We start from the raw sequence: 213,422 nt of genomic DNA on the forward strand, positions 1-213,422 counted from the left end.
CCCCCTTGAGCTGGAGCCGCTGTTGGCCCCTCCCATTAGCTCCAGCCCAGCCCCGTGCTGAGGAGGGAGCCCCCCGTGTCCCTCCCATGGGGAGGGGGGTGTCAGCCCTCCTGCCCCCCTGCATGGGAGCATGGGGGGCTAGTGCATGTTGCCTCCGCACCCTAGACTTCTGGTCCCAGCTCTGCCACTGGCCTGCTGGGGTAAACCAGCTGCCCGCGCTGTGCCTCAGTTTCCCTTCTGTAAATCAGGGGTGATGATACCCCTCTGGAGCTGCCTCAAGATCCATAACTGGAAAAGGATTAGGGCAGAGCTAGGGATGCCTCTTTCCGGGTCTAAGGTACAGCCCCCATTATCACAGTATGTGAGCACCTCCCAGTCTGTAATGTGTTTATCCGCCCTGGTCCCCTGGAAGGTAGATTGCCCCTCATACAGATCATAAGAACATAAGAACGGCTGAACCGGGTCAGACCAAAGGTCCATCTAGCCCAGTATCTGTCTACCGACAGTGGCCAATGCCAGGTGCCCCAGAGGGAGTGAAGCTAACAGGCAATGATCAAGTGATCTCTCTCCTGCCATCCATCTCCATCCTCTGATGAACAGAGGCTAGGGACACCATTCTTTACCCATCCTGGCTAATAGCCATTTATAGACTTAGCCACCATGAATTTATCCAGTTCCCTTTTAAACATTGTTGCGGCATTGAGGCAGAGATCCGGCATTGAGGCAGAGAAACTAAGCGATTTATACATGGTCCTCAGAGCAATATTTTGAACATTTTGTTAATATTTCTGAAACAAAACTGTAGAATAGAAACTGGGAGACCTTTCTTGATACCCTATATTCAGGGACGTGCACATTCATTTTGCCCCCCCTGAGGACAAGGGTTCTCAGTAGGCCCATATCTCTCACTACCTAGACTAAAATGGGCTCTAAATTAATGTTGACCACAAAAAGTCTGTGGAAGAGCAAGGAGTCAAACCCAGGTCTCCGGCTAGCCCCTCAATCCTTCCTCTGCACATGGCTGGCAAGCGGGGGGAGATTATAATTCTTCTCCTACTACTCCTACTTTTAGGTGTTTCTGTCTGTCTATTTACAGTGGAAAATGTCTTCCTTGGCATTCGCTTCCTCCTGTACCCTTCTGCCCAAGTTTTCTCTTTTTATAAGACCAAAGGAAAAAAAAAGACTATCTTTTAAATCAATAAAAGAATAAGTTATCTGACTTTACCTGACTCCAGGCAGCAGAAAATTTCAAGAGCAAAGGAACTGTCCTCTTTGCAGTCTTCTTGAACAAGACCCATATCTGCCTTCTCTATTCTGTGCAATGTCACTTTCAAAGTTGCTGTACGGAAAGGCCTGAGATTCTGGAGACAGGTCTGACAGCGTAAGAAATCCCATGCAAGCCCAAGGCTTGGTGGAACACAGGTCTCACAAGCCTGGTTAGGTGGTCACCATCCATCCAAAAGAGACATTTAGACATTTGGATTTCTGCCATTTAATACTGTAATTTTCACCTTCATAAGTAACCTAGGGAAAAACATATAAGCTCATACATTTCAGGTATTAGTGCAATATAACCAATACAAAATATTCCACATATCCTTTCAATACCCTAGAACAAGAGGACTTGCCAAGAAGATGGAGTTGGTCAAAACTATCACTAAGGCCCTGATCCTGCAATGAGATCCATAAATAGGACTCCGGCGATTTTAGCAGGGCTCTGTCCTGACACAAGTTCTATCCACACAGAATTTGGGCCAAAATATTGCAAGTTTGAGTGGGTGTGGATGTATGCAGTGTTGTTGTAGCCATGTCAGTCCCATTATATTAGAAATACAAGGTGGGTGAGGTTATCTTTTATTGGACTAAGTTCTATTGGTGAGAGAGATAAGCTTTTGAGCTTACACAGAGCTCTTCAAGTCTGGGAAACGTACAGAGAGTATAACAACTAAATACAAAACAGAACAGATTGTTTAGCATGTGATAACACATATTGGTAGATGATCTGCTAATATACCCCTTATGCCACAAAAGCACAGTGGTGCCAACTCACTTTCTCTAGCCTGGCCCTCAGGCCTGTGATGTAATGGACCTTTTGTCTCTCTCCGTTACTGCAGTCATTGTGGCTGCCAGAATAATGTCTGTCCCTGCCTTCCAGGCAGACCTGCAGCAAGTGTAAGTATTTAAAACAGAACAGATTGTTTAGCATGTGATAACACATATTGGACCTGGATTGTGAGAGAAGGAAGAAGTGGTGGGGTGTAATGTCTATGGACAGATTCTCCAACAAGAGATCAGTCAGATACTTTAAGTAGATGTTATGATTAACAGTAATGCTTCCATAGGCTAGCTAGCTATAAAGGGATATGTGTAGAATGAAGAATGTGTATCTGCCTCTGAAGGTAGATGATCTGCTAATATACCCCTTATGCCACAAAAGCACAGTGGTGTCAACTCACTTTCTCTAGCCTGGCCCTCAGGCCTGTGATGTAATGGACCTTTTGTCTCTCTCCGTTACTGCAGTCATTGTGGCTGCCAGAATAATGTCTGTCCCTGCCTTCCAGGCAGACCTGCAGCAAGTGTAAGTATTTAAAAAAAAAAAAAAAAGGAAAGACAGGAGGAAAGCAGCCAGGCTGCAGCCTCTCCTGCCTGAAATGGGCAAGGAGACAATATCTTACAAGGTGATTTATCGTATATAAAAGGAAAGCAGTGGGTTTAGGATTTGTGTTATAAATTCAGCAGAACCTCAGAAATGTTCATGTCCCATATAATCTATCCACAAAATGCAAGTAGTATCTCCCCACTTCTCAGCAGAGATATAATAGCAAAGTGCCATAGTGAGGTTTCATATCAGAATCAGAAGCCAGAGGTGGAAAAACAAGATTAAACTAGGGTGATAGTTGCATTAGGATAGCTGACTTTATTTATAACAACAAAAATGCACATTTATATTAAATTATAAATATTTGACTGTGTCTCCCCTCACTTTTCATGTAACTTGTCTTCTTAGGCTCTGTGATGGGGTGTCCACCCCACCCAAGGCTTGGAGGGCTTAAGATGACCAATTAACTGTTCAGGCTGCACCTGCGGAAGTGGGGACGGGGGGGATTTAATTAGAAAAGTTTCAGCTGGGCAGGAACAGGCAGGGCCTATATAAGTCAGGAATCTGACAACAGAAAAGATAGCCATTAGGAGGTAACACTAGCAGTGAGTGCACCGAATACAGGCCTGAAAAGATTTGTGTCTATGCTACGTTTTAAGCATGTGAATAGTCCCCTTGAAGCTAAGTGGTCTCAATGAATTCACAAAGACAGAGAGTTAAGGTTTCTGTATTCTCCACATCTCTGCCATTGAGTGGCCTTGGGGAAGTCACCTTGCCTATATGTACTGCAATTTCCCCATCTTGTAAAACTGACCTGTCTCCAAAGGAGAACTAGCATGAATTTATTGTTATTAGACAGGAGGTGACAGGATGAATAAAAAAACCCACTCAGTTCATGTGCTTACATCTACCAAAATTTCCCTCATGGAGTTACTTAAAATTTGGCAGTTCCGAATATGTGCCCACAGATTAGACACAATGGGCCAGACCTTTGGCTGGTGTACGTCAGCATTGATCCAACAGATTATATATCTACAGCAAAATATGCATCCTCCTGGGAAAAGCTGGCAGGTTGTCTGTGGGCGAGGAATCCTGTGGCACCTTATAGACTAACAGACGTTTTGGAGCATGAGCATGAAATCCATTAGCATGAAATCCATCAACCTCATGAAGAAACTTGCACAAACTTGCACAAATACAGACAGATATCATCTTTCTTTCCAAATGCAAATGGATGGACATCATACCAAATGGACTAAAGGTAAAAAATCCACTGCTATCTACATACTACACAGACCACAGTGAGAGATGATGCCATACTTTATCAAAGAAACTGAGGAACCACCTGATCAGCATCCTATACAGCAAACAGGAAAACATCTAAAAAGAGCTCTCCAACTGGAGACTCTCATTAATAACCAAACTTCCATACAAACGGACTTCACTAAAATAAGACAGGAGATCTACATTACTCACTTCACCTCTCTACAAAGGAAAAAGGACTGTAAGCTGTCTAAACTCCTACCTGCCACATGGGGCCACAACCGTGGTACCCCTAACCCACCCAGCAATATCGTCAATCTATCCAACCACACACTCAGCCCAGAAGAAAAGTCTGTCCTATCTCGAGGACTCCCTTTCTGCCCTGCCACCCCCACCAACATGATACAGTTCTGCGGTGATCTGGAACCCTACTTTCGCCATCTCTGACTCAAAGAATAATTTCAGGACAACACTGAACAGTGCCCTGATACACAGGTACCCTCCCACCAACAGCACAGAAGAAGAACTCCACATGGACTCCTCCTGAGGGTCGAAATGACAGTCTGGACCTATACATTGAATGCTTCCGCTGATGTGCACAGGCAGAAATTGTAGAAAAACATCACTTGCCTCATAACCTAAGTCGTGCAGAACGCAATGCCATCCACAGCCTCAGAAACCACCCTGACATTATCATCAAAGAGGCTGATAAAGGAGATGCTGTTGTCATCATGAACAGGTCTGACTACCAAAAGAAGGCCACCAGACAACTCTCCAATACCAAATTCTACAGGCCACTTCCCTCAGATCTCACTGAGAAATACACTAAGAAACTGCACCATCTACTCAGGACACTCCCTACACTAACACCAGAACAAATCAACATACCCCTAGAGCCCTGACCAGGGTTATTCTATCTACTACCCAAGATCCACAAACCTGGAAATCCTGGACGCCCCATCATCTCGGGCATTGGCACTCTCACTGAAGGACTGTCTGGATATGGGGACTCTCTTCTGCGACCCTATGCCACCAGCACTCCCAGCTATCTCTGTGACACCACTGATTTCCTGAGGAAACTACAATGCATTGGTGACCTTCCAGAAAACACCATCCTAGCCACCATGGATGTAGAGGCGCTCTACACAAACATCCCACACACAGATGGAATACAAGCTGTCAGGAACACTATCCCTGATGATGCCACAGCACAACTGGCTGCTGAGCTCTGTGCCTTTATCCTCACACACAACTATTTCAAATTTGATGACAATATATATCTCCAGATCAGTGGCACCGCAATGGGCACCCGCATGGCCCCACAATATGCCAATATTTTTATGGCTGACCTGGAACAACGCTTCCTTAGCTCTCGTCCACTCACACCCCTTCTCTACCTATGCTACATTGATGACATCTTCATCATCTGGACCCATGGGAAGGAGACTCTGGAAAAATTCCACCACGATTTCAACTCCACCCCACCATCAACCTCAGCCTGGACCAATCTACACAGGAGGTCCACTTCCTAGACACCACGGTGCAAATAAGTGATGGTCACATTAACACCACCCTATACCGAAAACCTATCCACCACTATGCCTACCTTCATGCCTCCAGTTTCCATCCCGGGCACATCACACGATCCATTGTCTACAGCCAAGCACTGAGGTACAACCGCATCTGCTCTAACCCCTCAGACAGAGACCAACATCTACAAAATCTCCACCAAGCATTCTCAAAACTACAATACCCGCACAAGGAAATAAGGAAACAGATCAACAGAGACAGACGTGTACCCAGAAGCCTCCTACTGCAAGACAAACCCAAGAAAGAAACCAACAGGACTCCACTGGCCATCACATACAGTCCCCAGCTAAAACCCCTCCAATGCATCATCAGGGATCTACAACCCATCCTGGACGATGATCCCACACTTTCACAGGCCTTGGGTAGCAGACCAGTCACCAGTAACTGCACACTGCTCAGGAACCAATCCATGCAACAAACCTCGATGCCAACTCTGCCCACATATCTACACCAGCGACACCATCACAGGACCTAACCAGATCAGCCACACCATCACCAGTTCATTCACCTGCACGTCCACCAATGTAATATATGCCATCATATGCCAGCAATGTCCCTCTGCTATGTACATCGGCCAAACAGGACAGTCTCTGTGAAAAAGGATAAATGGACACAAATCAGATATTAGGAATGGCAATATACAAAAACCTGTAAGAGAACACTTCAACCTCCCTGGCCACACTATAGCAGACCTTAAGGTGGCCATCCTGCAGCAAAAAAATTTCAGGCAACTACAAAACCAGTTTCTTCTCCCTTGGTTTTCACACCTCAACTGCTAGAACAGGGCCTCATCCTCCCTGATTGAACTAACCTCGTTATCTCTAGCTTGCTTGCATATATATACCTGCCCCTGGAAATGTCCACTACATGCATCTGATGAAGTCGTTATTCACCCACGAAAGCTTATGCTCCAAAACGTCTGTTAGTCTATAAGGTGCCACAGGATTCCTCACCCACAGACAACCTGCCAACCTGACAGATCCAGACTAACACAGCTACCCCTCTGATACATGACTCCTGGGAAAGTTGCATGTATAATATATTGCTCCCTACATTTATAACTAAATAAAAGTGTAGTGTAATAAAAGACTGTTATCCACAGCTTCTGTTTTACTAACATTCCATATCAGAGGTAAGTTAACTGCTTATTGCAGAACGAGGATCACTTACAAAAAACTACTATTTTTCACATATTGTGGCTGTGACAAGCCAGGCATGTCTGGGGCCCATGGTGGGGGAAACTTACCCAACTAGTTACTGTTATTGGGAGCTGCAGAGTGACCTTTGCAGTCTACAGAGGCTGAGCTATGATGACTTTGCAAACACTCTCCCTTCTCTGTTACCTCACTCTTCCCCAATGCAATCAGGATAGCTGGATGAGATTGGCAGATCTCTGGGGGGACCGTGTCTGGAGCGACCAAATGTTCCTTGGGGAATGGGATGCAGCAGCCAGGCTATCCCAAGGGGTGCCACAAACAGGGTACAGCATTCAGAAGGGTTGGGTGGGGTCCTCCCAGGCAGGGGGTGCAGCATTCAGAAGGATGAGCTGTCCCAGTGGCTCTCCTGAGGGCAGAGAGATCAGAGGATTCTCGGGGTGGGACACAGCATGCAGAAGAGGTGAGAGTCAGCATTCAGAGGGATTGCAGGTCTGCGATTGGACTCCTCCAGGGGGCACCGTCTTCGGAAGGCACTGGACTGTTTTGAGGTGTCTCCCCGGAACTGGAACACAACATTCAGAGGGATTGGGGTATCTTTGTATTGAGAGACGAGTTCCTAGGCTCAAAGGAGTTGAGGTGTTTTACCCTTGTTTTACTCTCATATCATTAAACTGCTAATTGTGGTCCAGGGTTTGCATAAAGTTAAGGCAGGCCCAACCCCATTACAAACCAACACCATAATACCATTGTAACCATTTACTAAACACACTCCAAAGAAGGGGGGAAACAATAAGTTAAGTAAAATCTTAATTTTAACTGTTCCCCTTGTTTTGGTGAAAAGAGCACTTTAAAGTGAACATTCCTGCTTGACAGTCCTTTATATGACATCAAAGGTCCTTATTAGGGCAAAGAGGGTCCATTTTAGATGGTAACACGTACATTACTCTTGTTGAAGTCCCATCCTGTTTCTTTTTAAGATAAAGCAAGAAGAGCAGACGCAAAAGGGGGAGAGAAAGAACAGCAAGAGAGTCATTCTAGTTGTATGAACCATAGGCGCTGACTTTCCCTCTTTTCCATGGGTGCTCGACCCCCTTCTGCCCCCGGTCCCAACCCCACTCCACACCTTCCATGAGGCTCCACCCCTGCCCCACTCCCATTCCAACCCTTTCCCCAAAGTCCCATCCCAACTCTGCTCCCTCCCTGCCCATATTCCAACTCCTTCCCCAAATCCCCAGCTCCGCCTCTTCCCTGCCTCCTCCCCTGAGCGCGCCGTTCTCGGTCTTCCCCCTCCCTCCTGTAGCATGCTAACACTGCCAAACAGCTGTTTGGTGGTGGGCAGGCAGGAAGTGCTGGGAGGTAGGCAGAGGAGCAAGGACACGGTGTGCCCAGGAAAGGAGGAGGTGGGGCAAGGGGTGAGAGGAGCTTGGCTAATTTTTCAGCCCCAGAGCACCCACGGAGTCAGCACCTATGGTATGAACAACAGAAAAAGTGCATGCATCTCCAAGCATAAAACTGTTCTGGGACTATAGAGATAAGGGATGGGATTCTCAAAGGAGCCAGGCAACAACTCTCCCTGAAAGTCAATGGAGGTTGGGTGCCTCATTCTCTTGTGAAAACATCAAATGAAATTGCTACATGTGATGGGATTCTGTACAAAGTACTTTGTGTCCAAACTGCATAGAATAATGTTGAAAATACTAGATGTAATCCATAGTGTGCATGAGAGTATTGAGAAGTGTAAGAACAAAGCTTGAGATGTCTTTTTCACGCCAGGCATGAATGCTGCTATGTGAGAAGAGGCATCTAAGTATGAAATCTGCAATAAACACAGGAAATAATGGAAAAGAACCCCTGAAATCACATGAGATTTCTGAACACCTTTGGGTCAAGGTGGGCACCAGTCTATTTAAAATAAACAAGGACGATTACCTATTATTGGTATACTGTTATTCATATGTCACCATTGTACAACATAATGAGTAGCAATGTAAAACTACAGTATAAATTGCAATTTGCTTGCCATGGGATTCTAAATGAGTTAATAACAGATAATGTCCTGCAATTCATGAGCATCACATTTCTGCAATCCCCTGGGCATGCTCATGCACCCTCCTCCGGCCCATGGGCTGGGGACAGGATCCAGACTGCCAGGGCTCCTCTATGCATTGGCCTGTTGGACTTTTCCCAGTGCCAGCTGGGACTCTCACACCAGAAAGCTGGTGCAGGGCTCAGGTGCACGCGTGTCCCCGGTCCAGGCAGCATCTGGAGAGGAAGGGTGGGGCAGTGGCTGGTGTACCAGCAGGGTTCAGTTCCCCGCTCTGCCATAGACTTCCAGCGTGACCTTGGGAAAGTCCCTGTGCATCCCCATGCGTCTGCTCCCCGTCTGTGCAATGGGGTTTAGCAGGGCCCTGCCTCACGTTGTGAGGATAAATACAGGAATGACTGTGCAGGGCTCAGATTCTACATTGAGGAGCCATCTGGGTGCCCAAGACAGCCAGTACATTGGCGTCTCCCAGGGGTTTATGGGACAGCTGCAGAGCTGGCAGAGATGGGCGTGTGAGGTCACCCCAGCGTCCTCCATGGCGTCAGAGGGAGGCTGCCTCTTGGACAGCACACAGCTGGCCAGGGTGTGGGGCATATGGTGTGTGCCTTGCATTCACATGCTGTGTGCCACTGGCCACAAGATCCACTGGGATCTTTCTCTGGTCTGACCCCTGTAGAGCGCAGGCCAAAGGATGACCCTGAGTAAATTCCTGCTTCCAGGCCAGTAGCGGTGTCTGAACTGCAGCCTGTCCTTTAGAAAGCAGCCAAATTTGGGTTAAAAATTGCTGGTGATGGAGAATCCACTGTGACCCTAGGTCAGTTGTTCCAGTGGCTAATGTGAAAGTCGAATGAATTATATTATGAAAACAGAAAGGATTAAAGAAATGCTGTCTGTACCTTTAAGCAAAACTGTTGGAATGCTGCAATCCAGGTGTCAGGAATACAGACATTAACATAGAACAATTGCACAGTTTAAGGGCAATTGGTGAAGTATTAGCCTATGGCCTGGTCTACACTACGCGTTTAAACCGATTTTAGCACCGTTAAACCAATTTAACGCTGTACCCGTCCACACTACAAGGCCCTTTATATCGATATAAAGGGCTCTTTATATCGGTTTCTGTACTCCTCCCCGACGAGAGGAGTAGCGCTAAAATCGGTATTACCATATCGGATTAGGGTTAGTGTGGCTGCAAATCGACGGTATTGGCCTCTGGGTGGTATCCCACAGTGCACCACTGTGACTGCTCTGGACAGCAATCTCAACTTGGATGCAGTGGCCACGTAAACAGGAAAAGCCCCGCGAAATTTTGAATTTCATTTCCTGTTTGCCCAGCGTGGAGCTCTGATCAGCACGGGTGGCAATGCTGTCCCAAATCCAAAAAGAGCTCCAGCATGGACCGTACGGGAGATACTGGATCTGATCGCTGTATGGGGAAACAAATCTGTTCTATCAAAGCTCCGTTACAGAAGGCAAAATGCCAAAGCATTTGAAAAGAAAATCTACAGGCTACACAGTGCTGCGTGACAAGCGTAACGGGAAGCCAGAGACTCAAAGGGACGCTCATGGAGGGAGGGAGGGGGTACTGAGGACTCCAGCTATCCCACAGTCCCCAGCAGTCTCCGAAAAGTATTTGCATTCTTGGCTGAGCTCCCAGTGCCTGTAGGTTCAAACACATTGTCTGGCGTGGTTCAGGGAATAGATCGTCAATTTACTCCCCACCCCCCATGTGAAAGAAAAGGGAAAGAAATCGTTTCTTGACTTCTTTCAATGTCACCCTATGTCTACCGAATGCTGCTGGTAGACGCGATGCTGCAGCAGTGAAGAGCAGTATCCACTCCTCTCCCCTCCCCGGTGGCAGACGGTACATGCTTGATTGCTGAATACCCCTGGCTGGCCTCAGGGGCGCCTGGGTAAAAATAGGAATGATTCCTGGTCATTCCCAGTAGATGGGACAGAACGGCTGCTAACCGTCCTCATCATAGCAACTGGGGGCTACGCTCCATCAGCCCCCTCCCTTTCCTGTGTAAAGAAAAGATTCTGTACTGCCTGGACTCAGGGCCGGTGCAAGGATATTTTGTGCTCTAGGCGAAACTTCCATCTTGCAGCTCCCCACCCTCCCAAAAAAATCACATACATTATACACAATACACGGTCACAGAGTAACATGTTATAATTTAGAATTTATGTTTCCGCGCTTTAAGTTTAGCAAATTTAGAAACAAGTTCCTCCAAGTCAATGCTGTGAGCAATGTCATGTTCTATTGACAAGGTAGATAGCCCAACAAGTCTTTGTTGCAACATTGATGTTCGCATGTATGTTTTTATCAACTTGAGCTTGGAGAAGCTTTGCTCACCACTGGCCACAGAAAATGGGAGAGTCAAGAGGATGCGAAGAGCAATAACTGTGTCAGGGACACTATCTGTCAGCTGGGGGTCAGGGCTGTGGGGAGGATGGGGTCAGGGGATTTCCAGCTCAGAGAGACTGGGCTCAGAGCTGGGGGTCAGGGCTGTGGGGAGGATGGGGTCAGGGGGTTTCCAGCTCAGAGAGACTGGGCTCGGAGCTGGAGGTCAGGGCTGTGGGGGGGATGGGGTCAGGGGGGTGCCTGGGGGCACTGGGGCAGCTCAGCTCTGCAGGCTGCTGTTCTCTCCAGCTGTCCAGGCACAAGGGGAGCAGCAGCAGGGACCAGCCAAGGACCAAGGGGGCAGGAGCACAGGCACCTGAGGCCAAGCTGTGGGGAGGCACTTGCTTACCTTGCCCAACGCATGAGCGTCGGGGTCCTCTTTCTTCCTCCACTCCACCAGACCACGGCTGAGGCTCTTTTCTTCTCCATGCCCCTCGCTGGGGCTGACGTGGAGGCTGAGCCAAGGGGCAGCCCCCGCTTTCCTCCAGAAGCCCTGGTATCGCGCTGCCCTCGCAGGGCTCCTGCCACGTGCCCTAAGCAGAGCTGCGCAGCTCTGCCCAGCCGCCGGTGCCCCCGCCAGCAATGAGAAAAATGGCATAGGCTGGAGCCCCTGCTCTGGGAGGGAGAGGGATTCTGAGCCTCTGCCTGCAGCCCAGGGATTCCCCTGGGTCAGTGCGCCGCGGGCAGCCTGAACCTCTGGGCTACCATGGTGGTGCCCTGACACGGGGGAGGCCCTGGGCTGCGGGCTGCTGCAGCGGCGCCCTGACCCGGGGGGGCCCTGGGCTGCCGGCTGCCTGCTGACCCATGGGAGCCCCTGGGCTGCTGGCTGCCATGGTGGCGCCCTAACCTAGGGGACCCCCTGGGCTGCCGGCTGACGCGGTGGCGCCCTGACCTAGGGGGGGCTCTGGGCTGCCGGCTGCCGCAGCAGCGCCCTGACCCAGGGGACCCCCTGGACTTCCGGCTGCCGCGGTGGCGCCCTGACCCAGGGGACCCCCTGGGCTGCCGGCAGCCGCTGCCACCGGCAGCTCAGACTCCCTCTCGGTCCCAGCAGCAGCAGCTGCTCAACCATTTAAAAAAAAATTTGGAGGCGCCACTTTTTGGTGCCCCCAAATCTCGGCGCCCTAGGCAACCGCCTAGTCCACCTAAATGGTTGCACCAGCCCTGCCTGGACTATCATAGCAGCGGCATGCTGGGCTCCTCTCCCCTACACCGCTTAATGTCCTGCCTGGACTGTCATAGCACCGGGAGGCTGCTTCCCCCTCATTTTATCTCACTAACAAGTCACTGTTTCTTATTCCTGCATTCTTTATAACTTCATGACACAAATGGGGGGGACACTGCCACGGTAGCCCAGGAAGGCTGGAGGAGGAGGGAAACAACGGGTGGGGTTGTTGCAGGGGCACCCCCCCTGTGAATGGCATGTAGCTGATCATTTCTGCAGGATCTCACACGGAGCAGCTGTGCTCTCTGATACACTGGTTCTCTAGTACACTTGTCCCATATTCTAGGCAGGACTGACTCTATTTTTAGAAACCATAAAGGAGGGATTGACTCAGGGAGTCATTCCCAGTTTTGCCTTTGCGCCCCCGGCCGATCTCAGCCGGGGCACCCATGATAGCAGCAGACAGTACAGAAGGACAGACAACCGTCATCTCATTGCCAGTTTACACCAGCAGCAGACAGTACAGAACGACTGATAACCGTCTCTGCTATCATGCAAAAGCAAATGAATGCTGCTGTGTAGTGCTGGAGTATCGCCTCTGTCCGCGGCATCCAGTACACATACGGTGACAGTAAAAAAAAAAAAAAGCTGAACGGGCTCCATGGTTGCCGTGCTATGGTGTCTGCCAGGGCAATCCAGGGAAAAAGGGCGCGAAATGATTGTCTGCCGTTGCTTTCCCAGAGGAAGGAATGACTGACGACATTTACCCAGAACCACCCACGACAATGATTTTTGCCCCATCTGCCACTGGGCTCCCAACCCAGAATTCTAAGGGGCGGGGGAGACTGTGGGAACTATGGGATAGCTACGGAATAGCTACCCACAGTGCAACGCTCCGGAAATCGACGCTAGCCTTGGAACATGGACGCACACTGCCGAATTAATGTGCTTAGTGTGACCGCGTGCACTCGACTTTATACAATCTGTTTTATAAAACCGGTTTATGTAAAATCGGAATAATCCCATAGTGTAGACGTACCCTCAGATCGATAAAGAGTTAGTAAGGAAGTAGGATATGCATGCTGTGCCCCCGGTGAATTTTACTGTTTTGCTTTCTTTGTCCCTTTGTCTAATTCCCGCTCTTTTATCTGTATAAATAAGACTGTTTGGGTCTTGCATGGCCACTCACATTATCTGGGTGTTATTGGCGGAGCGCTGCACTAATAAAACAGAGCGGTCTGAAAAATTGTGAGTCCTGATTCTAACTTTGACACTAACAATCCTCCCTGTTAAAAACATGGTCCTTATTTCCAGTCTGAATGTGTCTAGGTTCAGTTTCCAGCCACTGGGTCTTGTTCTCTCTTTGTCTGCTAGATTGGAGAGCCCTCTGTAATCCAGTTTCTGTTCCCCATGTCGGTACTTATAGTCTGGTACTTTTAACCTTCTCTTTGTCAAGCTAAATAGATTCAGCTCTGTGAGTCTCTCACTCTAAGGCAGGTTTTCCAATCCTTTGATCATTCTCGTGGCTCTTCTCTGACCCCTCTCCAATTTATCAATATCCTTCTGGAATTTTGGGCACCAGACCTGGACCCAGGATTCCAGCAGCAGTTGCACTGGTGCTAAATATGGAGGTAAAATAAACTCTCTGCTCCTACTCGAGATTTCCCTGCTGATGCATCCAAGGACTGTGTAAACTCTTTTGGCTACAACATCACTCTGGTAGCTACTGTTCAGCTGATCGATTCTCCACCATGACTCCTGGCTCTCCTGCTGACATAGCACTGTCCACGCCAGTGCTTGGGTCAGTGTAACTTACATTGCTCAAACCACAGTTTGAGGACTTTAACTCAGACATAGGTTAGGGGTTTGTTACAGGAGTGGGTGGGTGAGATTCTGTGGCCTGCATTGTGCAGGAGGTCAGACTAGATGATCATAATGGTCCCTTCTGACCTTAAAGTCTTTGAGTTCAAGCCCTTACTCCATCCAGTGTTTACTGTACACAGTTAAATGGATTAGCAGAAAAGTCTGCAGGAACAGCAAAGAAACGGATTTTATAAAAACCTTAGTGGATTCAATATAGCAACACACCAGACAATTTTTAATTAGGATCACCAATTCAGAGGCTTATGGGCAAAAAGGCAACAAACTTACATCTAACATGCTCCTTGAGCAAAAGACAACCCTGAAATAGTTACAAAAGAGCTTAACACCATGAAAATTGAACAGAAGAAAGGTGCTTTAACCCTGTCTTGGGCCATAGATACACTAGGAAAATAGGTTTGTTTTTTACAGTTAGAGAGCTGACACTTGATAATCTAACACTTTATTAATGATGGGTCTGTGAACCCACCTATTATAAAGGTTGTCCAATACTTTCCATTATAGGATCTTGTCTTCCATTTCTTATAACATGCCAAACTTTGACCATTCAGGCTGAATTTTTCCATGCTGGGTGTGCACCTCAGGCTGCACCTTTTTGGAAATGCCCAGCCATTTCTGAGAATGAGGCTAGAGAATAGTACATTGTCATGGCCATGTTAAAAAGTTCTAGTGCCCCCTTGCTTTGAACTAGGGACTTGAAATTTGTCAGGAGGTTGGCCTCTTGTGTCAGGGATGTAACTTTTGCCTGCCCAATGAAAAGTCACCCAAATTATAAGCCTCTGAAAAAATCACAGAGATTTATTTTAGCAACTAAAATCTCTGAAGCTTTTGTCCTCAGTGATCATTCTTGAGCCTCTCACAGCTCCTGTGTGTGAACAGACACCAAGTGCACCATCCCCACAAAGTGACGTAGCATAGTAGCTGAGCATGCTGTCTCCAGCCCAGGATTACAAGGGCAAAGCAGGACTCTCCCTCTAATGGTTGCTGCCAGTTGCTCCCGACAAGGGTTGAGCTGGCCATGGGAACTGGAAGCAGGGAGCCTCTCTCTCCTGTGCTGCCACTGTGACCACTCTCTTGACACCAAGGCAGTATGGAGAAGGAAGACATGATTCAAATACACAGAGGGTACAAGCTGGACAGGGCAGAGGGAAAGGAGTAGATTGGGACAAGGAGTCTTGTGAGACTGTGGGGAAGATAAACTGTGACTGAGACTGGCTGGGCAAAGAGACTGGACTGGGAGTTTGCGGGAGGAGAGGCTGGGACTAGGAGCCAGGGAGGAGGGAAGGTGGGGATGGGCAGGGCAAGGAGACTGGAAAAAGGAGCTGCGAGGGGTGGGGTGGGGGAGACTCGGACTGAGAACTTGTGTGGGGCAGAGGAGTCAGTAGGCTGTGGGGGAACACAGGTTGGTCAAGGAACTCGGGGGAAGGAGGGAGTCTGTGACTGACAGGTCAAGGAGACTGGAACTAGGAATCAGTTGGGGATGGGATGGATGGATGCAGGAGACTTGTCTGACAAGGAGCTAAGGTATAGGGGGAGAACTGGGACTGGCTGGGCAGACACTTGGATAATTTAGATTATAAACTGTTTGGGGCAGTCTGAGTAGGTGAATTCCTGCCTAGCGGTTTCTGTCTGGGGCAGGAGCCCCACCTAGCAGTACGGGAAGAGGAACCTAGGCCTTCCCACTCCATGGGGTGCCAACCCAGGGGCCCTCTTGAACACCGTAAGGAAGGTGTCCACTACTGGCAATCCAGCTAACTCTTTCCAGGTTCTCTTTGTACCACTCTGTCCTTCCTCAGGGTGCATTATGGCTGGCGGCTGTCCTTGGAAAACCGGCCCAAGGTTCTCTGCAGGCTAGGATTCCTGGCTTCATGCTGCAGTCCTCCTGCAGGATACCCTCCTGGCCTAGTCCCTCTACAGCTGTGAATGCAGGTCTGTCTCTCTCTACCTACCTCACAGCTGTGCTGAAGAAACACCCTTTTAAATCCTTCCTCCAACTGGAACATGCCAGCAGCCCTGCTAGGGCGGGGCTTTCCAAACTTAAAGATGTTTCTGAGCCCCTGTCTCTCCGGTGTGGGGTTTGTCCACGCTATCATACACACACACATCCTTAAGACCAGTGTTGGAGTGTCTGAGTCCAGACTTTGCTGTGTCCTGTGTTCAGATATTTGTTCCCTGGTCAGTGGGCCATCTGGATGGCATAAGGTTTGCATGGCCAAATACCATCTCATAATCCAGGGGTTGGTGTCTTTCCTGGTATTTAGCCAGTGGAGGGGTGCATGATCAGTTATAAGAGGAAGGGGTTTCACAGTAGGTAATAATATCATAACGCTTCTATGACTCACTTTACTGCCAAGGTCTCTTTCTCTTTAGTCAAGTAGGCCCTCCCTCATAGAAATGGCTTCTGCTGGTTGATATAGGGTACTAGATGCTTTCCTCCCATCAAAGTCTTGGGACAACACTGCCCCTACCCCCACATCTGAAGCATGTGTGTGGAGTATGAACTGTCATGTGACATCAGGGTGGAAGAGGTCTGGTTCTTTGCTTAAAAAGTCTTTCAAGGTCCCAAAGGCTTTGTCAGAGACCTTGGACCAGGTGACCCTATTGAAGCTAGAGTGCTACTCTCATGGGAAGCTGGACATGAATCATTTATAGCTGGGATTGCAACCCTCCAGGATTGTCCTGGAGTCTCCAGTAATTAAAGATTTATCTTTAATTAAAGATTATGTCATGTGATGAAACCTCAAGGAACACGTCCAACCAAAATTGGCAACCCAAAAAGCACCTATCTTGTTTCTTGGTCGGCAGAATAAGGTAATAATTCAAGACTTGGACCTTCCCAATCAGAGGTCCAAGTTTTCTGTTTCTGACAGTATATCCCAAGTACATTACCTCAGGAAACTTAGGGTGACCAGATAGAAAGTGTAAAAAATTGGGATGGAGGTGGGGGGTAATTGGGACATCTGGTCACCCTAAGGAAACCCCAAATGGCACTTGGCCAGGTTTGCAATAAGGATGGCTTCATCAAGGGCCATAGGACTGTCAATATAAGCTTGAAGTGTTTTTCCCACTCACAACTGTAAAAGACTATATTGTGTATGTAGGCTGCCGCATACTGACTGTGTAGTCACAGGACTGTGTCCATCAGTCACTGGAAGGTGGCCAAGGCCCCAAAGGCTGAAGGGCATGGTCTTGAAATGGTACAGGCCAAAAGGTGTTGTCAAGACCATTGTTTCTCCAGATCCCTTTGTTAAGGGATCTACCAAGTAGCCCTTGGTCAGATCTAAAGTTGAGATATACTTTCCAGACCCTAATCACGCCAACAATTTGTCAACCTTTGGCATGGGATATGTGTCAAACATGGTTATTGCTCTGTACTTCTGTACTATATATGGACTGGCTACAGAGCTTGTTTATACACACCAGATGTGTTTGTCATATCCTTAAATTTCCACCAGGTTTGGCTGAGGTTCATTTAAATAAGATATTTTGCATACAGTGCCACCTATTGGCTGGACATCTCCCCTTTTAAGTTCTACATTCCTACCATTTACAATATTTACAACTATCATACTGTCTTTGAAAGTTCAGTACGTATCAGTCTGTTAAGTGTCTCTGAACTGTATTGGTTTTCCAGTTACACAGTCCAAACATGTAACAACTTGGTCATCTGGCTGTCCGTAAGTTGCAACAACTGGCTGTGTCGGTTTGGAATCATTATTATTCTTGTTCTCCATCTGCATTTGCAGAGTTTGCTCTGCTGATTGTTCTTTCTGAGGAAAAAAACCTATAGATGTCAATGGTTTCTGTTGAACTCTCCACTGTCAATCCCGATCATGTATGACCTGGATGCTGAATTCCTTTTCTTTATGACAACTGGAGTTGTGGATTCTTTTTCTCCATCCAATTTAACACGAACACAGTCACCAGTTTCTAGACCTGGCAGTTCTCTGAGTGACCACGGTTGTAAAAGTGTTCATAAGCTCTTTTAGCCTTTTTATCCCATTTGGCTACCGTCTGGCCACTCTGGAGATAGATTCTTTTCCAGAGCTGGAACAGCAGTTCGGAGTTGTTTTACCATCAGGAGTTGTGCTGGTCATGGACAGTGGGTGGAGCCCCCCTTTGGGGAGGCTATCCCCTGGTTCTACCCCATGTACCAGCATGCCCCTCCCCTGCAGCGAGAGCCCCGAGACCCCTTGCTCCCCTCCGCGGCCAGAGTCCCAAGACCTCCTCCTCCCCTCTGCAGCTAGAGTCCCGAGACCCCCTGCGCCCCTCCGTGGCCAAAGCCCCGAGACCCCACCTCCCCCAGAGGAACCCTGTGTCCAACCCCCCACCCCCATGGCCAGAGGAGCCCCGGGCCAGGCAGAGTCCTGAGCCCCTCCCTCCCTCCAACCTGCCCAGAGGAGCCCTGGGCTGGCCAAAGCCCCGGGCCAGCCGGAGCTGTCCATTTCTACCCATTTCAGTGCACAAATGTAGTCTCTCATAGCTACCCATACTCTGACCTGTGAGAATCCGTATTGGTTTATGTGAAGCTGTAGTTGTCCTGGTGGTCCCTCAGACCTGGAGGGAAGTGGTAGGAGAAAGAAGGTGGCCCATGATGCCATGTAGTATGTTGGGAGATGTAGGGAGCTGCTACTATGGAGTTCTCTAAGGACTGCAAAGAATCGGAAGTCTGGGCTATTTGGACTTGTAGGTCAATCTGGGTCTGCAGCATTTGGGTTTGCCACCTGAGATGACCCATTATGTCCTGGTGCATCTCCCTCTCCTTTTGATAGGACTCCAGGGTGAGATGGGAGAATCAGAGTGGAGCATAAATTGGGGTCAGATGAGAGGATCATGCTGGAGATAGATGGGAGGATTGCACTGGGGAGTAAATGGAGGCAGATGGGGGAGTGATACTGAGGGACAGATGGAGCAAAAGAGGTCACAGTGGGGAGACAGACGGGGAGGTAATGCTGGGTGCAGACGAGGCAGAAAGGGATCACGCCGAGAAGTAGATGCGGTAGAAAGGGGGATAACCCTGGGGGGGTGAGGACAGGGGGAGTCATGCTGAGAGGTAGATGGGCAAAGGGGGGAATCTGGGGAGGGGGAGATGAGGGGGTCACGCCAAGGGGCAGAAGGGGGGGAATCATCCTGGGAGGGACGACAGAGCTTCACACTGAGGGGTAGAGGGAGACCAGAGGTCACACTGAGGGGCAGATTGGGGATCACCATGGGGGGGGTCACACCAAGGGGTGGATGGGCAGAAGGGGGGATCACCCAGGAATGGTGAAGACATGTGGGTCATGCTGAGAGGTAGATGGGCAGAAGGGGAGAAGATGAGTGTGTGTGTGCCACCGACAGAGGAACAGACGGGGGATCATCATGAGGGGGAAGATGGGGGGGTGTGACACTGAGGGATAGAGGAGCAGACGGGGGATCATCATGAGGGGGAAAGATGTGGGGGGTGTGACACTGAGGGATAGAGGAGCAGAAGGGGGGATCCCCCTGAAGGGAAAAACGGGGGGGGAGTCACACCGGGGGATAGAGGAGCAGACGGGGGATCATCATGAGGGGGAAAGATGGGGGGTGACACTGAGGGATAGAGGAGCAGAAGGGGGGATCATGAGGGGGAAAGATGGGGGGGTGACACTGAGGGATAGAGGAGCAGAAGGGGGGATCATGAGGGGGAAAGATGGGGGGTGTGTAACACTGAGGGATAGAGGAGCAGACGGGGGATCATCATGAGGGGGAAAGATGGGGGGTGTGTAACACTGAGGGATAGAGGAGCAGAAGGGGGGATCATGAGGGGGAAGATGGGGGTGTGTGACACTGAGGGATAGAGGAGCAGACGGGGGATCATCATGAGGGGGAAAGATGGGGGGTGTGTAACACTGAGGGATAGAGGAGCAGACGGGGGATCATCATGAGGGGGAAAGATGGGGGGTGTGACACTGAGGGATAGAGGAGCAGAAGGGGGGATCCCCCTGAAGGGAAAAACGGGGGGGGGAGTCACACCGGGGGATAGAGGAGCAGACGGGGGATCATCATGAGGGGGAAAGATGGGGGGTGACACTGAGGGATAGAGGAGCAGAAGGGGGGATCATGAGGGGGAAAGATGGGGGGGTGACACTGAGGGATAGAGGAGCAGAAGGGGGGATCATGAGGGGGAAAGATGGGGGGGGTGTAACACTGAGGGATAGAGGAGCAGACGGGGGATCATCATGAGGGGGAAAGATGGGGGGTGTGTAACACTGAGGGATAGAGGAGCAGAAGGGGGGATCATGAGGGGGAAGATGGGGGTGTGTGACACTGAGGGATAGAGGAGCAGACGGGGGATCATCATGAGGGGGAAAGATGGGGGGTGTGTAACACTGAGGGATAGAGGAGCAGAAGGGGGGATCATGAGGGGGAAGATGGGGGTGTGTGACACTGAGGGATAGAGGGGCATCGGGGGATCCCCCTGAAGGGAAAAACGGGGGGGTCACACCAAGGGAAAAGGAGCAGAAGGGGGGATCATCATGAGGGGGAAGATGGGGGGAGTGTGACACCGAGGGATAGAGGAGCGGACGGGGGGATCATCATGAGGGGGAAGATGGGGGGAGTCACACCGGGGGCTAGAGGAGCAGACGGGGGGATCCCCCTGGGACAGAAGCCCAGGGTCACACCCCGGGGCAGAGGAGACAGTAGGGGCAGATCCCGTGGAGGGGCAGATAGGGCGAGGGCGGGGGGTCAGGCCGAGGGGCAGATCACGCCCCGCGATGCGTTCCTTGTGGTCCGCACGACAGGCCCCGCTGGGCCTTGCAGGCCGAACACCAGGCCTCTGAGGCAGGACCGGGGCGGGGCGGTGGGCTGAGTCGTTCACGTCCGCCCCGTTCTCCTAGCAACCACGCAGGGCGGGGCGCTGCGCAGCGCGTGCCATCTCCGCACTGCCCATCCTCGGCGGTTGCTAGGAAACCGCGCGACGGGAGCTCTGCCGTAAACCTGTCGTTGGGGCGTAAAATGCCGTGAAGCCCGGCCGGCTGGGCCTGCGGGCTGTGAGAGTGACCGGGCCCGGCTCCCCCGCACTTATATGCCCCGTCCCCTGGCGGCCGCCTCCCCCTCCTGCTCCATGTGGGGCCCGGGCCGAGGCCTCGGTGTCTCCCCCGCCTACTATGGCCAGGAAAACAGTTAGCAGGAAGCGGAAAGCGGCGGCTGCCGCTGCGGCGGCGCCCGGAGGGCTCCGGGGGGAGCAGGTAACGGGGGGGAGGGGCGCGGCCGGGGGGGCGAGCAGGTAACGGGGGGGAGGGGCGCGGCCGGGGGGGCGAGTAGGTAACGGGGGGAGGGGCGCGGCCGGGGGGGGCGAGCAGGTAACGGGGGGGGCGAGCAGGTAACGGGGGGAGGGGCGCGGGCGGGGGGGGCGAGCAGGTAACGGCGGGAGGGGCGCGGCCGGGGGGGCGAGCAGGTAACGGCGGGAGGGGCGCGGCCGGGGGGGCGAGCAGGTAACGGCGGGAGGGGCGCGGCCGGGGGGGGGGGCGAGCAGGTAACGGCGGGAGGGGCGCGGCCGGGGGGGGGGCGAGCAGGTAACGGCGGGAGGGGCGCGGCCGGGGGGGCGAGCAGGTAACGGCGGGAGGGGCGCGGCCGGGGGGGCGAGCAGGTAACGGCGGGAGGGGCGCGGCCGGGGGGGCGAGCAGGTAACGGCGGGAGGGGCGCGGCCGGGGGGGCGAGCAGGTAACGGCGGGAGGGGCGCGGCCGGGGGGGGGGGCGAGCAGGTAACGGCGGGAGGGGCGCGGCCGGGGGGGGGGCGAGCAGGTAACGGCGGGAGGGGCGCGGCCGGGGGGGGGCGAGCAGGTAACGGGGGGAAGGGTAGCCGGGGAACCCTACAAGGGCCCAGCTCATGGGGACGTGAAGCGGCTCTGCTTGCGGAGCAGCTAATCAAGCCCCCTCCCCGCCCATCCGCTCCCGGACACCGGGGGACGCTGCGCGGGGAGAGCTGGGTCCAGGGGACAGGTAACTTGGGGGGGTGTCCGAGGTCGGTGCTCGGGTAGCAGGGAAAGGGGGGGCCGGGTCAGCCCCAAGGGAGGGCTCTGGAGGGTGCAGGTAACGGGCGGGAGCCCGGCGTGGGTGTCGGCGCTAGGGAAAGGGGAGCCCGGGGACGGAGCCGGGGCGGACAGGAGTAGGTTCCCCCCGCCCCCGGGCCGCTGGAGGCTCGAGGGGAGACTAGGTAGGTAATGGGGGAAACAGGTACCGGGGGCGGGCGCTAATCGACCCCGCGGCCCAGGCCTGGTAACCGGGGGAGTCGGGGAGTAACCGAGGGGATGAGCCAGTTCCGTCCCGGCCGGCCAGCCTCCTGCCGCTCGCTCGGCTGCCGCCCCCGGGGGCTTTGTCCGCCCAGGCTTGGGTCCTGGGTCACCTGCCATCCGCCCCCGGGGAGAGGCTGGCACCTGGCTCCCCTGCTACGGGGGTGCTAGAGGGGAGCCGTAGTGTCAGCTGGCTGGGGTGTCCGGGCGGGCCCCAGGAGAGCAGGGTGCCGGGGGGCCTCATCCCCACATCCTGGCTGCTCCCGAGCAGGGCTCCGGCTGCGGCCCGTGTTGTGGTTCGATCGTTCGAACCCTGTAACCGACTCGCACTCCGGGCGCTGGGGCGGAGGGAGGCGGGCGCTGCTGCTCCTGTGTAGGAAACTCACTAGTCTGGGTCCTGATAAACCCACCCATCCCTCCTCTTCAGTCACTGGCAAGCCAGTAGGGCTAGATGCTCCGGGGTGATTGTAAACGGAGTGGGAGGAGGTGCTTTGGAGCTCAGGTTACTACCCAGGTCGGTATTGAACCAGGCTATGCACTTTTAAAAACCTTTCCCCGTTTGTGTTTGAATCAGGAAGCTATTTTCTGGAACACTTCCCCCCCCCCCCCCACAAGCTTTCTGGGTTTGATACATGTCTGTTGAAATTGACATAATTAGAACTCTCATTAAAGTATCTTGACCTGGGATACTTTCAGCTGTTTGAAAGTGCTTTGGGATTTCCTGTTGCTCATAGGCATCTTTTAAATTTCATTGAAACAGCAGCACACTGCAGTCAGAATTGGTGTACAGCATCCCTACGGTGACAGTTGCCTGACAAATATGTATTTTAAAATTCTTAATATGGCCGAAGTTTATGCTGGGATGGGTTTAAGCCTCTTGTATAGTATTTTAGGGTAGGTTACAAGATTTCATTTGTTCATTGATAATTTCCTCTTTAATACAGATCCATAAATTATTTTAAATCTACTGTGACTACAGCATTGAATTTTGATTGTCATTCACAGTATGGCTGGGATCACTCAGCTCACAAAAGGAAAAGACTCCCTCCAGTAAAAAAGTCTCTGGTGTACTATCTGAAAGGCAGAGAGGTTCGGCTGCAGAATGAATCGAGCTACCACCGTTTGTTGCATGGATATGCAGCACAGCAACTTCCCAGTCTCCTGAAAGAGAGAGAATTTCATCTTGGGACCCTTAATAAAGTTTTTGCGTCTCAATGGTTGAACCACCGACAAGTGGTGTGTGGGACAAAATGCAACACAGTAAGTGTGACTTATTTGTTTTTCCCTCTGATAATTACAGCTACTATTTTTATGCCTGGCCTACGTATAGATCCAGCCTCTTTCCTTTCTGTCAGAGGCGTTTACTACTTTTCTTGTTGGAAAAACGATGGCACAGTTGAGTCTTGGTTTTTGTTGTGAGGATGGCAAGATTTGATCATTATTGGCTTTTATGGAAGGTAGCTGTAGAGGTGTAGACCGGTTTAGTAACTAAGGCTAATTATAAAATAAGGCTCCGTTACTCATTCTTGTACATGTTGCTCTCTGTGTACCATATTCTGTAAGTGCTTTTAAAAGGGCACTATGAAGATAAAAATCAAACACCTAAATGCAAAATTTTCTCAATTTTATGGTCCTAAATTGCTAAACTCAATTTTAAATATCCATTTTTTCTCATTTTGGTTTACTTTTGTTAATGTCATTCCATTTGGGCACGTGAACTAGATTTAATTTAATTTGTTTCTGGGGAAGCTAAACATTTTCAGGTTCTTAGTGCAGCAGTGTTTGGATTTCAGACACCTCAGAGAATATTCAAGTGAATGTTTTAAATAAATAAAAACAAACATTTCTGTTTCTGTTGGACGAAATCCTGGCTCCATTGAAGTCATTGCAAAAGTCCATTGACTAAAATGGGGCCAGGATTGCACATATCAAGCTACATGAAGCTTGATGGAGAAATAAATGTTGTTGGCCTTACACTAAGTTGAGGGAACTCATAAAGAGGGAGTATGTGCTGGAGCAAACTGATAAATGACACAGCATCAAGTCACCTAGACTACATGGTATATGAGAAGCTGATTTAACTTAAACATTTTGCAAAATGTGAGGAAATTCCATTTAGCTGTAATAAACTGGTAGAAATGGTATTTTCTCATTTAATTTAAAAAAAAGTGTAACTGTGCTGTTGTAGTGATGGCTACAACAAAAATGACTGAACTTAGAAAACTTGACATGTAATATCTCTTAATGAGAACTACTGCCTAGCTCAGGGGTCGGCAACCTTTCAGAAGTGGTGTGCCGAGTCTTCGTTTATTCACGGTAAGTTAAGGTTTTGTGTGCCAGTAATACATTTTAACATTTTTAGAAGGTCGTCTTCTGGAAGTCTATAATATATAACTAAACTATTGTTGTATGTAAAGTAAATAAGGTTTTTAAAATGTTTAAGAAGCTTCATTTAAAATTAAATTAAAATGCAGAGTGCCCTGGACCAGTGGCCAGGACCTGGGCAGTGTGAGTGCTGCTGAAAATCAGCTCGCGTGCCGCCTTTGGCACGGCCTTTGTGCTGCCTTTGGCACCTGTTGCCTACACCTGGCCTAGCTGTATAAATTAAAATAGCTACATCATTTAAACAACCCTTGAGAAGAGTTTAACAACACCTTGTCTTCTCTCCACTTACATTCTTCCTGCTCTGGGACTGCTGCTGGGACAGTTTACATGAGGGAGACTTAGCGAAACACAATAAACGCTTAGAAAATCTGTTTGTCCTTGCATGAGAACTGTAGGCCTTACGGGGCTGCAGTGGTTTTTGCTTCTTTCTGCGCTTTTTATCTGTACATTACAAAGGTTCAAATGGGCTGCTACCTTGTTAACAGAGTCTTGTGGAAAAGCACTCAGCTTTATCCTTTTCTCCTTGTGAAAGTAGAATAAATTATATAGTAAAAATAGAAAGGATTAAAGAAATGCTGTCTGTACCTTTAAGCAAAACTGTTGGAATGCTGCAATCCAGGTGTCAGGAATACAGACATTAACATAGAACAATTGCACCGTTTAAGGGCAATTGGTGAAGTATTAGCCTTAGATCGATAACAGTTAGTAAGGAAATAGGATATGCATGCTGTGCCCCAGGTGAATTTTCCTGTTTTGCTTTCTTTGTCCCTTTGTCTAATTCCCGCTCTTTTATCTGTATAAATAAGACTGTTTGGGCCTTGCATGGGCACTCACATATTTTGAATGTTATTGGCGAAGCGCTGCGCTAATAAACAGAGTGGTCTGACAAATTGTGAGTCTTGATTCTAACTTTGACATCCTGTATGTGCTGCAAATGGTGTGACCCAGTTATTAAATGTAAATATTTATAGGCTAATAGTTCTAAGTCTAAAACAGTAAACTGTTCAAATGAGAAGTTTTGTTTGGAGATGTATTGCTTTCTTAAACTCAGAGGTAGCATTGTGTTTTGCATTCTGTTTCAGTTCTGCAGCAAACCACATTGATTTCCATTTATCAAAGCATTAATCTACTGAATACTTCTTCCCCCTTCCTTCTGTCCACCAAAATAAACTCCAGAAAAATATTTTTTCCACTGATTTTTTTCACCTGTTTTTGTTGTTGTGGTAATGAAGGGCCCTAACAATGCTGTGCTGAAGTACTTGCTACCTTGCCAGCTCACAAACAGCCTTCCAGTATGCAAGCCACACCATGTCTGTGTGTAACTGTAGCCTGCCAGACACACTTGGGTTACACCCTAGCTCCAATCAGTCTTGGTTGGACTGCAGGGTGATCCCAATATGCCCCGTCTTGGATTTTCCCAAAGAAATGTCTGTCCTGTACTTCCCAGCCCTCTCCTGGACAATAAAAATATTAGATCCACTATTTCTTTAAAAGAATAATATGCACACAACTTGTCAGACCAAATGGAGTTACCCAGACACTTCAGTTTAAACACAATGGATTAGATAAAACAACAAAGCAAGTTTATCAACTACAAAGATTTTAAGTGAGTACAAGTAATGAGGCATTAGAGTAAAAAAAAAAAAATTACAAGAAAAATAAAGATAAGACATTTACTAATATTCAACTTAAGAAACTTTGCTTGAATCTGAAATAGTTAACATATACTTTCAGCAGTCTTACTGACCAAACCCTGTAGGTCAGGGCCCTTTCTCCCACAGTTGAACAGATGTTTCCTTTGTCTCTTTAGGTGCAGTGAATGTGATGGGTAGGGAGAGAGAGAAGGATCCCTTGGGGTGTGTGCTCCTTTTTATAGTTTCAGTCCACTTCTTGAAAAACATTTCCAACTGTGCACCAGAAGACAAAGTCTATGCGGAAGGATGGTCCCTGCTGCTTTTTTTCTCACCTGTTTGAACTTTCTTTGTTTCCCTTCCTACTTAACGACACTCTGTTTTACTGCTTGCATGCAAATGAAGTGGAGCACATACCCCTTTGTTTCAGACAGAACTGTTTGCCAGCTTCTGTTTGGGAAGGGCTGTGGGGTTTGAAATGTGGTGTTAATGCCATATGAGGGTATCTTGTAACTTCAGTGTTGCCACTCATTTTACCAGAACAGTGAGCAGCAAATAATGAGTTTTCAAATGATACCTCACATGGCATACTTTGTACAAAAACTATTAGGGTGTGAACAAAAGGGCTGCATTCTGTCACAAGCCCTGTCCCTTGATTGGGGTCTCTAGTGCCACTGCAGTACACATAACCAAATAGAGCTAGCAACTGCTCCTCACCCCCAAACTTAGAGACCTTTACATGTCTGTCAAAGGATGTTTTAAGGCCTATATAACAGTATCTAAATATCAATGATTGGTACCAGATATTTAGGCAGAGGAGCAGAGATGGATATGATTGCAAACAAACTAGAGAGAAACTTCAGTGCTGTGTGGAAGATGACTAGATTTGGTGCTTGGAAACAACATTGTGGCACCAGAAAGGGGGCTGGAATGTCTGAACTTTAGTGTGTTTGAGGGGCCTCTCTTTTTAATCTTCATAGCTCTGGGGAAAGATCTTTTTACTAAACCCCGACCCCCAAAATGAGTTGATCACTCTGCAACTTTAGGTTCAAATCATCTACTGTTTTTTTTTTTTGTAGTAAAAGTTCAGGAGACCTCCTGTTAGCTCAAACAGGAAAATATTAGAGCTGTGATGTCACTCCACTTACCTAATGGTCTTGCTTGTCAGTTGCTTCCTGTCTAGCAGGGGGAGGCAGCACTCCTTGCTCTTATATTTCTTCTTTTGCCCTGTCAGGATTGATAGCTACGTTTGGGCTTAGAACCTCAAATTTTCCTTTTATTGGCTGTTGTTTCTGACATGGCTTTTCAAAGGGATGAGTGGTTTGCTTGCTAATGCCAGTTAGACAGCCTTTCTCCCCCCCATGTGATTGTTGTGTTGTGTTCAGAGGCTCAGCAGTCCCGCTGCAAGTCACTAGCCCTTGTTTGTGTTTGAATATTTGTGGCCTAAGTAGGAGGCTGTATGTCAGCACCGGGCCCAGTCTCCTTTGCACTTAAGGAGATCAGCAGACTAGTCCCATGTGATCAGTCCTGGGTTTGTGCCAGAGCTGACCAGGTGGTGATCAAATGTAAGAGCACTTTTTCTTCCTCTTAAATGACAAGACAATCATGAGGAACACAACAGGCTCCTGACATTGCAGCACTTTGCTGCTAGAGAAGGTCCATGGTAATTCTCCCCCTTGTCCGGATGCAGGCTCTGATAGCCCTTGAGAGAAAGCATGGCTTAATATTTCCTTTGCAAGCCAATGTACTTTCCACTCTACCTCTTAGGGTATGTCTATGCTGTAATTAAACACCCATGGCTGGTCCGTGTTCGCTGACTCGGCCTTGTAGGATTTGGGGGCCACAGGACTATTTAATTGTGGTGTAGACATTTGGGCTGACCCCTTCTCCCCCCTCCCACGCAGGGTCCCAAACATCTACACCGCAGTTAAACATCTCCAGAGTCTGAGTCCTGCGAGCCTGTGTCATCTGACACAGACCAGCCGTGGCTGTTTAATTGCAGTGTAGACATACCCTGTGTGTCTGAAATGGAGGATATAGGAGTAGGGTGTTCTTCCCTGGTATCAGGGTTTCAGTCTCTTCTCTTGAAAGCCTACATTTAAAGTTTGTAACCCTGAAGGTGCAGCCTCCTGAACAGACTAAATCTGACTTGGTGCAACTGAGCTTCTAAAGGAGACCAGTTCTTTCAGCTGCATGTTGATAAATAGGTGAGCAATTTTTTGTTCCCATAGGTAGTTGCTGTTCTGCCACCTGCTGCATGTTGGCATTCATATACGTTAATGTTTTTCTTCAAATTCTGTTTTGGCATTTCTCAGGAGATATTTGCTGGGGTGTCAAAATTGATGCCTATTGGTAGGTTCAGTCTCTTCCCTCTGCATCCTTTGCAATCTGTTTAAAAATACTAACTGTCTTGACAGCCTCTTGGAATTAAACACAATGGGAGAGGCACACGAGAAACTGACAAACTAGGCTTCAGCGAGGAGCAAATAGAACAATAACCCTCTTTTCTCATTGACAAGCGTCACCCCAACCTGAAAACAGTTTGTAATTAAAATTGCTGAGTGTCTTAGGGAAACCATCTTGGTGTAATGTGACATTTGGTCTCTGGTACTAAGGGCTAGTATTCAAGTTTGCAAGCAGGCTTATATTCTGCTGTTGTAATTTCTATCTTGGTTCTTATTGTGTCCATCACATGGCATAGAACTGATGGCCTCTTTCTGCCCCTTATGCATGAACTGATCCATAAGGCCACGACTCTCTCTTCACATCTATCCCTTAAGAAGCACCAGTACTGTGATACTGATAAGTGGGTTTTATGCTGGAGGTACTGAGATTTGTGCTTATTCCAATCTCTTTTGTGAGGGAGCCCTACCAGTTTAGAGCTTGAACTTTTCATAAAGAAATATTACTGTTTAAAGAGTGAAGACTAATGCATAACCTACTGTAAACCACTTTCCATTCTGGTTTGACAAACTTGCTGTCAACTCTGTGACCTTACTTTTCAGCAAGACAGTCCTGGTCAACAATAAACTCAAATGCTGACATAAATAACCAAAATACAGTTTAGTTTATACAGAATTAGCAATGTTACGTCCTGCAAGAGTTTGAAAGAATTGCTGTGCAAAAGGAGTAAAGTATAATGTGCTTATTTGTCACACAAGGAAAGTCAGCATGCAGGCACAAACCTGGTACCATATAAATTTAAGTTTGTGCCCGCTTACGGCGTTTATAGAAAGTACACTAACTAGAGGGTCACGCATCTTATTGAGTATATAGTTTAACCTGCATAAGCAATGAGAGCAGCATATTAAGATCTTGCCGGTGGTGCATACACAGCTGCAGTATGCCAGAGAGATGTCTTTAGCAGTAAATGAGCTCTCTGCAGTTTGTCGTCAGTGGAAATCAGACTTCACTACTTTTCATCAAAAGCAATAGTTTTGCCTATTGATGCATAGAACATTCCCTGGAATTTTGGAATTTATCAGATGGAGTATTCTAAATGTATCATGTTGCAGACAGAGAAATGCCACTGAGTTTGTAGGACTTGGCTTTGTCCAGCCAAACATTTTTGGTTACAAAAGATAAAATGAGGCATGCAAGTCATGTGGCTGTGTGTACTGTACTGATGAGTTTGGCTTTCCTCCTTGTGGTCTCTGAAAGGCTGGTAAAGAAGCAAAATGGAACTGACAGAAGAACTTGCAAACTGATTAAAGTACTTTGAGAGGAAGGATGGATTGTGTGGTAAAAGCACTGGCCTGTGTCTCTGGAGATTTGGGTTCAACTTCTGTCTCTGCCAAAGGCTTAACTGTGTGACCTTCAAGCAACTCACTTAATTGCTGTCTGCCTCAATTTTCCCACTGCAAAGTGGAGATAATTCTTTTGTATGGTCTAGTTTAATTGTAAGCTCTGTGAGGCAGGAACTGTCTCCCAAGTACATGTATATCACCTACTACAATGGGGCCCTGATTGCTGCTAAGGTTTGTAGGTGCTACTGTAATACAAATTCTAAAGAATGTATAAAGTTAGTAATGAAAGAAGGTACTGTACAACAAGATGGGTGAAATGTAGCCATAGCTAGAGCACTGCAAATCTGCACATATCCACAGACCATGTTTGTGGATCATGGATTGAATGCGGATAGAAATTTTGTATCCGTGCAGGGCTTCAGCCATAGTGTCCGTAAGATAAAAGGGTATGGCTGTGGCCACTGTAAATCCCAGCATTCTATGTTTACATTGACCCAGGCATTCTCTTCTTGATCCTTGAGCAACATAGATATCGCAGCCTATACCTCTGATTCAGAATCATAGAAGCTAGAGATGGGAAAGGTCTGTTCGGTCATCCAGTTGGTTTCTGTGCTAGTACAAGATTGTTCCCCACTGGCCAGCTTGAGTCTGCTCCATTTGATACAAATTAGGTGTGATCCTTTGGTTCCTGGTTATTGCCAAAGCATTCTTTTGTCTGGTTAAAGCTTAGATGCCATGTTAGTGCATACTGACAATTGATAAAAATCACTCTTTGCTGCTAGTTAATACATTTATGAAAAAAGTTAAAGAATAAACAAATCTACATAACTAACCATTCAGATATAGGCAGCTATCCAGTGCTTAGCATGTCAGCATAAGCTTGCCCCATGAGCTGTGTTTTTTGAGCACAGACCAGGATGAAAGTTCCACCCAAAGGTGAGTTATTGAGGGAGGGGTTCTCATCTCATTTGAGATGAGGAGGTGAGAAGGGAAACCCCCTAGGGTTTTGTAGTGTAGTCATTCCAGAACTTTCGTAACCATCATAGAGACCAGACTGCTATAGACACCTGGGAGAGCATTTGCATCCATACTTTTATTTTCAGTCACAGTGATGTCCTGGGTTTGTTTGGGACATTTAGCAAATGCTGGGGAATAGGGTATTTCTGACTTAAGGTTTAGATGCCATAACTTACTGGGTTTTAAAAAAAAAACTATTGATTTTAAAGCAACCAAATATTTCACACTTCTGAATGCATGAATTGATAACAGGATCATGTTTTCTGCCTTCCTGCTTCTTGCACTGTTGGACAGCATGGCAGCTGTCTTACTGGCTGTGTTAAAGCCAGTTCAATAGACATGTCAGTGGCTGCGTTTAGCCTCCTGTTAGTTCCTTCCAGTCCTACGCTTCTGTGATTCTTACTAGATCATGAGCAAATGTAGTGAAACCAGAAAGACCTGTAGGCAATCGATAGCGCAAATTGAAAATCAGCCACCGCTTCCCCTTTTTCACACCTGCTACCCCATGATGGTCTCAGTTACTATGCTAAACTCAAGCTATTCTGGTTATTTTATTCTTTGCCTTAATTATTTTTAGATCATTCAAAAATGTTAGGCACCTCACAGAAACAGTCCCTGCCTCTAAGAGTTTATAGTCTACCTACAATGTAGGTCCAAATCCTTAACACGCTAAATATCTCTGTTATAACTGCAGTGGAATTTAAGAAAACAGTGACATGCAGTAGAAGTAAGAGATTTCATCTGCAGTCTGTTGAGGAGGGAGAAAGAGAACCGGAAACACAGAACAGGACTGACAAAACAGGCTGGCACAGAAGGAGAGTAGAGTACTGTCACAGGCTCATAGCATGAGCAACAAATTGAAACTTAAAATGTGTTAGTTTGGTTGCTTACTGTAGGTGAATGCTATTAAGCATGGAAGACCAAAAAAATTAAAGCAGAAGGATTGGGTGTCAATGAACCTTGACATTATTTGTCTGAGTCCCCTTTTATGTGAGTCTCTAGTTTCTTAACCCTCTTGTAGATATTTGGTGGGACCCTAATGGTTTTGCATTAGTGTCAGATTTTTAGACTTTCACCTACAGTGTTAAATGCCTGCCCTGGGTGCCCGATGCAGCTTGTATGATGTATTGATGTGATACATATGGCATATTCAGATTCTACAGAATCAAGGGTTTTATTTTTTAAAGACTTTTCTAACACACACAGTTGTGAAGAAAACCTTCCAAACATTAACCAGGTGTAACTAATGCAATGCTGTTTTCCTCAGTCTGCAGACATTCTGACTCAATTAATCTGAGTGGAGTGAACTGCCCTGTCTCTCATTAATCCCACTAGAATGTTAGCCTCCAAGCCTAGTGATAGCACTTGCACATGGTTGCACTACTTATTTAATTGCTGATGTGTGAAATAAAGAAGAGGGTGGGAACTGGGAGTTCCTGCTGGAAGAAAGTAGGACATGAATAAAAGGGGGGAGACAATACTTTGGGGGAAGGGAAGAAATAGTCCTAGTCCTAGGGAGAGTGGTGCTGAATGTGGTTGTAAATACTGAACAAGATGCGATGTTCAGATATTCTGTAAGGCTGTATTCTACTTTGATTTCTGTGCAAACTCCCATCGGTAACAGTGGGACCGCTGTTGTGTATTGAAAGTGGTATGCAGTCCTAGACTCTCATATCATAAACAAAAATGGACTTCATCCCACTCCACAGGGAGAGTTGGACTTCTCTGGCTTACACAGACATGTGGGATAGCAACTGTAAGATCTACAGTTACATTAAATGTTATAGGTTTAACTCAATATTTATCATTTGATGCTTATTAGGGAATGGAAAAGAATTACTAGCTTTCTGAGGCAACTGACAAAGAAATGATACGTAAATATAAACTGCATTCTCAGCACCAGAAACTCTTCTGCTGACCCCATTATAGAAGTGTCTGGCAAAGTGAAAATTTCAGAACATTTTCCCTGTTCTTTTCCCATTTCATTAATTCAGCTTCTTAAAAGCCTTTGGCCATGGCTACACTAGAGAGTTGCAGCGCTGGTGAGGGGGTTACAGCGCTGCAACTTAGGATGTGGCCACACTTGCAAAGCACAGCCAGCGCTGCAACTCCCTGGTTGCAGCGCTGGCTGTACACCCGGTCGAGCCTCGGGTGTAGGGATTCCAGTGCTGGTGATCCAGCGCTGGTCAGCAAGTGTGGACGCCCACCAGCGCTTTTATTGACCTCCGGGGTATAAGGAGGTATCCCAGAATTCCTGTCCACAACAAACCGGAAGAAAGGGAGAGCTCGGAGTTCAGCCAAACTGCTTATTTAAAAAACAAACACAGCTCCTGTTTGCTGAGCGAGCGGAGGCAGGCAGGGGAATTACTTTGGAATGTTCACAGCTGTTTGCTTGAAGAGAGAAACAGCACTCTCACATGGCGGGGGGGAGGGGGAAGTCCGTGTTGAGCAGTTGCTGATCTGGTCTGACGGGTATTTAGCAGTACATAATTTGCATTTAGTGAATGAGAGAGGAGTGGGGGAAGGGAGTTAGAACTTCTAAAATGATTGAAGGTAGGCACAGTCCTTAGAACTTGCAAGGCAGGGAGCTGAGAACAGTGTCAACTCCAAAAATCCATTCTGTCTGTCTTCTCCACGCTCCTTGTCACATTCCACCCCACCCCCCTCTTTTGAAAAGCAGGTTGCAGCCACTTGAATGCTGGGATAGCTGCCCACAATGCACCACTCCCAACAGCGCTGCAAGTGCTGCAAATGTGGCCACACTGCAGTGCTGGTAGCTGTCAGTGTGGCCACACTGCAGCGCTGGCCCTACACAGCTGTACGAACACAGCTGTAACTACCAGCGCTGCAAAACTGTAAGTGTAGCCGTACCCTCAGATACTAAGGGTATGTTAAGAGAAATGCTACAAGTGTGATTAAAAGGGACAGTTAACTTGGGCTTGCAGGGCTCGGGCTAAGGGGCTGTTGAATTGCAGTGTAGATGTTCAGGCAGTCTGCAGCTCAAGACCTGAAAGTCTACTCTGCAATTCAGCAGCCCTTTAGCCTGAGCCAGCTGGCATATGGGTCAGGTGTGGGTGTCTAATTGCAGTGTAGACATACCCTAAGTGTACTATCTTTGGATTTAAAGAAACAGTCAACTTACCACTTTTGTCTTGAGTGCTGGATTTCTGTTCTTGCAGGTAACACTTAAGAAGTTACCTTAAAATCTGTTGCTAAAAAATTAGCTCTGTCCCTTTTAATCACACTTGTAGCATTTCTTTGAACATACATTTTTGTGGCTTAGCTTTGAATTTAAGCACCATTATGAGAATCGACAATGCCATAACTCTGATAGAGAGTGGATCAAGTGACCTGCCATTTTGTTTCTCTTCAAACTTATGATGTGAATTTAGTTCAATGGCTCTGTCTCTGCAACTTCACGTACATCTGTCTTTCAGCTGTTTGTGGTAGATGTCCAGACTGGTCAAATTACGAAGATTCCTATTCTGAAAGACCGAGAACCTGATATGGTAAACCAGCAGGGCTGTGGGATTCATGCAATTGAGCTAAACCCTTCGAGGACGCTCTTGGCTACAGGAGGAGACAATCCAAATAGCCTTGCGATTTATCGTCTGCCTACGCTTGATCCCGTCTGTGTGGGAGATGTAAGTTAACATATATATTGGCACGGTACAGAGTGACTCAGTAGGTCAGGGGTGGGCAAACTATGGGCCATGGGCTGGATCCGGCCCCTCAGGGCCTTGGATCTGGCCCACGGGATTGCCAGCCCCATGGCGCTGCTCCGCTGCCACAAGCGGCCAGCACCACATCCTTGTGGCCCCTGGAGGATGTGGGGGGCAGAGGGATCTGCATGCTGCCCTCACCTGTGGGTTCCACACCCAGAGCTCCCATTGGCTGTGGTTTCCCATTGCAGGTAAGCAGTGCCAGGTCAGACCCTGCACTCCTGCTGCACCCCAAACCCCTGCCCTGATCCCCACTCCTGCACCTTGAACCCCTCCTGCACCCCAGCCCCCTGCCATGAGCCCCCTCCTGCACATCACACCCCTTCTCTGCCCCAACCCCTTGCCCTGAGCTCCTTCCTGCACACCACACTCCCTCCCGCACCTCAGCCCCCTGCCCCAGCCCTACATTCATGGCCCTGCGTGCAATTTCCCCACCCAGATGTGGCCCTCGGGCCAAAAAGTTTGCCCATCGCTGCAGTAGGTATTACAATGAAGTGTCCAAGATCAGAAATCTCACTTCATGCAGAATTGAAGTGTCAGGGTGAATGCACTGGAGATATGGACACACATCCCTGTTTAATGTGGTCTGTGCACGTCTTTAAAAATATTCCTTTTAGTCTGGAAGAGTGAACAGGCAAACAGTACAAGGGATGCGTTAACTCTACTGATCCTGGGGTTTTGATTCTGTCTTTAATGAGCAATCTTCTTGCAAAGGCTTCACTGTAGAAAGAGCTTCTTTGTAAGCCACATCCCCTAACAGACCCAGTCTGGAGACAAGTGTTACCCTTCAGTTAGAAATTAGCAACATCCTAAGCTGCTAACGGAAAACTAAAAATTCACACACAGTAAACTGAGGCATAAACCGGGCTGTTTTAGCATACAAACTATATTGTGAGATGATACTGTGTGGGGGTCAATGCATCGTTCTGTAAGCCAGTGTGACTTGCACGTGGATTCTGAGGACAGAATTGGGCTTTGTGGGTTAGTTCTAACTCTGTAGCTCTTGCCCGCATATGATGTAAACTGTACCGGGCTCCATTAAAAAAAATAAAAAAATCTTAGGGCCTTTTTATAAAAGTTTCTTAAACAAAGTTAAAGGGAGTGTTTTCTTGGAGGCTTTGTTCTTGGGCAGGACCTTCACATGAGCATCAGTGAGTCACAGCAGCTGAGCTCATAATGTCCGTGGTAGCTGTTTTAGGATGAGAGGCTACTCTGCAGATGGTTGACTTCTAAGGTTTATAGGACATCACTTCCTATTCAATTACATAGTACTGTGACTCAACCTCTTATGCAGAATTACTCCTATTGAAATGAAAAGAGAGCATCAGGCCCACAGTTCTCTGTGAACAGACTACAGTGGCATCCCTTGAGTTACCTAGCTTTACTATATGGGTAGTTATTGTGTACAGAACACCCATATTTCCATCCTGACCTATTTTTCCAGAGCTTCAGTGTCATGGAATGTAAATACACAACTATTTTTAATAGCTTCTTAATATAAAATTTAGAACATGATTAATTACATCAATAGTAGTGGTGTGTATGAGAAAATACACAGGAAATGTGATTGTTTAATAAGGGATGTACCTATCTAAGTGCAACAGCTGATTCTTTAAACTTCATTTAGTTCCAAAATTTAAGTTTGATCTTCATCATGAGGCTTCTTTACTCACCACTGATGTTAAAGGGCCACTATCTATTTGAAATCTATTTCAAAAAGTAAGTTAAAAGTAGTTTCAGGTAATAAACTAAAATTTACAAGTTTTGTGGTGTTGCCATCACAATTGTGTAATTTTTTAATAGGCTTTCCTTTTGTTGCTGTACCTTGAACAGGGAGTTTGGTTTTTTGTAAACTGTACAACTAGTTGTGCATTTGCTAGCAGTTATGTAAAATATACACACTGATAAATATGAGAGGCTGATTTGTCCTTTTTTCTCTTCAGGATGGACACAAAGACTGGATATTTTCTATTGCCTGGATCAGTGATACTATGGCTGTTTCTGGTAAGTTTATCTTCACACAAACCTTGTAGAGAGTGGTTGTTTAATGTCTATGACTGAAGGAAAGACTCCAAAGTGCTACTGGGTAAGTACATGATGTCTGACGAGGTGATCAGAGTCCCAGGAAGATGTATTTGATGGAGGAACAATAGAGGACAATTTTTTTTCATGATGCTTCCAATTTAAAACCTGTGAAACAAAGACACAATCTACACTTGAAATATAATCATGGTAGCACCAACCTGTCTGATATAGCTAGGAGCATCCTTTTTCTAATGCATTTTGTTTGTAGTGTGGATGGTCCAACATGGCTGTAGAACTGCTATACTGGCCACACTACAAACAAAAAGCCTTATTAGAACATGGGCACCTTTAACCATGACAGCAACAGAGAGTCTTGTGGCACCTTAAAGACTAACAGATGTATTGGAGCATGAGCTTTCGTGGGTGAATACCCACTTCATCACACACAATCTCCAATACATCTGTTAGTCTTTAAGGTGCCACAGGACTTCGTTGCTTTTTACAGATACGGACTAACACAGCTACCCCTCTGATACTTCTAACCATGAGGGACAGCCTTGAATTGACATGATTCAACCTGAAGTGTAGTGGGAGCCTAAATGTTGTGTGTGTGTAATTGCATGTGGATGTCTCTCAACCAGGTCTGCATCTAAACTCTTTAGAGACAGCAAAAGTCTTTACATGCAATGAAATAATTAAATGGTGTTTTTAAAAGAACCTCAAAACTCCACACCCATGTAGTTATACTGAGTGCCTTTAAATCCCACTAACCTAGTTCTTAGGTGCATCAGGAAGAGAATGTATCCCACTGGGGAAAGTTTCTGCATATCCATGCTTATTGTAGAAGTTGTCATTGGAAAACTGAATAAAGTAAAGCAAATCTTGATTGTGGAGGTGGTAAGTCTCCAGGAACATGTTCTCTTCAACACTGAACAATGAGGTGCAGTACTTGATTTTGCTCCTTTAGTAGGTAAGGTTTAATATCATTTAGTAAATCTCTTTGTAATCATTAGATATTGGATACCATTCATTTGTATGTAGAGAGGGAGATTTGGGCTCGACTGTGGGTGCAGCTCCATCCAAAACCACCTGCAGCTTCAGTGGTGCTTCTTAAAGCTGCTTATTTTCAATCTTGAGTCAACTCTGAACAGCGTTGGTCTTGCAGGATGAGTCCTGCTTTCACACTTTTTTAGCTGATTATAACTTTCCTTTACTATTGGTCTCAGCCTTCAGTGAGCCTAGATTGCGGGGTAGGGGAGAGGAGAGTGGCCACAGAATGGGAAGGAAGAGTCTCAAGAAAAGCAAGCTAGTAAAGTTGGAGAAAAGAACAGATATTACTGAGAAGGTTTGGTGGAGAGAGAGGGCTGGTCCACACTACGGGGGGGGGAAATTGATCTTAGATACGCAACTTCAGCTACGTGAATAACATAGCTGAAGTCAAATATCTAAGATCGGATTACTCACCCGTCCTCACCGCACGGGATCGATGTTCGCGGCTCTCCCTGTCGATTCCGCAACTCCGTTGGGGTTGATGGAGTTCCGGAATCGATATAAGCGCGCTCGGGGATCGATATATCACGTCTAGATGAGACGTGATATATCGATCCCCGAGCAATCGATTTTAACCTGCCGATACGGCGGGTAGTCTGGACGTAGCCAGAGAGAAGGGAACAGCAGAGCAACAGGAAACCTAGTACATGATCGTTTTACCTTGTTTGTTACCCCCACATAGCTTCATTGTTGTGCATTCAGGGGAAGTGAGCTTGCCACATCACTTATACCATGTGATGCTTCAGCTTGGCTCTTTGGCATGTGGCCATGGGGCATATAGGTTCTGCTGTCTGGACATGTCACTAAGGCAACAAACAAATCCACGCATAAATACTATATTTAAAATTTTAGTCAGCTTGCCAAGTATGTTCTGGAGGGTTTGTTTACCTGTGGGTCCTGGTGCAGAAAATGCCAAGGACAAAACGATGCAGAAGGAGAATTAATAAACCCTACAAATATGAAACTAATTATATGTTGCCATAAGTCGAGAAGCAGAAATATTTGAAATAAAGCTGGGAGAGGAGTTACCACATGCCTCTCTGTAGGTGAGAAACTGAAGGCAGAATTTCACCCCACCTTCTGGGAGGCAGGTTAAACATCTTTCCCTCTCAGGGAAAGGAGCTATTGGTCCCACTGCAGGTCAGGTCAGATTGCCAGTCACTTCGCCCAGTTTGGGAGTAGAGGCCTGCCAGCCTCTGATGTCTCATGTGAACATTCCGGGGAGGCCTTTTTGTATCCTGCTCCAGAGAGGGCTGGAGGGTTGACTTTCCGTGTCACTTTATCTAAACACCAGCAGTAACGACGCAAGAGTCAACCTCTGCCCAAGTGTGTGGAGTGTCTTATTCAAGGAGTTCATAGACAAAACTAAATCTCTTTTGACCTAAAGCAGTTTTGAAGGAGGAATAAGTCTCCCATTGTAGGCGAACAATAGGCTCTTCCTTGGTAAGAGCTTCTGATAGGATGAATAATTCTCTAGATGATGCTTATAAGCCTAGGGTGACAAATGGAATTCTCCCCTTGGCTTCAGGGCTAACCAGTTCCACAAGATACAGTGACGCATTTCTCTGCTAGCAGTAGTAAAAAGAACAGCTTCTTTTTAAAGTGTCAGAGTGTTTAGAAATTAATGGGGGTGCTACTGAATTTTAAATCTCCATAGCAAACAAGATTATGCTCCATTTAAAAGCCATGACCGTATAAATTAATTGAGTGGTAGAACACGTATCATAAAATGTGACTGGGGAGCCCTTCGCTGTGATTGTCGGTAATGAGCATTAGTGGGAGCTGGTGGAATTTATTGGACGGTAAAAGACAAAATATGCTGAGCCAATGATGTCATGCTGGGATACTGCCATGTCTGGATGACTCAGAATCCAGTTTATACTTTAAAAATGAAAGAGTGTACACCAAAGGCTATAATTTCGAGGGGTATTGAGTCTCGCTCTTTTCAGCTTCAAAGGGACACTTGCATGAACAGAGCCCTTTGTAAACCACACGTTCACAGAGGGCACAGAAATCATGAAAATACACCCCATCCCCACACTGCGATCTTTGACGTTTTTTTAAAAAAGGAAAACATCTGCAAGTTTATAATACAAAGAATTACTTAGTTTTAAGGACGGAATGAATTTTATTAAATGTACTTGTAAACTTCATTTCATGCAAACTGTGAAATTTCAGACTTTGCCATTAATGCTCTTATGAATTTTCTTAAACATTTATATTGCCCTACACATGAACACCGTGCAGGAGTTATTATCCATATTGTAGAGGCAAGGAAGGGGAGGTACAGATGGCAAAACTGAGGCATAGATGGAAGTGAGTTGTCCAAGGGCCAGAGGGATTGGGTCTCAGGGCTGGAAATAAGAACTCAGTTCCTTGCTCCCAGACCCATACTCACTGTGCTCCTCTAGTGTCAGCGTGGACTAATTTAAATCAAGGTGACTTCAATTCATTGTTTAAATGACTATTTAAATTATCAAGTGGAAAGCCTCTATTTAAATCATCAGTTTTAATTAATTTTTCCATTTGTGCTTGTTTTCTAAAGAGAGGTGCATTCTCATTGGTTGGTATGACCATTAAAATATGTGGATTTCCAAGTCAATAGAGCCTTTATGCTAATTTGGTATATCTTTTTGCTACTTAGGAGGGTGCACTGTAATGTAATACATTTATATAAGCAATTGTATAGCTTAATATTTTCAGATTCTTAATTGTACATTTTTAGTATGTACATTACTCCACTCATCAAGACTTAATTAATTATTTTTTTTTCCTGTCAAGGTTTATTGCACATAGTTCAATTTCCTTCTCCCACAGTGTGTCCAGCAATGTCTGCTCTGCGGGGGTGGGGCTGGTCATAATAATTGAATCATGTGAATGCAATATGTGTTCTCAACAAGAAAAAAAGGGGAGAAGTTATTACATAAATAACGTAGCAACTTTTTCACCTGTGGAGTTCAGCTGGTCCTGATCACAAATTCACCCATAAGTTTTACTGGATGCTGAAGAGAGTCTTTCTGATATAAGTAACTTACTGTGTGATGTAGTTGAGTTGCAGCACTGCTGATAACACCAGCAGTTGACTCTGAAGTTGCAGACATTGCAGATGATGGACATCCATGACCTTTAATATCTAAGCTGGGCCCTAAAACAAAATGGTAAACACAAGTTACACTCTCACTGAGTGTTACTCAGTGCACTGCCTTTAAAAAAAAAAAAAAATTAGAAAGGTTATAAATGAAAGATTCCTCCTGCTGCAGCTGTTTGTACCATTGTTGAAATTATATAATTTATTCTAAACCCAGTTTTGTAGGGAAAATAATTAAATTGTAAGGATTATCTAAATCTGTTTAAACACTTATCTCTGGCAATATACCAAACAGCTTGAAAAAACTTTTTTTAAACGTTAAAATTCATATATGCCTAATCACCTGGATCGATCGGTCTTCAGCTGTTGTTAAGACTGCGCGGATCAGAACACATCCGCTATTCTTCTCGCATTCTTGCCTGCCTTCTCCACATTCATCCGAAACATTTAATGTCATCTTCCCGTCTTCTTGGAGGCCGACCAGGTGGTCTTTTCTGTTCTTGGGAGTACCACTCAGTAATGACTGCGGTCCACCTATTGTCCGTGAATCGTGCTACGTGGCCCACCCATCATATCTTATTATATCTGCTTTCCACTACAATATATTTCACACCGCTGTATTCTCTAATCATTTCATTTGGGATATGATCCAGAAGGGAAATTCCCAACATAGCTCTTTCCATTGCCCGTTCAGCTACCGACAGCCGCTGTTCTTCTCTGTTCGTCAGTGCTCACGTTTCACTGCCATACAGCATGGCTGGCAGCATGCTGAATTGAAGATATTTGTATGTGTGGTCTTGTCGTGTGTTTTTTTTCCCCTTTGAGGATGTCCTTGATGGAATTAGACGCACTCCATCCTGCTTGAATCCTTCGGGAGAGTTCTCCATTCATGTCTTGGCCCAAATATACGTACTGTTCTACTTCAATTTCTTCTGTTACCGTTATTTGGGTATTTCGTAAGACATCTGATTGCATGTATTTCGTTTTGCAGTGGTTCACTTTCAGACTGAACTGACTGCTTTTCTTGTCGAGTCTTCGTAGCAGTTGGTTGGTGCTTTGAGCAATTAGTACGATGTCATCTGCGAATCTGAGAGGAGATAATCGTTCTCCATTTATATTAACACCACTCCTCCAATTGATCTTGTTCATAACCATTTCAAGGCAGGCAGTAAATAGTTTCAGTGAAATTGTATCTCCTTGCTTTACGCCTTTCTCGACTGGGATGCTGAGGGGAGTTTCAAGGCCTAGTAAAACTTTAAAAAAGGAAATATTCCTATATGGTTGGTTTACAACCTGCAGCCCTGGCAGTTTTTCCCCAGTTCCCGAGTGCTACAGGCTGCACTCTGAAGAATGCTGTCCCTTCTTCCCACACTGTTTGCTTTGACACTGTTGCTCCTTTCTGGTTGTGTACTCTGGTCCTTCTTCCTTGTTACATAACTCCCTTCCCTTCTCCTCCCCCTGCATTGCCCTCAGAAATACACAGTAACAGCAAACTAAGATTTCTGTTTGTGTAACCCACACGCCTTTTGCATTGCAGTATTTTATTTGTTTAGAAGCTGAAGGAGGCAGTTGAGAAATTTAATGAATTTCTGTTTGCTTGTAGTGCAAGGAGACAGGGCAAGGTGACCATTTACTTGATGTGCCAAGAAGGCAAGGGCTTGATAGTTAGTGGGTGGATCTGTTTTTTTCCAGGAGCTGGAGAGAGAGTTTCCATGGTGGGTGGAGTCATAGATAGTCCTAATTTGAGAACTCAGCCAATCTGATCTTAGGTAGGGAGAAGCTGTAGAATAGGAATATGGCACCACCCTGATGGGCTCAGGCAATGATCATGATTAGATGTATGATGGTGTCTCCTGGAGTCCTAGGTTGGGTCCCAACACCTGTGATGACTTTGCCAGTCTCTTGTGCCCAGTGGCACAGCCTCTGCGCCCCACACAAGATCACTCTTAATACAGTATATGACCTATTGTGCCCCCTATTTGGGGGGAGGGATAGCTCAGTGGTTTGAGCATTGGCCTGCTAAACCCAGGGTTGTAAATTCAATCCTTGAGGGGCCCATTTAGGGATCTGGGGCAAAAATCTGTCTGGGGATTAGTCCTGCTTTGAGCAGGGGGTTGGATTAGATGACCTCCTGAGGTTCCTTCCAACCCTGATATCTATGAACCCCATTTGAAAATGCACCTTTAGTTAAACCAGTGCAACTATGTAGACTAGACCTTGCTGTTCTAGCCACCTCTAAGCTGCTGCTAGTTGTGTGTTCTCTGAAGATGATAGCTCCAGTTTGATGCTCCTGTTTGCTGCTTGTAGATCTCAGAATAGCTCGATTTGATTTAGCTGCTTTAAAATGTATGTAGCCATTGGCAAGTTTTAATGAGCCCAATTATCTTTCTAAATTTGACTGCTTTCAGATATCATACTTTTATTAGTCTTTATTAATAGTGAAAGACCAACAATATGTTCAGTTAGATTAAACTAACAGCACTTTATTCTTCCTTTGTCAGGGCCATGGCTTACTTGCTTGACTGAAGTTCCATCTTCAATAGGGAAATTTTGCGTGCCTAACACATGCTTCTATGTCCTTTCTATTCAGGTTCCCGGGATGGCTCGATGGGTCTCTGGGAAGTGACAGAAGAGGTGTTGACTAAAAGTGATGCCAGGCACAACCTCTCTCGAGTCCCTGTCTATGCTCACATAACACACAGGGCACTGAAAGATATCCCCAAGGAGAACACCAATCCAGACAACTGTAAAGTCCGAGCACTGGCATTCAACAATAAGAACAAGGTCAGTAAGAGGGAAACAGGGAACCTGAGAGGAGTGAAAAATGGTAACTTTTCCGTTTGTACAATTGGATACAAAATTAGACTGGAATCACTTAACTGCATCTGCATTATATTTTGCTTGCAGATTCTTTTGTCTTCCCCTTCTCTGATATTGTTCTTTTGTCTCTGCCATTAACAAACAGATAGGGACTGGAGCAAACATAAAATGTATTTCTGGAAGGACGAGTTTTCCTGTGGGTTTCCTGGTTTTAAGCTTTTTGGCCTATGGAATGTGTCTATATAATAAATACAGTAGGCAAAATACTAAACGAGTTGGGACCATGCTCACTGGTGGTAACCCTTTCCCCACTCTTAACTGGTGTACAAATGGTTATTACTGATCAGTGCATGTCTGCCAGTGGCCAGCTAATGCACATTTAAGTGATTTGACTCCTAAGACATAACAGTAGACAATTCAACATTTTTTGTTGGCTGAGCTTGTCTTTTTGGTATTTGTAAAAATGTGAAAATGTATCTTAGAAACTAAATACCAATTGTAAGGGAGGAGGATATGGCTTCTAAAAGACTCTCTCTCGTGTGATGCAAGACTTTAAGTTTTTGTTGAAATGCATATATACAATCTTCCTTAATATTTATTGCCTCGTGTTGCTTTAGGTGCTGGTGCTGAGAATTGCCAATGCTAACTCATAGTGCATTTTCTAAGGGTTGCTCACTTGATTGAACAAGGGTTTTGTATTGGTTAAGCTACTGTTTGGTTGTACGCTTTCCATTTCACTTCTGGTGTTTCCCCACTATACCCTTCATGCTCTTGTGTTCTGCTGAAATCAATGTGCAATTAAGACTTATCTTGTACAGATTCATCAACAGTTCCAGGTAGCGTTCATCTATAAGTTGAACTCAAGTCATTAAAGTAGCCTTTAAACAGCTGCTTGGCATTGAAATTTATTTGTACAAATGTATATCATATGGAAGCTGTTCTGTTTTTTTTTTTTTTCCTTCTAGGAGCTAGGAGCTGTGTCCCTGGATGGGTACTTTCATCTTTGGAAAGCAGAGCACACGCTATCAAAGGTTGCCATTCTTGTGTATTTATGCTAAATTTCAATAGTTAACCTATCAGTTAAGGCTGCTTCCTACTCTGTCAGTTTCCTTAGAATGCATCTGAATAGACTCCAGCAATATCTGTAAGACACTTGCCCAAAACCTTGATCTGAAGGTTGAAAAGTTTCATAGCAAAGATAATGTTTATGAGGTTAGAGCGCTCGACATGTGAGTACTTATTTCCCTTTTGAGAGAGGGAAGCTCCTCATTTCTTACTAATCTTGGACAAATTAGGAGCTTTCACTTGTCTTGTTCTAGTGTTAGTTATATTCAGGGAAGTTGCCTTGGTTTAACTTAGGCCTGATCTACATTTATAATTTATACCAGCACAGCCGTGTTGGCTAAGAGTGTGGAAAAAATCCTAGCCAACAAAGCTGTGCTGGCAAAACCCTCAGTGTAAATGCGACTATGCTGACAAAGTGCTGCTTTTGACATATAGCTAATGTTGTTCAGGGAGGTGGTATTACTGTGCTGGCTGAACTCTTCTGCCGGTGTATGCTGCATCTACGATAAGGGGCTATGCCAAAATAGATCCTGTAGTGTAGAGATGGTGGTAAGATGTACTTTCACACTGGTTTAGACTGGTGCAAACTGCTGTTGCTGCTTGGTTTGGTTTAAACTAGGCTTACTTCAATTTAGGTTAAATTAATAAGGAACAGATTTAAACAAAGTTGAAGCAATAGTGTCTACACAGGGAATTGTACCAGTTTAACTAAGCCTGTTTAAAACCAGTCTTTAGCTAAACCAGTACCATTTCTACATGTGGGCATGGTCTAAATGCCTGTCTCTCTCCCTTCCCCTCTCTCCAGGAGCTGCAGTTTCCAGCTTTTCTCCATCCAGTGGCATTACCTTCTCTCTTTGCCCTAAAGATCAAATAGTTACCTTCTTCCAGAAGTTTCCAAGTCCATGTTACTGCTTAAGTGTAGTTTCCTCAAATATGGTTTCAGGGATGTTTAGATTTTGTTCAATCACTCCTCCCCCCACACATTTTTCAGTTGACTTCTCTCTCCATTTATTTCCAGCTACTTTCCACCAAGTTGCCATACTGCAGGGAGAATGTGTGTCTGGCCTATGGTCAGGAGTGGTCAGTGTATGCAGTAGGATCTCAGGCACATGTCTCCTTTCTGGATCCAAGGCAACCTTCCCACAATGTTAAATCCGTCTGTTCCAGAGAACGAGGCAGTGGTAAGAAAACTTTGAAGTGAAGTTTCAAATTGTTGATCTTTCCAAAAAGGTAACAGTCAGGGCTGCAATAAAATACAGTAGGCTAGTAAATATCAAGGCTTTTCCTGTGAACTTCCCAGATCAGTAGTAATATATGTAAACTTAAACTTTGCACTAATATTTCCCACACGAAACAGATTAAAACAGTGTCTCTGAAGGTAAGGGAGAGAGGCAATCACCTCGATCTTTAATCAGGTCAAATTAAAATTTATCTGTTTAGACTTTTACGCTTAAAGGGGATGCTTGTTAATAATAATGCAGTAGATTGCAAATATATTGGATTTTCAGTAACTATTGGTACTCTGTTTACTTCTTGCATTTGTGTGTGCTGCCAATGAATAACTGTTTAGTCACCTTCATGCCCTGTACTACATTACTGAGTTTCAACTCTGCAACGGAATGGTTTTTTAGAATTTTAAAGCCATGAAGGAAACATTTTCTACGGTTTAAACTTTTTATAAAATCTTGTTCTTACAAAATTTAAGTTGAGCCAAATGTAAATAATCTAACTGTAAACTTCTGTACTGTTCTGGGTTATTCACAGTGAAGAAAACGTTAGGTACCCAGGTTTGAAAGTTAATGCCTAAATCCATATTCAGGCACCTGGATAAGCAGCCTTATTTTCAAAGATGCTAAACATCTGTAGCACCAATTAATTTCAGCGGGATTTGTGGACGCCTAACACCTTTGAAAATAGGCCATTTTAATTGAGTTGAATCCTACACTAACTGTGGGTTTAATTTTAGGCACCCAGGCTTGAAAATATTGGCCAACAGCTCTTTGCTGCTGAATGATCCCCTTATGAACCAATTTAAAGTGCCATTTTCCAAAGTGTGCTCTAAAACAGCCTCCTGATAAACTGGGAGAATCAGTGCGGTACTAATGATCTTGTGATTGGAGAAGGATAAAAGCTATAAATGCAGGAATTGGTTTGGAGACCATATGTCCTCTGCATGCATTCATCTTCACTTACTCCCCTTATGTGAGCACTCGGATGGATTGCTCTTCAAGAGCAGCTTCAGAGTAACAGAAATAAAAGGGCACTCCCCTGTGCTATTTTTCTAGTCCAAGTAATTGATCTCTTACTGACTATACTAGCCTCTGCTGCCTTATACAGAGTCCAGACCCACTTGCACACTGAATTGCCAAACCCAAATCTTTGTAACCTGTAAAACAGATGCCTATAACTTGCTCTGACATATTGTCATAGTCTCCTTAGCTAACTATAGGCTATTCTTTCGTACATGTAATTTCTAGCGCCTTTCTCCCATTATTGCACAAATTCTTGTTTTTAATTCCACTTGGTTAGGATGAATTAAATTAGACTGCAGTTTGGCATAGCTGGACGGGAGCAAGCATATTTACACTCAACTTTCACTTCCATTTTGAATGTTTAATTTTCTTATTTTAAACAAAGTGTAGCATGCTTTATAAGCTGCTTGTATTGTACCAAGAAGGTGGCAGAAACTGTTTTTGGATCTTCACTGGTTTATTGGGTTTCTTTTTGTGGATCTACAAAACAAAGTCTTTATACAGCAAATAGTGAAGTGATGACTGGACCTTAATAACAAAGTAATGCTACATAATTTTGTTTGGGTAAATTCTTTCCCCAAAGCAGATCAGTTTAAATGACCCTTAGTTCAGGGCACAAACCTAGATTTTTTTTTTTTAAGTGATGTTTTGAACACAGGGAGATGAGTCTTAAAGGACAGTCTCCTTCCTAGTAATTAGTACATCTGCATATGATATCCCTCACAGTCATCATGGGACTGCTCTTGCTGCCACTGAAATGAAGGAAGTCTTTCCATATTGTTTCCTTGTGCTCCCCCTGTCTGTACCTGCCTCTCTGGTTCAGGTCTTACACTTAGATTATAAGCCCTTGGGGGCAGAGCCCATCTTTTGGTTCTGTTTGTTGTCTGGCACAAGGGTGCCCTGCTCTGAGTGGGGCTCCTTGGCGCGCTACTCCGATATAAATAAATAATGGGAGCTGGATCGGATCCTTTGTGGGGAGAGGGAAAGATATTTGCAATAGCAGCTGTGATTTCTGTAACATAACTAGAACTGACTTGTGCTGTCTTACAGTTAAAGGGAAACGAAATAATCTGCCTACTATTACATTCTTGTAACAGGGAAAAAAACCCTAAAGCAGCACCCACCACTGCATAGCCAGAGCATGCATCTCCTCTTGAATGTGATTGTAACATTCCTTTCTCTTTGACAGGAATTCGGTCAGTGAGCTTTTATGAGCACATTATCACAGTGGGAACAGGGCAGGGTTCCTTGTTGTTTTATGACATCCGAGCCCAAAGGTTCCTGGATGAAAAGCCCAATCACACTTGCCGTGGACAAAAACAGAAACTCGGAGGAAGTGAAATTTTAAAGTTGACGACCGGGAAAGGCTGGCTTGTGAGTAGCTTGCAGCTGTTGAAGCTCTTCTATATAGGGATGCTACAGGGCTGGCAGATGAGTTAATTCTGTGATTTTTGAGAACTATAAGTGTCAGATGAGCTTCACTGAAACCCTCTCAGTGACTGAAATCCCTTTAGCCTTTCCTCAGAAATAACGACCTGTTAGGAACACTTCTCTAACTTGTTGCAGTTCTTAGCAAATGGCACTTTATATTTTCAATGTATTGTATTGCACTGTTGTAAACCCCCCACTCTGAACCTTAGTGCCCAAAAGATGGGGTACCAGCATGAATTCCTCTAAGCTCAATTACCAGCTTAGTACTTGTAGCGCTGCCACCAACCAGGAATTCCAGTGCCTGATACACTCTGGTCCCCCCAAGACCCAGTCCCTCTGGATCTTAACACAAGGAAGGAAAACCCTTTCCCTCACCATTGCCTCTCCCAGGCTTCCCCTCCCTGGGTTACCCTGGACGATCACTGTGATTCAAACTCCTTGAATCTTAAAACAGAGAGGAAAATTCACCTTCCCTCCTCCTTCTCTCTCCCCCTCCCAGACTCTCCCTGAGAAAGTAATCCGAACACAGAGAGAAAATTAACCTTTCTCTTCTCCTTCCCTCCTTTCTCCCCACCAATTCCCTGGTGGATCCAGACCCAGTCCCCTGGGGTCTCACCAGAACAAAAAAACAATCAGGTTCTTAAACAGGAAAAGCTTTTAATTAAAGAAAGAAAGAAAAAACAGTAAAAATTATCTTTGTAAATTTAAGATGGAATATGTTACAGGGTCTTTCAGCTATAGACACTGGGAATACCCTCCCAGCCTAAGTATACAAGTACAAATTAAAATCCTTTCAGCCAAATACACATTTGCAAATAAAGAAAACAAACATAAGCCTAACTCGCCTTATCACCTAGTACTACTTCTTTTGAATCTATAAGACCCTGTATCAGGGAGATTGGAGAGAAATCTGGTTGCACATCTGGTCACTCTCGGAACCCAGAGAGAACAACAACCAAACACTAACAGCACACACAAAAACTTCCCTCCCTCAAGATTTGAAAGTATCCTGTCCCCTGATTGGTCCTCTGGTCAGGTAACAGCCAGGCTCACTGAACTTGTTAACCCTTTACAGGCAAAAGAAACATGAAGTACTCCTGTTCTATTAACCCTTAACTATTTGTTTATGACAACTGTAAATCTAAGATACATTCTGTACCCTGAAGAACTTACAATCCTAGACCAGGCAGAGGGAAAGGATGGTGCAAAGAAATATAGCACATACTAGTAAGAATTAACATTTGATTTCAGCCTAACTCCTATTCTTCAGTTGCTCATAACTGTCCCTCACTTACAAGTACTCTCTTTATGAAAGCTCAAGCACAATGTGGTGAGCCAGTTTTGAATTACTCAATCTTGACAAAAATTCTCCTAGCAAAACTTTTGCATAACTGCTACTGAATGACAAACTTCATACTCTATTTTGTAGTTCTCATTGAAATCTCAGAAATAGACCTGTATGTTGAGCATTGGTACAGCAAAGTTAGTTACACACACTTAAAGCAGATTTTATGTGGTCATATTTGTGTGGCTATTTGTTTGTGGTCTAGAAAACTTAGTCCCGGGGGCATAGATTAGATATCTGCATTCAGGAGGGATCAAGATAAGAGCTGAAATGAAAAAAGTGGAACAAGTCGAGACACAGACAGCATTTTTTCCAAAGCCATAATCTCTCTTTTATACTTGTCAAATAACGTATTATACTCTAACTGCATTATACCCTTACATACGGCGTACCCACTGCATACACCAGGCTGTGCTGTTGCTTAATAAAACATCATCTAACCTGATGATTTGAGACCAGAAATACACAGTATTGGTGGAATTGTATAGGGTTTTCAGACTTGCTCCTGTTTGATTAGTACATCTACCCTTTTCAAACTGTGCAGGGGCAGGGACCATCATCTGTATGGGGAGGGGGGAACCCTGATCCTTGCTTGAGGTTCTTAGGTGCTACCATAATATAAATTATTCAGTACAAAGTAATAGACTCTCTCAGTTCTAGTTATTAAATTAAGTCTGAGTGATTTATAAATGAGATTTCCAACCTTAGTTTCCTCCCCTCCCCCCAGTGTTCTTTCTGAGGAAATTTGGGCCATCAAACAGACTGCGGGATGTTCCTGCTGTCTCCCAGTTCTAGCCTATCTGCATAAACCCCAGGGATCATTAATGCAAAAAGCCTCTCTTCAGGCTATGAAGACTAAATTTTGCTTTTGTGAAAGAAGATTTCCTCTTTTGCTCATTTGCAGCGATACTGATCTGAACTTTCCTTTAACAGAATCATGATGAAACCTGGAGGAATTACTTTTCTGACATTAACTTCTTCGCAAATGCTGTTTACACCCACTGCTATGACTCGTCTGGAACGAAACTCTTTGTGGCAGGAGGTCCCCTTCCATCAGGACTCCACGGGAATTACGCTGGTCTCTGGAGCTAATGAGAACTCTTCCCAAATGCCCATCTTGACGCTGATTTCCACCTTGTCTTTCCTTTTTTAACAAAGAAATTGTGTCATGACATTGTTTTCTGGTTTAAATGCAAGTTATTTTTGGCAGAGTTTTTTTTCTGTTGGTCTTCAACAGTTTTGTACGTCTTTTTTTGAACCAGATTTTGCTTTAACTTCCTTGATCCTTTATATGAAGGGTTTTTTTAAAATCCCGTTTTATTGTATTTACTCCAAGTGACTCTTCCCCATATAGGCTAACTCAGCCATATGCCCCCTACTTTGCTGTGCGGTAGGATTCCTTTCTTATAGAGTGGTTGCTGCCAGGCTTTCTGTGAAAGTCCAGGGGCTGTGTGTATGCAGGTACTTTGTGTCGGTTACGTTACCTGGAGTGAGGACTACTTGTAATTAAAAATATTAAAAATATTTATGAGATAAGCTACTCCTTTATCTGCAGAGCCTGGCTCAGGCCTAGCTTGATTTTTTTTAAAGTACAAGTCTAATGACACTGTATGCATAAAGGAAAATGTATCGAAACCATGTGCATTGGAACCCAGGAACAGAGCACCACCAGTAACATCTTACCTAGCTCAGAGTGTAGCAAGGACCCCCAAGCCTGGCATCCCAACAGTGCATGAGCAAAATGACTGTCTCTTGTTACCCCTTCTCTCTCTATCTTGAGTGTCAGTTGGAAAGGTTGTTGGACCTTCAGAGTAGGCTGTCTGTACTGCAGCGGCGGTATTGTGTGACATGACAGCTGTTAGGATGGTGGACTGCAGCCGGGCACTAAGGGAAATGGCATCCCAGGAGGAGATGGATTTGCATGGTGGCTAACCTAATTCAATCTGATTAACTTCCAGAGTAGCTGGGGGTCCTCTGGGTGGCTGGGGCTGGATGGCAGGGAGGAGCCAGGACTCCAGATACCTGGAGTCTGCCTAAAGACACACACACCTCTTTCATGCTGGAGACTTCCCCCTCCCTCCCCCCCCTTTAACATTTCCCCTCTTGCAGTTCTCCCACCAACAGTGAGTAATGTTGGCAGGAATGGTTTTTGCTAGCCAGTTACTGCTATTAAAGTTGATGGGCAGGGAGATGTTATGCTAATATGTTCATATTTTTTTTCCTCCTGACCTTTGGAAGGAGGGTGGCATATGCAGTTGTTTGATGCTATTAGCAAATACAGTTGTCTTCCTCTTTAATGACTGTAGGCTTCATTTTTTAATGCAGGTTTGAAACTTACGAGGTAGCTAGACTTCGTGTTCAACTCATCATGTTAAGAAAAGCACAGGCTGTCACTTAGATTTTATAGGAAACTCTCCCCCCCGCCCCCCCCCGAGCACCTAGCTTATTGTTAAGTCCTGCTTTGGACTTCACCAGGAGCTGTGAGTGCAGGATGACAGTCTGGATACGCTTCGCAAACAAAATATAGGCTCAGTCATGGAGGGATTGTGCAATTCTGACGAGAAAAGATGGTCTTGTGGCTAAAGCACAGGGTTAAGCATTGGACTGGTTCTCTTCCTGGCTGTAGCTGCTGTTGCCCTGTCACTTCATGTCTCTGTGCCTCACTGTGCAGATCTGTAATATGCACACATGGCACCTGAGGCTTAATTTCTAACTTGAGATTATCAGACAAAAGACATGGTAGAAGTGCAGGCTTTCCCTCCACATTCTGATTGCATGTCAGGGTTAAGGAAAGGGTTGTCCCATATGCACACTGGGATTTGAAGTATAGGCCTGACTTGATCACTTTGCAAACCAAGCAATTTTACTGCTGCATTCCAAACTTCTGCTAGTGGGTTGGTTGCTTAAAATCTGCATCAAAGCAAAAATTGAAAAATAAATATGGTTTTATTACGCCGTTTCCAAGTAGTAGCTGTTAAATGATAGGGCTGTAAATGAAGTAGTTCTCTCAGAACTTCCGTTGTTAAACGAATGTAAAGATTCTAAGTATTTTTTTATACTGTCACTAGTCACAGTTCCATGATGGGAACTTGTTGCTTTTGGGGTTTCTTTTATGACTGTTTGGCAGGGCAGAGATGTAGCATTTCACTCTGCTCAGAAATATGCAAAGGAAAATATTTATTTAACCTACATGAAATATGGTGACATTTCATCTCTGTGAAGGAGTAGTCTTAAATCCAGTCTAAGATCACTCTCTCTTCTACTGAGATGTTCTGCGTTCTCTTGGGGTGTATTTTATTCCCAGGCAGGTCCTGTTGTTTGGGGTCAGATTTGCAAAGGCACTGAGCACTCGGCTCCAGCTGACATCTCTGAGAGCAGAGCTCAGCTGTGTTAAAGTTGGGTCCACAGTGTTTAATACCATTTTAAATACTTTTTTTTAATGCTGAAGGAAGCCTTTTGGTCTTGAAATCGAACTCCCTTTATAGTTAATCTTGTTAATTTAAAACTCATTTGTTTGTAACTTGGAACCTTTGGGGAAATTGTTCTCTCCAGGTGATTTGAGCATTGTCCAATGTAGATGTGTTGGTGTTAAGGGGACACCAATTTTAAAATTAGTCAGTTTCATTGTGAGGGGAGGGGGATGTGGAGATGTAGTTTCAAGTACTGCATTTGCTCCTGAGCCTTCTGCCAGTGTGTTGTATTCCTATTGGTGACTGTTTCTGTTTTGGGGGGGAACTTTTTCCCTTGCATGGAAAGCCCACACAAACAAGGTAAATGGAATATACATCCAGTGCTGTCCAATGCAAAAAGAAAACTGAGAAATACTTTAATCTTAGTAATCGTGTGTTGCTTTTAACAGTAATAGATTATAAAGTTTCAGACCAGTGTTTTAAGTAGCTGTCCCTTCAAGATGGGATGCCTTACTGTGATGTGATCCTGAGTATCCGTAGTCAAGTATTTCTTTTGATCCATTGAGCAGTTATGGAAACAGGCTGGGAGGGGAAGTGACTTGCCAAATGTCTCTCAGTAAATCAGAAGTAGAAACAGGAAAAGAACCTAGGTTTCCTGATTTCTAGCCTATGCCTGTTCCATTGCACTATGCTCCCTAGACTATACAGTTTTAGATTTAAAATTGAAATACCAGAACATGGCAGGGGGGATAGTAGCATGTGGGGATCCAAATATGGGTCACTGGTTTGCTGGTACAGCAGTGGGGAGGCTGTGAGCCCAGCCATGGAAGTTGGTGTGAAGGCAAAGCTCCCATCTCTCAAGCAACAGTAGAGAAACGCTATTGGGGGTGAATATGGCCTGACTAGATTTCGATAGCTTTAAAATAGGGTACAGAAACCCAGTGGTGGTCTCACTTTCTTTGTATATTAGCAATTTTTCCAAGTGCTCAAAGTCAGATATCTTAATGACCTTTTTTTCCCCTTCCTCAGAGTTGCTTTGAGGGAAAATAAGGTTCTTAAGGATCATTCAGACAGACCTGCATTTTTCTGATATTTGATATTATATTAACCTGGTATCCTATTTGCATTGTAATGTCTCAAGCAGTTTATTTGATCATCCAGCACTTTTCATAAGGCTGCTGTGCAAAGCATGGCATCCTTGAAGCATCATATGACTTTGTTCTAATGTAGCAGATTAATTATTTAACAGTGATGGACCCACTAGTAGCCAACTCATGAGTACTGACTGGCAACTCTACAGCAACTAGCCAGTGTGTTCATGATGAGAGAGAACCCGTTTCCATTTTCTTCCTAAACTGTCCAGCTTTTTCGATTATCAAGTTCAGCGTTATTCCCCAGGCCACTTTTCTATTAACCCCTCCAACCTTAGTCCATCATCTCACAGTCTGTCCTGCCAGCCAAGGAAGCTTGACACAGCTCTCTGCAGCATCACTCTGAGGGAGCTAGAGGCCACGTTAGACCAAGCAGCCTCCTGTTAGAGGCTGAGCGTGTTACCACCCCAGCTCAGGAGAGCCACAGACCAAGCACAAGTTTCATTGAGATTCATAGTTTGTGTTAATCCTGGGCCAGTTCCAGTGGTCCCAAAGATAGTACATTTCTAAGCTATTTAAAAAACCCACTTGAGACTGGTCTAATTCAACACCCATTGAAGTCAATGCAAAAATACATTATCATAATAATCCTTGACTGGTAGTTTTCATACCTTCAGGAGTGAGTCACTTCCATCTAAACCTTGCTCACTGAGGTGCTGCTCTTGTGAGAAGTTTGTAGCTGCAAAGTCCCAGAGAAGATGTGTATTTTTCGGCCTCCCCTCTTTGCAGTGGTATCAAAGAAGCTCTGAGAGTGACTCATCCCCAAATTGCATCTCCATCTGACAATGTTGCATCTGTTGTCAAAAGCAACTGCAGGTCTTTGAAAACAGAAAGATCAATTTATTTTTTTCAGATTGTCTTGTGGATTTGACAGCAGTTCATGGAGTGTTGGTTTCACTGTGGCATTGGTGGTCAGTTGCATCACTCCCATGCCCTAATCTTGGGGGAGAGGGGAAAGTATTCACACCCTGCTCTGCTCTAGGGGCAGTTTGTGTATGCTGTTCTCCTGGGTCTGCAAGTAGCAGCATAAGGGGCAGGCAGGAGTGTGCACAGAAAGGAGGGCAGGTTTGGTGTTCCTCTCAGAACCACCCAGAAGTTGTATTTAAAGGAGAAACTTGATTTTTGTTTTAAAAAAAAAAAAAAAAACTTGGGTTGATATTGGCCCTTTATGTGGAATCTGTTCTGGCTGTTTTCCATGTGCTTGAATTTATTGCTTGGGAATTAGGTAATTCTTGTAGCTGCATCTGTGCTGGGTCTCCTCATCAAAATTGGATACTTAAAAATCCTGTAGTAGATACTTAAAAAAACAAAAAAACCCACAGTGTTTTCAAGAGTTTGAGTGGAACCTGGTCTGTTTTGTCCCTTGACTCCAGAGGCCTTCAGAAGCCATTTTTCAACCAACTCTCTTCTAGCTGCATGCTGAGACCTGTAGTTCCTGCGGCCCATTCATACGTAAAACGTAAAACAAAAGTGCTGTGGCTGGCTGAGTTGTAGGCTGCATCTGACCATCTGGGTAAACGGTATTGACTGTATACAAATTGCCACAGTAATGGACTGAAATAAAATATGGGTTTATATAAAACACTTGGAGACATGTACAGTATCCTGTCTGTACCCCTTCAAACACTGATTCTCTGCTCTAAAAACTAAAATCTTGGAGATAGCTCATGATTTTTAGAATCTGCTTTTCGATAGATTTCCTTAATTAGAAGGGAAATTTCAGGTGCTGAATCTTAAATCTCATTAAACTTGTACTTTTTGTTTATCTGCTCACCTGGTTTCCTCTCCTATTATGGCCTCCTGCAGTCTCAGGGTATATAAATCACTATGATTCATCCAAATAACAAAAAGGACCAATCAGAGGTTAACGTGCCTTTCTCTTATGGTACCTTGATCTTTGCAAAGTTATCTGGCGGAAACTCATCATTGTCTTTTTCTAAGATGTAAACAGTGAAGTTGCAACAAGTTTGTATTGTTAGTTGTGACTTTTTTTCATTTGACATTCAAGAATATGGGATAGACACAAATCAAATGCACTGATTTTTGTCTTGGGATGAGTCCTTGTACAGACATCAGTGTTTACATGTTTGGTAATATGTACATAAGATGCTGGATCTTCTCCACTTGCCTATGATATATGTGTCAATATATATGATGCACAAACTACACAGGATGTTTAAAATATGTGGGGATCACAACTTGTGACTTGGAGTTAGGATGTCTTAAAGTGAACTGTAGTTCTTTTAAAATGTTTTTCCACGTAGACTACACTTCATAGACTTAAACATCCAGTGCATTGAAAATATCATGACTTCTGTCACTTGCCTGCTTCTGTTTTAAGTTCAGGACCCAATGTTTCTTTGGCATATGTTGCTATTGTGTGCATGCATGCACAAAAAAAATTTCGGTATAGTTTATAGCCTCAACTATTTTGATACAGTGCAGAATCTTGAACTTGCACGTAAGCAGTTAAGCAAAGGGAGTAGAGGTTTTTCAAATGTTCTGTCGTTCATGTGTTTAACTTGAGGGCTAAATGTTTAAAACTGTCCATGCAATTTGCAAATTAAACAATGGAAAGTTGCAGATTGCATGCAGAAACCAACTGATTTGTATATGCAGCGCAGTGTCTAGAAAGTTATCCCGTAAACAGCTGTTCTTCTCTGAAAAGTGACTTCAAAAATAAAAAGGCTTTGTGGGGTTGGTTCTGTTTCTCAGTGACTTCCAATGTGCTGAATTTGAATACAAAAATTACTTTCCTAACTGCCCTGCAAATTCAATATGATCTGAAGTTCAAGGTGGATTTCTTCTCGAGTATCACCAATCCCACTGCCTTCAGTGAGCTTGTAAATGAGTCACTGATTGGAACTTTAGCACAATATTCCTCTGGCTCAGTAGAATTTGATTCAGTCTCTCCCTCTTTTCTGTTAGCCCTACAAAGCCAACACAACTGTGTCAATGTATGGTCATTAGTCTGTGGATATAATGTGCACATACCTAAAACGGAGTAACCTAGAGATCTTATTTAGTGTAGCATTTGGTCCTACTTACCCTCATTAGATCCTACTGAGCAGACCTAATCTGACTTGTTTTCTGGTTTGTAATCTTTAATGGTTTAACTTTTTTTTCCTCCATTCTTTCCAGTTCACCTTTAAGAATAAATTCCAAGTTTTTGTCAAAGCAGCAAAGAGTCCTGTGGCACCTTATAGACTAACAGACGTTTTGGACCATGAACTTTCATGGGTGAATACCCACTTCGTCAGATGCAAGTTTTTGTCTGGTCTGAAAAAATTCAAATTAGTTTGTACTGAAAGTTGTACAAAAATACTGGTGGCCCTTGGGTAGAAAGACCACTCTGTGCTCCATCGTAAACCTGTTGCTACTTACCTGCATGTGAAATGACAATTCCTGCTTTTTTGGTAACCTCTACAGAAGCTGAAATGCTAACATCCAGAGTTCATAACGCAGTGGTCAGTAAGGTGGGAAGTGATGGCCCACTGCCTGCAATCTTAACAGCAGGGGAACAGCTAACAATATTGTCATTCCACTTCAGAGTTAAAACCCCATTGGAGTACTGGGGGGCTACATCACACTTCCAGGCTGATTGCTGGTTCCTTCTGGTTACAGCACAGGGCTTTCTTCACAATTGTAATGGCTAGAATTACTTTATTTATTAAAGGCAGTTTCCTGCAGTAATTAATGGGGGGGGGGGGAAGACTGCTGCTGGACTGTATGGTTAAGTTGCAGACACGTATTGCACAGTTTGTCCAAGGGGAATTCCACAGGCCTGTTACTTTAGAAGACAAGCAGCTATTTTAATACACTTGAACAATGGAGGCCTAGGGGTTCGGCTGCAGATCTTCATCATCCCTTATCTGACAGTCAAGTACGGCTGGAGCTTGCCTGTGGAAACGGCTGGTCTTCTATCTTCAGAGATGCCATGTGAAGATAGTGCAGGGAAGCACCTGTTTCTTCTTCGATTGTCATCACCATGCCACCCACCCCTTCCTCCCCAGGCTCCTACTGCACTTGAGCTTTCCAGGATTTTTCCTGACTTAGGAAACGGCTTCATTTCTGGGGTGCTGAGGGGCAGCACTCTTCCCACTGCTGGCGGGCCATAGTGAAGAGAGCCCTTGTTTGTGGCTTCCCCCTTTTGGCTCTGCCTATTGATCCCGCATTACCTGTGGGTGCAGGGGGTGTAGAATTCCAGTTGAGACTTGCTGCTTCCCCAGGATTCACAGAACGCAGCAGGCACTGATCCCCTTGCTCCATTTTCCTGCTCACAGAACAGCCTGCAGCAGGCTCTGTCCCTCTTGTTCTTCCACAAGCTTTGTCTCCATCATTCAGCCTTTTGTCCCAGTCGCTCTTCTGTGGACTCCAGTGTGTTCCGTCGTGGCTTGCTAACTTGGGCTCCTGTTCAGCAAATCCCCGGGGCATGTGCTTACATCCTGCTGAAGCTGATGAGACTTAAGCACCTACTTCAAGCCCTTATGTACTTTGCTGGATCAGAACTTCTACAGTTGGTTCCCTCCTTTCTCTTCCTCTCCCTTCCCCAGCCCTGGATATTTCCCTGAATTGGTTTCCTCTGATCTGGAGGGCTGTGCTCCCCACTCATTCCTGCTCTGTAAACCAATTCATTCCTGCACTACTGGCTATCTAAATCTGCTTGTTTTTACTTTCCACCACCTTGTTCTGGGGATCACTGCACATGTACAAACTCTACTGATTCCCATCCTCAGCTCTCCTGACATGCTTTTGGGACCTACCCTGTGAGGCATTGAGGTTACACTTTTCCATTGTGTGCAGAAGAAAACAAGCCAGAGGAGAGGGGGGAGACAGGCTTTGTATGCAGAGAACTGGAAAGGTACCTCTAGTTCAAGTAGATGAGGGAGCAGTTTAAATTCATCTTAATGGAATTAGAACAGAGTTCCTGACTTTTGTTTAAATCACTTCCACTGGAGGTTCATGGCTCAGATTCCAAATTCATTGAATGTTGCAATGTACATCAAGGTTATTTTTGATCAATGCAAAATGTGCCTCTTGGATTTCCTTAAGTATAATGTAAAGGTTGGCCTGTTTCACTTTGTGTCTTCAATGCAAGGAGTTTAACTGAAGACTGATTTTAATATGTGACTCCTGCTATTCAATGCTAACATCCATAGAGCAATCCTCGTTGGTCTTTCTTGAGCAGCGTGCAGTGCTCCCTCGCTGTTTGAATGCAAAAAAGGGGCTATCAATAACAAATGGAATCTGCTGGGCTTTCCTTGTGTTAAGGAGATGCTTTAAGTTAAGGTTCCATGTGTTTTTATTAATTTTAAATCCACTGCAGTTACTCTACAGATCCAGCACCGCTTTCTTTCTCTACTTTAATGTGGGATCGCAAAAATATGAATCCAGCAACATGTGATCCCAGCTGGCTTGCTTGCATATTTCTTTTTTGTGGGATGAGGTGTTATTTCTTGTGTGGAAGAATTCAAACTGGCTGCAAAGATTTGGTGACTGTCCCATGTCAGCTTCCTAAATGCAGTTGAGTATTTTAGCCTTCTCTTCAGAATAGAAGAGGAGAGCTGGTGAAGATGGGCTGTTAACTGTGACTGCTTTAGGTCATCAGCGTGTTGCCTGATCATATGGACAGCATAATGAAGTTTGGTTTGCAAGCTGACTGTCTTGTATCGATCAAGGAACAAAACTCTTAATTCCTGGTTTGGGGAAATTTGTTAGCAGATTTATTTCCAAATCCAATAGAGATGACTATTTTCAATCTCACATTAACCGGGTTACTGTGTCCACATGCCAGAAAGATGTTGCTCTTGGAAAAGCATGTTAGTGTATGTGGCAATGACCAATGCACTTTTTAATACATAGATCTGTACGTTCTCATCTGAGTGTTAACCATTCTGTAGTCTGACAAATGGATCTTTTACTACTGCCCTGTTATATAGAATAATTGTAACTAACTGCAGTTTTTTTCCACTACTTGAAGTTGTGTGAACTGAAATTGGTGAACAAAAGTATTTGTGCATCTTAATATGGATATCTCTAAATAAAATGTATTTGTATAGTGTTAGTTAGTGGTGTCCTTTACTATTTAACCCCACTATTGTACATAAACCCAGGGGCAACCATGCTTAGCTGTATTAACAACCTGCTAGGAGCCAGAAGTAGTGCTTAACTGCTGAATGTAGCCTAGTATAAATGCCTAATAGCTATTAGTGCCATACTGGGAATCTAACTTCAGACCTACTGTCTTGGTCATGCTCCTTTTAAACAGGACGACTCCTTGCTGGCCTGTCTTGTTCAAGGGGAAATAAATCTGAACTGCTTGTGGCATTTTAATGACTGTATAGTGAAGAACATAATCTCAAGGACACTACAGAGCAGTCCTCTTGTCCCCTCCTCACAGCCAGAATCTATCCCATGCCCTGTGTGGCCCCAGCAGCAGAGTAGTCTCTGTTTCACAAGGGAATTGTCCTAAAGGCAGTAATACTGTAGGTATACTTTAGACTTCCATGCTGTCTTATCTAAGGGTCTCTAAGACCTTCATAAACATGACGTAGTTATGCTCCTGCTGTCCCACCCTCTTGAGGCAGGCATAATCTTCATTTTAACCACTGTTTTGCCTTCACTACCTCTAGAGACTTCTTCAGGGTGATGGTGAGAATGTAAGAGAGGGCCCTTGAGATCTGTGGCAGGTCTGGCACGCCACTCCCAGGCTTGCCTGTGCCACTAGATACTATTCAGCGCATGGCTCATTATTTCTGTGCACAGGAGACAGTTTGCATCTACACACTCATGGCACTCGTTTTCTCATTCAGTTTCCCTTCTCACAGTGAAGTGGTTTTTTTTGTTTTAACCGCTTTACAGGCATGTTTGCCTTCTCTCTCTGTTTCCCTACCTATCCCAAAAGATGAGAGACCACTCCTGGCTGAGGAGGGTGGGATGCTGTTTCTTGCAGAGCCCATCAATCCCCACCAACCCTGCGGAAGGAGTTTCCCAGGTGACTTGTGCAGAAGAAATGTCTCATAAGATTTAATATATAGGAACAAAGCCCTGCACCTTGACAAAGCTCCTGGCTAGTTCAGAACACAGCTGCTTGCGGACTCAGCAACACGGGTGCCCAGGAATCACTTTCCCTGAGAGATTGCCCTCTGCATTGGCTCCCCTTGAACAGACTCCAGTTCAAAATCAGGACCTTTACTTTTTTTTTTTTTCCTTTTTGTCCAAAGTGCTGTATGGACTGTACCCCAGTTTCCAGAGAACCTCTCTCTGACCATTGCAACTGTGCTGTGCTGGGACAATAAAATGATCAATGGGGGATGCTTGTGAGCACAGATAAAACTCTCTGCAGGAGTTAGGCCTATACGACAGAGATCACTGCCATGCCTGCTACCCGCCTGCTTTCCTGCAGTGGTAACACTTCTGTTCCATAAACCCCCATGTCCCTCTGAACTGTTGCTCCCAGGGGAGGCAGAGGGAGAGCATTGTCACTTTCACCTGTGGGAGCTCTGATGATGAAGATCAAGAACCTAGTACATCTGTACTGTGCTTTGAAGGGACAAACCCAGGGCCCGTGCCCACAGTTAGTTTGCTTCCTCCCCCTACTGAGTCTTTTACCTCCCTGCTCCTAGGCCAGGTATGGCAGGGCTGCCTCTAAAGTACAGTGTTGCTTATGTTTTACATTTTCCAGCCGCAGCTTATTTTTGAGTGTAATGTGGTGTCTTGTCTCTGCCAGTTGGTGGTGCTGTTACACAGCAATGAATCTCAGTGGAACAGTGCCCAGGGCGCTCGCACATGGAAAAAGCCACTGCCCACTCCAAGATGCCAGATCAGACACAGTTTAGTTTGCTCTGCCTGGGCCGAGCTCCCCGTTTCCTGAGTGGTTGTGTGCATTTCCCAGCTGAGCTTATTGTAACTATGGAGCCTGCTTGCTGTATTTTGGGGGCTCCTAGGCAGTGGTCCACTCCACCCTCTGCTGGGAAGGGGGAACAGTTACATCTTCAAAATTTAAATACAGCCCAGAGTAAAATATGGACTGGGAAAACCTGTCTCAATACGGTGCCCAGATGTCCCGATTTTATAGGGATAGTCCTGATATTTGAGGCTGTTTCTTACATAGGCTCCTAATGCCCCCATCCCGATTTTTCACATTTGCTGTCTGGTCACCCTAGTTCTCAGATAATGGGGCTGCTTCCTCCTGAGGAGAGAGGAGTCTTTTCTCAGCCAGCCTTCCAACTCAGTGACATAGACACTGAATCTGGGGGTGCTCCAGCCCTGCTTAGCACCCACCAATCGACCCCCCCCATTCAGCTCTTCTTCTGCCTTGCGGCACCTCCTGTCTGCTCCAATCAGCTCAGTTCAGTGGTGAGCGGAGGCACTGAAGGGGAGGGGGAGCAGCAGGGATAGGGTGTGCTTGGAGGAGGAGGGAGATCTGGGTGGGAAGAAGTGGGGTGGGGGATTGGGAGAAGGGCCTGGGGCAGAGTAGGGGTTGAGCACCCCCAGGGCAAGGAGGAAGCCAGTACCTGTGCTCAGTATCTCACCCTTGGGAGGGGAGCTGGTCAGACATGACCAATCCCTAAACTTGGGTTGTCTCTGAGTGCCCTCTGCAATTGATAAAGAATTAAATGATAGGAATATGCCAGTCAACATAGTTTTATGGAAAACAGATCTTGTCAAAACTGATTCAATTCTTTAGGAGATTATAGCTTTTCCTGCTAATAGTAATGGCATAGATATTGTACACTTAGACCTTTCTAAGGCATTTGATTTAGTGCAACATGACATTCTGATTTAAAAATTAGCACTTGACATGTCAATAGACCACACATTAAACAAATTAAGAACTGGTAAGGGACAGATCTAACTCTAGTTTTCAATGGGGAATCCTCATTGAATGGGTGTGTTTCTAGTGGGGTTCAAGAAGGATTGGTACTAGGCCTAACACTATTCAACATTTTTCATTAGTAAGCTGGAAGTAAATATAAAATCGCTGCTGTTAAAATTGGCAGATGGCACAAAGGTTGGTGGAGCAGTAAATGATGATGAGGATGGAGAGGTCATACAGAGCGATGTGAAGCAGTTAGTAAAGTGGGCCCATTCAAAGCCAAATGCAAGGTCACTGCATCTAAGCACAAGCAGGGCTGGCGCTTCCATTTAGGCAGCCTAGGCAATCACGTAGGGCGCCAGGATTATTGGGGGGCGGCATTTTGCTGGGGGGGTGTGTGGCAGACGGCTCCGGTGGACCTGCCGCAGTCATGCCTGCAGAGGGTCCCCAGGTCCCGCGGCTCCGGTGGACCTCCCGCAGGCACAGCTGCGGCAGATCCACTAGAGCCGCAGACCAGCAGACCTTCTCCGCAGGCACGAAAGCAGCAGGTCCACCAGAGCCACAGGACCAGCGCGCGAGGCGGCAAAATGGCTGTGCAACTAGGGCACTAAAAACACTAGTGCCAGTCCTACGCACAAGGACTGCAGGCACTAACTGACAGAAGGGATGGACCATGTATCCTGGAAAGCAGAGAGTCTGGAAAAGCTTTAGCAATCATCATGGAAAAGGAACTGACCATGAGCTGCCAGTACAACAATGTGGCAAAAAGGGCCTATGTGATCCTTGGATGTATTACTTGCATTATCGTAGCACCTACAAGCCATTGTCATAGCAGGGTGATATATAGATGGGAGGAGTGAGTAGGAGCAGACAGCTGATTTTACTTCTGTATAAGGCGCTGGTCGGACTGGTGCCCACAGTATTAAAAGGATGTCAAAATGTTGCAGAGGGTGCAAAGAGACATGTGATTTGGGGGTCTGGAGAAAATGCCTTACAGGAAGAGACGTAAAGAGATGCATCTCTTTAGTTTATCAAAAAGAAGACTGAGATGGGACTTGACTGCAGTGTGAAAGTGTCTTTACAGAGAGACAATACGGGCTACTAAAGGGCTCAAAGACAGAACAGGACTGATGTCTGGAAGCTGAAGACAAATTTAGACTGGAAGTAAGACATTTTTAGCAGTGAAAGTGATTAACCATTGGAACAAACTACCAAGGGCAGTGGGGGATTCTCTTGTCTCTTGATGTCTTCAGACCGGAACTGGCCGCCTTTTTGGAAGATACTTTAGCCAAACACAAGTTATTGGGCTCAATGGAGGGGTAAGTGAGTGAAATGTAATGGCCTGTGATTTACAGGAGGTCAGACTAGATGATCTAATCGTCCCTTCTGGCCTTAAACTCTATTAATCGCCTCTACCCTAGGCATGTTTGCCAGTACAGCTATATCAGCAAACCTCTTAAGTGTAGACAAGTCTGGGCTCCACCCCAAGATTTTAGCTTTAGCAGTTAAGCACATGTTAAAGACATAGCCCAGATCCACAGTGCTATTTAGGCTCTCAATTTCTATTGATTGCAATGGGAGTTAGGCCTGGATCCCCAAAGGTATTTAGGTGCCTATGTGCCTTATTTCCACCTATGACTTTTAGAACATTTCAGCTAACCTCCCACCTAGTCTAGCCTAAAGGCCTAGTCTAAACTTGAACTGTTTCCAGGGGGAGTTTCAGCCTGAGTTCATGCATCAGTGACCCCATTAATGTGCATGAGAGTATCATCTGTTGGCATAACCCCCTTATATCACTGATGTCCAAACTTTTATTTGTGCCTCCAACTGCACCTAAGTTACCCAAAGCTCTTACAAACAGTGTGGAATCTGAAGGGCAGTCACATTTTTTTGATCACGCATCATCGTTACAGCATCTGTGGATGAAACTGTGCTGTGCTGGCTATGCAGCACTAACAGAAGTGAAATATAGGGAAAAGGTCTTATCCCTGAAGCCAGCTGGTCAGAGTGTGATGTACATGTCCATTATTTACATTATCGCTTTGCTGACCCTACCTTTGAATCTAGTTCTGAATTATAAAGCACTGTGGCAGATACATGAAGGAACAGTCCTGAGCCAAGGGAGGATAAGCTAGACAATCCAGTAGGTCAGAACACAGGAATTGCCAGAATGGGTCAAAGCACTGGTCCATTTAGTCTGGGATGCTCTCTCCAGTAACATGTACCTGATGCTTCAGAGTGAAATGTGTGAATCCCCAGCATGAGCAATAATAGACATCTTTGCTATCATTTTAAATCTCTCTTTTGAAAGGCTTTGCAATGAAGTATTTGCTGTTTCCTCCTTTGTATTTATTACATGTGCAGCTTAAAAAAAAACACCAAGCTTTCTGGCTTGGTCTCCTCTTTTTTTCACTCTCGCTCCCCCGGCTCATAGTCTGACCTCTTGTAGGAAAACCTAAGTCAGTCTGTGTATCATTACAGGAATGGGGGCTGCACCCTCACACTGTAGCGTCCTCTAAAACTTCAGTCTTTGTTGCTGTGCACTGCATGGCAAATAACCATCCTCGTTAGCATGGGATTGCCAAATGACGATTAAAGAATGCTAATAATACTCATTAATTGTGCACAGATTAGGGAGCGCAGAGAAGTGTGTCATGGAGCTTGTGAAACTCTTTAGAGCTATAATTATTTCCCCTCCTCTATAATAACAAAACAAAATATCAGTGGCTGTCGTGAGAAAAGCAACTTTACTTGCTCACTGTTTCATTTCAATTTAGCTAGCAGAAAGGGCCTTTTAGACAGGGAGCTTTCACTGTCCCTGACTAGTGTGAATGGTCCAGGCACCTGTCCAGCAGAAGGTATGTGAATGCTGCATTAAAAAGCTGTGTTCTTAATTTGGGTTAAAACAGCAGTGAAGACATGGCAACTGGGCTTTTAACTCCGGGTAGCAGCTCAGTTTAAAGCCTACAGAGCAGCCTGGAGTTGAACTCAAGCTGCTAACCCAAATTACAAAGCAAGCTGCCCACTCTTTACTGCGATTGTAGCTGAATTAGTCAGCATGGGTTAAGTTAGAGTTAAGACTGCACCTTTTTATCTGCAGTAATATAAATCAGGATCAATCCAGATTTATTGAGGTGGTGGAATCTCCTTCCTTAGGGCTTGGCTACACTGGAGAGTTGCAGCGCTGGTGGTGGGTTTACAACGCTGCAACTTACTCACCGTCCACACTTGCAGGGCACATGCATCTCCCTGGCTGCAGCGCTGGCTGTACTCCTGCTCTGCCTGGGGTATAAGGATTGCAGCGCTGGTGATGCAGCGCTGCTCCGCCAGTGTGGCCACCAAAAGCGCTGTAATTGGCCTCCGAGGTATTCGGAGGTATCCCAGAATGCCTGTTCAGCCACTCTGCTGTTTTGTTGTGAACTCCGGGCTCCGGAGCTGCTTATCTAAAAAACAAACACAGCTCGTTTGCTCGAGCAGAGGCAGGCAGGGGGATTCCTTTGGAATGTTCATAGTTTGCTTGAGGAGAGAAGCAACACGGCGGGGGGGCGGGGTCCGTTTTGGAGCAGCTGCTTATCTGGTCTGAAGGCTATTTGCATTTAGTGAATAAGAGAGGGGTGGGGGAAGGGGTCGAAACTTTTAAAATGATTGAAGGTTGGTGCTGTGTATCTTCCAGTCCTGAGAACTTGCAAGGCAGGGAGCTGATACAGTGTCAGCTCCAAAAATCCACTCTCTCTGTCTCCCCCACGCTCCCTGTCACACTCCACGCCACTGCCCTCTTTTGAAAAGCACGTTGCAGCCACTTGAACGCTGGGATAGCTGCCCATAATGCACCACGCCCAACAGCGCTGCAAATGCGGCCACACTGCAGCGCTGGTAGCTGTCAGTGTGGCCACACTGCAGCAGCTTTCCCTGCACAGCTGTACGAAGACAGCTGTAACTCCCAGCGCTGCACAGCTGTAAGTGTAGCCATACCCTTAGAGGCTTTTAAGGTCAGGCTTGACAAAGCCCTGGCTGGGATGATTTAGTTGGGGATTAATCCTGTTTTGAGCAGGGGCTTGGACTAGATGACCTCCTGCGGTCCCTTCCAACCCTGATAGTCTATGATTCAGACCTCCAGTGGTTAAAATGTCTTTCTTGTTGCGTGTGACAGAATGATTTTTTTTCATATTTTGGATTAATACTTTGTGTGCCTCGGTTTCCCCTCTGTGCTGCATGGTTAAATGGGGGTGGGAAAGGTTGTTTACTCTTTGCAGAGATCCAGGTGTGACTGATGCCTGGCTGTCTGGGGCCTGGGCCCATGTCCATGAAGAGTCTGAAAAAGACAATGGTCACTTCATGGGGCACTAGCAATTAACGACCCTGGATGGCCTGTCCTCTGCAGGAAGCCAGCCAGTTGTGATCAGCTGGAGAACAAAGGGATAAGGAGGATGGCCAGGCAGCCATGTTTTTCGGGAACAAGAACAAAGGAATAAGGAGGGGCCCTTTGGGGTTGTTAAGCGTTGGCTGTTCAAGGAGAAGTTGTGGGACTGGGACTACAGAGGGGTCAGAGGGGGCTCTGGACTGACACAGGTGGACTATGCTATGACTTTGTTCTCTATCTTAACTAAGGAGTTTCTATGCTGTGTTCCAGACACCTAATAAACCCATCGGGTTTTACACCACTGGCTGAGTCATTCCAGTTTAAGTACATTGGGAGTGCATTGTTCCCTTTGGGTGTGTAAGTGTCCACTTCAGGTGGACTTGCTGAGGGGAGCTCACAGCATAAAGCAGGTGTGTTGAAGGCGCCCAAGTTCAGTCCCAGAAGATGGTGAAGCCAAGGGGCTTACCCAAGTGATAGTGTAACACTGAGGGGGCTGACACACTGAAAGCATCCTCCCAGGGACTGTTCCAGAGCCATTCAAGAGCATCAGTCCTGTGGATCCATGTCACTAAGCAAGGATGTTATAGGTTGGTGTATCCTCAAATGCTGGCCACGTAAGTGCATATCAGAGGCCCTCTGCTCATCTGGTGAATGTAGGAAAGGAGGAGGTGGAGGCAAGTGAGGTGGGACCACAGAAAGGGGCAGAGAATGGCAGGGAGAGACAGCAACCATTCCTAGACCAGTATGGGGTTTTGTCATCACCTACCCTGTAAGTCTGGGAGTCTCTACACTGTGCAGCTTTGGGTGAGAGCCTGACACCAGTCCAGTTCCTCCTTGCAGAGTGACACCACGAGTACCTTCCCAGTCCCGCATTCTTCCCCAAAACGTCTTTCTCTGCACTACTCAGTCACACTTACTGAAAACCCCACAAAACCTTATCAAGTCCACTGCTCCTCTCAAGAGACAGCACACCGCAGCTTATCAGCTAGGGCTGACAATCGAAGCACTGCATTGGTTTATGGTAAAAGTAAAAAGTTTATGAAGAAAGGGACAGGTTGAAGTGACACCAAGCACAAGGAATAAGGGTAGAAATGGTTACAAACTAATACAAGTAAAAATACACTTTTAAAACTAAAACTCAACAAACTAGACTTTTGTTCAAAGAGGTTTTTTTCATCATAGTAATTCTTCCAGCCTGGTGGGGCTGTTCTTTAACCAGGCCCCAACACATGCTGCTCAAGGTGCTTGGTTTCTTTAACTCCTCAGGTAAGATGGATTGGCAGGAGCTGCACAGCAAAGCGTGAGAGGAGAAAACTAGAGCTGGGCTGTGGGAAGGGGTGTGCCTGTCCTCAAGGATGAAACGAGGTGACTGAATGGCCGGAAGGAAGGGAGGAGAGGGGTAGAGATTTTCAGCCTGTCCTTCCTCATGTTAGAAGTCTCTCCTCTGTGACTGTGAGTGCTATTCCGCAGTCAGGCCAACTCCCTCCCTGAATTCTTCAGCTCTGCCCCGCTCCTTGCTGCCAGGTAGGAGCACAGGTAGCAGAATTCTACAACCTGCCTTCAGCTTTCTACATAGTAATCCAAGACCTATGCACCCCATGTGTAGCTGAGTCAGGCCCATCTCTGAGCATGGCTTATGTGTGAGAAGTAGAAAAAGAAGACTTATTGTGTATTGCCTTAGGACAGTTTGGCCTAGCAGTAGTCTGCTCTGCTCTAGGCAGTTAAGATGTAAATGCTGAGGCCTCTAGGAGAAGTAGAAGAGAGGGAAGTGGAGGACTGAAGCCCAGAACTTCAGCCTGTTGAGATAAAGGATCATCTGCAATTACTGGATGTGGGGGAAACACATGAAACCTAATTTTCAGAACGCACACTATATATGTACATCTGTCAGTTTGGACGAGCCCCCCGCTGGAAGAAAATATCAACCTTAGAACAAGAAATAATGCTCCTGAACTGGAACACTTGGCCCAAACTGCTGCTGTGGCTAGCCCTACAGGAAATGAGCTGTGTTTTTTTGAATCTCTATCTTCTCCCAGCGTTCCACTGTGCCGTCAGACCATAGGCTGTGTAGGGGGGTTGGGTCTCTGGTTCCTAGCACCATTCTCAGTCTGTCAAAGATGGCTGAACTGGTGAACTGGGCTCCTTCGTTAATAGCTTGAGCCAGACAAGTGCTTTCCACCTGCAACTCCCCTTGACTTCAACTGAAGTTGTGGGTGCTCCACACCACTTAGGATCAGGCCGTAAAGCATTACAACTGACCCTCTTGGAGTGGATGTAACTATTCACTCAATATTATCGGTGGGCAGGAACTTTGATGCATGATTTTCAGGCCTCTTCCCCCCACAAACTGTAAGGGTTGGGGGGAAGACTCGTATTTACATATGTCTGCACTCTTATTCCTTCACAGCATGCCTACGCTGAGACTGCCTGTTTCTCTCTGAGAAGGGTCAGCGAACACGATGATATAGTCGGATCCAAATTTAACCTCTACTTTCTATAAATTTCAAGCTATGCTTCTTTGTTCTGTACTGTAGTACACACTGTGTGAATATTTCAGGTCCATTCCTGTAACATATCTGGCACATGGATACAGGTAAAACTCAAAGCCCACTACTTTGGTCAAAATGAATGAATCTCTGGTTCTTTTGCCCTGAGGATCCCTATAGTAGCAGACTCCTAAGAGGCTGGGAAAGAATCCCTGTTATGCTAGATGTTCCAAAAGTTGGTTGTAGGCCAGGCGGTATGCAATCCCTTCTCTAGGCACCGAGTATGTGATGAATGCCCTAAAGGGTTCAAAGTCTACGTGGAACTCAACCAGAGCTGCATCTTGTCACCACTACTTGTTACTTTATTGAAATACTGATTTTGGCTAAGAGCTGAGAGATCTTGGAAATGGCACTGTTTATATCTGACATGAAGGAGATATGGAGCTGTGTCTCATAGACACACCAGAAGCTGCTCAGCAGCTCTCCGAACAACTTCACAAAGCAGTACACGTTGAGTAATGTGGTGGAGAGACGTGAGCCTTATGAGACTCCAAAGGGGAGGAGTTTAGAAGTGGAGAAAGTTGCTCGCAATGAACCTCTGGATTTAGTCTAAGAGGAAGGAATTGAACTGTTTCAGGACATGCACATTGCTGGTGCGTGGACAGACATTTTGATGATCAAAGGTATCAAACGCTGCGGCAATGTCCAGTAGGATGAATATGGACATACTTGCCTTGTCTTTGCACATTTTACAAAGGTGAAGTATTTTACAGTTGGCCTAATTATAGAAATGTAAAACAATTTGTAAAAGAGGCAGTGTGGCCCAGAGTGTAAAAGGTTTCTACCACCTGAAATCAGTTCCCTGCTCTGTCACAATATCCCTCTGTAACCTTTGGCAAGTCACTTTAACGCTGATTCTTACTTCATCTGAAAAATGAACGTGTATATCTTCCTCCTAGGCCAAAGGGGTATTTTCAGAGCGATGCAGAAGATGGAGTAGTCACCAGATGCTGATGTTTCCTTTTTCTTCTGAAAACTAGTTCTGGCTGGTTTAGAGCCTGACAAGGAAATTCTCCATTGCCGTGTTTGTTTTTCTCTATTGATGGAGGATAATGTCTAGTTTTCAAACAAAAGCATTTTCTTAAATATTTTCCTCTCCGCTATTGACCTTGAAAGTTGTCTCTTACCCAAGACAGTGTCAAAATTTACGGATAGTTTGAACTTTGTGATGTAACGTGACTGCATCTGATAGCATGAGGAACACCAAGGAATATCAGGCTCCACAAGTATTTCCAAAAGAAAAGTCTTTTAACCTTCAAACAAAGCATGTAATTTAATACAAATATTCAGAGAAGGTTCCAGTTGTCAATGAGACCCAATTCTAAACATCTTAAACCATGAGAATTCATTTCTGAAGTTACAAGTGTTGGCGCAACCCCCTCACCCAAAACAAAAAAAAACAAAACAAAAATCCAGCTTTCTAATGGAACTGCACTGCACCATTAACTGTCTCTCTCTAAATAAAAAAAACACTTGCAGGACCAAGACTGGAATTTTGGCCGTTCACCACCATAAACACAAGTTTCCACTACTTGTGCTGAAGAAAGAGCTCTATTACTGTCAGGTACGGAAGAAAATCTTATATTCTTTCTAAGGGCTTGTCTGTCATGACATGCATCCGACGAAGTGGGTATTCACCCACAAAAGCCCATGCTCCAAAACATCTGTTAGTCTATAAGGTGCCACAGGATTCTTTGCTGCTTTTATGGACACACAATTTGTGTGTTATTTCACAGCAGTGGCCTCCAACCTTTTTATGCACAAGATCACTTTTTGAATTTAAATGCAACCTAGGATCTACCCCGCCCCACTCACTCCATCTCTCCCCTCCATCAGGCCTAGGGATGCAGGCTCTGGGGTGGGGCTAGGGATGAGGGGTTTGGGGTGCAGGAAGGGGCTCCAGGTTGGGGGATACTCAGGGCTGGGGTAGGGGTGTGGGAGGGGATCAGGCCTGGGGATGCAGGCTTTGGGGTGGGGCTGGGTATGAGGGATTTGGGGTGCAGGAAGGGGCTCTGGGTTTCAGGGGGGCTCGAGCATGGGATTGGGCCATGGGTTTCCCTCAGGTGGCTCCCAGTCAGCTGGGGTGCTAAGGGAGACTTCCTGCTTGTCCTGGCACCACGGACTGTGCTGCACCCTGGAAGTGGCCAGCAGCAGGTCCGGCCTGCAGGCACCTCCACCTTCATTGGCCAGTTCCTGATGAATGGGAGTACAGAGCCAGTGCTTGGGGCGGGGTTACAGTTGTTTAAATTTAAGTAGACAAGGACTTAAAGGGAAACAAAGAACAAATGTCAATTTTGAAAACAGGTGAACTTTTCAAATGACCTATAGCTCAATAATATTTAATGGATCGTCTCCAAATGGTGAAGAAGCTTCAGAGTAAGTGTGACAATTTTCACATCAAACCAACTTTCCGAACCAGAGTATTAGAACGTGCTGATGGAAGTGCCTCCTCCCTTCCAGCCCCTCCCCCTACCCCAGGGTGCTGAACTCCCACCTCCCCTGCCCCAGAACTCCCTCTCTCTTTGTCAAGCCTGACCTTAAAAACCTCTAAGGAAGGAGATTCCACCACCTCTCTAGGTAACCCATTCCAGTGCTTCACCACCTTCCTAGTGAAAAATTTTTTCCTAATATCCAGCCTAAACCTCCCCCACTGCAACTTGAGACCATTACTCCTTGTTCTGTAATCTGGTACCACTGAGAACAATCTAGATCCATCCTTTTTGGAACCCCCCTTTCAGGTAGTTGAAAGCAGCTATCAAATCTCCCCTCATTCTTCTCTTCTGCAGACTAAATAATACCAGTTCCCTCAGCCTCTCCTCATAAGTCATGCGCTCCAGCCCCCTAATCATTTTTGCTGCCCTCCGCTGGACTCTTTCCAATTTTTCCACATCCTTCTTGTGTGGGGCCCAAAACTGGGCACAGTACTCCAGATGAGGCCTCACCAATGTCGAATAGAGGGGAATGATCACATCCAATTATTCTATTCAATTTACTCAAATGATCTGGAGAAAGGGGTAAACAAGGAGGTGGCAAAGTTTGCAGATGACACTAAACTACTCAAGATAGTTAAAACCAAAGCAGATTGTGAAGAACTTCAAAAAGATCTCACAAAACTAAGTGATTGGGCAACAAAATGGCAAATGAAATTTAATGTGGACAAATGTAAAGTAATGCACATTGGAAAAAATAACCCCAACTATACAATATGATGGGGGCTAATTTAGCTACAACGAGTCAGGAAAAAGATCTTGGAGTCATCGTGGATAGTTCTCTGAAGATGTCCACGCATTGTGCAGAGGCGGTCAAAAAAGCAAACAGGATGTTAGGAATCATTAAAAAGGGGATAGAGAATAAGACTGAGAGTATATTATTGCCCTTATATAAATCCATGGTACGCTCACATCTCGAATACTGTGTACAGATGTGGTCTCCTCACCTCAAAAAAGATATTCTAGCACTAGAAAAGGTTCAGAAAAGGGCAACTAAAATGATTAGGGGTTTGGAGAGGGTCCCATATGAGGAAAGATTAAAGAGGCTAGGTCTCTTCAGCTTGGAAAAGAGGAGACTACGGGGGGATATGATAGAGGTATATAAAATCATGAGTGATGTTGAAAAAGTGGATAAGGACTTATTCCCATAATACAAGAACTAGGGGTCACCAAATGAAATTAATAGGCAGCAAGTTTAAAACAAATAAAAGGACTTTCTTCTTCACGCAGTGCACAGTCAACTTGTGGAACTCCTTACCTGAGGAGGTCGTGAAGGCTAGGACTATAACAGCATTTAAAAGAGAACTGGATAAATTCATGGTGGTGAAGTCCATAAATGGCTATTAGCCAGGATAGGTAAAGAATGGTGTCCCTAGCCTCCGTTCATCAGAGGATGGGGATGGATGGCAGGAGAGAGATCACTTGATCATTGCCTGTTAGCTTCACTCCCTCTGGTGCACCTGGCACTGACCACTGTCGGTAGACAGATACCGGGCTAGATGGACCTTTGGTCTGACTCGGTACAGCCATTATGTTCTTATGTTCTTATCCCCCAATCTGCTGGCAATGCTCCTATTTATCCAGTGCAAAATACCATTAGCCTTCTTGGCAACAAGGGCACACTGTTGACTCATATTCAGCTTCTCATCCACTGTAACCCCTAGGTCCTTTTCAGCAGAACTGCTGCCTAGCCACTCAGTCCCTAGTCTATAGCAGTGCGTGGGATTCTTCCGTCCTAAGTGCAGGACTCAGCACTTATCCTTGTTGAACCTCATCAGATTTCTTTTGGCCCAATACTCTAACTTGTCTAGGTCCCTCTGTATCCTATGCCTACCACCCAGCATGTCTACCACTCCTCCTGGTTTAGTGTCATCTGCAAACTTGCTGAGGGTGCAGTCCACAACATCCTCCAGATCATTAATGAAGATACTGAACAAAACCAGCCCCATGACTGATTCTTGGGGCACTCTGCTTGATATCGGCTGTCAACTAGATACGGAGCCATTGATCACTACCCATTGAGCCTGATGATCTAGCCAGCTTTCTATCTGTCCCCCTCCCCTACAGCCCCTCTCCCTTCCAGCAAGCACCTAGGGGGTTAACCTCCCCCTCTCCTACAGCCCTTACCCCACCCCAGGGGGCTGACCTCCCCTGTAACCCCCTTCCCTTCCAGCGAGCACCCAGGGTGCCGACCTCCCCCTCCCCTACAGCCCTGACCCCACCCCAGGGAGCTGACCTCCCCTGTAGCCCCCCTCCCTTCCAGCGAGCACCCAGGGGGCTGCCCTCCCCCTCCCCTACAGCCCTGACCCCACCCCAGGGGGCTGACCTACCCCTCCCCTACAGCCCTGACCCCACCCCAGGGGGCTGACCTACCCCTCCCCTACAGCCCTGACCCCACCCCAGGGGGCTGACCTCCCCTGTAGCCCCCCTCCCTTCCAGCGAGCACCCAGGGGGCTGACCTCCCCCTCCCCTACAGCCCTGACCCCACCCCAGGGAGCTGACCTCCCCCTCCCCTACAGCCCTGACCCCACCCCAGGGGGCTGACCTCCCCCTCCCCTACAGCCCTGACCCCACCCCAGGGGGCTGACCTCCCCTACAGCCCCGCTCCCTCTCAGCAAGCACCCAGGGGGCTGACCTCCCCCTCCCCTACAGCCCTTACCCCATCCCAGGGGGCTGACCTCCCCCTCCCCTACAACCCTGACCCCACCCCAGGGGGCTGACCTCCCCCTCCCCTACAGCCCTGACTCCACCCCAGGGGGCTGACCTCCCCTGTAGCCCCCCTCCCTTCCAGCGAGCACCCAGGGTGCCGACCTCCCCCTCCCCTACAGCCCTGACCCCACTCCAGGGGGCTGACCTCCCCCTCCCCTACAGCCCTGACCCCACCCCAGGGGGCTGACCTCCCCCTCCCCTACAGCCCTGACCCCACCCCAGGGGGCTGACCTCCCCCTCCCCTACAGCCCTGACCCCACCCCAGGGGGCTGACCTCCCCCTCCCCTACAGCCCTGACCCCACCCCAGGGGGCTGACCTCCCCCTCCCCTACAGCCCTGACCCCACCCCAGGGGGCTGACCTCCCCTGTAGCCCCCCTCCCTTCCAGCGAGCACCCAGGGGGCTGACCTCCCCCTCCCCTACAGTCCTGACCCCACCCCAGGGGGCTGACCTCCCCCGCCCCCTTCCAGTCTCCCCAGCCCGAAGCTTGAGCGCCCCCTGCCTTAGAGCCGGTGCCGGTACCTGTTCTGCCCGCAACGCGAAGCCCCGCCCCCTGAGGAGCTAAGCACCTCCCCTTCTGTGGGCAAGGCCGACTGCCCTTCCCGCTCGGAAACCTTGGTCACGTGCCGAGGGAGCGTCTTTGTCTCCCTGCGTCACGTGGAGGGAGAGCGGGTGGACGGACGCGCCGAGTCGCGTGGAACGGCGGTCGGCGGCGCGCGCGCTCGGTGGGTCACGTGGCGGGGGACAGGCCGCGCCGCGCGGGGGGGGGGGTGTCACGTGACAGTGGTGGGCGCCGCTGCTGCTTTGTGAGCACATTGGGCAGGTAACGAGCGGGCCGGGGGACGGAGCGGGTCGTGGGGGAGTGACCCCCCCGGGGCCGGCCGTGGGGTGGAGAGACCGGAGCCCCCATGGAGATGGTATCCAGGGGACGGGGGAGGCCGCAGCTTCCCTGAGGGAAGACCCGGAGAGAGTCTCTCCCTCAGCGCCAGGGGCACGGCTGGGGGCGGGGAGCAGAGCCCCCCGGAGGGGCGAGTCCTCCCCATCCGCCCCTCCCCTCCCGCTGGGAGCCCCCCATCCGCCCCGCCCCCCCCACCGGAGAGAGCAGAGCGCCCCATTCCTCTGGGGAGAACGCCCCCCCTCACGATTATCTTCTCTCCCCCCCAGAGACAGCAGAGCCCCCCCGGAGAGAGCAGAGCGCCCCATTCCTCTGGGGAGAGCGGGGCCCCCCATGATTATTTTCTCTCCCCCCAGAGACAGCAGAGCTCCCCTCCCCCCGGAGAGAGCAGAGCGCCCCATTCCTCTGGGGAGAGCGGGGCCCCCCATGATTATTTTCTCTCCCCCCAGAGGCAGCAGAGCGCCCCATTCCTCTGGGGAGAGCGGGGGCCCCCCATGATTATTTTCTCTCCCCCCAGAGACAGCAGAGCGCCCCCTCACGATTTTCTTTTCTCCCCCCAGAGACAGCAGAGCCCTCCCTGGAGAGAGCAGAGCGCCCCATTCTTCTGGGGAGAATGAGGCCCCCCCCTCACAATTATCTTCTCTTTCCCTGTCCCCTGGAGAGAGCAGTAAGCGCCCCATTACTCTGGGGAGAGTGGGGACCCCCCTCATGATTATCTTCTCTTTCCCCGTCCCCTGGAGAGAGCAGAGCGCCCCATTCCTCTGCGGAGAGCGGGGACCCCCTCACGATTATTTCACTCCTCCCAGAGACAGGCAGAGTGCCCCATTGCTCTGGGGAGAGTGGGGATCCCCTGTCACGATTATCTTCTCTCCCTCCCAGAGACAGGCAGAGCACCTCCTGGAGAGATCAGAGCGCCCCATTCCTTTGGGGAGAGTGGGGACCCCCCCTCACAACCTATCTTCTCTCCCTGCCCTGTGACAGCAGAGCGCCCCATTTCTCTGCGGAGAGTGGGCCCCCCCTTCACCACCTATCTTCTCTTCCCCCTCCCCTCCCCTGGTGAGAGCAGAGCCCAGGTGGAGAGAGCAGAGCACCCCATTCCTCTGGGGAGAGTGGCCCCCTCCCTTTCACCACTTATCTTCTTCCCCTCACCCTCTGGAGAAAGCAGAGCCCCTCTGGAGAGAGCAGAGAGCCCCATTCTTCTGGGAAGAGAGGTGGTGATGGGAGGCCCCAGTCTCCTTACCCCTCCCCCCGCCCCGAGAAAGCAGAGCCCCCTTGGACAGAGCAGAGCATCCCATTCCTCTGGGGAGAGCGGGCCCCCCCGCGTTCATGACCTGTCTTCTTCCCCCCCCCCCCCCCCCCCCGAGAGAGCAGAGTGTCTCATTTCTCTGGGGAGACTGGGGACCACCTGTCTCCTCCCCCTCCCTTTCTCCCCCCCTGAGCAGAATCTCCCTCGCCACTCGTCTCCCCTGCCCCTGGAGAGAGAAAAGGCAGAGCTCCCTTCCTCCCACTCCCCCTGAGAGGCCAGAGCCCCTCCTCGCTGCCTGTGTCCTCTCCCCTCCCCAAGAGACCAGAGCCCCTTGCTGCCCATCTTCACCCCCCCCCCGAGAGAGAGTAGAGCCCCCTTCACCATTGTACCCCCTCCCAGGAGGGTAGGGACCCTTCTGGTTTGAGGGAGCTTGCCGTCGGGGGAGAGAAGGTCACCAGAACCTCATTCCTTCCCATCTTAATGAGAAGGAAAGGGGCAAGGGTCTGGGGGTGGGGAGAGCAGAGTCGATCAAGAAGGTCTCTTCCCCAACTCATGGAGGCTTTTTGTTTCCAGGCCCCACATTGCCTTTTTTCTTCCTTGTACCTGGCAGGGAGCTCTAGTTTCCCCTTTCTTTCTGATGCTCAAGGGGCGATGAGGGAGAAGAGTTGGGGATGTATCTGCTCCTCAGTCCCCTATCTCTTCCCACAAACTGGGTTTGGAGGAATCAAGCACTCCTAGTCTGAGGGACCCCATCCTCCCCTTCCTCATAATCTCTTGCACCCCCTAATTACCTGTCTCTCTTCTTAGGCTAGTGAGGGCCCTAGTCTCCTTTCTCCCAGGTTCTTCTCCTACTGTAGGGTTGGGGGAGGCTGTTACCCCTCTCACTCGAGGGGGGCAGCATTGCTAGTCGTCTTCTCTACCAGGTCCTAGTTTTACCTCACGGTTGGGAGGTCAGAAGCCTTTGTCAGCCCTTTCCCCACACACCCCTTTCTGGTGGTTCCCCTAAGGACATCAGAAAGGCCTTTCTGAGTCAGACCAATGGTCCATCTGTCACAGTATCATGTCTTCTCACTGTGGCTGGTGCCAGATGCTTCAGAAGGAATGAACAGAACAGGGCAATTATTGAGTGATCCATCCCCTGTTGTCCAGTCCTGGCATCTGATAGAGACTTAGGGATACCCAGAGTGTGAGGTTGCCTCTCTATCTTGGCTAAAACAGAGGGCTGAGTGTGTCAGGCCTATTCCTCCCCACCCTGGGCCTCTTACTAGGTCTAAATCCTCTAATCCCCATCTTCCCTATGCCTCTCAGTGGAGGAGAGGGCTCTGGCTTACTTCCCTTGGGATCCCAAACCCTGTGGTTTTCACTTGGGGGAAGGGTGTCTGTCCTACACTTCCAGAGCTCTCTTGCCCAGTGAGAGGCATAGGAAAGGTGTCAGAGAGTGTAGACTAGGGCTCTTACATGAAGCGTGGGAGAGAAAAAGCAGAACTGCAGGGCTCTTTCCCCCTGCATACTGATTTTATTCCTTCCACATCCATTTTCAGTGTGGGAGGGGCATCTGATTTCTTCTTCATACAGACTACTACTGTCTGTCTTCACTGTTTTGAAAGGAGGGTTGTGGTCGTCTCTCCCTCTCACCAGATTTCTGGCTGTCCTGTACCATGGCTGTCAAGGAGAGGGGTCTCTGATTGTTTCCCCCCCCCGCTTCTCCTGTCGGCCTTGAACTCTTGTCTCTTTTTACTGTGACAAGGGCCCCTGCTTTCCTCTGCTGCTTCTCTGTGTGTGTAATGGTGTGTGCTTTTTTGGGAGCAGTCCAGTCCCCTCACAGGATGCCAGGGTTGCCTGGAATGTCTGAAGTTTGCTCATGGTGGGGTTGGGGTTGTGGGCGAGGTCTCTGGTACCTTCAGAGTGAGGGTAGGGTTTGTGCAGAGGGTGTGTCTTTGGTCCCTTTTCTGATTCTAGTGCAGGCTGAAGGGGAGCTGTTGCAGGGAAGAGGAGGATGAATTATTATTGAGCTGGATATTGTGTGTGGTTTCCATGCTGCTTTTCTTCCACTGCTTTCTGCGTGCTACCCTCTTATTTTGTGAGGGAGGTAGCAAGTCAGATGTGGCTGTGATCATTGAAAGGCCACCCATAATACCTTCTTCCTCACAGCAACAGTAGGTTGCATGAGGATAAGAAGATGAGTGATCATCTCTATATCAACGCTCCCTACCCAGTCTTCCCTTGTCCCTGATGTTGCTTGGCTGCTGGGAAACTGGCATCCAGGGCTGTGCTGTCTCCTGAGTTTAGTCACTTATGTTTAGATAACAAATCTTCACTTTCATTGCTATTGTTGATGAAGAAAATTACTGCAGGAAAGTGTAAGCCCCTCTGCTGGGAACTGGGTATAGAAAGGGAACTGCTGTTATTTCAGATCTGAATGCATTCGGCTCTGAAATCAGCTCAGAACTAAAAATTTGGTACTGAAATGTCTGCAAATGCTGTTTAATATCTGTTATGAATAGACTAGAATGAACTGGGTTTAAAACCTCTATGCTCTAGGTATGTTAACCTCTTGAGTGTGGACACATGCAGCCATCTTGCTTATATTCAGAGGAACAGAAAAATCCCGTAAAACAAAAACCAAGGGTTCTGTGTGCATACCTGGGTGTTCCTGCAGCCCACTGTAAGTGACTCAGGGAGCTAACCCTCCCCTCCCCTTGTCACCAAAGAGCAATCTGTCCCCTCGTCATCTTAATTTGAGTAAATGATGAATGCTTATAATAAAGCAGAAGATCAAGGCAATAGCCTCTGGGGTGGTGTTGGCTGGTGAAATGGAGTGGCCCTCCTGGTGTGAGAGCAGCTGTTTTTTTCAAGGAAAGAAATTGGAACTCAATGTGAGTGAAGGAAAGGGAGGAGAGGATGTGCAGGAGGGGAGGTGCAGCACTTTCCATAGAAATGGAGCCCTTCACAACAAATGGCATCAAATCAGCCTTTGGAAAGATCTTGCTTTTTTATTATCTACCAGCTCACTTTAGCAATTCCCTTGGTCATGTCATATTCCTCAGTGGAATCTGGGTTTGGATTCTTACCTGACTGGCCCCGTATTTATATGGGAGCCCCAGTCAGGTATGGTGATTTGATTTAACTTTTGTTTAAAGTGTTTATTTTTAAGCTTTATGCTATAAAACTTGAGCAACTGAGACTAAATCAGTTTGCAGTGTTAGAGGTGTTTTTTTGGTGCTCCTGAGGTGTTATGTGCAGGTGCTGTAGTAATTAGTGTAAATACATGCTGATGAGCAAAGTTTGTGTTTATAATGCCCCTGATATTTGCTAACTTTTACAGAAGTGGTTGTGAAAGCTGTGTTCCACTTCATACTAGTTACTGCCTTTTTAGCTTATCAGTACAGAAAATGACCTTTAAAAATGTTACGATTACAATAAAGAGAAAATCCAGGAAATTCAGAAATGATGGCCAGCTGCTTGTTTACTTCATGATGCTTTTGGCCAGCCTCCTCCGTCTTCCACCCCCCTCCCCCCCCCAACTCACATTGCTGTGGGTTAAGGATGAATTTTCAGTATTATTACTTTACACAATTCTTGCTTATTTTTAGAGCTAACAACATTTTTAATATTACCACGTAATCTAAGCCCGTGCAAAACTCTTACACACAAAACGAAGGAGTTTGGTAGTTTATTTAACTTAAAAAATGTCTGAATAATTCTTTTGAAACTTGCTATTTAAAAGCAGGGTGTTTAGGCAGGAGATAGGTCAAGTTTTAGGGTAGGTCTACACTTAAAATGCAGCAGCAGCCTCACTGTAGTGCTTCGCTGATGGTAGAGTTTTTCCTGTTGGCATATGTAGTTCAGCTCTGCAAGAGGCAGTAGCTATATTGATGGGAGAAGCCCTCCGATTGACATAACGCTGAGTACACTGGGGATTAGGTTGGTACAACTACATTGCTCAGTAGTTATATGTGATGTAAGTTTGCAGTGTAGACTTTGTCTAAGACTAGTAGATTTTTACAGCAGACATACAAACTGCTATTTTTAGGGAGACTTTATTGGGGGTGGGGGGAGGGATAGCTCAGTGGTTTGAGCATTGGCCTGCTAAACCCAGGGTTATGAGTTCAGTCCTTGAGGGGGCTACCTAGGGATCTGGGGCAAAATCAGTACTTGGTTCTGCTAGTGAAGGCAGGGGGCTGGACTCGATGACCTTTCAAGGTTCCTTCCAGTTCCAGGAGATTGGTATATCTCCAATTATTACCTTTATCTGTCTATTGCTCATGCCCTCTTAACAATATTAGTTTTTCAGAACTGTCTTGTTGTAATTGGTGCTCAAGACAGGTGTGTTGAGTATTTGTACAAAGACTAGAATGTTAGTAGTCTTACACTTGGGGCAGGACTTTCAGAATGGAATAAACCTGTAAACATACCTTACTTTATCATGAAACCAATTCTTTATGGTCAGTCTTGTGGCTAAAGCACAAGGCTGGATTTCAGAAGATCTTTGCTTCTGTTCCCAGCTTTGCCACAGACTTTCTCTATGTCTTGGTAGTCACGTCGCCCCTCTGTGTCTCAGTTTACCCACCTGCAAAAATGGGGTCATGAGGACCAACAGAGGATGGCTGTGAAGTTTTAAGTTTGAGGGTGTGTTGAAATGATTGGATGGAAGATGACATGAAAATGTACACATTTTTATTTCATAGTTTTTCTTAACACATTTTTAAGTTGCATGTTTTTTTGTTTTGTTTTGTTTTTAAAGCTGTTTGTTCCTTCAGAGCCCATCATATCCTACTTGCTCTTCAGTAAAGCCCAGATTTAGGGCTTATGATACTTATTTCTGTTTAATTTACCTGAACACATTACTGCCTATTCATGGTGGGAAGGATGAGAGGCTGGGATGAAGCCTTTTATTAAGGCACAAACCTTTAATAATAGCAAAAGAAATGCAGAAAAACCCTGTCCATATTATTCCAATATGAAAGTCCTCCTCTCCACCCACATTTAATGTCAACGGACTAACATTTAATATCAACAGCTAGCTAGAACTTCCAGTCCTCCTTGAAGGCTCTTCCACTCTACTCCAGGAATATGTTCTCCCAAGTTCTTTATTTTCTGTTACTTCTCAATACAGTGAAGCATACACACTATGACTAAGATAAGACCCAAGTTATGGTTATGTTGAGGGACGTAATCTTATCCGTTCTTAAAGAGCTAGCCTCTTGCACGAAAAAGCCCTGAAATCATTCATTTCCCCCGAAGGTCTAAATAAGAATTGTGGAATTGCTATGAGTGATAAACCTCATGGTTCAGTCATTTTTTTCATCGCTTCCCATCTCTTGATGTGAGTGTGCATGCATTTTTGTTGTTAATATTCTCTCTCTACACTGTAAACTCCTCAGGGCAGGGTATTTGAGCCGCTTGTGTGTGGTTCCTGTGGGTGGAGTTGTTCCCACCTTGTATGCTCTTTGTCCCACCACTCCAGTTAAGACTGCTAGAAGCACTTGTTGCTAAGTGTTTTGAAGGTAGATTTGACAGCCAGTTCCTTTCTCTTTCAGTTTCTTAAATCAGTCTTCTAGCAGATCAGCTGGAGAGATCACTAGACTGGTGAAGTGTAACAGCTTGCTTTAAAATCCAGTGGAGTGTTTCCCTTTTTGAGGGAGCTTTGATCTTTTCTGGAACTTAATTTGAAAAAACTTCACCCTAAGTGACCATTGCAGGGTTTTTGCTTTATCCTACTGAAAACTCAGTTTACTTCAAATTTGCATTGGAAGGGATACATAGCAACATTTATCAGTGCTCTTAAGAGTCAGACTGTGGTTATTTTAAGAAATGCAAAATATTTTTGTTTTATTCATCTTCATTTTGAGCCATCCAGGTTATAAACATTTTTATCCAGTTTAATGGCAAAAATCCTTTTCCTACTCTATTAGGCAGCCATATGGTTTAGTTGTAAAATTCAGATTTTACAGTTGAGTGTATTCCCAAATATGCTCCATGGCACTGTGTAGAAGGGAATCTATTTGCAATTTTACTGTGAGAAAAATAGGTTTCATCTAAAACATTTTAGTTGCATTTCTCAAGACTAAGATATTGTTTCTAGAAGTAGTTATTTGAGGGAGGAGCTCTAGAGACCAGATTAAGATCCTTCTTTCTGATATATATCTATTTTAGATTCTTTATACTAGATCTAAATACTGTTTGGGCCACAGTGATTATAGTCATGCGTAGTGGAACAAATGATTGATTGGCTGCAAATTTTAAAAACTCTAAAACTGAAATATGGTAAGAAGATATCTGAGTGGCTTGATAATTTATCACTTTATCCACCTTTTTCTGTATATGGAGAAAATGGCTGTTGGCTATTTTCTCTGAAGTTTTATGAACCACATTTTGTTTGATCTTAAATCTTGTACTGTGCATAGCTGTCTGCTTGACCAGTTTCAGCAAAATGTGAATCTTTAACTTGTATTGTAGCCAGTTTCTGCTGTGTTGCAGTGGTGTAATTCCAGAATACATCCGTTGAAGTCTTCGTAAGTGTGATGGCAGAATGTGGCTTACAGTCCAAGGGCTTCTCTACACTATGGGCATCACAGTTGGAGTGCTGCAGTGTAGGCGCTTCCTCGTTGACAGAAGGGGTTTTTTCCATCGATGTAGGTAATCCCCCTCCCTGAATAGTGGTAGCTGGGTGACTGAAGAACTTTTCCATTGGCTTGCTGTCTACACTGGGGGTTAGGTCAGCTTCACTATGGCACTCAGTGGTATGAATTTTTCACAGCCCTGAGCAGGGTGGACTGATTGAAATCAAGACAATTTAAAGTGGCGATTTAAATCACGAAGTGGAAAGCCTTGATTTAAATCAGCTTTTCCATACGTACTTCAGTTATTTTCTGAAGAAAGGTGCATTCTTATTAGTAGATATAACCATTAAAGCATGTTGATTCACAACTAAATGGAGCCTTTGCACAAGATTGGGTGCACCTTTTTTGCTACTTAGGAGGGTACACTTTAACCATATTTATTTAAGCAATTGTTTACGTTAATATTTTCAGATTCTTATTAGTTGTATATTTTTAGTATGTTAGAAAATGGCGAATCATATATTGCCTACTTATGTAATTAACTCTGCTCATGATTTTTGACAAGTTGCATTAGAGTGGTAACTGGAATGTAATTAAACGGATAACAGCATATACAACTTGTATGAAACAAAACAATCTTAAATGTTGTGGATACATAAATTTCTCTTATCAAAAAACATGTTTCACATTTACAGCTAAATGATTTATTAAAGGAACATAGGGATTAATTGTAGTCAGTGAATTAAACTGATTATTTCAGGTCAGCCTGGGAACATTTTCATATCTGCCGAAGTGAAAGTGACTGGAGCTTAAGTTCCTACTCACCTAAGTCCCTAGAAAATGAGATGACAGTCTCCTAAATTACTTAAGCTGTCATTCAGACTTTTTAAGCTAGTAGATCTCATCTCCCACACTGCTCATTTTTATTCATAGACTGGAAGAGAGAGACAAGTTTTCCTGCTTTTTCAACTCCCAGTTGATATCTCAACTTTGTATGTATTGGTCCAAAAGAAGAAAATATTCTTTTTGTGCCTTCAGGAGAGGCTACTACTGTCGAAAGCTGGCTTAGCACTTCAACAGACTCTGGTTCCGGGTGCTTAGCTAGTAACTTATACCAGTTCACTGATGTGACTTTTTTTTAAAACATCAGCCAACATGTACTGCTTGAATGGTCACCTCCAGCATTGACATTCTGGTTGGCATAATTGATGAGTAATTATTAGATACCCATGTCACAGCACAGCATCTTCTTCAGCGGTTTGGCAGATTACCTTAGTGCATTGGGTTGAGAATATTGGTAAGAAAATGAGGTGGAGCAAGTGTTTGATCCACCTGCTTTTTTAATGCCAGCAACTTAACTTTGTTGTTGGGTGTGTTTTTCTTCAGTGTCTCTTGAAGTTCTTTCCAAATTTCAACAGCCCCGGCAAAACCACAGAAATCTTTCTGTAGTTGGTCCAAGGCTATGGAAATAGGTTTCAGTATATTTTCTACATTTTTCTTTAATCCAGTGTTGACTACTTTGGCTGTGATCATTCCATCTATTTTGTCATGATTTTCTCCACAAATTATCAAAATAGGCCCGTCTTAATAAATTGTTCAAAACACTCAACCACTGAATTCCTTTGTACATCTTGGGGAGAATTAGTTTGTATCCTCCTGCTCTCTTTGGTGAAGCTGAAATGAAATGGTGGTTATAGAAGTGTTAGCAATTTCAAAAACAGTTTGCTTTATTAGTGGAGTCAAGTCATTAGCTGAAAGATACACCAAATGGCCTTTGCACCCATGTGTTATAAGTTTCAGGTTCCCTTCATTATCTTCTTTTTGATTTCTTCTCATCTTTGCTACATTTGCAGTATTATCTGTGACAAAGCTATGCACTTGAATGTTTGTTCACAGAGCTTTTCCTGCTGCTTCTTTTAGTATTCTGCTGTATGTGCATTTCCTGATGTATCAGTTATTTCTGTAAAACAAACAGTCCCATTTTCTGTTGTCACACAAGCATTAGTTACTAGATCATTGTATACATTGCTCTAGTGATCAGAGACTCAGATTAACTAATTTCCCTTCCAGTGTTTTTTGGATGCCTTTCAGTTTCCTTCTCGAACATGGTATCCTGCAACCTTCCAGCAATATCTGCTCTGCCAGGTGATGCTTAGCCAGGTCATAATGATTGAACCATGTCAATGAAATGTTTATTCTGAAAAAGGCAAAAGGGAGACTTTGTTACATAAAAGATGAAGAAGCTCTTTGTTTTGATACAGGTATGTTTAGTTGCAGCACTGCTGGTGCTACCAGCAGATAATTCTGAAGTTATAGACATTGCAGACATTGCAAATGATGGACATTCTTAACCCTTTATATCTAAGCCAGACTCTGCAACAAAATGGTAAACAAAAGTCTCTCATTCACTGACCGTTAGTGCGCTGCCTTAAAAAAAAATTGTAAATGAATGATTCTTCCTACTACAATTGTTAGTACCAAGTTAAAAGATCATCTGACTCTATTATCTTTAGCAACATACCGAACAGCTTGGGGGGAAAACACTTTTTAAATGTAAAAATTCATAAATGCCTAATAAAACTTGACTTTTAAACATGAAATTAGTATGTTTGTTACATTGAACAATTAAAATCATCTTAGAAGTCCAGCAGTAATAGTAAAAATGTAATTGATTAATACTCCCACAATTAATTATATTTAGAACACACGTTTTTGAAATTGATAAGTAATCCACCCAAAACACACATGTCTGATAGTAGTCTATCATCATTTATTAGCATAGTAGGACATGGTAGTCCGTCTATTAAAATGGTGTAAAAATAAGTTTACCAACCAGCTGATCCAGATTGTTCAGACATGCCCACATAATTTTCAAAGTCATTGCCATTTGAGGAGCATTGCCTTTGTCACATTGTTTACTTTTGGCATGTGTTTCTTGTTTACCCAGAAGTACAGGAATGTATTGAAAATATTCTTAAATGTGATGTTTTTTACAACTTCCAGCCTTGGAAGTGGTCTCTCCTCTCCTCTTCTCCCCCCGGACTCTTACCCAGAAAAACAAAAGAACTATAATCTAAGATTTCTGCTTGTATAACCCACATACCTTTTGCACTGCAGTATTTTATTTGTATAGAGACTGAGAGAGGTGGTTGAGAAATTGATGGATTTCTGTTTGTTTGTATTGCTGTCTGTGCACATGTGCAGGGAGACAGAGCAAGACCATTTACTTGAGGTGCCCAGAAACGAGGTCTTGGGCCGATCAATGTTTTTCCAGGAGCTGAAGAATAAATTTCCATGGTGGGTGGAGTCACAGATGCTCATAATTTGAGAACTCAGCCACTCAGATCTCAGGTAGGGAGAAGCTATAAAATAGGAGTCTGAGACCACCCTGATGGGCTCAGTGGATGATCCTGATGAGATACACGATGGTGTCTCCTGGAGTCAGAGGCCAGGTCCCAGTATGTATGATGACTTTGTCAGTCTGGTCCACAGGATCAGGCCTTTAATACAGTACATGACATATTGTGCCATATTTACAAAGCTTAACCTCAAAAGCAAGATGTTCCCCCGATTCTTTCTTTATATAGAAAAGCAGCCTTTAACTCACTTTTTTTGATAGAGGTTCATGGATTCAGCCTTTTTTTATTTAACTGTTTGAAGATATTGTAAGTTTAGACTTTAACATATATTTTGTATTAATTTCAGATTTCATTTTAAATGGGTTTGTTTTTTAAAGAAAACCTTATAATTTAAATGAAATAAAAATCCAATTTCAATAAACAGATTTGATTTTTAAAAAATCTATTTTAAAAATCCACTCTGAGCTTGAGTGACATAAGCTATGTTGATCTAAATTTTAAATGTATAGCAGGGATTGGTAGCTTACGTCTGAAGGGGGTTAGATTTATTTCAGAAATAGATTTTCATTTTGGCTTTAGATTGCACATTCTTCTGTCACTGAGTTGGGGGTGCAGTTTGGGACTTGCACATGTCAGTGATCTCTGTTGCAAATGTTAAGTTTGGGTTCTTAATTACTATGGGGATGAGTGTGATATAAATAAATAGAATTGCATTGGCGTTATACTTCGGTATCGTTTGGCCCAGTTGGTGCAGATGAGTATCTTATCCAGTGGATAACTAAATATGGAGGCGGGGGAGGGCTAGCTGGTTGAATCTCAATCCAGATCAGATTGAGGTAATACTATGAGCATGGGGGAAGCAATTTTGTGGGTGGAGAGATTTGTTTGGATGCTTCAAAGGGAAGACTTTGCCTGTTGCTTGTGACACAGGTTCACAATCTGGGACTTCTGTTACGTTCCCAGCTGCTTCTAGATGTCAAGACAGCAGCAGTGAACCAAAATGTTTTTTTATCTTCCCTTGGCTAGAAAGTGAACCTCTTCTGCAATGATCAGTGCTTGTATCCGCTCATGGTTAGATTACTACAATGCACTTTATAGGGGCTGCAACTGAAGACCAGAATGTGGGGGCTCACTTGCTTCATGGAGCTTCTCACAGGGAGTGCTTTAGACCTGTGCTCTGTCATCTGCACTGTCTGCCATTTTGTGTCAGGAGCATTTCAAAGTGTTGGTTTTATTCTATAAAGCCCTAAATGGTTTGGGGCTTTGCTCATTAAGTGAGAGACAAACTGTGTGTGGTGCCACCAGAGCTGAGGTGCTGGAGCTTAGCAGTTACCCAAAAGGAGGTTGATAGCAGGGCAAATGATCTTGCTCTGTCTCTCTGCACATTTTTGGTGAGAGATCATCTGTTCCAGAACTTATTTTCCCCGTTTAGTTGACTTGAGCCTAAAACCATTGACCTTCAGGGTGCACACAGGGCCCTACTGTTCTCTCAGGCTGTTGAAAAGGGGACAGGTTAAGGAGACACTAAGTGGATTTAAGTGTGATTTTTGATGGTGGGAGTCACTAATTACTCCTGCTGAGTTGAAAGGGTGAGTGGAATTCATCTTTTATTTCTTTTTAAATGCACGTGCATTTAAAAACAAAAGGATGCATTCATGTTTTAACAAAATCGAAATTTTTGTGGCTGCAGATTGGAGACCTGGTTGGTCATCTCTGCAGTGGCAAAACAGAGAGATCCATAATTCAGTGGAAGTGGCTCTCGACAGGGCTCAGTCATTTTACCACTGTCATCTGCACAGTGATAGAAGTGCCTGAACCATGTCTGTGCAACTTATAATCACTACCGTTGCACGCATGGTGAATGATGGCCATCATTGTTTGTGTATGTGCCGCAGTTAAGGCTGGGCAGAATATTTGGTACCTAATATGCTTGTGTATTTTACAGAATTGTATAATACTTCAAAAACACTTTTAAAATAAAACTTTGTTTTGAAGCATTTGCTGCTTACATATTGCAGAATTGGGCTAGTGTGTGAAATTCTGAAAGTAGAAACAAACTGTCCCATTTTCTTTGTATTAACTGAAGGCAAAAAAAATAAGCAGACTGCAGTGTGATGAAAATTGTATTAGATGGTTAACATTACTTCAGTTCTAATAATTTTGGGTATTAGAAACATAAAGAAGGGAAATCTTAAGAGTCTTACCTTTTATTTTGAAGGACTGAAAGGATGTGTCAGTTTCTCCTTGGAAACTTACCTAAAATGTTTCTATACTGTGGCTTGTTTTCCTCACTGGTGCTCACAGTGTTCTATAGGATTGTTCATGAGTGCCAGGTCACTCAATGAGAGGAGTGCAGAATATCCAGTTTTGATTTTATTACTTCTCTCCATAAACAAACTCCTCCTACCCACCTCCAAGAGAGCAGAATAAAAAATGACAACCATTTTTAAAAATTACATGCTGTTGGCTACAGGAGGAAATGGGATGACATTTTGGGTCTGGAAGCCTCAAATGTGTCCCCCCCCCCCCCCGGCTTTTTTCTTAGTTCATTTTAGCTTGTAAACAAAAAAAGGTGTGTTCAGTGACTAGGCTTACTTTGGAGTCCAGCACAAGTGTGTATTCCCAGTCCCCTCCACCCAGAGACCTTGCTGGGAAAGTTGACCATCGCAGCTTCTTTCCCCTCTACATTTCACATGGGAGAGAGTGATGCAACTGAGGATAAAACCTTTTACATGCTTTTTGCCGACTGTTCTCTCTGATAACAGCTACATGCTCTAATGGGGTGTGCAGAGTGAGAGGAGGACAAACTGGAGTGGCTATGGCATGTAGACAAAAAAGGAGAGTGGTTGATTTGGCAGCTTTCAGGGAAAATAAGTTCTGTATTCTTGACGCATGAAATATGTTTATTTTTGTAGATTTGCATTTCTGTTGTGTGTATGCAGATTCGTGTACTTTGGGGCAGGGAACAAATAATTTTAATATGGCACCATAGATGTGCCTGGCATGACAAATTAACAGAGTCCCCGCTTAGAGGAATTTACAGTCTAGGTTAGATACGACATGACACAGGAAGAGAGAAAGTCAGGCAGGGGGCATGATGGCTGTCTTCCATTCTCTAGGGTGTTTTTTGTTCTTTACTATGCCTAGCACAGTAATAATTGGGGCCTTCTGATTCTACTATGATCATAAATAGTCTAAAGTTATGAGATCATCGTCTGCATTACATGAATTGTGCTGGTGACCTGGTTCTTTTTATAAATGTATTTTTATTAAGTTTGTGTGGGAGTATGGATCAGCATTGGAAAGTTGCTGTTGTATTAGTAAACTTTAATATAACCAGCAAATTTTGGGCATAAGTTTTTGAGATATAAAATGAACCACAAAAGATTTGGGAGGTTAGAATAATCTCATGGTGGCTTTGTAAGATTCCAAAAGAAGGAAAGAATAGCTAGCTGTTTAAACGTGCTATTAATTCTGTAACTTAGCAAAATGAAACCATTGCCTCCTCAATTTCCTGAGAAATCTGAGCTGCAGACTTCATGGTTTCTCTGCCAGACCAAGTGACCTCACATAAACATGGCTCATAAACTGACTTAGCTGAAACTTTAAAAAACAAAACACACAAACCCCTCACGCTTGGTTGTGATGAAGCCTGAATATGTTCTGCTGAAGACAGAAATGTATGAGTGAAAACAGGACTTCAGAGTAGATTGATTCATCCACAGTTATGTTCATGGTAGCTGTTTAATTTACAGAGGCAGAGACAACAGGAAAGTCTAGAGCTCAGATTTCTCAGCATCTTGAGGCCCAGTCTGGTGAAGGTTCCTCACTAGGCTTAACTCATTGAAGCCTGTATGAGTTCAGGGCATGCAGCACTACATAAAATAGGGCCCAGGCCTTAATTGTCTCAAATTTGGTTGAAATACTGGGCAAATTATACTTTAAAATGGCCACATCTACCTCCCCCTTTTCCTGAACTATACATGTTTTTAAAAAAAACCAAAATCTTTATCAAAAACTTCATATTTAGATTTGACCCCAAACTTTGGTCTCAGATTTCATAAAAAAAATTTACAATCCAATAATGTTTCCATACCCTTGTTTAAAAACAGGAAAACAGTTGGTTTTGTACAAACATTTCCCTGGCTCATTTGAAACCCGAACATTGAAGCACTGGAAGCTTGAAAGTGAATCTAAGTATAAACATTGATTTTCATTGTCCGAACTAAGAAATGCAAAAATAGAGCCTTTGTCAAATTGGGTTTTTAAAATACTTCAACTCTTAATAATACTAAAATGGCTTTAGGAACAAAGGCTGCTATTTTCAAAGAAGCCTGTTACGCTGCCAAATCCCATTGAATTTCATGGCACTTGGGTGCCTAACTCCTTAAATTGTATATCCCATCAAGAGAAATGTTTGTATACAACATATATGATTTGTAAGTTGACACCACTGTCCTCTGAACTATTAAATAGCCAATTGCAGTTCATCCGTTCTGTTGTCACTACATTTATGATGGAGTAAATGGGTTCCAGGAAAACATTTTTAAAGAACTTTTTTTGCTTGAGATGTCTCTGGTGTAAAGTTACAACCTTCTCTGACTTCTCATTAAATTCTGATTTATTGTTTTCACGTACCAGGTTTAATTCCAGTCTCCTTTTTTCCTCCTTGTCACCTCAACTCACTGATTTCCAGCCAGTCTCTTTATTTTATTTCATTTTATTCTGTTTTTTTACTTGCCAGTAGTCACTATGACAGAATTAACGTTTAAGGTTTTTTTTTTTGTCATCAGTTCTGACCATGATATATTTATTTATGAACTGTCCTTAAGGTGGGAGTCTTAGCCTCACTGTTTAAAATGGTGTCCATAATCTTGGAAAAGTCAGAGTAATTTTAAAGGAGATGAGTATATCTTGTGTCCTGGAAACAAAATGGTATTTTGATTTGTGTTGTTTTTTCTCTCATACCTCTGCAAAAATAATCTCTTTTGAAGAAAGCAAGAAATGTTATTACTCTTGTAGTGTATATATATTTAACTCTTCAAATGGACTTCAGTGAGGCCTACGGGAGTACTGTAGCTGAAGTCGAAGTATCTTGTTCCGACTTACCTCTTGTCCTCACCGCGTGGGATCGACGTCCGTGGCTCCCCCGCTGACTCCGCCACTGCCACTTGCTCCGGTGGAGTTCTGGAGTCAACGAGGAGTGCATTCGGGGATCGATATATCGCGTCTGGACGTACCCTAAAAGAGTAGGAGTAAAAGAAATTTTACACTTTTTGCTTTACTCAAATTCATTTTTTTGGGTAAAAGTTTAACATTACAATGATCAGGAGAGCTGATGCTTTACGTGCCATCTCTCTTTTCTATTTAATCCTGAAAATGAAATTGCAGTGCTATATTTGTAACCTCATGTTCACTTTCATGACCACTGCCTGATGTCACAAACTCAGAATTATGACTTCATTGCAAGATCAGTCAGGATAACAAAATTGAGCACTTATCTAGTGCCTCTTGCCTGTGGGTCTCAAGACACTATGCAAAGGCAGGTGAGCATTATTCTCATATATTGCAGAAGGGAAAACTGAGTCACATAGAGAGGCTGTTGCCAGGATACTATGGTGACTGGTGTTCTATAAATAGAACACAAACTAGATATGTAACTTGCCTAAGGTCATGCAATGAAAGAGTGGCAGATTTGGCAGTTAATATCTGCCTCCTGCTTTGGAGAAGGAGAAATTACCCAGATTCAAATACTTGGGGTGGTATGAAAGGCATACACAGAATGATTTGTTGAGAAACATTTTATTTGTATGTTCTGTTTTTTTAGTTTCACCTTATTTGTTCTAGTGAAACAGTTCCTTAAGGTAGTCTTTAAAATCCCTGTCCTTTGAAGGAAGTGCTGGCTGTGCTTGTAATAGACAAAGGCCATTATGTTTTCAGTACATCTTAAAAATGACTAATGTGCAATTATGTGCTTTACTCACCATAAAGCTGTTGTCTTAATTCATTTACAGTGACACCATGACTTTATAGAAAGTACAATAACTTACAGCCCACTGTCACTGTGCCAGCATCTTACAGAAGGCTGTCCAGGAAGTGATGTTCGAAATAAGTGTATCGATATCAACAGCATACATTTCAGATTAATGCTTTATCAAGTTCCTGGTTTAAAACTTGGTGCTTCTGCATGATAGTCTGTAGCCAAAGTTTGTCAACTTGTAATGTTTTGTCTAGTTTATCATTCTTCCCTCCTTCCCTAATTTTTTAATTAGGAGAGTTGGGTACAAATTTACCATAGATCATCTACTAGAACAGTCCAAAAGGTTGGGCATGCATTTAAGGGTATGTCTACATCTACAATTTTGCAGCGCTGGTTGTTACAGCTGTATTAGTACAGCTGTATAGGGCCAGCGCTGCAGAGTGGCCACACTTATAGCAACCAGCGCTGCAAGTGGTGTTAGATGTGGCCACACTGCAGCGCTGTTGGGCAGCTTCAAGAGGGGTTCAGGGAACGCGAGAGCAAACCGCGGGGAAGCAGGTCTCCTTCCCCGGTTTGCTCCAGTGTTCCCCGAACCCCCCTGCAAGCAGATCTCCTTCCCTGCGGTTTGCTCTCGCGTTCCCCGAACCCCCTCCCCGCAAGCAGGTCTCCTTCCCCGCGGTTTGCTCTCGCGTTCCCCGAACCCCCCTGCAAACCGCGGGGAAGGAGACCTGCTTGCACGGGGGTTCGGGGAACGCGAGAGCAAACCGCGGGGAAGGAGACCTGCTTGCACGGGGGTTCGGGGAACGCGAGAGCAAACCGCGGGGAAGGAGACCTGCTTGCTCGGGGGTTCGGGGAACGCGAGAGCAAACCATGGGGAAGGAGATCTGCTTGCACGGGGGTTCGGGGAACGCGAGAGCAAACCACGGGGAAGGAGACCTGCTTCCCCACGGTTTGCTCTCGCGTTCCCCGAACCGCCCTGCAAACCGCGGGGAAGGAGACCTGCTTGGGGGGGGATTCGGAGAACACCGGAGCAAATCGCGGGGAAGGAGACCTGCTTGATTACCAGAGAGGCTTCCTCAGGTATGCTGGGATACCTGCTTATTCCACGGAGGTCAAGAAAAACGCTGGTAAGCGTCTACACTTGATCACCAGCGCTGGATCCTCTACACCCGAGACGAAACGGGAGTACGGCCAGCGCTGCAAACAGGGAGTTGCAGCGCTGATGATGCCCTGCAGATGTGTACACCTACTAAGTTGCAGCGCTGTAACCCCCTCACCAGCGCTGCAACTTTGTGAAGTAGACAAGCCCTAAGATATTTGTCCAGTGATGTTTCTTACAAGTGCGGAATTGATGTTTGTAATGTTTTAATGTTTGTCTGACAGACTGCCTTCAGTTGCATGGTTCAGTTTTGAAGTTGAGGGTATTGGTGAAATCTACCTGAGCATAGCTCACCTGCATGCTAAGGGGTGAAATGGTGTAATAAAACAAAAGTAGCTGTTTTATAAACTATAATGTAAAGACTGCAAGTGGATTGCAATAGCCCAGGGGTAGGCAACCTGTGGCACGCGTGCTGAAGGTGGCACGCAAGCTGATTTTCAGTGGCACTCTCACTGCCCAGATCCTGGCCACCGGTCCGGGGCGGCTCTGCATTTTAATTTTAATTTTAAATGAAGCTGCTTAAACATTTTAAAAACCTTATTTACTTTACATACAACGATAGTTCATGCATCTGATGAAGTGGGCTGTAGCCCACGAAAGCTTATGCTCAAATAAATTTGTTAGTCTCTAAGGTGCCACGAGTACTCCTGTTCTTTTAACAATAGTTCAGTTATATATTATAGACTTATAGAAAGAGACCTCCTAAAAACGTTAAAATGTATTACTGGCACGCAAAACCTTAAATTAGAGTGAATAAATGAACACTCGGCACAGCACTTCTGAAAGGTTGCCGACTCCTGCTATAGCCTTTTTTAAACAGAAGTCAGAGTCCTCTGATCTTGCAGCAGATGTGCTCCTGTTTAGGTTCTCCTGTTGGTCAAATATGCAGGTGGGTGCTAGCATCTCTTTTTAGTACATACTGGAGGATATATTTGGGAAAAATAGTTTTCCTTATTTATGGTATTATGGCTAAATGGTCCTTGTTAAGTAACATACACACAATATGTTAAATTATTCCCAGATGCACAACTTCAGAGTTGTAGTAGAGAATATATTGTGTTTAAAAAGAAAAGCCTGTTTCTGTTCTTGCACCAGTCTTACGTTTGCCCAACCCAGTCTCCTCACCTATAAATTAAAGAGTCCCATCCTTGAAATCAGTTATCAGAATTTTCTTCAGTGACCGTGTAACCTGTGGCTTCTTTTCTTTTGTACATTAAGCACATGGAAATATTTGGTTTGCATTAGGAGGGTGTGCAGGATTACATCCTGACCATGTAGGGTGCCCTGCCATGTATCTGTAAGAAGGGGTTTCCTAATCCATACAGGGAGGATGAAGGGACCTAGTGATATCTTCAGCCTATATTAGGAGTGTGTCCAAAATACAGCAGGGGAGTCTCATGCCAGTAAATTGGTATTTTCTGACTTGTATATAAAGAGTGGGTAGCAAGGAGTTGGTTGACCAGCTTGTAGAGTGTGCTGGTGGGGAAAGGATTGTGTGGGTCTGTAGCTCATGTTGGAAACTACCACCGTAGATGGAGAGTGGGCAGTGATACAAGGGCAGAGTTACAGTTAGTTTTTGAATCTTAATTATGATTTCTCTGACTTTGAAATTTCCGTTTAAAACAAACTAGTTTAGCTAAATAAATAATATATCAGATTTAATTTAATAATTCTGTCTGAAATGCTTTAAAGAGACCAAAGGGGCATCTTACTCCATAATCTTAATGAAATTGAATTTTGGGGTGGGGGTGCAGTTTTGGTCAGGAAATTTCTGTAGATTGTGTGTGTAACTGATAAATTGAGATACTTTTAACGGTGCTCGTAACTTATAGACTCATAGACTTTAAGGTCAGAAGGGACCAATGTGATCATCTAGTCTGACCTCCTGCACAAAGCAGGCCACAGAACCCTACCCTTCACTTGATTATTTTTGTAACATCCCATGGGTGCCACATGAAAATAAAAAAACTCTTCTGTTAGGCCTGTATTCCAGTAGTGGTCACAAAACATAGCTGGAACTATATAACTTGTGGGTTATTTGTTTGAAATTGTTTACCACAATTTCACTGCAGGTTTGATCTCTAAGGTTTCAACAACCCCTACTCAGTGTTTGAGATCTCATGCAAGTTACAAGTTTTGCAACTAATGCTCGTAACTATCACAGCACAACCACATTTGAAGCTACTTTGAAGTTGCTTGTTCCATGCAAATCTAGCTGCATAGGTAAATTCCACAAATGCAGTATTTTTTTCCTCTGGTGCTCAAGGTGATTACAAACTCAGTTGATAGTGCGTGTACAGTGCAATTTCTGAGAAGCCTCATAAGTAGCTCTCTGAGGCTTGCATTTCATGAGCGCTCATGAAAATTACAAGCTCCGTTAGCATGGGGAATGTGGATTGTAACTTTTGCCAGGTGGGTGACAGAAGTTTAAAACATGGAGCATGGAACTTTAGATCAGGAGCCACTTTAATTGGGCATAATAAAGAAAGGTTCCCCAAATGCAATAGTCCAGGTGTATTAGATTGCCAGAAAACAGATTTTGAGGAACTTAGTGAATACGTTGTCGTAAAAGGGACTATTAAAGCCCATCAATGTGAAGGAAATGTTGGGAATCTTAAAATATGCTAAGTAAGGTACAAGTGTCTACATTCCCTCTGAGAAAGACGATTGCAAGAACCATGAGGCAGCCAATGTGGAATTTTATCAGAGACTGGCTCAAAGAGCTGAAGGGAGGAGGTTAAAACCTTGTACTGGAAATGAAGAACAGGGGCGGCAGCCAAATGCTCAAGTCAGTTAAGATTCACAGAGGAAAGATAAAGGCAGGAAAAAAAAGCAGAACCAATATTCAGTGCTGGCCAAAAGGTGAAATAAGAAGGGCTTTTACAAACAAACATCAGGAGGAAAAGAAATATTAAAGTAGGTCCATTAATAAATGAGATGGGGAATAAAATTTGACTGAGATACTTAACTCCTTTTAACATGCTTCTGTAAGAAGAAGGATAAAAACTTGAATTAGGAAGTAAAGCAGACCCCATAAAATAGATATTGTATTGTTTTTTTAAAAAAAGATGTGGGGAAATTTGAACATATATCAATCAACTGATCTAGATTATACCTGCTTTTAGTTTGTATGCCACATTGGGCAGGCACCTCACTCTCATAGACCTACTTTGGTGCAGTATGTTGTAGATAGAATCATAGAAGTGAGGACTTCTCAAGGTTCCTTCCAGTCATACAAGACCAGCCCTCTGTGCTGTGACAGGACCGAGTAAACCTAGATCATCCCTAACAGGTGTTAATCCAACCTGTTCTTTAAAACCTCTGATGGGGATTCCAGAGCTTCCTGGGGCTCTCTTTTATTTATGGGGTTGTAGAAATTAATAATTTATTTTTTAGGTTGGCAGCATATCAAGCTTTGGTCTGGTGGAATATGGTGGGGATCAGTGTCTATCCTTATTAATGTTCTAGAATCATATAAACAACATACAAATGAAATTTGCAGATGGTACTAAATTTTGAGGAGTTGCAAATGATAGCGAAGACAAAAAAATACAAAGCTTCAGATGAGAAATGTGGAAAGAAAAGAGTTTCAGCTTAGAAAAAATGCAGCTATTACACCTGGGGGAAAGCAATCCAGATTCAAGTAAGTGGATTCAGTGTAGTGGGGGAAGCCTGGTAAACAATGATGCCAAGGGAAATCTATTAAGATACGAATTTGCAATACAAGTGTTGGCCACCAAATAGTCCAATGCAGTTTTTTTTATAGTGTATGAAGAAGGATCAAATAAAACCTCAGGCAGATAATATTTCCTCTTAGATTATAACATCTTTTGAGTTAGGGACTCTCCTGAGTTTGTGTCTTGTGCAGTGACGAGCACGTTGTTAATGAGTGACAAGTAGCAATCTGTTGTTGTGGAACTGCTGAAGAAGCCCATTGTGCTAGACAATGCAGGAACACACACAGTCCATGGTATCTGTCCACCTTTGGTGTCACCATCAAAACTCTGAAGATAGAATCTAAAAGCTGATTTAATGAGATTTTAACAGCATACCTACATCATGTGAAGACTCTCTAGATATAGCCTAGCGTTTGCTGTAATGATATTCCTGATAGCTGGTAATTTAGCCATTGGGATTTGTGTTGGAAACTGTAATGTGATCTGGTGAGAAGGTTGTAGATCTGTATTAAGGTGGCTCTCTCTGGTTCTAACTTTAAACAGCCGCACCTTCATGTAAAAGATAGTTCTATACCTTTTACTGGTTTCCATTTCTAATGTGAATTGGGCTTAGGCACTCTTTTTGATGCTTTGGCATGCAAGTTTGCCTTTCTTCCAGTTCAAGAGTGTCAGATATGTCTGAATCCTTGCTTGGCTATTTATAGATACTGTTGCTTGTATCTGTTTCTATTCCAGGAATTCATTTGGAACCTCTTCCAGGGGAATGCTATTTAGAAGTGCAGGGGGGAGCAGAAAGGGGGCAGGGAGAACACAGGCACTGAGCATATTCCTGTGATCTCGCAACAGTGTGCATAGTGTTGGCCTCTGTCTGGTGCCCTGTTGTTTTCTGTACAGCACCTTGTAAGCAAGAACCTCAGTCCAAGTGAATTCCCAGCACGGGAAGTTACCTTCTCTTTGGTGCAGGCCTTCTATATGCTTTTTCTTACTGCGATTCGCAGCACCTCGCTTCGTATTCTTCCGTTTGCAGCATGTCCTTGAGTCTGTTTTCAGATGTGAATGGTGGTAAACTTTAGGGGCTGCTTTGAAGTTGATAGCTATACCAGACTGAATAGCTGAAGTCCACGTTCTCTAGTTTAATAACTGAAGTTATCAGCTCCCCTCTCCCATGGTAGTGGAGAATTCTCATTATTCTGCTAATATCTATTTAAATCCGATTAACTGACTTAATCAAAATATTCAGTATTCTTAAAGCTTTTCACAGTTCAGTAGCTAATTTGTTACATGAATCACCAGTCTTGTTAATAGTTGGTGACGTTTCTTCAATTGAATGTGAATTGCAGGCTGTAATATTCTTGCTTTTGAGCTGTACATTTCTGATATTTCTTTAGTTTCGTTTTTATTGATGTAAATTGTTTAACTCAACCTGTTGAACTATACTACTTAATTTCTTTAACAATTTTTGTTTTTTGTACCTCTTGGAGGATAGGTCCATAGGTGGCTATTAGCCCAGATGGTCAGGGATGAAACCCCATGCTCTGAGTATCCCTAAACCTCTGACTGACAGAAGCTGTGACTGGACAACAGGGATAGGTCACTCAATAATTGCCCTGTTCTGTTTGTTCCTTCTGAAACATCTGGCTCCAGCCACTGTTGGAAGACAGGATACTGGGCTAGATGGACCATTGATCTGACTCAGTATGGCCGTTCTTATGTTCTTATAGATTTTACTAAAAGTACCAAAGGTTTATATTAGATAGGATTTAAGTGGTACTTATGGACCAAGAAAATTAATTATGAAAACTTTGTAAACCTCCATGGTAGGTTTGTCTGGTTAACTTTATCTGTAGATTGTCCCTTCTTGCCTTCTTTCAGGTAAAACTAGGTTAACTCCTGGTTTATTGATGGGTGTACTATTGCTTTTTGGATTGTCAGCGTACTGCTGACTGATACTGGAAAATGTATCACTTTAATTTTTTTAACAGCTTTGTCCAACAACTGGAACTCTTAGCAAAATGCAACCCTGCAGTGCCCTTTATCTGTGCTTTTAGCTAGTGTTCACTGTACTGCAGTAGTCAACCTTGTACTGCTTTGAAATTGTCCTGCTGACATCTTCACTAGAAACATGGAGGAGTAATGGCACCGAGAAAAGCCAATCATAGCATAGGCAGGATATGGGCAGACTTTCCTATATGGCTCTGGCAGTGCACCTCTGACTTGACCTAACCTGTCTCTGTCACTTAAATCTTACCAGTGTTACCTGTAATAGTAATAGATGGAGGCATTGATTAAGCAGAGGTCACAAATCTCCATTCACATTTTGAACTAACCAGATGGTTTGTTTTGCTCTGTGTCTGAGAGCTCCGTGCCTCCCCAGCGCATTTCCTTCTGCTCCATGGGGAGCTGCTTCCTTGATCTGCAGTAATCCTGCAGCTACTGTGCAGTTGGGTGCTCAACTAGTCTGCTGCTTTTCCCTACACTTAACTGGGAGATGAGAGGAGGTGTGAAGTGTTGCACAAGTTAGTGCGGATAGCTTTCAATAACATGTTGCTTTGATCTGTGGGTTTTGGAGGTGATAGGAAAAATCCAGTGGGGAGCGACCAACCCTGCCCCTGCGCCTTCCTAAACAGTGGGTCTGGGTTCTTCACCCCCACGCACGGACGGCCTACCTTGGAGTTGACTGGTTAGGAGGAGAGCGTGCTATAGAGCTAGCTTTCTTTCCTTTTGCTCTTACCCAAGCCAAATCGCCAGGTCTTGGCTCCCAGCATATTAACTTAGTACAGGGGTTCTTAAAATTAATTGCACCGTGACCCCTTCTGGCAACAAAGATTACTGCATGATCCCAAGGAGGAGGTCCCAAAGCCCGAGCCCCACCGCAAAGGGCAGGAGGGCCAAAGCCTGAGTTTGAGAACCGCTGGCTTAGTAGAAGTTGAAACTCAGCGATGGGACCAGAAGAAGCATGAGAGCCAATGTGCTGTCCAAATTCTTGTAAGATGGTTGGAATCTCTAGAAGCTTAAGCAATAGTTGTGCTAATCAACTAATGACTAGTACTACTCAGAGCAACTTGCATTTCTCTTGTATGGTCTGATGTTGGTGAAAAACTTGGTCTTTATGATGAAGTATGAGGAAACTCAAACAGCTAACAGCACTCCCCTGTTTCAAGGAAAGAACTGAATTTCATGAAAACATAAGAATGGCAATATTGGGTCAGATCAGTGGGCCATCTTGCCCAATATCCTGTCTTCTGACAGCCAAATGCTTCAGAGGAAATTAACAGAACAGGGCAGTTATTGAGTGGTCCAGTCCCAGCTCCTGGCAATCGGAAGTTTAGGGACACCCAGGCTATAGGGTTGCATCCCTGACCATCATTGCTAATAGCCTTTGATGTACCTGTCTTCCATGAACTTATTCTGTTTTTGAACCTAGTTATACCTTTGACCTTCATAACTTCCCCTGGCAATGGGTTCCACAGGTTGATTGTGTGTTGTGACAAGAAGTACTTCCTTAGGTTTGTTTTAAACTTGCTCTATACTAATTTCATTGGGGACCCCTGGCTCTTGTGCTATGTGAAGGGGTAAATAAAATTCTAATTCACTTTGTCCATACCATTCATGATATTGTTGTCCTCTATCATATCCCCCCTCAGTCATCTCTTTTCTAAGATAAGTCAGTCTTTAATCTTTCCTCTTATGAAAGCTGTTCCAGCCCCCTAATCATTTTTGTTGCCATTCTCTGTACTTTTTCCAGTTCTAATATTTTTTTGAGATGGGGTGACCAGAACTGCATGCAATATTCAAGGTGTAGATGTCCCATGGGTTTATATAGTGAAATTAAGATATTTTCTGTTTTAACCCTTGCCTAACATTTTGTTAGCATTTTTATCTGCCGCTGCTGATTGAGTAGATGTTTTCAGAGTACTATCTATGATGACCCCAAGATCTTTCTTGATCGGTAATAGCTAATTTAGACCCTATTATATTGTATGTATAGCTGGGATTATATTTTCAGTGTGCATTATTTTGCCTATATCAGCACTAAATTTCCTCTTCCATTTTGTTGCCCAGTCAGCCAGTTTCGTTAGATACCTTTTGTGAGTTAACGTTTTGCAGTCTGCTTTGGACTTAATTAACTTGAGTAATTTTGTATCATCTGCAGACTTTGCCACCTTGCTGTTTATCCCTTTTCTAAGATAATTTATGAATATGTTGAACTATATGTTTCCCGGTACAGATCCTTGGGGGACCCTGCTATTTATCCCTTTCCACTGTGAAAACTGATAATTTATTCCTGCCTTCTGTTTCCTATCTTTTAACCTGTTACTGGTCTATGAGAGGACCTTCCTTCTTATCCCATGACTGCTTGATTTACTTCAGAGCCTTTGGTAAGGGACCTTGTCAAAGGGTTTCTGAAAGTTTAGGTATACTGTATCCACTTTATCACCCTTGTTCAGATGGTTTTTTTTAATTCCGTCCAAGAATTCTAATAGATTGGTGGGGCATGATTTCTCTTTAGAAAAGCCATGTTTACTCTTCCCAAATGTATTGTGTTCTTTACTATAGTTTCAACTAGTTTGCATGGTACTGAAGTTAGGTTTACGGTTGCCTGGATTGCCTCTAGAGTTTTTTTTTTTAAATTGGCATTGCATTAGTTATCCTCCATTCATCTGATACAGAGGCTGATTTAAGTGGTAGGTTTCATACCATAGTTAGTAGTTCTGCAGTTTCATATTTGAGTTCCTTCAGAACTCTTGGGTGAACACCATCTGATTCTGTTGATTTATTACTGTTTAATTTATCAATTTGTTCAAAAACCACCTCTGGATAACTCAGTCTGGAACAGTTCCTCAGATTTGTCACTTGAAAGGAATGGCTAAGGTGTGGGGATCTCTCTCCTATCCTAGAAAAGCAGCAAAGAATCCTGTGACACATTATAGACTAATAGATGTTTTGGAGCATGAGCTTTCGTGGGTGAATACCCTCTTCGTCGGATGCATGTAGTGGAAATTTCCAGGGGCAGGTATATATATGTGCAAGCAAGAAGCAAGATAGAGATAACAAAGTTAGTTCAATCAGGGAGGATGAGGCCCTGTTCTAGCAGTTGAGGTGTGAAAACCAAGAGAGGAGAAACTGGTTTTGTAGTTGGCAAGCCATTCACAGTCTTTGTTTAATCCTAAACTGATGGTGTCAAATTTGCAGATGAACTGAAGCTCAGCAGTTTCTCTTTGAAGTCGGGTCCTGAAGTTTTTTTGCTGCAGGATGGCCACCTTAAGATCTGCTATGGTGTGGCCAGGGAGGTTGAAGTGTTCTCCTACAGGTTTTTTGTGTTTTGCCATTCCTAATATCTGATTTGTGTCCATTTATCCTTTTCCGTAGCGACTGTCCAGTTTGGCTGATGTACATAGCAGAGGGGCATTGCTGGGATATGATGGCGTATATTACATTGGTGGACGTGCAGGTGAATGAACCAGTGATGGTGTGACTGATCTGGTTAGGTCCTGTAATGGTGTCTCTGATGTAGATATGTGGGCAGAGTTGGCATCGAGGTTTGTTGCATGGATTGGTTCTTGAGCTAGAGTTACTATGGTGCGGTGTACAGTTACTGGTGAGAGTATGCTTCAGGTTGGCGGGTTGTCTGTGGGCGAGGACTGGCCTGCCACCCAAGGTCTGCGAAAGTGTGGGATCATTGTCCAGGATGGGTTGTAGATCCCTGATAATGCATTGGAGGGGTTTTAGCTGGGGACTGTATGTGATGGCCAGTGGAGTCCTGTTGGTTTCTTTCTTGGGTTTGTCTTGCAGTAGGAGGCTTCTGGGTACACGTCTGGCTCTGTTGATCTGTTTCCTTATTTCCTTGTGCGGGTCTTGTGATTTTGAGAATGCTTGGTGGAGATTTTGTTGCTGTTGGTCTCTGTCTGAGGGGTTAGAGCAGATGCGGTTGTACCTCAGTGCTTGGCTGTAGACAATGGATTGTATGATGTGCCCAGGATGGAAGCTGGAGGCATGAAGGTAGGCATCGCGGTCGGTAGGTTTTCGGTATAGGGTGTTGTTAATGTGACCATCACTTACTTGCACCGTGATGTCTGGGAAGTGGACCTCCCATGTAGATTGGTCCAGGCTGAGGTTGATGGTGGGGTGGAAGCTATTGAAATTGTGGTGGAATTTTTCCACACCTCAGCTGCTAGAACAGGGCCTCATCCTCCCTGATTGAACTAACCTCATTATCTCTAGCTTGCTTCTTGCTTGCATATATATACCTGCCCCTGGAAATTTCCACTACATGCATCTAACGAAGTGGGTATTCACCCACGAAAGCTCATGCTCCAAAACGTCTGTTAGTCTATAAGGTGCCACAGGATTCTTTGCTGCTTTTACAGATCCAGATTAACACTGCTACCGCTCTGATACTTGTCTCCTATCCTATGTAGCAATGACCGATGCAAAGAATTAATTTAGCTTCTCTGCAATGGCCTTATCTTCCTTGAGTGCTTCCTTAGCACCTGGATTGTCCAGTGGCTCCACTGGTTGTTTGGCAGGCTTCCTGCTTCTGATGTACTTAAAAACTTTTGGAGTTAGTTTTTGGTTTTTTTGCTAGTTGCTCTTCAAATTCTCTCTTGGCTTGCCTAATTATGCTTTTACACTTGACTTGCCAGAGTTTATGGTCCTTTCTGTTTTCCTCAGTAGGATTTGATCTTTTACTCTGACTGCCTCTTTTTACCTTGTCTAGCCATGATGGAATTTTTTTGGTCCTCTTACTGTGTTTTTTTAATTTGAGATGTCTGTCTGTCTCTCTCTCTAGTTTGAGCCTTTATTATGGTGTGTTATAAAAATTGCTATGCAGATTAAAATAGTGTGCAGATAATTCCAGTGCTGACAGGTTTTACTATCCTCCCTTCTTTGGTTAGAAGCACTTCAAAGCCTGCTGTAAACAGAGGTGTCTTTTATAACTACAAATTACTGAACACTAACACGTAACATAGGCATTTAGAATTTAAAGAACATTTCTCAATGAGTGTAATACATGACTCTGTTTTCTCACTATAGATCAGGAACAGAATATATTCTAAAAGAGCAACAGATACTAAGAGACACAGAATCTCTCACTTGCAGCTGATCGAGACCTCCCTAGTCCTGACGGACAGAATTTTCCCTTGAGGGTTTTCAGTTTTTAAAAAATGTGTGCTGCTGCTGATGAGTTATTTAATATTTGTTATGGTAGTGTCTCAAGGCTCCAGTTGGGATCAAGACCCCCCTGGGTTGGGAAGACACACTAAGGAAGATTGGACATTGAGAGTAACAATACAGAGGGTTTCAAAAGAGTAGCATGCAGTTGCTAATTCAGTGGACACTATTCACAAACAATACACATACAGTAACTCCTCACTTAACGTTGTAGTTATGGTCCTGAAAAATGCAGTCATTCTTGTATTCATGGTAGTATCTAGGAATCCCAATCAAGAATCAGGGCCCAATTGTACTAGATTCTGTACAGTCAACAGCATTAAATATGAACTTAACACTTATAAATGCCCCTGCTCTTCTCCACTTTGAGGTTTAACCAGCCACTGTACTTGAAGACTTTTACAAATTCATTCTTTAGCCTTTGTTACAGTGGGAAGGCTTTTGTGAGATATTACTAAAGTTGAGTTTTGCATCACATTCTGAAAGTGCTCAGGGCTGGTCTCCTTCAGATCTCCTACAGTGAGGAGTTGCTTAGCACTTGAGAAGCTAAACAGTATTCAAAGTGAGAGGTTTTTAGGTAGTAGATGGGTTTCTATTAGAGGGAATTAGTATCTCCCGGATGAGGGTAATCTTAACTTGCATTGGGCTAGGGATGATTTCTGAAACTGATCCCAAGTAGCACAGTTTTTTACGGTTGTAAGGGGAAGTGTGACTGCTGCTTTATAGCAGTGTCTGAAAATCCAGTCTGTCGTTACTGGAGCACTTTCCCCCTCCTCCAGCACTTGTGCCATAAAGGTCTGTAGCTTAACATGAATCCATTTATTCAAAAAACAGCTGTTCCAGGTGCATATTGGAGCAGCAGTGTATCTGGAATAATTTTGTCTTTTTGTAAGGTCAAATATGAACTGCAGTCAAGGGATTTTCACACCGGGCCAGACATCAGGATGGACTGTACTGACACACAAATCCATTTGTCAGCTTTTTGTAACTTTCCCGACTAGATCTTTAACCAGGCATTCTGTCCCTCCCAGCCCATCTTCTCCTCGCATGATCTTGCAGTCAAGATGTGATGCTTGAATTTGTGACATGCTGGTCATTTCCATGGCAACAGACTGTCAAAAGGGTTTGACTAACCTGCACGATCAAGCTGAAGGAGAAACCAGTCTGTGAGGGAGAGAGGCTCTTGTTAAACCACACCTTAAATAATTAGCACCATCCACTTAATACTGAAAATTCTTAGCACCATACTAACCTCTGATTTAGAAAGCAGCAGGTGTCTGTTGCCATCCTGGTATTTCTTACTATTCCACTGTAAAGGATGATTGTGGGAGTTGGTGAAATTCTAGTGACAAAGTGATACAGCAGGGGCACTATCTATGCTGAGTTAGGGAGTAATGTTGGCTCATAGACTCATAGACTCTAGGACTGGAAGGGACCTCGAGAGGTCATCGAGTCCAGTCCCCTGCCCTCATGGCAGGACCAAATACTGTCTAGACCATCCCTAATAGACATTTATCTAACCTACTCTTAAATATCTCCAGAGATGGAGATTCCACAACTTCCCTAGGCAATCTGTTCCAGTGTTTAACTACCCTGACAGTTAGGAACTTTTTCCTAATGTCCAACCTAAATCTCCCTTGCTGCAGTTTAAGCCCATTGCTTCTTGTTCTATCATTAGAGGCTAAGGTGAACAAGTTCTCTCCCTCCTCCTGATGACACCCTTTTAGATACCTGAACACTGCTATCATGTCCCCTCTCAGTCTTCTCTTTTCCAAACTAAACAAACCCAATTCCTTCAGCCTTCCTTCATAGGTCATGTTCTCAAGACCTTTAATCATTCTTGTTGCTCTTCTCTGGACCCTCTCCAATTTCTCCACATCTTTCTTGAAATGCGGTGCCCAGAACTGGACACAATACTCCAGTTGAGGCCTAACCAGCGCAGAGTAAAGTGGAAGAATGACTTCTCATGTCTTGTTTACAACACACCTGTTAATGCATCCCAGAATCATGTTTGCTTTTTTTGCAACAGTATCACACTGTTGACTCATATTAAGCTTGTGGTCCACTATGACCCCTAGATCTCTTTCTGCCATACTCCTTCCTAGACAGTCTCTTCCCATTCTGTATGTGTGAAACTGATTGTTCCTTCCTAAGTGGAGCACTTTGCATTTATCTTTATTGAACTTCATCCTGTTTACCTCAGACCATTTCTCCAATTTGTCCAGATCATTTTGAATTTTGACCCTGTCCTCCAAAGCAGTTGCAATCCCTCCCAGTTTGATATCGTCCGCAAACTTAATAAGCGTACTTTCTATGCCAACATCTAAATTGTTGATGAAGATATTGAACAGAACCGGTCCCAAAACAGACCCCTGCGGAACCCCACTTGTTATGCCTTTCCAGCAGGATTGGGAGCCATTAACAACTACTCTCTGAGTACGGTTATCCAGCCAGTTATGCACCCACCTTATAGTAGCCCCATCTAAATTGTACTTTCCTAGTTTATCTATAAGAATATCATGCGAGACTGTATCAAATGCCTTACTAAAGTCTAGGTATATCACATCCACCGCTTCTCCCTTATCCACAAGGCTCGTTATCCTATCAAAGAACGCTATCAGATTAGTTTGACACGATTTGTTCTTTACAAATCCATGCTGGCTATTCCCTATCACCTTACCACCTTCCAAGTGTTTGCAGATGATTTCTTTGATTACCTGCTCCATTATCTTCCCTGGCACAGAAGTTAAACTAACTGGTCCGTAGTTTCCTGGGTTGTTTTTATTTCCCTTTTTATAGATGGGCACTATATTTGCCCCCTTCCAGTCTTCTGGAATCTCCCCCGTCTCCCATGATTTCTCAAAGATAATAGCTAGAGGCTCAGATACCTCTTCTATTAACTCCTTGAGTATTCTAGGATGCATTTCATCAGGCCCTGGTGACTTGCAGGCATCTAACTTTTCTAAGTGATTTTTTACTTGCTCTTTTTTTATTTTATCTTCTAAACCTACCCTCTTCCCGTAAGCATTCACTATATTAGACATTCCTTCAGACTTCTCAGTGAAGACCGAAACAAAGAAGTCATTAAGCATCTCTGCCATTTCCAAGTCTCCTGTTACTGTTTCCCCCTCCTCACTGAGCAGTGGGCCTACCCTGTCCTTAGTCTTCCTCTTGCTTCTAATGTATTGATAAAAAGTCTTCTTGTTTCCCTTTATTCCCATAGCTAGTTTGAGTTCATTTTGTGCCTTTGCTTTTCTAATCTTGCCTCTGCATTCCTGTGTTATTTGCCTATATTCATCCTTCGTGATCTGACCTAGTTTCCATTTTTTATATGACGCCTTTTTATTTTGTAGGTCACGCAAGATCTCGTGGTTAAGCCAAGGTGATCTTTTGCCACATTTTCTATCTTTCCTAACCATCGGAATAGCTTGCTTTTGGGCCCTTAATAGCGTCCCTTTGAAAAACTGCCAACTTTCCTCAGTTGTTTTTCCCCTCAGTCTTAATTCCCATGGGACCTTGCCTATCAGCTCTCTGAGCGTACCAAAATCCGCCTTCCTGAAATCCATTGTGTCTATTCTGCTGTACTCCCTTCTACCCTTCCTTAGAATTGCAAATTCTATGATTTCATGATCACTTTCACCCAAGCTTCCTTCTACTTTCAAATTCTCAACAAGTTCCTCCCTATTTGTTAAAATCAAGTCTAGAACAGCTTCCCCTCTAGTAGCTTTTTCAACTTTCTGAAATAAAAAGTTGTCTGCAATGCAGTCCAGGAGCTTATTGGATAGTCTGTGCCCCGCGGTGTTATTTTCCCAACATATATCTGGATAGTTGAAGTCCCCCATCACCACCAAATCTTGGGCTTTGGATGATTTTATTAGTTGTTTGAAAAAAGCCTCATCCACCTCTTCCGCCTGATTAGGTGGCCTGTAGTAGACTCCCAGCACGACATCACCTGTGTTTTTTACCCCTTTTAGCCTAACCCAGAGACTCTCCACACTTCCGTCTCCTATGTCCATCTCCACTTCAGTCCAAGTGTGTACATTTTTAATATATAAGGCAACACCTCCTCCCTTTTTCCCCTCTCTATCCTTCCTGAACAAACTATACCCATCCACACCAACATTCCAGTCGTGTGTATTATCCCACCAAGTTTCAGTAATGCCAATAATGTCATAGTTGTATTTATTTATTAGCACTTCCAGTTCTTCCTGCTTATTACCCGTACTTCTTGCATTTGTATATAGGCATCTAAGATACTGGTTTGATCTTGCCTCCCAGCTTTGCCCTGACCCTCCTTCCTCTCTGCCATTATAGCCCGTGCTCCCTCCTGTTTCCAACCCATCTCCCAGGTCTTGTTCCCCACTTACCTGTGGGCTTTGCTCACCTGTCCCCGTCGAACCTAGTAGAGCATGGCCCTAATGCTGTTGTTGCTAGAAAGGTGCTGTTTCCCCTTGGCTGGTACACACAGGATGCAGTGGTGCAATAAAACCGTTTAAAGCATGGTTTCTTAGGACTTGTCTACATGGTGAGTTAGTGCGCAGCAAGCCAGGGTGTGTGAATCTACAGCATGCCGGTTTGCCATGTGCTAACACACTGTGTGTACACTGTAACAGCATTGTAAAAGTCCTGGCAGTACACTAAACTGCACTCTGGCACTTTCACTGTGCGGTAGATTGACACCCTGGCATGTTCTTTCAAAAGTTTACAACTGAACCTTGACTTAACACAACTTTGAAACTTAACTATGCCGAAGAAAAGTACTGCTTTCCCTTTATTTTTTTTTAGTAGTTTTACCTTTAACACAGTAATGTACTGTATTTGCTTTTATTTTTTTGGGTCTCTGCTGCTGCCTGATTTCATGCTTTGAGTTCCAAATGAGTCGTGTGGTTGACTGGTCAGTTCGTAACTCTGAGGTTCAACTGTAATAGTTTTTATTTGTAAGGTTCCATCTCCACAGGGCTTTCAACTGTGATTTTTAAGAAACATGCTTAAATTTTAGTCTCTGGAGGACAGTAATACATTATTCTAATCCAGATTACTGGGGTCAATGCAGGAGTAACAGTGCAGGGTTTAGTGGCCTGTGAATGTGTGGGAGGTCAGATTAGATGATTTGACAGTTTCTTCTGGCCTTAAACCCTGTGGGTACATCTACACAGCCAAACAAACAAACAAAAAAAAAATCAAACCCTGCTGCAGCAAGTCAGCTGACCCAGGCTTGTGCAATAAGGCTAAAAATAGCAGTGTAGACCTTAGGGTATGGGCTGGAGTCTGGCCTCTGAGATCCTCCCCCCTTGCCAGAATTTAGAGCCTGGGCTCCAGTCTGCACCCTAACATCTACACTGCTGTTTTTAGCTCCATATCGCAAGCCCAAGTCAAGTGACCCAGGCTCTGAGACTTACTGCGCGTTTTTTCTTTGTGTTTTGCTGTGTAGATGTACCCTATGACTCTTAATAGGGTTGCCAACCCTCCTAGATTGGCCGTGAGTCTGCTGGAATCACAATTGATCTCCCAGTGGCTACTGAAACCAATCCAGGAGATTTTAATAGGCTGCTAAGAGTCTGGTCAGCAAGGCTAAGGCAGGCACGCAACCTGCCCAGGCTCCACATGGCTCCCAGAAGCAATTGGCATGTCCCTCTGGCTCCTAAGCACAGGGACAGCCAGGGGGTCTCTGCACACTGGCCCCACCCTGAGTGTCAACTCCACAGCACCCCAACCTCCTGCCTCAGCTTGGTAAAAGTGAGTGAGGGTGGGGGACAGCGAGAGACCAAGGGGGTGGGGCCTCAGGGAATGAGTGTTCAGGTTTGTGCAGTTAGACAGTTGGCAACCCTAGACTCAGCATGATTGTTCTTGCTTGCAGCTGAACCAGGTTATAACAGTGGATTGTTGGTTACCATGGATGGGGTCAAGCTGAGTTATAACTGGGTTAAAAAATAGTGTGTTAATATAGGTGTCTAATCTGGGCTAACACTTCAAAACGACCTCTGTTATAACGCAACCAGTATTTGTGTTTGTGTTCATGCTTGCAGGCCAAACCATGCGGTACAGCTTGATTTCCCAATAGAATTAAAACCATGCTCTGTGTGTGTGTGTGAGTTGTTTCACACTGGAAAAGTAAACATGGTTGTGAAAGCTGGTTGTGGCACACCTATGTAATAAAATGGCTTATTTTGGTCTGTGTGGGTAGGCAAAAAAGGTTATAACTCTATTTTAAGGAACTCTGTGTTAACCTAGGTATATGAAGGTTAAAATCTGATTCTTTAACATGGTTAAATCTGTTTTATGTTTGTACAGACAAAAAGAAACCATGTTATAAAATAGCTGAGCCCAGCCATATATTAAACTTGGATATTTCCATAATATAGAGATGGACTTATTTACTGCAAATAGATTTAGACAACGTTTCAAGTGAGTGCCTAGCTTTAGGGACCCAAATCTTTAATTAGCCACCTAAACAAAAATGGGCCGGCTTTAGGGGGGCTGAGTCCACATAGCTCAAGTTGGAGTCAGAGGGAGTTGCAGGTGTGCAGCACCTCTTAAATCAAAATGGCCCCATTGTTTTATTTAGGTGCGTGACGTCAGGTACCAAAGTGTGAAACTATTGACCATAGTCTTTGAATGTAGTAATGCTTTTTCCAGACTCTGTGTACATAGGACCTTACTTATAGCTTATAAGTTGGATTCAAATTGTGATGTCCTGGGCAGTACAAAACAAAAGTGACTCAAAGGTGTAATTAGTTTACCTGAACTTAAATCTTCAGTGCACTGGAATTCAGAGGGCCGCTAACTGTTTTTTTCCCAGGCAGTATAGTTCAAAAGCTATTTGTATAAAGAAATGCTAGTGCATATAAAAGATTTGCAAGTTTACCATTAGAGAATTTTAATCAAAGGAAGTTACTTTAAACTCTGCTGAAGGTGTTGTCCTGCAATACATATTTGAAGTATTAGTTAGCCAAGGTAGTGTGTGACATAATTGATGCACTTTTTAGTTTAAATGATGCCCACTACTCCTTACTAGGTTAGTTTTCATGTAGATCAGATTGCCAGCTGAGCTTGAATTACATATGTTCTGTTTTGATTTGGGTCTTTTGAATGTAAAAGTGTGTTTGCTGTGAAGGCTTATGCATGTTGGAGAGCTGTAAGACAAATTTAGCCTGAAGGACAGGTTGGCTTTGGCAAACCTATTCATAAAACCAGGTGAAACACAGTCTTCCTGTTCATATCATGCTACAGTCAATTCCTGGTAAAGGCAGCCTTTTTCCAATTAAATATGTAAGAGTTCAGGAAATACTGTGTTTCTCTTCAGAATCTATTGAATACATTTTAACTATCACATCAGAAATCTTAATGGCTGAGTTCAATCTTGGTCAATAGAAATTGTATTTATGTGTAAATGGAAGAGGAGGAAAAAGGTGAAAAATACTAATTAGACCAGGATATAGCAATGATAGGATTAGCTATAAAATTTCTAGGTAACCTCTGAAAAAGGCTTTTAATTACTGTAGACCTGTATTTCAAAGAATTGGGCATGCAGCAATGTTTCTAATTTCTGTTTGTAGCTTCTGCAGATGCACTTTAGAATATTTGTGCATGCTGATGGCCAGTTATGCATTGAATTTGCCCTTTGCCTAAGTACTCACAGTAGTTGTCTCTGTGTGTGCAATTATGCACCGAGCCAGTTGAAAAAGTTGTTGTATATCTATTTTCATGCCTTTATGGTAAGAAATGGGCAATAAATCCTGTGGACGAATTCACCCTTCTTCATTGAGTTTGAATGTGTAATATATCTGGTAGTTCAAGCATATCTATTCTGTATTAACCAGCTGATATATTTTTTCCTTTTCTTTCAGATTTTCTATTTTGTACATACATTGTTTTGTATATACTGTATATGATGACTTCGGTGGGCAGTGAACGTACCCGGGGCACTCGGGACAAAACACAGATTTCAGCCACACCGCCAACACAACCACAGAAACAGGTAGTACAGGTAGGTATTGTGTAACATCTGTCCCTCAGGTTGAGAGTAAATGCCATATTATGATCTGCAACCATCCCCATGGTCAGTGGTTCTCAAACTTTTTTGATTGGGTCCCCTTCTTTGTGTCTGTAGTTGTTTACCCCCTCCCACAAGTACATATACTGCCACCCAGCTCTGAAGACACAGCGGAGAGCAGTGACTGCTGGCCAGGTGTCCAGCTCTGAAGGCAGCGCTGCACAGAAGTAAGGAAAGCAATATAAAAAGTGGTATTCATCAATATCACTTGTCACAGCAGACTTAGTGCCCATTGCCACCTTTACTTCTGTGCTGCTGCTGCTGTTGTGGGGCTGAGAGCTGGAGCCCTGCCACCTCCAGGTGAAGGATGGGGTGGGAGAGGAAGGAGAGCCTGAGCCAGGTTGCCTGCTGGTGAGGGAATGGGGGGAAGGGAAGAAGAGCCTGAGCTGCCTCCAGGTTGAGGGTGGAGGGGAAAGCCCAGGTGACGGGACTTGGGCTGCCTCCTTTATCCCAGCCTCCTGGGTGTGCACGGCCCTTCTGCATGAGGACCAACCACCTGGGGCTGACAGCTAGAACGCTTCTCTCCCCCCACCCCCCCAAATAAGTAAAAGTACACAGCTTGCACCTCCCATGACACATTCCCTCGCCACTCTTGGGAGGCCTGCCCCCTTAGTTTAAGAACCGCTGCCCTCGGTTTAGTAAAGGCTGAGAGCGGGGGAGGGAAGAAAGCATTGCCTCAGTTTGGCGAGCATGTCCGGTAGCTTGTATTTTAATACTGTATTGGGTTACTGAGCAAACTGCTTGCTGGCTTCAAGTCTGGGATCTATATTCCTACATCCACACTAGTCTTGCATTCTTCAGGAGTGCTCCAGATCAGCAAGGAACCATAAGGCTATCTGCTAGTCTTCTGCCAGGATCTTATCCCATGGACTCTTCACATCTTTTCAGACTTCAACTCTTTCTGCTGTCCAGAGGCTAGAATCTTGATGCTAGAGCAGTGGTTCTCAACTTGCGGGCCGGTTGCGGCCTAATGAGCATACAGCTGTGGCCCATGTGACGTCCTCAGGGCTATACAGGTAGAATATATATTGTGTGGATTCGGCCCAGAGAACACAAAGAGCTGCATGTGCAGCCTGCAATGGTGAATAGGTTGAAAACCACTGTGCTAGAGGATCTGTAGTTAGTGCTGGAGCTTGGGTGGATGAGCGAAGCTTCTCTCAGTGGCCAGTAGGGACCACACTCAAAAAGGCATCTGCAGCAGGATCCAGAAAACTTCCGAAGACCTGTCAGGTGGAGTATACTCACAGGAAGTGATACAGTGAAGATTAAAAAAAGATTTGCATTTTGTGGGCATTGAGGTTGACACTGTTGACTGTGAAGGACTTAGGCCATCTTTCCATTGTTTAGAGACTCAGCAACCCTGAAGTGATGGTCTAGGCCAGTCCATCAGGGTGGGGGAGGGAAAGAAGCTGGGCACTCACACTCAGATTTTTAAAACAGGTTGGGAGCTTCTGGATGCCAAGCACTTCTGAAAATCTGGCATTAATTCAAGAGTCACCCTACTGTTCTGCTGGGCTGACAAGAGCCTGTCTGTCTTAAGTCGACATATCCTAAAATGCAGCAGGCTACTGGTGCTCACCTGGGGAACGGTCAGGGCCGGTGCAAGGAAGTTTCGCGCCGTAGGCGAAACATCCACCTTGCGCCCCCCCCCAGCCCTGCAGCAGCTCCCCGCCCCCTCACCCCGCCCTGAAGTGTGCCGCCCGTCCCTGTGTCAGTTCCCTGTGGCAGCTCCCCACCCCCTGGCCTGAGGAGCCCTGCGGTACCTCCTCACCCCAGCTCACCTCTGCTCCTCATCCTCTCCAAGCAGGACTGCGCAGTGGAACCCCTGGGCTGGCGGCTGCCGGCAGCGGCGTGCTGACCCAGGGGACCTCCCTGGGTTGCCAGCAGCGCGCCAGGGCAGCCCAGAGGATTCCGGGGGCCTGGGGTCTTCAGCGGCAGGGGGCCTCCGCTTTGGCGGTAATTCGGCGGCAGTTCCGCTCCAGGACCTGCCACTGAAGTGCCCCGGAGATCCGCTGCGGGGGCCCCTCCACTGCCGAATTGCCGCCGAAGCGGGACCAGCTGCCGAAGTGCAGCCGGGTCTTCAGCGGTAATTCTGTGGCGGAGGGCCCCCTCCGCGGGTCTCTGGAGCACTTCGACGACTGGTCCCAGAGTGGAAGGGCCCCTCGCCGCCGAATTACCGCCGAAGACTGGGCTGTATGTCGGCAGCGGGTCCCGCTTCGGCGGTAATTCACCGGCGGGGGGTCCTTCCGCCCCAGAGTGGAAGGATCCCCCGCCAGCGAGGACTGGGAGCAGAAGAAGTTCCAGGGGCCCGCGCCCTGCGAGAGTTTTCCGGGGCTCCCGGAGCGAATGAAGGACCCTGCTCCAGGGGCCTCGAAAAATTCTCGTGGGGGCCCCTGCGGGGCCTGGGGCAAATTGCCCCTCTTGCCCCCCTCTCCGGGCGGCCCTGCTGGCGTGCTGACCGAGAGGAAGCCCTGGGCTGCCGGCAATGGCGCCCTGACCCGGGGGACCCCCTGGGCTGCCGGCTGCCGGCAATGGCGCCCTGACCCGGGGGACCCCCTGGGCTGCCAGCTGCCGGCAATGGCGCCCTGACCCGGGGGACCCCCTGGGCTGCCGGCTGCCCTGGCGGCGCCCTGACCCGGGGGACCCCCTGGGCTGCCGGCTGCCGCCGCCAGCTCAGACTCCCTCTCTGTCTCAGCAGCAGCGGCGCTCAACCGTTTAAAAAAAAAATTGGGGGTCGCTTTTTGGCACCCCCAAATCTCAGCTCCCTAGGCAACCGCCTAGTCCTCCTAAATGATTGCACCGGCCCTGGGAACGGTGCCTCCTCTTGGCTCTTGGACTGACTTGTGTTATGGAGAGGCTGACTTTCTACTGCATATAGTAGTCTCTTTTACCATGTAACCCCAAGTTCCCCCCTCTGATTTGCATTCGTAAGTCTTGAACTTGGTGTCTCGCTGAACTGCACAGACTCAGAAAGTAGTTTTCATGGGGAGAAGCTTTATTTTTATAACCTGACAGCTTGGATACAGTAAATCTTCCCATGTGGTGTCTAAATTCTTTTCTCCTCCATTTTCATAAGATGATGCTGGTTTGGTCAATTGAAGAATTGCTTATTTTAAGTACTGCTGACTGACCTGTTCTCTGTGCTGTCTTCCAATATCACATTGGCACTTTTGCATGGAGGAGCTTACAAACCAACAGAAATGTGCTGTATTTTACTTTGTCGTCACTGTTTATTCATTTCTCTGAATTGAGAGGATGCTGCTAACCTCGGAAGTCACCTTAAAATCCCACAGTGTAATGCTGATTTTAATCTGAATTGTACAAGAAATTACATTACACATTTGTCCTTCCTCTAAATGGAATCACTGTTACAGTGGGTTTCTAACATTTGTTACTTGATTTTGTGGGTTTTTTTGCTTTCTGATTTTTTGTGTTGGTAGTAAAAGAGATAATTAAAAATCCCCTATGAGTGTGTTTTGTGACTGTTACTGCGAAGATCAAGGTTTTTCAGACAGGTAGAACTTAGCTGTCTTGTTTATTAGTCATAAGAATTAAAAATGATGGCACAACCTTTTGTGGGCTAATACCATGCTAGTTATAGAGTTGACGCTTATTCAATAAGGGCAAACCAGACTGCAGATATTGAAAGCGACACTTCCCATGACTAATGCTGGTTTGGTAACAGTGTCTGTGGTTTTTTTGGACTCATAATTCAAAATGGGTGCAGCTCCACTGATGATAGCTGTAGTACAGACAGGGTTCAGGAGATTTTACCACCGTCTTCTAACTCTGGGTAATAGGACAGTGGTTGAATTCCTGAATTCTGTGTACGTACAGATACTATTGATACTTGCATCAGTGGTGTTGCTCCTATTGGGATTTGCAAGTCAAAAAATTCTAGTGTAGATAAGGCTTTTATTTGCAGTTTTTCTTTGTGGATATGTCACATCTTGTATTACAGTCAAGTTGCAAAAGATTTTGCTTTTTATCTAACAATGGTTGGTTTTCTTTAAAAGTATTGAGCAGGGATGAAATCACTGGTTTCTTGTTTTCTGGTCAAATAGTTCTCTCTGTTCAGGAATGCTACTGTTTGTGGTGATTTACTGTCTAAATTCTTCACTGAGATACATTAGTGGGTAGGTTATCAGAAATGGAGAAACAGGTGCTTTAGTGTGACAGGAGTATTGTTCCACTAGATAAATAAAAACCACTTGGTCGGGCTTATCGGGACCTCGTTGCTAAAATTATTGGTGGACCTTGCTTCTTTACAATAAAGGTGCCTAAAAGCTTACTGGTGTGTGTTTACATGCATTTGGTGCTAGTCTGATTTGAAAAGCTTAGTTTTAACAGAGGCAAAATGGTCTCTTGGATTGAACATAGATCAGGGAGTTAAGAGCTCCTGAATACTCTCTGTTCTGTCACTGACTTACTCTGTGAGGATCGTGTAGGTACGACACCTTGAAAATGTAAAGGACTAAGTCCTGTTATCAGTACAAACTGATTGTCCTGCAGCCTGGAATCTGACTTTTCATCGCTGCATATGCCACTTTCCTCAAGGAACTGGGACAGCTGCAGTGACTCCTCAGTAAGTCAGCAGCTGAGTGATGTGTGTTGAAAACCAGTTTTAAACTCTTCCACTCAGTGTTTAGACTTGTTGCAGAAGTGATAGCCGTCTGCCTCCTTTAAATTGTGCGCTCTTGGTAAATGCCTAACAGCACAGGCATTCTTCTTGAAAGAGGTGTTGGCTACTTCGACTCGCAGCCAAGGAATAGAATTTTACTGTGCAGCCTTTGTGAGGCGGCCTCGTAGTAATGAGATTCACCTTCAACAGTGGGTTTTCACCTGTTTTCTTCCATGGGTAGATTGGACATGATCCCCCTTTTCACTAAGAACTCTTTCTCAATGTGTCAGCATCAACTTGGGACCTCAGTCATCTCCCCAGCATTCAGTTTAGTATCCAGCAGGTAGAAAAGGTTTCCTGTTTTGGGAGGGAATGGATTGAGGCCCATGAGCAAAAGGTAGCCCAAAGCCCCCTTCATTTTTCCTTTAGAGGTTTATCCCACAGAGGCTATAGATCTCTGAAAGCCACATGATGATTCAAAATGTGACTGTCTAGGAAGGAGTATGGCAGAAAGAGATCTAGGGGTCATAGTGGGCCACAAGCTAAATATGAGTCAACAGTGTGATACTGTTGCAAAAAAAAGCAAACGTGATTCTGGGATGCATTAACAGGTGTGTTGTAAACAAGACATGAGAAGTCATTCTTCCACTCTACTCTGTGCTGGTTAGGCCTCAACTGGAGTATTGTGTCCAGTTCTGGGCACCTCATTTCAAGAAAGATGTGGAGAAATTGGAGAGTGTCCAGAGAAGAGCAACAGGAATGATTAAAAGTCTTGAGAACATGACTTATGAAGGAAGGCTGAAAGAATTGGGTTTATTTAGTTTGGAAAAGAGAAGACTGAGATGGGACATGATAGCAGTTTTCAGGTATCTAAAAGGGTGTCATCAGGAGGAGGGAGAAAACTTGTTCACCTTAGCCTCTAATGATAGAACAAGAAGCAATGGGCTTAAACTGCAGCAAGGGAGATTTAGGTTGGACATTAGGAAAAAGTTCCTAACTGTCAGGGTAGTTAAACACTGGAATAGATTGCCTAGGGAAGTTGTGGAATCTCCATCTCTGGAGATATTTAAGAGTAGGTTAGATAAATGTCTATTAGGGATGGTTTAGACAGTATTTGGTCCTGCCATGAGGGCAGGGGGCTGGACTCGATGTCCCTTCCAGTCCTGGAGTCTATGAGTCTATTACATGATGTGGCCGCTAATGTCCATGGGCGGCTGCTGCTTCACTAGAAGGACGAGGGCAGCTGCAATCTGCTCCGTGTTATGCCAGTCGAGTCTGGCTCTCGGGGTTCGTGACAAATTGCCAGTGTGGGCCTGTTGTCCAAACCTATAACCAAAGCACCAACTTTTCCAACAACGGAAACAACCATTAACAAAATTATTCCATGACAGATTGAGAGACAAAGGAAACAAGCTTAGCACCTACAGGGAAAACAAGTGAGACTGTTCTTAAGTGAGAATGTGAGACCTAATACTCTAGCACAGTCCAGGGATTGGTTACACACTGACAGAGCTGTAGTGTAGATGGAAGCTGTCACTACAACAAGGTGAAAACCCCTGGACTCTGTAGGACTTTTATTCTGTTACAGGGGCACGGTTAGGACTTATCTAGATTCTCCGACTATGTCATGATTATGGTGTAGATGAATTTATCCTTCACATATCCTCTCTCCAACCTTAAAGCTGATCTAGATGAGGTCCTTTTATTTCCTTACTCATGTAACTTCTGAGCCCGTTCCCTGTATTCCTCTTCAAAAATTTTGGAATTAAAAATTGATGTGTTGGCAGTAGGAGGGATATTACGTGAGTACAGTCAAAAGTCTGTCTTTTATATTTTAATTAAATTTGTTGGAACCCTTACTGGATATTTGCACTTTTCAGGCAACAGCGGAACAGATTCGCCTCGCTCAGATGATCTATGATAAGAATGATGCAGATTTTGAAGATAAAGTGAAACAAGTATGTTTCCCATGTTACTACTGGTGCATTGACTTTTATTTGTAGCTTTAGTCTGGTGCTTAATGGTTTTGTTAGCTCAGGTTTCAGAGGACAGAGTGATCTCTCTGTAGCTTTCACACTGCATCTTTATCCTTCAACCTACCTCTTTGGTTAAGCCCATTGTTGGCAGTGGGGAGCCCATGGTCTCTTAGCATGCCCTGAAGGTTGATGAATCCAGATTGTGGTGGGAAGCAAGTTGCAGAATACAGGAATTCTCACAGACAATGCCCTACTAGTAGCTGCCTCGCATTTAAATCAACTGAAACACCTCCGCTGATTGCAATTGTGCCTGTATCGCATGGGGGATAGGTGGGCAGATAGTCTCCCAGGTAGGCATATTTTATACCTTGTAGGGCTTCATTGGTCCAAATCAGCAGCCAGAACTCCACCCAGAGGACAATACGCAGTCACTGCAAATTTTGGAGCACTGATGTTATGCTCTGTCTGCTAAATCCTTTGTAGTAATCAGGAGCTAGTGCAGAAGGCACCTAGATGATCCCAAGTTAAAGCACCATGTAGATCATATTGCTCAAATCTAATTCAGGGTGACTATAACAAGGTGAGCTTTCGGATGAAACTGTCACATCGCACAGATGAAAACTAAATGATGTTTGTCCCAGGTAGGAGCAGCCCAAGATATTTCAAGATCCTCAGACTGAAAAGCTCAGTGATAAGTGCCAGCCTCAGTCAGAGGTGCCAACATTGTTGTCGTCAATTTTTCCGATTGCTTTTTTTTCTCTACCAGCGTTCCATTGAGCTTGTCTGGGTTGAACCTTATCCATCCATGCCCTATTCTCCTATAGATACAGCATCCCTCCAGTGAGCTGCAATTGCTTAGTAATCTTTAGAATAAAGAATGGATTTAGCTCTTATGCATACACATATGTGGGAAGTATTTATCACCTGTATAAACTGCATTTTCTAACATCTTGGCAGCTTTTCAGGAAAAGTGGAACTTTAAACATAGCTCAAAGGTGAACTGAAAGTTTTGTTTGTTTGTTTTTTAAAAAAAACGAGTTCCCAGATCATTAAGAGAAGGTGTAGGCTTAAAATTCCAAATAAATTCATTGTAAAATCAAACTGCTTCTCATCAGTTCCTCTTCCACTTGCATGCTAGAATCTGGGTACAGGCCTTTAGGGTTCTAATTATCCTGCTGTAGTGGGTAATCACTAGCAACTTATGCAGTGTAAAGAGTTCAGTTCCTTGCTGTGCCTTGGGTTATGATTATCACTTGCTGCCAAGTGCTTCTATTGGGGTTACTGTTGAAAAACAGTCAGCAGTTTTAGCTGACTCAGAATCTAGCAGTCCGCTTACTTAGAGGTCCAGTTTAGGGTGGCTGCGTGGCAGCTGTTCACCTCCTTCCAGTGGCATTTTATTGGGTTTCATTTTTAAAGACTGGTCTGATGCATTGTCTTTATCCCTTACTTTTTCCTGATGTCTACATTATACAATTGTCTGATATGTGCTCCATTGCCGTGGCAGTGGGTGCACACCAGGAGCCAAATCATATACTCCCTGCTCAAACCAGAGGGCCCTGCTTCTAGCATAACCTGTGTGCATCTGTTGGGTGTGGAAATAAATAGCATTCCAAGACTGTGCATAGGAGGGCTACACTACCTGCATGGACCAGAATGTGGCAGAGGCTTCCGACATGCATGGTGTTTTGAGGAGGGGCTGGGAAGGGGTTGATGGATCTGTTACTACAGAGATAACATCTAGTCAGTCATCCCTCCACCTCCTGAAAGCGCACTGCAGACACTGCTGTGGCCATGATGCTCTGTGGCCTATTGTGGGGAAGGTTTCCTCAGGCCCTTGCACTTCTCTGCTGTACACAGCTATCTGACCCTGAATCAGTAGTCCCCAAACTTTTTATGTCATTCCCCCCCTTACCTGTAATGCAAATTGTGTGTGCCCTCCTGGGAGCAGGGCCAGGGGCTGGGGCTGCAAGCCAGGAGTGGGGCCAAGCCACGGTTGGGGGTCATGGCCCGAAGCCGAGGCCTTGGCTAGGACCTGTGGCTGGGAGCAAGAGCTGCGATCAGGAGCCAAGGCCATGGCCTGGGCTGGGGCCAGAGCCAAAGAGGACCTAGGGGGCAGAGTGGGGCTGGGTGGCGCTCCCTCCATGCCCCCCATGGGAGCTGGCCCAGACCCCCTTCACTCTCCAAATGTTCCTCTACGCTCCCCCAGGGGGGCACACCCACAGTTTGGGGACCATTGCCCTAAGTTATAAATAAAAATCACACACAGAAACCTTAGCTCAGAACTTGGCAAAGGTAAGGCTTTTTAGGTCACCCTTAAAATGTATTTATTTGTCCTGTATGGCTGCAAATGTGGTGGTAGTGACTCTGGGATCTCAAGCAATTCTTTAAAATATATATATTTCAATTTGTCTTTGGTACAGCAGCAATGTTCTTCCTGGGAGAGTCTGCAGTAGCACTAATTCTTGCCTTATTCCTTTTAATTGTTTGATATCTAATGTGTCTGCAACTTTTTTTTTTACCAGCTTATGGAAGTGACGGGGAAAAACCAGGATGAATGCATAGTGGCGCTCCATGATTGTAATGGGGATGTGAATAGAGCAATCAACATACTGCTGGAAGGAAGCTCAGACACAGTAAGAATCCACTTGTGAACAAAACCGCATACTTTTTGTTATGGTCCGTTTTCTACTTTCTAGGAGTGGATTGTGGGGGAACAATCAAGCGCTTGACCTCAGGAGCCTCCAACCTTTCTCTCTCCTTCCAGCTCTGCCTAAAAAGAAATGAAGACTGGGGAGACTTCTCACTCACATATTGGTATAGTAAAATCTGGACTGTCCTTGGATGAAAAAAATCTTTCATGCCAACTATGTACACAAAAGGGAGCATAGATAGTGAGAAATTTGGTCACCCTTTTTAGCATGCTCAGAGAAGGAGGGCTTCCCAGCCAGTAAGACAGAATCTTTAGCCAGGTTCTTTGAATGCTCATTTGATCCTGATGTATGATATGGCGTGTTAATGTTTTATTGTGACTTTGCCTTAACAAAGAGTTTAAAAACAAAAACAAAACTCGGGCATCCACAACAAAACACCCAGACTAAGCTTTGAAAACATTGTTTTTGTCATATCACTTAACTGGTGGGTCCCTCTGGTAGACACTAAGACTTCATATAAACAAAAACACTTAATGGCAAATGCAGTGTTGTGTGCTACCATGTCTCTAATCAGTCTGGCGTCTCAGTTGGAGATGGTCCAGAGTAAACAGCCTTGTGTGTTTGCCATGAGTAGCCAATTTTCACTGCTGTAACAGGAGAAGCAGCCACTTGTAGATATACTGTATCGCTTCATAGGTGCACACTGCACTTAGCAAGTGCAAAATTAAGATGAGGTCTGTGCCCTGAGGAGTTACAGATCAAACTCTAATAATGGAACAGTAGGACATAGCAAATAGCTACTTGTTTCACTAATAACCTCATTAATGAGAGTGCCTTTAAGAGGAGGGCAGAGGAATATCTCCAAATATGTGTTTTATAATACATGGAGTAATGTGAATTTCTTGTTCCAAGAAGCAGTGGACAAGAGTCTTAATGTGAGTGAAGTTGTTCCTGCAGTACCTTTTAAACTTATAAGATGGGATTCAGGCTGCTGCCTCATCTCATCCTAACTGGGAAAGGAACCCTGGACTTCATTTCCTTTTTAAACCCTCTTCCTTTATCTGTCCTGTAATGAGTCAGTGCAAAGACATGTCCTGCTTGGATGTTGCTATGAGCCAGTTATTCCTGTTTCAGCTTCTAAAGCGTAGGGGTCACAAACTGGGATCTATTTCTAGTTGAGAGGACAGGAAGCGCTTAAGTAAGCAGGTAACAATCACAAACAAACCTTACTCTGCCCAGCCTATGTCTAAATGTTGGGGTCTTCTGAAGTGGACTTTTGCTAAGGCTGCGAGTCTTTCATGGAGGTCATGTGACTCTCCGGGACCTGTGTGCTTTCCGCAGCTGCAGTGGCTGGTGCGGCTGACCCCAGGGCCATCTGAGCAGCAGGGATAGGCCCAGGGCCAGCGGCACCAGTCGCTGCTTGGGCGGCCCCAGGCAGTTGGTCCCCCAGAGCAGCACCATCCGCTGGAGCACACCCCCAGCACCTAAGATTTAGGTAAGGATATTTTTAGTAAAAGTCATGGACAGGTCACTGGCCATGACTTTCTGTTTATTGCCCATGACTTTTACTAAAAATACCCATGACTAAATTGTAGCCTAACTATTGCTTGCTGCACAATAGGTGGTTAAATCAAGACTAGCAGAAAGCAACACACCTTGAATGAGTGTCTTGGATATCTGTCAGGGACCAAATACATACTTAGAACAAACAAAAAAAAATTAGTGTTCATGGTCTTCATGTTGAAAATACTTGCTTCTTTGGGTAACATAAATGGGCTAGAGAACAAGTATCTTGTGTTTCTGCAGAAAGGGACCTGGGGATTACAGTGGACAAGACACTGGATATGAGTCAGCAGTGTGCCCTTGTTGCCAAGAAGGCCAACGACATATTGGGCTGTATTAGTAGGAGCACTGACAGCAGATTGAGGGAAGTGATTTTTCCACTCTATTCAGCACTGGTGAGGCCACACCTGGAGTATTGTGTCCAGTTTTGGTCCCCCCACTACAGAAGGGTGTGGACAAATTGGAGAGAGTCCAGCGGAGGGCAACAAAAATAGTTACGGGGCTGGGGCACATGATTGATTAGAAGGGGCTGAGGGAACTGGGGTTATTTAGTCTGCAGAAGAGAAGAATGAGGGGGGAGATTTGATAGCAGCCTTCAATGAGGGGAGTTCCAAAGAAGATGGAGCTAGCCTGTTCTCAGTGGTAGCAGATGACCAAAAAAGGAGCAATGGTCTGAAGTTGCAGTGGGGGAGGTCTAAGTTGGATATTAGGAAACACTATTTCACTAGGAGGGCGGTGAAGCCCTGGAATGGGTTACCTAGGAAGTTGGTGGAATTTCCAGCTTTAGAGGCTTTTAAGGCCCGGCTTAACAAAGCCCTGGCTGTGATTTATTTGGGGATTGGTCCTGCTTTGAGCAGGGGCTTGGACTAGATGACCTCCTGAGGTCTCTATGAATGATTTCTCTGTTTAGCAAATTAGATAGCTGAAGAAAGAGAAGTTTTCTGTAAACTAGAAGCCAGGTAGCCAGCACTCTGATAGTTTAACATAGCTCTTCCACCCTTTGGAGAGCCACTCTAAATCTGTTGCTCACCATAGAGAAATGCGAAAGGCTTGGATGGTTGTGCATCAGTGTAGTACGTAGCCTGCCTGCTGGGAACCAATACTGATGTCATAAATAGCAGCGTTTTCCAAGTTTCTCAGTATACACTTTTTTTATTACATGAAGAGAGAGGATTTAAAGCCGCTCTTAAAATTTGCTGCTGTGCATATTCACTACCTTTCTCAATTATTTTTGAGGTACTCTTGGTAGTTCACTGAGGATACATCTTGAGAACCGGGTACTGTCTACCCAGTTTTCCCTCTACAAGAGTATGCTTCCACACTGCTATCCTTGGCAGCCATAGAATTACAGTAGCACCATGCTTTGCCACAGAAGGACTTTAAAGCCAGCAGCTGTTGTTAAATGAGAATGGAGAAAATTGGCTCTTAGCCTGTGTCACTCTTCGTTACCATGAGGGCATTTGCTTTAGTATCCTGGTTAAAGTTCAGCTGGAGAAGTTTTTCTGTATACCTAATTGCAGGAGGAATTTTTTGGTTGGGCAGAGTTGTCTTTGTCCTTATCTGTTGTGTAGTGTTGCTACAAACTGCCCCACAGGTGGCTCCAGTCCAGTGGTAGGTGAAATGAGAGAGCTTCAGCATGCATCAATAATAGCAGTGCATTGGAGGTCTTTGACTGAAAGACACTATAGGATGTCAAACGTTGTCATGGGATTCTGGTGGTTCATACATACTACCCTTAATGTGCTGATGTAACTTGTAAGCAATCTATTTAGTGCGGCCAAGACATCCGCCAAGCAAGAAAATATGGTTAAAAGTTCTATTTGTAGAGCTTCCAGAAGACTGCCAATGAGCTTCTTTGAGCTGAGGCCTCCATACCATCTGGCTGTCTGATAATTCCCTTATGAAGATCCCCGTCTCCAGTAGTTCTTACGGTCTCTTCTGGTTGTACAGAATCTACTATTTTTTCAGCTGGGGATATTACTCAAATGGTTAGCCTCTGTCTTCATGCCTGACTAGCTCTTTTGCTGGCTAAATCCTCTAAAGCTAGAGAGCCAAGTTGGCTCTTCAAACAATCCATCCTGCCACTTAAGATAAGACCAGTAACTTCACCAAAGACAGGCCTCTTTTGTTACATTGCTGCCCAAGATCAGATCTGCAGCTGGCTCTTGGACTGCTTCAGACAAGGTCAGCTGAAAACTTTGTTCCTTAACAGACCGTTATTGGCAGCGAGTTACCTTGGTACTGGCTTTCCTCTCCTCTAAGATGTTTCCTGTTAGGAGATACCAGGATTAGCTTTAGAAGACATTCCTAGGGAAACCCAGTCTCCTCTCGGCATTTCCTTCTAGAGGAATTATTCTTTCTGTGCATAAGTAGCATTAAATGGCTTAATGAAACCCTTCACTTCAGCTGTTACTTTAGGAGAAGTTCTTATGAGTGGAGAAGGAAGGACTTGATTGCCCCATAACTCTACACCTGTTACTTACCACACTCATTAACACCTGAACAGTTTCAGCAGGAATTCTCTTCTTCCCACCAATTCAGGTCAGTTCTCACTAAGGAGGAACTGTGATTCTCTGCTTCTGAAGTAGGCTGTGCAGTAGCCTCTGTTCCAGCAAAACATCTCTCCTCGTATTGGGGGACACCAATTCCACAGACTTGTTAGAAAATAGAATAGATAGAGGCCTTTAAAAATTCCTTTCTGTTTGCCACTACCCAACTTTTGTTCATCTTTGCATACAGCTTACGCCTGAGCAAATTTAACGACAGCTACTTTTGAGACCCACCCCTTTTAGGGTGACTTATAAGTTGTCTGCCCTGTAGGATTTCATTTCCTTTCAGAGATGTCTCAAACTTTCTCAAGATTTCAGCATGTAAATAGGCTTCGTCCACCATAGTGCTTGGAATGGTAATCCTCCTGTACTGGCGGAGAATCAAGCTTTCCACCACATATAAACTAATATCCTTTGCATATTCTGACACCTGTTTGATGAGCAACTCATAGTCCATGTCTTCTGTCAGCTTAGGAGAAGTCCAAACCTATTATACTTCAGCCTCTCGCACCTGAGAAGAAATTGAAATAGGATAGTAACTATCACTGTTCCCCTCTTCCCCCCCCCAAATCAAATCAAAATAAAAAAAAAATCAGCTAGCCATGAAAGGGAGCCACCAGTGGTGCTAACTCTTTCCAATGGAGAAGTTGAAGCACAGGCTATTTTTGATTTTTTTTTTTTACTTTTAAAGCATTACAGTATTCAGTTTGTGTTGCTACCTTGATAACTTTTGGGACTTTTGCATTGGTTAGCTTATCACAGCTCATCCTCAAGAGGAGACTTTGATTTGAGCTGAATGGAAACTTTGCCTCAGTAGTTCAGGAGAGACTGGGCAGGACCTAGAGTTAATGGCAGCCATACTTTGTCTTCATTCTGATTGGTACCATTGCTTCTCTTGAAGTCACAGCTTCATCCAGCATTCCAGATGGTGGCTGGAGGTTTAAATTGCCCTCTGTATGTCGTCTGTCTAGATTGTAAGCTCTTTGAGGCAGGGACTTCATTCTCATAACTGTACTTAAGGTGCCTAGCACACTGACACTGTGTAAATAAATTTTAATTTTTCTCCCCTGCTTTGTAACTATGGCTCAATAGCCTAATTATATAATTACATAATATATTATCAACTGTCTTATTATTCTGAGAAGTTTTTTTAGCTATTTCATTTTAAACTCCTACAAATGTTTTGTAATTCCTAAGGGTCTGACATGAATCTTGAATTTAACTGGATTTAAGAGGAGAACAGAGGTCTGACATTCAAGCCTTGATTCTTTCTCTTGCTTGGGCGTTGCCGCAGTTTCTGAACACAGTAATGCTACACATGATGTGCTGCAGTCCTTGGGCATAGTGGACTGACTTGTTTTGGCCCAGTTTCCCCAAGCTGTTGTTCTGATACCCTGATCATCAGTGCTTAGATTCCAAGAAAGCCAGGTTCATTTGTTTTATTTTTCTAATCCATCTGCTCTCTCACCGACCTCTTTCTCCCTGTTGCAAATATGGATTATCCTCTGTCCTGTTGAGAGATGGAACAATTCAGTCCTGTTTGTTTCCAGTCAGACTTCTGAAAACAATTGAGAGGATGAATATCTACCCTTTAGCAGGTTTTCTACTATGCTGTCTACCTAGACTTCTTTACAGTAATCCATGTCAGTTGTAGCCAGAAAGGGTTGAGATATTAAATGCGTGCTACCTATGTTCCATGGGAAAACCTGCTCTCAAAAAGCTGTATCCTCTTCCCCCTCACCGAGTGATGTCTTCCTTGCTCTCTGTCCTAGTTTAGCATGTGAAAAGCATCACATACATCTATGGCTTTATATACATAAAGTCCATTTATCTGTGAATTGGGGTTTGGGCTGGAAAGTTTTGCAAAGTTGTCTGTAGTTATCTCTGCTTTTTGATCTGTTGTGTCTAATGCTTCCCCACCCAAATAGACTTCATGGGAGACTGTAGGGGGAAAGAAGAAAAGCCTTGGAAAAGAGAGTTCAGAAAACAAAGAGAACAGAGAAAAGCGAGGGGACAGAGAAGTGAGCCGTGGACGAGGAAGCTCCAACAGACGAGGAAGAGGAGGAGGCAGCCGTGGCCGAGAATGTAAGCACAGAAACCTTCATTTTTAAAGCTCTAGTCACCTTAGTCTTTCTCTTTCTTGCAGCTGAAATTGGTTGAGTTATGAAAGAGAAGAGGATCTAATGGAATAAAGTCCAGCAGAACCTCAGTGTGGTGACTGAGTTACTGCATTTGTTTTTTTGGCAACAGGTATTCATGATGCTGTTACATGTCTTGGTTTCGAGTTAATTTATTTTTGATTTATGTTTTTAGAGGCAAATTGAATTTATTTTAAATACCTTCTGCCTTTTTACGATCACACGACCTTTTGAGGGTTACTGTTGGGCATTTAAATTTGGAATAGAACCTTTGTAAGGACTGTATGTTGAGCATTGTAGAGCAGATAAAATCTGATACATTTTCCATATGTTCCTTTTAACAAGCAAATGGCCAAGTTGATTCTATGTCATATGAGTGGGAGAACCTGAGGGTATTCTGAGTTTTATGAAATGTTTTTCCCCTTAAGGGAAAATGAAAAGGCCTTGGTGTATCCTGGGGATTAATTATAAGGGCACACATGCACAAAAGATAAGCTTCTACACAAATAGAAAGGGTGTGGTGTGAACCTAAACATTATTAGGATTACCGCAGTGTATTCAAGTGCAGTGATTCCAGTACATTGCACAAAGGAGTGCTAATGTGCTGCAAACGCTATTTCCAAAGTTAAGTAGTACTGAATTAGATCACCTTTGAGTATGTTACCCATTGCTTAAGCCATTTCTTAAAGTGCCCCTCACCATATTATTAAAAAAATTTACAAAGTCCATATGAAAATATATACGTACATTTAAAAAAAAACAACCCTCCACCTATACAAAACAGTATACTGCATTCACAATTCTCCCCTTGGAGAGTTGATGAGAGTGAATGAACCACATGTGACAGATGTTAGTCACATTGCTTAATGCACTACTGGAAGGCCCTCAGATGCTGCAGTGATCTGGGTGCTGTAAGAACGAACATAGAATAGAAGAAAATCTAGATGCTGTTTCATTTAATGATCTGGAAGATGATGTATAGAAGATATTAATGAAATTTGCAAGTTGCTTTTAGAACAAAGAAGGGAATATCAGGGCTTGTCCACACAGAGACTTAGTGCATGGCACACTAGAGCGCTGTATATTCACACTCTGGCTTGCCATGCACTAACTGACCATGTGGACGATACTGCTGTGCACTATGGAACTTTGAGTGCACGGTAGCAGGGTCCTGACCTGTTAGCGGACAGCAGGCTGGAGTGTTGCACTTTAACACCCTGACTGGCTGAACACTAACTTACCATGTTAACAAGCCCTAATTCACCAAAACAAAAAAGTAGTTGCCCAGAATTTGTTTGCCAGAGCCAAATGCAGCTTGGCCTTTAAGTTTTGGGCTCTGTGCTAAATCTGGTATTTAAGGTTTTCAAATGGGTTCTAAATCTTGCAAAATGTGCTCTCTGCACCTTTATATGCATGTAGTTACGTCCCCATTGCAGTGCTGAATAGAAGTCGTGCAGTGCAGAGTCTCCATTTAACAATAACAAGTGCTGTAGTAAGTGGTGAGAGTCATTATTTTCCTTCAGGGAGCCCCTCATTTGGATTTCAACTGACACTTCAAAACATACAGCTGGAGGTTTTCCACGGAACGTAATTATAGTTCTCTTGTTTTAAAAAAAAAAAAAAAAAAAAAAATTTGTCCCATGCAGGTTAAATGTAAAGGACCAGATTCTGCTAGACTCTGTGTGTGCGGTGGGGGAAAGGGAAGGCATGAGACAGGAGGCTTCTTCCCCACCCCCTTCTAGGTCCTCCTGGTTCTTTCACAAGGGACAATCAGAATGTGGCTGGGTAGAGAGAGCTCAGTTTAAGGCTGGCCTCAGAGTGGTGAGGTCATGACCCTGTTCTTCTTCAGACAGGTCAGCAGAGCAGGCCAGGGACAGTGTGAGATGCACCAAAGAGTGGCAAAGCTCCTGTTGCTCCATATATCCCCCTACAGCTTCAGGTGGGGTTCCTGCTGAAAGGTGATCTCCTCTGCTCCCCTCTCCACTCTACAATGCCAAGGCCCAAGATTTACAAACTTTCATTTAGGCACCCAAATCCATGTTTCAGATGCTTAAATAAGTGTATTGATTTGAGAGGTGCTGAGCACCCACAACTCCCATCACCTCTACCTCACTTGCTGTACCAGCTTAGCACCTCTGAAAATCCAGCAGCTTATTTAGGTGCTCATTAGAAACTGTGAGCGACACAATCTGTTGCTACTCTCCATTGTTTTCAAATCTCTTACAAATGTAAGGATAAAATTTCCTTACCTGTCCATTTTCTGTCTTCTCTCCTCAGTTCGAGTAGAAGAGAATGGAGTGGACAACAGTCAAGGGGAGAGACCTTCAGATCGTGGGAAGCGTGGCCGTGGGAGAGGTAAGGTGGTGTTGCTGCTGCATGGACAATCTTGGTTTTTCTCTTGTTCAAAGGATAGTCGGCTTTTTTAGATCTCAAAAAGACGACCAGCTTAAAAAGCCCAGCTATATACGATAGTCTGTGCCCTTTGTTCCATAAGAAAAAGCCATGTGTAATTTGATTTTCATTAAATTTTTGCCTTGAGTGACCTAAACAAGGTGCGCAAGCCTGCATGGCAGGTTCAGATGTGGGCTGGCATACTCAGATCTGTCACTTGACCCCAAAGACATCCAGCATTTGGGCTGTGAGCCCTCAATAACTTGCTGTTATGGAGAGTGCCAGTCACCTCATGAAAGTAAAATCTGAACAGAGAGCCATGGAACCCCAAGATACACTATGGCCTGTGGGGCTGCATTGGGTTATTTTGTTAAAGATAATGAAGGGGTGTAGGGGTTTGGCTTGTACTTGTGCCAGTCCCTCAGAGTGGATTCTGGTGGTGTCAAGAATGCCATCTCTGCTTTGTACCCTTTGAGGGGACATCGTGCTTCTCTGAGGCTTGCTAGCTAGGTGACATGGAAGGCTAAGGGAACCAGGGATACTATGAGAGAGGAAAGGGGATCAAGAGATGCAGGAAGTAATGTAGATTGTGTTGTGCTGAAGATAAGAGAAAAGAGTGAAATCTGGATTTATCAGGGATTTGGGAGTGAGGGGAAGCTTCTGTTGATTTAGTGGGTTAGGAGAGCATGGTTTTTGGGGGTGGAAGTGATTTCTTTAGCATGCAGGGAGGGTCCGTGGGGAGCCGTAATATCTTGTGGGTTGGAAGGGAAGTGGTTATTGCTAGGAGGAGCTGGGGTAAAAGTATGTCAGTGCTAATAAAAGCAATAAGTAGCGTACTTTTAATTTCATATGCACAGAATATTTTTGCAGCACTCCCTATCCTTGGCATAATACCTGAGGATAATCACATGTTCATTGACACATGAGAGCAACAGTTAATCTGTATCTAACCCTGCTCCTTTAAGAACTGGCAGGAAACAAGGGCATGTAGTTTCCAGAGCAGAGTGGGAACATGACTAGGTTGTGCATGTGAATCAGCAAATAGCAGGCTAAGCATGTGTACAGATTTCAGAGTAGCAGCTGTGTTAGTCTGTATCCGCAAAAAGAACAGGAGTACTTGCGGCACCTTGGAGACTAACAAATTTATTTGAGCATAAGCTTTCGTGGGCTACAGCCCACTTCATCGGATGCTTACAGTGGAAAATACAGTCGGAAGATATATATACACACAGAGCCCACGAAAGCTTATGCTCAAATAAATTTGTTAGTCTCTAAGGTGCCACAAGTACTCCTATTCTTTTTATGTGTACAGAGTTGCTGTTCAGAAGAGGTGGGGGTGGGGGGTTATAATTAACTGCTACCATTTTCTGAGTTTTCGCACAAAACTGGTGGAGCTCAGTTTTAGTTTTGAAAGTGAAATTTCTGTTTAAGCTTCTGAGGTATAAAGAAAAGAAATATTTAAAAAAATTAAATTAGGAGTTTTTCAGTTGATGGTGTCCTCCTCCAAGTTAAAATGCGTCTCCCACATTCACCCAACTCTTTACAGTTTTAATAAAAAACTGCTGGTGTTACCTGGGGCACTCAGGTACAGTAGTGAGGCTAAGCACAGTAGGATAACTAGATGTCTCACAGCTAGGCATTTGATAATCGCTAATAGAAAGCTGGCATACCTTATTGAGAAAATGAATGCTTTGTATGTGCCATCTTCAACCAGACACAATTCATTGCATTGTGTGTTACTTCTATATCTGCCTAACAAATAGACTGCACAGTCACATAAATGAGCTAATTTAATGAAAGGCCATCTGTAGCTCTTAACTATCCATGATAAACTCTCTCTTCTTATGGCTTCTGGATCATTGGCTGATGCGTGCATTTTGGGGGAGAAAAATACCTAAGGTTAACATTTCCTAAAGTAATTGTTAAAAGCGGCAGGGATTGCTTAAAGCTGTACATTTCACTTCCTCGCTGTTAAGTCTAATCTTTTCAGGATTACATGACCTTCTCTCTCTTTGCATATTAGCAGAAAAATAATTTTTCCTGCAGTCAGCTTAATGCAATAAAAACTGGGTTCTTGCTGCTTCATTAAATACAGAAAAGTTGAGACCAGGGATAAAGTTTCCCTTTCAATAGAGAGCAAATCAATCACTTATGATCAGCATGGCACCCTCACTTTATGTAATCTAGAAATAACACCGTTCAGAGGCATCCCATGCAGCATTTCTATATGCATTTCTAATGCACGTCACTCAGGAATCTAGGCACCAAATACAAAATTAGAGGTTGGTTAATGTTTGAGCAATGGACTCCATCGCTCCCTTCCTATTTTAAGCTGCCTTCTCAGGCAGGAATAATCTTACTGGCTGTTTTCTAGGAGGATTCGTGCTGGGCCATCGTGTTACTCCTTTATAGGAGAAAAACCTGATTTAAAGAGATGTGTACTCATTCCTGAAAGTGGCAGGAATGGGGCTAATACTGTAGCAGTAGTGGTGCATAGCCCTCCATAGAAATCTCTGCCCTGAGATTTTCACCCTCACGTCTGTAGGCTGCATGCTTATCCAACAGAGATGCTGTGATCATCTGTATGACATTTTTTCCAGCTGCGTGCGCTGGATATGGTGCTATGTTTTAGAACGTGCAAACAGTTTAAGCTGGTGTAACAGCAGCTGGGTTTTGGAGCAGTTTTGTACTATTGGCTGATTAGTGGATGGCAAAAGCACTTGTGCGTTAAGGTATTTCTTACTGGAGTGGCTCTATTGCACAGATTATACCCTTTGATTTGGAAAGGAGTCAAGGAATGAAAACTTTTTAGTTGGGTCTTCAGTATCTTCATCTCTCATTCTCAAGACTGAAGTTCTTGAATAAGCTTAATTTATCCCTAAGAAGTATTATAATGCTGATAGATATTACTTTCTTGCAGTTCCTGCCTGATAGCATTATAGCATGCAATTATGATACATAGTAAGATATCGCAGGCAGGCTTGCTAGCCTAATGAGGAGGGCTCTCAACTAGGTTTGCCAGGGGATGTTGACTGAGGGGAAGTGAGATACAGGGAGGAAACACGAGGAGGCTGCAACAGGAGCGGCCTCCTGATTCATACTGAAAAAGTGGGGCAATTGGCTAGTTATCTTAGGTGCCTCTACACAAACACAAGAATCCTGGGAAACAAGCAGGAAGAATTGGAAGTCTTGGCACAATCAAGGAACTATGCTGTGACTGGAGTAACAGAGACTTGGTCGGGTAACTCACTTGACTGGCACACTGTCATGGATCGGTATAAACTGTACAGGAAAGACAGGTGGTGGAAAAAAGTTGGAGGAGTTGCACTGTATGTAAGGGAGCAGTATGATTGCTCAGAACTCCAATATGGAGCTGGAGAAAAGCCTGTTGAGTGTCTTTGGGTTAAGTTTAGAGGCGAGAGCAGTAAGGGTAATGTTGTGGTCGGCATCTGCTATAGACCACCAGACCAGGAGGATGAGGTAGATGAGGCTTTCTTCGGACAACTAACAAAAGTTTCCAGAGGCTCTGGTTCTCATGGGGGACTTCAGTCACCCTGACATCTGCTGGGAGAGCAATACAGCAGTGCAAAGACAATCCAGGAAGTTTTTGGAGAGTGTTGGGGACAACTTCCCGGTGCAAGTGCTGGAGGAACCAACTAGGGGCTGTACTCCTCTTGATCTGCTGCTCATGAACAGGGAAGAATTGGTGGGGAAGTAGAAGTGAGTGGCAACCTGGGCAGCAGTGACCATGAGATGGGTTGAGTTCAGGATCCTACAAAAGGAAGAAAACAGAGAAGCAGGATATGGACCTTGGACTTCAGAAAAGCAGACTGACTCCCTCAGGGAACTGATGGGCAGGATCCCCTGGGAGGCTAATATGAGGGGGAAGGAGTCCAGGAGAGCTGGCTGTATTTTAAAGAAGCCTTATTAAGAGCGCAAGAACAAACCATCCTGATGTGCAGAAAGAATAACAAATATGGCAGGCGACCAGCTTGGCTTAATAGAGAAATCTTTGGTGAGCTTAAACACAAAAAGGAAGCTTACAAGAAGTGGAAACTTGGACAGATGACTAAGGAGGTGTATAAAAATATCACTCAAGCATGCAGGGGTGTAATCAGGAAGGCCGAAGCACAACTGGAGTTGCAGCTAGCCAGGGATATGAAGGGTAGCAAAAAGGATTTCTACAGGTATGTTAGCAACAAGAAGAAGGTCAGGGAAAGTGTGGGACACTTAATGAATGGGAAAGGCAACATAGTGACAGATAATGTGGAAAAAGCTGAAGTACTCAATGCTTTTTTTGCTTCAGTCTTCACAGACAAGGTCAGCTCCCAGGATCCTGCACTGGGCAGCACAATATGGGGAGGAAGAGAACAGTCCTCAGTGGTGAAAAAACAGGTTAAGGACTATTTAGAAAAGCTGTACATGCACAAGTCCCTGGGCTGCATCTAGTGCATCTGAGGGAGTTGGCTGATGTGGTTGCAGAGCCACTGGCAATTATCTTTGAAAACTCATGGCGATCAGTGGAGGTCCTGAATGATTTGGAAAAAGGCAAAAATAGTGTCCATCTTTAAAAAAGGGAAGAAGGAGAATCTGGGAACCACAGACCAGTCAGCCTCACCTCAGTCCCTGGAAAGATCATGGAGCAGGTCCTCAAGGAATCCATTTTGAAATATTTAGAGGAGAGGAAGGTGATCAGGACCAGTGAACATGACTTTACCAAGGGCAAGTCATGCCTGACCAACCTGATTACTTTCTGTGGTGAGATAACTGGCTCTGTGGATATGGGGAAAGCAGTGGATGTGATATATCTTGACTTCAGATAAGCTTTTGATATGGTCTCCCACAGTAGTCTTGTAAGCAAGTTAAAAAACTATTGATTGGATGAATGGACTATAAGGTGGATAGAAAGTTGGCAAGATCGTTAGGCTCAACGAGAAGTGATCAATGGCTCGATATCTATTTGGCAGCCGGTATCAAGTGGAATGTCCCAGGGGTCTGCCCTGGGGACAGTTTTGTTCAACATCTTCATTAATGATCTGGATGATGGGATGACTTGCCCCTTCATCAAGTTTGGAGATAACACCAAGCTAGGGGGAGAGGTAGATACACTGGAGGATAGAGATAGGGTCCAGAGTAACCTAGACGAATTGGAGGATTGGACTAAAAGAAATCTGATGAGATTCAACAAGAACAAATGCAGAATCTTTCACTTAGGATGGAAGAATCTCATGTACTGCTATAGGCTGGGATGGCTAAGCAGCAGTTCTGCAGAAGAGGACTTGGGGATACTGTAGATGAGAAGCTGAATGAGTCAACAGTGTGCTCTTGTTGCCAAGAAGGCTAATGGCATCTTGGGCTGCATTAGTAGGAGCATTACCAGCAAATCGAGGGAAGTGATTATTTCCCCTCTATTCAGCACTGGTGAGGCCACACCTTGAGTATTGCATCCAGTTTTGGGCCCCCCACTACAGAAGGGATGTGGACAAACTGGAGAGAGTCCAGCGGAGGGCAACAAAAATGATTAAGGGGGCTGGGGCACATGACTTACAAGGAGAGGCTGAGGGAACTGGGCTTCTTTAGTCTCAGAAGAGAAGAGTGAGGGGTGATTTGATAGCATTCAAGTACCTGAAGGGTGGTTCCAAAGAGGGTGGAGCTAGGCTGTTCTCAGTGGTGGTAGATGACAGAACAAGGAACCATGTTCTCAAGTTGCAGTGGAGGAGGCCTAGGTTGGATATTAGGAAACACTATTTCACTAGGAGGGTGGTGAAGCACTGGAGTGGGTGACCTAGGGAGCTGGTGGAATCTCCATCATTAGAGGTTTTTAAGGCCCAGCTTGACAAAGCCCTGACTGTGATGATTTAGTTGGGGTTGGTCCTGCTTTGAGCAGGGGGCTGCACTAGAGGACCTTCTGAGATCTCTTCCAACCCTAATCTTCTATGATTCTATGATCTGGAAAGATGCTGGAACAAATTATTGAACAATCTATTTGTAAGCAACTATTAGGTAAGAGGTGATTAAGTAAGAACTAATATGGATTTGTCAAGAACAAATCATGACAAACCAACCTAATTTTCTTCTTTGGCAGGGTTACTGGCCTGGTGGATGGGGGGAAATAGTAGATGTGATGTGACGTGTCTTCATTGTAGTAAGGCTTTTGACATAGTCCCACAGTCCAAGGCATTCTCATAAGCAAACTAGAGAAACGTGGTCTAGATGAATTTATGGGTGTGCAAATGGTTGAAAAATTGTACTCAGAGTAGTTATCAATGGTTCTCTGTCAAACTGGGAGGATGCAGGGATCTTCCTAGGCCTGGTACTTTTTAATATTTTCATTAATGATTTAAATAATGGAGTAGAGTGTACGTATAAAATTTGTGTTTAAGACCAAGTTTGGAGTGGTTGCAAGCATTGTGAAGGACATGGATTACAATTAAGAATGATCTTGACAAATTGGAGAATTGGTCTAAAATCACTAAGATGAAATTCTATAAAGACAAGTGTGAAGTACTATACTTAAGGAAAAAAATGTACGAACTATAAAATGTGGAATAACTGACTAGGCAGTAGTACTGCAGAAAAGGATCTAGGGGTTATAGTGGATCACAAATTGAATATGAATAACAATCTGATGCAGTGCAAAAAGGGCTGATATTCTGGAGTGTATTAGCTGGTGTGTATGTAAGACATGGGAGGTAATTGTTCTGCTGTACTCTGCACTGGTGAGGCCTCATCTGGAGCACTGTGTTTAGTTCTGGGTGCCATGCTTCAGAAAAAAGGGGAGCAAATTGGAGAGAGTTCAGAGGAGAGCAACAAAAATGATAAAAGGTTTAGACAACCTGGTTGATGATGCTAGGTTTAAAAACCTGGGCATGTTTCACCTTGAGAAAAGTCTGAGTGGGGACCTGATAAGTTTTCAAATATGTTCAGGCTGTTATAAAGAGGACAGTAATCAATTGGTCTCCATATCCACTGAAGATAGGACAATAAGGAATGGGCTTAATCTGCATCAAGGGAGATTTAGGTTAGATATTAGGAAAATCTTTCTCACTGTCAGGGTTGTTACATGCTGCAATAGGTTAACAAGGGAGGCTGTGGAATCCCCATCACTGGAGGTTTTTTAGAACAGGTTGGACAAGCATGTGTCAGGGATGTTCTAAGTATACTTGGTCCTGTCTGAGCATGCAGGGCTGGACTAGATAATCTCTCAAAATCCCTTCCAGCGCTACATTTCTGTGATTCTGAGAGTATCTGTTGAGTAGAGTTCTGTAACAAAGATGATATGGAGAACTGTTTAGCAGGACACAACGGGTTAAAAATCCCAAAGTTATAAAAAAAACAAGATTCCTTATTTGTGTGGAGCAATTAAAAGTGTAATAAGTTTACCAGTTTAACTGTCATTGTGGCATTTTACACTTTGAGAAATAAGACTAGACTTGTCAGTTTCAATTTTGTTCCTAGTCAGTTTTTAATAAATTCTTTTTTCTTCATGCTGATCTAGAGCATGTATGCATTGCAAAAGCTGTAGGGGAATGTTTATTAGAAAAAACCCTGCTACCATGGCAATTAAAATAATGAAAAAGGGGTGTCTAGTGATGATAACTTCTGCCCGAAGGGTCTCTGAGATTAGAGCATTTACCTCAGAGCCACCCTATATGGTGTTTTTTCAAGGACACGGTCCAGCTGCGGCCACATCCAGTTTTCCTGTCCAAGATGGTTTCGCAATTTCACATGAGCCAGTATGTATTTTTGCCAGCCTTCTTTCCAAATCCTCCTAAGTCTGAGGAAGAACGTAGGTTGCACTCCCTGGACATCAGGAGAGCATTAGCCTTCTACATTGAAAAGACAACTATTTTGCAATTTGACACAGTTCATCATGGTGGTGGATAGGATGAAAGGTCATCCAGTGTCCACCTGGAGAATTTCATATTGGATCAACGCCTGCATCTGATTTTGCTATGATCAGGTAAAAGTGCCTCCCCTGGCAATTGTAACTACCCATTCAACTAGAGTGCAAACCTTGGCGGTGGCCTTCCTGACCCATGTGTCAATTCCAAATATCTGCAGGGCTGCCACCTGGTCATCCATTCACATGTTCATGTCTCACTATATGCTTACCCAGCAAGCCTGAGATATGACGCTAGCTTCGGTAGAGCAGTATTACATACCGAACATCTGTGAACTCCGAGCCCATCTCCAGGGATACTGCTTGTGAGTCAGCTAGAATGGAATCAACATGAGCAAGCACTCGAAGAAGAAAAAACGGTTACCTACCTTTTCGTAATTGTTGTTCTTCGAGATGTATTCATGTCCATTCCATTACCTGCCCTCCTGCCCCTCTGTTGGAGTTTCTGGCAAGAAGGAACTGAGAGAGTGTAGGGCCAGCAGCACCTGATATACCGAAGCATGAGTGTGGCAGTCCAGAAGGCACCATGGCTGACCCTACGGATACTGCTAAGGCAAAAGTCTCTGACATGTGGGCGTGCATACACCTAGAATGGAATCGACATGAGCAATACATCTTGAAGAACAACAGTTATGGCTACAGTAGGGCTTGATCCTGTGAGCATCTGTGTCCCCCGAAACTCTCAATGGACTTCATTGGGAATGGAGAATGCTCAGCAACTTAGATGATCCAGGTATTCTATTTCCTGTAACTGAGTTGCTATGGAAAATCTCTCTAAATGCAACAAAGCGAAACTACAGCTGGTGTGTGAAGTTGATTAAGAGCGTGAGATACATTAGTTAACAGAAAAGGGACACCTGGCTCAATTAGTAAAATGTGGGAACAAACTAGAGTAAAATGTCAAAATGAGCAATACAATTAAAAAAACCCAACAAACTTTCCACTGCTGGCTTCCTGTGAGTGGAGAGGAATAGCCAGGATTTGGCTTGACACTGGAACCCATCGTTTGGAGATCTAAGTTTAAAGGAAGCTGAGAAATGTCAGGATTAGGAGTGGCAATTAGAGAATAAAGATTTTATTCTTTGCCTGGTGCTCCCATTGTTTCCTTTTGTGCTCAGTAGGCTGACTAATTGAAGCAAGGTCCATTCATGCAGCCTGCTTGAGAGTTTAAAATGTGTTGCTGCAAAGTTGCTCGTTCTCCTTGGGCAGATGGAAATTTACAGTCACAGAATTGCCTGTTGTGTTGCCAAAAAACCTGTGACTTCCTTTTTGTTTTGAAAACTGACCATTATGGTGCATTTTTTGTTGAAACTATATGCACAAGGCAAGTTCATAAAATAACAGTTAGGGCTTGCCTTCTCTCCCTTGGATGGATGCTGCATCACAGTACTTAAGGTTCCATCTACACTGCAATCTGTTGGTCGCCGTTAAGGGACAATGTATAAAAAATTTCCTAATATGGGGTGGGGAAAACCTGTAACGCCACAGTGACTCATCAGTGATTTCTGTGCAAGTTGCAGGTGCTAAGCACTTCTAGGGATCCAAATGTTTAAATATTTTTGAGGCTGAGTTTTAAATTCAGAGTTGGGAGGAGAGAACTTTTTGGTTTAAAATACACAAAATATGCATTTGGTTGCTTCCTGAAAGAATGGTCACTTTCAGTCTATATGCCACCAGAATACATCTGATTCCACTTTCTACTGTGTTGGAAGCAAAGATGGCAAAAGATTGTAGGCTTTCAGATTGTGCACAGCAGGTTTTCCAGAGTCGGGTTGTGTTGCCATATCTCCTCTCTTTAGGATGCAGCCAGGCTTTTTTGATCACCCAGGCTTCACTGCAGCAATCTCCTTGCATCACTTCATGCTGGAACTCTCCCAAAGGACACAGGAGGAATTAACGTCATGTAATGTTGGGGCTTGTCTACATGGGAACACTCAAGAAGAAAGTCTGAATTAAAATTTCAAGTGGATTAATTAAACTTCATTAAACCCTTGTGTGGATGCTTTTATTCAGAACTGATGACCTTAATTTGGTTTAATTAATTTCTCTTAGTGAATTAAACTGAATTAACGCCACTTTAATTCTGGATGAGACCATCCACACAGAAGCTTAATGCGGTTTAATTAATCCACTTTAAATTTACAGCTTTAGGCTTGGTCTACACTTCAAAGTTACGTAGGCATAGCTGTGTTAGATGGTGTCAAAAATACCCACACCCAGACCAACATAAAACCCCCAGTTTAGATGAAGCTATGCTAACAGAAGAGGGCTTTTGTTGATATAGGTAATGTCTTTCAGGAAGATTGTGTTCCTACACTGACAGAAATACTCCTTTTGTTAGGGTAGGCTGTATCTAAGCTTGAGGGCTATGCTGGCATAACTGTGCTAAAATAGCTATGTGAGCATAGGCTCAATAGTGTAGTCATACCCTTAGTTAATTTGGATCACTTTTCCTGAGTGTTCCCATGTAGATAGGCCTTTAAAAAAGATTCAGAATAGAACTTTCTGGTTAGTTACCTAGAAGACCACCTCTCTTGAGGTCAGAATATGGAGTGAAATTGCTGCATGTCTAACCCTAACCAATAACTTCATTTTTCAGTCCTTAATGAAACAGCAGGACAGACACCAGAACAGGGTCTAGCACTCTCTTCATGCGCTAAATTGTCATCTTAAATATAATTAGGAAGGCCAAAAAAGAATTTGAAGAACAGCTAGCCCAAAGACTCAGAAAGTAACAGCAAAAACTTTAAGAACATCAGAAGCAGGAAGCCTGCTAAACAACCCATGGAGCCACTGAACGTTTGAGATGCCAAAGAAACTCTCAAGGAAGATAAGGCCATTGCGGAGAAACTAAATGAGTTCTTTGCTTTGGTCTTCATGGCTGAGAATGTGAGGGAGATTCACAAACCTGAGCCATTCTTTTTAGGTCACACATCCAAGGAACTGTCCCAGGTTGAGGTGTCATTAGAGGAAGTTTTGTTACAGATTGATAAATTAAATAAGAAGTCACCAGGACCAGATGGTATTCATACAAGAGTTCTGAAGGAACTCAAATGTGAAATGGCAGAACTACTAACTATGGTTGTAAACTCTCACTTAAACCAGCTTCTGTACCAAATGACTGGAGGATAGATAATGTGATGCCAATTTTTCAAAAGGGCTCCAGAGGTGATCCTGGCAATTACAGGCCGGTAAGTACCAGGCAAATTGATTGAAACTATAGTAAAGTACAGAATTATCAGAGACACAGATGAACACGATTTTGTTGGGGAAGAGTCTTTTTGTAAAGTGAAATCATGCCTCACTAGTCTGCTAGAATTATTTGAGTGTGTCAACAAGCATGTGGGCAAGGTTGATCCAGTGGATATAGTGTACTTAGATTTTCAGAAAGCCTTTTTCAAGGTCACTTGCCAAAGGTTCTTAAGCAAAGAAAGCTGTCATGGGAAAAGAGGGAAGGTGCTTTCGTGGATCTGTAACAGGTTAAAAGACAGGAAACAAAGAGTAGGAATAAATGGTCAGTTTTTAGAATGGAGAGAGATAAATAGTGGTGTCCCCCAAGGTCTGTACTGGCACCAGTTCTGTTCAACATATTCATAAATGATCTGGAAAAAAGGGTTAACGGTGATGACTGTAAGTAGTACTTGGGAGCCCTAAAAGATTACAATAGCAGGGTAATGTTACAAATTCATACTTGCCCTGGTAGTTGGGGCAACCTAAAGATCCCTGTTTTGATAACCTGTAATTGCATCCATAATAAAATATTCTGCTTTGCTGTGTAGCTGGAGCTCTAGGCTCCCAGGTGTTCTGTTATGCAAATAGGTAGATGTGAACTCTGAATGTATTTTCTTCTAAAAAAAATATAATGCCATCACATGTTAACAGCAAAAAATGAATGGAAAACCAGATGTAGAAATGAGTTGCACATATGAAACAGACAGTTTAAAATGCTAAAATAGCAGACTGCTTTTGGGATTATTAAGTAATATAAATGATTCTAGTATGTTGTCAGCACTATGCAAGACATGAAAGTAAAGACAGTCCCTGTACCAAAGAGTTTATAGTCTGAGGCTGATGTCGAGTGCAACCCAAAGGAGGGAACACCCCCTTGCGGTGTCTCCCTCACAGTGCCAGCCACCCCCTGCCACATCACCCCCGCCGCTGTGTCAGCCCCCCAGTGCCAACCATCCCCCAGCTGCATTGTGTAAGAAGGGAGTCATTGGATATAGTTAAGGCTCCAATTTTGTAACGGAGGTCGTGGAAGTCTCGTCTCCTTTCCCTCCTCCCCCCCCAGCACTGCGTGCGATGGCTGAGAGTTGTGGGGTACTCTGGTCGCATCTGGCAGTGTGGCCCCACAGCTCCCAGTCACCAGCCAGACGTAACTTGCAGCTCCCGGCTGCTGTGAGTGGCCGAGGGACCTGGACCTGCTAGCGAGGCCCTCTCTGCAGCCACTGAGTGGGTGGTGGGGACCCAACAGCTCCCCATGGATATTTTTAGCTAAAGTCAGATAGGTAATGGGCTTCCGTGAGTTTTTTTCTTTATTGCCTGTGACCTGTTCATTTCTTTTACAAGAAATATCTGTGACAAAATCTTAGCCTTAAGTATAATTTGAATAAGGCGAGAGTTTCGGCTTGGCAAACTGAGACTGCATGAAGGACAGCTGCCGGGAAAGGCCCAGATCCAGGAGTAGGAGAGGGAAACAAAATGGGTTGTTCAGGCTGACATTGGTACAGCAGAGGAATGAGAGAAAGTGAGATAAGATTAGGCCAGAGGTGTGGGCTGGAGCTTGTGCAGGCCTTGGAGTTAAGCATAAGAAATTGAAAGGTAAGGACTATACACTGAACTTAGTTGTTAATACCTATACATCTCCCTACTAGACATAAAAAAAATGGTTTGAGTAATTTCTAGTGGATATTTGCCCACCCAAGTTTAATTTGTGTGCTGTACAGAGCTAGCGTGATACACACATTCAACAGTAGATGCACTGTGTTGATGTGTATGATGTACCTAAGATTTTATTCTGGTCCTTGCCTTGGTCTGTTTGATCTTCTCCTCTTCTAGTTTTAAAAGGAGGGGAAAGAATTATTGCTTTACTGTACTACTAAATATTATGATAAACTAATATTTTGTTCATATGGATTAGAGGAGGGTTTTTTACTTTGAGTGGAATTGAGGAGAGAGAGGTTGTATTATAGTAAGTTCATCCATTCCAACTTTCTTCCTCAAACCCAGTATTCTCCTATGTGACAGATTAGCAGTCATCCCATCTGTATGGGTGCTATTAAAGGGTGTTCTCTATTCTTATAGGGTTTGGACGTGGTCGAGGGCGAGGAGCTGGGAGATTTTCAGCCCAAGGCATGGGGTAAGTGATGCACATAGTTCTCAGGGAAAATCGAACACAATAGGAGTGTTAATTGCTGTCCAATTCGTTAATGCTACTTAACAAATGTATCTTGCTGTGGATAGATAGCATACAGATCTGTGAAACAGTGTCTGCATACAATGAATCAAACTAGTATTTCACAGAGTGACTATTGCCATCTCTTGGCTAACTAACACTAACGTGAGTACACAGGAGTCAACGTGTCAGAGACACTCAAAAAAACCTTCAACCCCCTAAACAAAATCCCTCCTCAGTCCTCAGAAAACTGAGCTTGTCCCTATGTAACCCAGCCCCTCAAGGAAAGTCCAAGTCAATCCAGAGGCTTTGCAGGTTGAAAGTTATGCGTGGCTGGTTTGTAGTCCAGTTTGAATGGAAATTTGTTTGGCTGTAGTTTGAAGCACGTAGATTCTAAAAAAAATCCCAGAAGACAAGTGAATCTAATCTTTTCTACCAGAAGATGCGGGAGCTTCCCTCTAGTCTTAGTGTTTTATATTTTAGACAATGTTCTTTGCATGTACGAGCACCTTGGTACAGAGTCAGAAGAAGCTTCTTCCCCTGCTGAACCCACAACTCTAAGGATTTTTCAGTCTTGCCATTAGAACTCATCTGGAATACTGTGTGCAGTTCTGGTCTCCCATGTTTAAGAAGGATGAATTCAAACTGGAACAGGTTCAGAGACGGGCTACTAGGATGATCCGAGGAATGGAAAACCTGCCTTGTGAAAGGAGACTCAAAGAGCTTGGCTTGTTTAGTCTAGCCAAAAGAAGGCTGAGGGGGGATATGCTTGCTCTTTATAAATATATCAGAGGGATTAATATTAGGGAGGGAGAGGAATTATTTAAGCTTAGTATCAATGTAGACACAAGAACAAATGGGTATAAACTGGACACTAGGAAGTTTAGACTTGAAATTAGATGAAGGTTTCTAACCATTAGAGAAGTGAGGTTCTGGAACAGCCTTCCAAGGGGAGTCGTGGGGGAAAAAGACATATCTGGCTTTAAGACTAAGCTTGATAAGTTTATGGAAGAGATGGTATGATGGGATATCTTAATTTTGGCAATTGATCTTTGATTATCAACAGATAAGTATGCCCAGTGGTCTGCGATGGGATATTAGATGGGATGGGATCTGAGTTACTGCAGAGAATTCTTTCCTGAGTGCTGGCTGGTGTGTTTTGCCCACATGCTCAGTGTTTAGCTGATCGCCATATTTGGGGTCGGGAAAGAATTTTCCTCCGGGGCTGATTGGCAGAGGCGCTGGAGGTTTTTCGCCTTCCTCTGCAGCGTGGGGCATGGGTCACTTGCTGGTGGATTCTCTGCAGCTTGAGGTCTTCAAACCACAATTTGAAGACTTCAATAACTCGGACATAGGTTAGGGGTTTGTTATAGAAGTGGATAGGTAGAGTTCTGTGGCCTCCTTTGTGAGGAGGTCAGACTAGATGATCATATTGGTTCCCTTCTGACCCTAAAGTCTATGAGTCTATAACTCTTTTAATCTGGACTGGAGAACTGTAACCTTGTTGCCTCTAGCCATTATTTGCTCTCAGCTAATTTTTGTTCTCTTTACAGCACGGATATGATCCACAAAGTTACTGAGAGCAAATAATGGCTAGAGGCAACGAGGTTACAGTTCTCCAGTCCAGATGAAAAGAGTGGGCATTTCATTTTGTGTGGCTTTGGTATTCACTTTCTGCGTATTTCTGTTCTTCCCAACCTTTTTAAACCCTAGGACATTTAACCCTGCAGACTACACGGAGACTTCTGCCACAGATGGCTTTGGGCCAAAACCAGAAGTTTGGGAGACTGGTCAGAATGATGCAGATGATGGAACTGGTAAGATGGCTTCCAAAAGTGGAAGAGCTGGAATGAAAAGCTGTAGCAAGTTGCCATTAAAATAACAGTTCTTTTTTAACATGTTTTTTTTTCATGAACCTCTGAAAATAGTTATACTTCTCACCTGACATGGGTATTTGCTCACTTACACAGCTTGCTGCTGTACTCCAGCCTCAGGATGGCTGGATATGTACAGCTCTGTGGTTAGACAATGAGAAAGGTAGTTCTCATTTGCAAAATTATAAACAATTCCCCACGAGTCAAGAGAGGTTGAAAGATGGAGCTATTTAAATCCATTTCCCTATGGGGAATTTTTGATAGGTACATTACGGTGGGATTTTCCAAAGCACATGACTGATTTACAAGCACAAGTCTCATTGAAAGTCACTGAGACTTGTACCCCTGAAATTCCCACCATTACCATACAAGAAGGCAAACAGATTAGTTCCTGAGGTGTGGGAGAGTTCCTAGATCTTGCCATCTTCCAGAACAGGGAATAACTAGAAATGTGAATAGACCATAGAACGGCTACCAGCAGAACCGTCTGTATCTTCATATGGAAATCAGGAAGGTTTTGTATTTATTGGTGGAGTCTTTAGGGTGGAATGTTCATTGCTGGTTAGAGGCAGAAACACAGACGGTAGGTTGAAAGGAGAGTGGTCTTGTCCGGGCACTGGAAAGCAAAGAACATAATCTGACTTATCAGTGACTCAGGAAGAGAACAGAATAGCATGCTGCCTCTTTGAGTTCCAGGTCAAGAGATGTAGTGAGGGGAAAAAAAGATTGTGTCATTGCTGGAGAAATGCCACTAGTTACAGTAGTCCAGCAAGTGGAGGAAAATGGATGACTTCAGCATCTGAGGAACTGGTCACAAGATAAGGGTTCTATGCAGGTCATCTTTTTGACAACCCTTCTACTGTTAAATGAAAGGAAAAGACTGATACTGGTGACCAGTTGCTGATGTAAGGAGAAGGATTTCAGCTTCACTGAGCACTGGTGTGAGCCCGTTGTGATGTGACTTTCTGCATTAGACAGTCTTCATTTAGTTGGATAGGAGGCGAATCTCCTCGGTTCAGAACTGGCATGGCTCTTTAGGCAAACTTTAAACTAGTTGGAAAGGATCTTTTACTTAGCTCAAAATCTGGCATGTATTTCCAAAATGAATGATTATTCTGAATAGATTTGTCCTGCAGCAAAACACATATAGCTAGAATAAAGATTATTAATTCATTGATGTTAGTTTTTTTAAAAATAAGTTTTAAGGCCAGAAGAGGCAGTATAAGTGATACTACATGTGAATTCCTGCCTATAATGTTAATGTTGGTGCTTGCTATATAGAGGCAGAGAAAAGAGGTGCGGGAGGCAAGGCATTCTATTCTAATTATTTTAGAAGCAGTAAAATTCTACTTTAACGAAGAAAGGAAAAGATACAAGAAAGGAGAATCTACACTGAGAAATTGATAGTCTCATCTTCACTTCCTCACTAAGAATGGAGAGCTAGAGAAATTCTTGGACAAGCTATTGATATTTGAAATCATGCGAATGTATGCTAATAGTACTCTACCCAGATGTCTGGGTAACAGAAATAGCTAATTATGACTAAGCAGAGATTCCTAAGTTACATAGAGGACAACTTTGTGACCCAGATGGAGGCGCTATCCTTATCTACTTGGCAAGAGTAGAAGAATTCACTGAAAAATGGTGTGGGGGTAATGGAGTTTGATGCTAAAGCGTGAACTGCTGAAGTTCTCCTAGTTCTAAATGGGCTAGAACACATCAGTGCAAGGGTATTAAAATCCAGGAAACCAAATTTTGTAGACAATGAAAGGCTGGTGAATGTGGTGCAAATGGGAGGAGAACGTGGGGAGAGAAGCCTGGAACACCATAAAAATTGCCATACTGAAGAGTGAGTGACTAGAAGAATAAGAATAATGCAAAGAAACAAGAATGCATGCAAAGTAAAGATAAGGGCAGCAAAAAAAGCAGAATGAGGCATTCTCTCTAGGTAGGAGTGGAAAGACAACTTGAGAATGGCTTTTCATGTTTAGCTGGAAGAAAAGTACTGGACAGCTAGTGGGGAAATACTAAACCACAAATTGCAAAACAGTTCAGCCTTTTTAGATGTCCTTCTAATATCAGCTCAGTTTTGAGTTCATCATACTTGTTAATTTGTCCCCCCACTAACCAAGCTCAATTTTTCAACTGTTTAAAATGTCATCTTAGCTTATGAAATCCGTTTGCACTAAAGATGCCTTAGAATATGTTGTCCTGGGCTGTCACAGATGGCAGAAGAGTCGCAAAAGGCTGCATGGATACTCTCGAGATTCTGGGGCATCATGGAAAAACCAGCAGGTTCCATGATGTTGCAAGGCAACACCCAAGTATTGCTGATTGTGAAGAGAAAAGGAGAGGAGGAGTCTAAATAACTTACAGAACCTATAAAAGTTAAAACACATATCTATTCTGAAGAGTAGAAGGGAGCTGTTTATAACACTTCCCCTACTATTTTCTTCTTCTGTCCACTATTTTTTTAATAGTTGTAGGATATGTTATATAAATAGCTTAAAGAGAACTTTTTAAAAATGCAAGATGAATGATCCCTACATGAAAAGCAATAAATCTGAGCACTGTGTGAGTTGGTAGGTTAATGGGGTACTTGCCAGGTGGCCAGAGGTACCCCCGGCTTTCAGGTCTTTTGCAATACACTGAATGCACTCACTTTCTTGTAACTTCTTGCTATGGGAGAAACCTGTAAGCATCTAGAAAATAATGGGATCCTGAGCAATAAACAGCATGGCTTTTATGTAGAGTAAGTCATAGCAGACTCAATCACTTTTTTTTAAATGAAATTATAAAATCAGTGAATGAAAAGAATGCAGTAGATATGATCATATGTTTACTAAAGTACAGATATTGTGCCTCAAATTTACTAGTAAATGTAATTCAGATTGGCTTGGATATGTGCAGTCCCATGTGACTTATGGAACTGACAGAAGGGCCACAAAGTGAAGAGAACAGTAAACCACAATGTATCAGTCTCGGAGGATGGAGGTAATGGTATAGCAGGGAAGCTGCAGAAGGTTGGGTTTTAGGCCCATTCTTGAAATGGAAAGAGCATTTTTAATGAAAACTGCAGATTATACTAAATTGAGAAGGGCTGTAAATTACAAGGATAACATAAAACAGAGGGGAGCTAGGAAGGTTAGAAATAGGGATACAATAAGTTTCACGCTCAAAAAGTGCAAGGTAGTGCTTTTGGAGTGAAAGGAGGAAAAAATCCCAAAGGTGGTGTGATCAGTAGCCAGAAATTAGGAGGAAAATAGTAGCAATCACACCAGCAATAAAGAGTACAATGCACTTTTACTGGCTCGTTGAGCTGCTGCAAAGCAGATAAACCAGCTTTTACGGAAGAAAAATGGAAGCACGCACAGATGGCAATCCAGGATGAAATGTGCATAACAAACATACTTGGAAAAACAAAACAGAAACTTTCAATAGAAAGAAGATACTTGTAAAAACTGCAGTGTCTCAGAAGACCTAGGGCAATAGTGGACAGAAAATTATTCAAGTTTGCAGTGCTGACAGGTGGCATTAAAGCGAGCATGATTTTTTTTTTCTTCCTTTGTTTTTTGGACTGCAGACTGAACATGTTGACGAGAGGGCCTGTTGTGCTAGTAGTAAGATCATACCTGGAATACTGTATGCAGTTCCAGGTCCTTCAGTGTAGGAAGACATTGTCAAATAGGAATTAATTAATGGACGAGCAACAAAGTAGTTGAGGCTGGAGGGATTGACTTTGGAAACAAGAGTGAGAATGAAATGTGTATAACTTGGCTAATCTTCTAAAATGCGTAGTGCGGGAGACATGTTCATTGTCTGCAAATGTTTGAAGGGTGCCAGTACAGAAAACGGGTTGATCCAGTGCGAGTATAAAATAAGAATGGGATTAACCATTAGGCTGAATGTCAGGGAAATGTCCCAACTGTGGGATCTGTTGGTTTGGAATACTTTCCCAACGCGACTGGTGGAAGCCCCATTGCTGGACTTGTGTAAAACAAAATTAGACAAAACACTTGGAGTGCTATTGTTTATTATTAAAGTACTGACACACGACACAAAATATAGAGACCATCCTTGCCCTGAAGAGCTTTACCATCTACACAAGTCAGACATAGAGTAGACAGAAGGATCCATTCTTAAGAGAAACGAATAAAAATACGTATAGAACATATCCTGTAGGGAGCAATCCTCCATTGGCCAGCAGGAAGAAGCCAGAGGAAAGGCTGATCTAACTTCCACATCTAAATTATACTACTCACTTGGGCACTTCCTCCTGTCTGAAAAGTCATGGACACGTGGGCTAGCTTGGGAGTTTGTCCAGGAATTGGAGATCTGGTGAATTTTCCTTGGAAACGCCAAAAATTACTTTGCTTAGCTGAAGGTACATGACTCAACACTTTATATGGAGAGCTTCAGTGAGAGGCTATTTGGTATAGTGTGATTGAGAGACGTTTCAGGCAATTTTATATTGCTCCACAGAGCCAGCCCAGAGTGGACATTATCTTACTCAGGACCTGCCAAATAATTGTGGACTCCAAGGTATAAGTCCTCTTTCTTTTTTGGGGGTATGTGTGTGTTGGGGGCAGGGCTGCTCAGACTGCCAAATCAGCAGTGTTCAATCCCACTGTCTATGACTTAACTGCAATGTAAAACACACAGAGGAATGAATTCGGATATATTGATATATATACATCTATATTGATCTAATTAGCGTAGACTGTATTTGATGCAGTCTTCAAGGGGCTTTATTTTAAAATTCATTAATTGCAAATGGTTCAGAGCCGAACACAAGAATGCGTTTAAAACGGAGGTGTCTTGCAAAGCTACATTTGATCAAAGGTGGTGGAAACTGAAATTTTACTGCTGGTGGGTGCTTCGCTTGTGGTTGTGTAGTTAATTTGGTGGCTCTGTTCCTGGGATAGCCTCAAGTGTGTGTGCCCCAACACCCCTGCTTTCTAATGGTTTCCGACTGTTGTGTGCCCCCTCTCTCCCTTGCTGTTTCCTTTGGAAGAGACCAGTTTTAAAAACATTAAACACGTTTCCTACTGCTGTGCTATTCCTGCAAGTGTTAGTCTGCCTGCTGCTCTGCACAGCCTGCTCTCTACAACTTGTGACATAACTGGCTTGGCACCATTCTGCAGCTGGAGTGGCAGGCCAACCACCATGCTGCCACAGTAGGAATGAGATTTTTTCCTGTAAAATGACTCTCTTCCAACTCAGGGGAAAGTGGAATGGGGTTATTCTGGCCTGAGGAGACAGCCAGCAGGCAGGAAGGGAATGTCCTAGAGGGGACACCACTCTGTGCTTTCAGCTCAGGAGGGCACGGACCAGTGATGCGCAAACTGAGGCATGCAAACTGCAAGTGGCTCTTTACAGCACATGATCTTAAAACACTATGTGATTTAATTATTAGCCAATCAAAGTTATTAACCAATCAGGATGCTTTTACTATGTTGCTTACCAATTGTAGTTAATAAAATAATAATACTTGATCAGTCATTTTGCTGTGAGAAATATATATAAATAGTAAATAAAAAAATGAATTCACACTACTGTGGCTCTTTTGGGTTATGTTAATCACTGATTTGGCTCCCGAACCACTGAGGTCTGAGTATCACTGGTCCAGATGCAGACTTTGGAAGTCTAAGCAGGTCTTGCTCCACTTTGCAGCCAGTGTAGATCCCATGTTTATAGTGGTTCAGAGCTCAGATTCTGCTCTGCTTTAGGATTCCATCATTAAATTTAATCATCAGGGAAAGGTGAGTGGGGTCCATTTCTCACCATGCTTCGTGCTATTGAGTATGATGGCTGATTTAAGGACACTGTAGTCTTTCCTTTAACATAAACCATCTCTGGTACCAGAAGGGCTAGAAATATCCTTATATTCTAGAGAACATGTTAAAAATATCTCCCAAAAGACTCTAACTCTGTAGAACATCTCATGGTCCTGACCATAATTTCCTGCATGTACTGCATTCATAACTGTAATTAGAGATGGACGGTAAGATGGCTTTTAATGTGCAAACTGAAATACAATATTGGGCTTTAGGATTTGTGCCTAATTTCTCTTCTCTCCCATACTGCAACAGGAGCATGGAAGAATTCGATAGAAGAATGGACGGCAGAAGACTGGAATGAAGATGTAAGTATGTGTGGATGGGTAGGCAGCAATTATTCACTGTGTGCTGTCTGTGCATCTCCTTCAGAAGTAAAAAATGTCTTGTGTAATACTTGGCAATGTATGGGGGGGTTGTAGTTCATTCCCATTTAATGGAGATCATAAAATCAATTATTTGAATTTCATTGTACTTTTTGATTCAAATAATGTAAAAATATTATTCTCCATTTTATCAGTCAGGGTGAACTATTTGTGAATATAAGAATTTTACATATTTTTTTACAGTTAAAATATTTTCATTCTTAACCCAGCTCTACTATTTAGCACTTATGAGAGTTAATCATGCACATTTCTCCTCGCATTGTCTAGAGCTTACACCCTTAGCATCATGAGACTCTTTTTATATAATCATCTTTATGAACTGGTAGATTAAGTATTAAAACTTAGCGACTGCCCAAATTTTGATCTATTTTTTTCTGTTTATAAGATCTATATCATTCTTTTAATTTTTTCAAAACATGAGTCAGTCAGTCTTTGTGTTAACAGACTATTTAAAAAAATCAAGACATATCATCACATAATCACATTTTTTTGTTAAGTTTCTTCCCGCCCCCGGTCCATGTATTTTTCTCAGGCCAGTGGCCTTGCTTCATATCTGTAAAGCACTTGGCACATTTTTGGTATTCTAATAATATTAATACCTACCAGCCCAGTCTGAGGAACCCACAATAACAAACCACTGTGTGTATGCAGGTTAGAGGAGTTTGGGGGGGAGTGGAGAAATTTGATAAGGAAACGGAGAACTTCAAAAATCAAGGTCCTTCTGCTGTATGTGGACATCAGATATTCTAAGCCCGTTTTCCTAAGAGAAGAGTTTGCTTCAGAATGTTTGATCGAGACCGGTGGTGGTTTTGGTTCTTACTGGAGAGAGGAGTGTCTCACTTCAAAGACAAATCTGAAAATTCTTTCTTAGCTTCCAAGGAGGTTGTAATCTGGAAAGTATTAAAAGTGCTATAAAAGTATTATTATCCGTGTGCATTCTTTAAAGGTATCAGTTTTAGATTAATTAGAAATCTGTCTTCTATTTTTTAATGTCTGAGTGGTGGTTCTGTTGTTGGTATAGTATAGTCAAATAACTGGGCTTATTACAGGAGCAAGGCCTAACTTGTTCAAGGAACTCTGTGCAGGCTAACTCCTGCATCCATTTGGAGCATCGTCGAAGTCATGTGCTTCTGTGTGGGCACAGGAGTTGGCCTACATGGAGTTCATTGCAGGATTCGGGGCTAACTTTGTCTCACTTCACATCAGGGATCCCTCTATTCTGGCCTGCCAACTACACTCATGCAACGAACTAATGACTTCAGTGGCTGGTCTATTACAAACTGTTAGTGTTAGTGGAATCCAGTCTCTCAGTGGACAAAAGCATTGATTCCTTCACATGGAAAAAGTATAGGCTATTAAAAGGCTCTTTAATCCGGTGAGGAAAGGCATAGCCAGAACCAGTGCCTGGAAGCCAAACCTAGACTAATTTAAATTAGAAATATACTTTAGCCAAGTGCAATCTGTGCTTTAGTCAAATGCAAGATATTGGGCTCAATACAGGGGTAATTGGGTGAAATTTAATGGCCTGTGACATACAGGAGGGCAGACTAAATGATCTAATGGTTTCTTCTGGTCTTAAACTCTACGAATCTAGAATAATGATACTCTCCATTCTGTTTAAACAGTAATAGACACTTGGAATTACAATATATGAAGATATTACTTCACCTACCTTGTATGGCTAATATATGAAATTGATGCTATCCCTTTAACAAAATACAATGTGAAGGCAAGTCAAATTAAAAGCAAATATATTTTTAGGTACTATAGTTGGTTCTCAGTCTTCCTGGCAGTTTTTACAACCAATCTCCTATTTAGAAAAAAATGGACAGAAGTGTGATTAAATTGGCAGTGTCCCTTAAACAGGATTTAAGATGGCATGAAAACCATCAATTTCATTTAGTTTTAACTTCTTTGGCCTCAGTAACAGTGTTGCTGGGAGGGTGCCTCCCAGCCCAGGTAGATATACTCATGCTAACTTGGCTTGATTTAGCATGTTAGAAATAGCCTTGCAGCACTGGCAGAGGCTAGGGCTAGCCACCTGAGCTCCGACCCAGGGGGTTGCGTGGGCTTGCGAACCTGTGCAATGAGGTCCGCACTGCTGTTTGTAGTGCGCTAGCTCAAGCCAAACTAGTTGTCTACCCAGGCTGGGAGGTACACTCCCAGTTGCAGTGTAGACATACCTATTAGGGTCCTGATTTTGGTGGTTTGTTACTCTTACCTTGTATTTTGCTTCAGTTCTTAAATGCACATCTTGAGTATTTGCTCCCAAGCCGTATTAGCTGGGTGTGGGAGATGGTTGGCTGCTGGTAAACGTTGCATACTTGGTGACTAGGCCAAGGTTTTACAATTGGAACTTTATGATATTTGTATTTGAAGGGATGTTGCTGTAAGAAGGGGAGGTGCCCCTGTGAAGTTGACTTTTAAAAACAATTGATCATAGTTTGTCATCCACCTATTTTTAGGAATGTTCTAGTACATTAGTGAAGGGTGTGTTTATTGTGTAGCACAACTAGTTATCCCAGACAGTTACTCAGAAGCAGATAAAATTGCTTCTAAGAAACTCTGGTGGCATCCGTTTCAGCTGCTACACATGTCATGGGCTCTGACAAATGCCATAATCCCAGCAGACTCTCAAATCTGCTGCTTGTTTACTGTTTGCCACAGTCCATAGCATAGATGTAATACAGCAGAGCTACTAACCTGCATCTTGGGTGTTGTTTTGCATGCAATTATACTTGCATAGAGAACGTTTTTTCCCTTTCATGCCCAAGAGGCGCTTTTGAAATTTTCTCAAGTCTGTCAAGCTCTATAGCCAACCTGCTTTCAGGGTTTGTCAGTGTTTTTAGTCACTGTTGATGGTACTCCAGGTTAAGTGAGCATGGGAAACTGTTAATGTTATATTGAGGATTTAATATTTAACTAAGGGGTGGCAGATCACAGCCTATCACTCCGCTCTTAACTGACCTCTTAGTGCCGTAATAATGCAGGAATCTCACAAGGCTGCAGAAAGCATAGTACAGTGTATGCTACAATAACACGTAATGGGGGAAGGGTGCTATCGATGGAGCAGAAACCTTTACTATGAATTTATTTGGGCTGAAATTAAACGCTTAACCTTCTTTATTGTTCATTATTAAGGCTATGATTTAGTCATGGAGGCCATGGCAGTCACAGATTCCGTGATTTTACCGGACCTCCGTGACTTCTACACTTCAGGAGGTAGGGGGTGGGACTGTGCACCCCTGCCCTGCAACTAGGGATGGCTGGAAGCAGGACCCTGCAACCAGGGCCGTGCAGCGAGCCCCGTGGCTTCTGGGAGCTTCTACTGGGGGCTGCAGCTGGGGCAGCACACTCCAGCCCTGCCGTGTCCCAGGCTAGGCAGGACCATGCCCCTTAGCTTCCCAGGGCCATGCACCACCCCTCCCAGCTGTAGCCTGGGCTTGGCAAGGGGCCGCAGTTGGGACCACACATCCCTGTCCTGCAGCTACAGCCAGTTCTGGAGAAGGGGCTGTGTCCCCTGTGGTGGTTCTTCCCCCCACACCTCCCTCCGCAGCTGCTGGAGCCGGGGCTGTGCCCCCTGCCATTGTGGGAAGCTCGACCTGTTGGGTCCCCCCTCAACCCTCAATGGGAGTTCATCCCTCCCCCCTAGCTAGCCCTGGCCTCCGGTTATTTTTAGTAAAAGTCACGGACAGGTCACAGGCTCATTGAATTTTTGTTTCTTGCCTGTGACTTGTTCGTGACTTTTACTAAAAAGAACCTTGACGAAATCTTAGCCTTATTCATTATGTATATAGTGTTGTGTATATGTGGTGCTTTACATAATAGATATAGTTGGAATCTCTGCCTCAAAGAACTAAGTTTAAAATAAGAACTGGCAGAGGCAGCACGGGGGGAATGAGGGAGGAGCTAGGAGTTTCACTTTCTCGTAACACACCGTACTTTGCATGAACTGTGTTCCAGCATAAAATCCAAAACGCATTCATCCAGCTGTCAACCCACTCTTCCAACACCACAGAACTAGATCTTTACCTCTTGTTGGTGGGACGCATTCACCTTTAAAATACACATCAGAATCAGTCTTGGCATGTAACACTCAATTTGGATGAACATTGTTCCATAAAAGAACCCTAATCAGATGAGCACTCTTGCAATTTGATTTAATAACTGTAGCATATTTAGGGATGTAACTCCCAATGATGTCAGTGGAACTGCACACAGTATGGCAGAGATGAATTTGGCTCTTGCTTTCCAAGACCTCAGTGGGACTGCTCACTTTGTATAAAGTTAAGAACGTGTAAGGCTTTAAAGGAGAAGGGACCCAACCTTCAAACTCTAGTGAAATGCTTGCTCACTCCTTTGGTAGGTCAGCTGTTCTTAGGCTTGGTCTACACATAAAGTTGTACCGATATAACTAAAGAGATGATTTTATACTGAATTAGTTAAGGGAGAGTAATGTTGTGTGTGAGCACTCTTGTATCTGTTTGAACTTAACTTATATCAGTTTAACAGCTATATAAATATCATCACTTATATCGGTGTAACTGCATCCACACCAAAGGGGGTTTCATCAGTTTAACTAAGTTGGTTTCTTAAGGCTTGTTTTAACTATACTGGTGTAGTAAAAGCAGCACAATTCCCCCAGAGTGGACACGGTTATGCCAGTAGAAAGATGCTTATGTTGTACTGTTATATCTTATTCCCTGTTCATTATGAGAATAAACTAATTTATGCCAGTATAAGGCATCTTTATGCCAGTATAACTGCATTCACATTAGGGTCTGTAATGATATAACTATTTATAAAATCCACATTCCTAACAAATACCGTTATATTGGTACAAAATCTGTGTGTAGACCAGGCCTTACACCAATGTGTTTAAATCAGTGCAGAACTGTGTACAAGTCCTTATTAAAATTGGGCTATGTTTTCTTTGTCCTTTTAAAGATGATCTGCAGTGCAACTTTTTACTATGATTTGGTATTACTGATCTCTTTAAGTTACATAACCAGGGTTGGATTATTTATTTTGAATATTGCTGCATGTAAACTTTCAATGCACATGTAACTAAAATACACTTTCTCCCTCCTTTTTTCTTCCCCCTTTCTCAGCTTTCTGAAACAAAGGTCTTCACTGCATCTTCTGTTCCAGCTGAGAATCACATCACTCCTGGGCAAAGGTAGGGGAGGATTTATGTCTTTGTTCCATTAAATGTTCTCACAGCCTAAACTCTTTCATGCACTCCCTGTAAAGTTGTTTAAGTTTCAGCATTTGGCGCACTTTAAAGTTCAGTTTGATAAAATACTAGAAAACAATCTTGTTTTTGCCCCCAGGAGATGGCATGGATGTGAATGGACAAGCTCATGTCTAATCAGAATTTTGGAGGTGAATTTATTTTAGTATTAACATCTGATTTTATCTAATATTAGGCTCTGACTACACTGTAGTGTACAACAGGCCATATTAAGTATATGAAAGGCTTGTGTTCCAAATCCTAATGTTGTGTAATGTGGAGCAAATTCAGACACATGCCTAGTGCTCTGTTCCTGCTTCTGCCACAGAATTCCTGTGTGATAATGGGCTAATCACTTCACTGCTATGTGCATGAGTTTCCCCATCTACAAAATGGGAATAATATTCACCTCATGGAGGGGGGGCAAGCTTGATGCAGTAATATTTGTAAAACACCTTGATTCTCAGGTTGCAGGTGCTGCAGACATGTAAAGTACATACGGACTGAGTGGCAAGATCCACTCAAGTAAGCAAATAACACCTCTTTTCACTTACCTCTCATGGCTCAATCATGTTGATCTCCATGAGCTTACCGGGTAAGCCAATGGGTGGTTAGCTACCATGGTGGTAAGTACTTTGGACATACCCAAGAGAAATTATGATATTCAAATTGCGCTGCGTTTCACTTTGAAATGCTAAAATGCAGAACAAAATGCAAGGTTTTCTTCAATTCTGAAGCAGTAAATGTGGCAGCGATAATAAATCTCTGCTCGAGCAGCTGGCAGGACCTTGCCGTCTGAGTAGAAAGCTGGTTACTCGCTTTTCCTAGAGGTGCTGTGTGCTGCAGAGATGAGACCTAGAAAGGTTAAATAATGTTGCTAGCATAGTGTTCTTCGTATGGATCTTAGTTATTTGATCATCTTTCACTCCTCAAATATCCCAATTGTGAGTATTTGACAACAGCTTACTCTTTCTTGTAGTATTGACCTAGTAACGTTACTTCAGAAGCCTGTGACTTCTAGCCAAGAAACAGAAGGCATCTCTTTTGAGTCTCCCCAACAGCAGAGCTTTGGCCAAGCCCTAGTCTTCACGAATTCCCAACACAACACCCAGATGGCATCAGGACCTGGCAATTCCAGTGCTGTCAACTCCTATTCTCCTCAGAGTCTGGTAAAATTAATCTTGGCTTTTTAAAGACTCAGGATCTTAAGGAATAAACTCTTTATACTTTTTCAGTTAGTTTCTTGTTTTTTCATAACTTTTCTTTGCAGCACTTAAATTGCAGGTGGTATTGAAGTGTATAAGAGGACACTGGACTAAGAATGACCTCCCCCCCACCCCCCAAAAGTGTCAGATGGACCTTTTTGTACTCACAGGCTTGTTACTTGTCTGTTTAAGTGAACTACTTGTTTTGGTTCTTGAGAAAAGAGTAAATAAGTTTTCTGCATATTGATTAAAATGAAAATCTTTGTTTATAAAGCATTGAATTCTAGGCCAGAAGACTGTGATGTGGTATTTTCCAAGCACATATCTGACTGGTCTGTGTGGAAATCAACTATTACTGAGTTTTCTGGACTAATGGAAAGTTGGCTACCCTTTGTTAGTGTTAATAGAGTTGGAGATTAGATGTAGGAAAATGTTTTGAAACAGATTAAATACTCTTGCCAGTAACTTTACCTTTACATTGTTTTAAGGCACTATATAAACAAAACTACATGAGTCAGATCCTTAGCTTGGGTAAATCAACAAACTTCCATTAACAGTTGTGGAGCTAAACCAGTATACAATAGCTGGGGATCTGGCCCCCTATTGTTAGTGCTCAGTTGGATTTTCTTGCTAAGTTTTAACTTTTCACTTTTAATTAGAAATCTGGGGATGAAGTATGAATTGAATTGCTGCCAACGGGAGCGATTAACTCAGACCTCACAGGTTTGGTCATGTTAACATTTAGTGAAAAATTTTTTTTCTTATTTTGTTGCTAGTCTTCAGTTCTCTGTTCTGGGTTTGGAGAACTTGGATCCTCTAAATTAGCAAACTCCACTGGATCGCCGCTCTTGGACCAGTTGAAGTCTCCAGGTTTGGGTCAGTTCACCTCTCCGAGCTCTCAGCAAAACAGCAGTAGCTCCACTGCCACCACCGCTACCACCACGTCATCCTGGGATCTGAAACCCTCTATTAGCCAATCCTCTGTCCTCAGTCAGTTTGGTAAGTGTTTAGATATTGGGGTGTTTTTATGTTTTGTTGTGTTTTTTTTTTTTAAGCCATTGACTGTGGAACTTTCACTCTTCAGTGGCAGATGTTATGTAAGAGATTTTTAAAATATTGAGAAATGGCTTCTCTTTTGAAATTAGATTCCTAAAGGAGACTAGTAAACTTGATCACATTATATTGAGTTCCATTCATAAAAGGTTAATAAGTTATATATGTTATAAGCATAATAGACATCATAAATATTTTTATAGATGGCTTCAGTAGAAAGTGTTACAGATGGCTGTAAGCAGCATGTTTGGCTCATCTCTGGCAATTGGTTAGCCATTTATTTAAAAAACTATCACTAACCTTTTATAAACTGTTTGTAAATGGAACCTTCATATAAAGTATGACTGTAAATGTCTCTAGGAATCCTGGGGAAAGACCTTTTTATTTTACCTTGACTGTACTCTACTAGTGACAAAGTATAAAGTTTCAATGCTAGACTAAGTTAATACCACCTTATAATGCGTTCTCTGGCTCTTTAATAGTGTGGATCACGTCTTAATCCTGGGACCACCTGCATCCTGCATACTTCCCTTTCTGTCCACGATGGAGTAGATCACCGTACCTCCCATTCACAATTACGTAGACCCTTCTCTGAGGAGGGTTAGACAAGGCAGTGATTAAAAATTGCTTGAGCAATCTCTACACTGTTGCTTCCAGTGATGCTCCTACTGTGGAGAATTACAGGTCCTAGTTTTGCCAGTATAGAAGCAGCCATTGTGGTAGCAACCACAATTGTTCACATAAAGTAATATTAAGAAAATATTTGTTTTCAGCTGTGTTTTAATGCAGTTTAGCAGCTGAAAATAAGAAGCTGGCAACATGTAACCTGCAATGCTCTGTGGACCTCTTGTGTTTGTGAACCACAGTTTTGAATAGTTGCTTATGAGCCTGTCCTCCAAAAGTCATGAGTTTTAGCTTTTATTGTGAATTGCACTTTCTACCTTTAACGGAGTCCCACTTTCAGACAGGTCTTCACACTGTGGATCGGTGCAAGGTCTGACTAAAATAATACATAGCATTTCTGCTAGGGACTTGAGTATAATGCAGTTGTGTGGCCATATGAACAGCTGCCTAATTCCCTATTTTAAAAAAATTGCTATTTAGTCCTATCTCAGAATCTGTTTTCATTTCAAAAGAGAAAATTAAGTTGCCAGCTCTGTGGTTGCAAAAATAATCTTCAAAATCTGAAGCTCATGTAAAATAATGCATTGACAGCTGACAGTCTGCACACAATCTGCAGCAATAGCTCTGAGAGGGGTGAATAAAAGCACTGATTCTTCAACTACAGAGATGGAACATAGAAGTCCTGGGAGCAGAGTTTAATGCATCAATTATGATTTTCTTTTCCCAAATGCTGGCTAGACTTTAAATCCCAGCCTGAACCATCCCCAGTTCTCAGCCAGCTGACCCAACGACAGCAACAGCAGACACAGGCAGTCCCTGTTCCTCCTCCTGGATTGGAGTCCTTCTCCTCCCAAGTAAAACTCCGAGAGCCATCACCAGTAGACAGTTCTATGGCTGCAAGCAAAATGCTGCAGCTCCCCAGCATGTCTATGGATAACCAGGCAGTGTCTGCCCATCAAACACAGCAGAAACAGATCAAACCACCGAAACGGAGGATACCCCCAGCTTCTAAGGTGGGTAACACAGCAGGGGCAAATATATGCCAAATATAGGCTTTAAGATACATGAGGGTGTGGGGAAACTTTATAGGGCAGTCTTGATGCACTTTTGGGTTTAAAAAGGGGAATTTTAAGATGGGTGGCTTTATAGTCCAGAAGACAGTGATGTGGTATTTTCCAAGCACATATCTGATTGCTTTGTGTGGAAATTCAACCATTTCTGAGTGTTTTTGGACTAACTAGTGACTGGGAGTTGAATGCTTAAAACAAAATACTCTTTAATAGGTACAGAGGACAGTATGACTTAATCTCTTAGGCCCCCAAAAGTATGTGGGACTGACAAATTAAATTTTAAGCTGGAGGGATTCTAGTTAGGTGAAATTATGCAGCTCCATCTGAGAAGCAGCTGTAGTGACCAACAGATTCAGGTTAGAAGCCAAGGCTATGAGATTGTAACCAAGTTACATACTCGGTGTTCTGTATGTTCATAGTTCCCTAGAGTCCAAGGTGATTCATGAATGATTTCTTTCATATAAACTATGTAGATACAGGGATTTTGTTTTTACTTTCAGATCCCTGCCTCTGCAGTGGAAATGCCTGGATCAGCTGATGTGACGGGGCTAAATGTTCAGTTTGGAGCTCTGGAGTTTGGGTCAGAGCCTTCTCTCCCAGAGTTTGGGTCGGCCCCAAGCAATGAGAATATTAGCCAGGTGCCCAGCAACAGCTTGTACTCGAAACCTGTAAAGTACGTAAGAGTTCCATTCCTGCGTCCTTCTGTGTTCTCTGGTACCAAAAAAAGTGGCATGTGAAGATCAAGGTCTCTTGTGCCCAGGGGCTGTTTGGTGTAGCTGTCTCAGAAGCAAAAGATAATTGCTTGTGAGCCTCAGTCTTTATTTTCTGAGGATGGCACCCTTAAAAGGAGGATGATCCCTTTTCTGATGACTAGAGAAACATTCTGAAAAATAGGTTGGCATGGATGGGGGAATGAATTGAACTTAAATGCCCTTTTCATGAGCTACCCTTCACATTGTTACTTTATCATTTTTAATTCTTCTGATTCCCAAAGCTATTTAAGTGAGGGTTTGGCTCCCTCCCATCCCATCTCTCTTATAATTGACCCAGCAGAGATAAATGCATCACAACGTCTATCTGTGTCAGGGGACCAACACCATAGATTGAGGTCTGACTTCTGTAGGCTCAGCCTAAAGGCAGCCAGGCTCTGAAGTGGGCAGAAAGCCCTTATTAAAATGCTAATATCGTCAGTAAAAACAAGGGAAATGCAAACATAGCAGCCAAATACATGCTTACTTTTCAAATGTTCTTTCAGAGTTTTGTTTGTGTAAAATCTTCCTTAAAAAGTTTATGGAGGATTTGCAAAAATAAATTCCTCTATTCATCTTAACTTTTGTAAATGTTTTAAAAAATGCAATACAAACCTTAAAAAAGGAAGCGAGGGGGAAACACCCCTTCCAGTTTTGGCAGAGCAAACATTGCAGCATTGTGCTGATGTACGGGAGCCTGAAACAGACCATATAAACAGAAATGGAGGGATACCCAGTTTCTGTATCCAAGATCTGAAAAATATGACTTGTGTTAACTGTCTTAAAGTAATGTTTGTATCACAGGCAAGAAAATTTAGGTTTTAAGAAGTGCTTTTTAACCTGTAAAGTCCTACAAGACTGATGTTAACTCAAGCAATACTGGAAAGGCAACAAATGTAAAGAGTTTAGAAAGAGCTAGGGCAGTGTATGTAAACTGTCATGTATATTTACAGCAGTGTTGTGTAATAATAATACCTCTTATTTAGTGCCTTTTGTCAGTAGATTTCAGAGTATTAGAATATTGACTAGAGGCCTCAGTCTGATCAGACACCATTATGCTGGGCTCTGGTACAAACACATGGTAAGAGGTGGTGTCTGCCCTCTAAACCTTACGATCTAAAAGCATAAGAAATCACTTGTGAAGTATAACATTAATTCTAGCCAGGAAAAAGCAGGAAAACAATTATCATAGCTGGCCTCTTTGAGAGGAGGAAGAATGGAACATGGGATGAGAAAAATACAGTTGTCCTAGGAAGGGGAAATGCCGCCTGTTGCGGAGCGAAAATGCTGACTCTGAACAGAGGGCCTGCTGTAACTTTAACCTAGGCCCACGTTCAATTGTGTTATGCTAGGAGACTGGAACGTGAGCAACTTCTAGCTGAGCAAATGGGTATCCAGTTCCAGATTGCTGTGCAGAAGCTGGTAATGTCATGAAGGTATCTGAAATGACATTTAACAAGATGATAAATAACTTTTACTTTTTCAGTGATCCTTTGAATACCTCTTTGCCAATATCCAATACAGTACAGGAGTCCACCTACACAACCTCTGCCATCACTTCTTCCAATCTGACCTGCTCATCCCAGAGCACTAGCCCCGTAACAACTTCTTGCTCCTATGACCAGACTTCTGTGCATAGCAGGATAGCATACCAAAGCTCCATGGCTCCATCGGATTCAACCCCTGTTGCAGTCACGGTGAGTAGATTTCAGAAACCTTTGATAATGAAAATTAATTAGGTTATTTGGGTGTTGGTGACATACTATGGCTATAGCTCAACTGTTTTGTTGAGCTCAGTAATAGTGGTTGTACTCTGAGACTTCAGTGGCTAACACAGAGATGATATTTTTGTCTGTTAACTTCTCTTGGACTAGTTAAAAGATTCTCTTTTGACCCCCTCCCTCCCTCCCAAACTCTGTTGTTCTTTGCTGTAGCTTTTCTGGCCCTTCGGTCCTCTGATATGCAGATCTTTGTGATGTTTCTATGGATTTTGATTTCTTGATTTGCTCTTCAGTCTGTTTCTTGCTAACATTCTCATTTTGACTGACTCCTCCTTCCTGAAGCTTGACATCTTGTTTTAAAAAAAACAAAAGGGTATTACCTGGCTACCATGATATCTTGCCAGCATCACTTCGGTGCAGAGACTGTTTATTGTATTTGTACAGCATATAACACAGTGGGACCTGACCTGGTTAGGGCCTTCAGGCACAACCACATTATAAATGTTAAATAAAAAAAAAAAAATACAAGAGCAAAGAGAACATGCTCATTACATTTTAAAGATCACAAGGTCAGCAGATCCACATAACTTGCATCCAAGAATATAAAAAGAGATGGCTGAAGAATTCACTGGGCTGTTAGTGATGAGTTACGAGTTTCGGTAAGTCTTGGGGAGGATGCTGAGGAAGTTCCAGAAGATGAAGAAAGCTCATGTTGTGCCATTATTTAAAAAGGGTAGATAGGATGACCTGAGTAATTATAAGCTTGTCACTCTGACATTGATCCTGAGCAAGATAATGGAGTAGCTGATACAGGGCTCAACTAATCAAGAATTATAGGAGGGTTAATGCCAATCAACACAGGTTTATAAAAATTAGATCCTGCCAAACTAACTTGGTATCCTTTTGTGATGAGATTATGCATTTGGTTGATAGATAATAGTGTTTGATGCAATATACGTAGACTTCTGTGAGGCGTTTGACTTGGCGCTGGCTGACATTTTTATTAAAAATCTAGAATGATATATTATTAACAAGGCACACATTAAATGGATTAAAAGTTGGCTGATGGATAGGTCTTAAATTGTAATTGTAAACGGGGAATCATCATCGAGTAGGTATGTTTCTAGTGAGATCCTACAGAGATCTGTTCTTGGTTCTACACTGTTGAGCTTTTTTATTAATTACCTAGAGGAAAACAACATAAAATAATCACTGATAAAGTTTGCAGATGACACACAAACTGGGGGAGGTGGTAAATAACAGACAGGTCACCGATTCAGAGTAATGTGGATCACTTGATAAACTATATGAAAGCAAACAATGTGTGTTTTAATGCAGCTAAATATCAATATCTAGGAAAAAAAGAACATAGACCATACTTACAGCATGGAGAACTGTGTCTTGGGAAGCAATGATTCTGCAAAAGATCTGGGGGTCATGTTGTCTAATCAGGTGAACGTGAGCTCCCAGTGTGACATTGTGGCCAAAAGAGCTAATGCGATCCTTGGATGCATAAAAAAGGGAATCTCATGCAGAAGTAGCTAAGTTATTTTACCTCTGTTTTTGCCGCTGATGTGACTGCTGTTAAAATACAGTGTCCAAGTCTCATGTCCACAATTCAAGAAGGGTGTTGATAATTTGGAGAGGGTTTGGAGAAGTGCTGCAAGAATGATTTAAGGATTAGAAAAGAAGCCCTATCGTGATATACTCAAGGAGCTCAGTTGATTTAGCTTAACAAAGAGAAAGTTAAGGGATGACGTGATTATGGTCTTATAAGTACCTAAATGGGGATTACACATTTGATAAAGGACTTTTTTCAAGATAGCAGAGAAATGTATAACAGGATCCAGTGGCTGAAAGTCAAAGCTAGACAAATTCAGACTGGAAATAAGGCATAAATTTGTAACAGTGAGGGTCATAACCATTTGAAACACTTACCAAGGGTTGCCATGGATTCTCTGTCACCAGCAATTTTTAAATCAAGTTTGATGTTTTTCTAAAAGATCTGCTCTAGGGATTATTTTGGGGGCAGTTCTCTGGCCTGTGTTATACAGGAGGTCAGATTAGATAATCATGATGGTCCCTTCTGGCCTTGGAATCTGCAGATCTGTGAATCTAAATGACAATAACATCTTCTTTGTATTTCTCCATATGAGCTCCTTGCAGCAATTTCAAACAGAATTATGTTCTGGTCTCTGTAACTTAATGGCTCAATCACATTTACCTTCTGAACCAAGTCCTATGTGATGGTGCTCAGGATGATCCAAGAAGCAATTGTTTCCTCTCAAACTTTATCTCCCAATGGAGAGTTCCAGCCTCTCTCTCTAATTTGTCTAGATGCAATTGTGTGTTCTGTTAGATCAGGGAGACAACAGTCTCTCACGTATCCCTGACTTTACCATCACTCATTCATACAACCTTCTTGTTTCATTTTTATTCCTGTGTCCCTGAGATGTCTCTCTCAAACATTGTACCTACACTTTCCTACGATATAATTTAGCCCAGGAGTCGGCAGTCTTTCAGAAGTGGTGTGCTGAGTCTTCATTCATTCACTCTAATTTAAGGTTTCACGTGCCAGTAATACATTTTAGTGTTTTTAGAAGGTCTCTTTCTGTAAGTCTATAATATATAACTAAACTATTGTTGTATGTAAAGTAAATAAGGTCTTTAAAATGTTTAAGAAGCTTCATTTAAAATTAAATAAAATGCAGAGCCCCCTGGAGCAGTAGCCAGGACCCAGGCAGTGTGAGTGCCACTGAAAATTAGCTCGCATGCCGCCTTCAGCACCTGTGCCATAGGTTGCCTACCCCTGGTTTAGCCCAAGGAATGGCAGTCGATTATTTTACATCCCTCTTGACTTTCAGTTTGGAATGAATATAAAGTTTTGCAATGAGCAGCCTATTAAATGTCTGAATCATGTAGGATTTTTAATACCACCTCTGTATACTCATTTGTTTTTCCTTTGTTTACAGAATGGGCACAGTGGTGTTCGAACACAGCCAACTCTTGACAGTAAGTTTATAAAGCTTCACTATAGACACAACTGTTTTTCTGACCGTCCCCTACCCTTCAACATGCACACCATTGTAATAGATCTCTTTTAGAGAAAGTTGTACAAAACCTTGTTTAATTTTTGGCTGAACAGTTTGAGTTTTAAACTTGGTACCAGAAAATAAACACACAGCTTGCACAAGCCCCATTGCTACTCTGTCCTTTCAGAGCACATGCTGCCACAACCAGAGCTGTCCCCTCTGAGTCCCTCAGCAAACCATCAATTCTTAAAGGGACAGAGCATAGGTAAATATAACCCTGATGTTCCCTTGAGTGCTGCACTCCCCCCATGTAAATGTAACATTGTCCCAACATTTCTGTTAACTATGTATAACATACAGTCCATTCATTTGATTTATTGGAAGTCTACAAGTTGCACAAACTCGTAAATGGTTTGAGGGATAGCTATGTTAGTCTGTATCAGCAGAAACACCGAGGAGTCCTTGTGTCACCTTAGAGACTAACAAATTTATTTGGGCATAAGCTTTCGTGGTCTAAAACCCACTTCATCAGATGCAATCTGATGAAGTGGGTTTTAGCATCTGATGAAGTGATGCTAATTTTAACCCACTAAAGTTTATGCCCAAACTTGTAATTTTCATTCTCAACTGTGTCTTTGGATGTGTGTCTCACACGTTCTGGTACTGATGGTGGAAATGTATGCATCTCTCTTCAGTTTTTCATAATAAGCAGAAAGTCTGGCAATTTTAGTTCCAAAATCCAACTGAACAGTCAGTTCTGAACACCGTAGATCCTTAAAGATATTCATATATTAAGAAATAAAAGTTCTGTATGAGCAGTGATATAATCATGATAACTCGAAGTCAGTGGGCATATGGCAGACTATCTAGGGAACATACTAAATTAACATCATAACAAACTTTCCAGAATTATAAAATGTGTCATTTAATTTTAGAGCAGTAGACCATGAGTCAATATCACTTTACTTGTGTTACATGTATCTTGGATAGACTGCAGGATAAGGTACAAGAATAGGCATTCGGTATGTCATCTGACAAACATGAGGATAGCCAAATGGTGCATTCACTAGTTCAGTAGTTTGATTTAGGCACTGATAAGTAGGTGTCCCTAAATGTTCATATTTTTGGTCTGTGTGGCTCATCTTTTTCTAGTTGGATGACCTGGTGTGTCAGTGGATTGTTCTGGTGATCTGCCCTCTTGTGCACTGCTGATTTCAGGTTGCATTGTCTCATTTTGCCATTCATATTTTTCAGTGGCTGGTGTGAATAACACATCAGTCTAATGCAGTTTCCAAATTCATAGGGTCAACCACATCCTCATTTCCCAGATGTGGATGAAATGCTTCTGTCTTGGAATTCACAGAATCTGGTACCATCACATAATGTAATTCATCTTCACTCTCATTATCATAATCACTGAAGTCCAAATGCTTGTTCTCATCTTTATCTCTTGTTGCGCTAGTTTGCCTTGGTCTCTGTTTCTTCCTTTGTTGTGGTTTAGAAGGTGTTACATCCAAGAGCAAGCTGTCACAGGGAACTAAAAGATTGCAGTGGAGAACTCTTGAAAACATCCTTTCCCATCTTTTGCTTTTTAATTCATAGACTGGACTATTCCCTTTCTTTTCAAATAAAACATGAATCTTATCTTCCCAATAGGATCTTAATTTTCCTGGTCACCTTCTCTGAAAGATTCTGCACAAGCATTGTCACCAGCAGGAGGGCAGCACCATGCGCTTTTTGACCATAGTGATATTTACCACCAGTAGCAGATTTTTGAGAACACTTTGATGCCAGTTCATAGGCTTCTTTCATCTGCTGTATCCATTTCTCAGCTTAATCTTTATGGTGCCCAGGTGTACATTGAGTTTATAGGTAAACCAAATGCAATGTCAATGGGCAAACATGGTGATCTTCCATATAATACATAGAGAGGAGAACTCTGTAGCTTCATTTTGTGTACAGTTAGAGACTTAGATGATCTTATTTAAAGAAGACTTTCCAGCTTGACTTTTGTTCTTCTAGCAAGGTTCACAACATAGCGAAGAGTTCAGTTCTGTCTTTCTACCTGCCCATTACCTTATGGGTGGTAGGGGGTTGTGAGAGATGTAAAATTGAAACGATAGTGCTACAACTTTCTGAATACATTATTTTCACACTTAAATGGTTCTATTGTAACTGTTAGTTGGCTGGTGAGGTTTCTTTTGCTTGACTCGTACAGACTCTAGTAACATAATGTTTGATCTTTGCCTTCATCTGTGGCCAATTAAACCAATCTCTTGAAAGACCGATTACTTTCTCTGGTCTTAAATGTCCCATCTCTTCATAAGCAGCAAAGAGTCCTGTGGCACCTTATAGACTAACAGACGTTTTGGAGCATGAGCTTTTGTGGGTGAATACCCACTTCGTCGGATGCATCTCTTCATGTAGCTCTTGATTCCCTTTCTTATTTATTTTTCAGGTAATACCAATTGATTTTGTAACTTGGTTTTTCGGTAAAGTATTCCGTTTCCAGATGCAATGGTGTGATTCACACGCATATTACCATAGCCTCCTGTGTTCTCTTGGTTATTTTGTCTTTACCTCATGGATTTATAATGAAGAATTTTAGCAACAGCTGCATCTTTGTTTAGAACTTCCAAAATGTCATCTTGTGGAAATGGTTTTATGGTGGATTTAATACCCATGGAGATGAGTTTCTACTGGCAAAGGGGTGGTAGTAACAGCTGCTGACTAAGATACCATGTCATCTTTTTGTACATCCAAGGACTGAAAGACAGCATTAAAATCTTTTTTTGTCTCTCTTGTGCATTCTGTCATATATTTTTCCATATCAAGGGGCACTCTGGATAAATCATCTGGCTTCACATTAGATTTCCCTAGATGATATTTAACTTTGAAGTTAGTCAGCTAATTCTGAAGCCTGTATGCTGTGGCATTCAGCCTGGCAGAAGTGAAAGCATAGGTTAGCAGGTTGCTGTTGCTGTAAACTATGGGTTTTGTGTGTATAGAAATAATCATGGAATTGGTCAGTAACAGCCCACTTCAAAGGTAGAAACTCCAGCTTTCCTTAGCGAAAGTGATAATTCTCCTTAGCTGTAGTACATGTTCTTGACTCATACCAATTACTCTATTTACTTTCTTGACATTTAATAGAAGACTGCACTTAGTTCCTTATTGGAAGCATCTGCATGAAGGATAAAGGGTTACGCAAAATCAGGATAGGCTGCCGTTTGTGTTTTAAAACGTTTTGATGATGCTCAGTCCAGAGAAGTGGCTGTTTGGAGTATATCTGTCCAAATGCCTCTCCTTACCCTTTAGCTTTCTTCTTTTTCCAAGCCACTTTTGACAGTGATGAGTCAGATTCCAGTGAAACAATCAGCAAGTCATACAGTGGCTGTGCTATTCTAGAAAAGTCTGGAATGTAGCTTCGATAGTAGATGATGAAGCCTAGCAGTTTACAGAGTTCCCCTATTGTGTTCCGTGATTTCTCTGCCAGAGCACAGAATCAAGGTGTCAGTTGGAGCCGTCTTGTAACCTTTATCAGATACCACCATTCCCAAGTAATGTTTTAAAGGTCATATCTAGAAACTTTCATCTTAATTATTCTGTGACTGTTGCAATGCTCTCCTTACGTTCTCTGTGTGTTCTTCAAAAGTGCCACTGTCCACAAGAACATTGTCCAGGTAGGGAAATGCATACGTCATACCATATCATCTTCTAACAACGTAGCTGTCTCTCGAGAGGATGGATTTATTAGTGATGGGGAAAAAACCCCGTTTGTTGCTATAGCAAGTGTCTACACTACATTGGTGTAGCTGGAGTGCTGCAACTTGTGCTGCTGTAGCACTTGTAGTGTGGACATACCCTAAATTGGGTACTCTGGGTTGCAGCTTGGGTGTTTAATGGTAAATACAGGCCATTCTGGTAGATCTGATAGTGTCGGCTTTGCCTCTGCTCTCTTGTGATTTTCCTGCATGACATCTGACTGGTAGTGTTCTGTACTGCCACATCTGAAATGGTGGTCACAAGTACCGCCTCTGCCAGATGGTCTGCAGCCAACAAATCCTCTTTTCTGGGGTTGCCTGCCTGCATGTGTGCTTGTACCATTCAGCTCTTTTGTGTGCACCCAGACAGCTTGCTGCTTATACTGATTTCAGCTCCTGCGCCTTTGAGTTCATCAATACTGGCCTTTAGTTCCCTTATCTCATCCATCAGCAAGTCACCTTTGGAGATTCCTTTCACTCAGGAGGAGGTGCTGCTTCCCCTTCTGACCTGTGCTCTGTCTGTATATGGCAGTTTCACAGAATTACAAGCTGCTGCCATAGCATGCGCTCCATTCCCCAACTTGTGGTGTTTCTCTGCTTCCTCAGCTACAGCAGTGTGCAGCTTCTCAAACAAGGTCTCATGTGCAACTTGATTATCTTTTAGACAAGGTTGCATCACAGTCTGAATATCCTGTCACGACTGAACAGAGGAATGTGTTTTGTTGCAAGGACATGGTTATATCTTAGGTCAGAGTCAGCTCCTCGTGAGGCAAACAGAACTTTCTCTCTGAAATCAAGTGCTCAGACTAGGAAATCCTGACGTGTCCTTTGGCTCTTGCGCTGGGCTTAAGAGCTGCAGGTGAAGTGCAGTTGCATCTTTTCCCCGGTTATAAGACCTTGAGATGTTCCTCAGTTTTGGCAGGCTTGGTTAGTTTTTTCCTTCCAGCTAGCTCCTGAGGCTCAGTCCAAGGCAAACTGTCCTAATCACAGCTTCTGTTATCTCAGTGTACCCCTTTCAAATCGCACTTTCAGTTTGATAACTCAGACTGCTTAGCCTCAGTTATTCTATCCTTTTGGGGGAGTTCCCAATCTGTCCTGTTGCTTTTAAATATTTACAGTGGTGGTGTAGCCGTGCTGGTCCCAGCATATTAGAGAGACAAGGTGTGGAAAATACCACCTAACTCACTTGTGTCTGTTATTTTACAATCTTTCTTTAAAATTGGTGGTTTTCTGGGATAGGTTGACACATTTTCCCCAGGGGTTTGTCATTTAATTTCTCTCATGCTTTTCTGAAACTGTATTTCAAGTGACTTTGCAGACCTTCAATTTTTAAAGGGACAAGGCACTGGTAACTGTAACCCGGTATTTTCTTGTGAGCTGCACTTTTACCTGTTTGCTAATAATGAAATGTTTAATCAGTCTTATTAAATTTGCTCCCAGATGTGTAACACTGAATAGACTTGGAGTCACCGGGAAGTTCCCAGTTTTATTTTTTTAATTCTCATGCCACATTGATGTCAACCAGATGTTTCTTACCAATTTTCCAGCTTCCCATTTGGAGAAGAGATAGATCATAATTTTATTTTTAGTGAAGTTCAAAAAGAATGTGGCTTTGTTTTGTTATCTTTTGTTGTCCTGCAGCAAACTTCTGGGAATAAGGTTGGCTAAAATGTTCCCTCTGCTGGATGGCTTGTCTGCTGCAGTAGAGCAAAAAACATGCTGATGCATAGGCAGTGTTTGTTTGGCCTTTTTGCTTAACCTTTTTTCATGTATTATCTTACTGGTTGTACCCCCTGTGGATCACTTCTGGTATTCCTATTATTATCAATAACACTATGCTTTTCTGCCCTATGTGAGCATGTCTGTGTTCCTTTTTATGGGTTGCAGCACAGATTGATCTCCCTGTAAACCCACCCCCTCAGCCCCACACCTTGTGCCCATCCCAACTCTGGGAAGGTATCCATCTCTCAAAAACCACCCTCAAGGTTGGCGTCAGAAGTAGGGCAGTTTGTCCTTCAAGTTCTCATTTCTTATACAAGTTTTGTGAACAGAGGTCTTGAGTATCCAGATCTGTAAACCTGGCATGTTTTCATCAGCACAAAATTCAGTTTAAGGTTTGAAAAAAAAAGCTTGTGAGACTGCTGATTTACCATCTTTGAATCAGTTGCTCTCAAAATATCTGTAAAATACTGTTCCAGTTGAAAATTGGTTTACAATCCAAACACGAGCTGCCACAAGGGAGCTGTGGAAGTTACCTGTCTGTAGCACAGTGACCTGCTTTATTTATTGCATTTGTTCATCTCCCAAGTTACAAAGTTCTCTGAAGGCTCACTTGGCTACTTTTTAAGTCTCAAATTCTTTGCTGTGCAAAGTAAATCATCCTTAACTGACCTCAGAACTCTTAAATTTTATGCATTTGTTCTAGAATCTAGCTCAGGGGTTGGCAGCCTCTGGCACGCAACTCACCAGGGTAAGCCCCCTGACAGGCCGGGCGAGTTTGTTTACCTGCTGCGTTGACAAGTTTGGTGGACCGTGGCTCCCACTGGCCGCAGTTTGCTGTCCCAGGCCAATGGGGGTTGCGGGAAGCCGCGACCAGCACATCTCTTGCCCACGCTGCTTCCCGCTGCCCCCATTGGCCTGGGACGGTGAACCGTGGCCTGTGGGAGCTGCGGTACACCGAACCTGGCAACGCAGCAGGTAAACAAACTGGCCTAGCCCACTAGGAGACTTACCATGGCGAGCCGCGTGCCAGATGTTGCCAACCCCGATCGAGCTCATAGAGAGTCCCCTCTGCCCACCCCCAATCCTCAATTTCAACATTACTGTCTTCTGTTATACAGGTTTGTAAACTGGGAACCATCTTTGACTCCTCCTACACTTACCCTACACATCCAGGCTATGTTCAAATCCTTCCTTTTTTTCCTTAACACACTCAAACTGTGACCTTTTTCTTTCTGTCCATGCTGTTACAACTCTAGTCCAAGTCCTCCTAATCGTCCATCTTGACTTCTGTCACCTTCTCTCTGATTTCCACATCATGCCTTCCCCAACTCCTCCTATCCTTTCAAAATATGACAGCTGGGACTATATTCCTGCCCATTGCCCTAACTATGTCACTCCTCTCTTCAGTTCTCTTGCCTGGTTTCCCCTTTCTAATACTATACCAATACTATAGGCCAATACTATAACAGGGTTGAAAAGGGAGGTAGATTCATGGGAGATAGGTCCATCAGTGGCTATTAGCCAGGATGGGCAGGGATGGTGTCCCTAGCCTCTGTTTGCCAGCAACTGGGATTGGGTGACAGGGCTTGGATCACTTGATGGTAACCTGTCTGTTCATTCCCTTTGGGGCACCTGCCATTGGCCACTGTCAGAGGACGGGATACTGGGCTCGATGGACCTTTGGTCTGACCCAGTTTGGCCATTCTTATGTAATCTGAACACATCCTGTGCAAGTGTCTTGTCCTTCCTGTCTAGGCCCTTCATGACTCTTTCTCCCCTCCCGCCTTGCTTGTCCTGCCTTGTCTCTTATAGTGTTACCCTGGCTGCTTCCCCCTCTGCAAAGGGATGCCAGCCTTGTTCATCCAATTATCAGCTTCTCCTTCTGTGCCACCCCTTATGCATGCAGCACCCTCTCTGAGTCTGAGTGATCTGGATAGTCACTACCTCCTCCTTCAGATCCCTCCTCAAAATCCATTTCTGCTTTGACCCTAACAAGAATTCAGCCAGTCAGCAGTGGCTTGTGTGTCTATCAGGACCAGCTAGTTTTATTTTTTTTAAATGGCATCTTCATGAACCATCATGTAGTGCAGTTGCTCCCTGTGTCACTACATGCTTTTATTTTCATCACCCTCGTCCTCCCTTCCCTCTCTTTGTTTCTCATACTCATTGCACTTGGTTTCAGACTGTAAGTTCTCAAGTGTAGTCACTGTTAATATTTGTTTGTATAGCACCTAACACATTGGGAGGACCTGATCCTGACTGGGGGCCTTGGAGAGTTAGAACAAAACAGCTAACATGGAAAGACAATGATGCTTAACTTCCAAGCACATATCTGAATTGTACTGTGGACACTTAAGACTGAGTCTTTTCATCCCACTTGTATTTTGCATACCAGTTAATAGTTAACTCATTGGAGCGTAGTCACTGAAACCATGAGGTATAAAAAGATAGAGCTGTATGAAAGGCGTAACTGGCCTTCTGAAGCTTAGCAGCAAATGGCTGTTCAGTGTACCTGCTTGTGAATTTCAGCAAGTAGTTTGAGAACTTGTGAATTTCCATGTTGTAATTGAAGTTCTTCATGGGACATCACAGAACAACAGCATGGATTTAACAGGGTAATTACATTACTGTCCTAGAATCCTCCAGCTTAAAATTACAAGGCAGCGATCCCCGGGAAAGGTGCATTTGTAATAAGTAGGTGACTTTTTTAACAGTAGAACAGTTCATTCTCAGCATTTTCCATCCTAGGATGAGTAAAACAAAGTCATGTTAGTCATCTGTTTGAGTCACCAAAAGTGCTCAATGAAAGGATGTTATGTTTGAATGTAGCTTGTTTTGTTTCATGGTCAGCACTTCACAAATACTTGTAAACCATTTATTAAAGGGATGTACTTCCTTGCTACTCTGAACCAGTAAGTTGTACGTAATATTTTTTTTGTCCAAAACTCACTTGAAGAGTATCAAAACAGTGTCTTGTTCTTGTTTACAAATAGATTAAATTTTTTTATTTCTACAGCATCATAGATACAACAGATCCTTGTCACGGTTTCGCTTCAAGTTAGACTAGGTGTAACAAGAAGAGCAGAGTGATATGGGGGAGGAAGAAAAGGGAATTGAAAGATGCACAGAGTGTTACCTTAGTTGCATACAAGCCACTAGCTCCTTTATTTTCTAGTGAATTTGGTGTCTGCAGTTTTTTTACAGCTAGCAGTTCTTCATTCTTGACTAATAAAGCCATTGAGATGGAAATCTGAGTGTGAAAAACCCTATAGAGAGGGCAAGAATGGAGGTCATCTACCCAAAATAAGTGAGTCTTGAGGAAAGACAGTGAGGAAGTGGCTACTTCAGGGTTGTGGATGATGCTCCAGGCATGGGCAAAAGCACAAGGTTGTAAGAGTAGATCACTATGGGATTATAAAGACATGCTGTGTTTGTAGAGCAGGAGTAGGCAACCTATGGCACGCATGCAAAAGGCGGCACATGAGCTGATTTTTCAGTAGACCTCACACTGCTGGGTCCTGGCCACCGGTCCGGGGGGCTCTGCATTTTAATTTAATTTTAAATGAAGTTTCTTAAACATTTTAAAAACCTTATTTACTTACATACAACAATAGTTTAGTTACATATTATAGACTTATAGAAAGAGACCTTCTAAAAATGTTAATGTATTACTGGCACATGAAACCTTAAATTAGAGTGACTAACTGAAGACTCAGCACACCACTTCTGAAAGGTTGCCAACCCCTGTTGTAGAGCATAGGGTGGAAGTGGGCCAGTTAGGAGAGGAACAGAGATGTAGGCTAAGGTTGGGAAGGGCCCTGAAAGTGAGGACGAGGAGTTCAAAATTGATGTGAAAGAAGATTGGAATGAATGCGGGAGATTCAAAGCAGGGGAGTGACAGACCAGTGGGTGCCAAAAAAATAAAAAGATGACGATAGATAAATAAAGGAATGTCACTCATTAAAAATCTACTAATGAAAACCTTAGCCCTGCCAAAGGAAAGATGGTATGGCTTTACCAGTGCTTGTGGAATTTACTCCAATAGCCAAGTCAAGCAGGTCACTAAGTCGTCGGTTCCAATTCATCACACACTGGTAAATTGACTGGAATGTGCTGGCTTGCCTTAAAGTCTCTCTGTTCCTCAATCAAATACATGGGGTTGTGTGTGCTGGAATTCCTTTCTGATTGGCTTTTTCTAACTTGCAGCTACTTCATCAGTTCCAACGTCTAAGACAGAAACCTCTCCCTCGCTACCTACTGCGGCGTCTCTACCTAGCACGGCGTCCTCCACTGCTTCGCTTCTGCCTTCAGCTCCACAGCACACAGCAGCGTTACCCAGCCTACCCCAGTCCAGTGACTTGGCCAGCAGCTCACTCTCCCAGTTAAGCAGGTACAGTAGGAGGACAAAGGAAAACGGGTTGAATTTGGGCTTAGTGGCAGTGTGCGCAGGATAGATATGGGTCAGTGTACAAGGTGACTCCAGGTAAATGCGGCCCCCTCTCTTGTTTTAACCTGAACTAGGATAGGTATTCATAAGAGATCCAGGATAATGTGTCTGGTTGGAATATAAGAACCACATGCTACATTTCAGCAGTACTGTGCCCACAGATCTCTGTTCTTGGAGTTTCATAGATTTAGCAGCAATATCCTATTTAAGGATCTGCTGCTTCAGCATAGCCAATAGTGGATTCCAAATGAGACACTCATACATTCATTTGGTGTTTCTGCTGCCGTGTCCACAGCACCAGCTATTGACCTGTCCAGTTTTTTAGCCTATAAAAATCCAATTCTTTAGCCGTTGCTTTTCTGACCATATTTAAATGTTGTAGATGTTTAAATCCTTGATTGTCACACATTTAAAGTAAAAAATGTCTACATTGGGACTGAGGGCTGAGTGGTTCCTAGTGCTTCTTGCTAAGATGCTTCCTTGAGGAAATGTGAACTATCAGACTGAAGCTCTGGGAAGTTCTGTCCATCACCACTCAGCTCTTCTGTGCCTGCTGTTTGTTTCCCACTGCACATAATTAAAGCTTCGTTCTTGAACAGGTGTCATCGTGAGTCTGTATTAATTATATAAACTACTTGTGCTGTTTGACCTCTGCACTTTATTTCTTGAATTTAGCAATGGATTGAACCAGGGCCTAATGGGTGTTGTCCATCTCCCAGCTAGTGCATTCGTGCCCTGTTGGACAGCCAGTGTTGAGTGAAGTCTTAAATGCCTCAAATACTTGGAATTATTCCTTTCACCGGAGACTTGATCTCTCACATTTTTGCTGTACCACCTTTCATCCAAAAGGGATCCAAAGCGCTTCACAAACGATGAGCGAGGCGCCTGGCTAGAAATTTGGGTTTGGGTGTGCATGATGTGGGGCAGACTTGAAGTAACCTGAAAAGACAGTGATGCCTGATTTCCAAGCACATATCTGACTTGCATGTGCAGACAGCTCATGAGTCTGAGTCTTTTCAGTAGTGGGCTCCCTGATGAATCAAGGTGTCGAGGGAATGTGCATTTCAAAAACTACCTGTGCATGACTGAACCGTTTCCCTTCTTCTGCCACAGTGTCTCCTCATCCTGGTGGCTGCAGGAGAGGGAGGCACTAAAAGTCTTAGTGAAATTGATCCATAAAGCTGCAGAGGTGTATGCTGGGTCTCCTCCTTGACATGCCTCAAAGGGCCTGGTCCTGAATTAGGAAATGCCCTACAGTATTAACTTTCAGTCTGGTTATAAACACCACTGGTGCATCTGCAAAGAAAATGCCTGTATTTAATCATGGTCAGGACACTTGTCCTCCTGCTCCTCATTGACATGAATGGGGCTTTCTTATTGCCAGAATTCTCAAGGGAGCATATAGATGTGTGCGTGATGAGCAGACCTGGTTCTGAGCTGCTTTACTCTTCTGGATGATTGGCTTTATTTGTGGTGGTTCCATTTTGCTTGCTCCTTATTTTGCTGGGGTGGCATTAGTTTTGGGGTGGGAGGAAAGGTGAAGCTGTTAAGCATTTTAAATGACCAAGAACAAGCTTTAATCACCTGCCAAGAAGGCTTTTACAGGACTGTTGCTGAAATCTGGTGCTGGTGTTGCTGTTAGCACTATAAGCTTGGAGGTGGGACTCCTTGATTGATAGAAAACAAGTAGTTGTGGGAAGAATGAATGTACTCCCTAAAAGTAGAATCTCTACAAGAGTCCATTTCCACTATTTACAAAAATGTTGAGCCTTTCCCCTGAAAATAAACTAGCTGAGTTGTGCTGGATGTGGGGGGACAGTCTAACTCAAGGAGGAGAAAAACAAAACAAGAAATGAGAGTTGATTAAAAAATTAAGGTTAGGAGTTTGAGAATGGCTGGCTTGCCTGAAAATGTAGGAACTGGGAAGACAGTATTTCTTCTGCTGATGAGGCATCAGAAGATTCACATCTGGCAGGAAGAATGTAGATTCATTTCTGCTAGGAGACTTCTGAGGAGTAAGTCTGCCTCTGAGAACTGCCCTAATGTATGTGAACCCCTGATGGTGAAAAACAAGGTCCTTACTGTTGCAAAAGGAGCTGATCATTTGTTGATTTCAAGGCTGAGTTCTGTCCTTTATAATTCTATAGCTCTCAGGAGAAATGAAGCTTTTCCTTTGTAAACAAGATGAGGGATTTAGGTCTTTAAATCATCTGATTAAATGAAGAGTGTACTTTGGTAATCAATTTTTTTAAATTCAGAAAGTGGAGACCTGCCTAAAGCTGTGAAGGTTTGAGAGCTCAGAATCCTAGCTTGAAGAGTCTACATGACATACAGATCCATGCAAACTCCTATTGTTTAGTCTTTTTTTAATTTTTGTTTGAACCACTCTTCCTGTATCTTCTGACTGTGTTTCTACCTAGAATTTCTGTAGTGGCTATTCTGTGTGATGGACGCTTTAACATGCTCTGATTCCCAGAGTTTGACACTGTTTGAATATTTTAAAACATAATGGGAATTAGTTTGTGTATAAGAGTGACAAGGTGGGTGAGGTAATATCTTATTGGACCAACTTCTGTTGGTGAAAGAGACAAGCTTTTGAGTTCCACAGAGCTCTTCTTCAGAAGTTGGTCCAATAAAAGATATTACCTCACCCTCCCTCTCTCTCTAATCCTGGGACCAATATGGCTACAACAATGCTACAGATAACAATAGAAGATACGTAGTATTATGTATGCATGTTGTGAGTGATTAAAATGGATTTGGGGGCTCCGTGGTGTGATTTCTCTTTGAAGCTGGAATTCCCTTTTGGTGTTCTATATGACAAGTGTTCTTCCTGCTTTTAGTTCACCGTTTTTAATCTACACTTCTGTGTTCCCCATTTTCGTGAAGGTGTTGAGACCATTAGCAGAATTGTGGTGGTAATACTCTGTAATGTTCATTAGTGGGGTCAGTATTATGCAGTTGAATTCAGATGGAATTCTGTTTCTTATTATAAATGGCTTGTCATTGCTTTGGCAACTCCATAAGAAACTTTTACTCATTTAAAACATGAGATATTTACAAGCACTAATGAGCAATGTCGTCTTGTCAGTCACAATGAATTTCTTATAACACTGAGAGGATGGTAGTTAATTGCCATTTTCCACTATAAGAAGATCTTTGACTTTATGTTGCTTTTGATTCCAGAAGTGGTTTTCTGTATATATCAATAACTTTTAGTGTTAAAATAAATCACTAAAACATTAAAGTATTTTTAAATGCTTTTATAATGTGCAGTTGTGAGAAATTTCAGGATGATTAGTCTGTTTAGTTTAGTTTTATTGATTAATCCTTTAAAATTTGTCTTTCTAGTTCCCTCTCTAATCATCAGAGCAGCCTCTCCTCTGCTGCAGTGCTGTCTGCAAGTACCTCACATGCAGTAAGTCCTGTTTGAGTCATAACCGCTATTAAGTCTACATTGTTGTCTGCAGTGTTGAAATATGTTATCTACTTATGCTAAACAATCTGTTCCGCATTGCATTTAGCTGCGACACTCTTGAGTTTGTTTTCCCAGAGCTGAAGAAGAGCTCTGTGTAAACTCGAAAGTTGGTCCAATAAAAGATTTTACTTCACCCACCTTGTCTCATTAAATCTACAGTCAGTTTTCCTGATAAAGGTTTAAGATGCCTATCAAGCTGTCTGGAGTGGTACCAGCCTCAGGGCAGACGGCTAAGAAGCAGGGCACAAGTCTCAAACTAGTTTTGAATTCTGTTCTTAGCTTTCACCAACCAAGTATCAAGTGTGAACTCCTAAAGCATTATTTCAGCCTTAACATGGGCTCACAGACAGGCCCCTTGGGCGCACTCATCTGTCTTGCCACCCGTGCAAGCTTGCCTTTGTGAGAGATGGTCCCATTACACCAAAAGTCAATATTCAGGTTACTCTCAGTCCCAAAAGGCTAGTCACTTACCCGGGTCAATTGCACCTTACATTCTATATCAAAGACAACACTTGTAGCCAATCCTATAATAAACTAAGAAAAATAAATGAGTTATTTACAAGGATAAAGCAGGTAAACATACACACAAATGAGTTAGTCTTAAATTCCAAAAAGTGATAGATGCGCCTATTATAAGCAGGCTCTGTAAGTCCTTTAGGGCTAACCCATACCAAGCACTGGGGATCTTTTGCTTGCTCCTCAGAGTCCAAGCAGCATAAAAGACCCAGTTTCTTCTTGTCAGGGATTTTTATTCCCTTCCTCCCAGAGTTCAAGCTGATGGGATCAGCTCATGCACCGGTCTCCTCTTCATGGGGGTGGGAGGAGGAATGCAGTTCACAAAGTCTTTGTCCTTTCATGTTTAACAGTGGCTCATTTGGTTTCAGTTAGTCTTTTTGTGTACAGGACCTAACACCACCTGTAGGAAGCCAGCCTTTACATTAGTCAATGCTTCTTTCCTGTTTAGTGAGTTACACAGTTACAGAGGTTTACAATGCAAACACTTAACATTTGTACCCCACGTTATTAGATTATATTAAGTGAGATTAATACATGCAACATCCTACAAGCATTTCATAAAATCTAAACATATTTTTAAAAATCTAATACCTATTTTACTAACATTAACACACAGGTGAACCAGACTGGTTTCCAGCTATGCATTCATCAGTGTTTAGTTGAGGCCTAGGCGTGAGCTGACACCTGGTCTGCCATTGTCACAATGCCCAGGGACTGAGACAAGTGCTTTATCTCACTAGGGAAGAGGGTCAATTTCCCAGCTCTCTAGTGGTACCAAGGTCTCATCTCTAGTGCTGATGGCTTGTGATTGATTGGCCATAAAAGCTGTCAGTGGTCTAGCATTGAACTTTGCCCATCCTATCCCTCAGACAAATGTAGCCCCAGAGGAAACTTCCACGTAAGGGAGGAGAGAGAGACATTTTTGCCACAAGGTACATTAAAAAGTCATAGTAAAGTGCCTGTTTTGAAGCTGCTCCAAAGTTTTGAGTGTTATTACTAACCTCAGTGGAGCTGAGTTAGCGGGCAGTGTGCAAGTGACATGATTTAAGGTGTATGAAGAACGCCATGTAACACATGATTCTGGAATGTGTCGCGTGGGTATTACCATCATGTGCATACATTTGTGTGTTTCTGATAACAAGGCAACCAGTATTGAACAGATGTGGTTATACTAGTGCTAAATAGAAAGACGGTTGCCGTCTTGCTCTGTGGTGGGCTGCCCCTGTGTATGCAACCCCAAAATGGCATATGGATTGGTTATGGTTAGTACAGGGGTTTTCTGTATGGGTTTAGTATATGTAGTAAGTGTGTTAAACCATTACATCATCCCAAGTCAACAAGTACAGTAAAAGCTGTTTTATCCAGCATATTGGGGAAATGGGGGGTGCCGGTGAGTGAAAAATGGCGGTTAACTAAAGGGAGGGAGTTTGGGTGCGGGAGGGGGTGTGGGGCTGCGGGCATGGAGCATGGGCTCTGGGAGGGAGTTTGTGTATGGGAGGGGGTATGAGGTGCCGGATCTGGGGGCCGCTCACCTTAGGCAGCTCCCTGCAAGTGGCAACCTGCCCCAGCTGCTCCTAGGCAGAGGCACGGCAGGCAGCTTTGCGTGCTGCCTTTGCCCCACCCTAGGCGCTGGCTCTGCAGCTCCCATTGGCTGGGAACTGTGGCCAATGGGAGCTGCAGGGGCAGTGCCAGTGTGCAGCGCTGCCTAGGAGCGCCTCTGCTGAGGAGCAGCCAGGACAGGTCGCTGCCTGTGGGGAGCCACCCAAGGTGAGCGGCCCCCTGGATAGGGCACCGCCCTTTCCCACATCCAAATTCCCTCCCAGATCCCGCGTTCTGCACCCCCTCTCGCACCCCAACCTCCTGCTGGCCCCATGCCAAGTGGACTATAAACCAGTGTTTCAATGAAGATCAGAAATGCTGATTTATAGAGCTTTCCAGTTGAAGTGCCAGATAAAACAGCTTTTACTGTACCTTGACATCTCTTACTTAGCAGAACGTTCCCTCTTCCCATTCTCTGCTGAGCTTTAGCTTTGCCGTTATGGCACTTATGTTATTCTCGGACGCTATACTGCAATCAGTACCCTGTCTGGCTTGCATATCAGTTTGACACATCACCACCACTAGCACTAAGGGCATCACGGTTTTTAAGTTTGCATTTTGCTTTTAATTTTTGCAAGTGGCCTGAAGAAATCCAATTAGCAGGGGCCCTTTTAAAGCAAATATCCTTTTTCCTTAGATAAACTCCTAGACGCTTGCAAAGATAACATAAATGCGACCGTATCTAAGTTAAAAGGATGATTTTGGTGAGAGCCAAAATGACCATAGTTAACATAATAAAAAAGCAACTGAACCACAGATATATAATTCCAACTCAGGCCTGGTGACTTGTTTCATTCTCATGGTGTAGGTTTATAGAACCTCTTAATTATAGCCTTTGGCTTACTAGTCCCTGTTGAGTATGTTTATAATACAGATGAGAATGCTAGGATTCTCTTGCACATGCTGCTGTTACCTGAAAAGGTTGGGTGGTGTTTTTACTCAGGTGTTTTGCAAAGTGGTTTGTCCACTCTGTGATCCTCATTCTTTGTGTCTTCTTTCTAGCACACCAGTGTTGAGAGCACAGCTTCACTCCAGCCCTCAACAACCTTTTCAGCTGCTTCAACCTCAGCCACTAGCACCACGTCCTCGGTTGTCAGCATGGCAAGCAGTATGAACACTACAAACAGCCTTGGCCTGAGCGTTACCAGTGTGTCTATGCCAGCTGCTTCTACACGGGCAGCTCCCTTAGTGTCTTCAGGTTCGCAATATTAACAAATCACATGGATAGACAGAGGACTTCAGTCTGCAGGTTGTCAGTTGAGCACCACGCCAGCAATAACGACGCTAAGAAATACACACTCTTTAAAGACTTGCATTTTTCAGCATGCTTTACTTGCTGGCCTATGAAATAAAGTTGCCTGCTTTTATGCGTTGGGAATATTTGATGGGTAATAATTAGCATTTATGTAACATGTTCCAGCTTCAGAAAGCTTTATAGATGATAACCAGAGCTGCTCCTGATTTAGTCAGTGTGGACCTGTAGAGAATTGGTTTGCAAACTAAGCAACATGGTCAGCTCTTGCCTTTTATGCACATTAGCTTTTACTTCTAACTCTCCCCCTACAGTCCGAGTTCATGTGGCAGTGTCAGAATCCACTGCAGTTCCAGCCTTCATTACCCCATGCCAAAGCATTGCTGCCTTGGTGACTGAGGAGGGGAGGTTCTGGATTCATGCATTGCCCATGCCACTGCAAACGGCTCTGCTAGGAGAGAGAATGCCCAAACAGCCAGCGCAGTTCATTGTGTGTGGTGGTGGCGGCTCTCGTCTTTTTCAGAGAAGGGAGATGAGTTGTCTTGTGCTCAAATGCAAGCAGTATTGAAGTTCACTGCTGGCTTTGTAGTCCGCTTTAGCTGCCAAAAGGAAATGTGGATATCCCTTAGGGTAAAGTTGTGAAGGCACTGGACATTCTGGCTGAATCATTTGCACAAGTGTTTCTCTCTTCCCTTTCCCACTCATACTGCCAGTGGAGATTCTAATTACTGGCTAGACAAAGTGCATTTCTCCCCCCATGGTCCTCAGCACAGCCCTGCTTCATAGCATGAGATCAAAGCTGCATTACGACCTCTCCTCTTCTCTCTTCCTGGCCATAGCTGAAGGCAGCAGTACCCACAAGAGAGCTATGATGATATTGATGACTAGTGATTTCCATCTGATTGACAGCAGAGCGGAAAGTGTGAGCAGCGAGGTTGCTATCTGTTGCAGTGAGAATGAGGCCTGGACTCTTCCTCTGAAAAGGGACTAGGGGAGGGAGCAATGGGTCCATAACCCTTTCCGTCATTTCAGACTTCTACTAACCTGAGAACTAATCCATCAAACCCAGACTGATCTCCAGGATGGAACCATGTTCTTTACCTCTGGGCCTGTGGAGGATCCTTATCTCTTAGTATGTCTGGTCCCCTAGCTAACAGGATGTCTGTTATAATGTTCAGGCCCTCTTTCAAGTATTATTAGCTTGCAGTTTTTATTCACCATTCCTCTTAAGCATATCTCTGCTGTCTAGACACTGTGATAGTTCAGCCTTCAGGGCTGGCCAAAAAACTTGTCTCAGGGCTGAAGCCTTTACTTTGAGGCTTGTTAAAATGTTTGTATTTTGATTCTACAGGCAAAGCTCCCCCCAACCTGCCCCAAGGTGTACCACCCTTGTTGCATAACCAGTATATTGTGGGACCTGGAGGACTCCTGCCTGCCTACCCAGTAAGCAACTTCATTGTACCTGCCGTAGATTACTTAACTCCTTGGTGCCAAAGGGTCCTCCAGACCTGCCACTGTCTATGCCACTTGTCTTTTTTTTAGCATATGTTGTATGTGGAATCCTGGACTCCTTGCTCCAGATGCTGAAGAATGGTATGGGAAGTATATTCTGTGCAGGTTTGCAATTCATTGCTAAATTCAAAACTGACTTTTTGAAAATCCTTGATTACGGGTTTGATTCTGCTTCCACTGAAAACTGAGAGTTTTGCCATGGACTTTAATGGGATCAGTATTAGGCCCTTTCAGTTGAAATAGAATCATTTGAGTTAAATGTTTGACTTTCTGGGATAGATTGGGTGTGCTGTACTCAAAACCAGCCACGTATCCTGTCACCTGTATTTTCAGGTAGATGTCAGCATGCTTTGAAACAGACTTCATCTCAGTGGCTGCATAGTCCAGTCTCCTCGGTTGGATGCTCTGTCCTACCACTAGTTCTTTTCCTTCTTCACCGAAGGGAAGGAATAGTCATTCCTCAGTTCTAACCTAGAAATGAACGATTGTATCTTGCAAACTTAAGGCCTGTTCGCTGAATCTTGGAGCACCACGTACCGGGGAGCAGTAATAGCAAACAATGCAGTTAAGAGGGTTGGTGAGCTCCTAGCTCTGAATGTCTTGTGGTTGTTTCCAGTAAACTGTGTGCCCTTGAGAACTGTACTGACTACACAATCTTCAAATCTCAGAGTGCTAATGAGCATGGAAAATGAGGATTTGTAATTGACATGTCAACCAAACTTCCACTGTGCTAGCCCTTGGAAATAGAACTGTATATCTTGATAATACAAGATCTGCGATAGCCTGGTGTTTTTAAAATAGTCTGGGTCTAGATTAATCTCTGTCTTAAACCCTCCAAATTAGCCAATATTAGAGAAAAGTGTTATAATGTTGTTGTATTTTTATCTGTCTTCAAGCAGATCTATGGTTATGACGATCTTCAGATGCTCCAATCCAGGCTGCCAATGGTAAGTAAATGGACCAAGTGGCTTGCTTTCACTGTGAGTCAATCTTGTAGTTCTTCTACCCAGGGGAAACCACTTCAGTTTATGGTGATTTTTAAGAGCTTTCCTTGAGGCTGTCCTACTTCCATGAAGCTGCTGATGTATTCTAGCTGCTCAAGTGTCTCCTTTCAGTGCGATTACCTAGAAGGTGTAAGTTCCTTAAGGTTCTTCTTCGAGTATCATACCTACGGGCACTCCACTTCCGGTGCACATATGCCTCTTGAGCCTGATTGGAGGTTTCTAGCTAGCAGTGACCGTTCAGCCCTCACACATGCCTTAAGCCTCCTCATCTCAGGCCATGTCTACACTACGGGGAGAGATAGATCTAAGTCAGGGGTGGGCAAACTTTTTGGCCCAAGGGCCACACTGGGGAATAGAAATTGTATGGCGGGCCATGAATGCTCACAAAATTGGGGTTGGCATACAGGAAGGGGTGAGGACTCTGGTTGGGGGTGCAGGCTGTAGGGTGGGGCTGGGGATGAGAGGTTTGGGGTGCAGGAGGGTGCTCTGTGCTGGGATCAAGGGGTTTGGAGAGCAGGAGGGGATCAGGGCTGGGGCAGGGGGTTGGGGCTTGGGGATGCAGGCTCCAAGTGGCACTTACCTCAGGTGGCTCCCGGAAGCAGTGGCATGTCCTTTCTCCCACTCCTAGGTGTGGAGTAGCCTACAACCCTCGGAGTGGGGCCATGCCGTGGATTCTGGGAGATGCGTGGTGCGGTCCCCGACCTGGCGCCCCGTGGTGGATTGGGGCCAAGCCATGTGGTGTGGTCCCCGGCTGGAGCCCCATGATGCTGCCCCTGACCCAGCGACCCAGCTCCCCAGCAGGAACACACGGGCCAGATCCTGCCCTCGGGCCGTAGTTTGCCCATCCCCGATATATGTTACACAACTTCAGCTACGAGAATAATGTAGCTGAAGTCAGTGTACTTAGACCTACTTACTGCAGGGTCCACAGTATGCTATGTCGATTGGAGATGCTCTCCCGTCAACTCCCATTGCGCTTCTTGTTCAAGTGAAGTACAGGAGTGGATGGGAGAGCGACCTGTGATTGCTCACCACATGTCGATCCTCTGGTAAGTGTAGACGAGCCCTCAAGACACCTACACTACATAGCGGTGAGTGGGTGAATCGCCCTCAGTTCCTTCTCTGCTGCCTCGGCCTAGAACGTACTCGGCCTTCTGTTTTTTATTGCAGTTAGGTAGCTTATAATTGTAGGTTACTGTTTAGTATTTACTATAGTTACTTAGTTTTTAGGCGAGAGGATTGTCTTTCTCTTTCCCTCCAGGCAACTTGTCTTGTCTTGGTGGGGCATTACGGGCTCGCCAGGCTTCAGATGCTGCCTCTCTTGCTGGGAGGCTGTACTGATAAGCAATGGGCACTCCAAACGTTTCTGTTGCCTGGGGCCAGTCCCATGTCTCCCAAGAGTGTTTCTTCTGCTTGGCACTTAAGTCCAGGGCCAGAAAGAACAGGGAGATATTGCTCAGACTGTTAGCCATGGAACGATCTCTTCAGCCATCGTCTGAAGCACATCTCCAATAGCATACCGGTACCCTCCACCAGTGAGGAAGGCAAGCACAGGATACCATCGAGTTTTGCTGTGCCGTCAGTACCTATGCATCCAACCTGGCCATTGGTGCCATCATGCGCCTTCAGCCAGCTTTTGGTACCAGTGCAAGCAGCTAAGCGGGGTGCCTATGCAAGCCATACCCTCGGTACCAAGCAAGCAACAGCGCCAGACATCTACAGTATGCCCATCATTGTCAGGACCGTCGGCTTCAGTTACAGCTACCGCACTTATGGCACATACGGCATCGATACTGGGGTCCTTTCTAGTACTACAGAAATTCTGATACTCAAGGGACCTCTTGGTGTCGAATGAACCAGAGTCCATCAGAGTTGTTGAGAGGTACTGAGCATCTCTTGATACAAAGAACTTTGTCTCTGAGTGGCCATCCTGTGGCTCAGGGCTCTCTTCCCTCCACAGGAGGATGTGGAGGAAGACAACTTCCAAATGGTCTCTCTGACTTGAGTGGTAGGTTTTCCTGCATACCCATTTGGGCATTGCCTTTTGGCCAGCTGCAGGGAAGACCTTGTGGGTCACCAAAGGAAATTAGAACCAGCATTGCATACTAAATCTGCTTTCTTCTGGAGCCCTGCAATGGTTCTATTGGGACCTCTGGGCCGACTGTCAGTAGCAATGTATCCAAACCACTGGTACAGTCCCTCAGGGAGATGAGGGTTTCACATCTTCCCCTCCCCATCAACCGCCCTCACAGGAGGAGACACTGGAGGAGCAAGAGGGTAGGGCAGTTAAAGAAGCCACCCCTGAGACTCCCATTTCATTGTCGTTGCTGGATGAGGCCTTTATGCCTCCACTACCTTCCATGGCTGACAGCTTCAGGCAGCTTCAGGACCTCATTAGAAGGCTGGCAGACACTCAGCTGATCACTCTGGAGGAAGTCAAGGATCCACAACACAAGCTGCTCAATATTTTGCAGTCAGCTTCACCCTCCAGAGTGGTGCTCCCTACTGATGAGGCTCTCCTCACCTGGCTAAGATGATGTAGCAAGCGCCTGCCACTATTCCACCAATGTGCAAAAAGGTGGATAAGAAACACTATGTGTGCTTAAGGATTCTGACCACCACCTAACTCCCTAGTAGTTGGTGCAGTGAATGAACAGGGTAGACAGCAATTTTCAACATCTACCCTCATGACAAGGACCAAAAGCTGCTGGATCTCTTTGAATGAAAGTCATACTTGTCCTCAACCCTGCAGTTCCGGACCAGAAACTATCAGGTGGCCATAGCCAAATACTACTTGACTAATTACAACAGGCTTGCAGCCTTTCTTGAAAGCTGGCACACAATTGTGAGGAGCAATTCCAATCCATAGTTATGGAGTCATTGGCCAGAATGGCTCTCCAAGTGTCCTTATATGCGGTAGGCACTGCTGCCATATCTATCTCCATAGCAGGGTAGTTATGTTCAGGATGTCATGGCTCCAACTTCCAGGGTTTCCAAGAGAGGTTCAAAACGCAATAGAGGACTTCTCCTTCTCAGAGACCGTGAATGACTCCCTGCACGCATTGAAGGGCTCCAGGGCTGCCCTCTGTTCCCTGGGCATTGGACACACCTACAAGCAAGAAATGTTTCAGTGTGTCCAAGGTCATGCCCTACTCAGTTCTTGGGGTACCTTAGACCTTGGCAGCCAAACTTTCTTGCGTGCTTTCTCCTCAAGTCTGAAAATGTAATTCTAAGTCCCCAGTTATTTCACTGATGTTGTGATGCATGGGGGTAGTGACATCTTTAGCATCAAGCCCGATGCATCACGGCATCAGTGAAATAACTGAGGGCTTAGAATTACGTTTTCAGACTTGGGGAGAAAGCACGAAAGACAGTTTGGCTGTCCTTGTATTGAGCCCCTTACAACCAGCAGCCCCGAGCCAGACTCTGTGGCAACCATTCCAAGAAGTGGGTGTCTGGCAAAGAGGGCTTGGTGCTCCTCGTGCAGCCAGGTGGGGAGAGGAATAGACTGCCAGGAGACTACAGTCCTCTTGCTGGGATCACCAGGCATTGACGGGAAGACCAAAGGATGGACACTGAATGTATTTGTCTGTGCCCTTAGTAGCTGTGAAGCCTTGTAAGGCAATTACTTGCTTTCTTTAGTAGTACGTGGAAAACGCATGCAATTGGGAGGTGCTGGTCGACTTAGAATAATCATTGTCTGCTGTTTTGTGGCTTCCTGACTTGCCCAGCTTTCAAACATCCAAGAAGTTGGCAAACATTAAGACCATATTCATCCTTCTTGTCATCTAGGCCTAAGCTCTCTGTTAGATTGAACTGTCCTACAAGCCAGGAAACACAGCTTGGTGTATCTCATGGGTGAATGAAACCTGTTTTTAAATATAGAAAAGAGAGACAAGGACACTTATTTCTTTCCCCTGGGTAAGGGTGGGGTGCAGTGGGATAACTCAGTGGTTTGAGCATTGGCTGCTAAACCCAGGGTTGTGAGTTCAATCCTTGAGGGGGCCACTTAGGGAACTGGGGCAAAAATCTGTCTGGGGATTGGTCCTGCTTTGAGCAGGGGGTTGGACCAGATGACCTCTTGAGGTCCCTTCCAACCCTGATAGTCTTTGATTCTAGGGTTAACATATTAAAATGTTTCAGTGATGGATAGGAAAACCAGAGAATTCACTCTTCATTCATATTGCACGCGCATATAAGTCCCAGAGCGGGGGCTTAGCAAAAATGGAGAAATGGGTTTTTTTCCTTTCCCTTGATCTCTGCTAGTGGGGATTCCCTAAAACAAACCAGCATGAAAAGGCACCTTGAGAGCCTTTCCTATAGGACCCATTGGCTAGCTAACCATAGCATCTTGGCTTCTGTTTGTGTCCTCCTTGTCTTGGTCTGAATATGGGAAGAGTCTTAAAAAATGTAAAATGTTTATGTTCAGCATAGCTAAAGAACACCTTGTTGCATTCCCTGGCAATGCTTGTCCTCTTTTTGACTCATGACCTGATTTTTCACACATCTTCCACCCCTTGTGGATGGTGACATCCAGGAAGTCTCTGATTTTGCTTCCAGTTTCCGTCCGTTATGATTCTGCCCTACCTTTGTTTTCCCTGAAAACTGATATATCCGTTCAGATCCTATTGTGTCTGTCTTCTGTGTCTTTCCTTAGACCAGTGATACTCAGACTGAGGCTCACAAGCTGCAAGTGGCTCTTTTTAATTTGTCTCCTGCAGCTTTGTAGCACATGATAGTAAAAGAGTGTGATTTAATTAACCAATCAGTATGCTTTTACAATATTGTTAAGCAATTGTGATTGATTAAATAATACTTGGTCAGTCATTTGGCTGTGAGAATTTTATTTTTATATATATATAAAGTAAATGAAACAGTGAATTCACACTACTGCAGTTTTTTTGGGTAATGTTAATCACTAATTTGGCTCCTTGAATCACTGAGGTCTGCATATCACTGCCTTAGACCAATACAAGTTACATTCAACTCATAAACATTATGTGAGGCTCACAAGAGCATATGCAACAGAATATATTCATTCTAACCAGTTCCTCAATTTTTTTAGTAATTCTTTTATTTTAAATATATAAATATAGATGTGACAGTCTCCATTCCCACAATCAGGATAAGTTTGACAATGCACAAAGAAAATAAATAACAATTGTGAAATATTTTCCTCCTCCACCTGTGTTTGGCCTCTAAAATATTTCTTAGCTTTTGGATGAGACGTCGTACACAGTACATTAAGTACATTCATATAGTTCTGTAGCTTTTTCCCCCATTGAAAAGGGTCACAAAGTCCGTATTAGAGTTTAAGCTGGAGGTCAGATGGTTTCCTGCTCCCAGTTCACTGCTTCACCCAAATTTCTCAAATGTTCATAGTAAAATGTTTGTCGCCTGCTTTTTCATCCTAACTGTGAGCTTGTCAATGTATTGAAAACAGCTCTGCCCTTCCTTTCTGACAGTCTCCCAGGCACAGGTGCTGTATTTCTTCTCCTTAAGAAAATCTTGGATCCTCTGGAAGTATTTCTTCAGTCTCAGAATGTTGGCCCCGGCCTTTGTAGGTAGGCATGTCTCGAGGCACTTGGTCTGCAGAGCGAGCCCATTTAGGAACCTCTCCACATTTCTTCTTTTCCAGCCAGTTTGGGTCAGGTTCCTGCTGAAGATGCCAAAGAGCTGCTGTAGAATTTCATGGACGGCCATCATGGCATGTTGTCGAAATTTGGGCTTCAGAACCTTCTCAGGAAAGTGGAAGGCTGTCTTGTCCCCCAAACACTCCAAAGGAAACTTCCCACCCATGTTTTCCAGCAGTTGTAGACTGTACCAGTTAAATTTGCTTTGCTGGCGATGAAGCAGGTTACAGTCCAGTGACATGACTCCAGCGGAGAACAGCAGTACCAGACACATCTGCCACAGGCATCCTTGAGACTTAGTAGCCATGATGATAACGTTTCACACGGCTTGTGCCAAAGTACTTGCAGCTTGTTAGATATCTGCGGTCTACTGTGCATGCCTTCCACGTCCCTGAATTTATTTGGTGGGATGTTTTTCCTTTAATCATTTTCTGGTTCTCTAAAATTTCCCTGTGTTCATTTTCACTTTCCAACTGGTGACTCAAGTGTCTTCTGACACTTCCATACCAATGTCCATGTTTTCCCTCAGAGGATGTTAAACATCTCCTCTCTGTGCGGCATTATTAGAGACCCTGGGTGTTTGATCTCTGACCTTTTGTGTGCTCTGTGCAGCATGTACTGCTAAACTACACTCTGAAATATTTAAACAGCTCAGGCACTAAGGTTCTTAATCATAGTTCTATAGCCTAAGGTGCTGAATCGCTCAGATCTGAATGAGTCTGTTCTCTTTGACTGTGGAACCTCAATTATTTTTGATCCTGAACCCCAAGGATTTTCTGTAGTTTTGTTCTTTTTAATAGGAAATCTGAATTCTTTCAGGCATGTAACATAGACATATGACTGTAGCCTTCCTACCTGTCAAACTCTGAAGCTGAGCAGGGATACATGGGACTGGTGTTTGAATTCCAGATCTTTGAAGAGATCTGAGCGCTCTGTAGAGAGTGCTGTTGGTGATTCAGTAGGTGTCAGGTTCATCCCTAGGTATTAGAAGACCTTGCTTGGAGGAGGCCACTTGGTGGAATGAATGTAATTATTAATCTTGTGGAAAGTGTGGGGGCCTGTCTCTGTGCTTGCTGGGGGTCCAGTCTGGACACTGTGATCCACCGTTGGTGGTGCGCTTCCCTTTAAGTCTCTGTTGCACCAGTGTCTGAGTGTATAAATAGTGACACAGGGTCATTGTACTGTTGGCAATGCTGCCTTTCAGATGAGCTGCAAAACCAGCGTGTTGATCATTTGACGTTATTACAAATCCTGAAGTAACATCTGCAAAGGATTGAAGTGATATCCTTTTGTTTTTTGGCCAAATTCTGAATGAGACTGTTACATTCTACCTCTGTAAATTCCTACTTTTACACTGAAATATGTTTTAATAGTAGGCTGGTAGAACACAGTATGAAGATATAATCTTCAAGATAGTTGAGGGAGATTTACTTTGTAGCTAAAGGACCGCTGTCAGGTGTTTCAGGCTCTAAATTGTAGGCTTTCTTTTTAAATGTCTTATAAAATATATTATATGTAGTGTTATTGTAGCTACATCGGTCCCAGGATAGTAGAGGGAGAAGGTAGGTCAGGTCCAACTTCTCTTGATGAGAGAGAGAAGGTTTTGAGCTTACACAGTATAAGCTGCTTTCTTTCACCAACAGAAGTTGGTCCAATAAAAGATATTATCTCACTGTCCTTATCTTTATAAAATATATTGAATACAGTGGAACCCCATTTATCTGACCCTTCATTATTTGGCTCTCTGTATTAACCAAACAACAGCACATACAGGTCCAGAAGCGGGAGATCTCTCCTGTGGCCACTAGATGGCATTGCAGCATAGCACTTTCCCATTCTCTGGATTATTGGAATTTTTGATAATACAATCTGGCCCCGGTCCCAGTATGATCTGATAAACGGGGTTCTGCTGCATTTACCACCTTAAAAACTAATTCCAAACAAATTGTTTCATGGGGATTTAAAACTTTCCCTGTGTGGCATTTCCAGCCCAAGCTTTGCTGCAGTGTGACAGTACATGAGATCTGGAAAGTGAAACTGGCTGAAAAAAACGTGAAATTGAGGGCTCAGTGTAGGAACTTGGGAAGGGGAAAAGTGATCATCATAGATGATGAAAAGTAAATGATTTTTTAAATTATTTTCTTAAATAAGCATATTGGAAACAAATAAGAATTTGTATTAGAATGGATGGGGTTTAAGCAACTGTACTAATGTCCTTTTAAAGAGCACATTTGTAAACTAGACATAATGGGAGCAACTGAGGGAGACAGTCCCCAACCCTCACTTGGTCAAATGGTTCTTACACAGTGAGATCGTGGATAAATCACAGATCCCTGCAGTAATTGCAACCCAAGAAGACTACAATGCATTATATTAGAGTAAATGTCTTAGTGTGGCTTAGGTTTTGCTTTTGTGTGAGTCATTCAATTAAATGTCTAGATTAGAAAAAGGAACAAACTATATACCTGTCTTTCTTCATCTGTGAGCATTAGCATAACAAACTCCTGCCAAGCCTAGGGTGAGGGGAAGGGTTCCTCTCTGGAGTTCCACCTTGGTACAACTTTCTGGGATAATAGACATGATGGTAAACTTTAGGGCCAGCAGGACTAGCAGAGGGGAAGCAAGCAATTCTGTGCCCCTGACTTTCTTAACCATTTCTACGGTTTTGGAGCACGACGTCTAGACATAGACGTGCTCCCACCAGCTCTTTGTGTGCCCCTTCTCCACAACCACCTACATCTCTCCAGTATGCATACAAAGGTTTCTCTACAATATCTTGTGGGATTGGTGGAGTCAGATGCCATTGGAATATGTTTATTGTGATTGCTTTAATAGTCAGTGATATAGCATCAGGCCAGCCTTTCCCAGATTAGGTAGCATTGCTCCATTATTGACTTACTAATTGCTCTGTCTTCTTGCGTAACTGCATTGCTGCCCCATGTCTGTGTTTGAGCCCTTTATGTAACCTTGATATCAGACCTGTAGCGTCTGCTTTGTGACAGCGGGGACTTGGCTCTCATCAATGGCACATCAAACCCCACATTTTGTGGAGCCAAGAACATAATGCCTGAACTGTTTTTAAGAACAAAAACACATGCTCCCCTCATACTCACATGTGGGTGAATGTGGATTTGCTTTGTAAACAACTCTCACTTTCCTCGTGGGATATTTTGTGCTGTTTCTCCTGTAACTTTTTTCATGGGGCTAGTCGGGGGAGCAGGAGGAGGGAGGAGAATCTGGATTTTCCTTTAATTGATGTGAAAGACAATGGGATTTAACATCCTTCCCAACCTGATATCACAGAATTGTTCTTATACAGGTGTGAGTGTGTATTTGTTGTACACCTCATCTAGAAAGGTGACTGACCCCAAGGAATATATGGAATGTAAGTTCTGATCTAGCACCTTTCAGGTTTCACTTGAAACGGTGTCTGTTGTTTCTCTTGGAGAGAGACGGTCAGGGTAAATATCACTTTAATATGACATAATATGTTGGGATTTTAGCAGAGGATTTGGTGGTCTCTCATTACAGTTAATTCATATTGGCTTGGAAATGACAGTGTCCCATGTGCTTACAAACTAGCTGGAAGATTGGTAAGTGGAGGATAATAATAAATAGCAATGGATCAAATTGCAGGAAGGTGTCCACTTGATACTGTAGGCGTCTATTAAATTCTGTCTTATTGAGAGTTCCTCAGAGATGGAGAAGAGGATGTGGAGAGCATGTTCATGACAGTCGCAAATGATACAAAATTAGGAGGTGATGGGAGCTCAAGTGAGGACAGATGTGTGTGATCTGAAGGGGGACAGAGATTAGAAATGTGGAGAAAAATCCTTTCCCAGCATGGAAAGTGCAAGCTAATATATTGGGGACAGTCTCGGGGTGTGTGTGGGAATAATCTGAAGCAAATATATTCAGTGGCAAGAAGGGCCCAGTCAAGCTGTAAAACTGAAGGGCAGGCTTGGGGGTGAGGAGGACCAGGAGGCATGACATCTGAGAGCAAAACAGCCTAGTGGAGTTTTCGGTTACATACGCATAGGCATCTTGTAGGTAGGATGGGGGAGATGGAAGCAGCTGTCAAACTTTTTCCTTTCCCCAGACTAAAGTTAATGTCTTTCCGTGGGAACGCAGCACAGTGGGGTAGGGGTAGGGCTTTTTGGGTGGATGGTGAGAGTGCAGGTTGGCCGAGAAACCTGGACTGGGACTGCTGGTGGGGTTGTTATGGAGGGGCAGAGAGTTGGGAAAAATTGTAATTTACACAGTGCTTCTTGTGTGTCTTTCTGCTTGTGGGTCCTGTCTTTAGATTATAAACTGTCTTGGACAGGGGTCAGCTTCTATTCTGAGTCTGCAGCACCTAGCACAGCGGTGTCTTGACCCTTTAAGTGCTACTGTAATAGGAATCATTTAAACATCTCAAAAAAGGTATACTGGAATTGGAAAAGGTTCAGAAAAGGGCAACAAAAATGATTTGGGGTATAGAACCGCGTCCGTATGAGGAGAGATTAATAAGACTGCGACTTTTCAGTTTGGAAAAGAGATGGCTAAGAGGGGCGATATGACTGATGTCTATGAAATCATGACTGGTATAGAGAAAGTAGATAAGGAAGTGTTGTTTACTCCTTCTCATAACACAAGAACTAGGGGTCACCAAATGAAATTAATAGGCAGCAAGTTTAAAACAAACAAAAGGAAGTATTTCTTCACACAACGCACAGTCATCCTATGGAACTCCTTGCCGGAGGATGTTGTGAAGGCCAACACTATAACAGGATTAAAAAAGAACTAGATAAATTCATGGAAGATAGGTCCATCAGTGGCTATTAGCCAGGATGTGCAGGAATGGTGTCCCTAGCCTCCGTTTGCTAGAAGCTGGGGGGATGGATCACTTGATGATTACCTGTTCTGTTCATTCCTTCTGGGGCACCTGGCATTGGCCACTGTTGGAAGACAGGAACTGGGCTAGATGGGCCTTTGGTCTGACCCAGTAGGGCCATTCTTACGTTCTTATATTCTCCATCTAGGATGGTAACACTCTGATTGTGCCCCTTTAGCAACTCCCTCACTGGTCATTTTCATATATGTTTGCACCATTTCTTAGTTAACGTCTGGGGTTTTCTACAGCAGTGCTTGTGTTACAGAGCTGGAACACTGGTCACCAGCTGAGGAATGGTTTTTAAGGAGAAATCATTAAATGTGTTAAACAGGCATTATGTAGAACTGGGGATTTCCAGGGCTGCCACTCCAAATCTTCAGCTCTGCCACAGCCTGCCTGGATAAGTTTCTGTCCATGCTTCCCTGCACGTTTGGCAGGAGGGAAAAATAAACCCATTCACCCTGTCCCAGTGTTGTTGGGAATCTTCTGCTTTTGTGAATCTTTGCGTGCACATAAGGCAGCATTCATAAAACAGGCTGGCTCTGTTATGCATTTGAATATTAATAAATATTGTCTTTTTCAGGATTATTATGGAATTACATTCCCTGCTCCTGCAACCTTGACAGGCAGAGATGGGAGCCTTGCTAACAACCCATACTCAGGTCAGTACTAAGTCAAGATGAGGATGATGGTTGAATAGAAGCATTGGTTTCTGAACATAGGGCATGCTGCTATGGCCAAAGGAGCAATCCAGGCCTTCTCTCTACAGGCAGCTTAGCCAGCCAGTCCAAACTAGTCAGACGAGCAGGAATTGTAAGTGGCCACATTTCAGCTTCTGACAATTGATTTCCTTAAGATATTAACAGGAATATTCAGCTAATATCTACTCCATACACAAGTCCTAGCATACGAAAGAGGGATTTAACTTCCAAATTGTAGTCCATCCCAAAGTCAATACAAGGTTGTTCCTTATGGCGCTGTGTCTGGGTTTAGATGACTCAACTAATAGAACTTTTGCTACTGGGAAAGTATCTGCAGCCTAATAACTCTTCTTCTTGGCATTCAGCCTCCTTTGGTCAGTGTCAATCTGTTACTCTTGGTTAGACCCTTTCAGACTTCTCTAAATGCCTCTCTGACTTCATTCCATTCCATTGTTACTGTTTGTATTGTGGTGGCACCTGCAGGATCTCTGCCTCCACCCCCCTAGAAATTGATGATCGTGCTACCTTGAAGGCTGTCCCCAGGACACAAGTGTGGTTCGGTTTCTTGTTCGGATTGCCTGGCGCTACTAGAAGGCCTCTTCTGGGCTAATAATCAAATTTCCCTTCCTACATTTTTAATTAGTTGGCCTCAGATGCAAGCCTGGCTTTCCTGGCCTTGGTGCTGTGAGGAACCAGAGATCTAACTGGTCATGCTTGGCAAATAGAGACCTTGCAGTGACTTGCATGTTTTTGTCAAAGACCTTAATTTCTTTAGCCCAGGAGATGTTACTAGCCAGGTTAACTTCTGGGAGACTGGTAGTTGAACCCAATGAACTGTTTGGTTTGGCCACCCAGAACTTATGCTTATAGTACATTTCATGTAATGATCTAACACTCAGTGACTGGATCCCCTGTGCGACAGGTAAGTATTGTTATCTCCATTTTGTCAGTGGGATAACTGAGGCACAGAGAGTTCTCTCTTGGCCAGGGTCATGCAGTGAGTTGCTGGAATGGAACCCAGGAGTCCTGACTCTCAGTCCATGCTCTCACCCTCTTGACTGTATCACAAGCCTGGCCCTTGACAGTTTTTGCCAATGCTGGAGAGCTGAGAAAGCAAAAGATGAGAAACAACCTTTCTGAAACAGTTGATGGCTTTTCTTGCAGGTGATGTAACAAAATTTGGCCGCGGGGATTCTGCCTCCCCTGCTCCCGCTACCACCCTGGCTCAGCCACAGCAGAATCAGACGCAGACTCACCACACCACTCAGCAGCCCTTCCTAAACCCTACGTTGCCCCCAGGATACAGCTACACGGGGTTACCATATTATGCCGGCGTGCCAGGAGTACCCAGTGCATTCCAGTATGGGCCCACCATGTTTGTAAGTCATGGGAACCAAACCTTACCCCATTAGCTGCCCTCTTTGTGCTTCTCGAGCTTTGCCTAGTGCAGTCCTGGCCCTTTAAAGCTCCCCCTGTCCTGCAGGGCATTTCTGGTGAAATAAGGCTCAGCTTACATGTGGAACTTCTCTTGTATGGCAACTTGGCAAGCAACGTTAAAGCTTGACATCCAAGTTTGTCATCCGCTCTGTGGCTTCCATGTAAAATGATATTGTCCGTGCAGGACTGGAGGAACTTTAAAGGGCCAGGACTGTAATATTCTAACTTTATGTAGGCAATGGTGAGTGGTATAGAGATACAGCAGAGAATGTTGATCAGAGTCAAAAACTGTTTGGGGTTGTGGGGGGAGAGCAGGGGAGGAGGTGATGGTTCATCCAGGAATTACAAATTTGAGCTCAACTGTATTATAGCAGCCCATGATGGCTGTTGGAGAGGGAGGCAGAAGCTGAGTCAGTGGCGTGGGAGAGGCTGGAGAAATTAGTTAGAGGGAAGAGGCTTTGGGACACCAGTGGGGCGACTGGGAGGCAAGAGGTTCCCTGGGAGGAGAAGGTGGTAGAGGTCTGTACAAGGCTTGGATCCAGGCTTTGTACTTTTTTATTATACAAAATAAATACTAGGCTCCCTGAGTTATGGGGCTGTAATCTCACCGGTGTGTTTGGGTGACTCTGGTTTGCGATCTCCAGACTCTTGAGGGAATTCATTGTTCACTGTTGTTTTTATAAATGTATAAAACAGGCACGTTTCTTGGGGTGGAGATAACTTTGCTCTGTAATTGATAGGTAATCTTGTATCTAAGCTTGGAAGATACTGTCCTCATTTTACAAGAGGGGTAAACTGAGGCAGAGAAGCTGTCACTTTCACAAGGCTATACAGCAGTCAGGGTTGGAAGCTGGAGTAGAACTCATGGATCCCAGCCCTGTGCTTAGAGCACTAGATCTCACTGCTCTGAGGTACTGCAAAAGGAATCAAGGATCTCCTGACACTTTAAAGGCCTCTGTTTCACAGCTGGGAGATGCAGCGCAGTGAGGCCAGCGGAGCCATGGGATGAGCTTCCCCACTAGATGGCAGTGGAAACTGGCTTTTATGCTGTTTTCTAACTGAGAATGCCTTTTGCCTCCAGGTACCTCCAGCATCAGCCAAGCAGCATGGCGTCAATTTGAACACTGCTTCCACCCCGTTTCAGCAGCCAAGTGGTTATGGACAACATGGTTATGGAGCAGGTCAGGTTACTCCAGCGGACCGTGCATCTGTGCCGTTCAATGTCCTCAGAGCTCTTGCTCACTGTAGCACCATGTCTTGTCCACACTGGCAGGTTATGATGACTTAACGCAGGGAACGGCAGCTGGAGACTACAGCAAAGGAGGCTACAGTGGGTCATCTCAAGCACAAAACAAATCTGCTGGCACTGGACCTGGGAAAGGTAACAAATAAAGGGATCTGAGGTGCACATAAGCACTTCAGATCAGGGATCTTGCTGGGCAAACTCCTAGTATTCCCAGTGTCAGGTCAGCATGACGACCAGCTCTCAAATGGGGTGAGTCCAAAGCTGTTTCTCCATCTCTCATGTTCAAAATGCTTTCAATGTTCCAAACGTTCCTTCTAAGCCAATGGCTGAATTTTGTGTAAGGAGCTGAGTGGCTGAAGTCCAGCTTTCCTCAGTTACACAGAGAAGAAACAGCAAACCGTTACCTCTGCCAGCTGGAAGCTAATGTTCAGTTTTGGTGGAGGGATAGTGGCACTTTGCCGACGCCAGCTCCCTGATCCCAGAGCAGCTGTCTCTTTGCTGAAATAGTTACCAGTTAAATCATGAATGTTATTTACATTCATGATTAGGCTCCAGAATCAACACCCTTTGAGGTGAAGGGGGCAAGTGTTTCAGGCTCTCTGGAGACTCAGTCACTGATAGCATCCATTCATACCTGGAATGCTTTCTTTGCATACCATAAGGGCTAGAACATTGATTTCTTTTATATGAAAGCTTAAACTCTGCAGATGCTAGTGGGACCACTTGAGAAATGTACAGTGACCCCTTGGCACTAACTAATCCAACCCTGACTCACATAAATACTGACCAGAAAAATCTTCCTCAGCCCAGCTGCTCAGTACCTATATCCTCAGTCTTGTTCACATATCTGAGAGCAGTGGAAACCCAGCCAGCCCAATCCTTTCATTCATCGGCTAGAGACTTTGATCTTTGTTTCTTGCATAAGTGAAACGGCTCAAGGTGGGAGCCATGATTCTAGTTCAGACTGGGAATGAACGGCCATCTCCCAGCTGGTGATCAGTCTCCTGCTTGGTTCTGATCCTGCCACGCTAGCTGGTTCAGCCACTGTGGACCAGGGAACCACACAGCATCTTTTAATGAGCTCCCTAATTTGAGGGGAACATTGACTTCTCTTGATCTAAATAAATGTTAAGAGCCCTAGGATAGTGGTCTCACGCCTGATTTATAAAGGGAGCTCAGGAAATAGGCCTTTGCACTTTCTTTTGACTCCTAATGTGGGGAATTGTAGAGGGCCTGGGATGGCATGGGAGGGAAGGGCACACCCCAGCCAGGAGTAGCCTCATTTGATATAGTGGGGGGGTGGCACAGAGGATGCAGGCAACAGCCAATGAACATGATGGGGATCCCAGGAGCAAGGAAAAGGAAGATTCAGGTTGGGTTGCCTTTGGCTCTTGCGTTGTCAGCGGCTTTTTGTTTTCCAGGTGTTTCTGTGACCTCAAGTAACACAGGTGTGCCTGATATCAGTGGCTCAGTCTATAACAAGACTCAGGTGAGGAGCTATGGCCCATTCTTTCTGAGAAGCATGAACATGTCCTCCTCCCTCCTGTGCCCCAGGGTAAAGTGGTCAGATCACTGGCCAGTGTCATTTCAGCAGGACTCGTCCTCTCAGGGAGCCTCTTGGCCGCTGTTGATTTCTCAGCCCCATTCCACGGGGTAATCCCAGACTCTGACCTTTCTCCAGCACTCACTCCACTTGATTTAAAGAGGACTTCCAAGTGTCTCATTTGACACCACTGCTCTTTTCCATCCTTAGCCTGCTCTTGCCATGCTGACTCATGACACAGGCTGTTAATGTGGAAGCAAAGATTCCCACATTATTGCCTAACTTCTGTTGAGTCCTGAGATGCTTTTAAAATGCAGTATCCCAAATGTTTTAGGGCTGCATTGTCCTAACACAGGGCCATAGCATCATCTCGAGAGAGGCTGGACTGTGTGGACAAACACAAATCTATAATTATGGCCATTGACTTCCTCTGTTCCTTTTGGGCTGTGTGCGCATTGATACCAGATCACTGTGTCTTCCACCCAGTGCTGTTGTCTTGTGGCTGTTTGTGGTGCAGCTAGTCTCCCTTTGAGAAGCTGTGGAATGCGTGGGGTTAAATACTAATTCCTGATTCCACTCTGGAGTGTGGAATCTCTGCGCCCTTTTGTAAGGGCATTGGGGTGGGGATCCATATAGGTATTGCTGTCTACCCGGGATCTGCTCCTGCATTTCTGATGAGCGTGGCTGTACATTCTCTGAACAAAGGCACCTGGGTCTAAAGTCTGCTGCTTAGCAGCAGACATGAGGGGTTGGGGACTTGAAGCAAAACTCCTGCTGTGACCTCTTCTGCCATTTTTACTGAGCAGCCCTGACTGGCTTAAATATTTCCTGACTTTGTCATGAGCAAATTGATTGCTAAGAACTAGTTGGTTTTTTTGCTGGTCTGCTGCATTGTATAGAATGTGCATGAATTTCCTGCCTATGGGGAAGCCAAGAGGTCATCTTCTACTGGTAACAACAGGCACAATTTAGATTCTGTCAATGGATCATTTAATCTTGGGTCATGGGCAATTACTGCTTGTTTGTGGTCATACTCACAATGTACTAGGGACTTTCTAAACACTTAAGAGTGGCTTCTGCTCTGAGGAGCTTGCAATCTAAGGACAAACCAAGTAGACAGGTCAGAGAAAGTGAAATCGCAATGAGCAATTGATAGCCAAGTCAGCCGATTCAGTCCAGGCAGCACAGCAGTGTGCCTTTAAGAGGAAAGGGAACACTTGATTTTAAATATCTAGCTAAAGTGCTGATGTGTATTGGATCTGGATTGGTAAAGAGTTAGTTTTCTTTGTTCAGGCAACTCTTGCCCTTGTTCGGTCACCCAAAGGGTGCTGAGGAAAATGTCTAACTGCTTCCCTGTTGCCTCAATGCAGACGTTTGACAAGCAGGGATTCCATGCTGGCACACCGCCTCCTTTCAGCCTGCCATCTGCTCTTGGATCCACTGGGCCACTGAACCCTGGTGCTGCCCCAGGTTATGCTCCAGCCCCGTTCCTGCATATCCTGCCTGCACATCAGCAGCCTCATTCCCAGATGCTGCATCACCACCTTCAACAAGATGGGCAGGTGAGTCTGTCAATCCCTGGTGCCTTTCTGAGGCTGCTCCTCAAAGTAACTAGATGACCATCAGCCAGAGAGCGTGTCCAAACTGATCCCACCCATCACAGATACTCAGTCCTGTTCCTTTTGGCTCTGCCCACTGGCAAAGTACCTCACTAGCTAATACAGACTAAACTGCCATGTAGCCTTGAGAACAGCATCTTCCCCACCCTACCCAAGAGGCTAACATGGCTTTGTGGCAGTTTTCCCCCTCGGTGCACACAATCTCAGCGCAGAGGCGGGCAGCTCTAGCAGCCAGCAGAGACTGCCACTTTCCTTTCCTGGGCAGGTCACGGAGATGTTTACAACCATCTTAATTGTTCTGTAACAACAAAAGAAATACAGCTAGCAGCAAAATAAGCCTTCTCGCCAGCTTCCCTAGTATCTCTGGTGGTTTTGCATTCATTTCCCTTCATCTGGTAATGTCTCTTGAAAAATATGCAAAGTTTGCTTTGTGTCTGAACATAACAAAATATTTCCCCTGTCCCTGGATGTGTCTGATATCTTACACCTGTGCACCCTGGTGTCCCAGCCCTCCCTGGGGGAACCTCCTTTGCCCATCCAGGTTCTGGCCATTTTCCTTCACTCTCCATGTTTTTACATGCCTCTTCTAATTCGTTTTCTGCCGTGTGGCTTATTAGCCAGAGAAATCATGGACTTAGCTCAGGTCATGCAGCTGGTCACATTCTTGATCTAGAGTTGGCTGGCATTGGGGTCAGCCACTTGGATGATTTTCCTGGATCATGGGCCAATCATTGCCTCCTGCTGTTGGAGTTTGGGGTACACCTTTCTTTTTAGGGTGGGGAATGTGTTTTGTTCCTCTGCCCTAAGAGACTCCTGGAACTGGAGCGTTCCCAGAGGGCACTGAGGGAAGGAGGCTCTGTTCCTTTGACAGGCTACTCTGTCAATGATTAGGTAGGATTTAATAAGTCTTTCACCCCCTACCATCACAATAGTGACCCGAAGTGTCCCAAGCCTTAGATTTGTCCTCCTAGGTTATCTTGGTTAACAGATGATCAGCAAGAGAGGAGGTCGCTTGGGTGTCAGTTGGGGAAGTCAAGCTGACTGCATCAAAGATTTTTAAAAAGAACTTTTATTGTGAGTGGTCAGGAGGCAGAGGGGGAAAGGTTTGTCTGCTCCACTCACTCTCAGTCAACTGACTTGTTTCAGATCGTGGACAGCTTGGTTAATCCTAGTTCTACTCGGCTGAGTCGAGTTCCTCGTCTTCTGAGGAAACAGCTAGTAGTTCTGTGCTGAAAGTCACCTAGATTGGGGATGGGTTGTCTGCGTTCTAGGAGGCAGGACAGTATCCTGGCAGCAGAGGACAAATGCTGCAGCATCTCAGCTTGAGTGTCCGCCTGTAATGCATTTTGAGGTGCTAAGAGAACTTGACACCACGACCTGTGCTCTGGGCACATAGATTCATAGACTCTCAGACTGGAAGGGACCTCGAGAGGTCGAGTCCAGTCCCCTGCCCTCATGTTCTTCCTGACTGCTGAAGGCCAGTGCTAGTGGAGATTGGTGTTTTCCGAGCAGATATGGGATGGCCTCAAGGCCAGTTACATCACGTGACACAGCCAGAATGACGGTCATCCAGAGTTGACACTTCCTTTTGGGGTTCAGGTTGTTGTAAAGGTTGTGGCAAAATGATTCTCAGAGCATCCAGATGCTTTGATTCTCCTGACCTGTAGAAAGCTGGGTACTGGCCATGCCCTCAGTGTGCAGTTTCAAGGTATCTCTTCCATGCAATAGATGATCGCTCCCAGCAAATCACTTAAGCCATCTCCTTGCTGCAGCTGCAGCAGGCAAGAACGTTCTCTGGCTGAAAAGAGGCAGTGAGGTGGCTGGCTGCCTTGCCCCAGATGGGGCAAGCCTTGTGGAAATGAGCTTACTCAGCACTTCTACCATGTGTTCCCGATGAGATTTGCTTTCGCTGTTGGTGGATTTTGTTGAGGCCTGGGGCAGTGTGATGCTGGAATACTCAACTCTTCCTCCATTGTGGGGGCCAAGGGACACCATTTCCCTGCTGTAACATAAGGCCTTGCTGCTTTCAAAGGCCATTCCCAGGGCTGCTGAGAGGATGGATGGGGCAGGCAGGTCTTTCATTGCTCCAAGCTAATAAATGCAGTGTGCTCCCTGAGGCTTCAGGATTAGGGATCCAGCCATGGTGGCTTCTGATCTGAACATGTGCTCCCTTTTCATTTCTTTCCAGGGTGGATCTGGCCAGCGCAATCAGCCAAGCACCATGCAGCAAAAGTCTCAGGCTACCAAAACCGCCTATGGCACTTCTCCATACTGGACAAACTAAAACCGAAACAAGGAGGCAGGGGGAGACTGAAAGAAGAAAAAGTCGATGCCCATTCCTGGAACTATTAGGAGAAAAATAACTGCTCAGCCAAACGTCTGTGCGGGGAGAACTGCAGCCAGCCATCCTTCTGTGGTGCTCGCCCACTCCCTCTTTGAGTTGCTGTTGTATGTAATATATTTATGTATGTATTTGTAAATGTAATAGAGCCTAAATGTGGTTTCTGCATCTTTGCAGCCTGTTTTATTTTCTTTGTAGGGAGAATTAATTATTCACTTCCATTCTGCACCAGAGCATCTTCCTTTGTTTGTGTTTGTTTTTGTTTTTGTTAAGCTCTAAGGGCTTTATAATCTGTCAAAAGACAAACTGTGCCATTTCTGTTGAAGAAGGAGCCCATTTATTTAATGCAGTTCTTATTTCAGGCAGATGAGAAGGCCTGGCCCAAAAGACAAATCAGAGGTTCTGTCTCCTGTTGTTTTGATTTTTTCCTTTCAGATGTAGCCGTTACTTTTTAAAACTCTTTTGTGGGCCCTCTCCCTCCTTTTGTCCCCATCTCTCCCCACTGCTGCTGGTGTGGAAGACACTGTCTTGTGGACAGTTTTGTTACCATGGCCATGGGCTGCAGCAGCATCTTTTTATTTCACAATTTTTAAATAAATAAATAAAAAATTGACAGGGTTTTTTGTTTCTCTAGCAAGAGATGTTGGATGGCTCAGTCAGTGTGTCCTGAAACCTCCTTTGCATCATTAGAGGCAAAACTATGTAGCGGTTTCTTAAATAAAAATATAAGCTGTCTCTTGTTCTTCTTCGTGCCCCAAGCTGCCCCTGCCCAGGATACCCAGAGCTAATGGATGGAAACTTCATTACCCTGCCCCATTTTTTTTTTTTTTTTTTTAAAGACTGATGGAGGAAGCTCTTGGTCCTTCCTGTCCTGCACCAGTGTGGTGAATGTTTTAGAAGTTTCATTTCTTTTTAGCCCTTACTCCACCTAATAATAAAGATCTGAGCGTATAACTGGTGTTTGCTGTCTCCATTCACAAAAACTCAAGGAGCAGCTGCTTTCTAAACCCCTTCCCATTCCCCCTTCTGCAGGCAGTGGGATGAGACCATCAGCAAGGCTGAGGGGTTTTGGGAGAAAGGGATGTCTGTGCCTTCCAACTGCCTGTTTTGAATTGAGTAGCAAGCTGGATCCCTGCTAGTTGAGCCTAGTGGGTGTAAAGGGAGTTTGGAGGGGGCATGGTGAGATCTATGCACCTCATCCTGGAACTGTTTAGCTGGCTGGAGCCTATTACCCTGCAGCCCCATGTAGTAGAAATAGCAGCTCCTTGCTTTTTCAGTAGATGGCCATCAGGCTGGTTCTCTCCTTAGCATTCTACTCCCCCAGAAATGTAGTGGTGTTGATACAGCTGTTGGGTTTAAAAAAAAAAAAAGGTGGCCAGTGTCCAGGGATCAATCTTCCTTTAATCAGAGGGACAAATGCAAAAGTGGCTTCAGGTGACACCACATGCAGTGATACCTCTAGCCAGTCTGCATGTACTGAAGACAGGGGTAAGGAAGGCTAGAGAGGAACTGCCTTCCAATGCTCTTTTTAAAGAAAGTAAAAAGGACAGTGGGGCTGAAGTTTCAGGGAAATGAAGGGAGAGGTGAAGTCACCAGAAATGTGACTGGCTCCTTTCAGAGTGGGGATCAGTACTGACATCTTTCTCCCATCCTAGGGTGTGGAAGAGCAGTTTCCTCTGCCCCAGAGTCTAATGCAGATCTTAATGTTGCCTTCAGCTCGTATCAGAGCAGCCTCTGCTGGCTGTAGTTCTAAGCAGAGACTTGCCTAACTGCTAAAACGCAAGCTTGCCATAAACTGAATATGGCCAGAGTAAGCAATGAATATAGAAGACTTACCTACCTACTGAAAATGCCAGCAGGTTATCTTATCTTGGAAGATGGCTGTCAGCCAAATATCCTGGCAAGGCTAAGCTGCAAATCCCCCCAGGTGGTCCAAAGTGGGCCTTCTTTGCCTGTATCTTTAAAGCCACTGATGACCACTATTGAGTGTGTTCTGCTTACAGCGGGGTTTAGGGAGTTCCTAGGGCCCCATGTGTAACTGAGGAATGACACTTTGGCTTGGGGTTTTCATGCTGGCTTCAATAGGATCATCTCTGTGATTTATGTACTGCTAGAGTGCAGGACCACTTAGTGCAACAGCATTTTGCCCTCTGTGAGCTGCTCCTGTTGGAATTCAGGGCAGCACAGAACCACCCAGCTATCAAGTTCCTTTGTAGGACACCTTTAGTGCTTCCCTGGGAGAAAACAACAGGCCAGTTTTCTTGTCAGGTGCCTCAGGCTAAGAAAGAAGTAATGAATCTCCTTTAGGGAAAATAGGAATATTTTAAACAATTTTGAGGTCCAAACTTCAAAGGCTACTCAAGCCTGAAAACTGCTTTTCCTTCAGGCTGCCTAGTTAAGCTTTTCTGCATCTGTTTCCAGTATGAAGCAGAAATAGGTCTTGGGGGCTAGGAAATTCTTTCTGGACTTTTAATAGAATACCTAGAGACTGGGAAGCACTAGGTACATCCCATTTATTTATTGCTGGGGGAAGAGTGAAGGAGAGTTACAGCAAGAGATGCAATATTGCCTCTGAACTTTGAGGCCTTGGACAAGATTTTGAAGTATGTGATTTTTCCTCATGATGTATGTGACCTAAGTGAAGTGGGGTTCTTAGGCCTCTATGGGAGGTGCACAACAACTCTGTAGGCCAGCCTGTGTTCTAAGCACCATTTACAAGCACTAGGCCCTCTAGCTATGGGTAAGTTTCACCCATTACTAAGTGTGGCTGCAGGAAGCTTACTCAGAGAGACCAGGTTTGCTCTCCCAGGGCTATTAATGGTACAGAATCATTTAAGATTAGGGAACCTAGGCACAGTGAGTGAGGAGAGGTCTCTGAGGGTATGTGTTTGCTGACCGAACTGTAGGCAGGTGCTGGAAAGAACAGTTTTGAGTCTACTCCCAAACAAGCAGGAATAGGTGACTCAGTGTGGTTAAACAGATTTTTGAAGTGGGGCTATGCATGGACCAGCTTCTACCATGAAGGGTCAAGCCTTCCCTTGTCAGAAGCATGAGGTGCTTCTAACCTACTTCCTTGGCAATTCCAGCTCAGATTTTAGAGTTAGCTGGCATTAAGATGGGCTTGTTCATTGATTAGCTGGATCTGCAGAGACCAGCTTTGCCAGCCGTGTGGATCGGCATCTCACAGTGTATAACTCTCAGCTACTAAGTGCTACAGATAGACATACCATGAGAAACTACACTACAATTAGACACTCAAGCTAAGGGGTTATTTAATTGCAGTGTAGATGTTTGCTGGGTCCTAGAGCTGGGATTCAGCATGGGCTTTCTACACAGCCAGTAAAAACCCACAGCTGGCCTATGGCACCCAGCTCAGGTTCACAAGGTGTTCAGCTGCAGTGTAGACACCTTCACAGCTGAGCTGGAGCCTGCTGCCTTTTGTTAGCCCTTCACATTAATACTGAAAAGCACTAGTGGCACCTGTAGCACTGAGCTGCCTTGTTATCCTCCCTTCTATGTCTTTGCAGCACAGGCTTTGGCCAGGGCTAGTCCCCTGAGCTCTGGAGAATATGGAAGTGAGATGGGTGGGTTGAGGCCCTGCAGTCCATTCCTGAAAGTAGCACTCACCTGCAATCCTTTACCAGTTCTGCATTGACTGCCTGCACAGCTGCCTCTTTCTCAGTTCCTTGTGAGCTGGAGAGCTGTATCTTCTTCAAAGCTGCAGCCCTGGTCCCCCTGCAATACTCTTATAAGCTCCAGCTGGAGGAGTAATAGGCCCTGGGGCAGCTTGCACTGGTGCAGAAATAAGCTCCTTTCCTCTAAGGGCAGGATCAATGCTGTTGTGCACCACCCTGGCTGCCTGCACAGTGATTTCTCTATTGTTTAATATCCCCACAGCTGGGGGACTGGCCAGCTGCTTTCCAGTGACTTGTCCCTCTCTGTCCCCAGGCAGCCAGCTTCCCCCGTCATTCACCACCACTGAGCCATGTCAGGACGTGTATTTCAATAATGGTTATTCAGGGGCCTTCTGCTAGGTAAGACTACAAGCATTAAATGCAACAATGAGCTTATTTACCCACATTCTAGCACTTTAGCTCTTGTCAGTATTCAGAAACTTGGCCAGATTTGGGATTAATATTTTCCAAATCATCCTGTCACCATAAGACTAGGGTCCAGAAGAATGTGTACAGGTGCGACACTTAAGTTTATGAAGCAGAGATGCTAAAGGTGGTAAGTATCTTTTAGTTGCATATTCCACTAAGTTTTGTGGGGTCATTTTCTCCCTCTCTTATGGGGTTTGTACAGGCACTAGCCCTGCACAGGGAATATTTGCATCAGAGGCTCCACAGAGGCGCTTTGGCAACGCTAGAGTAACAAACATGAAAGGAGAGCAGCGTTACACAGTGAAGACTGGATAGTCTTACCCCTTCTGTTGAGCTTTTCCCCCTATACAAATTCATACCTGCCTCTGACAGGTGTCCCCTCCATTACACATAACCATATAGGAAATAGTTACGGCCTTCCTTAGCTTTGCTACCAATCCAATGTGTCCAGGGCAACGCAGTTACAGTGCTAGTGGCCAGCCCTCCAGGCAGTCATGCCAGGACCATCTTCGCCCAGCACCCTCAATAGTGGGAGAACTGCTTGCTGAAACGAAGTGTACTACCAGTCAGGGCAATTCACCATTCAGTAAGTTATTTTCTAGCAGTAGTTGCATGTCATCAGGAGAGGGTATTCACTAGAGGGAACTCTGAACTGGCCCTGCTCTAATTTTAGTCCTACTGTAGCATTTGTTCATTCTAACATCAGCAAATTCTCATTCAGAGGAGAGGGGAAGAGGGAGCTTGATGTTTAGAACTGTCAGGCTAATCTGACCCAGTACACACCTGTCCATGAGGCCTGCCGCCTTCAGCCAGGTCTTGGCTTAAGAGCTGACAGGGTACAGTTCACTCCAGTAGCTGTTTTAAGTCCATTTCCACTAAGCAAATAGCCATCAGGGTCTGCTGTGACCACTAAGCCAGGTGTCAGTGTGGTCATGCTTTGCTCCCACTGAAATCAGCAGCAAAGCTTGTTACTCGAATGGGAACATGCTCAGGCCCTGTATAAAGCAGGACACATTTAGGCAATTGAGACATTGGATTAATTCCAGTCCAAGAAAAAACCTGGAAACCCTATATTACCAAGCTTTATTTTATAACAAGCTTAAGTCCTCCCTCTGTCAGTTAAATTTACCATTTCCACTACATCAGGCCTCAGTGGGGGGCTGGACTAAATGACCTTGAGGTCCCTTCCAGCCCTACATTTCAGCTATGCTAAGATAGTTCAATACTTTTCATACTGTAGCTCGGGCCCAAGTGACAGTTTCTCTATACTGCTCTGGTCTTTCCTAAGACCACGCTTGGGGCAGGTAGGATTTCCCCCCCCCCCCCAACATTAAGGCTAAAGGCTAGCATGTTGGGGGCAGGGTCTATACACAACGATCGAACACTGCGTGTTGAAGGACAGACGAAACCTCAGCACCCCTTCAAAGAGCTGGCATTCAGAGCTTTTAACATATGCAACAAAGTGGTCTGGTTGACAGGGAAGTAACAATACATGGATATTTTTATTTCACATTTTATTAGTAGACAGATGTGCAGAAAAGACAAAATAAACTATTGAAAGGGAAGACAACACAAAATGCATCAGTTAATCCTTTCTGGTAAATTATATTGAAGGGGAAAAAAAATAAAGGAAAACATCCAGGATTTTCAGCTAAGAAAACTACTAAGAAAATCTAGTGCACCCTGCTGGTCTCAGAATGGTTGAAAACTGCACTTGAATTATAAATGTAAACGTCACCATTGGTTGGGATGGGAGGTAAGAAAAGAATACACAGGTCAGGTAAACATTTTTCCTCATAATCTCTTAAATAGTTTCATAGTCATACTTGGGTGGTTTGTATCTTGAGAAGGGAACCAGCAAGTCAACAAGCAATGACACTGCAGGGGACGGAGGGGGAGACGTTCATCTGGCTAATGTAGGAGCTCTCAGAACAGGCTTTTTAACCAATAAAATAAAGGGTAACAGAAGAATCATGATAACGCATCTTACAACACCAAGCTTGAGAATACAAGTCACTGAAGAGTATACAGTGAAGACGGTCAAAGTACAAGGAAAAGATCCTGAAAGATGCAGTATCCTCATTTCAAAGCAAGTCGTCAGCACACGTGGTGTTGCATTGATTGGGTTGTTTGCTTCCCTGTCTTAAGTCACACCCATCCCCTTCACCACCATCACCACACCAAAAAGGAGTGAGGTTAGCTTCCTTACAAAGCACCAACTGCCTCAGAGGGAAAAATTGTTCTCCTAAGAACTATTCCCATGAATGAGTTCAAGGGAAACGCACTTGGTTCTTGCAATCTAACTGCACTGTGTACATTCCTATGGGTTTTTTAAAGAAGCTAGTACACCACAGGAGTTTGATCTGGAAGTACACATTTCTGGCTGAAAGCGTTTGCCTTAGTGGTAACTGCACTACACATCGCATGCAGGAGTCCCATTTGCTCACTCCAAAAGTGCTGCAGGGAAAAGGTTCCCCATTCCTGGAGAGGATGGTGGGCAAAGCCTCCTGTGACTCAGCAGAACTCAATGTGACTGCTTAAGGAAAGGTACTGACTAGTGCCCAAGGGAATGCCATGCAGGCAGGCAGACTGAGGTTCTTGTATCCTACTTGAGGACATGGGTGGAGGGATGCAAATTTATGTAGGAGGCTGCCTTTAATCAATAAGGCACAACAAGGTGCTTTTTCTGCTCATGCCATGGGGCACAGGGAGGGGGTTTCCCCACCAGCAAGCTGGTGCCAATGTCTCATATACCATGTTCTGGAATGTCTTGATAGGATCACACAGTGGAGCCTTCAGAAAGGAACAGTCACATTTTCCTCTTTCCATCAGCAAAAAAGGCTTTAACCAACATTTTAAAAAACGTATCAAGTGAATCCTGCATTTCCAGTTCCTGGCATAATTTTTCTGCTCTTTCCTTGTAGCTGAGGCTGGACTGCTTTCAACTCCAAACAGCTGGCACCTTACTTCAGTATCTTATTAAAAAACTCAGCTCCCAGCCCAGGGGACACATCTGCTCTTGTGACACCAGGACGTCACAGCCCTTCCACTCACAAATCCAGCACTCCCAGCTTTCACTTTATTAAAAAGTTAGAAGGCTTCCCCAGCCAATCAACTTTGAGGAGACAGGGTTAGTGAAGGG

At 44.3% G+C, this 213,422-nt stretch overlaps 3 protein-coding genes, 1 long non-coding RNA gene and 4 other non-coding genes across 11 annotated transcripts; 6 read left to right on the forward strand and 2 right to left on the reverse strand.

The window, feature by feature from the left end:
- Positions 1-21,066: 21,066 nt before the first annotated feature.
- On the forward strand, positions 21,067-57,194 carry DCAF12 (DDB1 and CUL4 associated factor 12). Its single transcript, XM_050943623.1, has 9 exons — positions 21,067-21,311; positions 23,361-23,615; positions 34,572-34,778; positions 36,800-36,860; positions 43,610-43,803; positions 44,805-44,870; positions 45,923-46,085; positions 48,346-48,530; positions 50,866-57,194. Exons 1-9 carry the CDS (start codon positions 21,231-21,233, stop codon positions 51,022-51,024), a joined length of 1,371 nt encoding a protein of 456 aa, XP_050799580.1. The 5' UTR covers positions 21,067-21,230; the 3' UTR covers positions 51,025-57,194.
- Positions 57,195-76,196: 19,002 nt separating this feature from the next.
- UBAP2 (ubiquitin associated protein 2) lies at positions 76,197-206,204 on the forward strand. 4 transcript variants are annotated; one of them, XM_050943541.1, is made up of 31 exons: positions 76,198-76,237; positions 86,189-86,379; positions 113,314-113,453; positions 120,021-120,098; positions 122,639-122,749; positions 128,808-128,964; positions 131,295-131,372; positions 144,616-144,670; positions 146,420-146,523; positions 151,063-151,122; positions 152,673-152,725; positions 157,915-157,982; positions 159,016-159,205; positions 160,018-160,240; positions 161,657-161,931; positions 162,489-162,661; positions 164,224-164,434; positions 167,431-167,470; positions 167,678-167,755; positions 177,183-177,366; positions 180,775-180,841; positions 184,019-184,214; positions 185,620-185,711; positions 186,677-186,727; positions 197,874-197,952; positions 199,156-199,370; positions 200,510-200,609; positions 200,702-200,809; positions 202,096-202,163; positions 203,588-203,779; positions 206,025-206,204. In XM_050943541.1, the coding sequence occupies exons 2-31, from the start codon at positions 86,307-86,309 to the stop codon at positions 206,118-206,120; spliced, it is 3,615 nt and encodes a 1,204-aa protein (XP_050799498.1). In that variant the 5' UTR covers positions 76,198-76,237; positions 86,189-86,306; the 3' UTR covers positions 206,121-206,204. The 4 variants fall into 4 exon arrangements, with proteins under 4 accessions (XP_050799502.1, XP_050799498.1, XP_050799500.1 ...); XM_050943543.1 differs by having other exon boundaries at positions 186,680-186,727; XM_050943544.1 differs by lacking the exon at positions 167,678-167,755 and having other exon boundaries at positions 76,199-76,237.
- Positions 159,528-159,611, forward strand: LOC127048519 (small nucleolar RNA SNORD121A). The gene has a single exon (XR_007773711.1). It is a non-coding gene; the product is annotated as a small nucleolar RNA SNORD121A (small nucleolar RNA).
- Positions 162,067-162,152, forward strand: LOC127048520 (small nucleolar RNA SNORD121A). The gene has a single exon (XR_007773712.1). It is a non-coding gene; the product is annotated as a small nucleolar RNA SNORD121A (small nucleolar RNA).
- Positions 168,398-210,146, reverse strand: LOC127046566 (uncharacterized). The gene is made up of 3 exons (XR_007773124.1): positions 209,805-210,146; positions 175,489-175,720; positions 168,398-172,951 (listed from the first exon to the last, which is right to left on the reverse strand). It is a non-coding gene; the product is annotated as an uncharacterized LOC127046566 (long non-coding RNA).
- LOC127048522 (small nucleolar RNA SNORD121A) lies at positions 175,271-175,349 on the forward strand. Its single transcript, XR_007773714.1, has one exon. It is a non-coding gene; the product is annotated as a small nucleolar RNA SNORD121A (small nucleolar RNA).
- On the forward strand, positions 178,362-178,444 carry LOC127048521 (small nucleolar RNA SNORD121A). The gene has a single exon (XR_007773713.1). It is a non-coding gene; the product is annotated as a small nucleolar RNA SNORD121A (small nucleolar RNA).
- On the reverse strand, positions 191,289-193,007 carry LOC127046545 (interferon kappa-like). Its single transcript, XM_050943721.1, has one exon. The coding sequence runs from the start codon at positions 192,722-192,724 to the stop codon at positions 192,161-192,163; it is 564 nt and encodes a 187-aa protein (XP_050799678.1). The 5' UTR covers positions 192,725-193,007; the 3' UTR covers positions 191,289-192,160.
- Positions 210,147-213,422: the final 3,276 nt, after the last annotated feature.

This window comes from Gopherus flavomarginatus, chromosome 3 (genome assembly GCF_025201925.1).
Source record: "Gopherus flavomarginatus isolate rGopFla2 chromosome 3, rGopFla2.mat.asm, whole genome shotgun sequence".
Lineage (NCBI taxonomy): Eukaryota > Metazoa > Chordata > Testudines > Testudinidae > Gopherus > Gopherus flavomarginatus.

Bases quoted from the DNA above. Each gene is read 5' to 3' on its own strand.
- DCAF12 (XM_050943623.1), top strand. From the start codon at position 21,231: ATGGCCAGGAAAACAGTTAGCAGGAAGCGGAAAGCGGCGGCTGCCGCT. The intron at 44,871-45,922 runs GTTGCCATTCTT...ATTTATTTCCAG, and splicing joins CAGAGCACACGCTATCAAAG to CTACTTTCCACCAAGTTGCC. The intron at 46,086-48,345 runs GTAAGAAAACTT...TCTCTTTGACAG, and splicing joins TTCCAGAGAACGAGGCAGTG to GAATTCGGTCAGTGAGCTTT.
- UBAP2 (XM_050943541.1), top strand. From the start codon at position 86,307: ATGTTTATTCTGAAAAAGGCAAAAGGGAGACTTTGTTACATAAAAGAT. The intron at 120,099-122,638 runs GTATGTTTCCCA...TTTTTTTACCAG, and splicing joins TTGAAGATAAAGTGAAACAA to CTTATGGAAGTGACGGGGAA. The intron at 200,810-202,095 runs GTAACAAATAAA...TTTGTTTTCCAG, and splicing joins TGGCACTGGACCTGGGAAAG to GTGTTTCTGTGACCTCAAGT.
- LOC127046545 (XM_050943721.1), bottom strand. From the start codon at position 192,724: ATGGCTACTAAGTCTCAAGGATGCCTGTGGCAGATGTGTCTGGTACTG.